General features: G+C 47.5%; 1 long non-coding RNA gene across 1 annotated transcript; it reads right to left on the bottom strand.

The window, feature by feature from the left end:
• Positions 1-95,134: 95,134 nt before the first annotated feature.
• Positions 95,135-251,963, bottom strand: LOC121291895. Its single transcript, XR_005946111.1, has 3 exons — positions 251,924-251,963; positions 238,794-238,901; positions 95,135-95,288 (listed from the first exon to the last, which is right to left on the bottom strand). It is a non-coding gene; the product is annotated as an uncharacterized LOC121291895 (long non-coding RNA).
• Between the last annotated feature and the right edge of the window lie 36,395 nt (positions 251,964-288,358).

The following is a 288,358-nucleotide window of genomic DNA, read 5'->3' as shown; positions in this document are numbered from 1 at the left end:
AATTGGTGTATAAATATATAAACTCTATATATAGAAGTCACTTGGCCTGACTGCCTGTCTCTTTTCCACGATTGAGAGGGTGCTGGAGGCAGTGTCCAGATAGGCACACTGGATCCAGCAGCTAATTGGAAAAGCGCTTCCCTGAGCTCTTGGACCTGACAATCCGCTTCTGGGTTTATTGCTGGGTTTCTGGGGGCCATTCACAGTTAAAATCAAAATGCTGAATAACAATGAGGTTGACAGCTGCCTTATAATATTCTCTTTGTGCAGGTTAGCTGCCCGTCCAGCGTTCTGAGTGCATATGCTGGATGCAGGTTGTTGCCTGGATTCAGATTTTTAACAATTTAACCTCCCACCCCACCTAAACTCACCCATTTTTTGGAGTTAACATATCCTCTCTCCCCCCACCCCACCACTCCATGCCTTTGCATTGTGTCACCAAGCGACGGCATGTGTTTGAACGAGAAAGAGGAGAGGTGGGGGTGATGGTCCCAGAGGTGATGGTGAAGAGATGGAAAACGTTGTCACTTCTAGAGGCGCTGGGCAGGGGGTTTGGGGGTTGGTGGGGTCATTAGGCTAGACATTGGAGGACACTGGTGTGGTTGTCCATACGTGAAAGGTGAGAGGTTGAGAAGGGAGAGCGCATCATGGTCACAATCAAAGAGGATGTTGTTTGTGACTTTGATTCGAGATGTTCCAATGCAGATGTGGAAAACTGATTAACAAAATTTAAACGCAGAGCAAAGGGAAAGGCGAGCATCCTCTTGGGAAGCAACATGAAGTTCAAGGACTTTGGAGAGAGGTTGGAGATGGTGCGGTTTAATGGACAGTGAGGTTTAGGGTAGTTTTATGAGGATAAGATTATGACAGCAATTTTAAAAGGGAGGGGTCAGTATCTCAGAATATTCAATGTCAACTAGAATAAGGGCCAGAAAGGGAATGATTTACCTCCTACTGGAATTACAGATTAGTTTTGATTGGTGAAGTTTCCAACACTGATTTGCTACCAATGCTGAATTCCTAATTTTAAACCAGGTTAACATGGGCTGGATCCATGGCTCTTGTTCACATATAGAGAGAGAAAGAGAGAAAAAAATCACATAGGGATTTCAATCCTAGCAATCCTGTTTATGAGTCCCTTTTATGACCTATGTACATAGGTTGACTTAAATCCAGGCATGCTACTGCAACCCTCAAAGAGTTAACACAATCTGTCACTGACAGGATTTGTTCTTAGATTCAGATTAGTCTGCAAAATATGTTCCAATCGGAATTAAAAAGCTTTGCAAAGTGGGATAAACAGGATTAGTTTTCTGGGTGTTTATGGCACTGAATTGAAAACATCAGTTTAGAGTCTTGTCAACTGTTCTGGGTTCTGGGTTCCATTTGCAAAAGCACACAATTGTGAGTTAGACAACATATTCAGATTAAGATTACATTGTGAACTGTGCTGTAATTTGAATTAAATGTATTTTGGCTACTTGATTAGAACAGTTTCCTGGGACAAAGCTGTATAAATAAAGGCAGATTGTGAAGATGCTAATTTATTAACAGGAGTGTCTGTTTCCCCCTTTGTGCGCAAGCACTTCAATTCAATTCCATCCCTAGACTGATCACACTCTGCCAAATCCACAAAAACCTTAGAATCTATTCTGTTCAGCAGCACAGATAGCCCTGCAGAATTTAATTCCTGGCATGGCATTGTCATTGAGATTTTTCTCCTGAAAATTGTAAATTATGTTAAGGTAGAGTTCCACGCGGACAGTTCTCCCTTCCTACATCTTCCAAGTAGCCATCCTTTGTGAGCCTGGGTGAGTAATTCAGTCTAGCTGAGCATGATACTGACATTTTTAAACGTGTGTTTTCACACACACGCTTTTAACTGGGGGTCACTCAATAACCACTGGGAGAAGGGATACCCTATTTTTCTCTTCGCTGGTCTCAGCATATTAATACCCAGATTGTAGGCCCAAATCTACCCCAGCTGTGATTATGAAAATCAGTGTGGGCCAGGAATTTCAACAGTAACAGCAAGTTGTATTTATATAGCGCCTTTAAGGTAACAAAACATCTCAAGCTGCTTCAGAGGAGCATTATAAAACAAAATTTGACATCAAAACACGCAATGAGATATTAGAGCAAAGAGAAAGGAAGAAAATAAATTCAGTTTTTTCATGGGACGTGGGCATTACTGACAAGGTCAGCGTTTGTTGCCTATCTTGCTGGGCCAGTGGCTTGCTGGGCCATTTCAGAGGCCAGTTATGTGTCAACCACATTGCTGTGGGTCTAGAGTCACATGTAGGCCAGAGCAGGGCATTAGTGAACCAGGTGGGTTTTTAAGACAATCGATGTAGTTTCATAATCACTATTAGTAGCTTTCAATTCTAGATTTATGAATTAGGCTTAAGTTCCACCGGCTGCTGAGGTAGAATTTTAACCCGTTTCTCCACAGAGCCTGGATACTGACCATTACACCACTGCCTTCCCAACGTATGTTACAGCCCATGATGTGCTTTTGACATGTAATTACTGCTGTCAATAGACAGATGACCCAAATGTTCAGTCAAAAAAATTAGGCTTTAAGAAACAGAATGAAGAGGAAAGAGAGTGGAGAGGGTTAGGGAGAGAATTCCAGAGTTTAGGAATTGTGGCAGCTGAAAGCGTGATCACCAATGGTTGGATGTTTCTCAAAAGGCCAGAGTGAGAGGAGTGCAGATAACTCAGTGGGCTTTTTTTTATTCATTCATGGGATGTGGGCATCACTGGCTGGGCCAGCATTTATTGCCCATCCCTAATTGCCCTTGAGAAGGTGGTGGTGAGCTGCCTTCTTGAACCGCTGCAGTCCATGTGGTGTAAGTACACCCACAGTGCTGTTAGGGAAGGAGTTCCAGGATTTTAACCCAGCAATAGTGAAGGAACGGTGATATATTTCCAAGTCAGGATGGTGAGTTACTTGGAGGGGAACTTCCAGGTGGTGGTGTTCCCATCTATCTGCTGCCCTTGTCCTCCTAGATGATAGTGGTCGTGGGTTTTGAAAGTACTGACAAAGTAGTTTCTGTCAAAGTGAGTTTCTGCAATGCACCTTGTAGATGCTACAGACTGTTGATACTCTGCGTTGGTGGTGGAGGGAGTGAATGTTTGTGGATGGGGTGTCAATTAAGCGGGGCTGCTTTGTCCTGGATGGTGTCAAGTTTGTTGAGTGTTGTTGGAGCTGCACTCATCCAGGCAAGTGGAGAGTATTCCATTACAATCCTCACTTGTGCCTTGTAGATGGCGGACAGGCTTTGGGGAGTCAGGAGGTGAGTTACTAGCCACAGGATTCCTAGCCTCTGACATTCTCTTGTAGCCACAGTATTTATAGGGCTAGTCCAGTTCAGTTTCTAGTCAATCGTAACCACCAGGATGTTGATAGGTGGGTATTCAGTAATGGTAATGCCATTGAATGTCAAGGAGAGATAGTTAGATTCTCTCTTGTTGGAGATGGTCATTGACTGGCACTTGTGGGGAGTGAGTGTTACTTGCCACTTGTCAGCCCAAGCCTGGATATTGTCCAGGTCTTGCTGCATTTGGACATGGACTGCTTCAGTACCTGAGTCAACGCGAATGGTGCTAAACATTGTGCAATCATCAGTGAAATCCCCACTTCTGACCTTATGAGTGAAGGAAGGTTATTGATGAAGCAGCTGAAGGTGGTTGTGCTGACATCACTACAGGGTTGTAGGGCCGGAGAAGATTGCAGAGATTATGGAGGGAGCGAGGCCATGCAGTGATTGAAAACAAGGAGGGAAGTTTTAAAACTGAGGCAATGCTTAACCAAGAGCCAGTGTGGATCAGTGGGTAAAGGGTAGGTGAATGGTTGGATTTTGTGCTAGTTAGGACATGGACAGCAGAGTTTTAAATGATGTCAAGTTTATGGAGTGGAAGACAGTGGGAGGCTGGCTAGGGATGTGTAGAAATTGTCAAGTTGAGGTAATAGTTCAGGTAACAAAGGCATGGATGAGGGTTTTTGGAAAAGGTGAGCTGAGGCATGAGCAGATTCTGATGATGTTACTGAGGTGAAAGTAGGCAGTGTTGAGATGGTGCTGATATTTGGTTGAAAGCTCATCCTATGATCAAATATGACACCAACTTTGTGAACAGTCTTGTTCAGGCTCAGACAGTTGCCAGGGAGAGGGATGGAGTTTCAAATCTCTCCATGTCCTCATCCTCCTATCTCCGTAATCTCCTGCAGCCCAACAACCCTCCGAGATCACTGCACTCCTCTAACTTTAACCTCTTGAGCATCCTCGATTTTAACTGTTCCTCCATCGTTGCCCATACCTTCATCTGCCTGGGTGTAAGCTCTAGAATTCCCTCCCTAAACATCTCCAACTCTTTCCCTCGTTTTCTTCATTTGAAAAGCTTCTTATAAACTATCTTTTTGATCAAACTTTTGGCTATTTGCCCTAATGTCACCTTAGCTGGCTTGGTGCCAAATTTTGCTTTATAATGCTGCTCCTGTGAATCCCCTCGGGATGTTCTATTACATTAAAGATTCTATATAAATACAGGTTGTTTATATTGTCGTTGGAGTTGGCAATTAGAGAACAGAGTTTGTGACAGGGATCAAAGACAATGATTTCACTCTTCCCAATGTTTAATTGGGGGAAATTTCTACCAATCCGGTACTGGATGTCGGATAAGCGGTCTGATAATTTAACAACAGTAGAACACTCGAGAGAGCTGGAGCTGGAGCTGGAGCTGTACATGTGAATACTAATGTGTTTTTGAATGATGTTGCTGAGGGGCTGAATGTAGATGAGAAATAGGAGGTGGCCAAGAATTGATTCTTCTGGGACACTAGAGGTAACAGTGTGGGAACAGGACAGGAAGTCATTGCAAGTGATTCTCTGGTTATGAGTAGATAAATAAGAATGAAACCAGGGGAGAGCTGTCCCACCCAGCCGGAGGACAGCGGAGAGGCATTGGAAGGGATAGTGTGCATTAGCAACAACATCAAAGGCTGCAAACAGCTCGCGAAAGACGAGGAGGGAAGGTTTACATTTGTCACAGTCACGTAGAAACCATTTGTGACTTTGGTAAGAGCTGTTTCACTAATATGACGATTGGAAACATGATTGGAAGGCTGAAACATGGGCTTGCAGCAAGATGGGCTTGAATTTGGGAGGTGACAGGATCTTTGGAGTCGAAAGGGAAGTTGAAGGTGGGTTACTAGGTTGCAAACACTGGGGGATCAAGGGTTGTTTTTTCTGAGGAGGGGGTGATGATGGCAGATTTGAAGGAGAGAGAGAGAGAGAAGTCCCTGAAGAGAGGGAAGTGTTCATGATATTAGCTAACACGGTAATTGGGAAATGAAGTTTGGTGGTCAGCGATATAATGAGAATATTTCAGTGGGACTTTCCTGGTCCAAGTCCCACATCAAATGACACATTTACCTACTGAGGCATCAGGGAATTGTTGGGCCAGTTTCATTTATTATGTTAGCAGCATAAAGCCCTTGTAGAAGTCAGGACATTGGTTGTCAGCCATAATTATATTGAATGGATGAGCAGGGTTGAGCTATGACCCAATCCTGCTTTTATTTCTTATATTCCCACATTCTTATAATATTTGGGGCAGTCCCTGGATGCCCCTACGTTGTCCTGGGAACTCCCCAATTATCATCCCCCTCATTCCCATGGAATTCCCATTGGAAAACCCCAGTAGCCAGGGTTTCAGTAGAGCTGCTTTCTATCTTTGTGCTTCACATCCTCCTAGGATCTGCGAATCTGCCAATGAAATGAACCAGGGTCCTGACCACTAACTGAGATTCAAACTACAGAAAAAAGAAGTTTATTTTGCTGCTGCCTTTCTGCAAAAAACTCCATGAAAAGCACCGGGGTTAATCTGGTGTTAAATCTATGAGGATTTTTTGTCAGATAGCTAACAGATATATTTAGATTTAATTGTTTGGATTTTAAAAATAATCCAGTAATGCAAGCCATTGGCAAAGTATTTGGTAAGGTCAATTTGGATTTGGAAAACTTAGGACATCCAAAAAATATTTTTTATCTTTACTGAACCGTTTGCCTATCTCAAAACATTTGATTTGGGAACTTGAAAAACACATTCAACTCAAAGAAAGCATCACATAGCCTTTTACTGTGAAGATTTCCTGGGTGCTGCTTTAGGAGCTTAATATTTACCATTCCACATGCCCTTGGTGTAAATAAAAGAAAATCACTAGAAGGTCAGAAAATCTACTCAGTCAGAACTGGCAGAAAATGCTTTCAGCTTTGTCACGTGATCTAAATATTGATATGCAGTGACACTCGAGAGAAATGACCTGTAATGGGTGGGATAAAATGTGCAGAATTTCCTGTGTAGCTTTTAACATGATACACAACCTCTCTGTGGTATTGCAGCTGTAGATGTGGTTTGTTTGCAGGTTTAATGCTAACCATCTAATCATTCACACAGAGTTAGTGTAACAGAAAAGTGTGGAACCAAACAACCTTTCCTCATTAATGGTCTTTGTAAAATGAAAAAAAATCAGCCTCATGTTGGAGGTGGGGTGGGTGCAGAGACAGGGCAGAAATTCAGCCATTTTGTCACTGATTGATCATCTCTGCCCCAGTGGGTAGGGGAGGGCCAGGCTGTGTGTAAATGTTACACTGCTGTGCTGTTGCTTTCTATTCTCGTGCCACTTTCCTCCAACATTGAAATCGTGCACTCCTTGCTGCAGTACTGTCGCCCGGCTGCCCTCTGTTATCACTTCCAGATGGCCATTAGTCTTTTGTACGGGCTTTGATACAACCCTGATCAAACACAAGCACCATCCCACTGCTGTCCTCACACACTAAACACCTGGCATGGAGAGAGCTCCATAACAGTAAGCTGTCTGAGCTCCTGTTGATAGTTTGCTTCTTTATTGCAGAAGCTCTGAGGCTAAGTTAAGTGTTCCTATTACCTTGGCTAGCCCTGAGATCAAACATAGGGCTTTCCAACCCTGTATAGCTCAGCAATTGATTGGCTAAATTGGGCGGAATTTTCTTGGGGAGAGAGCCCACAAGGGTGGGCAACAGGACTGCATCAGCAACTTCCTTTGGGACAGCCCAGCTAACTGGCTGCCACCAGACCTCTCATCTAAGTAAGGATGGTTGGTGGGTTCTCCACACTTCCTGCCCAGTTAGAGGGCTGGCAACTTTGGACTCTCACTGGGAGAACCTGAAGGCACCTTAACATGGAGGTGCCTTCGAGAAATTAGGTTCCCCGGAGTATTAGGACTCACCAATCAGAGGAGCAGTGGCAGGTTTGGAATCATGGGGATGGTATTTGCTGGCAGCTGTACTTCCTTGGGCCATGGGGCACTAACAGGATGCTGCCATCAAGCCAAAAAGATATTCTGCCTATCACACAAATGAGGAATGTAGTACATGTACTTCAGTGCCAATGTGATGCTGGGTATGTAGGTCATAGTCCCAATGACTGGTGGGTTGTATCAAATAGCACGTCCCTTCGACTGTTTGCAACAGGCAAATTACTGACTGTAGCCAACCAGCCTGTGCTTGCAGAACTCAAAACATAGTGTCCAACATTAGATGTGATTCTGTGACTGGACAGCACTTGCTAAACAATCCTGATCGTGCTAAGAATTACACTGAAAACTAATTTAAGACTATAAGTCAGGCTGGCAGTGTACCTCACTTACACATGCTAGAAATTCACAGGTATTCACACACAGGGCCCTGTTCTTTGCAGACAAAATGAACATGTCCTCGCATTATGTCTTTTCCAACTAAACAAAAACTTGGGAGACAGCCATTTTTTGGTCCATTCCCCATGCCAATGCCTTGACCAATCAGAGTCAACCAGCCTGGTTTGAATTTGAAACAAAAGTTGGCAGTTAACAGTTAACTGTTCCCTGCTGCATTCTCCATGGCAACACCACTACCAAACAGAGTCCAGTTCTTTTGGACATTTTTAACAGTTCCAATAAGCTTGACAGTTAATGAGTTTATACACTTTTTAACATGTATTCATGCCTAATTTTAACAATCCCCCGCAAAGGGCTCCTGACCTCCTCCTAGAAAGATGTCCTGGGATACCCTACCTCTCCAGAAGGGTACCCCACTTCTCCAAGAGACTCCACAAAGTTCAGACCTGCTCCTTCGTGGTCTAACCCGTGCATGTCAAGGGACACCAAAATTAGACACGAGTGGAGGCAGTGGCTGATTTATATGGGCAGCTGCCTCCAGGAAATGCTCATGTGTAAAACCCAACCCACCGTCATTCCCGTCCCTGTGAAAATGGTAGGTGCCATGTTTCAGTGTGGGGGGGACTTCTAATTTTTAGCCATTTTCACAATGCTAGAGAAGCTCTCCATCTTTGCAAAAATCCAGGCCATGCTGTCAAAGCTTTTTGTTTTGCACTCGTCAGGACAGATCAAAGAATGCTAAATTTCAAAGGGAACAACAATTTATACTGCATGAGGAAAGGTTGCTGATTGGTTATGGTCGGGAATAATTTCCTGGTGCATTTTTTATGGCAATGTCTCGACCAGTCAGAGTTAACTTGCCAACCAACCCTTTTCTCATGTTGTATAAATTGTTGTTCCATTGAAATTTGGCATTCTTGGGTCTATCATGATGAGTACAATGTGAAAAGCTTCGACATGTCTCTTTTTCAGCAACACTCAAGTTCTCTACATACCAAGTGACTATTAGAATGGATTCTGTACCAACATAGCTTTAAATCAAGCTGCTAAAATAAAGCTTTTGTGAATTCTGCACATGATACATTATGCCAGAAAAGGCTGATTGGGAATTTACTCATGTTGCGAAACCAGTTGGCTTCCCACAGACACAGTTCCTGTTTATTTGTTGGCTTTTATCCATTTCAGCTTGCACCAACCAAAGATTCCATCCCACAATTACAAAGCCTTAGTTATTCCAGAGAGGGTACGTGAGAGAGACAGACTGATGTCGTACAGGACAGTAGCTGAGTTGGGATGACATTATGGGGCTGGTAACACAAGTTAGCTTAAACCAAGTGCAGACAATGGCTTTGCAGTTTCCTCCACATTACACATAGAGATATTGAATTACAATTCACCTAGCTACAAATAAGTCAAACCTGTTTATACGTCATTATACATCTTGGAAAGCAAAAGGCAGTTACACACAAACTGGTAAGTCAGGCATCTTTGTTGGGCCACTGTGACATGCAATGGTTACTGGGGTGCTCTGTGTCTCTAGCTGTTGCAATACAGACGCAATGCAGTCTAGCAAGCTCATCAAAAGCATTATCAGTCTATTGATGGTGAATAATATCAGGTAACAATTACACCATATTCTGTCGGTTCCACTCCTCAGCTTCAGCATCCTGCTCCAGATTAAAGCTTGTTCCAATCACATTAATTACCATCCTCTTTTGTTGGACTATTCATCATTTAAATGAGTTAAAACTCTAATCTAATCCTCCAACTATTAAAGCTGCTGTTTCATTTTCCAATAATACACAAGTCGATTATTTTCAGTCACTTTATGGGAACAAGCAAATTTCAGAAGCTATTGGCTGGATGTGATTATCACTGACTCCAGCAGCAACATTAAATACCTGATCCTTTCATATAACACCATCAAGGTACTGCTTAGAAACTGACGAGACTAGTTAGAAAGTGGGAGGTTTAAGGGAGATGACCATTTTGATAATGGGAGCCATTTTAACCTGGCCTTGTGACAAATCCACAGGGTCAGGTTGGAACACTAGCTTTTCGCCCTATTCAATATTACTCCCCATTGATTTCAATGGCAGGAACACTGAGTGGAGGGTAAACCAGTGTTGCATCTGATCCCACCGGAGTTAAAATCGCTCTTTGATGGTCTCTGGTGTGGAGAAAGATGTTAATATAAAAGAGCTTAGGAAAGGAATTTGAGACAGCTCTGACAATGGAGCAAGTGGGTGGAGTAAAGGGTTGAGAAGTAAGATAGAGCAGGGAGGGCTGAGTCAATGTGCTGCTGGGACATGGGACTGGAAAATATCACAGAGATCAGTTGGGGCAGGGATGTAGAGAGATTAAAAGATGAGAATGATTATTTTGAAATCAATGCATTAGGACAGGAACTAATGAAGGTCAGAAAAGGCATTGATAATGGACATGTAAATCAGAATTGGGATGTGTTGGAGTTCATGTAAGATGGAGATGTGTTAATTACAGAGGTGGCATTGGAGGCGATGAACCTTAAACTAATGAAGGTATAGATTAGTTATCAGCAGTGGTAAGGATGATGTAGATCATATTCTGGAGGTGGAAACAGGCAATCTTGGCAATGGAGTTGGAAGCCCAGCTCAGGATTAAAGGCAAACTGAGCATCTGAACATATAAACAAGGAGCAGGAGTAGGCAATTCAGCCCCGCAAATCTGCTCCTCCATTTAATAAGATTATGGCTGATCTAAGGGTAACCTCAAATCTGCATCCCGCCCACTCCTGATAACCTATCACTTCCTTGCTTACCAGGAATCTATCTAGCTGCGTTAAAAATATTCAAAGACTCTGCTTCCACCACCTTTTCAGGAAGAGAGTTCCAGAGTCTTGCGACCCTCTGAGTGAAAAAAATTTCACCTCTTCTCTGTTTTAAATGGGCAACCCCTTATTTTTAAATAGTGACCCCTAATTCAAGATTCTTTCACAAGAGGAAGCATTCTCTCCACATCCACCCTGTCAAGACCCCTCAGGATCTTAAAGGTTTCAATCAAATCACCTCTTATTCTTCTAAATTCCAGCGGCTACAAGCCTAGTCTGTCCAACCTTTCCTCATAAGTCAACCCACCCATTCCAGGTATCAGTCTGGTAAACCTTCTCTGAACTGCTTCCAATACATTTACATCCATCTTTAAGTAAGGAGGCCAATACTGTACACAGTACTCCAGATGTGGTCTCACTAGTGCCCTGTACAACTGAAGCATAACCTCCCTACTTTTGTATTCAATTCCCCTCGCAATAAATGATAACGTTCTATTAACTTCCCTAAACACTTGCTGCACTTGCATAGTAGCCTTTTGTGATTCATGCACTAGGACACTCAGATCCCTCTGCACTTCAGAGCTCTGCAATCCCTCACCATTTAAGAATATGTTTTTCTTTTATTCTTCCTGCCAAAATGGACAATTTCACATTTTCCCACATTATACGTCATCTGCCAGATCTTTGTCCACTCGCTTAACCTGTCTAAATCCCTTTGTAGCCTCCTTATGTCCTCTTAGGAACATAGGCACATAGGAACAGGAGAAGGCCATTCAGCCCATCGAGCCTGCTCTGCCATTCGATATGATCATGGCAGATCGAACACTTCAATGCCTTTTACCCACTCTATCCCCATAACCCTTTACGTTATTGTAAATCAGAAATCTATCAATCTCTACCTTAAACATACTCAATGACTGAGCTTCCACCGCCCTCTGAGGTAGAGAATTCCAAAGATTCACAACCCTCCGAGCAAAGAAATTTCTCCTCATCTCGGTCCTAAGTGGCTTCTCCCTTATTTTGAAATTGTGTCCCTGGTTCTAGACTCCCCAAACAGGGGAAACATCTTACCTGCATCTACCCTGTCTATCCCTTTAAGTATTTTGTAGGTTTCAATGAGATCACCTCTCATTCTTCAGAACTCTAGAGAATACAGGCCCAATTCCCCCAATCTCTCATCATAAGACAGTCTCGCCATCCCTGAACAAGTCTGGTGAACCTTTGTTGCATTCCCTCCATGGCAATAATATCCTTTATGAGGTAAGGAGACCAAAATTGCACACACGACTCCAGATGTTGTCTAACCAAGCTTCTATACAATTGAAGCAAGACTTCACTACTCCTGTACTCAAATCCTCTTGCGATAAAGCTAACATTCCATTAGCTTCCTAATTGCCTGCTGCACCTGCATGTTAGCCTTCAGTGACTTATGGACAAGGACATCCAGGTCCCTTTGTACATCTACACTTTCTAATCTCTTACCATTTAGGAAATACTCTGCATTCCTGTTCCTTCTACCAAAGTGGATAACCTCACATTTTTCCACATTATATTCCATCTGCCATGCTCTTGCCCACTCACTAAATCTGTCCAAATCCTTCTGTAGCCGCTTTACATTTCACTCACGGCACACATTCCTGCCTAGCTTTGTATCATTCACAAACTTGGAAATATTACTTTTGCTCCCCACCTCCAAATCATTGATATACATTGTGAACAGCTGGAGCCCAAATGCTGATCCTTGTAGTACCCCACTAGTCACAGCCTGTCAATGCGAGAATGACCCATTTATTCCTACTCTCTGTTTTCTGCCTGTTAGCCAATTCTTAATCCATGCCAGTACATTGTCTCCTATCCCATGTGCTATTATTTTGCTAATCAACCTCCTGTGGGGGACTTTATCAAAAGCCTTCTGAAAATCCAAGTATACTACGTCCATCGACCCTCCTTTATCAATTTTGTTAGTAACATCCTCAAAAGACTCCAACAAGTTTGTCAAACATGATTTCCCATTTGCAGATCCATGCTGACTATGTCCAATCAGATCATGATTATCCAAGTATCCATTTATCATAGATTCTAGCATTTTCCCTACTACTGATGCAAGGCCAACAGGTCTGTAGTTCCCTGTTTTCTCTCTCCCTCCCTTCTTAAATAGTGGGGTGACTTTTGCTAATTTCCAATTTTCAGGAACCATTCCAGAATCTATAGAATTTTGGAAAATGATCACCAATGCATCCATTATCTCTATAGCAACCTCTATCAACACTCTGGGATGCAGAATATCAGGTCCTGGGGACTTATCAACTTTCAGTCCTATTAATTTCTCCAGTACAATCTTCTTACTTAAACTAATTTCCTTCAATTCCTCATTCTCCCTGGCCCCTTGACCTCTAAATCTGGGAGATTTCCTGTATCTCCCTCAATGAAAACGGACACAAAGTAATCATTTAGCTTCATTGCCATTTCTCTATTCCCCATTATGAATTCTCCTGACTGCCTATAATGGACCCACATTTGTCTTAGCCAAATGCTACCTTTTTATTGACCTATAGAAGCTTTTACAGTCTGTTTTTATATTTTTTTGCTAGATTGTATTCATATTCTAATCTCCCTTTCTTTCCCAGTTTCCTGATCTTCCTTTGCTGTTTCTAAAAACCTCCCAATCCTGAGGTTTACAACTACTTCTGGCAACTTTATAAGTCTTTTCTTTTAATTTTATACAATCCTTACCTCCCTTTGTCGGCCATGGTTCACTGACTTTTTTGGGGTTTTTGCACCTTGAAGGAATTTATAGGTGCTGTAAGCTATGTAATAGTTCTTTGAAGACTATCCATTGCCAATGTACAGTCATACCTTTGAATGTATTTTCCCAATCCACCTCAGCCAATTTGTCCCTCATGCCTTCCTAATTTACTTTATTCAACTTTAACACCCTTGCTTCAGAGTGAACTACCTCACTTTCAAACATAATGTAAAATTCTTTATTTTGTTTTTATTCATTCACAGGTTGTGGGCTTTACTGGCTGGGCCAGCATTTACTGCCCATCCCTAGTTGCCCTTGAGAAGCCAGTGATGAGCTGCCTTCTTGAACCGCTGCAGTCCATGTGGTGTAGGTACACCCACAATGCTATTAGAGAGGGTGTTCCAGGATTTTGGCCCATTGACAGTGAAGAAACGGTGATATATTTCCAAGACAGGATGGTGAGTTACTTGGAGGGGAACCTCCAGGTGGTGGTGTTCCCATCTTCCTGCTGCCCTTGCCCTTCTAGATGGTAGTGATTGTGGAATTGGAAGGTGCTGTCTAAGGAGCCTTGGTGAGTTCCTGCAGTGTACCTTGTAGATGGTACACACTGCTGCTACTGTGCATCGGTGGTGGAGGGAGTGAATGTTTGTTGATGTGGTCCCAATCAAGCGGACTGCTTTGTCCTGGATCGTGTCCAGCTTCTTGAATGTTGTGGGACCAGCAGTCATCTAGGCAAGTGGGGAGTATTCCATCACATCCCTGGCTTGTGCCTTGTAGATGGTGGACAGGCTTTAGGGAGTCAGGAGGTGAGTTACTCGTCACACGATACCTAACCTCTGACCTGCTCTTGTAGCCACAGTGTTTATATGGCAAGTTCTGTTCAGTTTCTGGTCAATGGTAATCCCAAGGATGTTGATAGTGAGGGATACAGTGATGGTAATGCCATTGAACATCAAGGGGTGATGGTTGGACTCTCTCTTGTTGGAGATGGTCATTGCCTGATGCTTGTGTGGCGCGAATGTTACTTGTCACATGTCAGCTCAAGCCTGGATATTGTCCAGGTCTTGCTGCATTTGGACATGGACTGCCATCACCCTCTATACTTCAACCCCCTCCCATGGCACCTTCCCATGCAACCGCAGAAGGTGCAACACTTGCCCCTTTACTTCCCCTCTCCTCACTGTCCAAGGGCCCAAACACTCCTTTCAAGGGAAGCAGCATTTCACTTGCTCTTCCCTCAACTTAGTCTACTGCATTCACTGCTCCCAATGTGGTTTCCTCTACGTTGGAGAGACCAAACGCAGACTGGGTGACCGCTTTGCGGAACACCTTCGGCCTGTCTGCAAGCATGACCCAGACCTCCCTGTCACTTGCCATTTCAACACTCCACCCTGCTCTCAGGCCCACATGTCTGTCCTTGGGCTGCTGCAATGTTCCAGTGAAGCTCAACGCAAACTGGAGGAACAGCACCTCATCTTCTGACTAGGCACTTTACAGCCTTCCGGACTTAACATTGAGTTCAACAACTTCAGATCATAAACTCTCTCCTCCATCCTCACCCCCTTTTTATCCCCTTTTTAGAATATTTATTTTTAAATTTTTATATATATATTCTTTCCCACCTATTTCTATTATTATTTTTTAAAATTTATTTCCATTCATTGTTTTATCTCCACCTTTGAGCCTATTTTGATCTTTTCTCCCCACCCCCACTAGGGACATCTGCCACTGGCTCATCCTGCTTTCTACTCTTAACGTCACCATTAGCACCTCCTTTAGTCAGTATCACCACCATCAACATCCCTTTGACCTTTTGTTTATGACATTTTTTTGCAATCTCTCCTTTGCCTCCACCTATCACTGGTCTTCTATCCAGCTTCACTTGTCCCACCCCCTTAAACAGTGTATATTTCACCACATTTCTACTTCTCTTTAGTCCTGAAGAGAAGTCATATGGACTTGAATCGTTAACTCTGACTTTCTCTCCACAGATGCTGTCAGGCCTGCTGAGTTTTTCCAGCAATTTTTGTGCTTGTTACAGATTTCCAACATCCACAGTATTTTGCTTTCATTTTAGTTTAGTCTTAGGTCCTGGCTGTTCACTCATCCTGGTGATGGAAGCCCTGTGCCTCTTGGTGGGATGCTATAGTAGGATGTCAGCATTTAGTATTGAGAGTGCCTTGGCTCAAGCTAAATCAGAAGCTCAGAAGCATTTAATTTAGGCTATCACTTCATTGTTATTTTCAGATGAGACCTGCTGTAAGGCTGGCTTCTCCTTCATGTGGATGTAAATATCTAATGACACTATTCAAAAGAAGGTGAAGGGTCCTATCCCTAAGCCAACGTCATTAAAATAGATTATCTGGTCATTTAATTCATTCCTGGTGGGAGCTTGCTGTGCACAATTGGCTGTTCAATTTCTCTCTGTTACAATAGTGGACTACGCTTCAAAAGTACTTCATTTGCTGCAAAGCAGTTTGGGGTGTCCTGAGGTCCTGAAAGGTGTTTTATAAATGTAAGCACTTTTCTTATTTAATTACACAATTTATACATAATAAACTACCTGGCAACAAGAAACAGTGACAAAATGGGATGGCTGAGTCACTCACAATATTTGTGGGTGCAATGCAGCAGAGTTTCGGTGTTAGGGCTTTGAATTGCAAAGATAAGGTGTGTGATACTGAAACTAAAATTGCCTATCATAATTGCATTTTTCCCTTTCAGAGATGAAAAGCTTGGAGTTTCACAGAAGCACATGTTAATGTTATATTAGTAATAGAATTATATTCTGAGACATTTTGATATTACAACCAGAGTGAGAATAGAAATGCATTTCACATCTCTGTGCATTGAGTAAAATGTGCAGTGTTACAGGAACTTGTGGCTGGCTTGGTGGTTGGTGCCCACTGTATACGTTTCAGAGTTCGGTTCAAACACTCGTGGAGCTAGTAGTTGCATGTTGGGTTTTGCAGTTTTGTCAAGCAATGTGTAGAGCCTGGGTGCCCCGCAGCTGAGTGATAAGAACACGTAGCGGAAGTTGTTATCTCTGTTTGGGCTACCCTTCAGCATTATCCGCCAACTTGCTGCAGAGACTCCAACAGAGTTCAGACAGAAGTTTATTCGTTCTCAGTCCTCTGTGTTAGAATCCTTTTGTGGTCTGAGAAATAACAAAGTGGCTGTAAGATGTGACGCACGTAAATATATTTGATGAATTCTAGCTAGAGTTGTTCCAAAATTGTGATATATAAATATAGCTGATGTGTGAATCTCATTGTAATAATAATGAGACAACCAAGTCATGAGGAAAAATACATTTTAATAATGTTAAAGGGGTAGTCACTGCTGTTGTTTGTATTGTTGTTATATGTCATCATCAACTTAAGACAAAAATTTGTTATACTTTATCACTCAACAGTGTAAAAATCAACAGTACACTTTCCCTCCCCAAAATCGCTCTCTTGAAGGCACCAACTGTAAATGGTCCTGTTTCATTGGAGCCACAAATGCTCTCATCGTAGTGATGCAGGGATAGAAAATCCTCACCCTTCCAGCTTGCAGGAATCCACTGGAAGGAATGCAAATTAGGCTGACACCCTGAAACAATGAATCTTGACTTTGTTATAGGGCTCTGTGTAAGATTTCCTGGGGTTCGGGGGGGCCACAGATACCTAGATAGGCAGTTGACTAATCATAAGTAATTTTAAAATGGTTTATTAAGTTTAATAAGAAACAACAGTTTGGATAGGATACATTGGGCAGAATTTTGCCCTTGGCGGGCAGGCTCAGCGGGGGAGGTTGGGAAGCCGACTACCGCCCGCAATCGGCACCACACCACGATTTCACACTGCCAATTAAGGCCCGCCTAGTGTGAAACACAAGCGGCAGTGCTGAGCACTGCCTGTGCGGTTTGGGGGGAGTGGTGGAGGAGAGCGAGCAGGTCGAACACGAAGTTTGCAGCTGCACGCGAGTGAGCACTGCATAATCTCCCTGAGCTGCTTCAGAGAGATGAAGCATTTTTAAAAAAGAAAATGAAGAAAATAAAAATGTAATAAAACATGTGACTCTGTCACATGAGCAGGGACATGTTATTAATGAAAAACTAAAGTTTTATTTTATTTTTATTTGCTTTTGGAAACCCACATCCCAACTGTTAGGTTGGACGGGCAGCGAAAAACTTAGCTTAATTGAAAATTAACTTTAGACTAATTGGTTGTTTAATGGCTTTAACAGGCCTTTTAATTGTCGACGGGTGTGTTGCTGACTCCAATGTCAATGTGTGTCATTTCACACTTGAGCAGGTTGGGCAGGCACCTGCCCTCCCCCCACCCCCCCACCAATCAAAAATTCCTGTCCAATAACTAATTAGATAGAAAAGGTATACAGCTCGTGACAGTTGAAAGTGGAGTATTGGTCCCAGACGGCAGACAAATGGTTGGCACAGAGTGTGTTGATCTCATCTTTCTCCTCCTCCTTGTCCGTTGTGATGAAGGCAGCTGGTGACGGGCACTGAAACCTGACCATGGCACCTCACCAGGGTCTCACCGGTATGTGACCCCACCAGGCCCTGGCCCCTGTGTGTGAATATACCCTTTTCCTGGGGGCTGGTAGCTTTCCCAGTGTCAGTCACCTGTCCAAACCCTTCTGCCCAATGGATACGGGACAGGTACCTAAATTGTCAGGGTCAGTACCAACCCCTCTGTTTGTCACCCTGAATGAGGTCAGCTTTTTAGTTTACATTGCCATGACCACGGATCCGAACCCTGAATTATCTATGGACATATTTAAATTTTAAGTAAGACATGCTTTTTAAAAAAGAACATACAAACAAAAGCTGGCTGAGACTGTAAAGTCACCAATTGCTGGAAAATTCCTACATGGTTTATGTGACCAACTAGTTCAAGGTTTGACATGGCCTACTTCAGACAGAGGCACTTCAAAGGAAAATATACAATGTAAACTGAACCGTAATCTCCTGCAGTTGCAGAGATAATGAAAAATGATTACCATCTCAGCCAAAACCACCTCCTGTTGAGTTATATCCCAGATTATGAACTTGAACTGTGTTGAAAAGCAAACAGATCTGGACAAAATATATGTTTTTTTCCCTTCCAGGAATACACAAGGAAAGGGGTTCCAAAAAAGACAACTGCAACCCTAGTTCTGTGTGTTAGTTGGGTGTTCTGTTTTGGTGTGTGTGCTGTGAAGGTCATAGCTGAAGAACTGGGCATCCCTGTACTTGCAGGTAAAAAAACTCTCTCTCTCTGATTGCTGGAAGCAAGTCACAAGTCAGCAAAGGCACTGTTAAAAAAGGAACAGGACAACTCCTTTCAGCCAACCTACAGAACCAAGAATCTCCAACCCAACTGCTCAACTGCCAAAGTCAACACTACCAGATTCACCCCAACTTAACGGCTGCAACGTTTCACCATCTACTCCTCATGGACAAGCCTAAGGACTGATTTATATATCTTTTAAACTAGTTTTTTACTCAATTTCTCATTTCTAATTTGTGCATATGTGTGTTGCATTATTATCTTTCTCTTGTGTTTAGTAACTAATAACCCCAATCCCTTTCTATGACTCAAGGAAGCCTGGTTAAATTGGCACCTTTTAAAACATAAATACATTTGGATTGGGAAAAGGTGTCCACGAGGGAAGGGATCTTTTTTAAATTAACCATATTGTGACCAATGATGTGGTTTGAATAAAGAAAAGCAGCCAGTTCATCCCTCGTCTGGGAGCATAACAAATTGGGGGGAACCTCACCCGGGGTCCGGTCGTAACAACATCGTGCTGAGGGCCATGTCTTGGTCCTTTCTAAACAATTGAATAGATAAGGGAGCACAAGACGCCATCCTATCAACTCAGGAATGCAACCTGGCAGCCTGAACTAAGACTACTTAGTGGTCCAAGAATTTAGAAACCCTTTTTCCAGAGAGAGAATCAATACTGTTTAGCAAATCCTATAAAATGCAGAAAATACTCACTTATTAAAGAACCCAATTTCTTACACTCTGTAAGGAACAGAGCCTCTGGGCCAGGAGTATAGGAGGGGGGGTCCTAGACAAAGAGTTTCCACATCAACATCAACAGGCTCATAGTCAAACAAAAGCAAGCTTGGTGATCAGCTAGAGGCAAGGCCCACCTGAGCGTCTAGGTCTGGGACTGCACTGGGACTCCTTGAAATTTGGTATCCTTATTCGGTACTTTTACAACGGGGAAAATGGGTCACTGAGAGATGCTTCTGAAAGACAGGCGACTTCTCTCTCCCGCTCCTTTTCGGGAACCACTGCAATCCCACAGTTTGTGATGTTTCTGACTAGACAGGCCCTGAAATTAAATCTCCAAAAAAAAAATCAGATGGAGGTATTGACCTGAAAAGTTAATCTCTCTTTTATCTTTACAGAGAGGGACTGATTTACTGTGTAATTCCAACATTTTCTGTTTTTATTTCAGATTAAATCTCCATGTGCTGTCCGCCAGCATTGACTCCACTAGTGAACATGCTGCCTTTGTTATGATAATAAAACACTTCCATCAAGATTCATGCTTTATACGAAATCAGGAACGATTTTTCCCCCCCAAACTACTGTATATTCCTGTGCTCCTACACAATCTGATTTGAATTTTCCATCTTCCATCAATCAATTTTAGCAGAATTTACAGATAAAGAGTTTTTTTGAAAAATCAGAGAACTAAATGTGGCAGGAACAACCGTTTTTCAATTTATATTAATTAGGTGTTTGATTGGGTGAGAATAGAAAGCAGCAAGGATCATTAAGAAGATTGTAAAAGGACGACATTGTAACTAAGGAGGCAGCAATTGCAGCTAGATTACATGTTTAGCCAGATGTTTCACTGGCTGATTGTCCATGTTCCTCAGGTTGTAAAGGTGAGTTATGGTAAGTACGATAACCATTCACGCTGAGTACAGCTTTGCTCTTGTTTCATGCAGGTGACTAAGGGGCTGTAAAATGCTGTAAATTGCTCATGAATCAAATGTGCAGATACATTGAGGAAATAAAATCGAGGTGAGTAATCCACTTATTACAGGGCTTTGAGCTGCCAATTGCCAATTCATTACACATTAAAGTGATAGTCGGTTTTCATCATAATAAAATAGATTTAATTGAGTTAAACTTGTCTCCCAGGTAGTGCCTTGTTGTCTGGGATTCTTTTTAACCTAATTTAGAAATGTGATTCAGCTCAATCTGTCTGCCATTTTGCATACATGCTCATTTCAATGTTGTTTACCTGAGAATCGTACATTTTCATGGAAGCATTTATTGTTCAATAGGAATCATTTATGCAGATAATTGTCAGCTCTTTTCACCCACTCGCTGCCCTCTTCATACCTCCTTGGAGGTGCTAATTATTTACTGGTGTGCGGCTCCATGGCTGTTGGTCATCCTCCAATACTTTGCACAATATTATTGGCGCTGAGTACCAGTAGACTATTTGACTGTAGGGGCATCGCTTCATTTTGGCATCACCCTGACATCCACACACGTGCACCGCCAGTAAGTGTTGCCAGCTGGCAACTGAGCAGGAGGATGACTGGTGTGTGTTTCTCAGTCCTGGGGTGCTTTTCACCATCAGCTGACTCAACAGAGAATCAGGATGTAACTGGGCTGTTAACAGTTGCCACCAAGCAGTGCTACCAGTGATATTCGGTTCCTCTAAAATCATATGTCACCCTTCCTGTGTGCTTTGCCTGAAGGCTGCTCCTTGGCTCATTGCCTGTTAATGCTACACCCTGAGCTGTTTCCTTGGCAGTTTTTGTCAGCAGTGGTTTGCCATTGGCTTCCACTCTCAGGGTCAAGGGGAGGAGGCAGACACCAAGTCTACTTCAGTTGGAATGGGATTTCGACCTGTGCTTTTGGTCTTACTCTGAACCCACATGTTAGTCTTACTCTGTTGGAGTAAACTCTGAACCACATGTTAGCCATCTAGGCGACTGAGTTCATCAGCCCAATGAAAACATATCCCAACGAGAAATTTACACTCTCCAGAATGGGACAAAACCAAGAACAAAAGGATTCTGGATCTCGCTTTCTCGCATGAATTGGTCTGGAAAATGATACCTGGCTGAATGTTTTCATTAAATTGACTCATATTGTGTAACTATAAACTGTTCTTTATCAAGGAAATCCATTAGATCTTGGCTCTTCCCAGCCTGTGTCTATTCTAATAGGAAGACACTTTAACAGGCAGGTTTCATTAGCAGTGTATCAGCAGTGAGTCCAGTGTCATTGTGCCTGTATATCTATACCATTTGCCCTCTGACTGATGACAGTTCCACAGACCACAGAAGCAGCATTGGCTGAATGGTTCCTTGTGGGGCTAACTATGAATGGATCAGAACCTGTGTCATTTACTGAAGTAGACTTGTTGTAGCAGTGAGTTATATCTGCTGCAAGGCTTATTTCAAGTACACCTGTGGTTATTACTGGATCACGTTTTCCCTACTTTTATTGTTGTGTTTATTGAATGGCAGTTTTATTTGGTGTATTTTCCAGTAAAAGAAATTCATTGAGATTCAAACCTTTTATTGAAGAAAAAATACATTGCAACTCTTTAAAGTTCTCGGGGCTAGATTCTGAAACCCAACTGCAGACATTATAATTAACCTGTCAGGTAAGGAAAACAAAATGAAACAGGTCTTCCAAATCATATCTCACTGAAAGCAGCTGCTGAAACACTGACCAACCCCTGCCACTGTGAAAAGGAGAAAGTAGTTATGGTGCAAACAGAACCCAAAAGCAGAAATGGACACAAATAGCAAAGCAAAATACTGCAAAAATATACACTTCTGTTCCGAAAAGAAGAGTAATCATTTTGCAGATTTAATTCCTAACAAGTGACAATTTTATTCCCACAATATTTTATTCACCTATCAGAAGTATTCATTCGTTTATGGGGAAATGATCGTGGAACATGAATAAAAGATTACAGTTGCACATTGAAAATGTGCCCTTATTTTGCCTGTAACTCATACTGTGTTTTGTTCTCGAAGCCCCAAGCAGTTCACAATTCTCACGTAAATGGGTTTTCTACCCATGTGAGACACGATAGTCCATGTTGCTGTCTGTGTGATGATGGGGCAAGAAGGGCTGTCACTCTGCAGTTTGAGGTTCTCAGCATGTTTAAACTTCCAGCAGGAGAGCGAGAACTCTGCCTAAAGTTTCGACAGCTTTAACTGTTGTGGTCAGTTGCATTTTCCCCATTGTCACACCGTCTAAGCTAGAGTTAAGACAAAAAAGCAAAATACCTGCAGTGGCTGGAAATCTGAACTAAAAACAGTAAATGCTGGAAATACCCGGCAGGTCCTGGCAGCAGAGAAGCAGAGTTAACAGGCAGGACCCCAACATGGGATCATTTCCGGATCCCGACACCACTCGGTCCAGATGTATCACGCCCAATGCGATTTCTGTTGGATTGACCAAGTGGCCAGAGGGCGTGGCACACTGGCTGTCCAATTAAGGATGTCGGGCCAGCTCCAGACACTGGAGAGCCAATAGGGCACTGTCCGGCAGTGAGAAAGCAGCCAACAGAGAGAGAGAGGGCTCCTTGAGATGGGGGCCCCGCTCAAGACTTTCAAAACCTTGAAGATTACAAATGGCCATAGCTTCTGGGCCCTCCAGGAACTTCACAGGATGACCTGTGGCCTGTGGCCATTGTTAGTCAGCTGTGGGGGAGGGGGTGCTTACGCTGCACTGCCCCAACCACCACCCCCCCCGCCCCCACCTCCCCCTCTGCCAGGGTCTGCTGCTGGGAAGGCCACCTAACCCCATTGGCTGTGTTTAGGAAAATTCAGCAGGAGAGGAGTTTTAATAGGCCCTGTAGTGTCCTCAGTTGGTTACTCATTGCTTATGGCCAGGTGGCCATATTGACCCCAACCTGACTGCCTTAAAAAGGGCCTGGAGACGGGATTATGACAGTGCATGAGCCAGAGGCACGAAATTCCAGTCCCGGCCGCCTCTGGTGGTCTTCCAAAATTTTAGGTTGATGACAGTTCAGAGACAAATTAATACCCCACATTGGTGATGCAATCAGGCAATTAACTAAAATAAAACCAGAAAGTGCTGGAAAAACGCAGCAAGTCTGGCAGCATCTACAGAGGGAGAAACTGAGTTAACGTTTTGAGTCCTGTACGACTCTTCTTCAGAGCTGGGCAGTTAACCGCCTGGTTTTGTGGCTCCCAGCGCCTTGAGGACAGAAAGCCCATCGCCAAGATCTGTCAGCCCATCAGAGGGCTGGTAACTCTTCTGTCTCAGCAGCACAACCGGGACTGGTGGCCACTGCTGGGACCACACCCGGCCTGAAGCAGCATCCTGGGACCAGGAGTGTGGGGTTAGGCTCACTGGCACCAGTCAGACAGCACTCAGTGAGGGGCAGGGTCAATGCTGAGGGCCAAGGGGAGGAGGTGGGGGTCGCTTCCACAGGGCCCTCCTTGGGTCACAGGGTGCCCAGCTGGGAGGCGGCCTCACCCCAAGCTCACAGGGAAAATGCCAATCTTTACTGGGTGGTCTCCCCATGTAGTGGAGAACACTCCCCACCACCCCCCCCCCACAACTCCACACCCCGCCAGCAGCAGCAGGAAGTGGCCTCATGGTAGGAAAGCCCTCCTCGGCCTCCTCAACCTTCCCCACTGATAAAATAATTGCACAGAGTCGGGAAGGTGATGGACACTTCACTTCCTCCCCAGCCCCTGGCCCACCCTCCCACTTCTGCTCCCACCCCCGCCTCCGAATCCACTCCCCTGGCCGTGATTAAATTCCATCCATTCACTCTGTTTCTGTCTCAACAGGTTTGTTTAGTCCTGCTGAGCATGTACCACTTTTTTTCTGATATTTTTGTCCGATCGGTTCAAGTAGTGACCAGGGATCAACTTGAATGCTTAGAATGGAAAAGATTCCATAAGTGAATGCTTTATAATTATTGCTTTCATTTGCTGCAACAGGTCAAAATGTATAATTAAGAACAGTTGTGCAATGTATTAGAGTGGATGTGTTAGTAACCATGGTAAAAAGCAAGACCTGGTTAGAAAGAAATTTTCACTTAGTATTAATTAATTACAATGAATATAATGAGGGTTGACTGAAAATGATGTTTAAACTCAAGTTCTGTTCATCGAACCAAAACCTCAGATTGAACAGTCATTTACTTGAATGAGGTGACCAGTGTGTCACAGAATGTCCAATGAATTTAGTTGAAGGAGGTATTTACATTATTTGATCTCTTATTTGAAGCGATTTCAGCTTTTACACCAAGAGTGTAAATGAAAAGGTGGGGCCTGACCTGAGTTTGGAGCAAAGTGGAATGGGATTTGTTAAAGGGGGTGTAGGATTAGGGAGAGTGAGATTATCATCATCTCTTCCCACCTGGACCATCAATCCAACGTGATGTTATACCTGATTTACGAAGCGTTCAGGGGTTCCAATGGACTCTTGGCCACTAGTCAACCCACTAAACCTTGATTTAATTGCTTATAGAAAAGGAATTCTTCTCTCCCACTTTTTAAATATTTAAATGTTTAGGAGCTGGGAGAAACCTCTGCCCATGGTCATCCAGGGAGCAAACAGTTCCCACCCAGGTAACATTCCTCTGGTACTCACTGTCTGAAGGAGGTTCCAAGGAACAGTCAGACTGGACTCAAAATGTTAACTCTCTCTCTCTCCACTGATGCTGTCAGACCTGCTGAGCTTTTCCAGCATTTTCTGTTTTTAGTTCAGGTCTGCAGTGTTTCACGGTTGTTATTATTATTATTGTGAAGGAGGTTCTGCCTGGTTGGAGTTGGAGCTGTAAACTGTATGTCTCAGGCTGGTGTCTGCAGTGTGAACATACCATTACTGAAAACATCATGTACTTGGCTACATGTTATGATTTCTCCATGTCTATTATCCTTCTATCCATTTGATTTGAGATCATTTTGGAAGAGATAATTGTCTGCCTTTTATTGTTATTATTTCTTACACTATCCCCATTGAGAAAACAGCAGCACAGGTACAGCAATTACTACAGTTTCCAATTGATTGATGATTAACAGAAATATTATTCATGTTTTCCATGCCATTAGAGAATTATTGACTATATATAAAAGCTGCATTAAAGCAATCAATATTAATTAGATTTAATTATTTTCACTTTTTACAAATTTGCCTCATCAGGTAGATTGGGAAGCATAAAGAGCGATCATATTGGCTGTTTTGACTGTGATTAAAAATATAATTCGATGGTTTAAGTTATGAAGTGTCTCATTTGGCTTCTTCATTTCTCGCCTCCTGCTCTGAGATGCTGATGGATTAGTTGAGGGAATGTTCCAGAAAAGCCTGCCTGTGTCTGTGTCTGACTCTGGGAAGCAAGGATCAGAGTTCTGTTTGATTGAGGACATCACCATCGAGCTTAGTGCTGCCCTTAATTGCACAATATCCATGTGTATGCATTTGTCAGCGAAAGTTAAAAGTAAAATACTGCGGATGCTGGAAATCTAAAATGAAAACAGCAAATGCTGAAAATACTCAACAGGTCAGGAAGCAACAATGGAGGGAGAAGCAGAGTTAAAGGGTGGAATTGTCCCAGGTTTGCACTAAGTGCGTTAGCAGGTTTGAAAAAAGACATTTTACCCGCAGGCCGCAATGGTGGGTTTTCATGTCGCATTGTTCCCTTTCCACCTCATTAATTATGTAGCCACACCAAACATGCTGTCTTGCTGCTGGGCAGCCATCGATTTGCCCACCATGCCATTACCTTGCCGCCTCCTCACTCTGAGCGCCATGTTTAAACTGTAGCCACACGAGCAGTTTTCAATGCTGCAGCTCAGGCCTAGGGCTGCTCCAGTGAAGACATGGCCCCAAAAGGCAAGAAGAGTTCAGCCCCCTGCCCTCCTCCCCCCCAACTCCCCACGGCGGGCATCCCTTCTGGATGCCATGGAAGCCCACCACGATGTTCTCCACACCCACCCTGGCCCAGGAGGCACATCGGTCTCACCTCTCCGGCTTGGGAGACAGTGGCAGAGGTGGTCAGTGCCAACGCTGCACAGAAGAGGTCGGCCATACATTTCAGGAAATGGATTAATGATCGTACCCACACCACCAGGGTAAGGCAACCATCTCATCACTCTAATCTCACACACTCAATCCCACATCATGTTCACTGGCATCTCACTCACTGCCAGCTCAAGGGACATCACCACTCACTCTCTCACACACACACCCTCATATCTCCATCTGGCCTCATCTCCTCTGGAGGCTGCCTCCTCAGCCCTCACCATCTTGAGGCCACTTGCACAGATCAACATGTGCCCCCCACACACACCCTAGGTTACCCCCTCCATCCCCAGTACAGCTCTCGCCCTGCAGCTTCTTCCCTTGCCTGAGGCCACTTCTCCCCCTTCCCCAAGCAAGCCCCAGCCCTGCAGCTGTTGAAAAGCCGCCCCTGCCTCACGGCCGGTCTGATAGGTAGAGACCTGCCCGTGAGTCCCCCTAAAACTGATGTGGTGCTGTCTGTGAATCCTGGTGCTGAGACCATGAGTGCTGCCTGAAGCAAGGTGGGCAAACAAACCTCGAAGTCCTCAGCGAAGTGCAGCTCACAAGGTGCACATCACTTAATTACAGTTGTGGAACACGCTGGCGTGCAGTATGGTTCCAGCAGGCAGGGCTAAAGTGTTGAAATTAGGTTCCCAACACGCGGTGGTGGGAAATGCAGTCCGCCATTGATGGGTGGAGACGATGTTCGCAAACTGGTTTCACGATGGTGTAAATCTGAATTTTTGCTCTTCTTGCCATATTGTTGACTCATGCCCTGCATAACACCCACCGCCAATGGGGCTGGACGATACCACCCACCGTTGCAGGTCACCTTTCATCAGAACAAAGCTACAGACATTGGATTGCATCATGACTGAGTCATCTCCCCAGCCGGGGAACATTGAAACCAATCATAGATAGTCCTCCCTACACCCGGCTGCTAATTCATTTCTTTGTGTTTGATTTTTGTGTGTATTTTTTTAATAAAAGCGATTCCTAAAGCAGCATTTGATAAGTAACTAGAATCCTCTTTGAAGAATGAAATACCAGTTCTGAGCAGTCTTGCTGTAGAATAAGATCCCATTTTCCCTGCAGTCTAACATTCTGATGGTTTCACAGCTTTCCATCAATTCAGCTTTGGTTTGAGCATCCCAGCTTCCCAGTGGTGCAGTTGTGGGTTGGTTCCCCAGCAATATAGCCACGTGAGGGTGTCCATTTTCCCAACAATTCTGCCATGGGATGGTGCCCCAGGTCCTGACTAGTCCAGCTGTGGGGTTAAATTTCAGTTCCCCGGCTATCCGGCTGTAGGAGTGGGATTCCAGATGTCAATTCAATCCTAACCTAAGGGCTCCACTCAAAGTTTGCAACATGGTGGGAATCTGTAGATGACATCTACTGTCATGTGGAGCAGGATTCTTCGTTTGACGTGCGGGGTGTGGGCGAGTGTCCCAATGTCACCGTGCGCCATCGCGATGTTTCGCTGGGCGGACGTGCGGTGAAGTCCGATGCGCGTCCGCCATTAATTAACTGGCCACTTGAGGCCCTTTAGTCTTCAATTGACGTTGATTTTTCGGCACCCGTGTGATCTTTTGGTTGGCGCAAGGGCGCAATGGGCAGGTGGGTAGGAGACATTTCTATTAACCTCATCCACGGGCGGGATGAGAGGCCTCAATAGGGTCGTGAATCTGGCCTGTGAAGGATTTATTGGTGAAAGTTTTTGAAACTTGCCTATGTGATCGCAAATACTTCAGGAACATTCCGGCAGCTTTTTCTGGGCTCTTAACCTCCAGGTCAGCTCTCTGCAGTGAGGAATCTTTCCTGGGCCTGCAGGTTTCAGGGAGCCTTCCCTTAGCCTGGGAATGGGATCTGATCTGTCCACTGGAGGCAGCTCCTCTGAGGAGGAAGGGAGGGCTAGAATGAGGAGGAAGCCAGGAGTGTACATTCAGCCTCCAGGGGAGCCACCTTTGGGAGGCCAGACGCAGGCACAAGGGGCGCAGGGCCAAGAGGTTGTCCAAGGTGGGAGGGGCTGCAGAAGACGCCACTATCCTGCTGCCAGGGTTTACAGGTGGCGAAGCAGCTACCTCAATATGTCTGAGGTGCAGTGTCGAAGGAGGCTCCGACTGTCAAAGGAAACAGTCAACAGCATCTGTCAGATGATTGACCCTGAGATCTCCCCTAACTGTGTGGGTGGGCACCCCATGCCAGTGGCTCTGAAGGTCACAGCTGCCCTCAACTTCTATGCCTCTGGCTCCTTCCAGGGCTCGGTGGGTGATCTTTGCGGTGTCTCCCAATCAGCTGTCCACACTTGTGTCAAGCAGGTTACAGACGCTCTGTTCAGACGGGCATTGACCTTCATTCACTTTCGCTGTGACCAGGTCAGTCAGACACAGCGAGCCAGAGGCTTCGTGGCCATTGCTGGCTTCCCCCGTGTCCAGGGTGCTATAGACTGTGCACATGTGGCCATCAAGGCACCAGTGGGTGAGCCCGGTGCCTTCATCAACAGGAAGGGCTTCCACTCCATGAACGTGCAGATAGTGTGTGACCACAGGATGCAGATTCTACAAGTCTGTGCAAGGTACCCAGGCAGCTCCCACGACACCTACACCCTCAGACACTCCCAGGTGCCGGGGCTCTTCAGTGCTCCAGCCCGGCTGGATGGATGGCTGCTGGGTGACAAGGGCTATCCCCTCAGAAGGTGGCTCATGATGCCTCTCTGCCATCCGAGAACAGAAGCTGAGCAGCGGTACAATAGGAGCCACGGCACCACAAGGGCTGTGGTGGAGAGAGCCATTGGTCTTCTCAAGATGTGCTTCTGATGCCTGGACCACTCAGGGGGCGCACTGCAGTGTCTGCAGCTACACATGATGAGTCCAGCAGTGAGTCCGAGGATGAGCACACACAGGGAAATGCTGAGGGGGTAGACGCTGACCCGGGCATACTCCAGGGTGGCAGGGATACCTGGGAGGCTTTAATCCAATGAATCTTCAGTGAGTACAACACAGATGGATCACCAGGACAAGCCTGGGCTGTAGGGTCGATACTCGATACCTAAGTGCAAAATCTGCCAGGTCATCAGCAATAACTAAGGGCCTTGTAAATAAACCTGAAACTCTAACAAATCACTCATTACACTTTTGTCAACCAGACACATGCAGAAGAAACGAGCCCCCCCTCAGCCATGGTCACACATCTGCATTTAATGTGTGAATCAGAAGTTCTCAAAATTATAAAATAATAGTGTCAACAATTGAAAGTAAATCATAAGGACCTAATCTCGGGCCAGCACAAAAGCCCCAGTGAGAAACCCGTGGTGTGCCTAAGGTACCTTATGTTTATGTTTGCGGGCGCTCCGTCTTGGTGCTGCCCCCTCGCTGGGAGGGGTATCTGAGACAGCTGCTGACTCTGCTGTCCTGTTGGTCTCGATGACCTTGGCGACCGTCCTCTGCCCCGTGGAGCCTGTGCTGGCCCCGCCTGGGAGGGAGCTGCCAGTTACACAGCTGGTACCTCCCAGTCATCGCAGCCTCACCAGATGCTACAGTCACTGGGAGAGGGGTGGAGGAGCTGGTGCCCTCATCTGGAGCACCCTGAGAGGTGCCCGCAGAGACGCCAGGCAGCTGCTGCACAGATGTGAGGTCGCTTTGGACCTCCCTGCTCACCGTGGATGGATGGGCAATGAGCTGGGAAACTTGGTGCCCAGACCATCTCCCACACTGGCACTGACCAGCTGTGACCAATGCCGATGTGAGGTACTTGCTGGTCAAAGCACATCCCCAGGAAGCCCTGATGGGTCTCCTGGAGGAGCCTCTCCACGAGAGTTGCCACTCTCTCCATGGAGGACGCATGATGCTCAGACATGAGGCTCATTGCTTTGGTGATTGTCCGGGTAGACTCCTCTACCACGGAGACCAAGCCAAGCATAGCCTCGTGTATCTCCCCCAGATTCTCCCACACACCCGGCTGCATTTCCTGCAGCTGCTGCATCGCGGACGACTCCAGAGGAACATCATCAGGCACCGACTGAGCATGTGCCTGATCCCCTGCAGTCCTCCGACTGCTGGCGCCATGGGTACTCTGTCTCTGCCAACTCCTCCAGTGAGTGTGAAGTGCCCTCACCTCTGTGCCCCGGGAGACTAGCCGATGTTCCAATGCCCACCGAGATGCTAGTATCTGCGCTGGTGCCTGCCTGGCAGAGATGGTGTGATGCCGGTGAGACTTCAAGGCCCTCAGGTGTGAGGGGGGTCATCTGCTGCCCCTCATGCTGTCCCAGCTCTGCTGATGCTGAAAAGAAGAACAAGGACAGTGGAACAGTTAGCGTGCTGACACTGACAAACTTCATCCCTCTCCCCCTGGCTCATTATGTGCTCAACCTTCCAGAACCAATGGTTCAGCAATAATAACTAATTTAACAATTTTCAGTACTCTGGCTGTTGGGAGGACAATGTGGACCTCACTGTTGGCCTTAAATACCTGGCCGGGGCAGCCCAGCCTCACTGACACCAGGAGGCCTGGACACATGGCACCTCTCCAGCTGAAGGGCCTCCTGCTTGAAGCAGCTTATTATGGAGAGCTGTGTCTGGCCACCTCCAGTCCTCACACGCTCGGCTGCGTTATGAGTATTCTTCTCCTGGAAAAGACAGAAGACCATTCATTAGGGCAAATTGTACCTGGACTCTGTTCACGCACAGCCCACCCCAACCAGACTGGGACATATCAGGCCTCCAGAGCCTCCTCACCCCAGTGCTGCTGATCACTCAGACCAAGATGCTTGGCCTGCTCCCCACCCCCCACCACCCCCTTGGACACATGCTGCCTACATCACATTAGGAACCACACGGTATCTCCTCCCATAGCAAGGAGGCACAACTACCGGCAGCGTTCAGGGCAGCAGATAGTTTGTTGCCACCAAACCTTGAGGCTCCCCTTCCACCATCTCATCACCCTGACTTGGACATGTCCTGGAGTTCTGAGTAAGCACCTAGCTGCAGCTCCTCCAGGTTGTCCCCAGACTAGTCATGTGAGACTAAGGACAACACAATGTGTGGGGGAGAACTCATCTCCTCATGACCCTCTCAGGCTGACCTTAGCATGGGCAATATCTGCTTGGACACCCAGCAAAGGAAAAATGCCCTAAATGATTCAATGCAGTCACGACAGTAAGACTTGGGGGTGGGGGGAGGCCTCAGAGGGCAAGGCTACCAGCTGGGTTAAATGCCCAATGCCAACATGGTCCCCACCCTGCCAGAGCGCAACAGGTCATTGAAGTGCTTATGGCACTGGACCCAGGTGCACCGCACCACATCGCGGGAGCTCACCAGCTCCGCCACCTCCTCCCAGACACGTTTCTTCAATGGGGGGGGTGGAGGGGGGGGGGCCTCCTCCTCCTCCTCCTCCTCCTCCCATCCTGGGGGACCAACATCTCCCATCATGCTGCCTCCTCCTCGAGGAGGGCAGCAAGGCATACACCAGAGAAATGAGGGGTGCTTTGGTCCCCCTGCTGGCCTACCCTGCAGCCTGGCCTGTTGCTCTGGCCTACCCTGCAGCCTATCCTCCAGCTTGGCCTGTTCCTCTGGCCTACCCTGCAGCCTGGCCTGTTCCTCTGGCCTACCCTGCAGCCTGGCCTGTTGCTCTGGCCTACCCTGCAGCCTGGCCTCCAGCCTGGCCTGCTCACCTGAACCCCTCTGGTGCGGCCTAGAACTGGTCATTGTGGGCAGCCTACAGGAGGCTGCCAGGCCTCTTTTTAAACAGGCTGCCGGGTCACCATTGGACCCCACGGTCTGTGCACACCTGCCAAAGCCCGTACACTCCCTCTATCCTCGGGAGTCGGGAAATATGCTGGGCAGGCCTTAGTTGGCCCACCCACGCCCGCTCCTGGTCCCACCCCCCACAATCGGAAAACCCTGGCCTTGATCTTTATTTTCCTGTTCCAGTTTTCAAGTTGATGAATTTGTAAGGACAAATTAAATTTTCAAAGTGATAACCTCATTGTGTTGCATATTGATCAAATCTCTTTCTACCAGAGAAAAGCACCCTACAGCTTTGAGTTAACAGTGCGACAGTAACTCGAGGCTCAGGATCATTTTGTTTAATCCCCTTTAACTGGTGTTGTACCTGAGAAACAGAATATTTTGGTGATTGTGTCAGTGAGTTAAAATGTCAGATCTTCATATGATGAACCTAAGAATGTGAAGAATTAACACCTAGCTTCAAACACCCACACAAATATTAAACACTGCCAAGTTCCAGAAATTAATTCTAGTGATCGTATCAACCTGGATGAAAGCACAGAGCTTCCTGCTCATTCTCAAAGATAACAAGGAAAGGATAAAAAATAAGGCACCAGAAGTGAGAAGATGAAAGGAATGGGTAATGTAACCAGTGGGGTAGGTGCTTTCCCCTTTTCTCTCCTCCAATCCTGAAGTTCCTGCCTTCTCCTGGGATGTGCTTCCATGGAAGGGTTTAGATTGAGGGCATTAAGAGTTAACATGGGAATAGAGTCACGCCAGGCAGGGTTCCCTTTGCTTCAGGACATTAGCGAAGTAGTTGGGTGTTTATGACAGCCAAGCAGCTGGTGATCATTATCCCCCATCCTAAGTAACATTTCTTAATAAATTCAATTTCACAACTTGCCAATTGGTAGTTAGGAAACAGGAACTTGAACCAAGGCTGATACCCCCACCCCCAAAATCCAGACAGTGAGGCCAATGAAAGTTGATACAATAATTATACAAGTTGAAATGAGTGAGTTCAGCACAGAACAAGGATTGAACTATGTGATTGGCTCATTTGACTGCCTCAGTTACTTACTGTACAAATTGGAACCAACTCTGATGATTTGACGAAATTTGTCATGCTAATTTATAGAGAGCAACATCAAAAAGACAAAATAACTATGGCTGGAACTTTACACCCTCCCAGAAACAAGCTGGTGGGGGTGGGGGGGGTGGTGGGGTGGGGAGGGTGATGATGTGGGATGGGTGGGGAGGGGGCCAGCCTATCACCTCACTGCCTCCGCTGGGATCTTATCAGCAGTGATGTCGATGCTGGGCAGCCTGCCAACACTTGGGCCAATTGAGGGCCTTAAGTGGCCAATTAAGGCCAATTGATGAGGATTGGAGGCTTTGAGATGCAGTCCCTCCTGTGGCCAATGGAGGACGAAAGCAGAGAAACAGAATAACACATCTTAAAACCCATGCCCCCGATGTCCAAATCACCACCCCCCGCCCAGCCCCCTTCACTGGTGGTTGCCTGGCTGGCTTTGAAGATGCCTCCCCCATGGTTCCTCAGCGTGGACTAGCCACTCATAGCGGCACTGCTGGGACTGGAGAGCTGGCGGCCATTTGATTGGAGGTCATCTTGCCTCAGGGTGTTCGGAAGCCATGACCTCAGGGAATTAACCCCATGATGGCTGTGAAACCTGGATGTGACCCAGGAGGAAGGAAATAGGCTCACACCCGACCTTTCAGCCGGGCGGTGGGTCCACTGCCTCTGTGTGAAACTCCGCCCACGTTTAGATTTTCTACATCACCTGGAGGGGAAACCAGATGTGAACTGAGGGAATTTACACCAATGATAAACCTGTAGCTTGTCTCTCTCTGTAGTAAAATCTGTCAATTATGTTTTTATGTTACCAGGATGTGCATTTTGCAATGGATACAAGAAAACAACATTAGTTGCCTAATCTCAGGAATGTGATGTGACTGGAGTGATGGACTGCGGCAGGTAACAGGGCCCATGCCTAACATTTGAAATTCTCTTGCAGTCACTATGACCTAATCTAAACTCGATAAACATTCACCACACGAAGAGGAAGAGCTAGCAGGTGCAGCAAGTCACTGAGAATATCAAAGAAATGTTTTGTCCTCATACCAGGCTCGCTGAGTAAAAATGTTACCATTTTACTGAAGTAAGTTTTAGATTTGCCTACTTCAAGATACAGTAAACATCCTGAGATGACTGTGTGGTAATCTATTTCATTACTATAGAGAAAATGGACCAGCCTGTGTGACCATTAGAGTCAATAACATGGCTAGGTGATACTTTCTGAAATATTTTGATTTTGGTGATACTTGTAAAAATTCTGTAGGATTGTGTCCCTCCAGGATGTAACCTATTCCTGTGTCCCTTTGTAGAATATGGAAGATTGCAGCATAGAAACTCCTTGGGGAGAGTGAGCCCGCTTTACCACATCATCTACAGCTGTTCAAGGAGCTGGCTCACCATCACCTTCCCTACGGCAATTAGGATGGACAACAGACACTGGCCTCACCAGCAAAGATCACACCCCATGGAAGAAATTTTAAAAAATACGGGATGTGGGGGTGTGGGTGTGGGTGTGGGTGTGGGAATGTGTGGGTGTGGGTGTGGGTGTGGGGATGTGTGGGTGTGGGTGTGGGTGTGGGTGTGGGGTGTGGGTGGGGGTGTGGGTGTGGGTGTGGGTGTGGGTGTGGGTGTGGGATGTGTGGGTGTGGGGGGTGTGGGGGTGTGGGTGTGAGGGTGTGTGGGTGTGGGAGTGTGGGTGTGGGTGTGGGGGGTCGGGGGTGGGGTGTGGGTGTGGGTGTGGGTGTGGGTGTGGGTGTGGGGATGTGTGGGTGTGGGTGTGGGTGTGGGTGTGGGGGTGGGGGTGTGGGTGGGGGTGTGGGTGTGGGTGTGGGTGTGGGTGTGGGTGTGGGGATGTGTGGGTGTGGGTGTGGGTGTGGGGATGTGTGGGTGTGGGTGTGGGTGTGGGTGTGGGGGTGTGGGTGGGGGTGTGGGTGTGGGTGTGGGTGTGGGTGTGGGTGTGGGGATGTGTGGGTGTGGGTGTGGGTGTGGGGATGTGTGGGTGTGGGTATGGGTGTGGGTGTGGGGATGTGTGGGTGTGGGTGTGGGTGTGGGTGTGGGGATGTGTGGGGATGTGTGGGTGTGGGTGTGGGTGTGGGGATGTGTGGGTGTGGGTGTGGGTGTGGGGATGTGTGGGTGTGGGTGTGGGTGTGGGGATGTGTGGGTGTGGGTGTGGGGATGTGTGGGTGTGGGGATATGTGGGTGTGGGTGTGGGTGTGGGGATGTGTGGGGATATGTGGGTGTGGGTGTGGGTGTGGGGATGTGTGGGTGTGGGTGTGGGTGTGGGTGTGGGGATGTGTGGGTGTGGGTGTGGGTGTGGGTGTGGGTGTGGGGGTGTGGGTGGGGGTGTGGGTGTGGGTGTGGGTGTGGGTGTGGGTGTGGGGATGTGTGGGTGTGGGTGTGGGTGTGGGTGTGGGTGTGGGGGTGTGGGTGGGGGTGTGGGTGTGGGTGTGGGTGTGGGTGTGGGTGTGGGGATGTGTGGGTGTGGGTGTGGGTGTGGGTGTGGGGATGTGTGGGTGTGGGTGTGGGTGTGGGTGTGGGTGTGGGGGTGTGGGTGGGGGTGTGGGTGTGGGTGTGGGTGTGGGTGTGGGTGTGGGTGTGGGTGTGGGTGTGGGTGTGGGTGTGGGTGTGGGGGTGTGGGTGGGGGTGTGGGTGTGGGTGTGGGTGTGGGTGTGGGTGTGGGTGTGGGGATGTGTGGGTGTGGGTGTGGGTGTGGGGATGTGTGGGTGTGGGTGTGGGTGTGGGTGTGGGGGTGTGGGTGGGGGTGTGGGTGTGGGTGTGGGTGTGGGTGTGGGTGTGGGGATGTGTGGGTGTGGGTGTGGGTGTGGGGATGTGTGGGTGTGGGTATGGGTGTGGGTGTGGGGATGTGTGGGTGTGGGTGTGGGTGTGGGTGTGGGTGGGGGATGTGTGGGGATGTGTGGGTGTGGGTGTGGGTGTGGGGATGTGTGGGTGTGGGTGTGGGTGTGGGGATGTGTGGGTGTGGGTGTGGGTGTGGGGATGTGTGGGTGTGGGTGTGGGGATGTGTGGGTGTGGGGATATGTGGGTGTGGGTGTGGGTGTGGGGATGTGTGGGGATATGTGGGTGTGGGTGTGGGTGTGGGGATGTGTGGGTGTGGGTGTGGGTGTGGGTGTGGGGATGTGTGGGTGTGGGTGTGGGTGTGGGTGTGGGGATGTGTGGTGTGGTGTGGTGTGGGTGTGGGATGTGTGGTGTGGGTGTGGGTGTGTGGGATGTGTGGGTGTGGGGTGTGGTGTGGGTGTGGGTGTGGGTGTGGGGATGTGTGGGTGATGTGGTGTGGGGATGTGTGGGTGTGGGTGTGTGTGGGGATGTGTGGGTGTGGGTGTGTGGGGATGTGTGGTGTGGGTGTGGGGATGTGTGGTGTGGGTGTGGGTGTGGGTGTGGGGTGTGGGTGTGGGTGTGGGTGTGTGGGGATGTGTGTGTGTGGGTGTGGGGATGTGGGTGTGGGGTGGGTGTGGGTGGGGTGTGGGGATGTGTGGGGTGGGTGTGGGTGTGGGTGTGGGGATGTGTGGGTGTGGGTGGGGATGTGTGGGGATGTGTGGGTGTGGGGATGTGTGGGTGTGGGTGTGGGTGTGGGTGTGGGGATGTGTGGGTGTGGGTGTGGGTGTGGGGATGTGTGGGTGTGGGTGTGGGGATGTGTGGGGATGTGTGGGTGTGGGGATGTGTGGGGATGTGTGGGTGTGGGTGTGGGGATGTGTGAGTGTGGGTGTGGGTGTGGGTGTGGGGATGTGTGGGTGTGGGTGTGGGGATGTGTGGGGATGTGTGGGTGTGGGTGTGGGGATGTGTGGGTGTGGGGATGTGTGGGTGTGGGTGTGGGTGTGGGGATGTGTGGGTGTGGGTGTGAGTGAGGGGTGTGGGGATGTGTGGGTGTGGGGATGTGTGGGTGTGGGTGTGGGGATGTGTGGGTGTGGGTGTGGGGATGTGTAGGGATGGTTGATGATGTGTAGGGATGTGTGGGGATGTGTGGGGATGTGTAGGGATGGGTGATGATGTGTAGGGATGTGTGGGGATGTGTGGGGATGTGTAGGGATATGTAGGGATGGGTGGGGATGTGTGGGGATATGTAGGGATGGGTGGGTATGTGTAGGGATGTGTAGGGATGGGTGGGGATGGGTGGGTGTGGGTGTGGGGATGTGTGAGGATGTGTGGGGATGGGTGGCGTTGTTTGGGTGTGGGTGTGGGGATGTGTGGGTGTGGGTGTGGGTGTGGGGATGTGTAGGGATGTGTGGGGATGTGTAGGGATATGTAGGGATGGGTGGGGATGTGTGGGGATATGTAGGGATGGGTGGGGATGGGTGGGTGTGGGTGTGGGGATGTGTGAGGATGTGTGGGGATGGGTGGCGTTGTTTGGGTGTGGGTGTGGGGATGTGTGGGTGTGGGTGTGGGGATGTGTAGGGATGTGTGGGGATGTGTAGGGATGTGTAGGGATGGGTGGGGATGTGTGGGGTTGTTTGGGTGTGGGTGTGGGGATGTGTGGGTGTGGGTGTGGGTGTGGGGATGTGTAGGGATGTGTGGGGATGGGTGGGGTTGTTTGGGTGTGGGTGTGGGGATGTGTGGGTGTGGGTGTGGGTGTGGGGATGTGTAGGGATGTGTGGGGATGTGTAGGGATATGTAGGGATGGGTGGGGATGTGTGGGGATATGTAGGGATGGGTGGGGATGGGTGGGTGTGGGTGTGGGGATGTGTGAGGATGTGTGGGGATGGGTGGCGTTGTTTGGGTGTGGGTGTGGGGATGTGTGGGTGTGGGTGTGGGGATGTGTAGGGATGTGTGGGGATGTGTAGGGATGTGTAGGGATGGGTGGGGATGTGTGGGGTTGTTTGGGTGTGGGTGTGGGGATGTGTGGGTGTGGGTGTGGGGATGTGTAGGGATGTGTGGGGATGGGTGGGGTTGTTTGGGTGTGGGTGTGGGGATGTGTGGGTGTGGGTGTGGGTGTGGGGATGTGTAGGGATGTGTGGGGATGTGTAGGGATGTGTAGGGATGGGTGGGGATGTGTGGTTGTGGGTGTGGGTGTGGGTGTGGGTGTGGGTGTGGGGATGTGTGGGTGTGGGTGTGAGTGAGGGGTGTGGGGATGTGTGGGTGTGGGGATGTGGGTGTGGGTGTGGGGATGTGTGGGTGTGGGTGTGGGGATGTGTAGGGATGGTTGATGATGTGTAGGGATGTGTGGGGATGTGTGGGGATGTGTAGGGATATGTAGGGATGTGTAGGGATGTGTAGGGATGGGTGATGATGTGTAGGGATGTGTGGGGATGTGTGGGGATGTGTAGGGATACGTAGGGATGGGTGGGGATGTGTGGGGATATGTAGGGATGGGTGGGGATGTGTGGGGATATGTAGGGATGGGTGGGGATGGGTGGGTGTGGGTGTGGGGATGTGTGAGGATGTGTGGGGATGGGTGGCGTTGTTTGGGTGTGGGTGTGGGGATGTGTAGGGATGTGTGGGGATGTGTAGGGATGTGTAGGGATGGGTGGGGATGTGTGGGATTGTTTGGGTGTGGGTGTGTGGATGTGTGGGTGTGGGTGTGGGGATGTGTAAGGATGTGTGGGGATGGGTGGCGTTGTTTGGGTGTGGGTGTGGGGATGTGTGGGTGTGGGTGTGGGGATGTGTAGGGATGTGTGGGGATGTGTAGGGATGTGTAGGGATGGGTGGGGATGTGTGGGGTTGTTTGGGTGTGGGTGTGGGGCTGTGTGGGTGTGGGTGTGGGTGTGGGGATGTGTAGGGATGTGTGGGGATGGGTGGCGTTGTTTGGGTGTGGGTGTGGGGATGTGTGGGTGTGGGTGTGGGGATGTGTAGGGATGTGTGGGGATGTGTAGGGATGTGTAGGGATGGGTGGGGATGTGTGGGGTTGTTTGGGTGTGGGTGTGGGGATGTGTGGGTGTGGGTGTGGGTGTGGGGATGTGTAGGGATGTGTGGGGATGGGTGGCGTTGTTTGGGTGTGAGTGTGGGTCGGCAGGAAAATCCTTAGAAATCTGAAACCCAGTCACAACCCACTGGGACATTTCTCCTCCTGTGTCAACCAGGATAGGTTGGAAGTTGGCTGGGTACCTGCCCTGTATGATATGGGTGGGCCCCCTGCCCTGTATGATATGGGTGGGCTCCCCTGCCCTGTATGATATGGGTGGGCTCCCCTGCCCTGTATGATATGGGTGGGCTCCCCTGCTCTGTATGCTATGGGTGGGTACCCGGCCATGTATGGGTGGGCTCCCATATTCTAACTTCCATAAACTTGTGATCATCCCAAACTCTGCTGCCCATGTCTTAACATGAAGCAAGTTCTATTCACCCATCATCCCTATGTTCTCTGACCTATGTTAACTCCTGTTCAAGCAATGTCTTGACTTTAAAATTCTCATCCTCGTTTTTAAAATCCCTCATGTCTTCACCCCCTCCCACTATTTATAATCTCCTCCAACTCTACAACCCTCAGAGATTTCTGGCTCATCTGCTTCTAGCTGTTTGAGCTTTCCGGATTTTATTTGCTTCACCATTGGTGGCCTTGTCTTCAGCTGCCTGGGCCCGAAGCTCAGGAATAGCCTCCCTAAACCTCTCTGCCCCTCTATCTTGCTTTACTCCTTTAAGGCCCTAAAACCTGCCTCTTTGACAAAGTCTTTGGTCATCAGGTCTAGTACCTCCTTACGTGGGTCAGCATCATACTTTGTTATATATAATGCTCCTGTGAAGTAAATAGCAGGCCCATTCTGTCTCAGCATGCTCTTTCACAAAGTCATTTGAAGTTACTGCCACAGCTCCATTCTTTCTGTAAAGTCCTATATCTCTCTTTACCTCAAGGTTTATCTTTTAGTAACAACTTTAAGTTGCTGACTCTTCATTATTAACTCCCCAGCCAGAGTTTACAGCATTTGCCTTTTCAATCCATCCGTATCCACCATTTTAAAAACCACAATTAAATCTCCTCTTGGCTTTTCTGTTCTGAACAATGTCTGGAGAAGTCTCTCCTCATAACTGATACCAGCTAAGGAAGCCGCCAAAACTGCAGACAATGGAGCAAATCTATCACTAAAAGAGTAATTATAATTCTTTACTATTGTACCCTACGCCCCTAGTAAAACACAAAATGCAGCTGGCTTTTATGCTTTATCATTATATTGCGTTTCAGGTTAATAAGACCATAAAAAAGCAATCCAAACACTGAGGTTATAGAGGGATAGAATTGAAAAGTACAGAGGTTAGGCAAAACTTGTACTGAACCTTGGTTAGACATTGGCTGCATCTTATGTGCCGTGCTGGATATGTTTTTGGTGGGCACACAGAGACTAGGGTGGGTGCCCAGCTTCTCACCCACCCCTGAGCTCACCCCCATATAATGAAGGGGGCGGTAGGCGGGCGCCAAAATTATCAGCCCGCCCGTCATATTTAAATGATTAACCAAGAATCAATTAGGCTTGTTACCAAGCCAATTGAACCTGATAATACGCCATCAAATATTTGGCATGGGCAGTCAGGTGGGGAGTGGCAGCCCGAGTTTTAAAAATAATCTTTTCAAAGAAGGAAGGGGCGGGGTTTCGATCTTGGGGGATGGGCCCCTGTCGATCAGAGGGCAGGTCCCCCAAGATAGAATGCCCCTTTCTACCTACCTGCCCACAGTCTTAAACCCAAACCCTCTCACTCAACCTCCTTCCCTGACCTGCTCAAATCCCTCCCTGCCCAAGACCCTGGACTTGCCTGGGTCTCCAGGGATCCGTGGACCACCTTCCTCCTCCTCGTGCACTTCCAGCAGAGCCCACTAACACGCTCTTGCCCAGACTGATGGAGCTGCCAGCCAATCAGACTGGCCAGACGCTCTCAAGGGCAGGACTTACTCCCCAGTGAGAGGCGGAACTCCCACTAGGTCCTTGTTTAACCCGTCCACAGTGCATTATGGCTCTGGGGTGGGCTCCACACCAACTTTGCTCCCGGAGTAAAAAGCCATCCCCCCCAACATGCCCCCCCCCCCCACCCACCCCCCACATGCCCCCACCCCCACCCCCACCACCGTAATATTCAGCCCCATGTTTGGAGCACTGTGTGCACTTCTGGTCACCAAATTATAAAATGGATTAACAGGTATTAGTGAAGTTGCAATAAGAATCTACTAGGATGTAGATTCTATCTAGGACAGGATCCGCAGGCTGGGGTTCTCTTCTCTTGAAAAGAGAAGGATGCGGGCAACCTGATTGAAGTCTTTAAAATTAAGGAGGGTTTTGAGAGAGCACAGAGAAAATGTGGGCAAATGCAAAACTAGAGGCCATTAGTATAAGATAGTCACCAAGAAATCCAATAGGGAATTCAGCAGAAACTTCTTTACCCAGAGAGTGGTGAGAATATGGAACTCAATGCCACAGGGAGTTGGGGAAGTGAATAGTATCAAGGCATTTAAGGGGAAGCTAGATAAACACACGAAGGAGAAAGGAATAGAAGGTTATGCTCATCGAGTAAGGTGAGGAAGGATATGGGAGGAGACACGAGTAGAACATAAAGACAGCAGTTGGACCAAAGGGCCTGCTTCTGTTCTGTATGTGTAACCATGGCTGGAATTTTATTGCCCCATCTTGGTGAGGACAGGGCTGTAAAATTCAGCAAGCTTTTCTAAACTCCTTTGACTTCAACGGGACCATAAAAATCCCGCTGTCATAAAATTCCACTTCATATGTATTTGAAGAAATTCTGTAACACCTTTGGAAATGCGTCTGCTGTTTAACCCAATGCCCTTCCATGTCAGGCCAGGATCTACCAAACAAATGTTACCAGAGCTGCACTTAGGCTATGTTGATTTATTTCTGCTCTGAACTATTCCCTCCTGCTGACTGAAGTCTGTGAAGGCTTGGCCTACCTCGGCTGAGACTGAGAACTGAGCAGAGTGAGGGGAATGATGGGATTAGCACATTTGAGAGGGATGGCCTAAGTTCAGGAAACTGGGATGTAGAAGCGGCTTGGGTTGAGATGAGAAATGGTAAAGGCAAGAAGTCACTTGTGGCAGTGGTGTACAGGCCCCCAATTGTAACTATGCGGTAAGACAGAATATAAACGAAGGGATAATGGGAGCTTGTCAGAAAGGTATGTCGATAATCATGGGGATTTTAATCTAGATATAGGCTGGAAAAATCAGAAGGGCAAAAAGTTGGCCTAGATGAGGATTTCATAGAATGTTGTCGGAATAGGTTCTTGAAGCAGCATGTTCTGGAACCAACCAGAGAGCAGGCTACACTAGACCTGGCATTGTGCAGCGAGATAGGATTAATTGATAACCCCATAGTGAAGGCACCCCTCGGTAACAGCGATTATAATATGATTGAATTTTACATTCATTTTGAGGGAGAGAAGAGTGGGTCCAAAACTAGTATTTTAAACTTAAATAAGGGCAATTATGAGGGCATGAAAGTAGAACTAGCTAAAGTGAATTGGTAAATGAGGTTAAGCGATAGGTAAATAAAGATGCAGTGGCAGAAATTCAAAGGGATATTTCACAATATACAGAATGGATACATTCCGATGGGAAAGAAAAATTCCAAGGGGAGGACCCACCATCCATGGTTAACTAAAAAAGTTAAAGACAGAATCAAACTTAAAGAAAAAGTATATAATTTAGCTAAGGGGGCAGAAAGTCAGAAGATTGGACAAAATATAAGAACAACAAAGAACGACAAGAAGATTAATAAGGAGGGAAAAATTAGAGTATGAGGGAAAGCCAGCTAGAAATATAAAGATGGATAGTAAGAGTTTCCATAGATACTTAAATAAGAAAAGAGTTAACAAAGTGAGCATTGGTCCTGTGTAAAGTTAGTCTGGGGATTTAATAAAGGAAAGTAAGGAGATTGTGGATGAATTGAGCAGGTATTTTGCACCAGTCTTCACTATAGTGGACACTAGTAACATCCCAGAAATAGCTGTAAATCAGGAAGTGGAAGGGAGGGAGGAACGAAAATTGTTGGAGCTGTGGGCTGACAAGTTCCCCGAGTCCTGATGGACATCATCCAAGGGTCTTAAAAGAAGTGGCTATTGAGATAGTTGGCACTTTGGTTTTAATTTTCTAAAATTCCCTGGATTTGGGGAAGGTGCCAAGGGATTAAAAAATAGCAAATATAACTTCTTTATTCAAAAAGAGACAGAGACAGAAAGTAGGAAACTACAGGCCAGTTAGCTTAATATTGGTTACAGGGAAAATGTTAGAAGTTATTATTAAAGATGTTATAACAGGGCACTTGGGAAAATTGAAGGCAATCAGGCAGCGTCAACAAGGTTTTGTGAAAGAGAAATCTTAGTTAACCAATTTATTGGAGTTCTTTGAAGGAGTCACATGTACTGTGGATAAAGGCGAGCTGATGGATGTACTGTACTTAGATTTCCAGAAGGCATTTGATAAGGTGCCACATCAAAGGTTATTGCGGAAAATAAAAGCTCAGGGCGTAGTGGGTAACATATTGGCATTGATAGAAGATTGGCTAGCTAACAGGAAACAGCGGGTAGCTATAAATGGGTCTTTTTCTGGTTGGCAGGATGTGATGAGTGGTGTGTCACAGGGATCAAGCTGGGACCTCAACTTTTTACAATTTATATAAGTGAGTTGGATGAAGGGATTGAAGGGATGATTGCTGAATTTGCTGATGATACAAAGATAGGTAGGAAAGTAAGTTGTGAAGGGGACATAAGGAAGCTACAAGGGGACATAGATGCGTTAAATGAGTGTGCAAAGATCCAGCAAATGGAGTATAATGTGGGCAAATGTGAAATTGTCCATTTCGGCAGGAAGAATAAAAAAAAAAGCTTATTATCTAAATGGTGAGAGATTGCAGAGTTCTGAGATACAGAGGGATCTGGGTGTCCCAATGCACAAAAGGCTAGTATGCAGGTGCAGCAAGCCATTAGGAAAGTCAATAGAATGTTATCATTTATTGCGAGGGGAATTGAAACCAAGATGACACAAAGATTGGCCGGGTGGTTAACAGTGAGGTTGAGTGTTTTGGGCTACAGGAAGATATAGACAGGATGGTCAAATGGGCAGTTAAGTGGCAGATGGAATTTAACCCTGAAAAGTGTGAGATGAAACACTTTGGAAGGAGTAATTTGACAAGGAAGTTTTAAATGAACGGCATGACACTAGGAAGTTCTGAGGAACAAAGGGACCTTGGCGTGTGTGTCCATAGATCTTTGAAGGCGGAGGGGCATGTTAGTGGGGTGGTGACAAAGGCATATGGGACACTTGCCTTTATCAATCGAGGTATAGATTACAAAAGTAGGGAAGTCACATTGGAGTTATATAGAACCTTAGTGAGGCCACAGCTGGAGTACTGTGTGCAGTTCTGGTTGCCACATTATAGGAAGGATGTGATTGCACTGGAGGGGGTGCAGAGGAGATTCACCAGGATGTTGCCTGGGATGAAACATTTAAGTTATGAAGAGAGGTTGGATAGACTTGGGTTGTTTTCGTGGAGCAGAGAAGACTGAGGTGTACAAGATTATGAGGGGCATGGACAGGGTGGATAGGGAGCAGCTGTTCCCCTTAGTTGAAGGGTCAGTCACAAGGGGACATAAGTTCAAGGTGAGGGGCAGGAGGTTTAGAGGGGATGTGAGGAAAAACTTTTTTACCCAGAGGGTGGTGACGGTCTGGAATGTGCTGCCTGGGAGGGTGGTGGAGGCGGGTTGCCTCACATCCTTTAAAAAGTACCTGGATGAGCATTTGGCACGTCATAACATTCAAGGCTCTGGGCAAAGTGCTGGTGAATGTTGGTAGGTCAGGTGTTTCTCTTGTGTTGGTGCAGACTCGATGGGCCGAAAGGCCTCTTCTGCAATGTGATTCTGTGATTCTGTGAATATAAAAGTAGGGGGGGGTTATGTTTCAGTTGTACAGGACATTGGTGAGACCACGGGAAGAATTTTCTGCCTGTCGGTTGGGTGGGCCTGACCCAATCTCCGCCGGAGAAGCGGACACCGCCACCATTTTACGTGGACAGGCCAATTAAGGCCTGCCCAGTGTGACGCGCAGCGGGAAGTGCTATGTGCTCCTGTGCGGGGGAGGGGGGGGTTGGATTCCCTAAGCAGGGAGTGCGCTCGTTCACACATGCGCACGGCAGAGCACACACCTACCTGAGGCTAAGTGCAGCCTCAGGGAGATCACTTACACTTTGAAAAATATTAAAAATAAAAAAAAACATTCTTTAACATGTCCCCCTTATGTGACAATGTCACACGAGTTGGGACATGTTCATAATTTACACAATAACTTTATTAAAATTTTTCAAATCCTGCATGAAACCTCTTCCCGCTGCTGGATGAGGTTTCATGGTTTCTCTATTCCCCGCCAGGGTTCCTGGTCTGTCCGCCAGCCTTAAGGTCGGATGTGCAGGTCCTTTAATGGTTTTAATGATCCTGTCATTGGCCTTAATTGGCCATTGACCGGTTGGTGGGCCCACAGCTGATTTTGCTCCGCCCCCGCCTTCCTGAAAATTTAAATGAGGCGGGATGACATCGGGTGTTCCGTCCGACATCACCGTGCATCATTTTACACGTTGGTGAGTGGGCCCCGCCCCCCTGCTCACCGACCTCAATATCCTGGCCCATAGGTTTGTATGAATAGATATTGAGACTGGGTCACTCTGTGTGTGTTCAACCCTGAAAACAGAGACTCAAAACTTTCATCAAATTTCTTTAAGAAAGAAAACTGTCAATATTAGCGTAGCTTTGTTTTATTCATGCAATATCTTGGTAGTCAATACCGGGAACGATTACCTAACACTTCATTTCATGTAGATTATAAACATGTTATTAAAGAGTGGCACAGTAAGATGTTCTTTGAGGAATGTTTGCACTATTCATTTACAGTGAGGTTATCTATCACATCCCAGAAATTTAAAACAATTGACAGATTTCTCTCCTATCCTATTGGCTGAAGGAGTTGAAAGAGCAGATGACTTTCTCCTCTCTTATCATGGAGGACTGTGACCTCTATTAAGTGGTTGAACCTTGCTAACTGGCTCAAATTGAATGTCTCCCATGCTGGGATCAGGTTGGCCTGGTTGGAGTAAGGGAGATCTGGGGTCCGGCTGGGAGTGACAGTAATGGGAGTGAGGACCATACGGTGGAGGGAGGGTGATGTGGAGGGTAGTGGTGATGGTGGGGAATGGCAGTGATCAGTTGCTTTTAATGCCGGTTCAGGACCCACGCTCCTGCTCCTTCTCCTGGCTCCACATTCAGGTAAGTTACTTTGCACTTGGCTCAGCCTAGGAGGCAATGTTTTCCCTGAGTGCAGCCTGGGGGAGGCGATGGTATAGTGGATAGTGGTATTGTTGGTGGACTAGCAATCCAGAGATCCAGGGTAATGCTCAGGAGACCTGGATTTGAATCCTCCCATGGCAGTTGGTGGAATTTGAATTCAATAAAAATCTGGAATTAAAAGTTGAAAGATGATGATGAAACCATTATTGGTTGTTGTAAAAGCCCATCTGGTTCACTAATGTCCTTTAGAGGAGGGAATCTGGTCTGGCCTGCACAGACCGACAGCAATGTGGTTGACTCTTAAATGCCCTCTGAAATGGCCTAGCAAGCCACTCAGTTGTAACAAACTGTTAGAAAGCCTCAAAACAGAAATGAAACTGGATGGGCCACTGGTATTGACCGAGGCACCAGAAACGACAGCAGCAATCTCAGCCCTGTCGACCCTGCAAAGTCCTTCTTACTAACATCTGAGGGCTGGTGCTGAAATTTGGAGAGCTGTCTCACAGACTAGACAAGCAACAGCCGGACATAGTCATCCTCACGGAATCATGCCTTAAAGATAATGTCCCAGACACCACCATCACCATCCCTGGGTATGTCCTGTCCCACGGGCAGGACAGACCCAGCAGAGGTGGGGGCACAGTGGTATACAGTCAGGAGGGAGTTGACCTGGGACTCGTTAACATCGAATCCAGACCCCATGAAGTCTCATAGCATCAGGTCAAACTTGGGCAAAGAAATCTCCTGCTGATTACCATGTACCACCCTCCCTCAGCTGATGAATCAATGCTCCTCCGTGTTGACCATCACTTGGAGGAAGCACTGAGGGTGACAAGGGCGCAGAATGTACTCAGGGTGTGGGACTTCAATGTCCATCACCAAGAGTGCTCAATAGCACCACTACTGACCGAGCTGGCCGAGCCCTAAATGGCATAGCTGTTACACTGGGTCTGCGGCAGGTGGTGAGGGAACCAACAAGAGGGAAAAATATACTTGACCTCATCGCAGATGCATCTGTCCATGACAGTATTGGTAGGAGTGACCACCACACATTCATAGTGGAGACAAATCTCTGACTTCACACTGAGGATACCCTCCATTGTTTTGTGTGTCACTACCACCGTGCTAAATGGGATAGATTTCAAACAGATCCAGCAACTCAAGACTAGGTATCCATGAGGTGCTGTGGGCCATCAGCAGCAGAATTGTACTCAACCACAATCTGTAACCTCATGGCCCAGCATATCCCCCACTCTACCATTACCATCAAGTCAGGGGATCAACCCTGGTTCAATGAAGAGTGCAGGAGGACATGCCAGGAGCAGCACCAGGCACACCTAAAAATGAGGTGTCACCCTGGTGAAGCTACAACACTGGACTACTTGCGTGCCAAACAGCAAAAGCAGCAAGTGATAGACAGAGCTAAGCCATCCCACAACCAACAGATCAGATCTAAAACAAAAACAGAATTACCTGGAAAAACTCAGCAGGTCTGGCAGCATCGGCGGAGAAGAAAAGAGTTGACGTTTCGAGTCCTCATGACCCTTCGACAGAACTTGAGTGAGAGTTCTGTCACTCAAGTTCTGTCGAAGGGTCATGAGGACTCGAAACGTCAACTCTTTTCTTCTCCGCCAATGCTGCCAGACCTGCTGAGTTTTTCCAGGTAATTCTGTTTTTGTTTTGGATTGCCAGCATCCGCAGTTTTTTTGTTTTTATCTCTTTGTTTAGATCAGATCTAAGCTCTGCAGTCCTGCCACATCCAATCGTGAGTGGTGGTGAACAATTAAACAACTCACTGGAGTAGGAGGATCCACAAATATCCCCATCCTCAATGATGGGGGAGCCCAGCACATCAGTGCAAAAGATAAGGCTGAAGCATTTGCAACAATATTCAGCCAGAAGTGCCGAGTGGATCATCCATCTTGGCCTCCTCCAGAGGTCCCCAGCATCGCAGATGCCATTCTTCAGCCAATTCAATTCACTCCAGGTGGAATCAAGAAATGACTGAAAGCACTGGATACTGCAAAGGCTATGGTCCCTGACACTATTCTGGCAATAGTACTGAAGACTTGTGCTCCAGAACCTGCCACACCCCTAGACAAGCTATCCAGTACAGCTACAACACTGGCATCTACCCAACTATGTGGAAAATTGCCCAGATATGTCCTGTACACAAAGAGCAGGACAACTCCAACCCGGCCAATTACTGCCCCATCAGTCTACTCTCCATCATCAGTAAAGTAATGGAAGGGGTCATCAACAGTGCTATCAAGTGACACTTGCTTAGCAACAACCTGCTCACTGATGCCCAGTTTGGGTTCCAGCAGGGCCACTCAGCTCCTGACCTCATTGCAGCCTTGGTTCAAACATGGACAAAAGAGCTGAACTCACGTTGTGAAGTGAGAGTGACTGTCCTTGACATCAAGGCCACATTTGACCGAGTGTGGCATCAAGGAGCCCTAGCAAAACTGGAGTCAATGGGAATCAGGGGGAAAACTCCCCAATGGCTGGAGTCAAACCAAGCACAAAGGAAGATGGTTGTGGGTGTTGGAGGTCAATCATCTCAGGTCCAGGACATCACTGCAGGAGTTCCTCAGGGTAGTGTCCTTGGCCCAACCATCTTCAGCTGCTTCATCAATGACCTTCCTCCCATCATAAATTCAGAAGTGGGGATGTTCACTGATGATTGCACAATGTTCAGCACCATTCGTGACTCCTCAGATACTGAAGCAGTCCATGTCCAAATGCAGCAAGACCTGGACAATATCCAGGCTTGGGCTGACAAGTGGCAAGTAATATTCACACCATACAAGTGCCTGGCAATTACCATCTCCAACAAGAGAGAATCCAAACATTGTCCCTTGACATTCAATGACATTATCATCACTGAGTTCCCCCACTATCAACATCCTGGGGGCTACCATTGACCAGAAACTGAACTGGAACAGCCATATAAATACTGTGGCTGCAAGAGCAGGTCAGAGGCTAGGAATTTTGCGACGAGTAACTCACCTCATGACTCCCCAAAGCCTGTCAATCATCTACAAGGCACAAGTCAGGATTGTGATGGAATACTCCCCACTTGCCTGGATGAGTGCAGCTCCCACAACACTCAAGAAGCTTGACACCATTCAGGACAAAGCAGCCCACTTGATTGGCATCCCATCCACAAACATTCACTTTCTCCACCGCCGATACACAGTAGCAGCAGTGTGTACCATCTACAAGATGCATTGCAGGAATTCACCAAGGCTCTTTAGACAGCACCTTCCAAACCCATGACCACTAGAAGGACAAGGGCAGCAGATAGATGGGAACAACACCATCTGGAAGTTCCCCTCCAAGTCACTCACCATCCTGATTTGGAAATATATCACCGTTCCTTCACTGTCACTGGGTCAAAATCCTGGAACTTCCTCCCTAACAGCACTGTGGATGTACCTACACCACATGGACTGCAGCGGTTCAAGAAGGCAGCTCACCACCACCTTCTCAAGGGCAATTAGGGATGGGCAATAAATGCTGGCCCAGCCAGCGAGTGAAAAAAAAATCACTTATTTGCAGATTCAAAGACCCAAATGGTCACAGCAATGGTGTAGCAAGTTTATTATTTTTGTATGATAGCATCCAGCCATGTTTTATTGATTGAATTAACTGAATCAAATCATAACTATCTGTTCACTTTACTGTGGAGATTAATAGTTCAGGTCTAACCTCTCCTTACTTGCTGACAAATTGATCCAACTTCAGAGAGATTGAGCTGATACTGATGCTAAAGAAATGGAATACCTGTTTGTTAAAGCTCTGCATTTCCTATCAGACAGGTAGATGAAGAGTGAGTCAGTTCCTATAATAATAATGTGATGCTCAGAATTTGTACCTGACCGGACCCGAGGAAATGTTCGTGTTGGCCCCAAATTGGTAACAGTGGCTTCGTTAGCTCATACTTATGCTGCATTTTGCAAACCGTGCAACACGAACACAAGCAGAATGCATTTTCAAATCAACGTGGGTGGTGCTTCCTGAGCATTGATGCAACTTTGCTTCTGATGCCATTTTTTAAAAAAAAAGATGTTTGTGTAGAGAGAGTTGTGGTTTTTCAGGGTTCGAAAGCTGTCAGTGTTTAAATGGTACAAGTAATTCCATGGATTTGGTGTATCCCATGAGTGGTGCAGAGTAGTTTGTTGATGTTATTGCAATGCAGTTTACACTAACCTGCAATTCTGAGATTCTACTTGTTTCATGCTCTGTCTGCTGTGGCAAGATTTGTGCTTCACCACGTTTCAATTCATTTGCCCAACGATAATCATTATGCCAGAATTACTATCATACAGAGCCTCAACAGGAAGGAGACTTGTATTATTATGTGGTGCGGTATCACATCTCCAGGCTATCATGGACAGTTTTTCATTCAACTAATTATTTTATGAAATGTAATCAGAGATATAAGCATACATTACAGACAATTTTAAACAGTTAAATTTCTTAAAACAGCAAATGAGACGAACGAGCAGTTTAGTTTTTTTTTGACAGTGTTGCTTGAGAGAAATGTTGGATTATTCAGTGTCGCCTCCCACTCACTCAGCAGTTCAATCCAATGGTTTATTTCATCCGCTCATCTATCAATAGCAACTCTGAGCTCAGAGTTCACGTCATATAGAGTGGAATGGAGGGTGGCACATAGGATATGTGTCAGTTTGGTTCAATTAATAGAACACCAACACTCAGTTATCAAATTGTGGATTCAAATTCTGAGACTTAACCATCGATCAATGAGTGCCAGTCATCCTTGTAATGAGTAGGTGAGTGCGATGTCTTCAACCCATCCTGGCTCCAAGAAGACACGACCAAGAATGAAGATTTAGAACTATCTTTGCTTCTTTGTAAAAAGAGTTGGTTATTTAATCATTGAACCAGACAGCTCATTACTCCAGGACACTTACTGTTCATTATAGAAGTCTGTGCACTGTATACTGGAGAATTATGAAAAATCTGCTTCATAGTTTAAAAAAATTTACATGCTGTATGTGGAGCACTGCAAAGATTTTATCTGGTTAAACACTGGCATTGCACTCAGGACCCTCTGGTTAAACACTGGCACTGCACTCAAGACCCTCTGGTTAAACACTGGAACTACACTCAGGAGCCTCTGGTTAAACACTGGCACTGCACTCAGGAGCCTCTGGTTAAACACTGGCACTGCACTCAGGAGCCTCTGGTTAAACACTGGCACTGTACTCAAGACTCTCTGGTTAAACACCGGCACTGCACTCAGGAGCCTCTGGTTGAACACCGGCACTGCACTCAGGAGCCTCTGGTTAAACACTGCACTGTACCTCAGGACCCTCTTGTTAAACAGTGGCACTGCACTTAGGAGCCTCTGGTTAAACACTGGCACTGCACCCAAGACCCTCTGGTTAAACACTGGCACTGCACTCAGGAGCCTCTGGTTAAACACTGGCACTGCACTCAGGACCCTCTGGTTAAACACTGGCACTGCATTCAGGAGCCTCTGGTTAAACACCAGCACTGCACTCAGGACTCTCTGGTTAAACACTGGCACTGCACTCAAGACCCTCTGGTTAAACACTGGTACTGCACTCAGGACCCTCGTTAAACACTGGCATTGCACTCAGGACCCTCTGGTTAAACACTGGCACTGCACTCAGGAGCCTCTGGTTAAACACTGGCACTGCACTCAAGAGCCTCTAGTTAAACACCGGCATTGCACTCAGGACCCTCTGGTTAAACACTGGCACTGTACCTGAGGACCCTCTTGTTAAACAGTGGCACTGCACTCAGGAGCATCTGGTTAAACAGTGGCACTGCACTCAAGACCCTCTGGTTAAACACTGGGACTGTACCTCAGGACCCTCTTGTTAAACACTGGCACTGCACTCAAGACCCTCTGGTTAAACACTGGCACTGCACTCAGGAGCCTCTGGTTAAACACTGGCACTGCACCCAATACCCTCTGGTTAAACACTGGTACTGCACTCAGGACCCTCGTTAAACACTGGCATTGCACTCAGGACCCTCTAGTTAAACACTGGCACTGCATTCAGGAGCCTCTGGTTAAACACCGGCACTGCACTCAGGAACCTCTGGTTAAACACTGGCACTGCACTCAGGAGCCTCTAGTTAAACACCGGCACTGCAAACAGGAGCCTCTGGTTAAACACTGGCACTGCACTCAGGACCCTCTGGTTAAACACTGGCACTGTACCTCAGGACCCTCTTGTTAAACAGTGGCACTGCACTCAGGAGCCTCTGGTTAAACAGTGGCACTGCACTCAGGACCCTCTGGTTAAACACTGGCACTGCACTCAGGAGCCTCTGGTTAAACACTGGCACTGCACTCAAGACCCTCTGGTTAAACACTGGCACTGCACTCAGGACCCTCGTTAAACACTGGCATTGCACTCAGGACCCTCTGGTTAAACACTGGCACTGCACCTCAGGAGCCCCTGGTTAAACACTGGCACTGCACTCAGGACCCTCTGGTTAAACACTGGCACTGCACTCAGGAGCCTCTGGTTAAACACTGGCACTGCACTCAAGACCCTCTGGTTAAACACTGGCACTGCACTCAGGACCCTCTGGTTAAACACTGGCACTGTACCTCAGGACCCTCTTGTTAAACACTGGCACTGCACTCAGGACCCTCTGGTTAAACACTGGCACTGCACTCAGGAGCCTCTGGTTAAACACTGGCACTGCACTCAAGACCCTCTGGTTAAACACTGGCACTGCACTCAGGAGCCTCTGGTTAAACACTGGCACTGCACTCAGGACCCTCGTTAAACACTGGCATTGCACTCAGGACCCTCTGGTTAAACACTGGCACTGCACTCAAGACCCTCTGGTTAAACACTGGCACTGCACTCAGGAGCCTCTAGTTAAACACTGGCATTGCACTCAGGAGCCCCTGGTTAAACACTGGCACTGCACTCAGGACCCTCTGGTTAAACACTGGCATTGCACTCAGGACCCTCTGGTTAAACACTGGCACTGCACCTCAGGAGCCTCTGGTTAAACACTGGCACTGCATTCAGGAGTCTGTCAATCTGAGAATCCTTAGATATTTGTTCTGCCATTTTGCATCTAAATTCTCTGGGCCAAAATTAATTCCTGGGGGATGGCACTGCCCATATACCCAATCCCCGAAGGAAAATCAGGATGGTAACTAATGTGTGTAGCCAGATTGCTTTATTAGGCTAAAGAGCACATGTGTTTTGATTCTTATACGTTTCTATGAAGGACACAAGGTCTTGCAATCAGATTTAATTGATCCCCTCTCACATCAATTACCTCAGCTCAGCTATGAGGCATTCAGATGGCTCAATGTAGCACCCACCTTCCCTCTGCAATGTGGAATTCCTGAGGTACCTCATCGACACCCCTGGAACCACCACCCTCCCCCACAACATTGTTAGTTGCACATTGAAGGAGGCGTATGGAAAACTCATCTGTAAGAATTTCTAATCGAGAGGAAATCATGCTGAAATCCAACATTATGCAGTCTTTCCATACCATTTGCAATGTCCTTCACCTGTATATATCAAAAATAGTTGCACTGTTGGATGTTCATTTACAGAATTTCATAGGTAGTTTTATAATTTGTTAATCTTGGAAAGCATGATCGTGAGGTACAACAATTCTTGCAGCCTGTATAGTGGATGAAGGAGACCAGTTAACACAATGGGGCTTTTAGGCCATCCTTTGTATATGCTCTTGTATAGTTGCTGCATTCAAAGCAAACCCACCTTGTGACCATGAAATGCAAGCTTTTAGATCCACTTTACATCAAATAATACTGATCGTGCAGAAGAACTTGTATTATCATTAACTGAATTAAAATAGGATGTGTTTTATTATTAATCCAGCGACCTTGTTAACTCCATCATTTATTTTCTGATAAAGCTGCCTAAAGTGACAATCCATGAGTATACTGTGTATTGAGGATTAGCAAATGAACTCCTGTCAAATCCAGGCCAAATTTGAAAAGCTAATAGACCTGCTCCTCGCTAACAGTACTTGGCAGAATTCCCAGTTTCCATTTTCCCAAAAAAGATATAAAAAAGCAAATCTAAAATTGCCCGAAGTCCAGACTTGCGAAATTGCCTCAACTTGTCTGATCTTATGTTGGCGTGTCTATGTATATATATATATATATATGTATATATATACACCAGCAATATTTATATATATATCTATATATATATATATATATATATATATGATACTGCACATATTATTTATAAGGGGTAAAGGAGGGGGCACAGAGAGGATTTTTAGGTCCTTGCTACTATCAGGGAGATATACTAATTTTCATTATCTTATTGGAATTTATTGTAAATTAGAGTAACAGTGGGGTCTGTGTCTATAGGTCTCTGTGTATGTGTGTGTGTGTGTGTGTGTGTAAGAGACTTAATTGAATTAAAGGCAGTTGGGCTGAAAGCTTTGATGTATCAGAAGATAAGTGAGGTTTGAAATTTTAATTAGGTAAACATGGGGAAAGTTTTACAATGTGAGCTGTAAAGGGAACATTTGCATTTTTAAATACTCCAGACTGGCTTGAATTCAAAAGGTGTGTGTGGAGGTGGGGAGGGGTGGGGGGGGGGGGGGGGGGGGGGGGGTGGGGGGTGGCGGGGGGGTGGGGGGGGATGGTGGGGGCGCAGTTAATATTTCACCTAGACAGGAGAAGTTAAGAAACAATGTGTTTATTTTTTCCAAAGATTACTGGTAAAATTGGTATTATAATAGATTTTTTATTATTAGAGAGATAGAGCCCAAAGACACAGTGAAACAGGAGGAATTTGCATTCAAAGTAGAAAATAAGTATAAAGGAGAGAAGGCTGTGTGTAAGGGCAAGCATCCTATGATCTAAGACAAGTGTAAAAAGCCTCCAGCTTCTAAGCCTCAAGCTGCTGTCTACAAGGAACTGAAGCTGAGAAAAAGTCACTTTGAATTCGACTGTTCAGGGTATTGTGTGTTACTTTGCCTGGGTCTTTTGAACTTTATGGCCAGGATTTTCCCCTCGACGATTTGGGGGCGGGGCCCACTCGCCAAGGGGAAAACGACATTAGATGACATCGGGAGGAACCCCCGATGTCATCCCGGTCCATTTCAATCTTCAGGAAGGCGGGCGGACAGCGAAATCAGCTGTCCACCCACCAACCTGTCAATGGCCAATTGAGGCCATTGACAGGCTCATTAACCTTGCTAAAGACCCTACCCATCCAAGCTTAAGGCTGGCGGGCAGGCCAGGAGCCCCAGCGGGCTCCAGATTATTCATGAAACTTCATCCACTGGCGGGATGAGGTTTCGTGTCAGTTTTTAAAAAATTTAATAAACTTTATGTGTTTCTTATTAACATATCCCATCTCATGCGACATTGTCACATGAGGGGGACATGTTAATAATTTTAATATTTCTCTATTTTTTGACTTTTCTTACCTGTCAGTAATCTCCCTGAGACAGCACTTTGCCTCAGGGAGCTGTGCGCTCTTTTGTGCGCATGTGTGAAAGAGCGCACTTTGACAGGTGGGGAATCCCTCCACCCCCTGCACAGGAAGCGCAGAGCACTTCCTGTCGGGAAGGCCGCTGGGTGGGCCTTAATTAGCCTACCCACTCAAAATAGCAGCGGGCCCTGTTCCAGCGGCGGAGTTCAGCTGCCCACCCACCGCCGAGCCAGTGGGGCCCACACGCCATCCGAGGGCAAAATTCTACCCCATGTGCCTTACTGTTGCCTTAATGAAAGTGTAACTGGGAGTTAGATTAATTAGGAGGACTTAGAGAAGTTATCATGGTAGTAATTTGTAGATCTATGTATGTACTTAAAATCATTTCTTCTATTAGAAAAGGTTTAATTTAGTTTTGTAAGTGGTCTTATTAGCACTGAATTCAAACCTGCATTTTGAAATTGATACAAATTGCGAAACAGTTGTGGTGGTTGTTTCAAGTTTCCCTTTGTGATTTGAGCAGATCAGCATTTACCATCGGCTGGGCCGGAACAGTTACGTTGCAGGAGATGAGCATTTATTTTGGTCTATCATTTGTTTTTATTAATATTGCATTTTTACTGTTTTAGGAAAAAAATGGAACATCTTTGTTTCATCTATAGCCTACAGTCAAGAATTATTTCAATACTGCAGCAACATTTCTTCATTCATATTTTAAGAAGCCATTAACTTCACTAAACAAGCTTTTCCTCATTGTGTTTATAAGTTTTTAAACACTTTCAGAAAATCTGGCCCATCCTGTTTACCCAATGATCAGAGCTGACGTTTGATTCTCAGGCTGGGAGTTTCCCTGCCCCCTGGTGTCAGGCGTGTTTGGTGGCATGAACGGACAATATGGCGCGATTGGTTTCACAATGGCGTGAAACCAGTTCGCGATTGTCCACTCCACCCATCGATGGGGGGCTGTGTTCCAACCATCGGACGTTGGGAACCTCATTGTAATACATCAGCATATCATTAAAAGGCCTACCCAGCGGACTCATCCCCCCACAGGATCATCCACCCATGTTGACAGGAAAACATGCCAATGTGTTTCACAACAGCATGTATTGGGCATGCACCTGGTAAGCTGCACTTTGCTCAGGACATTGAGGTGTGTTTGCCTACATTGCTTCAGTCAGCACTCGCAGTCACCAGCGCCAGGCTTCACAGGCAGCACCACATCACTGTTAGGGGGGCTCACGGGCAGGTCTCTACCTCCCAGATCCGTCATATGAGGGGGGGCTTTTCAACAGCTGCAGGGCTGGGGCTTGCTTGGGGAAGGGAGAGAAGTGGCCTCAGGCAAGGGAAGAGGTTGCAGGGCGAGGGCTGTACTGGGGGAGGAGGGTATCCCAGGGTGTGTGTGGGGGGCACATGTTGATCTGTGCAAGTGGCCTCAAGATGGTGAGGGCTGAGGAGGCAGTTTCCAGAGGAGATGAGGCCAGATGGAGATGTGAGGGTGTGTGTGAAAAAGTGAGTGGTGATGTCCCTTGAGCTGGCAGTGAGTGAGATGCCGGTGAATGTGTGATGGGCTTGAGTGTGTGAGTTTAGAGTGATGAGCTGGTTGCCTTACGCTGGCGGCATGGATGAGATCATTCATCCTCTATCTGCACTGGATGGTCAACCTCTTGTGTGCAGCATTGGCACTGACCACCACTGCCATCGCCTATGATGGCAGAGTGGTAATGCAGCTGCCCCTCCTGCGGCCAGAGCGGGGGTAGAGGACATCACAGCGGGGTTCCACGGCATCCAGAGGACACTTGAGGGCTGTGGGCATCTTGCCCTTCGGGGCCATGTCTTTGCTGCAGTCCTGAGCTGGAAGCACTGAGCTTGGCTGGACTTTAAATGTGGTGCCTGGCGTGATGAAGCGGTGAGGTGATGAAGTGGCAGGTGAATCGGAGTCCGCCCACCATGGAAATGGCGTGTATCCCGGGAATGCATAAATAATGCAGCGGGTTTGGGATGATACGGCGTGAAAAGCTGCTATTGCGGCAGGCGGGTACCCCTACTTAGCGCAAATCTGGGCCAATTCTGCCCTCAGTCTTGAGTTAGCTGTTCTAAGTTGGGATATGAATATACGAACTAGGAGCAGGAGTAGGCCACTCAGCCCCTCGAGCCTGCCCCGCCATTCAATTAGATCATGGCTGATCTGACTGTAACCCCCTCCCACCCCCGATAACCTTTCACCCCCTTGCTTATCAAGAATCTTATGCAATAAGAGAATTACTCTGTGTTTCCCTGAATTGGGATGAAAAAATCATTCTGACTTCTTGCTTCAATGGGGGATCCTTGGATCCATCGTTGGATATTGACTGAGAATTGGATCAGGCTTGGCTTTAATAGCCTAGCAACTGCTACAAAGACTGCTGATACTGTCAAGATTCAACATGAATAATGGCCTTTTTCAGAGTGTAAGAGGTGCCAAATCTCCAGGATTGTACAGGAGTCTCCAGGAATTAAACATTAATCTGCAGGATACTGCTGTAGGCAACCTGGGGGAAAAAAAATATTCAGGGGCATGAAAGGAAAAGTGTGTTTTTAAAAATTCTCTTTGAACTTTTTATTAGTCATATATTGAAGATGGGCTGTTTGTTTGACTGTGTGAGTGGTTAGATGTTGAACTACATCCAAATAGAACCAACAAATCGAGACAAGATGCTCCAAATGGATTCCTAGCCCAGCAGGTATTCAAATCTTCAGGAAATGGGAAAACTAAACAAGAAGTTTTAAGAAAATTAATTTGTATGAATGAGAAGTAACATGAAAGCTGAAGAGGACATTTATTCAGGTAGTGTGCCTGTATATATACTGTCTAATTCTTTCGCCCAGTTTGACACTATTAAAAGCTTTCAGAAAATCTACTGCTCCACATGCAGAGTTTATTGTGATTAGTGGAGCTAAAGTTTGATTCTCAGTCTCTCTTGAGATGGGAGAACCACTACAATTGCTCTCTGTGCCATTAGGCAGTGAGACTAGAAAGCACCAATGCAATTAAATTTTCCCCTGTTATTTGCAATCTGATTAAAAAGCTAGTTTTTGAGATTCAAAGACAAATCCACATTTCCATGCATTGCAGATACGCTTTGCTGTCACACATTCACATTCAACTTCACCCTCAACCATTTCCAAACAATACTGGGGATTGACAGCTCACATGGACAGCAAGCTGCCCAAAGCACACAGTGATCCAACTGTTTCAGTCTCACTGCTACTGCCCCAGGCAGTAGAACCTGTCTTTGTTCATTAAATCCAATGGATTTATCTCCAAAAATATTCCAACAACATTACTCTACATGAGTGTTTTGTTTGAAGTCAGATGATTTGGATCTTCTTACATCCGAGCTTTATATAATGGAAGATTAATACAATAAAAATCCAAATATGCATTGACAATAGTATTACTAGAAAACAATAGCAGCACATTTTGTCCCTCTGTGCAATATAAATTTTTCATTGTGTTAGATTGGCAAGGGGCTGACTGAACTATCCAGGACCATATTGATTTTGAAGTGGGAACAATCTTTAATTCAGCTAACCTTGGTAAACTGACCAAACATGTTAATTTTGTTGACACAGTCTTGAGGTTCCATGTGCACCAGTGTTCTTGTTTAATTAACAGGTCTAAGCTCTACAGTTTTCATATGGTCACCTTTCTTGGAAGTTGTGAACACTTGTGAATAGAAGTGAAATGATTTTTTATGAGTTTTGTCCCGCTCCCTCCTGAAGGTGTTAATTCATACGGGAGTAAACGCACTGGCAACACTCTGGCACCTTCCCCCAGCGGACCTTGAAAGGGAATGGTGGTCCATTCGACACCAGGAGACATCACAAGCTCAGTAGCAGATGGGGGGCACGGGGGAGGTAAATTAGAAGTTAATATAAATGGCTTTTCAGATTTGAAATTTGCTCACCTCACAGTTTTACCGATAACAAGAATGTGCATTTATATAGCACCCTTATAGTAAAACATCCCAAGCTTCATAGGAGTGTTATAAAATAAAATTTGACACAGAGTCACATAAGGATATATTAGTTCAGATGACTAGAAGCTTGTTTATAGAGGTAAGTTTTAAGGAGCATCTTCAATGAGCTGAGATAGAGAGGTTTAGGGTGGGAATTCCAGAACTTAGGGCCCAGGCAGCTGAAGGCACAGTGATGGAACAATTCAAATCAGGGATGCGCAAGAGGCTGGGATTAGAGGAATGTATAGATCTTAGAGGGTTTTAGGGCTTGAGGAGATGGCGAGGGAGAAGATCATGTGGAGAGGAGTGAATACCAGGATGAGAATTTCAAAAAAAAATTAAAAAATCGGAAAGTCAGCAGATCCAGCAACATTTGTGGAGAGAAAAGCAGAGTTAGCATTTCAGGTTAATAACCTTTCATCAGAATGCCCTAATCCTCTTCTCTCTCTCTATCTCTCATACTTCAAGATAGTTAACAACAAAAACTTAGGTTTATATAGTGCCTTTTACATAAGAAATGTCCCAAGGTGTTTCACAGGAGTGGTATATCAAAGTATGACACCGAGCCTTACAAAGAGATACATCAGCCCTTGAACAACACTTGACCAAACATTTGACCATCAGGTCTAATATCTCCTTATTTGGCTCCGTGTGAAATTGTAATTGATAATCGGTCCTGCGAAGGATCTTGAGACATTTACTGTGTTAAAGATTCTGTGTAAATACAAGTTACTGTTGTAGGGGGCGAGCCATTGATTTCAGTAGGTTTAGGATTCGGTGCACCAATTGCCCTGGATTTCCAGTGCTTATCAATATCCAGATCAATTCTTTTTGTGTTCTGAATGTTTTCTGGAATTTGCATGTTTAGTAAATGCCCCCAAATTATTTTTCTTTATTTCTGTTATGTAGAGATAACAAATGAATGTAAAATAACAATCCAGTACAACAGCACAAAGTAACAACCTACTCCTTTGACAAAATTAACAGCAAGGTAAGTTCAGGATGTATTAATTTTTCTCAGAAAATATGCCTTTGTAATCGACTTGGAGAGTGCAGGACAGGCTTCTTGTAAGAAACAGTGAACTTTACTAACAGACCTCATGTGAGGCTACATGCTTGTTCCAAAACCAAGGCTAAAAGGCTCCGCCCCTAAGGTTCCCCATACTTAGGGCTGATTGGTCTATACAGTCACATGACCCCATAACAGTAAGAAATGGTTTAACTCACAATCATTACGATCTTGTATTTTTCTTAGCTGTGAAGCTATTGCACTATTAATTAGAATGTTGAATGTTGTAGTAATATATTTCTCATAAATGTAGGACTGTAGCTTTAAGAATAACCCTGGCCAGAATTTAAAGGCTGGTAGAGGGGCCTGGGAGGGGCTGTCACCTGTGATCGGCCCCCGGCCGTGATTTCACACTGGCAGACCAATTAAGGCCGCTGAGCGTGAACGGCATCTCCCCAGTGGTTAGGAAGGGGCAGCGGTGGCCTGTCAGCCACCAGGCCCAATGGTGACCCGGAATCAGCATCCTGTGGTCACACACTATCCGCACGTTCATGGAGTGGAAGCCCTTCCTGTTGACGAAGGCACCGGGCTCACCTGCTGGCGCCTTGATGGCCACATGTGTACAGTCTATAGCACCCTGGACACGAGGGAAGCCAGGTCTGGCTGGCCTTGTCCGTATGGAAATGAATAAACATCATTACCCATCGGAACAGAGCTTCTGTCGCCAGCTTGACATAACTGTGGACAGCTGATCGGGACACTCCACAAAGATCCCCCACTGAACCCTGGAAAGAGTCAGAGGCAGAGAACTTCAGGGCTGCTGTGACCTTCAGAGCCACTGGCATGAGGTGTCCACCCACACAGTTGGAGCTGATCTCAGGCCCAATCACCTGGCAGATGGAGGTCACTGTCTCCCTGGAGAGGCAGAACCTCCTTCAGCATTGCACCTCAGTCATATTGAGGTAGCTGCATCGCTGCCTGTAAACCCTGGCAGCAGGATAGTGGCATCTTCTGCGGCCCCTTCTGCCTTGGACTACCTGCTGACCCTGTGCCCCTTGTGCTTGTGCCTCTCCTCCCACAGGTCCCTCCCCTGGAGGCTGCACTGGGACACCTGGCCTCCTCTCCCTTCTGCCCCTCTCTTCCTCCTCAGAGGAGGTGCCTCCAGCGGAGACCACAATCCCCATTACCAGGGTATGGGAAGGCTGTCTGATACCTGGAAGGGTTCACATGATCTGAATCCTCCAGGGGCCTTGGACACCAATGAGTCCTGAAATGAAGCCTGGAAATGCTAAGAATGGAGCCTCAGAACAGAGATGAAGCTGCCAAGTACCAATAAGTCACCAGCAGCAAACTGTCTACCCAACTCCTAACTGCTCGCATGGCTGACCCTTTTTATCCCACCCGTGGGTGAAGTTTTTGAAATTGTCAGTGCCGCCTGCCCGTTTTGCTCATGTGACAAGTGCAAAATTGCAATGGTCAATGAAAAATTGGCATCACTGACTTTTTAATGGCCTGAACTGGCCTCTTAATTAATAGCAGGCGGGGATCTGGCACCCGCACATACCCACCAAGAGAAATATCGCTCGAATACGCAATGATGTCAGGATGCTCACCCGACATCATCGAGCGTTATCTTACACTTGAGCATGTCGGGTGTGTGCCCGCATGTGTGCCAAGCGAAAAATCCGGCCCCCTGTGTTGTAAGATCACATGATCTGTGTAAACCAATGAGTTAGCTGCACAGGGAACCTCTCAAAGAGAGTTTTTCTTTAGTCATAGAGTTAGATGCACACATGTAGCTGCTGGTACTGTCTTGCAAATAAAGTTCAATGTTTCCACCAAGAAAACCTGCCTGGAAAATTAACTCTATAACAAACTGGTGACAAGGATAAATCAGATTCAACGTTGTCCTTCACCCAGTGATTGTGAGTATCTAAGACAATTGAAAAGAAAGGAAAATATATTCATCTGAGATGCCACAGTTTGGCAGAATCAATGTCTTTGAACCAGCCGCACATGACTGGTCTCAACATATAGAACATCTTGTGTTCTACCTTCAAGCCAAAGAAACCACAGGGGACAGAAAGAGGAGAGCGATCACTGAGTATTTGTGGAAAGACGACCTACAGTTTAATTCTAAGCTTGACAACCCCCAATGCCCCAGATTTGAAGACCTTCAGTGAATTAGTAGACCTCGTTAAGAGACATTTTCAATCCAAACCCTCAGTCACAACGCAGAGGCTCAGGTTCAACTCACAGAATAGAGTCCCGGGGGTAGACCATTGGTAACCACGTGGTGAAATTAAAACAACTGAAGGAATATTGTGATTTTGACATGCTGAGGGACCAGTTGGATTGTGATTTTGGTGAAACCCTGAATGACATGCTGAGGGACCGGTTGCTCTGTGGTGTGCAAGATGATGCCGTTCAGTGAAGATTGCTGGCTGAAGTGGATCTTAATTTTAAGAAAGCGTTAGAAATAGCGCTTGCGATGGAAAGAGTTGTAAGGGATTCACAAGCATTTCAAGGAGCACAAAATGGCGCCATTTTCCTAGTCGGGCGGGAACGTTCAGCTGAAAGTAGCGAGAAAAGCCGGGACTCCGCCACAAAGGGGGAATTGTCCCCCGCCACCCGAAAATTTAGAAGAATCAGCTTAGCAGCAAATTCGAAAACTAATTTTTATCAACGTGGAAACAATCATACTCCTAACGGTTAGCAATTTAAAAAGGTGGAGCGTTATTTTGTCACAAAAGTGGGCACATATTGAAACATTGCAAAACGAGATTAATTCAGGCTCCCAGGCAACAATCAAAGTCCATTAAAGTCTGTAGTGTGGAAGAGCCAGAAACAACCAATTCTGACATTCATTCCTTATTCAACATGAAAGTTGGGAAGACAGAGCCAATTCCTGTCATACAGCAAGTGAATGGTAAACCCTTAAAAATGGAAGTAGAGACTGGTGCTTCTACCACTGTAGGAGAACACACTTTCAGATATTTGAATAAAGGTGCTCAACAATTAAATTTGGAACTAAACTCCGCCAAGTTGAAAACGTACACAGGCGAAGAAATCCAGGTAAAAGGTATCATCGGACTAACTTTATTATAGACACCAAACAGCAGAACTACCAGGGATGGTGGTCAAAGGTGAAGGAACAAGCCTACTAGGCTGTGATTGGTTGAAAGAGATTAAATTAAACTGGCCCAAACTCTTCCAGTTGCGAGCAGGTGGACCGCCAGAGCTGCTAAAAAAAAATGACACCATCTTCAAGGATGAACTGGGAAAAATCCAAGGCCTACAGGCCAAGATTTACGTGGACTCAGAAGCGACACCTCGGTTCTTGAAAGCAAGACCAGTGCCATATGCCCTGAGAGAGAAGGATGACGTTGAGTTTAACCGGCTAAGAAGGTTGGGTGTCATAAAAGCGGTTCGGTTCTCAGAGTGCGCAGCGCCCATAGTCCCTGTTCTTAACCTAAATCAGACTGTCCAGATCTGTGGGGTCTATAAACTAATGGTCAACAAAGCAGCCAAACTGGGCAGGTAACTTATTCCCAAGATTGAAGATCTCTGTGCCAAACTAGCAGGAACAACAACATGTATAAAGCTTGACATGAATCTCGTATATCAGCAACTGGAACTGGATGATGCGTCCTGAGAATTTGTGACAATAAACACCCACAAAGGGTTATATCATACACATGCCTGCCCTTCAGTGTTTCTTTGGCCTGTGCCATTTTCCAGAGGACGATGGAGGGCTGCTACAAGGACTATCTCAAGTTGTGGTCTACCTGAATGATGTACTAATAACTGGATTCATAGAAACGGAACGCTTGGCTAATCTAGAGGAAGTCCTGAAATGATTTTTAGAAGCAGGAATGCTCATAAAGAAGGAGAAATGCACTTTTCAGGCAAATTAAGTCGTTTATTTGAGCCACCGGGCAGATTCCCCCGGGTTACATCGGATTGAAGAGAATGTTAAAGTAAGCAGAGGGGCACCTACACCTCTAAACGTCTCTGAACTTATATCATTTTTAGGGACAGTAAATTATTATGGCCAATTTCTACCAAATTTATCAACGATTCTAACCTCTCTATGTTCATTGCTAAAGAAAAACCAGCGTTGGGTTTGGAAGTCCCCCCAAGAAGAAACCTTCATGAAACTAAAACAGCTCTTGTACTCTTCAAGTTTGTTAGTGCATTATGACCCAGCGGAGGAATTGGTGCTAACCTGCGATGCATCCCCCCCATGGATTGGGAGCTGTATCATCTCACAAGATGGACGACAGTACAGGGAGGCCACTAGGCTTTGTCCCCAGGACATTACCACAGCCGAGAAAAGATATTATCAGATCGAAAAGGAAGGTCTGTCAATTATTTTTGGTGTAAAGAAATTCCACCGATACGTGCGTGGAAGACACTTCATGATAGTATCAGACCACAAATTACTTTTGGGCCTGTTTAGTGAGGAAAAAGCAATCCCTCCCATAGTCTCTGCATGGATTCAAAGATGGACTCTAATTTTAGCAGCATATGAATACACCTTTGTGCATAGGCCTGGGATTCATATAGCCAATGCTGATGCCCCCAGTCTTCACCCACATGAAGATTGCACTATACATCCATCATCTAATGGACTGGTGGAAATCAGTACAAACTTTTAAGGCAAGAATGAAAAAGTTAACAGGTGAATCATTGGAAACTAAATTTGCTCATTTCCCATTTCACTACAGAACAGCCCCCTGACACTACGACAGGAGCAACACCTACAGAATTACTGGTGAGGTGCTGTCTTCGAACTAGTCTAAGCCTGATACTTCCCAATTTGGAGGGGAAGGTGGAGAAAAGTCAAGGGAACCAAAAAGCGACTCATGATTTGCATAATCGTGAGCGACAATTTACTGTGGGAGAAGCAGTATATGTAAGGAATTTCAGTGGAGGACCGAAGTGGTTATGTAGTAAAGTAAACTCTTTGACTGGACCATTGTTGTACCACATGGAAGTGGAGGGCCGGATCACCTGTAAGTATGTGAATCATTTCAGAAGGAGGGAGATACCCCAACAAAATGATGTTCCACCTGTAACCATTGCTGAACCTGTGGTTCCTGTTGAAGTTGCTCAGCCAAGGATAGACATGCTCGATGTCTCTGTCGGAGTGGAAGACACTGAACTGCCTGTGCCTAATGAGGTACCTGATGTTAATGCGGTTCCAGAGAACGTGGTTCCTGTTAAAGAATCGGAAGTCATGGAGCTCCGACATTCCACATGGACCAGGAAACCACCTGAAAAACTGAACTTGTAATTTCATGAACTGTGTAAATATTGTAACGTCATGAAATAAATATCCTTGTAAATACAAAATGTACAGATAGGTTAAAGGGGGGAATGTAGTCATTATAATTTTGAATAATGTAGGACTGTAGCTTTAAGAATAATCCTGTGTTGTAAGATCACATGACCTGTGTAAATCAATGAGTTAACTGCAGGGAGAACCTATCTCTAGGAGAGAGTTCTTCTTTAGTTATAGAGTTTGATGCACACATGTAGCTGCTGCTGCTGTCTTGTAAATAAAGTTCAATGTTTCCACCAAGAAAAGTTACCTGGAAAATCAGCTCAATAACAGATATATTACCAGTGGAGATTGACACAGAGTTTGAAGGTCCTCGGTTATCACAATAGTTTTAGAGAGCTGGGCTGTTAATTCTAAGTGATGGTGTGTATGTGCTGTGGTAGTATAGAGTAAACTCAATCGGCCTTTCCAACATTTTCATAAGAGTTATGTGGCTTTATGCAATGGTCATGTGAGGAGAGGATCAGGTTAGGCTGTGCTGCTTTCCATGGAGTTTAATATCCTGCCAAAATCTCTACTCACACTCAGGAAATAAGAACAACCACTTGGGAGACACAGTGGTGCCTTTGGGATTTGTGGAACTACAGCAAGATGTAGGAATTTCTGGAGACAAGGGGAGAAATATGGACGCTGCTGTGGGTGCACAAGTGTTTATTCTTGTTTAAAAACTCATTGGATATGCCCAGTAAATTTGAAGGGCAGCTCATTAAAATCAATCTGAAGAAGAGTCATATGGACTCGAAACGTTAACTCTGTTTCTCTCTCCACTGATGCTGCCAAACCTGCTGAGTTTTTCCAGCATTTTCTGCTTTTATTTCAGATTTTCAGCAGCTGCAATATTTTGCTTTCATCTCGTTAAAAACAAACCTTCTCCTGGTCTTTCCATCCATTCTTATGGAAGCTGGCCTGCACTTCAAATCAATATGCCTTTGGACTTAAAGAAGGAATTTTAGGATGATGACCCTTTTAACAAAAATCAAACAGCTACAAAGGATTCTGACCAACACCCATTGTGCTTTCATCGTCAAGTAGCATTGGTATTGGGGGAGGGAGAGTTACTGAAGCCAGGAATCAGAATTAGCATAACTAGATAGAATACATCACATGGTTGCACACGTATGCATGGGTAATGACTGTATCCAAACTGATGTTAATTTATCCAATTCACATAGTCTGGCTGTGGAACTTCCCTCCAATTTAGATGAGATTGTGAACATTCATCACTAAAATTATTCGAGAAAATTAACAAATAACATCCAGATAATGACATAAACAGGGTTTGTATTTTTGAAATGGGCTGTGATAATGCAGTTCCTATTTGAAGCTGAATAGAAATCAGCTGGAATTCTGGAATGGAACAAAAAAACGTTGAAAATACAGACCAGCAGGTTAAGTTTCTGGGTGGTGACTCCCTGTAAATTTGCTGCTGTTCATACTTTTTAATGATAAACACTAAAGGACATGCAGGCTGAGCATACATACCAATGAACACCAATTCTCTCCATATCAAATATTAAATTGGGTCAGTTAAATAGCTGGGTATTGTTAATTGTTAAATTGTTAAAGTTCAGGCAATGTGAATGCAAATAGGTAATATTTAAAATTCCCCCGATCTCTCTTGTTTTGGTGGAATCATCTTGTGCTTTAGAATTCTGTATTGTTCCATAGAGAAAACTGCAGATCAATGCGAAGCAGTGGAAAAGAGGGGATTATACTGCCCCTTTGGAAACTGCCTGTCGATCTGTCGTTCAGAAAGGTCAGCTTTACCCCTTTCAGAGAACTCCCCACCCCAACCTTCACACTGGGGATTGGATCCAATTTAGATTAAGTTGAGTTACAGCTGAATTCGATCACCTTAGCATTAACATTGACCCCCGACCCAAACCAGAACATGTGTTGGATAGTATTGTATTACAGACAACAGAAAAGTTGGGTGGGGTTTGAGGAGGCGCACAAGACTGTGAGGGATGGAACAGTGCGTGGAGCTGAATGTTGAATGATCTGACTTTTCATCAGATTTGCCTAGTTTCATTTATACTTATCTTGCTCAATCTTAAAGCCTGGCCTCCCATTGTCAGTGTAAACTCCTCAGGTTTCATGCTCTGACTTGCCCCTGATATTACAAACACCTCCCTTGGGTGGGCATGAAGCTGTAGCTTAGTCTAAGGAAATACAATACAAATGGTTGTCAGGTTGATGGCTGCACCTCTCTGCTTTGTTTGATCTGTCTAATCCACTCTGTGCTGAGGAGGGAAACAACACCTAATAAAACTACAGCTCACTATCTAAACAGGCAAATCAAAAACAAAAATACCTGGAAAAACTCAGCAGGTCTGGCAACATCTGCGGAGAGGGATACAGTTAACGTTTCGAGTCCGTCTGACTCTTCAACAGAACTAAGGAAAAATAGAAGAGAGGTGAAATATAAGATGGTTTAAAGGGGGGTGGGGTGGGACAAGCAGAGCTGGATAGAGGGCCAGTGATAGGTGGAGATAACCAAAAGATATCACAGACAAAAGGACAAAGAGGTGTTGAAGGTGGTGATATTATCAAGCTTATATTTCACCCCTCTTCTATTCTTACTTAGTTCTGTTGAAGGGTCATGCGGACTCGAAACGTTAACTGTGTCCCTCTCCGCAGATGCTGCCAGACCTGCTGAGTTTTTCCAGGTATTTTTGTTTTTGTTTTGGATTTCCAGCATCCGCACTTTTTTGCTTTTATCTAAACATGCACCTCTGTTCAATGCATATTCAGGGTTGCATGTACAGGTCTGGAACTCAGCCTGAATGAGGCAATAACTTCGGGACAAGGGCTCATTTGCTCCTATCTTTCTAATAGTTACATAGTAATATCGTCTCTCTGATGAGAGGCTGGAAGTGGCTAGAACATTGATTAAGTTTTGTGCCACCTAAATTACATACACATTGCACACAGGCTAGTTACAGTCAAGCAGAACTTGCCATAGCTCAGACAGCACTCTCACCTCCGAGTCAGATGTTTGTGGTTCAAAGTTCCACTTTAAAGGAAAACCCAGGGTGACTGTCTCCGTGCAGTACTGAGGGAGTGCTGCGTGTCAGAGGTGCTGGCTTTTGGATGACATATTGAAATGAGGCCTGAATCTGAGCTTTCACGTGGACACAGAAGATTCAACGGCACTGTTTGAAGAAAAGCAGGTGAGCTCTCCCTGGCATCACAAGACAGATTATCTGGTCATTATCACATGGCTGCTGTGGGAGCTTGCTGTGCATGATATCAGCTGCTGTGTTTCCTACATTACAACAGTGCACTTCAAAACAAAAGTACTTCTTTGCCTGTCACGCACTTTGGGATATTCTGAGATCAGGAAAGGTGCAAGTCTTTGTTTTATATAATATATCAGTGAGTGAGAGCTCATTGATTCAGGCCTCTTCCACATCCTTGATTTTAATCGCTCCACCATTGGTGGCCATGCCTTCAGCAGCCTGGGTCCTAAGCTCTAAACTATAAACCTCTTCACTCCTCTACCTCTCGCTCCTCCTTTAAGATGCTACTTAAAACCTATCTCTTTTCCAAGGGCAGGATTTTCTGGCCCAGCCTGCCGTCGGAATCAACCGGTCCCGCTGAAAGTCAATGGATTTTGGCTGGGCTGCCGGATTTCCCACGGTGGGTCCCATCACGATAGGGCCGGAATGTCCTGCCCCAAGCTCTCCCTCCTCCGCCCTATAGTGTCTCCTTCTGTGGCTCAGTGTTAATTGTTTCATAACACTCCTCTGAAATGCCTCAGGACAGTTTATTGCATTAACAATGCAAGATAAATGTAAGTTGTTGCTGCTTTGGGGCAACATTGCTGGAGGAATTTGAAAAGGTGCAACAACAGATCTGGTGTTGGTTCAGAGCCAAGTTAGACTCTGTCAGAGATAAAGGGCTGTAGCATTATATTCCCTGACCCAAAACTCACACCAGCAATGCAACCGTACAAGTTTGAGCCTGTGATATAAAGTTGCTGAACTGTTAAATGTCCCACAATAAAGGCAAAATACTGCAGATGCTGGAAATCTGAAGCGAAAACAAAAAATGCTGGAAAAGCTCAGCAGGTCTGACAGCGTCTGCGGAGAGAGAAAGAGCGAGAGAGACAGAGATAACGTTTCGAGTCCATGGCCAGGATTTCCTGGTCGGCGAGCGGGGGAAGGGTTGGGGGTGGGGCCCGCTCGCCGACGTGTAAAATGAGGCAGGATGATGTCGGGTGGAACTCCCGACCCATTTCCCTTTTCAGGTCGGTGGGGTCTCAGCAGAATCAGCTGTGCGCCCGCCGACCTGTCAAAGTCATTAAAGTAAATTAGTGGACCTGCCCGTCCAACCTTAAGTTGAGTAGTCAGGCTGGGACCCTGACGGGAATTAGACAAAACATGAAACCCTCATCCACGGGCAGGATGAGCTTTCATGTAGGTTTTAAGAAATGTAATAAAAGTGTCTTTGAAAGTGATGGACATGTCCCAACGCATGTGACAGTGTCACATGAGGGGACATGTCAGAGAAATATTTTTTTTCTATTTTTAAGATTTTCCAATGTGGAGCCGATCTCCCTGAAGCAGCACTTAGCCTCAGGGAGATGAGTGTGCTCCTTTGTGAGCGTGTGTGAAAGAGCGCAGTCCCTGCTTAGGGAATTGACCCCCCTCTCGCCCGCACAGGGAGCGCACAGCGCCTCCTTGCAGACGTCATGCCGGGCGGGCCTTAATTGGCCCACCCACGTAAAATGGCGATGCACCCCTGATTGGAGGCGCCAATCAGAGGCATGCCTGCACACGCCCACTCTTAAAATTGCCCCCCAACAGGGGGAAATTTCTGCCCCATATGACTCTCCTAGAGATCAGAGTCATACAGACTCGAAACATTGTCTCTCCCTCTCTCTCTCCACAGATGCTGTCAGACCTGCTGAGTTTTTCTAGCATTTTTTGTTTTCTCATTTAATGTACCATTTTGTATTTCCACCTTTAAAATCCCAAAGTTCCCTCACTGTCTCGGTGAGTGGGAAGCTTAATGCTATAAACAGGAATACTAATGGTTAATTCCCCATCCTTGCTGAGCCAATTTTGATTAAGGAGTTGGTATGGGAACTATGGTGATCCTCAATGCCCCCTGTGTGTTCAGGAGGAGAAGATCATCAATGATTCCCACTGCCAATTGCTATCGGTGGATCCCTCCTGGAGAGGGTGAAAATGTCCTGGTGTGGACAAGAGATGGGATTTGGATTGAACACTGTCCTGTGGGATAGCCTTCAGAATCTCAATGCCTCAGCTCACACTTGTAAAATGTTGTTGGTGGAGATGCCAACAACTATGGAACTTAACATGAGCAAGGAATCTGTGCCATCAGAAAAGGGCAAAGCATTAGGTTAAAATATCTGATGGAATCTTTGAAAAATGAATTTGTATTTTTACCTAGAGTTTCAGCTGGAATTTTGTTACAACACCATTTTGAACTTGAAGCAGAGGTTAGAGCTCTAATGAGCTTTTTTGGGGAGCTGTTGAAAAGGTTAAAAGAAATGTATTTAAATGGAATGGACTGACTGCATCACCCAGGTTGGGACAAAGCTCCACTCTTTCAATGCTTCGTTTAGTGGGATTGCTTGTGGAGGTAATTTTTCAACCTTTGGCCCTTCATGGCTGACATCACTATAAGCTGATAGCTGCTTTCTTTCACTCAAACCCAACGCAATGCATAACAAGAGAAATTAGATCAGTTGAATCCAAATGAACAGAGCGACTTTGAAAAGCAAATAGTGGACAGGTGGGCCAGCGACCAACACTGAAATCATCTTTACAGCAAAGCAAAGTGATTTGACTCAAGCTTAACCAACTCATTTGATATTGGTACCAAGGTAAAATGTCCAATCATTCCCCCCATGAAGCAAATCACAGCTTTACTTAAATATAGTAAGTTTCATATAAAGTCCAATCATGCATCATTTTTTTAATGTTTGCTGTTTATTTCCCTATTCTCTCCTACTGATTACGTCACCTCATTCATTCCTTCAGGATAGCACTGTCCATAAGCAGGTCCTAGGCTCATTGTTTGATGCTTCATCCTAAGCTATTTTCTTGCTAGTTTTTTTTGGTGATGGTTTGCTATTGCTTTCCAATCTCAGGGCAGGGGGAGGAGGCAAGTTCCAAGTCCACCTCAGTTAGAACAGGAATCAAACCCAAGCTGTTGGTGTTTTCTGTATCACTAGGCACCTAGACAACTGAACTATTTAGGCCCGCAGATGCAGGCCAGCTGTGTATCAGTGTCGTTTCCCCACCCAGATAAATGGGGAGGGTTAGCAGCAGGCAGGGCATCCAACTGTAAAGCCACCCATCAAATCTAAAAGTGAAGGTTGATATGAAGGATGGTGAATCAGCCTTACAGTGACCAAGTGTAACATGGGAAAACACCAAAAGAAGAACTGAAGAGGAACCAATGACAATGAACGTACAGGACTACATCTGAAGTATTAGATGTATTAGACTACATCTGGAGTATTGTGGACAGTTTTGGTCTCTTTACTTAAGAAAGAATATAATTGCTTTAGAAGCAGCTCAGAAAAGGTTAACTCAACTGATTCCTGGGATGAAGGGCCTGTTCAGGAGGAAAGGTTGAAGAAGTTGGGCTAGGGTTGCTAACTGTGATTAATAGGACTAAATATAGTCCTGGAGATTTCATCACTTGACCCCACACTCCAGTCATTCGCCGGCCAACACATCCATACAGCTTTTGCCAATTGGAAAGCAAAAAGTCTCATGACCCAATTGGATGATGCTTAACTATCAACCAAACAGCCTTTTTCTCCCAATTTTCAATATTTTTATATCTGGTAAAGTGAAATATTCAAAGAAAATTAAAAATAAACAACCTTTTTTTAATGTCAGAAGAACATAAGTGCATAAGAACTAGAAGCAGGAGTAGATCACACAACCCATCGAGACAGCTCTACCATTCAATATGATCATGGCTGATCTTGGGCTTCAATCTATTTTCCCACTTGCTCCCCATATCTCATAATTTCCTGAGAGACTAAAAATCTGTCCATCCCCCAGCCTTAAATGTGCTCAAAGATGGAGCATCCACAACCCACTGGGGTAGAGAATCCCAAAGATTCACAACCCTTCAAGTGAAGAAATTCCTTCATCTCAGTCCTAAATGGTCGGCTCCTTACCCTAAGACTGTGTCCCATGTTTTAGATTCCCCTGACTAGCAGAAACAATCTCTTTGCATCTACCCTACAAAGCCCTTTTAGAATTTTTTAATGTGATCGCCTTTCATTCTTCTAAACTCCAGAGAATATAAGCCCAATTTACTCAGCCTCTCATCATAGGACAGCCCACCAATCTAGTGAAACTTTGCTGTACCGTCTCCAATGCAAGTATATCCTTTCTTAAATGTGGAGACCATAACTACACACAGTATTCCTAAGGTGGTCTCACCAAAATGCTGTACAACTGGAGCAAGACTCCTTTATTCCTCTACCCCAATCCCCTTGCAGTAAAGGCCAACATGCCATTTGCCTTCCTTATTGCTTGCTGCACCTGCATGTTAACGTTCTGTGTTCCCTGTACAAGCACACCCAAGTTTTTTTGAACATCAACACTTGAAAGTTTCTCACCTTTTAAAAAATATTCTGCATTTTCATTCTTACGACCAGAGTGAATAACTTCACACTTCCCCACATTATACTCCATCTGTCATCTTGTTGCCCACCCACCTAACCTGTCGATATCTCTTTGCAGCCTCTCTGTGTTCTCTTCACCTTCCCACCTAGATTGGTATCATTAGCTAATGTAGTTACATTACTCTCTGTCTCTTCATCTAAGTCAGTAATATAGATTGTAAGTAGCTGAGGCCCCAGTACTCATCCTTGCGGCACTCCACTATTCACTGCCTGACAGCTTGAAAAAGATCCCTTTATGCCAATCTCTGCTTTCTATACATTAACCAATCCTCTACCCATGCTAATATATTACCTCCATTGAGGTAAAATGAGCCCATATTTTGCCTCTTAACTTTTTGTGTGGCACCTTATCGGATGCCTTTTGGAAATCCAGGTATACTATATCCACCGGTTGCTCTTTATGTCCCAATGATTTTTCTCCAGGATTGCAAACAGCAGTGTCCTGGAGATTGATCTTCAATTCCTGGAGGCTCCAGGTCAATCCTGGAGGGTTGACAACCTTAAGTTGTGTCTATTTCTGTTGGAGTTTAGAAGAATGAGAGGTGATCTTATTGAAACATATAAGATCCTGAGGGGATTTTACAGGGTGGATGCTGAGAGGATGTTTCCCCTTGTGGGAGAGACTAGAACTAGGGGGCACAGTTTTAAAAATTAGCGGTCTCCCGTTTAAGACTGAGATGAGTAGAACCTTTTTCTCAAAGAGGGTCGTTAGTCTTTGGAATTCCCCAGAAAGCAGTGGAGGCTGGGTCATTGAATATATTCAAGGTTGAGTTAGACAGATTTTTAATCGACAAGAGAGTCAAGGCATTTATGATGTGGGGGGTAGGGTGGGGGTTGTGGGGCAGACAGGAAAGTAGAGTTAAGACCACAATCAGATCTACTATGATCTTATTGAATGGCGGGGCAGGTTCGAGGGGCCAAATGGCCTCCTCCTGTTCCTGATTCTCTTGAATATATTTATAACCTGAAAGACTAGCTAGCACACCAGAAGTAATTACTTCTGAAGAAATGAGTTCATGCTTTGGATTGTTAGTTGCAACGATTTCTCTCCTCTGTCACTCAAGCAATGAAGGCATTTTATATTTAAAGCAAACAACCAAGTGCTATGCAGATGCAAAGGAACCTTGTCTTGTTTGGCAAAGCAATCCTTGTTTGGAGGGGGAGAAATGTCAAAAGAGCCATGTTAGTAACATCATTACATTGTGTTCTGCCTTTTTAATTTAAATAATACTGATCAAAACTTTTTGAGTAGTTCTTTATTATTGATACCCAAGATGAAAATGAATATTAGGGAGTGAAGTGTCCTCAGAGGAAAAGAATTTGAGGCTGTTTTCATTTTTTCTCTAAAAATGCATGAAATATGCAGCAGGTCAGGCAGCATCTGTGGAAAGGAAGGTAGTTTCAGGTCAATGACCTTTCATCAGACTGAATTTTTTCTCTGATCTAAGTGCCAGTTGATTAGCAGGCTGAAAAACCTGAGGACAAATGAAATCTACTATATAAACCATAGAAGAACCATAGAAAAGTAACGTCACAGAAAGAGGCCATTCAGTCCATTGTGCCTGCGCCAGCCAAAAATGAAAAAATAAAAAAACTAGCTGCCCATTCTAATCCCACCTTCCAGCACCCGGTCTGTAGTCTTGCAGGTTACAGCACTTCAGGTGCAGATCCAGATACCTTTTAAATGAGTTGAGGGTTTCTGCCTCCAGCACCAAACCAGGCAGCGAATCCAAACACCCAGCACCCTCTGGGTGAGGAGGTTTTTCCTTTTGTCCTCTCTATCCCTTCTACCAATCACCTTAAACTGTGCCCCCTGGTAATTGACCTCCCTGCTAGGGGAAACATGTATTTACTGCATACTCACGTAGATGCCTCATAATCGTGTACACCTCAATCAGACCACCCCCTCAGCCTCCCCTGTTCCAAGGAAAACAACCTTAGCCTATCCAATTTTTCCTCGTAGCTTTCCTCATTGACTTGCCCAGCTTGCTTTTTCTAAGACTAAACCATTCTGTTTGGGCTTGTTCTGTGCTGGCTAAAAGATTCCCTTGAATGCTGTTCAAGAATTTTGTGCGCTTCACACTGCTCATTTCACAGCTCAGAATGTTCCCTTTGGTGTGCAGGGGGTGGGTCCCACACGCTGACGCATAAATTGACACGCGGTGACATCGGGCATGTGTCCTGAAGTCACCGTGTGTCATTCCAATTTTTCCGTTTGGCAGAACGTGCACCGGAGTCGGCTGTGCCAAACTGTCAGAGCCTGTTAAGGCCATTGATAAACCAATTAACCAAACGGACAGGGGCTGCTCGTCCAACCTTAGGCTTGGAGGGTAAGTGAAGAGCCCAGGCGGCCTTCGCATTTATCATGAAACCTCATCCCCGGGTCGGGTGAGGTTTCATGAAGGGTTTATTAAGTTAATAAATATTTTTTAAACATTTCGTAAACATGCCTCAGCTCATGTGGTGCTGTCACATGAGGGGGACATGTGTAAATGATTTTTAACTTTCTTTATTTTGAAGTTTCAAATTGAACTTAATCTCCCTGAGGCAGCTCTGTGCCCCAGGGAGGTTTCTGCGCTCTTGTGTGTGCACATGCACAAAACAGTGCAGGCCCTGACTCTCCCTCCTCCCCCCCGCCCGCACAGGCAGCTCTGAGCGACACACTAGGTGGGCTTTAATTGGCCCTCCCATGTAAAATGGCGGCACGCAGCCGATTAGGGGCGACGATTGGCTCCGTGCCCCCCCCCACGCCAGCTCCGGTCTGGCCTGCCCAACAGACAGGAGATTCTGCCCCCAGTTTCCTTATTGTTTTTGCATTCAGAAATTTGCCTGTACATTTGTTCCCCTATCTCCCTCTCACTACTTGGCACTAGTACACTCCTAGCAATGTAGCTGCACCTTATTTATTTCTGAGCTCAACCCCTATGGCCTCATTTGATGATTCATTTAGTGACTCCTCCCCCTTACAGCTGTAATTGATTCTTTAACCAATAATGCTTCACCCCCATCATTTTTAGCCCCACTCTGTCCGGCCTGAAACTCCTATACCCAGGGGTGTTGAGCTGCCATTTTTGTCCCTCTTTAAGCCAAGTTTCCATTACAGCAATGACATCATGCCGCCATGTATCTGTGCCCCCACCTCATTGACTTTGTTTGCTATACTCCTTGCATTTAAATAAAAACCTTTTAACATTACCAGATCCTGTGCTGTAAACCTTTTAACCTTTGCTTCTTCTGTCTTTCAGAGTCACTCGCTGATTTTCTGTCTCCCGCTCCCTGCACTGAATTTGTCCTATCTGAATCTGCCCTCAGATTCCCATCCCACTGCCAATCTAGTTTAAACCCTCCCCAACAACACTAGCAAACCTCCCTGCAAGGACCTTCACCCCGATCCTATTCAGGTGTGGATCATCTGGCTTGTATAGATTCCACCTTTCCAGAACCTGTCCCAATGCCCCAGAAATCTGAAGCCCTCCCACCTGCACCATCTCTCCAGCCATGCATTCATCTGGTGTATTCTCCTATTTCCTTGATCATTAGCACGGGGCCCTGGAAGTAATCTGGAGATTACAACCTTTTGGGGTACTGTTCGCTAATCTCTTTCCTGACTCCCTGAACTTGGCCTGCAAGACCTCATCCCTTTTTTTACCTATATCATTGGTACCAATGTGAACCATGACCTCCAGAATGCTCTGAAGCCGCTCGGTGATATCCATGACCCTTGCACCAGGAAGGCAACATACAATCCTGGAATCACATATGTGACCACAGAAGCACCTGCGTATTTCCCTAACTATATAATCCTCAACTGCTATTGCTCTCCTCCCTTTTCTCTTCCCTCCCTGCACAGCGGAGCAACCCACGGTGCTCTGGACATGACTCTCACTGCTCTCCCCAAAGGAAACCTCTTCCCCATTGCTACTCAGAACTGAGTACCTGTTAGAAAGTGGGATATTCTCAGGGGTCTGCTGCACTCACAGAATCACAGAATCACAGTGCAGAAGAGGCCCTTCGGCCCATCGAGTCTGCACCAACACGTGAGAAACACCTGACTTACCTACCTAATCCCATTTACCAGCACTTGGCCCACCTGCCTTGCCTTCCTTATCTGTCTAAAGCCCACCTAGTCCCTCTCTGCCTGCTCTTTCATAAGCTGCGGCATGACTACCTTCTGAAAGGTGCTACCCATGTAGCTCTCATTCTCGAGAATGCTTCTCTGTGACACTGGCTGCTCCTCAAATTCCAGGATATGGCATTTGAGTTTATCCATTTGGTGGCACTTTCTGCACATGTAGTTGTCCAGGACATGGGTAGCGTCCTGGAGTCCCCACATATTACAGGATGTGCACTTGATGGCCAAGAAGGCTAATGGAATACTATCCTTTATTATGAAAGGAATTGAACATAAAAGTAAGAATGTTATGCTTTAGTTATACCGGGCATTGATGAGACCACACCTCGAATACTGTGTGCAGTTTTGGTCTCCTTATTTAAGGAAGGGTGTAAATACATTGGAGGCGATTCAAAGGAGGTTCACTAGATTGATACCTGGAATGAGTGGCCTGTCTCATGAGGAAAGGTTGGACAGACTGGGCTTGTTTCCACAGGAGTTTAGAAGGGTGAGGGGCGATTTGACAAGGTGGATGTGGAAAGCATGTTTCCTCTTGCAGTTGAGTCCAGAACTAAGAGGCACTGCTTTAAAATTAAGGGTGGCCCTTTTCAGGCAGAGATGAGGAGAGTTTTTTTCTCTCAGATGGTTGTGCGACTTTGGAATTCTCTGCCTCAGAAGGCGGTGGAGGTGGGTCATTAAATATTTTTAAGGCAGAGGTAGATAGATTCTTGTTAGGCAAGGGAATCAAAGGATATCAGGGTCAGATGGGAATGTGGAAATCCAAACACAAGAAGATCAGCCATGGTCTTATTGAATGGTGGAGCAGGCTCGAGGGGCCGAATGGCTTACTCCTGTTCCTATTTCTTATGCTCTTATGACAGGTATGAGCAGTGCTGCATTGCCTTGAATTATTTATTTACTGCATCAATATTGGAAGTTAAGTAAACATAATAAAATGTTAATTAACTCTCGCTCTGTCCTCATGCCAGGTTTTTTTTAAAGCTCTGATTCTCCCTGAAACTCTTGTTCTTTTTAAAGTTTTAATGTAAAGTGCACTTGGCATTCAGGATTGACAGGAACATGCTTACAGAAAGATAAACTCCTTAAACTCACCATTATAAATGGGACTTACAGCCACTTCTCTTCAAAGTTCAATGTGTATATTAGCTTTTTTTTAAAAAATTGTTTTCTAGTGTGTTAACGTTCACAAAGTTAATGCTTCCCTCTACCCCAAGGCAGGAGCACAAGATTTTTTCCCCTCACAATAATGGATTAATGGCAAATCAACATTGTTTCTAGGTATTTGAAGAGGCAAGTAGTAAAAGTGCAATGCAAGAGGCTGAGCTGTTTGGCAAATGGAACCTTTGTGCATGCAGACACGATACATGTGCGTGTGATGATACATGGGCTGGCGTCAGATGTGTGACTAATGCACTGCAAAATTGCACAAAGTGGTGAAAGACAGCATTTCTTACATCCTTTCATGCAAACTCTTTGAAGACGCTCAAAATGACACCATTTCCTGTATAACCTGTCATAGGACTGCTTAACTTTTATCAAAATTACTTTTTTGGGCTTTCTTTTGAATTCCTGAAATTGCTCCAATTTGCTTCATGTTGGCCTCTGTCCCAATAGGCCTTGTACTACCTGTAGTCAGCTCTCAGCTGTCTCATGCTGCTACCGTAATACTCCATTTATCTGTTCTGTTGAAGGGTCATTCGGACTCGAAACGTTAACTGTGTTCCTCTCTGTAGATGCTGTCAGACCTGCTGAGTTTTTCCGGTAATTTTTGTTTTTGTTTTGGATTTCCAGCATCCGCAGTTTTTTGCTTTTATCTCCATTCATGTTGTTTTGTTCCATAGAATCTCAGAATAATACTACAGAGAAGAAGTCCATTTAGCCTATTGGCCTTGTGCTGGTTCTTTCTTAGAGCTATCCAATTAGTTCCACATGCCTGCTCTTTTCCCACAGCCCTTTAAACATTTCCCCTTTTCTCTTCAAAGTCATTATTGAATCTGTTTCCACTGCCCTTTCAGGCAGCACATTCCAGATCACAACAACTCGCTGTGTATCAAATTGTTTCTTCATGTCACCTCTGCTTCTTTTGACAATCACCTTAAATCTGTGTCACCCTAGCTACCCACACTTGTACCCACTGGAAACAATTTCTCTCCATCAAAACCATTCATGATTTTGAAAACCATTGTGAAATCTCTCCCCAACAATCTTCTCTGCTCTAGAGTCCCTGAGCTCTGGTACCATTCTTGTAAATCTCTTCTGCACACTCCCTTAGGCCTTGACATCCTTCCTGAAGTGTTGTGCCCAGAATTGAACACAATACTCCTGCTGAGGCCTAAGCAGAGTTTTATAAAGGTCTGGCATAATTTCATTGCTTTTATATTCTGTGCCTCCATTAAGGAAACACAAGATCCCATATTAAAGACCTACCAATGACAGTGCAGCACCCTTTAAGTACTGCACTGAAGCAATATCCTAGAGTATGAGCTCACATTCCCAATGCTGGAAACTGTGTCCATGATCTTTTAGGCTGAAAGGTTGTGAACCAAAGTTAATGCCTTGTGACTGGTATTTGTGAGGCAGCTTCCAGCATTTTTGGTAATAAGATTCATATCAAAGCTTTTTGTCTTGCTTCAACTTGTCTCCTTTCTCAGCGATATTTAAGTTCTACACTAGCAAATGACTATTTCAGTGAAGTCGTTTCCCTTCCCCCGATGTCAGAATTGAGGACCAATGAAAAACTGGGCCTACTCTGTTCCCGGAAAGGGGAACCAAACTGAGTCATACAAATATCCAGAGGGGACTCCTAAATACTGGTTTTGTGGAACTACAGCAGTATGGAGCGATGAAAAACAAGTCAAAAAACTCCAAATGCTCAATATTGGAAAGCGATAAAAATGCAAAATGAAAATAAAATGAAAAAAGCAATGAAAATATAAAATGCAGAAACAGGCAGCGGCTTAGACATCATCTGTGAAATCCTTCTTCAGAGCAGTTTGGTACAGTTTGGAATGGGCTCGGACATATGTGTCGACCTGTCTTTTCATTGCTTGGCTATTGAGTCACTGCCATGTCTTTCCAGCATTTTATGTTTCTGTAACATTATGAAGTGATTTAGCAGAAGCCGCTGGATAACAATAAGGAGTGAAGTCTGGCTAACTTTTCCCATCCCTAGCTTAGGGCTACTGAGCATATAAATGTGCTGTTACATGACAACATACCCAGTCTTGGGAACTGTCAAAATTTCACACTGCACTTCAGTATTTTACATAATATCCTGAGGGTGAGGTGTCAGTTCCTTGGAGATACACAAATATGTAGAGATCATTATAGGAACAAAGAATTCAGACACTGCCTTTACTCATCTGGACCCTCAAAACCCCACTCCCTCGAAACCCTGCTCCACCCCCCTCCCCCCCCACCACAAAATTCTTCTCGATATTGTGCTCTGCCATGGTGTGTCGGGAGAGACACTGCCTAATGCAGTCTTGTGCCATTTGGCAGTAGGAGAAGCCTCTCCACTGGTTGAAGTCATACCTAGCACAAAGGAAGATGGTTGTGGTTGTTGGAGGTCAGTCATCTCAGTCCCAGGACATCACTGCAGGAGTTCCTCAGGGTAGTGTCCTTGGCCCAACCATCTTCAGCTGCTTCATCAATGACTTTCCTTCCATCATAAGGTTAGAAATAGGCGATGTTCGCTGATGATTGCACAATGTTCAGTTCAATTCATGTATCCTTAGATAATGAAACAGCCCCTGCTTGCATGCAGCAAGACCTGGACAATATTCAGGTTTGGGTAGATAAGCGGCAAGTAATATTGGCGCTACATGAGTATCAGGCAATGACCATTTCCAATAAGGGGGAAGTTAACAATCGTCACTCGACATTCAATGGTATTATCATTACTGAAACCCCCACAATCAACATCCTGGGGGTTACCATTGACCAGAAACTGAACTGGACTAGCCATATAAATACTGTGGCTACAAAAGCAGGTCAGAGGCTGGGAATTCTGTGGAGAGTAACTCACCTTCTGACTCCCCAAAGCCTGCCCACCATCTATAAGGTGCAAGTCAGGAGTGTGATAGAAAACTCTCCACTTGCCTGGGATGAGTGCAACTCCAACAACACTCAAGAAGCCCAACACTATCCAGGGTAAAGCAGCTCACTTGATCAGCACCTCATCCACCACCTTAACCATTCACTCCCTCCACCACTGATGCACAGTGACAGGAGTGTGTACCACCTACAAGATACACTGCAGGAACTCACCAAGGCTCCTCATGCAAACTCACAACGTCTACCACCTAGAAGGACAAGGGCAGCAGGCTCATCGGAACACCACCACCTGCAAGTTCCCTCCAAGGCACTCAACAGCCTGACTTGGAAAATATAACACTGTTTGTTCAGTGTCGCTGGGAGAGCTAAGTGTGTTAATACTGCTGCCTATTCAGCATTTATTCAGAACTATATTGCCAACTGTTGCTTGCTTTCAAGCACAGCGTTGAGTGTCATGATTTTGTTCCATGGCCAACTGGACATTGGCTGTCACTGAGAGTTTGTTTCTTGACCACATTTGTGCCTTACTTTGGCTTCTCACCCATTAACAAGAAACGAGTAAGAAAAATCCATGCACAATGCAGCAGAACAGACCTGATTTGGGCTTGTATTACTCTACAGCGCAGCCCAACACAACAACACAGCCCAACACAACAACACAGCCCAACACAACAACACAGCCCCATAGAACACAGCCCCTCACAACAACACAGCCCAACACAACAACACAGCCCCACACGACAACACAGCCCTATACAACAACACAGCCCAACACAACAACACAGCCCAAAACTACAACACAGCCCCACACATCAACACAGCCCAACACAACAACACAGCCCAACACAACAACACAGCCCCATACAACAACACAGCCCAACACAACAACACAGCCCCATAGAACACAGCCCCTCACAACAACACAGCCCAACACAACAACACAGCCCCACACGACAACACAGCCCTATACAACAACACAGCCCAACACAACAACACAGCCCAAAACTACAACACAGCCCCACACATCAACACAGCCCAACACAACAACACAGCCCAACACAACAACACAGCCCCATACAACAACACAGCCCAGCACAACAACACAGCCCCACACAACAACACAGCCCAACACAACAACACAGCCCCATGCAACAACACAGCCCAACACAACAACACAGCCCAACACAACAACACAGCCCCACTCAAAAACACAGCCATACACAGCAACACAGCCCAACACAACAACACAGCCCCACACAACAACACAACCCCATGCAACAACACAGCCCCACGCAACAACACAGCCCAACACAATAACACAGCCCAATAGAGCAACACAGCCCAACAAAACAACACAGCCCCACTCAACAACACTGCCCCAAACAGCAACACAGCCCAACACAACAACACAGCCCCATGCAACAACACAGCCCAAAACTACAACACAGCCCCACAAAACAACACAGCCCAACACAACAACACAGCCCCAAACAGCAACACAGCCCTACACAACAACACAGCCCAACACAACAACATAGCCCCAAACAGCAACACAGCCCCACACAACAACACAGCCCAATACAGCAACACAGCCCAACACAACAACACAGCCCAACACAACAACACAGCCCCACTCAACAACACAGCCCCATGCAACAAAACAGCCACACACAACAACACAGCCCAACACAACAACACAGCCCAACTCAACAACACAGCCCCACTCAACAACACAGCCCCATGCAACAACACAGCCCAACACAACAACACAGCCCAACACAACAACACAGCCCCACTCAACAACACAGCCCCACTCAACAACAAAGCCCCACGCAACAACACAGCCCAACACAACAACACAGCCCCACACAGCAACACAGCCCAACACAACAACACAGCCCAACACAACAACACAGCCACACACAACAACACAGCCCCACACAACAACACAGCCCAACACAACAACACAGCCCCACTCAACAACACAGCCCAACACAACAACACAGCCACACACAGCAACACAGCCCAACACAACAACACAGCCCAACACAACAACACAGCCCCACACAACAACACAGCCCAACACAACAACACAGCCCAACACAACAACACAGCCCCAAACAGCAACACAGCCATACACAACAACACAGTCCCAAACAGCAACACAGCCCAACACAACAAAACAGCCCAACACAACAACACAGCCCAATTCCACGACAAAGCTTCAATTCCAGCCAAACTCATCAGGGGCCATAACAACACAGCCCAACAGCCTAGAGGGAGATGGTAGCATGGTGGTATTGTCACTGGACTAGTAATTCAAAGACCCGGGATAATACTTAAGGTAATGTACGGATCTCACCATGACAGATAGTGGAACTTGACTTCAGTAAAAAGTCTGGAATTAAAATGACCTTGAAACTGTTACCATAAAAACCCATCTTGTTTCACTAATGTGGGAAGAGAATCTGCTGTCCTTACCTGGTCTGGCCTAGCTAATATTCCAAATCCAAAGCAACACGGTTGACCCTTAACTGCCCTCTGACATGGCCCAGGAAGCCATTCAGTTGTGTCAAACCACTACAAAGTCTAAAAGGAATGAAACCAGAAGGACCACCCGGCATTGACCTAGACACCAGAAATGACAACAGCAAACTCAGACCTGTCAACCAGCAAAGTCCTCCTTACTAACTTCTGGGGACTAGTGCCGAAATTGGGAGAGCTATCACATAGACTAGTCAAGAAACAGCCTGACATAGTCATCCTCACGGAATTCTACCTTACAGATAATGTCCCAGACACCACCATCACCATTTCTGCATATGTCCTGTCTCGTCGGTAGGACAGATCCAGCAGAGGTGGCAGCACAGTGGTATACAGTCAGGAGGGAGTGGCCCTGGGAGTCCTCAACAGCAACTCTGGACCCCATGAAGTTCCATGGCATCAGGTTAAACATGGGCAAGGAAACCTCCTGCTGATTAATGTATCATTACCATCAAGCCAGGGGATCAACCCTGGTTCAATGAAGAGTGCAGGAAGGCATGCCAGGAGCAGCACCAGGCATACCTAAAAATGAGGTGTCAACCTGGTGAAGCTACAACATAGGACCACTTGCATGCCACACAGCAAAAGCAGCAAGTGATAGACAGAGCTAAGCAATCCCACAATCAACAGATCAGTTCTAAGCTCTGCAGTCCTGCCACCTCCAGTCATGAATGGTGGTGGACAATTAAACAACTCATTGGAGGGGGAAGCCCAACGAATATCCCCATCCTCAATGATGGGGGAGCCCAGCACATCAGTGCAAAAGATAAGGCTGAAGCATTTGCTACAATCTGCATCCAGAAGTGCCGAGAGGATGATCCATCTCAGCCTCCTCAGGAGGTCCCCAGCATCACAGATGCCAGTCTTCAGCCAATTCGATTCACTCCACATGTTATCAAGAAACTTCTGAAGGCACTGAATACTGGAAAGGCTCTGGGCCCTGACAATATTCCAGCAATAGTACTGAAGACTTGTGCTCCAGAACTTGCCGCGCCCCTAGCCAAACTGTTCCAGTACAGGTACAACACTGGCATCTACCCGGCTATGTGGAAAACTGCCCAGTTATGTCCTGTACACAAAAAGTATGACAAATCCAACCCGGCCAATTACCGCCACATCAGTCTACTCTCGATCATCAGTAAAGGGGTGGAAGGAGTCATCAACAGTGCTATCAAGTGGCACTGCCTTAGTAATAACCTGCTCGCTGATGCTCAATTTGGGTTCTGCCAGGATCACTCAGCTCCTTATCTCATTACAGCTTTGGTTCAAACATGGACAAAAGAGCTAACTCCCAAGGTGAGGTGAGAGTGACTGTCCTTGACATCAAGGCAGCATTTGACCAAGTGTGGCATCAAGGGGCCCTAGCAAAACTGGAGTCAATGGGAATCAGGGGGAAAACTCTCTGCTGGTTGGAGTCATACCTAGCACAAAAGAAGATGGTTGTCGTTATTGGAGGTCAGTCATCTCAGCTCCAGGACATCACTGCAGGGGTTCCTCAGGGTAGTGTCCTGGACCCAACAATCTTCAGCTGCTTCATCAATGACCTTCCTTCCATCATAAGGTCAGAAGTAGGGATATTCGCTGATGATTGCACAATGTTCAGCACCATTCGCAACTCCTCAGATACTGAAGCAGTCCATGCCCAAATGCAGCAAGAACTGGACAATATCCAGGCTTGGGCTGACAAGTAACATTCATGCCACACAAGTGCCAGACAATGATCATCTCCAACAATAGAGAATCTAACCATCACTCCTTGATGTTCAATGGCATTACCATCACTGAATACCCCACTATCAACATCCTGGGGTTACCATTGACCAGAAATTGAACTGGACCAGCCATATAAATTCTGTGGGAAGGGCTGGGAATCCTGCATTGAGTAACTCATCTCCTGACTTCCCAAAGCCTGTCCACCATCTACAAGGCACAAGTCAGGAGTGTGATGGAATACTCCCCACTTGCCTGGATGAGTGCAGCTCCCACAACACTCAAGAAGCTTGACACCATCCAGGATAAAGCAGCCCTGCTTGATTGGCACCACATCCACAAACATTTGCTTCCTTCACCACCGATGCACAGTAGCAGCAGTGTGTACCATCTACAAGATGCACTGCAGGAACTCACCAAGGCTCCTTCAGTTGCACTTTCCAAACCCACAACCACTACCATCTAGAGGAACAAGACAGCAGATAGATGAGAACACCACCACCCGGAAGTTCCCCTCTAAGCCACTCACCATCCAGACTTGGAAATATATCACCGTTCCTTGACGGTCACTGGGTCAAAACCCTGGAACTCCCTCCCTAACAGCACTGTGGGTGTACCTACACCACATGGACTGCAGCGGTTCAAGAAGGCAGCTCACCACCACCTTCTCAAGGGCAGTTAGGAATGGACAATAAATGCTGGCCCAGCCAGCGATGCCCACATCCCATGAATCACAGTATCACAGTGTCTTTACAGTGCAGAAAGAAGACATTCGGTGCACTTAGTCTGGCTCTTTGAAAGAGTATTCCACCTAGTCCCACTCCCCTACCTTATCCCCGTAGCCTTGCATGTTCCTTCTTTTCAGGTAGCAATCCAATTCACTTTTGATTGCTTCAATCAAACCTGCCTCTACCACCCTCTTAGGAAGTTAACTCCAAACACCCTCTGGGTGAAAAAAATTTTCCTCACATCACATTTACTCCTTTTTCCAATTATTTTGACTCTGTGCTTTCTAGCTCTTGATGTTCTCTTGAGTGAGAACAGTTTCTCACTATTTACCCTGTCCATACCCTTCAGGATCTTGAATACCTCTATCAAGCTTCCTCTCAGCCTTCTCTACTCCAAGGAAAACAGACCCAACTTCTCTATCTATCCTCATAGATACAGCTCTTTAACCCAGGAATCATTCTTGTGAACCTCCTCTGTACTCTCTCTAATGCCTTCACATCCTTCCTCAAGTATGGTACCCAGAACTGGATGCAGTGCTCCAGATGAGGCCTAACTAGTGTCTTATACAAGTTTGACATGACCTCCTTACTTTTGTACTCAATGCCCCAATTAATAAAACCTAAGATACTATATGCTTTATTAACTGCTCTCTCAACATGCCCTGCCATCTTCAATGACTTATCTACATATGCACCGAGGTCCCTCTGTTCCTGTGCCTCCTTTAGAGGCTCTCCCTTTATTCTATACTGTCTCACCATGTCTTTCCTGCCAAAATGAATCACCTCACACTTCTCTGATTTGAACTTCATCTGCCACTTGTCTGCCTAATCCACCAACATGCCTATGTCCTTCTGAAGTTCAAGACTATCTCCTTCACAGTTGACAATGTTTCCAATCTTTGTATCATCTGCAAATTTTGAAATCATGTCCTGAACACCACAGTCTCAGTCATTAATATAAATCAGGAAGAGCAAGGGTCCCAACACTGACCCCTAGGGAACTCCACTACAAACCTTCCTCCAATCTGAAAAACAATTGTTTATCACTACTCTCTGTTTCCTGTCACTCAGCCAATTTTTTAATCCAAATGCTTATTTTCCCTTTTATTCCATGAGCTGGAATTTTGCTCAGTCTGTTGTGTGGCATTGTAACAAATGCCTTTTGAAAACCCATATACACCACATCAATGTTTCCCTTATCAACCTTCTCCATTACCTCCTCAAAAAACTCCAGAAAGTTAGTTCATGATTTTTCCTTCATGAATCCACACTGGCTTTCCTTAATTATCCTGCACTTGTCTAAGTGACTATTGATTTTATCCCATACTATAGTTTCCAGAAGTTTCCCTACCACGGAGGTCAAACTGACTGGTCTGTAGTTGCTGGCTTTATCCTTGCACCCCTTTTTGAACACGGGTGTAACACCTTCCCTGTGTCTAAGGAAGACTGGAAGATTATCACTAGTGCCTCTGCAATTTCCACTCTCACTTCCCTCAGTGCATCTCATCTGGTCATGGTACCTTATCTATTTTAAGTAAAGATAGCCTTTCCAACACCTCTTTCCTCTTGATTGTAAGTTCTTCTAGTGTACCAGTAACCTCCTCTCTCATCTTGGCCTGGGTAGCATCTTCTTCCTTTGTAAAGACAGATGCAAAGTTGTCGAATAACCCTGCTGTTTCTCCAACTTCCACATAGTCAAGAAGCTTGTCACCGTCCAGGACAAAGCAGCCCACTTGATTGGCACAACATCCACAAACATTCACTCCCTCCACCACTGACGCACAGTAGCAGCAACGTGCACTATCTACAAGATGCATTGCAGGGGGTAGGCAGGAATGTGGGGTTGAGTTTATACTCAGATCAGCCATGATCTTATTGAATGGTGGAGCAGGTTCAAGAGGCCAAATGGCCTACTCCTGCTCTTAAATTGTATGTTTGTATGTTAGCCAATAATACACAGCTCAACATAACACAGCCCAATGATACACAGCTCAACACAACACAGCCCAACACTATAACACAGTCCAACACAACACAGCCCAACATTACAATGCAGTCCAACACTAAAACATAGCCCAATAATACACAGCCCAACAATACAACACAGCCCAATAATACACAGCTCAACATAACACAGCCCAATGATACACAGCCCAGCACAACACAGCCCAACATTACAATGCAGTCCAACACTAAAACACAGCCCAATAATACACAGCCCAACACAACACAGCCCAACACTAAAACACAGCCCAATAATACACAGCCCAATAATACACAGCCCAACACTAAAACACAGCCCAATAATACACAGCCCAATAATACACAGCCCAACACCACACAGTCCAACACTAAAACACAGCCCAATAATACACAGCCCAACACAACACAGCCCAACACTACAACACAGCCCAATAATACACAGCCCAACACTATGACACAGTTATGTAAAGTTTGTGCCTGATTGTGTACCTTCACTGTCAGGTCAAAATCTTCAAACTCTCCCCCTAACAGCACTGTGGGTGTAGCTGCACCACATGGACTGCAGCAGTTCGAGAAGGCAGCTCACCCCCACCTTCTCAAGGGCAGTTAGGGATGGGCAATAGATGGCGGCCCAGCCAGCGACGCCCACATTCCATAAGTTAATAAAAAAATAAAAATCAGTATCACACCAATTTCTTGAATTCTGTTGCTAATTTGAATCTTTCCAATTATTTTAAATGAATCAATAGAAAAAATATGATATTTTCTCTTTAAAAAATAAAACAATTGTCACTGCCCAGGGCTTAAAGTTTGTTGGAAGATATTACCTCACAGCTCATTGCAATGAGAGAGTTACCATGTGCAGAATACAGATCAGTAGCTTCACATTGCATTCCATAATGCATGTCTTACAACTCAGCAGTCAAACTGTTCCTGATCTTTGCAAAGTGTGACCAAGCTCTTTCCCAGTTAGTTCAATGTTATCAAGGCCATGTTTCTGAGAATTTTAAGAATTTTTGAGACATTGAATTGCATTAAGTTTGAAAGTGAAACCCACAGGAGTAATTGCACTTTCTTTACAACCAATAATAACTTGAGATAAATAAAGCTTGATAAGTCTGATTGAGCTTCTCACAACTTTCTATATCATCAATGTCCCAGGCTGGGACAAGTGTTTGGTCTTCAAATCTTCTCTCAAATTGGCTCTACCGTTTACTCTCAGACAAGTTCCTTGTGTCAAATTCAGGAATGTTCCTGTGCTGCCTAATATCTTATTAGGTTAAAGTATAATCTATGAGCTAATAACAGTAGCCATTACAATCAGAACTGGATATTCTACTTTCCAGCTGATACAATAGCACCCTCATTGCTGATTCCCCAGCACCCTTTTGTCACTTTTTTATCCAGAATCTTAACTGGATCAAGCATCACGTATCAACACTGAGACACCAAAAGTAGAATCTGGATATTCTGCAAAGAGTGGCTTATCTGCTGACCCCCTCAGAACCCCTCTGGCATCTACAATGCTCAAGTCAGGAGTGTGATGGACTATTCAACACTCACCTGGTTGGGTGCAGCTATAACAGCCTTCAAGAAGCTTGACAGCATCCAAGATAGAAGGGTCTGCTTAATCAGAACCCCTGCCACTTAACTCATTATCAACCTCCAAAATCACTAACCTACAGTGGTTGCTGAACACATTATCTACAGGATAGACTGCAGCAACTCTCAGCCTGAGAAAGGCAAGACCATGAGAACATTATTACCTGCAGGTTCATCTTCAATGATGCAGCATCCTCATTCGATCATATTCAGCTATTCCTCCATCACTCAATCAATGTAATAGAATCTTTTGCTGAACACCATTCTGGGAGTGTCATCACCATATAAACTTCAAAAATTCAATGAAGGGCTTGCCATCATCTTCTTAGGATGCTTAAAGATATTTTATATCCCAAGAGTATTTTTTTTAAAGAAGACAAATTAACAGTTGAACGGGGTTCTGGAATAATATCAGGCCTTCTGAAACCTATCGCCAAGAGAAGGGCACATCTACTGGAGTTGGGAGGAGAGCATGAGATCAAAGCGGAGTATATTCAGCAATCTGATCTTCTGTAACTAGCATTAGGACCAAAGAGAAGGCAGTTCAAGATGAATAAGCAATACAAATTGATGAAGGCTCATCATTGACCTGAAACATTGGGCAGAATTATCAGGTCAGTGTGTGGACGTGGTCCCTACCCACTCGAGTGTAAAATGGCACCTGATGGTGACGGGTGAGTGTACCGATGCATCCCGCGCTCACATTTCACTCGGCGGGTGTGCGCAAAAGTCCGAAGCGCGCCCACCGACAATTAAGAGGGTAATTAAGCCCATTAACATTCTAATTTTCCCCGATTTTTCAGGGTCCGTCCAGCCTCACAGTTGGCCGATGGCCGAATCGGCCAGACAGCTTTGCATTTTTCATGATACCTCATCCAAGGGCGGGATGAGTTTTCCATTATTAAATAAGATAAAATAAGAATCTATGGGAAAATCTTTTATAATGTATACGTTCAGGTGACTGTCTGTGATGCTTAAACATTTTTGTTCTGATTTTAAAATCTTTATTTAATACTTTCGAAGTCTTCAGCTCCCTGAGGAAGCTCCCTGTCTTCAGGGAGCTTTCATTCAGCGCTTGCCCTCGCTTGCGCTTATGTCGGCTCCTGCCCTCCTCCTGCCCCTACCACAGCAGCGCTGAGCATTTCAGTGTGCACTTCATGCTGGCTTCCTGGCTACTCCCGGACCTGCTGATTGTGACCACCCGCTGACCTGAAAATTCTGCCCATTAACTCTGCACCTCCCTCCAAAGATGCTGCGTGATCTGCTAAGTATTTCCAGCATTTTCTGCTTTAATTTAACAATTAAAACTTGACTTGTAGCTTGCTGGGATAGTTCTTCTTGCTAGGGTGACCAGGCTTTGAAAACTCCACCTTGGAACACATTGAAATGACTAGGGGAAATATTTTTAAAATTCATTCACGGGATGTGGGCTTCGCTGGCTGGGCCAGCATTTATTAAAAACAAAAAAACTGCGGATGCTGGAAATCCAAAACAAAAACAGAATTAATTACCTGGAAAAACTCAGCAGGTCCGGCAGCATCGGCGGAGAAGAAAAGAGTCGATGTTTTGAGTCCTCATGACCCTTCGACAGATGAGGACTCGAAACGTTGACTCTTTTCTTCTCCGCCGATGCTGCCGGATCTGCTGAGTTTTTCCAGGTAATTCTGTTTTTGTTTTGGGCCAGCATTTATTGCCCATCACTAATTGCCCTTGAGAAGGTGGTGGTGAGCCAATTCTTGAACCACTGCAGTCCATGTGGTGCAGGTACACCCACAGTGCTGTTAGGGAGGGTGTTCCAGGATTTTGACCCAGCGACAGTGAAGGAACGGCGATATATTTCCAAGTCAGGATGGTGAATGACTTGGAGGGAACTTCCAGGTGGTGGTGTTCCCATCTATCTGCTGCTCTTGTCCTTCTAGATGGTAGTGGTCATGGGTTGGGAGGTGGTGTCGAAGGAGCCTTGGTGAATTCCTGCAGTGCATTTTGTAGATGGTACACACTGCTGCTACTGTGCGTTGCTGATGGAGGGAGTGAATGTATGTGGATGTGGTGCCAATCAAATGGGCTGCTTTGTCCTGGATGGGGTACAGCTTCTTTAGTGTTGTGGGACCTGCACTCATCGAGGCAAGTGGAGGGTATTCTATCACACTCCTGACTTGTGCGTTGTAGATGGTGGACAGGAAATGAGTTAATCATCACAGGATTCCTAGCCTCTGACCTGCTTTTGTAGCCACAGTATTTATATAGCTAGTCCTGTTCAGTTTCTGGTCAATGGTAACCTTCCAGATGTTGATAGTGGGGGATTCAGTGATGGTAATGCCATTGAATGTCATGGGGCGATGGTTAGATTTTCCCTTGTTGGAGATGATCATTGTCTGGCACTTGTGTGGTGTGAATGTTACTTGCCACTTGTCAGCCCAAGCCTGGATATTGTCCAGATCTTGCTGTATTTCGACATGGACTGTTTTGGTATCTGAGGCATCGTGAATGATGCTGAACATTGTGCAATCATCAGCGAACATCCCCACTTCTGACCTTATGATGGAAGGAAGGTCATTGATGAAGCAGCTGAAGATGGTTGGGCCGAGGACACTACCTTGAGGAACTCCTGCAGTGATGTCCTGGAGCTGAGATGACTGACCTCCGACAACCATAACCACCTTCCTTTGTGCTGGGTATGACTCCAACTGGCAGAGAGTTTTCCCCCTGATTCCCATTGACTCCAATTTTAGTAGGGCCATGCTCGGTCAAATGATGCCTTGATGTCAAGGGCAGTCACTCTTGCCTCACCTCGAGAATTCAGCTCTTTTGCCCATGTTTGAACCAAGGTTGTAATGAGACCAGGAGCTGAGTGACCCTGACAGAACCCAAACTAAGCGTAAATGAGCAGGTTATTGCTAAGCAAGTGCCGCTTGGTAGCACTGTTGATGACCCCTTCCATCACTTTACTCATGATCAAGATAGACTGATGGGGTGATAATTGGCCAGGCAATGACCATCTCCAACAAAAGAGAATCCAACCATCGCTCCTTGATGTTCAATGGCATTACAATCACTGCATTCCCCAGTATCAATGTCCTGGGGGGTTACCATTGACCAGAAACTGAACTGGGCTAGCCATATAAATACTGTGGCTACAAGAGCAGGTCAGAGGCTAGGAATCCTGCGGTGAATAACTCACTTCCTGACTCCCCAAAGCCTGTCTACCATCTACAAGGCACAAGTCAGGAGTGTGATGGGATACTCCCCACTTGTTTGGATGAGTGCAGCTCCCACAAAACTCAAGAAGCTTGACACTGTCCAGGCCAAAGCAGCCCACTTGATTGGCACCACATTCACAAACATTCACTCCCTCCAACACTGATGCACAGTAAGCAGCAGCGTGTACCATCTACAATGCAATGCAGGAATTCACCAAGGCTCCTTTGACATCACCTTCCAAACCCACCACCACCACCATCCAGAAGGCCAACGGCAGCAGATAGATGGGAACACCACCACCTGGAAGTTCCCCTCCAAGTCACTCACCATCCTGACTTGGAAATATATCACCATTCCTTCACTGTCACTAGGTCAGAATCCTGGAACTCCCTCCCTAACTGCACTGTGGGTGTACCTGCACCACATGGACTGCAGCGGTTCAAGAAGGCAGCTCACCACCACCCTCCCAAGGGCAATTAGGGATGGGCAATAAATGCTGGCCCAGCCAGCGAAGCCCATATCATGCGAGTAAATAAAAAAAAATTATTACTTACGGACATATTGAACTTTTAAGTAAGACTTTTTTTTAAAGAGAAAAAGGACATACAAGTAAAATTTAATTTTAACTGACTGAGACCGTAAAGAAACCATTTTCTGGAAAATTCCTTTGTGGATTATTTCTAATCTGTGTGCATGTGTGTCGCATTTTTATTATTTTTTCTCACATTGTAGTAACTAATAAACTCACTGTTCCTTTGACTCAGGAAAGTCCGGTTAAATTGATCCAAAAACATAAATACATTTGGACTGGGAAAAGGTATCCACAAGGGAAGGGACCCTTTTTAAATTAACCTTATTGTGACTAACCAAGGGGGGGGTTGAATAAAGAAGGGGAGCCAGTTCATCCTTCCTCACCTGGGGTATCTTGTCCGGGATCATAACAATTTAGGGGAACCTTGTCCAGGGACTGGTCGTAACATATCCGAGAAGGGTAAGTGCTGACGGAACTCTCTGATGTGGATCATGTGAAGAGGGAAATTCTGCAAGCCGGGACATTTGAGTTACTTTGAGAAAATTGTCAGGACACCAGAACATTTATTGAAAAACTGAGACTGTTCCAGCTAAACCGGCTCATCTGGGTCCCCCATACGTTGAGCTTCAGATCCTGGTGCTTTTTACAATTCACTATGTTTACTGTACAGTGAAAAAAGGGACATGATGCAGCAAAATTTACCTTCTTCACTCTTGAGGTTGAACGTGCAGTTTGTTGGATTGGATTTGGTGTATTTGGAGCAATGTAACTGTGGTTTGTAATGCAGTATAACAGAACAGAATCACACCCAGCTCCAGTTCTGCAGTAAATATTGGATTTTATTCAGGATAAGCAGCTTGTTGTCCAATTGGGAGCTAAATAATAGGAAAAGCCTTGTTCTGGGAAACTTAGCTTCACCGTCAGTTGTAGGTCATCAGCATGTTTGCCTGTTACCAGTCTGTCAACAGCAGCTCTCAACCTGGAAAAGGGTAGGAAAAAAAAACAAAGTTATCTCAGATATATTTTGCTCTTTCAAGGAACATTGTCTTTGATGATAAGGCCAGCATGTGCTGCCAATCCCAAATTGGCCTTGAACTGAATGGCTTGCTAGGCCATTTCAACCCCATTGCTGTGGGTCTGGAGTCACATGTAGGCCAGACCAGGGTAAGGATGGCAGATTTCCTTCCCTAAAGGACATTAGTGAACCAGATGGGTCTTTATGATAATCAATGATGGTTGCTACGGTCACCACTACTAGCTTTTATAATTTCCGATTTTATTAATTGAATTTAAATCTCACCAGCTCCTGTGGTGGGATTTGAACCCTCATTCTCAGAGCAATAGCCTGGGCCTTTGGAGCTAATCCAGTGACATCAGCATTACACCACCATCTTCACTTTCTAACCCGAGGTCCAATATTTCCACAAGCTGTGAACCATCAGCTGCATAAATATCTTTATAATATCCTTTCGCTGGTCCTATTATTAATGAGTATTCACATGATTGCTTGGTGGTGTTTGAGATCTTTACTCACTGATGTCACCCTTTTCACAGCCCCGTGATCGGGTCCGGATAGCGAGTATGATACTGAAGTAGGAAAGCAGAGGCCTGCGCTGCACTGCAATAATCTGGAGTCATCAGTTCCAATCTGACCATGGCAGCTGGGGCATTGAAATTCAATTAATTAGCTAAATCTGGAATAAAATGCTCCTCTCAGTAACGGTGACTAGGAAACGATTGCATTTTCATCCCATCTGCTTTTCAGCGAAGGAAATCCTTACACAGTTTGGCCTATGTGACTCCAGATCCACAACAACCTGCTTGACTCTTAACTGTCCTCTGAAATGAGCTAGTAAGCTATTCGGTTGCATCAAAACTGCTCTAGAAAATTTTAATAAGAATACAACAGGATGGGCCACTGACATTGACCTAGGGCATCGGAAACGACAAGAGCACAGCCTAACCAGCAAGTGCACTTCACAGCACTGTCGACAACCTCTTTTGTCTCTTTGCTGATGATCAAGAGTAGTTTGGTGGGGTGGTAATTGGTCGGGTTGTATTTGTCCAGGAACCTTCTCCAAAGAATCCCTGATTGGCCAATTGGAGTTTTCTGCAAAGTCCGCCTCAATAACATCTGAGGGTTTGCGTTAAAATTGGGAGAGGCAGGCTGAGATAGTCATACTTACAAAATCATACCTAACAGCCAATGCCCCAGACACTCCATCAGCATCCATCCCTGCATATGTCCTGTACCATCATAGCTGCAAAAGACAATTAAGGCTTAAGCATTTGCAAATATCCTCAACAAGAAGTGCCAAGTGGATGATCCATCTTGCCCTCCTCCTGAGTTCCCCAACATCACAGTTGCCAGTCTTCAGTCAATTTGAATCATTCCACATGATATAAGGAAATGGGTGAAGACACTGGATACAGTGAAAGCTGTGGAGACTGACCTAACCCTAACTGAGAGATCTCTGTGCTTCAGAATGAGCTGCACCCCTGGATAGGCAAATCAAACCCAACCACTGACTGCTCCATCAGTCTCCTCTCCATCATCAGCAAAGAGATGGAAGGTGTTGACAGTGCCATCAAACAACACTTACACAGCAACAGTCTGGATGCTTAGCTTGGGTTCCACCAGGGTGACTCAGCTCCAGGCCTTGGTCCAAACCCTCCACCACACCTTCCCAACACCTCCCTCTCCCCCTCTATTACACCCACACTTTCCCTTGCCCCTGCCCTACACCCTTCGTAAACCCTCTCTCGTATTCTGCCTCCTCCCTCCATCACACCCTCCCTGCCTCCCCGCACATTTTGGGGCCTATGACTCTGCTGTTGTGATAAGAGAGCTACTTTTAACAATGTAAATTGATGGTGTGGACATTAAAGCTTATAAGATCCAAATGTAAAATTACCCAAACAATTATACAGCTAGTCAGCAGGGACTTCCTGAGCTGAACAAATGGGAAAATGAAACGTGCATTAGAAATAATTAGCTGAGAAGTGGTTTTGGTAATTTAAGCTGCTGAAACTTCAGTCTCATTTTTTTGTCACCTGAATGATTTCATTGTGTAAATCCCCTGTGCCTTTCCATTACTGTTCAGATATAGTTGAATTATAATGAATGTATAACTAGTCTGCCAAGATATTTAATGCTTGGATCAGGATCTCTATAGATTACTTATTAAAAACAAATGCTTAATTTGTACCTCAGACCATTTAATCATATGTTCTTCCACTGAGTGTATCTCGTACTCCTTTATTATCCAAAGTGCCAATCTTTTACATGAAAGCATTGTTCAGTTAATGAGTGACTACTGACAGGTACTGGATTGACAAATTTTGATTTGCTGAGTAACCTGAAAGCATTATTATGTATTATGGAGCATTTTGTATGTAAATAAAATACTACAGAATAAGACAGACTGCAGCATCCCTCTGTGAATGACTGGACTGTAGATTTGCTCTGCACAGCAAGGATGAATTTAGAAATAGAGCCATAAGAATGATATATTGGAATACCTAAGTTGGCACATTGTACATGTTATGTGAGGGTTAGTAAAAGCCGAGGATGTTCATGTCCTGAGCTCAAGATCAATAAAAAAATCTATATTTGCAAGAAGAATTCTTGCACTGTTCAGTTTCTATAGAAAACTAAAAGCCTCATGTCCTCTTCAGGAGCCCTTTTTGATATTCATGTTACTATTTATTGCCTCTTTTTGCTCTGTAATAAATGGTCCTTTGTTATATATATATGTAGGGGTTAAAAAGGTCAAAGTGTTAAAACATTCCCGGCATCAGCCATTATGAAAATAGCTTCGATTTCCCATAGGAAGATAATATTTTGTGATTTATTAACACTCTCCACTGATCTTATGCCCCAAGTTGGTATCAGAGGAAAGGCACAACAAGCTCGGGCTTGCTGCTTGAGTACACATCCTGTGCCTTCTCAATCTTGCCTGACTGGGTAAAACCTGGCTCTTTTTAGAAAGGGCAAGTCAATGAGATAAAAGCAAAAAACTGTGGATGCTGGAAATCCAATGAGATAATTTGCTTTGCATTTACATTCATCACATAAGTAGGATGCAATTGCAGAAAGACTAAAGTCGCTGCAACTTTAGTTGATGTTTAACTTGATTACAATTCCCATAAGCTACCTTTTATATTTTTATTATGTTTACAATTTGAATCTTTTGCTTTATCGTTAGACAGCATTCAATTCCCATCAAATCCATTCTTCTTTCAATTTCTATTCTGAAATGTATATAATTTTCATCAAATAACTCATTATACAGTGTGTACTTGAATACATAAGGGCTGATGATGTCTACATCATTTGATCCATGCTTGCTGGACAGATCATGCCATACTTGTTATCTCTATCCCAGTAGCTTGGAGGTGTGGAGCTCATCCTGTTGATACTGTGGTGTGCTATTAACAGCACTATTGTGATCCCACAGTTGATAGCAAACCTAACGTAGAAGTACCTGTGTAGAGTGGGAGGAGTCTTTTTAAAAGTCAATGGTTTAAGTCCTTATAACTTTGACCTAATTACCTTTTACTTATTTGTTGTGGGATAATGTTGCTGATTATTTTTCTTGCTCTGAGAAAATGTCTATGCATGACTAGATGTCAACGCATTAGATCAACCTAGAAAACTAACAGAAGCTGACAACTATAAAACTTCCCTATAACGACCTATGATATGTAAAATCAAGTAATGACATTGAGAGTGCAGTTGCAGGCTAATAAATCGACACGTGGGATTACCCGACGTTGCTTTACTTGGTTTGTAGGACTAAACCTCAATTACACAAAAGACCAAAAAAAATTAATGTGTTGAAGAAACAAGATTTATTTTTTTAAGATAGCTGAAGCTACATCACTTCCCAAGAAAATTTTACAAAGCGCTTAATGTATTTTTCAACATTTTGAAATTTACAATGAACCATATATGTTACATTTTTTATCACATGTGCACCTGGCGGGCTGCACTTCGTTTGGGACTTCGAGGTTTGTTTGCCTACCTTGCTTGAGTCAATTCTCACAATCATCAGCACCAGGCTTCCCAGACAGCACAATATCACTTTTAGGGGGTTCAGGGATAGGACCCTACCTACCAGAGCAGCCATAAGTGGGGGGCTTTTCAATGGCTGTGGGGCTAGGGCTTGCTTGGGGAAGGAGGAGAAGTGGCCTCAGACAAGGGAAGAGGTTGCAGGGCGAGGGCTGTACTGGGGAAGGGGGGTATCCCAGGGTGTGCGTGGGGTCACATGTTGATCTGTGCAAGTGGCCTCAAGATGGTGAGGGCTGAGGAGGCAGTCTCCAGAGGAGATGAGTCCAGATGGAGATGTGAGGGTGTGTGCGAGGGAGTGAGTGGTGATGTCCGTTGAGCTGGCAGTGAGTGAGATGCCAGTGAATGTGTGATGGGTTTGAGTGTGTGAGTTTAGAGTGATGAGCTGGTTGCCTTACCCTGGCTGCATGGATGAGATCATTCATCCTTCGTTGGATGATCAACCTCTTCTGTGCACAGTTGGCACTGATCACCACTGCCATCGTTTATCAAGCCGGAGTGGTAATGATGCTGCCCCTCCTGCAGCCAGACCAGGGGTAGAGGACATCACAGAGTCCAAAAGGCACTCGAGGGCTGTGGGCATCTTGCCCTTCGGGGCCATGTCTTTACTGCAGTCCTGGGCTGGAAGCGCTGAGCGTGGCTGGACTTTAAATGTGGTGCCTGGCGTGATGAAGCGGTGAGGTGATGGTGTGGCAGGCGAATGAGAGCTCGCCATCCATGGAAACGGTGCGTATTCTGGGAATGTATAATTAATGTGGGAGTTTGGGGTGATACAGCTATCGTGGCCGGTGGGTAAAGTGTTGTTTAATCGCCCGCGACCCACATGGTGCAAATCTGGGACAATTCTGCCCATTAACTCATTTTCATGAAAAATGATACTCCAATTGCCATTGGGGAATTAATTATTTTTCTTTATGTTTTTAAACTTTCTTGTACTACTAGTAGATGATTTCTAACTGGGAGAATAAAAAATTCAATTAATTTTCATTTTTTACAATTGTTTCCAAACACCTGGGAAATTTGAAACATATCTTATTCGCCATTGGGATTATCCAAGTTCAGACTTCAGGTAGTAAATTTAGAATTCATAGAATCACAGAATTGTTACAATGCAGAAGGAGGCCATTCAGTCCATTGTGTCTGCACTGGCTCTTCGAAAGAGCATTTCACCTAGTGCCATCCTCTTGCCTTTTCCCCGTAACCCTGCACATTCTTTCTTTTCAGATACAGTCTAATTTCCTTCTGAATGTCTCGATTGAACCTGTCTCAGAGTATGCATTCCAAACCTTGATCACTCACTGCGTGAATTTTCTCATATCGCTTTTGCTTCTTTTGCCAATTACCTTAAATCTGTGTCTTCTTATTCTCGATCCTTCCCCCAGTGGGAAGAGTTTTTCCTTAAATGTTCAGACCAGATCTCCTCCCAACCTCTGCTTCGAAGGAAAACAGTCCTAACTTCGCCAATCTATCTGAAGTTCCTCATCTCTGGAACCAGCCCTGTGAATCTTTTCTGCACTCTCTCCCATAGTTTCACATCCTTCCTAAAGTGCAGCACCTGGAACTGGGCGCCGTATCCCAGCTGAGGCCAAACTAGTATCTTACATATGGTCAAAATAACCTCCCTGCTCTTGTACTCTATTCACCTATTAATAAAGCCTAGGATATTGTATTGAATAATTAACTGCTCTCTCCACTTGTCCTGCTACCTTTAATGACTTATGCACATGTACACCCAGGTCCCTCTGCTCCACCACCCACTTTAAAGTTGTATCCTTTATGTTTTATTGTCTCTTCATGCTCCTCCTACAAAATGAACCACCACTTTTCTCTACGTTGACCTTCATGCCACCTGTCCACCCATTCCATCAACTTGCCTATGTCCTTTTGAAGTTCCACACTGTCGTCCTCACCATTCACAATGCTTCCAAATTTCATATCATGTGCAAATTTTGAAATTGTTCCCTGCACACCAAGGCCTAGGTCATTTATTTATATCAGGAAAAGCTTGGGTCTCAATACCAACCTCTGGGGAGCTCCACTACAAACCTTCCTCCAGCCCATTGACCAGAAACTGAACTGCACTAGCCATATAAATACTGTGGCTACAAGAGCAGGTCAGAGGCTAGGAATCCTGCGGCGAGTAACTCACCTCCTGACTCCCCAAAACCTGTCCACCATCTATAAGGCACAAGTCAGGAGTGTGATGGAATACTCCCCACTTGCCTGGATGAGTGCACCTCCCACAACACTCAAAAAGCTTGACACTGTCCAGGGCAAAGCAGCCCACTTGATTGGCAAAACATTCACTCCTTCCACCACTGACGCACAGTATCAGCAGTGTGTACCATCTACAAGATGCACTGCAGGAATTCACCAAGGCTCCTTAGACAGCACCTTCCAAACCCACGACCACCACCATCTAGAAGGACAAGAGCAGCAGATAGATGGGAACACCACCACCTGGAAGTTCCCTTCCAAGTCACTCACCAACTTGACTTGGGAATCTGTCACCATTCCTTCACTGTCGCTGGGTCAAAATCCTAGAACTCCCTCCCTAACAGCACTGTGGATGTACCTACACCACATGGGCTGCAGCAGTTCAAGAAGGCAGCTCACCACCACCTTCTCAAGGGCAACTAGGGATTGGCAATAAATGCTGGCCTAGCCAGCGATACCCACATCCTGTGAATGAATAAAAAAACATTCTCTATTTTAGTGCAGTCTGTCTTTCCCAGTAGTCTGTGCACCCTGGTTATTCCTCTCTGATATTCTCTCCTGGTTCCCACACCCCTGCTGAGTTAGTTTAAACCCTCCCCAACAGCACTAGCAAAACGCCCAGCAAGGAACTCAGTCCCAGCTCTGTTCAGATGCAAACCGTCCGTGTAGAGGTGCCATCTCACCCATAACCAGTCCCACTGTCCCAGGAGTCTAAATCTCTCCCTCCTGCACCATCTTTCCTGCCACACATTCATCTGTTTTATCCTCCTATTCCTGTATTAATTTGCATGTGGCACTAGGAGTATTTCAGAGATTACTACAATTGAAGTCCTGCGTGTTATTTTCCAACTAGCTCCCTAAATTCTAACTGCAGGACCACATCCTTCTTTCTACTTATGTTATTGGTACTGATGTGGACCACGACTGCTGGCTGTTCACCTGCCCCTTCCCACCTCCCCCTCAGGATGCTCTGCAGTTGCTCAGTGACAATCTTGACCCTGACACCAGTGAGGCAACACACTATCCTGGAATCACGTCTGCAGCTGCAGAAATGCCTATTTATTCCCCCAACTATCGAATCATCTGTCACTATTGCTCTTCCAGACTTCCTTGTGCCCCCCTGTACAGCTGAGCCACCCGTGTTCCCATGGGTTTGGCATTGGCTGCATTCCCCAGATGAACCATCACTTGCATCAGCATTCAGAGCTGAATACAGGTTGGAGAGTGAGATGTACTCAGGGGGTCCTGCACTACCTGCCTTTTCCTTTTTGACTGACTGGTGGCCATACATTCCCTCTCTCCCTGCAGACTCTCAAGCTGTGGGGTGGCCACATCTTTAAACATGCTACCCATGAAGATCTCAACCTCACAAATGCATCAGGGTGATGCCAGCTGCTGCTCAAGTTCTGAAACTCTGGAGCTAAAGCTGCTGCAACTGACGACACTTCCTGTGCCAATGGTTATCCAGGACATGGGAAACATCCTGGTGTTTCCACATAGCACAGGATGGCATTTTCGAGATTGGAGCAACCCTGTTCATCCCTCTATTTCTTAATTAGTAACCTTGTCATTGCTAATAAATCTTACTAATCCCAATCAATAGAATTATGCAAATATTGGCACCAATAAATCCCAAACCACCCACACCAAACCATCAGTCCTGCTTCTTCCTTCTTACCCTCCCCCCAAAGTTCCCATCTTCTCTCCACTCCCTCCCCTCCTCCCAGGCTTCTTGTTCTCCTGTCTCAGCTTCTGTCCTTGCTGTGCCTCAATGGATAGCTGAGTCAGAAAGTTGAGGATTTGAGTCCCACTTGAATGGGAGCATAAAAATCTAGGCTGATACTTCAGTTCAGCACTGAACTGCTGAGATGAAATGTTAAAATCAAACCTCTGCTCGCTAGGGTAAATGGAAGAGATCCTATTGCACTATTCACAAGGAAATTATCCCCAGTGTCCAGTACTTATGTCTCAATCAACTTTGCATTTTCATTATCACATTGCTCTTTAGGGGAACTTGTTGAGTGCAAATTGGCTGCTGCATTTCCTAAATTACAACAGCAACTGTACTTTGAAAGTACTTAATTGGCTGCAAAGTGCTTTGGACTGTCCTGAGATCATGAAGGGTGTCATCTTCCTTTTTTTACAAACTGGTGTTTCCAACCTCATCAGGAGAAATGTCCCCGGGCAAGTTTCTGTCCGTTTTCTCGTGGTTCTCTGAGCTGCTTTACAATACCGTGCCAACCTGCTGCCAGATGAGTGAAGAGAGAGTGGAGAGATTCCTCGCCTGATTTACATTGCTCCTCTGCTTTGTACTCGGGCCTGAATTTCATCCTTGGAGGGCAGGCGCGATCGGAGGGCTCATGAGCGTGAAACACGTCTTCCCAATGGTGGGAAAGGGCCAGGCGGGGACGAGGCCCTGTCAGCCGCCGGGGCCAGTGGTTTAAAAATGACACAGGCAGCTCCTCGAAGGCTGCCAGGGAAGAACATAATTACAGTGTTCTAGACACCAAAGCTATAGCCTCAAGTGTGGCTGGAGACACCAGGCAGGAGGGCAGGTCGGGTGGGCACTTGGCTCCCCAGCTCTCGGACAAGAGCCTCGTGCTCCTCCTGGAGGAGGGGACTGCCAGGAGGGACACCTTTGTCCCCAAAGATGGCAGGAGGAGGCAACCACACCTTACACAAGAAGCTTGGGAGGAGGTGACAGCCGAGGTCAGCAGCCACGACGTGGTGCAGCGCTGCAAAAGGTTTAACGGCAAGAGTGAGTAACATGTTGGCATGGATCAGTGTGGAGAAGTGTTAAAGTCTGGCCGTGCCCCTGTAGAGCTCAGGGGTGTTAGAGTCTGAGTGCCGACTGTCAATGACGCCAGAGCTGGCCAAGGGGGTGAGCCCTGGCTGCTTGGACTGAGTGTCTTGCGGCTCGAGGGCCACGACTCGGATGTGCCCTGCAAGGTGTTCCTCAGCTGGGGTTGGCCAGGCTGCAATGGTGCTGCAGGCAGCGAGGGGACTCATCAATGCTCCTCTGTGCTTTCAGGAGAAGACAAGTCATAACCATTTTGAGAGGTCAAGGACAGGTGGAGGCCCCCCCTAACCTCCTAATCCTGACCAGATTCGAGCAGGATGCCTTAGAGCTGGAGAGGCACCACCCACCTCGATCAACTGGCCGCAAAGAGACTGGGGTGTCAGAGTTGTCAGGGCACAGAGGTGAGAGTTTCAGTGCAAATATTTTTGTGCAGTCTCATTATTGATGGGAGCCTCAAAATTGGATTCCCCATTGATCATTGAAAGATGAAGGCACCATGATGCAGATCTCCATTGTCTCACCAGGGTGCCTGGCACTCACAGTGACAGTGTGATAACTTTAACTAATGACATGTCCTTGTTCTCCCTTCAGTTCACAAGCAGGCACTCGAACACAGGAGCCCGAAGACCCACCCCTGATGCCAGAGGACCACCGGTGGCTTCAGCTGCACCTGAGTCACACCTGTTCTCTGAACCAGGCACCAGCTCAGATACCAGCACCTCAGTGGGTGTTAGATCTTCAGCTAGGATGTCGGTGCACAGCGGTGAGGGCACTTCACACTCGCTTGAGGTGTAGGTGGAGGCAGACAGTGCCCAGGGCGTCGGCAGTCGGAGGACTGCTGGAGACCAGGACGATGCTGAGTCGAAGGCAGATGATGAGCCTCCGGAGTCGTCTATTAGGCAGGGATGCTGGATGTCCAGTGGGATGTGTGGGACGGCCTAGTGGAGATCCATAAGGGAATGTGTGCCAGGGTCTCTGTTATGAAGGAGACCATATGGAGCATCAGCACTGCATTTGCTCTCATGTCCGAGCGCACTGCCTCCTCTATTGAGAGAATGGCGGCTCTCATGGAGAGGCAGCTCCAGGGACAGAATCAGGGCTTCCTTGGGTTGCATTCGGACTGCAAGCCCTCACACAGGCACTAACCTCAGGTGATCAATGGCGGTGTGGGCAATGGATGAGGCACCCAGCATCCCACCAATGGCAAGGAGGGAGGTCCTGAGTGACCTCACATTGGCGCAGGAGCTGCTTGTCTCTCGGGGCTCCTCTCAGAGCGCTCTGGATGACAGCAGCAGCTCCTCCACCCTCTGCCAGTGACTGTGGCATCTGATGAGCTGCAGCGACTGGGGAGATGCCAGCTGTGGCACTGGCCGCTCCCTCCCAGGCGGGACCAGCACAGGCTCCACTGGCCAGAGGACGCCCGGCAAGGTCACCAAGGCCAACAGGACAGCAGAGTGAGCAGCTGTCTCCAGTGCCGGTGCCAATGAGTGGGGGGGCACCAAGACTTGGCACTCGCAAGTGTAATTTTAAGTCACCGTGAGCACAAGAGGGACGGGTCACAGGTGATCTTCTGTTGTGTAATATTTTGTTTATGTTGACTGGTCTGGGAATGAAGATCAAAGAAGATTATGTTAATTTGTTTGGATTGTCAAAATAAGGTAAATTTTGTTTTTTTCGTAATGGTCTAAGCATCACCTTTGTATTTTATTGGTGTAGGGAATGTCAGTATGTGATGCTGGACACGAGTGGCTCTAAGCTTTATTGCACAGGAATTGAATGGACTTCGGGTTCAAAGGAAAGGGTCATTTCAGACACCCAGGATGGAGGCAGCAGCTCTGGGGTGAGGTGGAAGCAGATCTTTGGCAGCCGAGCTGAAGGAGAGTTGGATCAAGGTGTCCCTGGTGTCCCTGCCTCCCTGAAGGATACAGAGGTCTGCCTCCTTGCTCTCAGCATTCTCCTCACCATGCTCCTCTTCTGACTCACTACTGCACTCATCCTCTGTGACCCGTGGAGCTGCATCAAGATCCACTTCCCCCCTTTGCCAGTGCCAGATTGTGGAGAGCACAGCATGCAACCACTATCAGTGACACCCACTCTGGAGGGTATTGTAATGCTCCTCTGAACGGTCCAGGCATTGGAAGTGCATCTTAAGAAGACCTATGGCCCTCTCTATCACCATAAGACCATAAGACCATAAGACATAGGAGCAGAAATTAGGCCATTCGGCCCATCGAGTCTGCTCCGCCATTCAATCACGGCTGATAAGCTTCTCAACCCCATTCTCCCGCCTTCTCCCCGTAACCTTTGATCCCCTTACCAATCAAGAACCTATCTATCTCAGTCTTAAATACACTCAATGACCTGGCCTCCACAGCCTTCTGTGGCAATGAATTCCATAGATTCACCACTCTCTGGCTAAAGAAGTTTCTCCTCATCTCTGTTCTAAAAAGTCTTCCCTTTACTCTGAGGCTGTGCCCTCAGGTCCTAGTCTCTCCTACTAATGGAAACATCTTCCCCACTTGCACTCTATCCAGGCCTTTCAGTATTCTGTAAGTTTCAATCAGATCCCCCCTCATCCTTCTAAACTCCATCGAGTATAGACGCAGAGTCCTCAAACGTTCCTCATATGTTAAGCCTTTCATTCCTGGGATCATTCTCATGAACCTCCTCTGGACCCTCTCCAGGGCCAGAATATCCTTCCTGAGATACGGGGCCCAAAATTTCTCACAATATTCTAAATGTGGTCTGACCAGAGCCTTATAAAGCCTCAGCAGCACATCCCTGCTTTTATATTCTAGTCCTCTAGAAATAAATGCCAACATTGCATTTGCCTTCCTAACTACTGACTCAACCTGCAAGTTAACCTTCAGAGAATCCTGGACTAGGACTCCCAAGTCCCTTTGCACTCCAGATTTCTGAATTCTCTGCCCATTTAGAAAATAGTTTATGCCTCTATTCTTCCTACCAAAGTGCATGACCTCATTCTTGTCCATGTTGTACTCCATCTGCCACTTCTTTGCCCATTCTCCTAACCTGTCCAAATCCTTCTGCAGCCTCCCCGTCTCCTCAATACTACCTGTCCCTCCATCTATCTTTTTATCATCTGCAAACTTAGCCAGAATGCCCTCAGTTCCTTCATCTAGATCATTAATGTATAAAGTGAAAAGGTGTGGTTCCAGCACTGACCCCTGCAGAACTCCACTAGTCCCCAGCTGCCATCCTGAGAAGGACTCCCTTATCCTCACTCTCTGCCTCTTTCCAGACAGCCAATCTTCTATCCATGCTAGTACCTTGCCTCTAACACCATGGGCTCTTATCTTACTGAGCAGCCTCCTGTGCGGCACCTTGTCAAAGGCCTTCTGGAAGTCCAAGTAGATAACATCCATTGGCTCTCTTTTGTCTAACCTACTCGTTAGCTCCTCAAAGAATTCTAACAGATTTGTCAGGCATGACCTCCCCTTGATGAAACCATGCTGATTTTGCTCTATTTTACCATGCACTTTCAAGTATTCTGAAATCTCATCCTTAATAATCGATTCTAAAATCTTACCAACGACCGAGATCAGTCTAATCGGCCTGTAATTTCCCGTCTTTTGCCTCACTCCCTTCTTAAACAGGGGAGTTACCTTAGCAATTTTCCAGCCCTCTGGGACTCTCCCTGATGCCAATGATTCCTGAAGGATCACCACTAACACCTCCACTATCTCTTCAGCTATCTCCTTCAGAACTCACCGCTCTTGTGAAGGCATGGCTCCTATTGTCTCGCTGCTCAGCCTTTGTTCTTGGGTGGTGGAGAGGCGTCATGAATCATCTTTTCAAGGGATAGCCCTTGTCACCCAGCAGCCGTCCATCCAGTCGGGCTGGAACATGAATAGCCTGGGAGTGTCTCAAGATGTAAGCGTCATGGGAGCTGCCTGGGTACCTTGCACAGACTTGCAGAATCTGCATCCTGTGATCACACACTATCTGCACGTTCATTGAGTAGAATCCCTTCCCATTGACAAAGACATCTGGCTGACCCACTGTTGCCTTAATGGCCACATGTGTGCAGTTGATTGCACCCTGGGTGTGGCAAACCCAGCAATCGTGGCAAAGCCTCTGGCTCACTCAGCCTGCCTGGCCTTGTTTGTATGGTAAAGAATAAAGGTCAGTGCCCGCCTGAACAGAGCTTCTGTCACTAGCTTGACACAACTGTGGACAGCTGATTGGGAGACTCCACACAGATTCCCCACTGAGCCCTGGAAAGAGCCGGAGGTCTCGAAGTTGAGGGTCACTGTGACCTTCAGAGCCACTGGCATGGGCTGTCCACCCACAGTCGGAGGTGATCTCAGGCCCAATCATCTGACAAATGGAGGTCACGGTCTCCCTGGAGAGGCAGAGCCTCCTTCGGCATTGCACCTCGGACATATTGAACATAAGAACATGAGAAATAGGAGCAGGAGTAGGTCATTCGGCCCCTCTTGCCTGCCCCGTCATTCAATAAGATCATGGCTGATCTGCCCCAGGCCTCAACTCCTCTTTTGTGCCAGCTCCTCATAGCCGTCAACTCCCTGATATTTCAAAAATCTATCTACCTCCTCTTTAAATACTTTCAATGATCTAGTCTCCACGACTCTCTGAGGTGGAGAATTCCAAACGTTCACTGCCCTCTGAGAGTTTTAAATGAGTGTCCCCTTATTCTGTAACTATGTCCCATAGTTTGAGATTCCCCCACTAGTGGAAATATCTTCTCAACATCTACCCTGTCAAAACCCCTCAGAATCTTGTAGGTTTCAATAAGAACTCCCCTCATTCTTCTAAACTCTAATAAATAAAGGCCTAACCTGTTTAGCTGTTCTTGATAAGTCAACCCCTTCATCCCAGGAATCAGCCTAGTGAATCTCTTTTGAGCTGCCTCCAATGCTAGTCTGTCCTTTCTTAAATACAGGGACCAAAACTGTACACAGTACTCCAGGTGTGGCCTCACCAACACCCTGTACAGTTGTAACAAGACTTCCCTATTTTTAAACTCCAGCCCCCTAGCAATACAGGTTAAAATTCCATTTGCCTTCTTAATTACTTGCTGCACCTGCATGCTAACTTGTGTTTCATGCACAAGAACACCCAGATCCCTCTGTGCTGCATTTTTTGGAATCTCTCTCCATTTAAATAACAGTCTCCTTTTGATCCTTCCTACCAAAGTGCATGACCTCACACTTTCCTACATTAATTTCCATCCGCCAAGTTTTTGCCCACTCACTCAACCTATCTGTATCCCCTTGTAGATTCCTTATGTCCTCATCACAACATGCCTTCTCATCTATTTTTGTATCATCAGCAAATTTGGATACCCTACACTCTGCCCCCTCCATCAAGTCATTAATATAGATAGTAAATAATTGAGACCCTAGGACTGATCCTTGTGGCCCTCCACTAGTTACATCTTTCCAACCTGAAAAAGACTCATTAATCCCGACTCTCTGCCTTCCGTGTGTTAACCAATCCTCAGTCCATGCTAATAGATTACCCCCGATACCATGAGCTCCTATCTTGTGCAATAACCTTTTATTGGCACCTTATCGAATACGTTCTAGAAATCCAAACACACTACATCGACCGGTTCCCCTTTATCAAAGAACTCTAGCAAATTTGTCAAATGTGATTTCCCTTTCACAAAACCATGTTACTTGGTTTGATTGTGTTAAGCTTTTCTAAATGTCCAGCTATCTCTACTTTAATAATGAACCCTAGCATTTTTCCAACGACAGATGTTAGGCTGACTGGCCTATAGTTTCCTGCTTTTTGTCTCCCTCCCTTCTTGAACAGGGGGTCACATTAGCGGTTTTCCCATCCGCTGGGACCCTCACGAAATCCAGTGAGTTCTGGAATATTTTGACCAATGCCTTCACTATTTCTGCAGCCACATCCTTTGAGGTAGCTGTATCGCCACATATAAACCCTGGCAGCAGGATAGTGGCATCTTCTGCAGCCCCTTCTGCCTTAGTCTACCCTGTTGGCCATGCGCCCCTTGTGCCTGCGCCTCTCCTCCCACAGGTCCCTCCCCTGGAATCTGCACTGGGACACCTGGCCTCCTCTCCCTTCTGCCCCTCTCTTCCTCCTCAGAGGAGGTGCCTCCAGGGGAGACCACAATCCCTGTTACCAGGGTACGGGAAGGCTGTCTGATACCTGGAAGGGTCCACACGACCTGAATCCTCCAGGGGCCTTGGACACCAATGATTCTTGCAATGAAGCCTAAAAATGCTAAGGCTAAGCTCAGAACAGAGATGAACCTGTCAAGTTCAAATAATCAACCAGCAGCAAACTACCTCCTAAATTCCTCACTACTCACACTGGCAATGCTGCTGACACTTTTTATCCCACCTTTGGGTGTGGTTTCGCAAAATGTGGGCTGCCCACCTGCCCGTTTTGCCCGTGCGATGAGCGGGAAATCGCCAGGTCAACATAAAATCAGGATCAATTGGGTTTTTAATGGCCTTAAGTGGCCTCTTAATTGATGGCGGGCTCCCGCGCTCCTGCCGACCTGAAGATTGCGCGCGTGTGGGATGACATTAGGATGCTCGCCCCGGCGTCTTTCCTGCTATTTCACGCTCGATCGGGTCGGGCACCTTGAAATTCCGCCCTTGGTGTCTTTGCACTGATTAGAACTGGAACTGAGTGGCATGGTAAGCAGTGGATGAATCGAAGCTTTCTTTCCACTAGCACACTCATGCTGCTGTGTTCTAAACTTTCACTAACACAACAGAAAAAAGGAATGTTCAGATAAAATTAAAAATGATCCTAAATGTTCGAGTGCTTGAGCACTTGTAGTGTTAACATCAATTTAGTTAATCACGGTGAAACAGCCCAACTCTTTTCTATCCAACTCTTCCTATAAAGAACTTTCTGTTGGTTCTGATGTTGTGCAATTAACAATGGATCCACTGTATTTCTGAGAATAATACATGAATCATATTAACATTTGCTTAGGAAAATATTCAAAAGTAACATTTGTAAAAAATGAAATAAGGCCAACAGCAATAAGTTCTGAATTGTTATGTCGCCATCTGTGCATTTAAGGCAGCGAGTGGAGAAAAACAGAATAAATTCTGCCTTTGGCCTTTTAAAAGGGCCGAGCCGGCAGCAAAAACCATGACCTGCTGCCTTCTCTGCCCAGAATCAGCCCAGGCTCCTGGGCTACAAATGGAGGCAGCCTCTATTGTGGGCAGAACATATAACTGAATACAGCATTGCAGTAAAAGCCCTGATCAGTTAGTTTCTTCATTAAGATATCCATTTTATAAACAGGTGAATTTCAGTGAAATTTGCCAATTCAGTAAACTTTGCAGAATTCAATTTGTTTTTAAACTACGGAAAACTGTCAGCTCAATAAACAAAGTCCCAGTTGGGCTGCAGTGAGCAGCAGGATCTTTTCACATAGTGGACCCACCCCAGCCTATACCTATTGTTGAGACTTGTGAGTCCCAATTGCATGCTTGTTGCAGGGTGACTGAGTTGGTTAGATAGAATAGTTCAGCAGACACTTCTTAGGTGGAACACAGTCTGTTTATTTACAAGGTACTCAACAGCTACACATGTTTCTACACCAAACTCTATTTACATACTTCTGCTGCTCACTTGCAGACTACTGACTTCCAACTAACTACAGAGCTAGCCCACTCTACTCCACTATTGGTTACACAAGATCATGTGATCTCCCTTTCTGACATCCTTCTTAAAGGTATACTACACATTACATAAAACCATAGTCACCACACCTACATGCCCCCTCCCACACACCCTGCACTACACCTTCCCCCAACAGACACACCCTACACACACAAACACACCTCCACACACACACCTCACACACCTCCTGCACACACACACACACACACACACACACACACACCCATACCAACACCCCACATACATAGACAAACTGACACACAAACACCCATACACTTCCAAGCACAATCATCTCTGCACACATAGCAACTTTTTTTTTGGAAAAATATACCTGGGAACAGCCCGTAGAGCACAGAGTCCTGTGTCAGTGCACTGCTCGGGATGAACCTCATCAAGAACCACTGCATCTCTCTCCAGACCTTCTTTGCATAGGCACAATCCACAAGGAGGTGAACAACCGTCTCTTCCCCACCACAGCCACCTCGAGGGCAATGTGCAGATGGGGTGAGGCTCCTGGCGTGTAGGAAGGATCTGACAGGGAGGGCCTTTCTCACCACCAGCCAAGCTACGATTTGGTGCTTGTTGGAAAGTTCTGGCGATGAGGCATTCTGCCAAATGACTGACAGTCTGCTCAAGGAGCCATCCCACAGGATCCACCCTCTCCTATTCCCACAGGGCCTCTAGGGTGTTACGTGCTGACCACTGCCTGATGGACTTGTGGCCAAAGGTGTTTCTCTGCATAAATTTTTCTACGAGGGACAGGTGGTACGGCACGGTCCAACTACTTGGAGCGTTCCACGACAGCGTGGCCAGACCCATCCTTCGCAACACCGGGGACAGGTAGTACCTCAGCATGTAGTGACACTTGGTGTTTGCATACCGAGGGTCTATGCACAGCTTGATGCAGCTGCACACATCAGGATGAGGGCGATGTTGGGCACGTTTTCTCCCCCTTTATCTAGAGGTTTGTACATCGCGTCCCTGCGAACACGATCCATTTTCGACCTCCAGATAAAGCAAAAGATGGCTCGGGTGATCGCCACCACACAGGAGTCTGTAATGGGCCAGACCAGCAACAGCGAGAGTGCCTCACACCTGATGACCAGGTTCTTACCCGCAATGGAGAGGGAGCGTCGCTCCCACATGCCCAGTTTTCTTTCCACCATAGACACATGCCCCAATCCCACATAAACACATTCTCCTCACACACACCCACACATCCACAAACATGTACACTCCCAATTTAAATAGGTGTCAATGGATGGTGACCAGTTTATATTTCTCCCTCGCTAACTTTTAGGTTCTGAGCAGAATTGTGGTATCTTTACAATCATAGCGGCTGCAGAGAGCAGCTACTTATTCAGAGAGAGAGAGAGAGAGAGGATCGAATCTGAGTGCTTCCTGTGCTGACCTGTATGATGCACTGACTCACCACCATAATTGGCCATCAGGGAGCAGATAGTTTTAAAAGGCTTGCAATTCTAGAGAAATACAGCCTCTTTTTTTATACTGGGCTAGATGTTTGGATTTTGAAAGATCTAAAATGATCAGCCAAATAGGGGATTGACTGGAAAGTTATTTTTTCTGTGCTGTCAAATGCAATTTGTAATGATGATGGATCCATTTCTGAACTAACCCAGATCCCTGCAGCTGTGCTGGGATCACTCCTTTTGTCACTCATTAGCATAGGCTCATTTTGATGCTGGCAGAAACACTCTGTATCTCAATGCCTCAGTCACTTCATAATGATAACTAAATCTATCCTTTCCCTTATCTCTGGATCACAAGTGTACAGCCCACAATTCACACTGGAAAGACATTATTATTGGCAGCAAATTGTTAGAATAAATTAGTGGAAGTAGACTTCAGGAAATGATCTTTATATTTGCATTTAGCAGCCACTGCTGGGTGCTTTCTGTAAGGTTTTTCAGGTGAGAATAAATTACTTTGCTTAAAAACAAACAAAGCAAGTTTTGGAATGTCACAGTAGTTTTGAACTTATTAACCTTCCTTGACAATGGCAGGGGAGAACCGAGCAGCCATGGACCCACATCTGGCCACTTCACAACAACACACATCAGCAAAACATCACAGGTGTTGATTTTGAGGTGCCATATTTTGATCTGTGACCCCCCTCCTATCCAGAGGAGGTAAGTCTTGCTTCAACATGGTGCCTCACCTGAGGATTCCATATTTGCGTGTGAGTCTATTACACCATGAGGACAGGGTCTGGCATAGTGATGATCCCATTGGACGAGAAACCCATAGGACAAGGCTAATGTGCTGCAGACATGGGTTCAAATCCCATCGCGGCAACAGGTGAATTTAAATTCAATCAATAAACTCTGGAATTCAAAGTCTCAATAGTGGTGTCCATGATAACTGTCATTGCTTGTTGTAAAAATCCACCTGGTTCATTACTGTACTTTAGGGAAGAAAATCTACTGACCTTACCTGGTCTGGCCTACATGTGACTCTAGACTCCAGGTCCCAGGTAATGTGGTTGACTCTTAACTGCCCTCTGAAATGACCTAGTAAGCCACCCAGTTCGAGGGCAATTAGGGATGGACAACAAATGCTGGCCTTGCCAGTGATGCCCACATCCCATGAAAGAATAAAGTCAGCCTGGGTAATGTTCAGACTGGACCAACGTCCAAACCTCATTGTAGGTAACCTGAACATAACTGGGAGCCGCAATTAATGGTGACCAATACCCCAGAAACAAAGAAAAACTTGCATTCTGTATCATCCTACACAACTTCATGGCAAAGCACTTTACAACCAAAGGAGTACTCGTTTGAAACAAAAACAAAAATTGCTGGAAAAACTCAGCAGGTCTGACAGCATCTGTGGAGAGGAAGACAGAGTTAACATTTCGAGTCCATATGACTCTTCATCAGAACTACAGAGAAATAGAACTGTGGTGAAATATAAGCTGTTTAAGGGGGGTTGGACAGGTGAAGGTGGATGGAGCACCAGTGATAGGTGGAGGCAAGGGGAAGATTGCCAGAGATGTCATAAACAACAGGTCAAAGGGGTGTTGATGGTGGTGATATTAGTACTCATTTGAAGTGTGATCACTGTTGTAATGTAGGAAACGCAGCAGAAATTTACACACGGCAAACTCTCACAAACAGCAATGTGATAATGACTAAATAATTCATTTTTATGGTGTTGATAGAGGAATGAATTTTGACCAGGACACTGGGCATAACTCCCCTGCTCTTCTTCAAAATAGTGCCATGGGATGTTTACATCTACCTGGGAGGACAGACAGCACTTCTCATCTGAAAGATGGTGTGGACTAAATGGTCAACATCAGAAGTACTTGATGCTGATGTAACTGCAATGTAATAATACATGACTAAATAACAGAGATCTGGAGGGAGGAGATGTCCAATCTCATGCAGTGTCCCAAAGTTGTACATAAAGCTGTAAATAAATAATAATGGTTGTAACAAACTACAGTCTTGAGTAGCTTAGGAAAATTAACAAATCCTGACGAACCCCATCTAGACCCCGAACACACATCATAACATGGTGGCAGCGGACAGTGAATAAAAGACCCAGAAAAACTTCAAGAGAAGATTACAGGCCTGACAAGCCTACTGATCCTTAAAAGAAAGACAAAAGGAGAAGATTGAAGACTCACCAAAAAAGCCTGAGTATTACAGGTGCAAGTTGAGACACAGGCCTCGAGTCCAACAGCAATGAACACAAACCCAAATCAATAAGCAACACCAGTGAAACAGGAACAAGTCCAGAGCTTGGTACAAGCATGGAATCTACACCGCCAATCGCAGAACATTTCGAAGCGCTGAAGGCTCACTACAGGCTCAGCACTGGGACAACTGGAGAAAGAGGTTTTCCATTTATAGAACAACTTCTGGTTTTCACAAAAAGGAACAAAAGGATCAGATCAGTAATTTAATCCAGGCAATAGGAGCTATTGCTGACAATGTAATAGTGAGACAAGGAGTTGATGAGATTTCAAGCTCTTATGATGAGACCCTCCAGGCATTTGATTTGTATTTCAGCATTTGCAAAACTTTAATTAAAGATCAGGCAAAATTTAACAAGTGAAAACAAAGACCAGGAGCAGAATTTTGCCCTTAGTGGGGGTGCACAGCAGGGGTGGGCGGGAGCAGTTGGGAAGCCGATCACGCCCTGATTTCATGCTGGGCAGGCCAATTAAGACCCGCCTAGCGTGAAATGTGCGAGGCAGCGCTGAGTGCCGGCGTGTAGGGGGGGGCGGGGTGTGGGGGAGTGCAAGCCGGCTGAGTGTGAACTTCACCCGTGCGTGCCAGTGAGCGCTGCATAACCTCCCTGAGGCAGCAGAGAAATATTTTTAAAATAATAAAAATGTAATGAAACATGTCCCCTCATGTCACTCTGTCACGTGAGCAGGGACATGTAAATAATGAAAAATTAAAGTTTTTATTTTATTTTTATTTGCTTTAGGAAACCTCATACCGCCTGTGGATGAGGTTTCCAAAAAAAACCTGCCTGCCAACCATTAGGTTAGATGGGCAGTGAAAGATTTGACTTAGTTGGTTATTTAATGGCCTTCACAGGCCTTTTAATTGTCGGTGGGAGCACTGCTGACTCCACCATGCGCCCGAGCTATTGTGTAACTGTGCGTTGACATCGGCATGTCAACGCGTGTCATTTCACGCTAAACCAGGTCAGGCGTGTGCCTCCCCGCCGAGCGGAAATTTCTGCCCCAGCTGAAAGTATGGATTTGTTTATCACTGAACTATACAGACTGGCAGAAAATTGCAACTATGGAATATTCAGGGATGAACTGACTTGTGATCGCATAGCAGTTGGGTTCCTGGATGAAGCTCTATCAGACCTCTTGCAAACGAGAGAAGATTTAACAAGCACAGAACATGCTGGAAAAGCTCAGCAGGTCTGACAGTATCTGTGGAGAGAGAAACAGAGTTAACGTTTCGAGTCCGTATGACTCTTTTTCAGAGCTCAGAGAGAATATTTAATTAAGGCAGTACAAATTGCAAGGCAAATTGAGCTCAGAAAGCAAAATAGAACGTTTGTTCATGAGGAAGGTGAGGTCCCTCGGAAACAAATGAGTGAGGTCATTCAATATGTAGGCCAGGAGAGGGGAAGTGCACCAAAACAGAAGCCAACAAAGGTGGAAAAACAGTGCCAGCCACCATCTTGAAATGCTCTCGCTGTGGTGGGAAGGACCTGCACAAGGGGGAAGAATGCCCAGCGGGGGAGCAGAGCGCAACAACACTGGGAAGTTGGGACATTTTAAAATTGCACAATAGCTCAGGCGCTTGGCTGAGCCAGCAGTGCACCCACTGACAATTAAAAGGTTTTGGAAACCTCATCCACGAGTGATATGAGGTTTCCTAAAGCAAATAAAAATAAAATAATAATAAATCGCCAACCTAAAACACAGGTAACCTGTAAAAAGAAAGAAAAATATTGATGCCGAACCACATACAAGAAATAGATGGACCACAGAAAAAGGAAAATAGGAGAAGTGAATGGAACAGAAAATGAATAGTGGAGTGTTAAACTTGAAGTGGATGGGCACCCCAGAAAGTTTAATTTAGACAGAGGGGCAGGTGTTTCAGTCTTACCCGATGAAGTAAAGTGGCTTAAGCACATTACACTACAGCCACCATCCATCCATCCAGTTACATGGTCCAGGTGGGACTACACTGAAAGTCATAGGACAACACATGGCAAAATTATAGCGGAAGTACAGTAGCGCATCCAGGAACGAATTTCCAAGATTATTTACAGGTTGGGAAAACCGAAGACCAAATACCATGTTACCCTTAAAGCTGATGCTAAACCAATTTGCCTCCTCACACCAAGGTAGGTCTGTCACCCACTCCTGGACAAATTCAAGGGTGAGACTGAGAACACTCTGCAGCAAGGGATATCTCTCCAGTAACCATACCGACAAAGTGGTACAATGGTCATGGTTCCAAAGCTAAATGACGCAATTAGAATCTGTATTAGCTTGACTCAACCAAACAAACCAATGGAACATGAGATCTACCCAATGGCATCAGTGGATGAAATTCTTGCTAAACTAACTAAAGGTACCCTATTCACCAAATTAGACACAAACAGCAGATCTTGGCAGTTGCCTCTGGACAAAGAATCCAGATTGCTGACCACTTTTAAGCCATTCAGTCATTATTGCTTTAATAGATTACCATTTGAAATTCCATCTGCTCCAGAAATATTCCAGAGAACAATGTCTCAGACCCTAGAAGGGTTGGAAGAGTCATATGTCATATGAACAACATGCTCATGCATGGTTCCACAGGAGAAGAGCATGTCAGTAGGGTGAGAGCAGTGCTGAATGTTCGACACAATGCAGGTATGACATTGAATAGAAATGTGAATTTGCAAAACCTATGATAACATTTTTAGGGCAGGTTGTGCAAGCCTCAGGAATAACAGCTGACCCACAGGAAACAAAGGTGATCAGAGAGTTTTCACAATGCAAGAATATCATGGGGAGCTACAGAGATTCCCAGGAATGGTCAAGCAAGTAAGCAAGTTCCTACCAAATTTGGCAGAAACCAATGAGTTGTTGATACAGCTGTTGAGACAGGGGCAACAGTGGTGTTAGAATGTGGACCAGCAAAATACTTTTGAGAAGATCAAAAGTCTTCTAGTTTCTCCAGAAATTTAGTGCACTACGATCCAGAACAGCTGACTATAGTAGCAAGAGATGCATTGAATACAGGTCTGGGTGCAGTTTCATTCCAAGTACAAAGAGCCGGTAAAGCAGATCAGTTTATTATGCCTCAAGGTCATTCACACAGACACAGAAAAAAGATCTGCTGCAATTGAGAAGGAAGCATTGGCAGCAACATAGGCTTATGAGAAGTTCTCAGACTAGGTGGCGGAATTGTGGTTTAAAGTTGAAATTGACCATAAGCCATTAATCACTCATCAGAACATGAAGGAGATTACGAAGATGCCTTGTAGAATTCAATGCTTCAGACTGTGACTAACAAAGTATGGTTCAATAACTGAGTACGTTCAAGGGAAGTGCCAGATGACAGCAGGTGCTCTATCAGGAATACCAGTTGAAGGAACCAAAATAGAGGATTTGAATTTCATTGAGGTGGTGGAAGTGTATACATCACTCATTACCAACCATCTACTGGCTACCGCAGAGAAACTGCGGGAGATAAAAAAAGCACAAAAGCAAGATTCAAATGTGTCCAAGTAAAGGAATACTGTGAAAGCATGGCCAGATTATACTCCTACTAACCCAGTACTACAGCGGTACTTCGAACAGAGAAAGCACCACAAAATCATTGATGACCTCTTAGTTTTTAATGGCACAATAGTCATTCCAAGCTTGGTATTCTCCAAAAAGTTCATCAAGGTCATTTAGGGATAGCAAAATGTTGAGCAAGAGCCCAGCAATCCGTCTGGTGGCCAGGCATTGCTCGTTCTATTGAATAACTAATTTTGAATTGTCTTACATGTGCGGTGAACAGCCAAGGACATAGGGAACCACTGTCAGCCTCCACTTTTCCATCAAGGCCAGGAGAGAGTCTGGGAATTGATTTATTTGATTTTAAAGGCAAAGTTACTTCTTATTGTCATTGATTATTACTCTAGATGGATTGAAGTGAATAGATTGCACAGTGCAAACAGTCATTCACTTACTAAAGAGAATCTATGCAACACATGGCATTCGGACATTGTAGTGTCAGACAACAGTCCACAATCTAATGTTGAATTCTTCCACCACTTCGCGAAGGAATATGGATTCATTCATGTGACTATCTCACCTCCGCATCCTCAAAGGAATGGAGAAACTGAAAGAGGTGTTCAAACCATCAAAGACTTGATTACCAAACCTCACTGCTACAGAATAGTTTCTCAGCATCAGAGCTGTGAATGGGAAGACGGCTGAGAACACGACTTCTGGCTCTGCAACAAGACTAGAACCAAATATCACCTGGAATGACCATGAGAGAGTTAAAAAGTGTGAGGAGGAACAGAGACACAAACTGGCTCTTAATTTCAACTTCAGGCACAGAGCATGAGACTTATCAGTGCTGCAGCCCGGGGAGAGAGTGTGGGTATGGGATCAACAGAAAGAAGGCATAATAATAGAAAGTGCTCCACAACTGAGATCATACAGGATTGAGACAGGTCAGGGAAATATAAGGAGAAGCCGCAGCACCTTAATATCCTTGAAAAGGAAGCCAGTTGAAACTTGGGCTTACTATTCAGATCCTGGATGGAGGTAGGGAACAAGAAAGAAGACAGAGCTCTACAGCCACCAGGAGAATGAAACTCATATCAAGTGAAGAAGAGAGAATGCAGAATGTCCTTGACCTCAGAAAGAAATCACAACAAGATCAAGGAGATTGGTCAAGGCACCTCAGAGTCTAACCCTGTGAAGTCTGTGACTTTGGGGGGAGAAGTAGGAGGATGTATGAATCATGATAAGCCCTTGGAGGGGGGGCGCGGGGCGGTGTGGGTGGGGGTGATGTAGAGCAAAGGGTTGACATCAGAAGCACTTGATGCTGATGTAACTTTGACTGAGTACCACAGATCTGGAGAGGGGAGAAGTCCAACCTCGTGCTCCTAAGATGTACCTAGAATTGTAAATAAATTATAATGCTTTTAACAAACTACAGTCTTGAATAGTTTACTTTGGGTAAATAGACAAACTCCAAAGAGACCCATTTACACTCTGAACACAGGAGGAAGCAAATGGTGCAGCATTCCTGACAGTGAAACATTCCCTCAGATCTGCATTGGAGTGTCAGGCTAGATTGTTGTGCTCAAGCCTGAGTAGGTCTTGATCCCTAAACCTTCCTCTCAGAGGTGAAACTGAAGCACAGCTGATTCAGAAGGCATTTAATCTTTGCTGCTTGCATGAAGATAGATTTGCACATCTCTGGAGAGGACCAGTTCACCTACTTTACTGAGCAGCTGCTAACATTAGGATTGCTGTCAGTGGTATAGCTGGATAGTAAATGAGACGGGAAATTGTCTCGCAGTTTCCTTGTAGAATCATTTGTTGTAAAATGAAAGTTTGGTGCTGCAGGTAAAATAGGAGATCCGAGATATCACTTGTTTCTGTCACTATCATTCTATTTTGTTCCATCTAGTGGATATCCATTTCCACACAGCAAATCAGGCCCTTAACCCAGCGGATCTTTATCTCATTCATTTGATTTTAAGCCTTGGCTATAATATAAATCTGTACTTTTTGTTTATTTCGGTTTGACTTGCCTTTCTTTCTGGGTTAATACGCAGCATGCTATTGATTTTCCACACTTTTCAAATCATTTAGTTTACTCACCAGATTACAAGACCGATTGCTACTTCTGAAGTGATTGTGGTGTGATTAAGTTGTGGTGGCTTCACACGTCCACTCATGCTTCCTGTTGCCTGCAATGTATTGTAATTTTCTAAGGAGTAAATTTGCAGTTTGTGAATTTTGCAAAATGGTTTAGGTAGAATTGGAATGTGGGCAGGATTGTCCAGTGATGACTAAAGTCAGTATAATTATATTTTAAACCTACACCTTTAACACTGGATTTAAGCCCCAGAGACTTGAGCACAAAATCTAGGCTGACATCCCAGTGCAATTTTGAAGGGGTGCTGCACTGTCAGAGGGTCAGTACTGAGCGACTGCTACACTGTTGGAGGGTCAGTACTGAGGGAGTGCTGCACTGTCAGAGGGTCAGTACTGAGCGAGTGCTACACTGTTGGAAGTCAGTACTGATGGAGTGCTGCACTGTCAGAGGGTCAGTACTGAGCGAGTGCTTCACTGTTGGAGGGTCAGTACTGAGTGAGTGCTACACTGTTGGACGGTCAGTACTGAGGGAACACTGCACTATCAGACGTTCAGTATCGAGGGAACACTGCACTGTCGGACGGTCAGTACTGAGCGAGCACTGCACTGTCAGACGGTCAGTACTGAGCGAGCACTGCACTGTCGGACGGTCAGTACTGAGCGAGCACTGCACTGTCGGACGGTCAGTACTGAGCGAGCACTGCACTGTCGGACGGTCAGTACTGAGCGAGCACTGCACTGTTGGACAGTCAGTACTGAGGGAACACTGCACTGTTGGACGGTCAGTACTGAGGGAACACTGCACTGTCGGACAGTCAGTACTGAGGGAACTCTGCACTGTCAGACAGACAGTACTGAGGGAACTCTGCACTGTCGGACGGTCAATACTGAGGGAACTCTGCACTGTCAGACAGTCAGTACTGAGGGAACTCTGCACTGTCGGACAGTCAGTACTGAGGGAACTCTGCACTGTCGGACAGTCAGTACTGAGGGAACGCTGCACTGTCGGACGGTCAGTACTGAGGGAACACTGCACTGTTGGACGGTCAGTACTGAGGGAACACTGCACTGTCGGACGGTCAGTACTGAGGGAACACTGCACTGTCGGACGGTCAGTACTGAGGGAACACTGCACTGTCGGACGGTCAGTACTGAGGGAACTTTGCACTGTCGGACGGTCAGTACTGAGGGAACTCTGCACTGTCGGACAGTCAGTACTGAGGGAACACTGCACTGTCGGACGGTCAGTACTGAGGGAACACTGCACTGTCAGACAGTCAGTTCTGAGGGAACTCTGCACTGTCAGACAGTCAGTACTGAGCGAGCACTGCACTGTCGGACGGTCAGTACTGAGGGAACACTGCACTGTCAGACAGTACTGAGCGAGCACTGCACTGTCAGACGGTCAGTACTGAGGGAACACTGCACTGTCGGACGGTCAGTACTGAGGGAACACTGCACTGTCGGACGGTCAATACTGAGAGAACTCTGCACTGTCAGACAGTCAGTACTGAGGGAACTCTGCACTGTCAGACGGTCAGTACTGAGGGAACACTGCACTGTCAGACAGTCAGTACTGAGCGAGCACTGCACTGTCGGACGGTCAGTACTGAGGGAACACTGCACTGTCGGACGGTCAGTACTGAGGGAACTCTGCACTGTCGGACGGTCAGTACTGAGGGAACTCTGCACTGACAGTCAGTACTGAGGGAACTCTGCACTGTCGGACTGTCGGTACTGAGGGAACACTGCACTGTCAGACAGTCAGTACTGAGCGAGCACTGCACTGTCGGACGGTCAGTACTGAGGGAACACTGCACTGTCGGACGGTCAGTACTGAGGGAACACTGCACTGTCGGACGGTCAGTTCTGAGGGAACACTGCACTGTCAGACAGTCAGTACTGAGGGAACACTGCACTGTCAGACAGTCAGTACTGAGGGAACTCTGCACTGTCGGACGGTCAGTACTGAGGGAACTCTGCACTGTCGGACGGTCAGTACTGAGGGAACTCTGCACTGTCGGACGGTCAGTACTGAGGGAACACTGCACTGTCAGACAGTCAGTACTGAGGGAGTGCTGCACTGTCGGACGGTCAGTACTGAGGGAACTCTGCACTGTCAGACAGTCAGTATTGAGGGAACACTGCACTCTCGGACGGTCAGTACTGAGGGAATACTGCACTGTCGGACGGTCAGTACTGAGGGAACACTGCACTGTCGGACGGTCAGTACTGAGGGAACACTGGACTGTCAGACAGTCAGTACTGAGGGAGTGCTGCACTGTCAGACAGTCAGTACTGAGGGAGTGCTGCACTGTCAGACATTCAGTACTGAGGGAACCCTGCACTGTTGGACGGTCAGTACTGAGGGAACACTGCACTGTCGGACGGTCAGTACTGAGGGAACACTGCACTGTCAGACAGCCAGTACTGAGGGAGTGCTGCACTGTCAGACAGTCAGTACTGAGGGAACTCTGCACTGTTGGACGGTCAGTACTGAGGGAACACTGCACTGTCAGACAGTCAGTACTGAGGGAACTCTGCACTGTCAGACGGTCAGTACTGAGGGAACACTGCACTGTCAGACAGTCAGTACTGAGCGAGCACTGCACTGTCGGACGGTCAGTACTGAGGGAACACTGCACTGTCGGACGGTCAGTACTGAGGGAACTCTGCACTGACAGTCAGTACTGAGGGAACTCTGCACTGACAGTCAGTACTGAGGGAACTCTGCACTGTCGGACGGTCAGTACTGAGGGGACTCTGCACTGACAATCAGTACTGAGGGAACTCTGCACTGTCAGACAGTCAGTACTGAGGGAACGCTGCACTGTCGGACGGTCAGTACTGAGGGAACTCTGCACTGTCGGACGGTCAGTGCTGAGGGAACACTGCACAGTCAGACGGTCAGTACTGAGGGAACACTGCACTGTCGGACGGTCAGTACTGAGGGAACTCTGCACTGTCGGACAGTCAGTCCTGAGGGAACACTGCACTGTTGGACGGTCAGTACTGAGGGAACACTGCACTGTTGGACGGTCAGTACTGAGGGAGTGCTGCACTGTCGGACGGTCAGTACTGAGGGAACTCTGCACTGTCGGACGGTCAGTACTGAGGGAACTCTGCACTGTCAGACAGTCAGTACTGAGGGAACTCTGCACTGTCGGATGGTCAGTACTGAGGGAAATCTGCACTGTCGGAGGAATATTAAAACTTAAAGAAAGATTAAGTCGATTAACTTTGTTCTCGTGATGAATGGACAAAGAATTAGAAATCTTGTGCTTTGATTGTTAGACTGAGGAAATCCCAGTGTCTGGAAGTGTCTTAATGAATGAATGTTATCTAATATTGAACTGAGTACACCGAGAAGGACCAGGTTCAGTCGTTGGCCTGTTCTGAGTTTGCTTAACTCAGTTAAGGCAATTCTTGGGATGGAGAAGCCAGCTGAAACCAGCAAGCTAGGTTGCTGCAAAGTGGGCATGCTTTGAGTGAGGCTGGGGTTGGCACTTGTCTGCCGCTTTTAGCTGAACAGCGTGCCAAAGCTTACTGCATCGAGCCACAGATGAAAAATGTGTACTTGAGCAAATGGCAGCTGCTGATGCCTGTGGGAATGTTCCCCACTAACAGTCAGGAGGGGAAAGAACAAAACGGGGAGTTGAGTGAACTGTAGGCTGGACACCTATTGCAGAATTGGAGAAATGTGGGGAAATTAACCTGCTAAGTGTCAACCTGGCTCAGCTGGTAACATTCTTCCTTTAAGTCAGGTGGTTCTGGGTTCAAATTGTGATGCAGGATTTCAATAGACAGTCTAAGCCAGTGGCTCTCAAACTGTTTAGATTGAAGGCCCCTTTTCAAACAGATTAGTGATCATAGAACTCGGCTCCATTCTAAAGGATAATATTATATAATGTTCATAATATGAAAGTGTTGCCTGTAAAGAGTGTTTAAATCATACTTTAAGAAAACAGATATCAGTGAGATGGGTGCTCTTGCAGAGTTTGTCTGTTGTTAGGACTGTTCCCCAGGCAAGGTCCTCCAATTTGTTAACCTCCCGAATGGGATCCCAATTTTGTTCTGTTCCCAGGTGAGGAGAAATGAGCTGGCTCCCCTTCTTTATTCAACTTCCTCAACTGGTCCCAACAAAGTTAATTTAAAGGGGATCCCTTCTCCTGTGGATATCTTTTCCCAGTCCAAATGCATTTATTTTCTAGAAGGAACCAATTGAACCAAGCTTTCTTGTGTCAAACAAAGAGTAAGTTTATTAGCTACTAAAGCCCGAGAAAAATAATAAAAATGCAACACACATACACACAGATCAGAAATGAGAAGTTAAGAGTCCAACTAAAAGTTTTTTAAAATATAGGAATCAGTCTTTGGCTTGTCTGTGAGACGTAGATGGGCCATTAAGTTGGGTGATTCTGGTAGAGATGATTCTGGCAGTGATGCAGTGGATTTGGAGACACTGGGTTCTGCAGGGTGACTGAAAGGCTGTCCTACATCCTTTAGATTGTGGCTTCTGCTGAGCTTTGCAACAGAGAGAGAAAGAGAAAGAAAGATCCTTCTCCTGTAAGCTGCAAGGGGGTGGTTGACTTGTTCTTTGGCTTGCTGTCACACACACAGTCACACACCAGTACACCGGCATTTTAACTGATTTTTTCCTGTGTATCCTGAAAGGGAAAGAACTATGAGCTACACCCAGAATCCATGTCCTTTTCATCTCATACCATTTACGTACTCTAAGATATAAATCAATTGGAGATGGATTTTGGGTGACTGCTGGGATTTGTAAATCAGTCTTCTGACTCCGCAACCACAGGAGATTAAAGTTCAGTCTTTTACATCTTTCTGAGCTCCCTTTCAAGTTTCTCTATTTGAAGAGGGCCATGACACCAACACAGGTCTTCCTTAAAAAGTTCAAATTTCCCAGAGGTAATTGCTACCGTTAGTCTGCTGTCGGAACACTATCCTGGGTGCGATGTTTGACAATGGCACTTGTAAATTATTTTATATTAAGCCATCTTGTTTTTCAGGGCGAAGTAGATGGAATGTAAGAATGTGGTCCCCAAAACACCCATTAAAAAAAACCCTTATAATTAAAAATAGATTTTGTTTTACTCAGCCTGGTGAAGCAGTGGCCCCTGAGGAGACTGGGAGATTGGCTGAAGGATGGTCCGAGACTGTTTTCACAGCTTCCAGAGTCTCCTCAAGTGACTGTGCACCAGTGCAAGAGGCTGCAATCTCCACACTCCATACACACCACCCAGGATGTTTAACCAAAAGAACTTTGTGTTTGAAGCAGGTTGTCCTGAGGGGCTACACGGTGGTACGATGAAATCCAAGTCCTGATTATGGTGCCCTGGACAGGTGACCACATCACCCACCAGCATAAGGTACCCTGTCCAATAAGTACTCATATCATTTCGTGGACCCCCAGAAAGTCCCTGCGGACCCCCAGTGGTCCATGGACCCCAGTTGGAAAACCGCTGATCCAGGGCTACTCCAGTGCATTCTGAGTGCACTGTCAGGGCATCGCTAGAGACTATCAATATGAGATTGTCCACCAAATCCAACAGGTAATTCAGATGAAACTTCCTCACCCAAAGAGCAGTGAGAATGTGGAACTCGGTACCACAGGGAGTGGTTTAAGTGAATAGTATAGATACATTTAAAGAGAAACTAGACAAACCATGAGCGAGGAGGGAATGGATAGTTATGGTGGTGGATTTAGATGAGAAAAGATGGGAGGAGGCACGAGTGGAGCATAATTATCAGCATGGACTGGTCAGGCTGAATGGCCAGTTTCCGTGCCACATATCCTATGTTTGCAATCCTCAGATTGATGTTAAACCAAGGTCCTGTCTGCCTGATGTGGTGACTCTGAAGGATGTTTAAGAGGCACCATTCAAAGAGCAAGGTATTCATTCAGTGTCCTCGCCAATATTCATTGCACAACCAAAAAGATTAACTCACCAATAATTTCATTGCTGTTTGTGGGATCTTACTGCACAAAGATTCGTTGCTGCATTTGCCAAGAGTCATCATTATTCATCGTAGGCAAGAGGTCTGGGTTGTTTCAGGGGCTATAAAGTGTGAAAGTGCAAGTCTGGCTGTGTGTGAATTCAGTGCAGTGACTGGAGCACAGCAGATTTGACATGTCGGAAAATACATTGCTGCCTAGAGTGAGTGGGATCAGCTGCTTTTCACTTCCTTCTAGCATTTTATACAATCAATAAACGTTCACATCTCTGAGGAACTGCAGGAATGGAGTAATGTGAGATAGAGTTCAAAATACACTAAACAGAAATCATTCAGTCTCAGTGAAGTATTACCCAACGCTGTATTCACATGAAGCTCTTAAAGCAACCGGGGACCATGTTATACTGATGTTTACACTCGTTAAAATGAACTGTGTAGGGTTAGACTGGCTTCAATTTATTCAGTGCTCTTAGATCTGCCTTCTGGCTGCAGAATGGACACTGAGTGAAAGAATTACATCAATGTTGTTCTCAGTTAAAACCTTAGCAGAATGTACTGCAACTGTTTGAGAATTGACTTCAATGCGGTAGGCTCCATCATCTATAAATGACCTGTTCTCTATCTGGTATCAAAACATGACAGCTTTTCTTTTTCTCAGCTTCTCCAGTTCTATCTTGGGGCTGACTCTTACTGAGCTGTGGTTCCTTAGGCACCACAAGCACTCTGGCAGCTCATTGAAGTCAGCCATTCCTCATATGTTGACCCTAGGAGAGAAGTCAGCGGGATAGTTCATGGAGACTGCGACAATAGCAAAGCGCAAGGTTTTTCCCATATGCTACACATAAGGCCCACACTTCCCAGTGGGATCAGAAGGCAAAATCACATGAGGAAACAGGCCAGGAATAAAGGCTATTACCCTTTGATGCTCGTTCCTCTATTTATCTGAGAGATTATTCTTGACCTGGTTTACCTACTGGCCTCCTAAAGCCTCAAATTTTCATGCTGGGTTTAAATACCTCTACGGCCCCTGACTCAGTTCCTGGCCTTGGTTCAAACATGGACAAGAGAGCTGAACTCCCGAGGTGAGGTGAGAGTGGCTGCTTTTGACATCAAGGCAGCATTTGACCGAGTGTGGCATCAAGGAGCCTTGGAAAACTGGAGTCAATGGGAATTAGGGGGAAAACTCTCCACTGGTTGGAGTCATTCCTAGCACAAAGGAAGATGGTTGTGGTTGTTGGGGGTCAGTCATTTCAGCTCCAGGACATCACTGCAGGAGTCCCACAGGGTAGTGTCCTCGGCCCAACCATCTTCAGCTGCTTCATCAATGACCTTCCTCCCATCATAGGGTCAGAAGTGGGGATGTTCGCTGATGATTGCACAATGTTCAGCAGCATTCGCGATGCCTCAGATACTGAAGCAGTCCATGTCCAAATACAGCAAGATCTGGACAATATCCAGGCTTGGGCTGACAAGTGGCAAGTAACATTCGCACCACACAAGTGCCAGGCAATGACCATCTCCAACAAGGGAGAATCCAACCATCACCCCTTGATGTTCAATGGCATTACCATCACTGAATCCCCCACTATCAACATCCTGGGGACTAGCCATATAAATAATGTGGCTACAATAGCAGGTCAGAGGCTAGGAATCCTACTGTGAGTAACTCACCTCCTGACTCCCCAAAGCCTCTCTATTACCTACAAGGCACAAGTCAGGAGTGTGATGGATGCACTTGCCTGGATGAGTGCAGCTCCCACAACACTTAAGAAGCTTGACGCTGTCCAGGACAGAGCAGCCCACTTGATTGGCACCACATCCACAAACATTCATTCCTTCCACCACCGACACACAGTAGCAGCAGTGTGTACCATCTACAAGATGCACTGCAGGAGTTCACCAAGGCTCCTTAGACAGCACCTTCCAAACCCATGACCACTACCATCTAGAAGGACAAGAACAGCAGATAGATGGGAACACCACCATCTGGAAGTTCCCCTCCAAGTAACTCACCATCCTGACTCGGAAATATATCGCTGTTCCTTCACTGTCGCTGGGTCAAAATTCTGGAACTCCCTCCTTAACAGCACTGTGGATGTACCTACACCACATGGATTGCAGCGGCTCAAGAAAGCAGCTCACCACCACCTTCTCAAGGGCAATTAGGGATGGGCAATAAATGCTGGCCTAGCCTGTGAAGCCCACATCCTGTGAATGAATTTTTTAAAAAGGCCTCACCCCATCCTATCTCTATGATCTCCTTTAGCCCTACAGTACACCTCTAAAAAAGCCTTTCTCTAGCATCTTGTATGATGCCCCACTCCTCACCCACAGGTGCCTATAGGCCCCTGGAATTCCCTCTCTAAACCCGACTGCCACTCCCACTTCCCTCTCCTGGTTCAAGATCATTCTTAAACCTGACCACCTTGACCTGGCACACATTGAGTAAAAAGGTCATTGTATTGTGGTCAGGAGTGGGAACCTTGGCAGATTTTACCCTGCCTGATTCCAGTCAGGACTTTGCACTCTGACTGCAATTAGCTCAATCAGCACAAAGCAGGCTTGGAAAAACTCACTGAGCCCTTGGAGTATCATAATAAACAAGAATTAGGAAAAATATATTAATTGATTGATAGAAAGTTTAGCAATTGGCCCAAAGTACACAAAGGTATTAAACGTCAGATTAGATTTTCCTCTATTGTTCTGTTGGTTTAGCAGCAATGCTAAGACAGCTAGATGCAGGCAGTGAGGCAGGAGCTCCTAGAGACATCTGCTCTTTCCTGTGCTGAAGGTATATGCACTGATCTAAATATGGGCAGAAGTATTTAGATGTGGCGATAAAGAAGTGGTATCATACATCACATCTTTCATCATTATTACCCCTACACTATACTCATACCAGCAATCCAAACTCCCTTTCTGATTTGTTGGCAAAAGCCTCATCAGACAGTAAAGGGCCAGTCATTGGCTGAAGGTAGTACTGGGGCTGAAGACTAAGATGAAATGTTTATCAACGTCAAATTCTATAGTAATGTGACCATAAATGGCCTTAAACGGCAGGTAGAGGGGAAGAGTTGGTGCGTAACCTGGAACTATAGGTCAGTTGAAGTCAAAGTTTTCAGATATATAGACAATAGAAAAAGTAAAGAGTGTTTCAGTGCAATAAAAATGTTTTCTTCCAAATCATTACTGTACTCTGTGGCAAGTAGGACCCACTGGAGTCAAGAAGGCACCTCTTCAACATTGCAGTCGCTCTGGAGTCAATCGTGTGTCTGCTAGGTTGTGAAGGGTTTTCCTTTGGGTTGTCTATGCTTTTATTGCAAAGACTGCAGTTATGATGTCTGTGGGGAGCATTGTCGAAGAGATCAGCACAAGCTAGCACAGCTGAATGCCCCCACTGAGGCGAAGAAACTTGCCCCTGGAGGAAATGGAAATTTGAACTAGAGCCAAGAGTGACTCCATATCTCCAGTCTGCCTACATGGGAGAACTCCTGTTACAAACAAAACACATATCTGATAGTTGCTATGGTTTTCACCCGATGTGAGGTGAGCTGAGCTTGTCTGTAAACAGCACAGAGGTCCATAGGCTTTCAAAAGCAGCAATGTATAGGCAAAGCATGAAAAGAAAGATTGCTTCTTGTAATCCAAACAGAAGCTGAATAATTCATCAAGTCAAAGTGCTAAGCCTATACTCTTGAGGACTGTAATAGGAATTCTGTACAATAATCAAAAGTGCAGCACAAGATGATGTATTATTAGATCATTTTGATGGGTTAAAGGTATGTCTCTAAGGCATTGAGATCAGGATGTTTCCAGGATGGTGTGCCAGTCTATACAGCTGGGACAGCTGCAGAAACACCACAATTAACCAATATTTCCAAATTGGAAAGTGAATTGAAGTCATTGCTCAGTGAGGACGAGGCCATGTTTGGCTGTGATGTCATTAAGGAATAACCTTTGACCACTTGTTGTCAATGTCCCAATGTGAATATCTGCCATGTACTGGGTCTTAGGGGGAGGGAGAATCAATACCTTTAGTAGGGGAAGAGGGAACATTGGGAAGCAAATGGTTTGTTTTTACACGAACCTTTTCATTTGTAGAATGTTTTGCTCTACAAACCTTGTAAACAAATATTTGCGTGCTATGGTGATGTCATTGTGTCAGTGTTGGCTTTCTGAGACACCTGCAACAGCAGAAATGATGCAACTTCTGACTGCTGTCAACAAACATCTGATGACCCAGATTAAAACGTAAAATACTTAGCAAGTAATCGCTAGTTGCTCCTTATCACATTTGGCAAGCACTGAGTCTAACTTGCTTTGGGTGTGAGTGTGTTTGAGGCTCTAGCAAGTGAAATGTTTGAGGAAATATGGCAAGGGAGCATAGTGTTGGCACTCTGACCCCATCACCCCCTCCTTCTCCCAAACACCCCCAATACATGGATGTATTGTAGTGATCTGTCCAAGGACGGTCCCTCTGTTCATTTCTCCATATGTCACAGTCTGGTGCTTTCCTCTTCAGTCTCTGAGGGGAGCTATCATTTTCAATTCAAGTTATCCAGCTTCACCATTCTCTTCCTCCCTTTTGATCGACATCACTCTAATCTTCTTTCAATCAACTCCTTCGACATGCCTTAGAATATGGCCAATCGAACCTTGGTCTGGATTTAATGCAGTAGTCGGAGTGTGGGCCATGGAAGCTGGGGCCACTTAATTACAGGAGTGGCCCCTCTCAGTTTGGAGGCTGTTGGACGGAAGATCCAAAGGCCGCTGGTTCAATTCGGAGTCTCAGCAGTTGGTGTTCATTTGAAGGGGGAGATGGTGGTGCTGTGGTAATGACATTGAGCTAATGCTCTGCGAACAGGGGCTCAAAGTGCCGAGTGGATGATCCATCTCAGCCTCCTCCGGAGGTTCCCAGCTTCACACATGCCAGTCTTCAGCAATTTGATTCACTCCACGTGATATCAAGAAACAGCAGAAGGCACTGGATACTGCAAAGGCTATGGGTCCTGACAATATTCCAGCAATAATATTGAAGACTTGTGCTCCAGAGCTTGCTGCACCCCTAGCCAAGCTGTTCCAGTTCAGATTCAAGTCTGGCATCTGTCCGGCTATGTGGAAAATTGCCCGGGTATGTCCTATACACAAAATGCTGGACAAATCCAACCTGGCCAATTATTGCCCCATCAGCCTACTCTCAATCATCAGTAAAGTAATGGAAGGGGTCACCAACAGTGCTATCAAGCGGCACTTGCTTAGCAATAACCTGCTCACTGATGCTCAGTTTGGGTTCCACCAGGGTCACTCAGCTCCTGGCCTCATTACAGCCTTGGCTCAAACATGGACAAAAGAGCTGAACTCTCAAGGTGAGGTGAGAGTGACTGCCCTTGACATCAAGGCTGCATTTTACCAAGTGTAGCATCAAGGGGCCCCAGCAAAACTGGAGTCAATGGGAATCAGGGGGAAAACTCTCCGCTGGTTGGAGTCATACCTAGCACAAAAGAAGATGGTTGTGGTTGTTGGAGGTCAGTCATCTCAGCTCCAGGAATCACTGCAGGAGTTCCTCAGGGTAGTGTCCTCGGCCCAACCATCTTCAGCTGCTTCATCAATGACCTTCCTTCCATCATAAGGTCAGAGGTGGGGATGTTCGCTGATGATTGCACAATGTTCAGCACCATTCGCAACTCCTCAGATACTGAAGCAGTCCATGTCCAAATGCAGCAAGACCTGGACAAGACCTAAGTCTAACCCTAACCCAGGCTTGGGCTGACAAGTGGCAAGTAACATTCACGTCACACAAGTTCCAGACAATGACCATCTCCAACAAGAGAGAATCTAACCTTCACCCTTTGACATTTTATGGCATTACCATCACTGAATCGCCCATTATCATCATCCTGGGGGTTACCATTGATGAGGAATTGAACTGGACTAGCTATATAAACCCTGTGGCTACAAGAGCAGGTCAGATGCTAGGAATCCTGCAACAAATAACTCACCCCCTGACTCCCCAAAACCCTTCCACCAAATTCAAGGCACAAGTCAGGAGTGTGATGGAATACTCCCCATTTGTCTGGATGAATGCATCTCGCACAATAGTCAAGAAGTTTGACACCATCCAGGACAAAGCAGCCCGCTTGATTGCATCCTGTCCCTCATTTACTCCCTCCACCACAGTAGCAGCAGTGTATACCATCTACAAGATACACTGCAGAAATTCACCAAGGCTCCTTAGACATCACCGTCCAAACCCACGATCACTGCCATCTAGAAGGACAAGGGCAGCAGATAGATGGGAACACCATCACCTGGAGGTTTCCCTCCAAGACACTCACCATGTGACTTGGAAATATATCATCATTCTTTCACTGTCGCTAGGAAATCCTGGAAATCCTTTCCTAACAGCCCTGTGGGTGTACCTACACCACATGGACTGCATCGGTTCAAGAAGACAGCTCATCACCACCTTCTCAAGGGCAATTACGGATGGGCAATAAATGCTGGCCTAACCAGTGATGCCTACACCCCATGAATGATTTTTTAAAAATCCCACCCTGGCAGCTGGTGGAATTTAAATTCAATTAATAAGCCTGGAATATAAAGCTAGTCTGAGTAATGGTAACCATGACAACTATCAGTGATTGTCGTAAAAACCCATCTGATTCACTAATGTCCTTTAGGGAAAGAAATCTGCTGTCCTTACCTGGTCTGGCCTACATGTGACTCCAGACCCACAGCAATGTGGTTGACTCTTAACTGCCCTTCTGAAATGTCTCAATAAGCGACTCATTTCAAGTGAAATTAGGGATGGGGAACAGAGATGCTGGACTTGCCAGCCACACCAACATTCCCTGAAAGAATAAAGAAGAAAAAGTCTCCCGACAGCCTCAAACCCTCACCCGTTTAGGGTTGAGGTTGGAAGGGTCTGATCTGGGCTTCCTGGCTGCTGATGGCAGGATGTCAATTAAGCTCATTAATGAGCCAATTAACACCCATTATCTCTGAGCCGACTGCAATTCGGTAGCAGCTCACAGGGATTAAATGGATACTGCAAACCGCCGGGATTCTGAATCCCAGGGAAGCCCCAACAGTGGCCATATAAGTGGCTAAAGGTCCCTTTGCCCCCCCCTCCCCCCCAGTGGAACTGATGGGGTTTCCCGGCTGGTTCTTTGACCAGTGGATGAGACCACAATCAGGGCGACTAAATCCAGCCTCTTGTTGCCTTTTTTTGATGATGTTCACTCAAGATATTTCCTCCTCCACCATCCTGAGAACTTCTCCATTGCTCCTGTGTTGTCTCCAACTGACCCGCTCCTCCCTTCTCCAGAAACTCACTTCACAACTTTCTACTCTCTGGGTACCCGCTTCTCCCAGGCCCAAACTTCAGCTCCGTCCGACTCAGGGCTGCACAAAACACAGTCTTGAAAATTCTTTTCTTAAGACCTCGACTCATTCCTACTCTGAGAAATTCCTAATGTTTGGAAGAAATAAAAGAAAGAAAGAAATTACCTTTCAGGACACCTCCCAAAGGGTTTAATTGGCAATTTTGTACTTTAGAATAAAGTTCTTGTTGTAATGTGGGGAAACTTTGCAGCCAAGTTTTGTACAACATAGCTTCCATAAACATGCAATGAGATAAATGACTTGATCATTTGCATTTGGTGATATTGGTTGATGGGTTTTTACTGGTTAGAGCACCAGGAGAACTACCAGCTCTTTGAATATACAATTCGATATACAAATGTCAAAACACAAATGAGCTCTGCAGCAGCTGCCGGAGATGCAACATTTCCCACTGCACAAGTTTTCTTTGTCAATCAACATAGCAACATTTAAACTCAGCTTTAGTACAAACTGTTTCAAGATCTCTGAGTGCCCAAGAGTCAAGCAAGAATTGTCCCCTTAATTTACTTAAAGGACTGGTTACGCAGACTGTGAGTGGGATAAATTTACTGTTTGTGAGTTCTGAACACCAGGACCAGCTGAGGTTCAATTCCTGGTCTGTGCTCAGTTAACCAATGATTGTCAAGGTGTGAATAATGTTCATGTGTATCCAGTGAGGGAAATTTTTTTATATTCATTTGTGGGATGTGGGCTTCGCTGGCTGGGCCAGCACTTATTGCCCATCCCTAATTGCCCTTGAGGAAGTGGTGGTGAGCTGCCTTCTTGAACCGCTGCAGTCCATGTGGTGTAAGTGCATCCATACTGCTGTTAATTAATGACTTCACAAGAAGATGGAACAGGAGCGAACTGCTATATTTTACATTTCTGCAGCTTGGATGGGGGCAAGAGAGTCACATCCACACAGTGTCTCCTAATGTTGACACTGGAAATGTCTAAGGCTGTTACTCTGCCCCCAGATTAGATGGTAGGACCCTTTCCCCCGAGTCAGATAATTCGGAGTTGCAGCCTCATTTCTGGACATAAGCATTTAATCTACGTTGACAACATGCTGCAGTACTGCTGCTATGTTGGAGGTGCCAGTTTTCAGTTAAGATGCTAAACCCAGGTTCTGACCATATGTACAGCCAAATGTAAACAATTCTATGGGCGGAATCAACCCAGATTTTCACTGAGTGTGGTAGCAGGTAGGAAAAAGAATGTTTTACCTGTCGGCCACAATGGGGGGCTTTTCATGTTGTATTGTTCCAATCCCACCTCATCAATTATGCATTCCCATGAAACACACCATTTTGAAGGCAGGTGGGCCCTCATTCGCCCGCCACGCCATCACCTCACCGCTTCCTCACACCGGGTGCTATATTTAAAGTGCAGCCGCGCGCACCCCTCTCAGTGCTTCCAGCCCAGGACTGCTGCAAATAAGGCATGGCCATGAAAGGCAAGAACACTGCAGCCCCCTCGATTCAGTGACACATCCCTCGAGTGCCTTTTGGACGCCATGGAGGCCCACTGAGATGTCCTCTACTCCCGCTCTAGATGCAGGTGGGGCAGAAATCTCACTTCTCCGGCTTGGGAGGCAGTGGCAGCGGTGATCGGTGCCAATGTTACACAGAAGAGGTTGGCCGTACAATGCAGATAGAGGATGAATGATTTCATCTGTGCAGCCAGGGTAAGGCAACCATCTCATCACTCTAAACTCACACACTCAAGCCCATCCTGACTTGTGCCTTGTAGATGGTGGACAGGCTTTGGGGAATCAGGAGGTGAGTTACTCACTGCATGATTCCTAGCCTCTGACCTGCTCTTGTAGCCACAGTATTTATATGGCTGGTCCAGTTCAGTTTCTGGCCAATGGTAACCCCCTGGATGTTGATAGTGGGGGATTCAGTGATGGTAATGCCATTGAACATCAAGGGGCAATGGTTGGATTCTCTCTTGTTGGAGATGGTCATTGCCTGGCATTTGTGTGGTGTGAATGTTACTTGCCACTTGTCAGCCCAAGCCTGGATATTGTCCAGGTCTTGCTGCATTTGGACATGGACTGCTTCACTATCTGAGGAGTCACGAATGGTGCTGAACATTGTGCAATCATCAGCGAACATCCCCACTTCTGACCTTATGATGGAAGGAGGGTCATTGGTGAAGCAGCTGAAGATGGTTGGGCCTAGGACACTACCCTGAGGATCTCCTGCAGTGATGTCCTGAAGCTGAGATGATTGACCTTCAACAACCACAACCATCTTCATTTGTGTTAGGCATGGCTCCAACCAGCGGAGAGTTTTCCCCCTGATTCCCACTGACTCCAGTTTTGCTAGGGCTCCTTGATGCCACACTCGGTCAAATGCTGCCTTGATGTGAAGGGCAGTCACTCTCACCTCACCTCGGGAGTTCAGCACTTTTGTCCATGTTTGACCCAAGGCTGTAATGAGATAAGGAGCTGAGTGGCCCTGGTGGAACCCAAACTGGGTGGCAGGTTATTGCTAAGCAAGTGCCGCTTGATAGCACTGTTAGTGACCCCTTCCATTACTTTACTGATGATCAAGAGTAGACTGATGTGGCGGTAATTGGCCGAGTTGGATTTATCCTGCTTTTTGTGCACAGGACATACCTGGGCAATTTTCCTTATAGCCGGGTAGATGCCAGTGTTGTAGCTGTACTGGAACAACTTGATTAGGGGCACAGCAAGCTCTGGAGCACAAGTTTTCAGTACTATTGCTGGAATTTTGTCCTGGCCCATAACATTTGCAGTATCCAGTGCCTTCAGCTGCTTCTTGATATCACGTGGAGTGAATCAAATTGGCTGAAGACTGACATCTGTGATGCTGGGGACCTCCTGAGGAGTCCGAGATGGATCATCCACTCGGCACTTCTGGCTGAAGATTGTTGCGAATGCTTCAGCCTTATCTTTTGCACTAATGTGCTGGATTCCTCCATCATTGAGGATGGGGATATTTGTGGAGCCTCCTCCTCCAGTGAATTGTTTCATTGTTCATCATCATTCACGACTGGATGTGGCAGGACTGCAGAGCTTAGATCTGATCCGTTAGTTGTGGGATCACTTAGCTCCATCTATCACTTGTTGCTTATGCTGTTTGGCACGTAAGTAGTCCTGTTTTTTTATGGCTTCACCAGGTTGACACCTCATTTTTAGGTATGCCTGGTGCTGCTCCTGGCATGCCCTCCTGCACTCTTCATTGAACCAGGGTTGATCCCCTGGCTTGATGGTAATGGTAGAGTGGGGGAGATGCTGGGCCATGAGGTTACAGATTGTGTTCGAGTACAATTCTGCTGCTGCTGATGGCCCACAGCGCCTCATGGATACCCAGTCTCAAGTTGCTAGATCTATTTGAAATCTATCCCATTTAGCATGGTGGTAGTGCCACACAACACGATGAAGGGTATCCTCAATGTGAAGATGGGACTTCGTCTCCACAATGACTGTGCTGTGGTCACTCCTACCACTGTCATGGACAGATGCATCTGCAGCAGGCAGGTTGGTGAGGATGAGGTCAAGTATGTTTTTCCCTCTTGTGGTTCCCTCACCACCTGCCGTAGACCCAGTCTAGCAGCTATGTCCTTTAGGGCTCGGCCAGCTCAGTTAGTAGAGGTGCTACCGAGCCACTCATGGAAGTCCCCTACCCTTGCTGCCCTCAGTGCTTCCTCCAAGTGGTGTTCAACATGGAGGAGCACTGATTCATCAGCTGAGGGAGGGCAGTACGTGGTAATCAGCAGGAGGTTTCTTTGCCCATGTTTGACCTGATGCCATGAGGCTTCATGGGATCCGGATTCGATGTTGGGGACTCCCAGGGCAACTCCCTCCTGACTGTATACCACTGTGCCACCACCTCTGCTGGGTGTGTCCTGCCCGTGGGACAGGGCATACCCAGGGATGGTGATGGTGGTGTCTGGGACATTATCTGTAAGGTACGATTCTGTGAGGATGACTATGTCAGGCTGTTGCTTGACTAGTCTGTGAGACAGCTCTCCCAATTTTGGCACTAGCCCCCAGATGTTAGTAAGGATCGACAGGTTTGAGTTTTCCATTGTCGTTTCCGGTGTCTAGGTCGATGCCGGGTGGTCCGTCCAATTTCTTTCCTTTTTGGTGTCTTTGTAGTGGTTGGGTAGCTTGCTGGGCCATTTCAGAGGGCATTTAAGAGTCAACCACATTGCTGTGGGTCTGGAGTCACATGTAGGCCAGACCAGGTAAGGACAGCAGATTTCCTTCCCTAAAGGGCATTAGTGAACCTGATGGGTTTTTACAACAATCGACAATGGTTTCATGGTGATTATAACATGGTATCTTTTCTGACTCAACATTGGACAACAAAGCTTCCTTAAAAGCGTCCATGAAAGTGTCCTGTGGGGTTGGGATGGATTTGTGTAGCAATGTATTAGTGATGGTCTCTGATCCACAATGACTAAAAAACTGATTCAGTTCAAAAAGTACTTGTAAAGCAGGTCAGGGAGAAGGTCAGGAGGTTTGTTAATAATGGATACTTATTAGAAAGGCATGTTCATGCATTATCACCCCCAGCATTAAAGGAGCAAAGTTAGTGATTTCTGATATTGTTTCATTGAAGTCAGGCTGTGAATTGTTTGGGAGTCTAGGATGCCAGTTATATATGTCAGGGAATCACATTTTCTTCATACATGCAGCCGGTATGCAAAGCTATACATGCAGCCGGTATACATGCAGCCGGTATACATGCAGCTGGTATACAAAGCTATCCAATGGCAGCACAGACTTGGCAAAGGACCCCACATACACCAACCAACATTCCGACATCATGAGGTACAGTCAACCCATTCAGGTGTAATCTCACTGAAGCACTTGCATTTTGTTGAAGTTGGTTTAAGTGCAGACTCTCTGCTCCCACTATACTGAGCATCATTTATATACCAGGCTTGTGCAGCTTTGAACAATTATCTATCTACATATTTTCACAGAACACACAGTGGTTCCATTTAGCTGCAGGCTCATTTACTAATGTTGCCACTTTGTGCCTGGCTCTGCAGTAAAGGTCTTCAAAACAGAAGGTATTCTGCCTTTCCTTGTTTAGAGGCGGCATTTTCTGGCTCTGTCGTGATGGGACCCTCAGAAAAGGGATGCAGCTAGTCAAACAAAGCCCATTGACTTTCGGTGGGACTTTTTGGAGGATCCGGGCAGCAGATGGGGCTGGAAAATCCCACCCTAAGTACTTATTGTTTCAGAGAAATAATAACTGTTGATGCAGTTTTCCTCTCACAGCTCATCATTCACACTCACTTCACAAATTAATGCTGGATTTCCATTCCAAAGTTGCTCAAAACCCTGTTGCACTATCAGCACTTGGTCAACCCTCACCTGACGTGACCCAGAACGTGAGGGGGTCTAACTTGCTCATTTTACATCCGGCTCTTACAAAACATAAGAAATAGGGGCAGGAGAAGACCACTCGGCCCATCGAGCCTTCTCCTCCATCCAATACAACCTTGGCTAACCTTCTGTCTCACTCCTCTTCCTGCCCGCTCCCATATCCCTTGATTCTCTGAGAGACCAAAAATCTGCCTATCGCAACCTGAGTTGTATCCAACGTGGAACATCCACAACTCTCTGGGGTAGAGAATTACAAAGATTCATAGCCCTTTGAGTGAAGAAATTTCTCCTCATCTCAGACCTAAATGATTGACCCCTTATCATGGGAGTGTGCCAGGTGCTCTATCCCCCAGCCAGCGGAAACAATGGGTGGAACTTCCCGTGCCCGCTGGTGTAGAGCATGTTCGATGGTGTGAGTGGGAAATATGGTGAGAAGGCCAAAAATCGGTTTCACAATGTGGTGAAACCAGTTTGTGATCGTTCACACAGACAGGGATCACAGGGATCACACGTTCACTATCCAACAGGGATCCGATAGGGATCACACATTCACTATTCGACAGGGATCACACACACACTATCCGACAGGGATCCGATAGGGATCACATGTTCACTATCCGACAGGGAGCACACATACACTACCCAACAGGGATCCAATAGGGATCACGTGTTCACTATCCGACAGGTATCCGATAGGGATCACCTGTTCACTATCCGACAGGGATCCGATAGGGATCACACGTTCACTATTCGACAGGGATCATACGTTCACTACCCAACAGGGATCCAATAGGGATCATATCTTCACTATCCAACAGTGATCACACATACACTATCCAATATGAACCAATGTTTTATGCCCAGAAGCATTATTTTGAACGATTGCATAAAACCTCCCATATCCAAAGATACTGAGAGAGTGCAGCCCTCTCATTGAAACCAGTGACCTCAGCATGGGACAGGAATTGAAGATGGAATCTTTCTGGTTGAGGTTGGTTTAGTTTCAGGCTGGACAATGTGGGGAATTAAGAAGGTTTGCATTTCTCTCGCACTGTTCACAATCTCAGGACATCCCCGAAGCAGTTTTCAGCCAATGAAATGCTTCTGAAAGGCTGCCGGTGTTACAATGCCGGAGATCCAGTAGCCAATTTCCACTAAGCAAACTCCCAGTGAGACAGCAGCAAGGCTGAAGCTGAATTTTGCCTCCCAGTATAAGTCATGGTTTAATAGAAATCGTTGGTATTTTAAAAATAGTGTGATAAATATTTGTAACAAGTTTTTATCTTACTACATTCATGAAGCAAAAAAACACTGCAAGGAAATAAATACACTCCTCACGGCTGCTGCTGAAAGATGTTGCAAATATATTCATTTCACACACGAAGGGAGTGCTGCGGTGTCATTGCTGCACAAAGAGAAGGCACCACCTGTTCTGGGATCTGCATGTGGTTTAACTGTTCATGGGTTTTTGGCTTAATTATTGTTTGATTTCAGTTTCACTATGAAATTGTCGGCTGATTATTTACAAAATGCAACAACCCAAACCAATGAATGTCAGAGAGGGAGATTGAGGCTGTTATAATGGAAGGGCTTCCACTCCAAGAACGTGCAGATAGTGTGTGACCACAGGATGCTGATTCTACAAGTCTGTGCAAGGTACCCAGGCAGCTCCCACGATGCCTACATCCTCGGACACTCCCAGGTGCCGGGGCTCTTCAGTGCTCCAGCCCAGGTGGATGGAGGGTTGCTGGGTGACCAGGGGTAGCCATTGAAAAGGTGGCTCATGGTGCCTCCCTGCCACCCAAGAACAGAGGCAGAGCAGCATTACAATACGAGTCATGCCCCCACAAGGGCAGTGATAGACAGGACCATAGGTCTTCAAGAATGAGAGGCCATAGTTTTAGGCTAAGGGGCGGTAGATTTAAATCAGAGATGAGTAGGAATTACTTTTCTCAAAGGGTGGTGAATCTGTGGAATTCACTACCTCAGAGTGCAGTGGATGTTGGGACGCTGAATAAGTTTAAGGAGGAGATAGACAGATTTTTAATTAGTAACGGGTTGAAAGGTTATGGGGAGAGGGCGGGAAATTGGATTTGAGGCCGAAATGAGATCCACCATGATCGTATTGAATGGTGGGGCAGGCTCGAGGGGCTGAATTGCCTACTCCTGCTCCTAGTTCTTATGTTCTCATGCTCTAAATGCGTTTCCGATGCCTGGACCATTCAGGGAGAGCACTACAATACCCCCCAGAGTGGGCGTCACTGATTGTGGTTGTATGCTGCACTCTCCACACTCTGGCACTGGCAGAGGGCACTGGAGGAAGGGGATCTTGACACAGCTGCAGAGGTCACAGCTGATGAGTCCAGTAATGAGTCAGGAGAGGAGGATGCTGAGGGCGAGGAGGCAGACCTCGGTAACCTCCAGGGAGTCAGGGACACCAGGGACGCCTTGATCCAACGCTCCTTCAACTCGGCTGCCAAAAATCAGCTTCCACCTCACCCCAGGGCTGCCACCTCCACCCCAGGTGTCTGAAATGACCCTTTCAGTTGCAAGCAAAGTCCACTCAGTGCCTGTGAAATAAAGGATCCAGCCACTCCCGTCCAGCATTACATACTGGTGTACCCTGTACCAGGAAGGAAAAATGTGAAGCGTACTCAGGCCATGAGAATCAAAGCAAATTTAATGTTGTCACATTGAAATCATGACATTACCATTCCTGGTGTTCACGTTCACAATAGCAGACATATAAACCAAACATAAATGAACAGAAAATGACCTGGTGTCTTAAACTTATGTTTGCGAGTGCTATGTCTAGGTGCTCCCCCCTAGAGACAGCTGCTGACTCTGCTGTCCAGTTGGCCTTGGTGACCTTGGCGGGCGTCCTCTGGCCAGTGGAGCCTGTGCTGGCCCCGCCTGGGAGGGAGCGGCCAGTGCCACAGCTGGCATCTCCCCAGTCGCTGCAGCCTCATCAGATGCCACTGTCACTGGCAGAGGGTGGAGGAGCTGCTGCCGTCATCCAGAGTGCCCTGAGAGGAGCCCGCAGAGACGACAAGCAGCTCATGCGCCAACGTGATGTTGCTCTGGACCTCCCTGCTCACCATTGATGGACAGTCACCGAGCTGGGATACTGGGTGCCTCATCCATCTCCCACACCAACATTGATCACCTGAGGTTAGTGCCTGTGTGAGGGCTTGCAGGTCCAAACGCAACCCCAGGAACCCCTGATTCTGTCCCTGGAGCAGCCTCTCTATGAGGGTCACCTCTCTCTCAATGGAGGGGGCGTTGCGCTTGGTCATGAGGGTTAACACTGTGCTCATGCTCCACATGGTCTCCTCCACAATGGACAACATGGCATGCAGACCCCCCTGGATCTCCACCAGATCCTCCTGCACATCTGACTGGACATCCAGTATCTGCTGCCTCAAGGACGACTCCAAAGGCTCATCACCCGCCTTTGACTGAGCATCATCCTGGTCTCCAGCAGTTCTCCGACTGCCTGCACCCTGGGCACTCTCTGCCTCCGCCTGCACCTCAAGTGAGTGTGAAGTGCCCTCACCGCTGTGCTCCGACATTCTACCCGCCAATCTAATGCCCACTGAGGTGCTGATATCTGCGCTGGTGCCTGGTTCAGGCGGCGGGTGTGACGCTGGGTCAAAGTCCTGGAACTCCCTCCCTAACAGCACTGTGGGTGTACCTACACCACATGGACTGTTCAGAAAGGCAGCTCACCACCACCTTCTCAAGGGCAATTACGATGGGTAATCACCACATCCCATGAAAAAATACAGTCACATGCACATTCACAAACACTTCTTGCTCACAAGGAGAGCTGCAAAAGGCTTCTTGAAGTGGCAGAATCCACAAACATTTTGCTGCTGGTTTTCCCAATCCCTGGAAATCTGCACAGCGACTGTTAAAGTTTTAATCAGGTTTTTAATCGCATTGTGGGTGTCTGATTTAAATATGTTAATGAGGTGTTCCACCTCTCCAAGATGAAACACTCATAAGACATGAAATCCGTTTTCATAGAAATAGCGACAGGTGAGATATATTTTCCCCTTCTTAAAATGTTAACCCAATCTCGGGGAATATTGAGGCCAAACTGTCGTTCAGACTGATTGCATTTGAAATAGGATAGACAAAATGCTTTCAACAATTTGTAAGAGTTGAATATACCATGTGTTCATGTGGATTTAAGGAGCCAAAAACTAGACCAAGGCTCTTCCACAAATTTACCATTGATGGTAGCTTGAAGTTGGTGACAAATTACACCAGATGGTTCTTGCCTCAAGAGGGGTGACAATGTACTTGCAGAGAGCGATTGGCTGAAGCACCAACACACAGAGAGCAGCGTTGTGAGCTCAGTTTTACCCCCTTGCACCTTTACCAACTAAAGTAGAGGCTGTGACAAAATGTCATGAGCAACATCCTTAAGTGAACTGTGAAACAGATGTGTGATTCAATGCTGTAGGAACAGCCCAGAAACAAAGATAGTTTACAGAACAGGAGAGTTCCTGAATATGCTGTGGAGCTGCGTGTAACTAGGAAAGCTAATAGAACGTTATTAAGATAAAAGCAAAAAACTGCGGATGCTGGAAATCCAAAACAAAAACAAAAATAGCTGGGAAAACTCAGCAGGTCTGGCAGCATCTGCAGAGAGGAACACAGTTAACGTTTCGAGTCCATATAAACCAGCTTATATTTCAACTCTTTTCTATTTTTCCTTAGTTCTGTTGAAGAGTCATACGGACTGGAAACGTTAACTGTGTCCCTCTCCGCAGATGCTGTCAGACCTGCTGAGTTTTCCCAGCTATTTTTGTTTTTGTTGTGAATAGAATGTTTTGTTTATTGTGAGGGGAATTGAATATAAAAGCAGGGAGGTTATGCTTCAATTGTACAGGGCACTAGTGAGACTACATGTGAGGCAGAATTTTGCTCTTGGTGGGCGAGTTCAGCAGAGGTGGTCAGGAAACTGACCGCTACCCGCAATTGGGGCCAGGCTGCAATTTCACACAATTAAGGCCCACCCAGTGTGAAATGCGAGCGGCAGCGCTCAGCACTGCCTGTGCGAAAGGGTGAGGGGGAGGACGGGGAGTGGGCTGAGCAGGTGAGTGAGCACTTGAAAATCTCCCTGAAGCACGGAGCTGCCTCAGGGAGATGAAGCATTTTTTAAAAAGAAACGAAAGAAAATAAAAACGTAATCAAACATGTGACTCTTTCACATGAGCAGGGACATGTTATTAATGAAAGATCAAAGTTTTCATTTTATTTGTGTTTGCTTTTGGAAACCTCATCCCTCCCGTGGGCGAGGTTTCCAAAAAAATGCAAAGGCCACTTGGCCTTTTTGCCTGGGCAGCAAAGTCTTTAGGGCTATTTAATTATTTAATGACCTTACCGGGTCTTTTCATTGTCGGTGGATGCTCTGCCGACTCTGGCACATGCCCACTGGCCGAACTATACCGTGACTGTGTGTTGATGTTGGCATGCTCAGCCAATGTCAACGCACGTCATTTCCCGCTTGAGTGGATCGGGCGCGAGGCCAGCCCACTGAGCAGAAGTGTTACCTCTCGAGCGCTGTGTACAGTGCTGGGCTCCTTGTATAAGGAAGGACGTAAATGCATTAGAAGCAGTTCAGAGAAGGTTTACTACACCAATACCAGGTTGTCTTATGAGGAAAGGCTGGACAGGTTAGGCTTGTGTCCACTGGAGTTTAGAAGAGTAACAGGCGACTTGATTGAACCCTTTAAATCCTGAGGAGTCTTGACAGGGTTGGTATGGGGAGACGATGTTTCCTATTGTGGGAGAATCTAGAACTAGGGGTCACTGTTTAAAAATAAGAGATCACCTATTTAAGGCAGAGATGAGGAGAAATGTTTTCCTCTCAGAGGGACGTGAATCTTTGGAACTCTCTTCCTGAAAAGGTGGTGGAAGCAGAGTCTTTGAATGTTTTTAAGGCAGAGGTGGATAGATTCTTGATAAACAAGGGGGGTGAAAGGTTAACAGGGGTAGGTGGGAGGTTATAATCAGATCAGCCATGATCTTATTGAATGGTGGAAAAGGCTTGAAGGGGCAAGTGGCCTAGTCCTACTCCAAATTCGTATGTTCATATGTAAAGTAAAATATTGGGAAATTCTGCAACAGGGAATTACTAGAGACGCACAGCAGCTAGGCTGCATTTCTGAAAAGAGCAGACTTGTTTATGTTGTTGGTGTACAGTCTACTTTAGAACATTGTAGAGTCATTTCTGTAACCCACTGCTAACATTGAAATTGCGAATTTGTGATTCTTTAATTTGTGGCGCCAGTGGCAAAGGGAGGCAGCAGCGATGTTGGCGACTGCCGCAGCTTTGCCAATTTGAGCAGGCAGTTCCTTGGAAATGAAAGGGGACAGGGCAACCTTGCACGATAAGGCAGGACCAGTGCTTGAGCCAGTGCTAGTTCATTCAACAGATTTGTTGAAAAGACCACCACAAATAAAGTAATGTGGGACCCAGGGCCAACCTACCATCTCTGCATTTACATGCACAAGACTAGTCTAAATTGCCTGAAAATTCCATTCTGCTCTGCTTCAACCCCTTAATAAGCCCCCTAAGGAGCTTAAAGGGCCCATGTTGGGCACCTTTCCCACTCCCTCCCTCCCGTCATCCCTTTGAAAATCCAAAACTATTCCAAAGGTTGCCGCGATCCCGAGAGAATCTCCAGGAGCGCAATTTTCAAAATCCACCTACACCCAAGAGACACCCAATCCTCTGCCCCCCCCCCCCACCCCCACCTGCTATTGAAAATCTGGCCCAATGACTCTCTCACCACTGATAAAGCACTGCTGCAAGTTTACAGTGATAATCTGCAGCTATTTATGTTGTGAAGTATATTTCAGTAATAGAGCTTGTTAATGTGTGGCTGATTATTTTGTGCAAACATTGGGAAGCTAAGTACAGTCCATACGGGACAAATAGAAAATACACTGCCTCAGGCACCTGACTGTCCACTCGCTGCAGCGTGTCTCACATGGGAAGCAAAGAGACACAGTCTCGTTTGAAACTGGTGAGTATAGTGGCCACTGAATTGGAACCTACTGAACATTGACGTACACAGCTGTGAATCATCACTGATTCAGTCAGATCATAATCATCAGACATTCATTGTGGGAATTATCACACATTAACACAGGGCTCACTGCTAGCAAACAGGGAAAGCCAGATAACTGAATCAAACTGCTCAAACACACCCGGCATGTTGTCCATATATACTTTTAGATGTTTGGGAGGGTTATAAAGGCGCAATCTCATTGAAACCATCAACTGATGTTTTAGACTAGTGAAGTTCTGCTCATATCATGAAGATTATTTTCATCCTCAATGAGATTATTCCCAGAAATTTTAACTTTCCAGCTTGAACTGTTTCCTTTTGAGCGAGTGTGGTGAATGGAAATTTGACCAAAGAAGTGCATCATTGCTAAGATTAAAACAAAGGCAACAAAATAACGCTCCTCTCCATAAGTCAGAAAGAAACACTTGCATTTATATCGTGCCTTTCATAACTATACCACATCCTAAAGTGTTTAAGCTAATGAAGTACTTTTAAAGTGCAGTCAGTGTTGTAATGCAAGAAATGTGGCAGCCAACTCAAGCAAAGCACAAACCCACAGACAGACAATGACCAGATAATCTCTGCTCGTGATGTTGATTAGGGATAAAAATTGATCATCTCACCAGCGATAGCTTCCCTACTCTTCTTTGTCATAGTGCCATGGGTCTTTTACATACACTTGAGAAAGGAGACAGGGTCTCGGTTTAACATCTCATTCAAATGACAACATCTCCGACAGTACAGCACTCCCTCAGTACTGACCCTGCGACAGTGTAGCACTCCCACAGCTCTGACCCACTGACAGTGTGGCGTACCCTCAGTGCTGACCTTCTGACAGTGCAGCACTCCCTCAGTACTTACTCTCTGACAATGCAGCAGTCCCTCTGTACCGACCCTCCGTCAGCGCAGGGCACCCTCAATACTGACCATCCGATAGTGCAGTGCTCCCTCAGTCCTGAACTTCCGACAGTGCAGCAGTCCCCAACTACTGGCCCTACGACAATGCAGTGCTCCCTCGGTGCTGACCCTCCAATAGTGTAGAACTCTCAGAGCAACTGACCCACTGACAGTGCAGTGTTCTCCCAGTACTGACCCTACAACAGTGCTATGCTCCCTCAGTACTGACCCTCCAACTGTGCAGCACATCCAGAGTATTGACCCTACAACAACTCGCAGGGAACTGACCCACTTACTGTGCGGTGTTCCCTGAGTACAGACCCTCCGACAGCGCAGCACCCCTCTGTACTGACGCTCTGACAGTGCGGCACTGTCTCAGTGCTGACCCTCTGACAATGCTGCACTGCCTGAGTGCTGCACTGCATTGTTAGCCTAGATGTTTGTGCTCAAGTCCTAGAGTGAAATTTGAGGTTACACCCTTTGACTTTGAGGTGAGAGTGATATATCTACAGAGCCATGACAAAAATACATCAATCATTCTGTGCCTGAATACTCCTGCTGGCACCAACTCAGTGCAGACTGGATTGCTCACATGGGACCTTAGGTTTTGGTACAACTGTTCAGCTGTTAGGTTCCGCCTGGCTCCTCACCCAAGTGCCCAGCGTGTGAGCGCTAGCTGGGACTACTGTGTGGGTGTTCAGGAGGGGATCTCTGCCTGCTTTTCCTCCCATTGGCCAAGGCCACTGCAACTAAAATGAGCTAACTCTGCTGGGACTCGAGTCTGAGATATATCAGCGTCTGTATATTTCACTTCTACACTGGGCACTAATGTTGTTGACTGAGTGATCAGTGAGTCTATCTAAATGTCGTAAACCATTATCATTTTGAAAATTGGAATGCATTCTATTAAGAACAGCATAATGGATACTCCATCAGTTAGACCTGTGTTTGTAACAGTCAATTTTCTGTCTTACAAGAAGAAATTGATAGCAAAAATTCCAATTAAATGTGTCACTCTGCTTTTCAAAAACATCATATTATTGCTGAAAAAAAGAGATATGTCTAAGCTTCTCATCTTGCATTCATCAGAACAGTTGTAAGAATACCAAAATAAGGGGGAAAACAACAATTTATACTGTATGAGAAGAGAGTGCTGATTGGTTGGCAAATGACGTTGCCAACTGGGAAACAGTCCCAGTTTCTTGCAAACTCATTTGCATATCAGTAAATGCATCATCTGCTGTATATCAACACAATTGGGCAGTGTTTTCGAATGCAATCTTTCAAAAAAATCGCCACTACTGATGGTGACTGACAGTTAACTGCCAAGCATTGTTTGAAATTCTAACCAGGCTGCCTGACCCTGATTTGTCAAGGCATTTCCCTGAGGAATGTGCCATCGAATGGCTGTCCCTTATTTTGTTTGACTGAAACAGGCGCAATGTATGTACATGTTCTTTCTGGCTGCAAAGAACAGGGCCCCGTATTAATATATGTAGCTTCCAGTACATGTAAATGTACCACATTGTGAGCCCGACTGACAATCTTAAATTGGTTGTCAGCGTAATTCTTAGCACATTGAGGATTATTTAGTAAACGTTGTCTAATTGCGAATCCAACGCAAATTGTGCCCAAAATTGTCCTTGTTTTGAAAAGTGCTTTTTACCCCCTGTTTCTCTCAAACTCATTTGTATAACAGTAAATACATCATCTGCTGTATATCACCACAATTGGGCAGTGTTTTCGAATGCAATCTTTTTTAAAAAATTGCTTTAAAAATATTCCTTCATATATTGAAAAGCAATAACTTCTTGAAGTTCAGTTAAAACAGCAGAAAACAGGTTGAGAACAAAAAGGAAACATTTTTAATCAGAATGTCGTCTTTCATTAACCTGGTTAAAAATGACTGAAAATTCTCTTTAAAGAGCCATTTTCCAGTAGTCATTTCTTTAAAACAACAATCACAGTGAAAAGTCTTGAAAACATTTCTATTCGTGTCCTTGCACCCGCAAGCTCCAGTTTAATTTTTGGACCCTCCTCGACGAACTGGGATCAATTAGGGCAAAACTCCCCCCGTGGTGATTAATTCACACGAGGGCTGAACCAGTTTTGCGATGCCGGCTTCCAGCACAAAGTTTATAAAACAAATGCAAAAGATGACAGAAATTCGATGCAAATGCAAATTGTGTTTAAAATAACGTGATCTTTTGTGCCAGTTACCTTGATTTTGACTGAATGGAACAGTAGGATCAAGGAGGACAAACTCCAGGCCAATGGGTAAATTGATCCACAAAGACCAGGAAAATGCCAAGTTTGGTTCCTTGGCTGATCTAAGCTGAGGCAGCAAGAAGGGCATTGGTCAAGGGAGAGCTGAACGGCCAGGATCTCTGCACCTGAATCATGTCCGACAATCCCATTTGGAGGTTGCTTGTCTGAGAACAGGATTGAGGCTTTGTGAAGCCTTTACAGCTGCATTGCTTGAAAATCTTCACTGACAGGAACCACACAAGTAGGCACACAAATTTGGCCAAGTATAAGGAGGTGACTAATTTTCAGTGACCATAGTCCCGCAAGAAGCTTTGGGGATAAATAAATAAAAGTGAATTCAGCTCATATATAGCACTTCCTGTGATGGCTGAAAGATTTAAATAGGCAAAACAAAAACAAATATTGGGACACACAACAACATGAGGAGCAAAATTGAGACCAGATAACAAATTCCAGCTACCGTAAGATGGCTAATAGATCTCTGTAGTATTTAATGAATAAGGTGGTTTCTCCTTTAATAATACCTGTGTGATGTTTATTCACACTGCTGACTGGAAGTGAAGGTGCTTTTACTGGAGCACAGTTCAATAGGCAATGAAAACCCAAACCCAGTTCTGACATAATTATCTTCTAGACTTGAGTGCTGCTGGCTATTGAACCATGAAGGGCGTTAAAGGACAGTCCACTCCTTTGTTGCCCTCACCTGAAGCTCATTTCCAACAAGGACCATGATCATGAGCAGGAACCCTGGCTGGTTTTCATGTTGCCAGCCTCCTGACTGTACTCTTCAAACTACAATCTCAGTTGAGATGAGGTGAGTACAGACGGCTTCTTAGTCTGCTAGTCAAACCTGGCGTCTTGTAACCTTGCCCACAAGTGCATCAAAAAACCTTGCAGTTTATGCTCTTCTGCGAGGCAAAGTGAAAACCTGAAGATCAGTATTTGTGTTTCTAAAAGCTTTGTGTGTGTGTCAAAAATCACCTTGTAGTCAGAATAATCAGGTAGTGGAAGATATTAAACCTTGATGATGGGGAATCCAATAGTCTGTGATTTTCCAATGTGACTCTTGGTGGGTAAGGCACCCAGCCAGTGAGTTCTCAGGCAATTGGCCCTCCAAAGTCAGGGGTCATGTCTGGTGAACAGAGCTTCATTTCCTGAATAGTTCAAAGGGCAGGATTGTCTGAGCTTTCATGTACACTGTTAATTGTTATGAAAGCTAGAAATAAGTCTTGATTTCAAATTTTGAATGTAGTTAATTTCTACTCTCCTCTGAAGGTGATTGGATGCAGTTCCACAGCACTGTCTTCATTCTCATACCAGAGCTATGGTAAGTCTTCACGCGGGAGATGAAATTGTGTGTAACAGGATATTCAATTGCAATGAGCCTCATAGCTAAACCTAATCTTGTTCATGCTCAATGTTCATGTGGTGAACTCACATGCAGCTTCCAGCAGTGATCACTTGGGTAAAGATTAGGAAAAGGAACCTTTACCAAGTTTATTTCCAACCCCAAACCCATTGGTATTAAATCCAATGTAGCAACTTTGCTCCACTCCAAACACAAATCATTGAACCCAGTTGAGAATGAATATTCGATTTTGGACATTCTTGGTTTTGGGCTTAACCCAGACCCTAACTCATACCAAATCCTCTTCACTCATCATCCCTGTGATCGCTGACTTGAATTGGTTGGCACTCCAGCAACACCTCGTTTTTAAGGTTCACATCCTTAATTTCAAATCCTTCCATGTCCTCACCCCTCCTGTTACAACCAGGCCCTAGGTGAGGCCCCCAATTTGTTAAATTCCCAGATGTATCCGCAATTTGTTATGATAGGATGGGACCCCAATTTTGTTATGATCCCGGATAAGGAGGAATGAACTGGTTCCCCTTCTTTATTCAACCCGCCTTGGTTGGTCTCAACAAGGTTGGTCCCACTCCAAACTTATTTACTTTTATTAAGGAGACAATTGATCCAGGTTTTCTTGAGCCAAAGAGAGAGTAAGTTCATTAGTTACTAAAACCCAAGAAAAATAATAAAGACTTAATACACGCACACACAGTCAGAAATAAGAAGTTAAGAGTCCAAATAAAAGTTTTTAAAAATATACAAATTAGTAATTTGCTTGTCCATGAGGTGTAAACTCACACACTCACAAAGTCATCACATATTCACTGGCATCTCACTCACTCCCAGCTCAAGAGACATCACCACTCACTCTCTCTCACACACCCTCACATCTCCATCTGGCCTCATCTCCTCTGGAGACTGACTCTTCAGCCCTCAGCATTTTAGACCATAAGACCATAAGATGTAGGAGCAGAAGTAGGCCATTCGGCCCATCGATTCTGCTCCGCCATTCAATGCGAACATGGCTGATCTGATAATCCTCAACTCCACTTTCCTGCCTTTTCCCCATAACCCTTGATTCCCTTAAATATTAAAAATCTGTCTACCTCAGCTTTGAATATATTTAACGATTCAGCCTCTACAGCTTTCTGTGGTAAAGAATTCCACAGACTCACTACCCTCTGAGAGTAAGGGATCGCCCATTTAAGACAGAGATGAGGAGGAATTCTCCCTTTCAAGTGTCTCTGCTTGACACTTTTCCATGTGTGACATTCCAGGTTCTCTCAGGGCACGTCTGTCAGTATAATCCACATAGGAATTTTCCAGAAAGTGCTCACATTGTATTATCAACCAGCTCAGTGCCCTTGCTTGTATTTCTTTTTAAAAACACATACGTCTTCCTTAAAAAGTTCAATATGCCTGTAAGTAATTTTCTGGTTGTAATCGGCTTTTCATGACACTCCCTATCCCAGCAACCTCCTCGAGCTCCACAACCCTCTGAAGTCTCTGCGCTCCTCCTGTTTTGACCCTTTGCATATCTCTGACTTTCTCCACTCCCTTTCTGCCTGTCATGCTGCTCGGCCCTAAGCTCTGAAATTCCCTCCCTAAACCTCTGTGTCTCTGCCCTCCTTTTGTCTTTGAAGACATTTCTTTACAGCCACCCCTTTGACCAAGTTTTGGGTCACTTGACCTAATATCTCCTGATGTGGTTTGGTTTCAGATTTGCTTTGATATCATTCCTGTGAAGTGTCTTGAGACACTTCAAGATTTTTTATATTTGTTAAGTAATTTAGAGAAGTTCAATTTTAATAGATTGAGGGAATGATCATAAACATGTATGGAAATAAGTTTTGAGGATGTGAACCAAAAATGCAAATGTTTATAAGTACAAAAGTTAGCGCCTTTAAAAGGAAAAGGAATAACAGTGTTGTGACAATGCTTTTGTGGTCATCATTAGACTTTTCATTCCTGGATAGAGTGGACGTGGGGAAGATGTTTCCATTAGTAGGAGAGACTAGGACCCGAGGGCACAGCCTCAGAGTAAAGGGAAGACCTTTTAGAACAGAGACGAGGAGAAACTTCTTTAGCCAGAGAGTGGTGAATCTATGGAATTCATTGCCACAGAAGGCTGTGGAGGCCAGGTCATTGAGTGTATTTAAGACCGAGATAGATAAGTTCTTGATTGGTAAGGGGATCAAAGGTTATGGGGAGAAGGCGGGAGAATGGGGTTGAGAAACTTATCAGCCATGATTGAATGGTGGAGCAGACTCGATGGGCTGAATGGCCTAATTTCTGCTCCTATGTCTTATGGTCTTATGGTCTTATGGTTTTTATTGAGTTCAGATTTCACCATCTGCCGTGGTGGGATTCAAACCCCAGTCCCCAGAGCATTATTCTGGTTCATATAAAAGCGAAATACTGTGGGTGCTGGAAATCTGAAACAAAATCAGAAAATGCTGGAAAATCTCAGCAGGTCTAATAGCATCTGTGGAGAGAGAAACAGAGTTAATGTTTCGAGTCCGTATGACTCTTGTTCAGAGCTTCTTCCAGCTGTCAGACCTTCGGTGAGTTTTTCCAGCACTTTCTGTTTTTGTTTCAGACCCTGGGTCTCTGGGTTACCAGCCCAGTGACAACAACACTGCATCACCACATCCCCTGTAAATGTAATTATGTAAGGGGTGCCATATAAATCCAAGTTGTTGTTGCTCTATTCCACATAAGGCAGTTCTTACATTGAGTGTAACATTGGCGGAGCCTTGAATCAGTGAAGAATTTGGATTTCCAATAGCATTCGCAAAACTTGTTAAATAGTAAATGTTAAGGGAAGGTAAAATGCAGCAAATTCATGCCTACCTTTCAATGAATACACCAATTTTCCTGCCGTATATTTGTTCATTATGATTATTTGTAAATAGGAATTTTCTGTTTCCGAGCACAAAGGTCCTGACAAGAGATTCCCAAAGCTATATCCCGGGTATGTTGAGATGGTTGTTATGGATTTAAAAGCTCTGATATCAAATCTCTATGGACTGTACATCCTTTTACTGATTGCAAAATGCAAGTTATTTTTCTTTATTTAAAGATGTTTGAAAAGGAAATCCTGCAAAACTCTGTTGAAAGGAGGGACAGACTAGCTTCCTCAGTTGATGAAGTCAATGGGTTACTATAGGCATACAGTCCAAAAAGTCCTCAGTTCAATTCTCAGTCTGTATTGAGTTTGCTGGTTTGAACAGCACAGCTGTAGAGTACAATTTATTTCTGTGCCCCTGAGCTAGGGAGGAGATAATCAGCCAGTGTCCCTGTGCTTGATCATTATAGCTCCAGGCAAGTCTACATGCCTGGCATCCATTGCACGATATCCCCAAAAGAAATGTCTTCATAGAGAGGATACAGGGAGAATATTTGCAGAAAAAAACATGTGGGAACTTGGCACTTTAATGGTTTTGGTGCACAATGGAACTAACTCTCCAGGCACGTTCAGGCAGTGGGTAGGGTTCCCCAACATCTGTAGAAACAATTATTCCTTATGTTTTCAATTGTGATGATGGATTTGAATAAAAGCCAGGACGTTGAATCAAAGTCTCGTCTTTCTTGTCTTTAGATTGAAGTATGGGCAATCACTATTGTGCTTGCACTCAGCTGTGACCTATGCCAGTGATTTAATATTGGGATTGTCGTGATAAGCATAACATGTCTTCATTGAATGAATGAGTGCAGCTTTAAGAGGCTTCTTTACCAAGCTCACTGTGCAGACCCTCTCTTTCACAAACATCACTGAAATCCTCAAAGGGTTAATTAAACCCAGCACAGAGAGTGAGCCTGTATCTCATAAGACGTATGAGTTAATGACTTCACTACTGCCTCTGTTACATAACTCACCATGGGCACACCTCTCATTACAGACAATGGGCTGGATTTGTACCTATGAGAAATGTAAGGTGCAAAAGACTACCCATGCTGTTGGTGCCATCCAATTAGTATCTCTGTTTTGAAGCAATGACAAGACAGGCTGGGATAGGAATTCCAAAATGACTTTGGCAGTTTTTACATTGTCCAGAGTTTGGAACAAAGCTAACAGCAGAAGAGGGTGAGCTCAGAGACTGTAATGATTTGATTTTGGGGTATACATGTTGGGAAGGTGTAGCCAAAATGTTCTGTTTCCGTGTTGGATTTAATGCAAAATAAACCCTACAGAATGGACATCAAGACAAATTATCTCATGAAAGGCCAAATATCTACTCCATCTGTATGACACTGTGGCCAAGTTAAGTACAGCTGCAATTATAAGCAAATTCTACCCATAAGATCAATCCATACCAATGACCTGACTTTATTAGCAAAGGAGGGTAAACTCGAAACATTTCCAGCTTGTCATTGTGGACTGTAACAAATTCAGGCACACAGCTCCATTCAATGTTCCAGTGCACGATGGACAAGATAACAAAGAGAACAGATAACTTAGTTTGAGTATATTGTGATGTAAATCTATATGAAGATTCTTATCAAGTGTGGTTTGCTATAGGATCCACAAAGAACAAAAGGTTTTCATTTCTATAGCACCTTTCACCACCATAGGACCTCCCAAAGCACTTCACAGCCAATGATATACTTTTGAAGTGTACTCACTGCCGTAATGTAGGAAACATGGCAGCAAACTTGCACACAGCAAGTTCCCACAAACAGAAATGTAATAAAAAAGGCAAAAAATGCTGGAAAAACTCAGCAGGTCTGACAGCATCTGTGGAGAAAGAAACAGTTGACATTTCAAGTCCGTGTAACTCTCCTTCAGAACATATGGACTCAAAACATTAACTCTGTCTTTCTCTCTCCACAGATGCTGTCAGACCTGCCGAGTTTTTCCAGCATTTTTTGCTTTTGTTTCAGATTTCCAGCATCCGCAGTATTTTGCCTTTAGCAATGTGATAATGATGAGATAACGTGAGTTGCAATGTTGATTGAGGGAGAAATATTGGCCAGGGCACTGGGGAGAATTCCTCTCCTTCGAAATAGTATCTAATATCTCCTCATGTGGTTCGTTGTCAGGTTTTGTTTTAAATGCCCTTGTGAAGCGCTTTGGGATATTTTAATACATTAAAGGTGCTATATAAATGCAAGTTATTGTTAATTAGGTGATGCAGTAGGCTGATTGTAAAGGGTCCAACATGAAATTACTTTGAGCCACCTCAACCACTTGCAAATAGTTGTTAGTGTGAAAATGCCCCCAAAACCTTACTCAGCTCAGTAATGAATACACGGAATAGAGAGCAGGAAGATTGTAGCTGTGATTCCTGGTCAATTCTGAACAATCTTAACCAGTGAAGATGAAGATTCTATAGTTGATCTCGGTGCCCATTCATTAGGGTTATGAGAAGTTTCCCCAAGGTTCCCATTCATCGCCCACTAATCACTGATGGAAGGCATGTGTATTCAGGCATTAGGCAAGGGAGGCCCAGTTGTGATGCCACCCTTAGTGGAACAGCCAGAGTTCATCAAAATATCAGGTGCCTGCAGACTCCGGTCCCAGCAACATTTTCCAGTTTCGGAGCTGGGAGAAAATGTGAAAATTAATGAAAGCCTAAAATTCATCGTATATAATCTGTCCCTTTCGGAAAGGTGATGTGAGCAATGGAATGCTGCACTGGTCTCACTGAGGTTAGAGGTTAGGGGCGAACAGCTTGTTGAGGCAGAAGCATTTAGTTAGACATTGGGTGCCACTTGCAGATGGGTTTCATCTCCAACAATAATATCTGTTAATGAACAAAACACAAACAGAATTACCTGGAAAAACTCAGCAGGTCTGGCAGCATCAGCGGAGAAGAAAAGAGTTGACGTTTCGAGTCCTCATGACCCTTCAACAGAACTGAGTGAATATTAGGAGAGGGGTGAAATATAAGCTGGTTTAAGGTGGGGGGGCGGTGGGTGGGGGGCGGTGGTGGTGGGGAGACAAGTTTGGGGGGGGGTGGTGTGGTTGTAGGGACTCAGTTCTGTTGAAGGGTAATGAGGACTCGAAACGTCAACTCTTTTCTTCTCCGCCGATGCTGCCAGGCCTGCTGAGTTTTTCCAGGTAATTCTGTTTTTGTTTTGGATTTCCAGCATCCGCAGTTTTTTGTTTTTATCTCCTATATCTGTCAAAGGTTGAACGAAAATCATCAAAACCTATAAATTCATAATATAAAGGAAGGTTTACATTAACAAAATGCCTTATTGTGTCTTTCTGAAATTCTCCCTGAGCATTTTGCATACAGCAAATTGCTTTGACGAGCAGTCATTGGAATGTATACAAACACAGGTCCCAAAGCCAGGAGTGAAATGAACAGTCATTTGGTTTTTTGGGGGGAGGTTGAAGCAGTGTGGGACCAGACACCAAGGCTCTCATGTTACTTTGGTGGGGAGTAGAATTTTTGCCTTATTGAATCAGCTGCCATTTATAATCCTGCCCTACAGTATTGGGGGGATATCAATACGACAGGAGAAAGCCAATCTATAACACCCCCATTCCAATCTTGAACATCTCAGTGAGACTCTCATTTACTCATACAAATTGTTTCTAAATGAGTTAACAATTACAACAAATCCACATCTGAAAGATCAAGAGCTAACAGCACCCAAATCTCTGTTGTGCGCTTATTTGCAAAATTATTCACAACACCAGCTACAGGATCAAATGGGTCCAGGGAGCACATCACTGGCGATAAAAGGAAGACTACACATGAAGCAAATCAACATCATTGCTCTAATTAAAGCAGGGTGCCACAATATCAGGGAGAATGTTGGTGTTGGTATGAATCTGACGACAGGAGTAAGACAGCCCTTGTTACTGGCTGCTGAAGTTGAGATGGGGACGCTTTCGAGAAGGTTTTCCTATCGTCCAACCCCGCTGCACCATTTGCAGAGGTCGGCTCTGGATATGCCTACAGAAAGTGAAGCCAAGAAACCAGTCCTGACTAACCATTACTGTCCCAGCCGAACTCTCTTCTCCTTTACAATACATGGTGCAGGTTGGCCTTTCTGTATTTCTGTGACTCAGAGAAGGTGATTTCCCTCCCTCATTGTCAGACCAGACCTACAGAGATGGTTTGTGGATGTACACTATCAGACAGCACCAGTTCCTCATCACTCTGGCCTGCTGCTTTTCACACAGTGCTCGATGAAACATGGTGTGCTGTGATCGGCACACTTCTGAAGAACAGTTCAGCATAATGGTTAGTCAGGCATTCACACAGGCTGATGTGATAGCAGTAGGGATCTGTTAGCTCAGCTTCCTGTTAGGTAAATGAAATCCCCTATCAGCACCACATCACTGCCATGATCTGCAGATCCAGGTGTGTGGCCACTGGTGGAAGGACACAAATCATCTCAGGAACCCTTTCCGGCAGCTCCCCATAGTCCTCTTCTTCCGGGGGTGGGTGGGGAAGAACGGCGGTGGGGCGGGGTGGGGGGGTAGCCTGTCAGCAACTGATAAACCTTAAAATGTCAGGAATCTGGAGGATCTGCCCCATTTAACAACAAGAGCTCGTTGGGATTTTTAAAATTCTGCTTTCTGCCCGGCAGCTGGTTAGGTTAAGAAGGAGAACAAGATGCAGCCGAAGGTCATTGGGGATGGTGCCTGCTAATCGAGAGGATTGGGGGGGAGATGGTGGCTTTAGAGTGAGGCAATGAGGGGGTGATAAAGGCTGAGATGGGCCCAAGAGACTACAGGGGCAGACAGGAAGTCATTTGTCCCATCGGGTGGAACTTTCCGGGACTACGTGCCGTGGTGGGGTCAGGAACAGGGAATGTTTCCCACTGGGAATTCGTGCAGTGCCACGTGACCCCAGCCTCATTAATTATGCAATGGGGGGGGGGGGGTTTCCCGACATATCCCGCGGCAGGGTGAGCTGGGTGATGCGTAACCTGCCATCATTTCTCGGCGACATTTCTAAAAGGCACCCAGGCATCGACCTACACAATGTCGAGGGGGGAGATGACCTGAAGAGGACCTGGAGATCCGGCGCCGAAATTCAGCGATGCCTCCCAGGGCACCCTGCTGGGTGAAGTGGAGGCGAGGAGGGATGTCCGCTATCCACGGTATGGGAGGAGGAGGCCGAGCAGGGAGATGAATCCACGTGGGAGGATGCCCAAGGTGTGCACCAGAGGGCTGTCTCCACCCGGCTGCGGATGTTGGGGAAGCACCTAGAAGAAGTGTTAGGGAATGCAAAACGAAGAAGTTTTGATTTCACATGTGGTTGCCCGGGTGCGCTGTGATTGTTAAACTTATCACACTTTGGTAAATATAGTTCACTTGCACTTTAACCATGTTTGATGTGGTTTATTTGCGATAGTCCTTAAGCCTGCATGTGCCCCCCACCCACCCCAATCTTCCAAGGGACAGCCCCCAGGCTGGGTCTATGCCCCCTGGAATCAGATCCATGCAGAGTGGTAAATTTCTTTGCCACGACCCTTGTGAGCCGTGTGTAAGAAGTCTCCTGCACACACTGAGCCTTTGCAGTCCACACTCTCGTCTGTCCCAAGGCCCTAGCATTGTCAGTACTACATACTGGGGTTCCCCTTCAGTTGTCCAGTCAAAATGACCTGCATCTCGGCCCACCCCCTATGACCCAACTCCGATGCAGCATCTCGAGACCTCCACCATGAGGCTCTGCATAGTTGCGGGCAGCCATGGTGTGAATAACATTCCAAGTTGAGTCAGTACACTTACCACTTGCCCCCATCAACCATACCCTCCCCCTGAAAACCAAGTGACCCCCAGGTGTTACATTTAACCTCCCCACAATCACCCTCCAACACTCCCCCATCACCTTCTGTCCGCTGCAGGCAAATGCCAAAGTCCCCTACCTTTCTGAAGAGCCTACCCCCATTACAATAGACTTCATCCAACCCCCACAATCTGCATCAACTCCTACATCCCCTCCAACAACCCTCAGCTCCCCTTCACCCACCAACACCAAACCCTCACCCTCCCACCCTATTGGCTCCCATTGTCCTCTTTAACCGTCACCGTCCGGTCCTATCACCAGTACCCCAAATATACCCCTCAGAACTCATCTACTGACTCTATAGGTACCTGCCTCTGTATCCCTTTCCCCACTTCCCCCTCTCCCATGCCCATCCAAAACTCAACACCTCCCCTGTCCATTATCACCTCCACACTCCCCACTGCCCCTTCACACCTGCATAACCCCCCCACCCCCAAACGTACTCCACCACCCTCCCGCTTCATACTAGCTCACCCAATCCACGGCCCCTGCAGAATCTCTCCCTTTCTGCTCCCACCCCCAACAACCCTCCCACACAAGGGCCTCCACATCTACCCTGTATCTTCATTTCTCTCCTCCTTTCCTAATACACCCACCCCCCACAGCTCAGACCCTCACCACCCATCAATACCTCCTACAGCTGGAAGATCTGAGCACTGGGCAAAGTCACCACGCTGAGAACGACCCCCTCCACCCCTCTGCTCTTGATTTCTGTTAGACCATAGGACATAGGAACAGAAGTAGGCCATTCAAGTCTGCTCTGCTATTCAATGAGATCATGGTTGATCTGTTAACCCTTGACTCCACTTTCAGTGATCTCTGCTGTAGGCTCTTGTTTTTTTTTATTCATTCACAGAATGTGGGCATTGCTGGCTGGGCCAGCATTTATTGCCCATCCCTAATTGCCCTTCTTCAAACAGCATTTAAGATCAACCATGGACTCACATGCAGGCCAGACCAGGTAAGGTCAGCAGATTTCCTTCCCTAGGCGACATTAGCAAACCAGATGAGTCTTTTACAACAATAGTAACATGGTCATGATCAGACTTTTAATTCTGGATTTTTATTGAATTCAAATTTCACCATCTACTGTGGTGGGATTTGAACCCAGGTCCCCTGAGTGTTAGCCTGGGTCTCTGGATTACTAGTCCAGCAACAGTACCACTACACCATCACTTCCCCCATTGTGTGAGCACACAATGAGGCTTTGTGAGCTGCCCTTCATATTGACATTTTTTTGGGGTCCATGAGATTTATTTATAATGGCAAGCATAGATAAACAATTTCTGGCTCCAAAATAATCACAAACACAGTAAACCTTTGGCAAGGGCAATGTCTGAAACATCGTGCAGTGGACCACAAAGATTCATTTCTCACAAACAGTTAGAAATCAGGGAATAACTGAATTCCCCTCAACTGATAGGAATCCTGGTAAAGTTGAGTTGCTCAGGTACTGGACTTCACTTTAACTACTCATCACTTTTAGGGTTAAGACGATAAGAATAGCCATTGGAGTCAGATACTTGGGGAACAGGCAACCATGCTTTAGTCTCACTGGCTTCAGGGAGGTGGAGAAGAGAAAACAAAATTTGAGAAAAATAGTTTAAGTTTTCAGAGTATGCTCATTGCTACAGAATCAGAGCAGGATTTATCAACCAGTAAGAATGAATGTCATTATTGATATTTGTGCAGGTCAAGGGTATATACGCAGTGAGTTCCCAGGACACTGTCACTTGAAAAATAAAGTTGAAGATATCTTCAGCTGGTGCAAGTATTCCATTTTAACACTTCTTAACCAGGATTGTTATTTATTAATAAAATGGAGAAACACAAGGGAAACAGAGAACTCTTTCTGTTGCTTCTTGTGCAGTGTGTCTCCCTGCAGAAATAGGGCATGAATAGTGAATTGTCATCACAGCCAATTCACCTCTTTGGTTGTTCACTGTTAAAATTATCTCTTTGTTTCATGTATCCCAAGCATGTGGCCTCACGCCAGAGAATAGTCAGCGCTAAGAGGCAACCCGGATACATTCGACGTTAATTACATTCTCTTCACTTCCCACAGGAATTTATTTGACGTTGCATGAGAAATCTCTTAAATATTTGGAGGACTGTAGGATTGCCACATCATGCATTCCTTGTCTTGTTTTTATTCATTCATGGGAACATCACTAGCAAGACCAGCATTTATTGCCCATCCCAAACTGCCATTGAGAAGTAACGAGGTTTTGCTGAGAGTTTGGCTTAAATGTGTAAACAAACCACTTGTAAATTCCAACTTCAAACAGTGACACTGCATTCATTCTTCTGGTCTTTTCATCATCTCTTTGCTGTGGCAATTTGTTTTCCATATGATGGGCTGAATGGCTTCATTCTGTGCATTTTGCGAATCTATGGTTCTATAAATCCTCCCTTCTGATGCTGAAGTGATTGTGGGCTGCTGTCAGAGATCAGCTGATTGTATATGTTGGCTACAGAGTAAGGGGTGTTATACAGCAGAGCTCACTTCACTGCTCAGCTCATGTCCGCACACATAACAGTAACACAGCTGTGAGGTGATAAGGAGCTTGGGCCAATCTTCCTTCAGCCAACCAAAAGATTCATTTTACCAGCCTCTCGGCATCCTGGACTAACTCTTGTTTCTCTCAGCCCTCAGTTTTTAATTGTTAGCGGGCTTCTGTTATGTTCCTTCCATTGGGTCACTTTGTTCAGTGAACATGGTTGCACGCCTATCTATTGGTGAGTGAGTTGGTGAATAATGTACTGCAGACCAATGTAGGATGAAGCTGTTTACTAACACTAGTAACAGAGCACCAACACAATGTGTGCTTCTACAAGCAGACCCTATTCTAACCTACTGATTAACATTGTAGCCTGCGCTACACAGCAATTGGGTAATACAGTCATATGGTCAATCTGCTCACATTGTCTTAAAATTGTACCGCACTTTAGATTACTACATCCCTGCCCCTTTACTCGAAAGTACAATTTACAATCTTTACAATGTATCAACTATTTATAGAAATAAACTATTTACAAATTTTCAGTCTCTCTGGAGGCTTTGCACTGATTTCATCCTAAACTAACAAGTCCACCCCACCACCTATTCTAAAAAGCTAACAAGTCCACCCCACCACCTTTTCCTTTTTGCCTGTCCTCCCTAAATATCAAATACCCTTGGATATTAAGTTCCCAACCTTGGTCCCCCTTCAGCTATGCCTCCATAATCACAATCATATCATATCTGTTAACATCTATTAGCGCTGTTAATTCATCTACCTTATTGCAAATGCTCTATGTATTCAGCTACAGTGCCTTCAAACTTGTCCTTTTAACATTTTTACACATTTTTTTAATACTATGGCCCTACTTGCTGCTAGCCCTCGGTCAGAATTTTGGTGTCAGCGTGCGGCGGTGGCGGGCCACCCACATAAAATGGCGGCGTGCAGCCGATCGCGGGCGGCGACTTCTGACCAGCCCCGGCCAACATACAGAAAATTCTTCCCCACGTTTCCTCTGCCTTCCACTTTTGCTTTCTACTTTTCTGTCTTTCATTTCTATCTTTGTTTACTTCTCTTGTGTCTCCCTGCTCAGGTTCCCAACCCCTGCCATTCTAGTTTAAACTCTCTCCCATAGTGTTAGCAAATACCCCTGCAAGGATATTGGTCCCGGTCCTACTGGGGTGCAAGCTGTCCAGCTTGTACAGGTCCCATCTTACCGAGAATCGGTCCCAATGCCTCGGGAATCTAGATCCCGCCCTCCTATGCCATCTCTCCAGCCACATATATGTCTGGCCTATTCTCCTGATCCTGATCTCGCTAGCAGTGGCACTGGGAGTCATCCAAAGATTGCAAACTTTAAGGTCCTGCTTTTTAATTTATTTTCTAGCTCCCTAAATTCTGCTTTCAGGACCTCATCCCTCTTTTTACCTATGTCATTGGTACTGATGTAGGCTGTGACCTCTGGTTGTTCACCCTCCCCTTCAGGATGCCCTGCAGCTGCTCAGTGACATCCTTGACCCTGGCACCATAGAGGCAGCGTACCATCCTGGTGTCAGTCTGCAGCTGCAGAAATGTCTGTCTGTGTTCCCCATACAATAGAATCCACTATCGCTATTGCTCCCCTGCACTTTTTTTTTCAACCCCACCACCGCTCCCGGGTAGCTGAGCCACTCGTGGTGCCACGGACTTGACTCTTGCTGCATTCCCCTGAGAAGCCATCCACCCCAGCAGTATCCAAAATGGCAAATCTGTTAGAGATGGAGATGGACCCAGGGGAGTCCTGCACTACCTAGTGCTTTTACTCTGTGTGGCAGTCACATATTCCCTTTCTGCCTGTATACTCTTTACCTGCAGTATGACCACCTCACTGTACATGCTATCCACGAAGATCTCAGCTTTGCAAATACTCCACAATAATTCCAGCCGCAGCCCCTGCTCGAAACATGGATTTCGAGTAGCTGCAGCTGGAAACACCCCCTACACTCATCATTGCCCTGGACACTGGAAGTGCCCCTGACTTCCGACATCGCACAGGAGGAGCATTCCACTTGGCCAAGCTTCCCTGCCATGACTTACCCTTAAATTACCCCCTTTACTTTTACCTCCTCTAGTTTGAGGAATGTTAAATATGTACTAGGGACCTTACTATTTATATTTTAAACACTAGTTAATCTAAACTAAAGAGCAATTTTTAGCTTAAAGACTGGACAGTAGAAATACTCAGCCCTACTTACCAAGGCCACCTGGTCTTGGGCCTGGTTCCCCTCGCTCTTTAAGGCCACCCCTCCTCTTGCATTATCAAATTCTTTTTTAATATTTGTTCATGGGCATCGCTGGCTAGGCCAGCATTTATTGCCCATCCCAATTGCCCTTGTTCAGAGGGTATTTTAAGAGTCAACCACTTTATTGAGGATCTGGAATCACATGTCGGCCAGACCAAGTCAGGACAGCAGATTTTCTTCCCTAAAAGACGTTAGTGAACCAGATGGGTTTTTACAACAATCGACAATGGTTTCATGGTCATCATCAAGACTTTTAATTCCAGATATTAAATTCAAATTCAAATTCCACCAGCTGCAATGGTGAGATTCAAACCCTAGTCCTCAGAGCATTTTACTGGGTCTCTAGATTAACAGTCCAGTGACAATACCACTATGCCACCGCCTCCCCAGTGACCAAAAGCAAAGGACCACCTCTTACCCTTCCTCCCCTAACTCCCTTATTCGCCTAACTCCCAGCACTAATCTAAGTTGCACTCAAGTGCTGAATTGCACTAAGTCTCAGTAATGGCGACCATGTCATACTCAATTTGCACCTGCGGTTCATTCAATTTGTTCTTTATACAGATGCCCAGAGTATAAAGACTGCTTAATTGGGCAACACACCCTGACCTACTCCTTCTGCTCTAATGTTTTGCTCTTGCATTTCTTACTTCTCTTTCCTGATTTAATTACTTATTTTAGGTTTCCCTTTACCTGTAATAGCATGTTTGATGTAGTCTGTGTGGGGTTTACTAAGGCTTTTAACAAAGTCCTACAATGACAAACAGCGCAGAAAATTAAAAGCTCTTGTGATCCCTGGGAAAGTGGCAAGTTGGGTCCGTCCTGGGTCCATTAAATGGTGACATATTGGGAAACCAAAAGAGATCTGAGTGCCCTTGTACCCCAGTCAATGAAAGTAAACAGGTAGGTGCAGCGAGCAATTAGGAAGACAAATGGGATGTTGGCCTTCATTGCAAGAGGATTTGAGTTCACAAGTAGGGATGTCTTACTGCAGCTTTACAAGGCCTTGGTGAGACCACATCTGGAGTATTGCGTGCAGTTTTGGTCTCCCTGTCTAAGAAAAGATATACTTATCATAGAGGAAATGCAGTGAAGGTTCTCTGGGCTGATACTGGGGATGACAGGATTGTCGTATGAGGAGAGATTGGTTCAACTGGGCCTGTATTCACTGGAGTTTAGAAGAATGAGAGGGGATCTGATTGAAACGTAAAAAATTCTAACAGGGCTAGACAGACTGGATGCAGGGAGGATGTTTCCCCTGGCTGGGGAGTCTAGAGTCAGGGGCCACCGTCTCAGGATATGGGGCAGGCCATTTAGGACTGAGATGAGAAAAAAATTCTTCACTGAGGGTGGTCAACCTGTGGAATTCGCTCCCACAGAAGGCTGTGGAGGCCGGTTACTGCGTATATTCAAGGAAGAAATTGATAAATTTTTGGATATCGGGGCATCAAGGGGTATGGAGAAAAAGTGGGAATATGGCGTTGAGATAGAGAATCAGCAATGATCATATTGAATGGTGAAGCGGGCTCGCAAAGCCGAATAGCCTATTCCTGCTCCTAGTTTCTGTGTTTCTTCAAATGTGTCGAACGTTGTAGTTCTATGAGTTTGGATGGTTTATCTGAGGCCTCCCTCTCAGGAGTTATCTGTCCACTAGGCTTTCCAGCAGAATCTGTAAGCTTGTCTCTTCGACTCTCTCAGGCTCAATGGATCCTACAGGTACTTCCAAACGAAGTGGAGTTCCTCCCACTTGGTGTAGATTCCAATGGGAATGCTTGGCACATCCTTCCTTGTAGTTCTGTTTCCCGTTTCCTGGGGTGATCTACGGTGTCTCCTAATTATCTGACCTTAAGTGATAGGACAGGGGTCCTGTTACTGCACTAACTTCACCTGATAGTCATTTGGGCCCATCTCCAAAGTTCTTTGCAAAAACTGCATCTTCCACTGTGATGTTTCTTTCATGACTGTGGTAATCGTGTTCATTTTTCTGAGCCTCCTGATTTCTCTCTACCCTCCCCCCTAAATTCGGCCTTATGAGACTCAAACACGTGCTGAGAAGTCTCTTCATCAGTAACTCTACGGGGGCAATACCGGTAGCCATGTGTGGCCTAGTCCTTTAGCTGAGTAGGAAACGTGATAATCTAGTTACAATAGAGTCCATATCCAGTTTTTTCATTCTGGGCTTGAAGGTCTGGACTGCCCTCTTGGCCAACCCATTGGATGCAGGATGGTACGGTGAGGTCTTAACATGTCATATGTCATTGAGACTTGTAAATCTTTGGAAGTCCCCGCTGGTGAATGCCATTCCATTATCTGCCACTATTATCTCTGGTAAACAGTGTTTCGCAAAACTCTAACACAATCTGTCTATGGTAGCGGCAGATGTGGGTCTCACCTCATATACATCCATCCACTTCGAGTGAGCGTCTATAATCAGGAGGAACATTGTGCCCAAAAAAGGCCCCATGTAGTCAACATGGAGGCAGACCCTTGGCCTTCTGGGCCATTCCTAGGGATGCAGTGGAGCAAAAGGGGGCAATTTCTGTACCTGTTGGCACTGCTTGCAGCTCCTGACCAAGTTTTTGATTTCAGCATCCATCCCTGGCCACCATAAGTAGCTGTACACCAACATTTTCATTCTAGAGATGCTGGGATGAGCACTATGCAATTCGGTCAATAATGGTTATCTTCCTCTCAGAGGCACAATGACTCTCACTCCCCACAGCAAGATGCCATCCTGGCAGGTGAGCTCATATCTCCTATTAAAATTGGGCTCCATTTTGTCCAACTTTGGTTTGTTGGACCATCCCTGCAAGACTTGCGTCCTGATGTGAGACAAAACTGTATTGCAGTCTGGCCACTCTCTTATTTGTTTGGCTTGTACTGGTGACGAATCCAGGAAGTTTAATAACAAGACAAGTTCTTGGGGAATTGGGACATTCACGTTGTTGTCTTTTAGAGGTAATCGACTCAGTGCGTCGGCATTCGCAACCTGGCTTCCCGGCCGGTGGATAACAGTACATGCGTAAGTAGCTAAAATCAATGCCCACCTTTGGATGCATGCTGAGGTAATTGGGGGTATTGCCTTATCTTCACCAAACAAGCCAAGTATTGGCTTGTGGTCGGATACAATGGTGAAGTGGTGACCATGGATGTATTGGTGGAACTTCTTAACGTCAAATACAATGGATAAGCCTCCTTTCTCTATTTGTGAGTATCTTCATTCTGTGACACTGAGTGTTCTTGAGACGTAACCAATGGTTCATTCGGAGCCATCCGCTATCCGGTGGGGGAGTACTACCCCTACTCTGTAAGGGGATGCATTGCAGGTTAAAATGAATTCTTTCTTTGGATTGAAATGTACCGACAGGGTCTATGAATGTAGCAACTGCTTTACTGTGGTAAAAGCCTGTTGTTGTGGAGCTTGCCAAGTCCACCTGTGATTTTTTTTGAGTAACCCGTATAATGGAGCCAGTAATGATGACAAATTTGGGAGAAAATGGCCACAATGGTTAATCATTCTCAAAAAGGACTTGAGTTCTGTGGCATTTCTCGGTGCTGGTGCCTCACGAATAGCTCTCACCTGCTCTTCTACTGGGTGAAGGCCCTGCGAGTCGACCCTATGACCCAGGTAAACCTCTTCTTTTGCTTGGAAGATACATTTTTCTCTTTTCAAACGTAATCTGGCTTGTGAGAAACACTTCAATACCTTTTCCAGGTCAGTCAGGTGTTCTCCATCAGTTAGCCCTGTTACTAGAACGTCATCAAGATAAACTGCCACGTGGGGCAGATCTTGAAGTAAATTTTCCATTGTCTGTTGGAAAGTGGCCGAAGCCAATGAGACTCCGAAGGGTAACCTGGTATATTGGTATAACCCCCTATGTGAGTTGATAGTCACAAAATCCCGTGGGGCCTTTTCTAGCTCACCACTAGCAGTGTGGGGAAATTAGCTCAAATGGTAGAGCTCTCACTTAGCATGCGGGAAGTAATGGGATTGATGCCCACATTGTCCACTTTGGCATTTGCAATAGTCATCATGGATTCAGTTATAAGGGGAATAGATAGGCATTTCTGTGGCCGCAAACGAGACTCCAGGATGGTATGTTGCCTCCCTGGTGCTAGGGTCAAGGATGTCTCAGAGAGACTACAGGACATTCTGAAGGGGGAGGGGAGGGTGAACAGCCAGTGGTTGTGGTACACATTGGTACAAACGATATAGGTAACAAAAGGGATGAGGTCCTAAAAGCAGAAGATAGGGAGTTAGGGAGTAAGTTGAAAAGTAGGACCTCAAAGTTAGTGATCTCAGGATTACTACCAGTGCCATGTGCTTGTCAGAGTAGAAATAGCAGGATATATTGGATCAATACATGGCTGAAGAGATGGTGTGAGGGGGAGGGTTTCAGATTCCTGGGACATTGGGACTGGTTCTGGGGCAGGTGGGATCAGTACAAACTGGACGGGTTACACCTGGGCAGGACTGGGACTGATGTCCTAGGGGGAATATTTGCTAGAGTGTTTGGGGAGGGTTTAAATTAAAATGGCAGGGGGATGGGAACCTATGCAAGGAGTCAGAGGAGGGGGAATCAAGGACAAGAACAAAAGACGGAAAGCGGAATAAGAAAAGTGATTGACAGAGAAATCAAGGGCAAGAATCAAACAGGGCCTCCGTGAAAAATAGTGGGAACAGAACAAGTAAAGTTAAAAAGACAAACCTTAATTAAGGCTTTGTGCCTTAATACAAGGAGCATTCACAATAAAGTGGTTGAATTAACCGTGCAGATAGATATAAACAGGTATGAGATAGTCAGGATTACAGAGACATGGCTGCAGGGTGACCAGGAATGGGAACTGAACATCCAGGAGTATTCAGTATTTAGGAAGGACAGACAAAAAGGAAAAGGTGGTGGTGTTGCATTGCTAGTTAAAGAGGAAATTAACGCAATAGTGAGGGAAGATATTAGCTCCGACGATGTGGAATCTGTATGGGTAGAGCTGAGAAACAATAAGGGGCAAAAAGCGTTAATGGGGGTTGTATATAGACACCCAAACTGTAGTGGTGATGTTGGGAATGGCATTAAACAGGAAATTAGAGATGCATGCAATAAAGGAACATCTGTAATTATGGGTGACTTTAATCTGCATATAGATTGGGCAAATCAAATTAGTAACAACACCGTAGAGGAGGAATTCCTGGAGTGTATACGGGATGGTTTTCTGGACCAATACATTGAGGAACCAATGAGAGGACAGGCCATCCTGGACTGGGTATTGTGTAATGAGAAAGGAATAATTGGCAATCTAGTTATGCGAGGCCCCTTGGGATGAGCGACCATAATATGATAGAATTCTTCATCAAGATGGAGAGTGACGTAGTTGATTCTGAGACTAGGGTCCTGAATCCTAATAAAGGAAACTGCGATGGTATGAGATGCGAGTTGGCTATGATAGATTGGGAAATGTTACTTAAAGGGGTGATGGTGGATAGGCAATGGCAAACATTCAAAGAGCCCATTGGCAAAAGTAAAACAGGAAAGGTGGCCAAATCATGGCTTACAAGGGAAATTAGAGATAGTATTAGATCCAACAAAGAGGCATACAAATTGGCCAGAAAAAACAACAGACCTGTTGATTGGGAGCAGTTTAGGATTCAGCAAAGGAGGACCAAGGGGTTGATAAATTAGGGGAAAATAGAGTACGAGAGTAAGTTTGCAGGGAACAGAAAAACTGACTGTAAAAATGAAGAGAAAAAGATTGGTGAAGACAAATGTAGGTCTCTTACAGTCAGAAACAGGGGAATTTATAATGGGGAACAAAGAAATGGCTGACCAACTAAATACATACTTTGGTTCTGTCTTCACAAAGGAGGACACAAATAACATACCAGAAATGTTGGGGAACACAGGGTTTGGTGAGAGGGAGGAACTGAAAAAAATCAGTATTAGTAGGGAAATGGTGTTGGGGAAATTGATGGGATTGAAGGCTGATAAGTCCCCAGGGCCTGATCATCTACATCCCAGAGTACTTAAGGAAGTGGGCCCAGAAATAATGGATGCATTGGTGGTCATCTTCCGAGATTCTGTAGACTCTGGAACAGTTCCTATGGATTGGAGGGTAGCTAATGTAACCCCACTATTTAAAAAGAGAGGTAGAGAGAAAACAGGGAATTATAGACCAGTCAGCCTGACGTCAGTAGTGGGGAAAATTCTTGAGTCCATTATAAAAGATTGAATAGCTGAGCACATGGAAAACAGTACCAGAATTGGACAGAGTCAGCATGGATTTATGAAAGGGAAATCATGCTTGACAAATCTACTGGAATTTTTTGAGAATGTAATAAGTAGAGTTCATGAGAGGGAGCCAGTGGATGTGGTTTATTTGGATTTTCAGAAGGCTTTCGACAAAGTCCCACATAAGAGATTAGCGTGTCAAATTAAAGCGCATGGGATTGGGGGTAGAGTATTGAGATGAATAGAAAACTGGTTGGCAGACAGGAAACAAAGAGTAGGAATAAACGGGTCTTTTTCCGAATGTCAGGCAGTGACTAGTGGGGTACTGCAGGGATCGGTGCTGGGACCCCAGTTATTCACAATATATATTAATGATTTTGATGAGGGAACTCATCTCCAATATCTCCAAATTTGCAAATGACACAAAGCTGGGTGGGAGGGTGAGCTGTGAGGAGGATGCAGAGATACTTCAGTGTGATTTGGACAAGCTGAGTGAGTGGGCAAATGCATGGCAGATGCAGTATAATGTGGATAAATGTGAGTTAGCAAAAACAGGAAGGCAGATTATTATCTGAATGGCTATAAATTGAGAGAAGGAAATGCACAACGAGACCTGGGTGTCCTTGTACACCAGTCGCTGAAGGTAAGCTTGCAGGTGCAGCAGGCGGTAAAGAAGGCAAATGGTATGTTGGCCTTCAGATTCAGAGGATTCGATTACAGGAACAGGATGTCTTGCTGCAATTATACAGGGCCTTGGTGAGACCACACCTGGAATATTGTGTGTAGTTTTGGTCTCATTATCTGAGGAAGGATGTTCTTGCTATAGAGGGAGTGCAGCGAAGGTTTACCAGACTGATTCCTGGGATGGTGGGACTGACATATGAGGAGATATTGAGTCGATTAGGATTATATTCGCTGGAGTTCAGAAGAATGAGGGGGAATCTCATAGAAACCTATAAAATTCTAACAGGACTAGACAGGGTAGATGCAGGAAGGATGTTCCCGATGGTGGGGGAGTCCAGAACCAGGGGTCACAGTCTGAGGATACGGGGTAGACCATTTAGGACTGAGATGAGGAGAAATTTCTTCACCCAGAGAGTGGTGAGCCTGTGGAATTTACTACCACAGAAAGTAGTTGAGGCCAAAACATTGTATGTTTTCAAGAAGGAGTTAGATATAGCTCTTGGGGCAAAAGGGATCAAAGGATATGGGGAGAAAGCGGGAGCAGGTTATTGAGTTGGATGATCAGCCATGATCATAATGAATGGCGGAGTAGGCTCGAAGGGCCGAATGGCCTACTCCTGCTCCTAGTTTCTGTGTTTCTATGTTTTGATGACTTGCTGGTAAGTGTGGCGCATGTCGAGTTTCATATACATGGTTCCCCCTTGCAGCTAGGAGTACAACTCATCAGTTTTTGGTTTAGGGTGCCTGTCAAATCTGGCCACTTAGTTAACAGTCACTTTATAATCCCCGTATATTCACACACTCTAGTCAGGCTTTAGCACTGGAACTATGGGCGCTGCCCATTCGGAAATTTGTACAGGTTGTTGGACTCCCAACCTTCCCAGCCTGTCCTATGTGACATCACCTTTTTCTCGAAATGCATAGAGGACTGATCTCGCCTTCAGGAATCTGGGGGTTACCCTGGGATACACATGGATTTTAGCTTGCAGCCCCTGAATCTTCCCGAGCTCTTCCCTGAACACAGAGGCAGATTTCTGTAATAATTCTGAATAGAGCGGATGTGGGGAAGATGTTTCCATTAGTAGGAGAGACTAGGACCCGAGGGCACAGCCTCAGAGTAAAGGGAAGACCTTTTAGAACAGAGATGAGGAGAAACCTCTTTAGCCAGAGAGTGGTGAATCTATGGAATTCATTGCCACAGAAGGCTGTGGAGGCCGGGTCATTGAGTGTATTTAAGACTGAGATAGATAGGTTCTTGATTGGTAAGGGGATCAAAGGTTATGGGGAGAAGGCGGGAGAATGGGGTTGAGAAACTTATCAGCCATGATTGAATGGCGGAACAAACTCGATGGGCCGAATGGCCTAATTTCTGCTCCTATGTCTTATGGTCTTATTGTCTAATTCTTGCAGATCTTTCATTCTGAGTTGAAAACTCTCAGTCCAGTCTAACTTTATTTCCTCAAGCCAGTTCTTGGGTCCTCCCCTGCTCTGAGACCTGGGTCCCATCCTCGGTCATAACAAATGATGTTGCTCCCTGACAGGATGTCCCTTGGGGATCTCGCTATTGTGGTATTGAGCAGGGTTGAGTCTATGGCGGGGTGGGGGGGGGGGTGGACCAAACTTTCCTTGTGGAGGCTGGGGGAGCCATCCTCTTCCCCCTCACCCACAAGGGAGGGGAAATGAAACCTGTTTGGGCCTTTTCTGGCTCGGATCCTGTCTCCGCTTGCTGGAAACATCACTGCAGCTTACAGTGCATTCCAGTTAAAATGCCGACAGGTCCCATTGGGAGCTGAATGTATATAAAACAGGATCAAGGGCAGGTAATTCTAAGTAATTAACTGCCTACCCGTTTAATTCCCACCACAGGGTTCAAATCTGTCCCAAATTTTATTCAATCTTTACTATGTCATTAAATACCGCTTAGATCCTTTAGTGTGCACTATAGTGAGGGGGTGTTAAAGCTTTTGCTTTGAATTGTTGCAACTCCAGGCACATGTTAATGTTTTGGAAACCTCAAATTGCTGAAACAATCAAGATCTTAGTGCTCTGATTTAGACATATTCATCAATGAGGCAGGAACACCAAAAGCAGCCCTTTCCAAATTTCCTAGTCCACATAATTCAAACAGAATAACTGAGCAAATATGTACAAATAAGACTGAGTTGCCATGGCTGCAAGAGCTGCATGAGTTTTGTAGGCCCCAGCTCGGATACCACTGCTGCAATGTATGAAGGGCAATTACAGAATGTGTTGAAAACATCTGACATCAATTTGCTGGTACTTCAGCAATTTAATTTAAGGAAATTAATGTTTAAATTAGATATTGGCTGGATTTTTAATGCGTTTGCAAACACATTTGTTCCACAAGAGCTCCACAGAGAATTCCTGCCATCAGAGAATTTTTCAAATCATGAACATGTTTCCTGAAGGGCAGATGCAACTATAGTAAATATTTTAGAACAAAGTGAGAGCTGCAGCTGTGCACTTGGTAACGTTGTGGTATTTTGACTTGATATCTATTTGCGAGGTTCTTTTCATTCCCCAAGAAAACCCTTCCTGAAGGCACAATAGTGGACAAGCCCATTTTAGTACTATCAGAATGGCCATTCTAAATGTGTAAGTCAGTAAAATGTGTGTCAAAAGACCATTTGACCATGGACATATTAAGTTATATTGCATGTATACTCAGTATCTGCATTGCCAACTCTCCAGTGGAGTCACTGGTTGGTGGTCAACTTTCTGCTTGTGCTATAAGGTACCTCCTATCGCTTTATTTTAACAAAGTCACTATTTATTTTAAACGGGCTAATGACTGATAAAACAACACACCGACATACATAAGCACCTTAACCATTGCACTAAAAAATAGTGGCCAGCAGCTTTCAACCATTAAACAGAGAACCCTGGTTGATTTTAGCATCCTCCCCCCTACCCTTCCTGCCACCCCCCCCCCCACCACCCTCCCCTCCACCTCCCCATTACCCTCCCCGCCACCCCCCCCCCCCACCACCCTGGATCATTATCCTGGGTGTTCAGCAGCCAATTGTAGAACTTGTTTTTCGAACCTGCCCCCTATCAGTGAACTCAGCCCTCCTGCCCGATGTGGCCCTAAGTGGCCCTTCTGGACGCCTGGGAAATCCACGGGACTCACGCCTAATCCCTGAGCCACCATTAAATTCCAGGGGTCTCAGAGGTAATTGGTGTCATTTAGCAAAATAAAGAGCCTAAATGAGAACCCGCAGTGAGCTGGTGAGTTTCCCCCGTGGGCCTGCTCCTGCCTCCAGCTTAATCTCAGGATCTCTTGCCACTGCCCAGAGACAGGCATGCAGCCTCTCCTGCAGTTCAGTAGGTCCGGCCATCATGTTTCCTGTTGTGACACTGCATTAAATCCAGCCCACTGCATATTTGTGGAATACCAAATTTCTTAATTATGTCTAAACTTTCATAGATTTTTAAGACAATAAAAAAATTAAAGCTTGTTTATATTATTCCATTTTCTACCTTTATCCAATGTGTACATTCGAATTGTTGCTTTGGTCCCTGTAACATGATTAAAAACTGAAGGATAAAACAGGCATTTACTTCCTGGTTTGTTGTCTGTGAGAATTACTTGACACTGGCGATCCCCTGTAGTTGGCACCAGATTCAAAGTAACATCGGGAAAGGGGAAATCCATACCACAGAGATCACTGAATTGTTGTGGGTAGCTTCATTTGAGATGGGCAGTGACACTGTCACTTCACCACCTTCTACAAAATCCCAGTCAATAGTATGAAGATGCTTGATTAGACAAGGACATGAGTTATATCCTTGTAACATTTCTAAGTCAGATTAGTTTAATTCTATCTAAAAGTGAATTTGAAGAGCGTTTTAAGTCTTGGATGCAGGTTTATTGCCAACTGAACTGGGACTTAAGATCTTTAACAGCTGCTAGTGAAAAATACTCCTATATCCAATTTGTCTTGGCTCAAGTTGAAATCAAGTCTCAGAGGTTAAAGGACAATGTTCCAGCGTACTATACTATCCTATTACAACTACACATTTCATTCCTCGGCTAGCTATTTTTCCAATGTCAGCTGGCTCAAGAGCTTGTGAATTTTAGTTGTGGAGCATCACAATTGAAGTCCCACTCTGTCTCAATGTACACAGAAGAAATCTTCCCAATTTATAGACATTTTCCACTGATCTAACTCAATTCTAGTCCCTTCAGAGCAGCTACTAAAGCAGCTAAAGTTTTGATTCATGTAGCAACAGCTCCAGTGGAATACATACCTGCTTCAAACAAACTGCCTTTGTTGAAAATTCAATGCCATTTTGAGCATATCTGTACTTTGATTGTACAAATTGCCTCAGGTACATAAACATGCAGGGAGGTGTTGTGGCGCAGTGTAGTGTCCTCCCCCTGAGCCAAAAGCTCCTTGTTCCAGTCCCACCCCAGGACTTGACAGCCAAAGAAGGTGTGTTCATAACGCGGCCAAATAAGTTGATTATCAGTCTGCAAATCCTTCCAACTGCAATGGCAAATGGTAAGAGCTGGAGAGATTCCTGAACAGCTGTGTGATGGATGAAAGTTAGAGCCTCTACCATCCCAGGAGTCACTATCCCTAGGTCCAGACTACAGAATGCATGTAAAAGTGTATGTTGTCACAGTAACTTAGACTCCCTGAGTGAACTGTAACACATGAGCATGCAGGTCAATCGAGAATCGTGTAGCACCTCCCTTGGAAATCTGACAGGCACAAACCCAAAAGGATTTGTGTTGAATTATTTGATTTGTTCCAAAGGATGAGCTAAAATGCAACCTGGGCTAAATTTGTTTACCAATTCAAATGGTGGACTATTAAAGCACTATAGAGAAAACATGATTTTCAATGCAGACATCATTTTGGTGCCTTTGTAATCACTGAATAATTTAACTCACATTCCATGCTTTTCAAAATTGCCGCCATTCTACATAATAGACTTGTAACTCTTCACTGAGTTTGCAGTTAGAAAAATGTTACTTTTTCCGTTCCTATGCATTGCAGTGATTGGTGTGGTGTAATATTTACATTGTGTTGTTTTTTGCTGCAAGGTTTTGCAGTGATTGAAGACCCAGAGGCAGTGGAACTGTTGTTTTATGACTGGATTTGAACAATTGGTGGAGCTTAACTATAACTAGTTAAGAATTAAGATCATTGCAAATCATTACAGAACACAAACGCAGTATCCCCTCTATCGACAGCTTTCTCTGTGTTTCAGATGTACAACATCTGTAATATTTTGTTTATGTTTTAGTGCTTTAAATATGTTTTTGCTGGTTTTGAAGTTGATAATCAATCTGCAATAACAACATTTGCATTTAGGGAAGTGAAGAGTATTTGGGCCTTTACAGTTAAGGCTAATGTCTAAACCCGGAATCCATAGTTCACAGAGGTAAATCTGCTGCACTGTCAGCAATCTTCAATACTGATGGCATTGTCGGTATACACTTATACCCAGTATTTGCTGATACACTGATGTAATATTTCCAAATATGCCATAGTAATGCTTTGTTAGTGTTTATTACAGGAGACACATGGACCCGGTTGGAAACTATGCAAAGGGGCAATTAAAATGAGGGTGATCCCTAATTGCCCGTTACCTTTCTGCACTGCCCCAATGTTAACTTGCCCTTTTAAACAGGCGAGCAGGAGGATATCTGCAGGAAGCAAGAGGGGTCTTTCTTTAAATGTCCCAATCAGGATTGGGCTGTAATATTAGACAGCAGGAGGTGACACCTATGACATGCACCAGACCACACCCACTGCCGCCTCCAACCCCCAGCACCCTTCAACTCCCAACTCCCAGCTTTATAACCAGGGGCATAGATTGTTTTTCTTGTGAATTTTCACTCTTCCCTTACTCTTGAAGGTGTTGACTAATTGCTGGGATACAGTTCTAGACAACAGTACCTCACCTGACTGGTCAATATTCACGTTTGAAGCTTGAACGTTCTTGCTGTAAGCCATGAACAAAGCCAGCCCATTCCACCCCTCAGTTGGCATCTGCACACAAGGACCCTCCATCAGGAATTCCTGGGTGGTGATCAGCCGTGGGAGCACACAGTGGGTTTTCACTTTGCTAACTTGGGACTATTTCACCATTCCTCGTGTCAGAACCTCCTCCCAGCTTGTGCACTCTACACCTTCAGCAACTCCTTCTAATACTGACATAACTTGACCTGGCACAAGTCATTACCTTCAGGAGGAATTTGGGAAAATATACACAACTGTGCACAAGGACTGTAGTATATTGAGGGGTAGGTTGTCTTTCATAATCAAGACATCCCAAAGAATTTCACAGTTGAATTATTTTTGAAGTATAATCACTGTTTTGTGAGCAAAATAAATTCATCTTGACACTCCTATATCTGACCGAATTATTAAATTAGTGCTTATTGTAAAGGATTGGACTGGACCAGATTGGACTGGCCTGGACTGGAAAGGCTGTCAAGAGATAAATTAATAGGTTGAAAACTGGGTTTAAAATTTGTTTTGTTCTTTGAAGAGAGACTGAATCATTCCAAAGACTAATGTCCAGGGTGCAGTAAGCATCTGGCAGAAAAGCAAACTGCTCTGAACCAATACATCTGGGGCTCAAGTTTCTGCCTGCCTTTTGCCTTCCCAAGATGAGTTCTGGTATTTTTACTCAGATACACTCTGTTCCAAGATTCCCTAAATTGATTTTAAATCCAAGTATGTTTTTTTCAAGAGGCGAGAATCCCATAGGAGGATTGTCCTTGAGGTATAACCTGTGTCTGTGGGTATAACCTGTGTTTGAGGTATAACCTGTCTTTGAGGAATAACTGTGTTTGTGGGTATAACCTGTGTTTGTGGGTATAACCGTGTTTGTGGGTAAAACCGTGTTTGTGGGTATAACCTGTGTTTGTGGGTATAAACTGTGTATGTGGGTATAACCTGTGTTTGAGGTATAACCTGTGTTTGTGGTATAACCTGTGTTTGTGGTACAACCTGTGTTTGAGGTATAACGTGTTTTTGTGGGTATAACCTGTGTTTGAGGGTATAACCTGTGGGTATAACCTGCATTTGTGGGTATAACCTGTGGGTATAACCTGTGTTTGTGGGTATAACCTGTGTTTGTGGTACAACCTGTGTTTGAGGTATAAAGTATTTTTTTGGGTATAACCTGTGTTTGTGGGTATAACCTGTGGGTATAACCTGTGTTTTTGGGTATAACCTGTGCTTGTGGGTATAACGTGTGGGTATAACCTGTTTTTGTGGGTATAACCTGTGTTTGTGGGTATAACCTGTGGGTATAACCTGTGTTTGTGGTATAACCTGTGTTTGTAGGTATAACCTGTGTTTGTGGGTATAACCTGTGTTTGTGGATATAACCTGTGTTTGTGGGTATAACCTGTGTTTGTGGGTATAACCTGTGTTTGTGGATATAACTTGTGTTTGTGGGTATAACCTGTGGGTATAACCTGTGTTTTTGGGTATAACCTGTGTTTGTGGATATAACCTGTGTTTGTGGGTATAACCTGTGGGTATAACCTGTGTTTGTGGGTATAACCTGTGGGTATAACCTGTGTTTGTGGGTATAACCTGTGTTTGTGGGTATAACCTGTGGGTATAGTCTGTGTTTGTGGGTATAACCTGTGGGTATAACCTGTGTTTGTGGGTATAACCTGTGTTTGTGGGTATAAACTGTGAGGATAACCTGTGTTTGTGTGTATAACCTGTGTTTGTGAGTATAACCTGTGGGTATAACCTGTGTTTTTGGGTATAACCTGTGTTTGTGGGTATAACCTGTGAGGATAACCTGTGTTTGTGGGTATAACCTGTGTTTGTGGGTATAACCTGTGAGGATAACCTGTGTTTGTGGGTATAACCTGTGTTTGTGGGTATAACCTGTGGGTATAACCTGTGTTTGTGGGTATAACCTGTGTTTGTGGATATAACCTGTGTTGTGGGTATAACCTGTGTTTGTGGGTATAACCTGTGGGTATAACCTGTGTTTGTGGGTATAACCTGTGTTTGTGGGTATAACCTGTGGGTATAACCTGTGTTTGTGGGTATAACCTGTGTTTGTGGGTATAACCTGTGGGTATAGTCTGTGTTTGTGGGTATAACCTGTGGGTATAAGCTGTGTTTGTGGGTATAACCTGTGTTTGTGGGTATAAACTGTGAGGATAACCTGTGTTTGTGGGTATAACCTGTGTTTGTGAGTATAACCTGTGGGTATAACCTGTGTTTGTGGGTATAACCTGTGTTTGTGGGTATAACCTGTGAAGATAACCTGTGTTTGTGGGTATAACCTGTGTTTGTGGGTATAACCTGTGAGGATAACCTGTGTTTGTGGGTATAACCTGTGTTTGTGGGTACAACCTGTGGGTATAACCTGTGTTTGTGGGTATAACCTGTGTTTGTGGATATAACCTGTGTTTGTAGGTATAACCTGTGTTTGTGGGTATAACCTGTGTTTGTGGATATAACCTGTGTTTGTAGGTATAACCTGTGGGTATAACCTGTGTTTTTGGGTATAACCTGTGTTTGTGGATATAACCTGTGTTTGTGGGTATAACCTGTGTTTGTGGGTATAACCTGTGGGTATAACCTGTGTTTGTGGGTATAACCTGTGGGTATAACCTGTGTTTGTGGGTATAACCTGTGTTTGTGGGTATAACCTGTGGGTATAACCTGTGTTTGTGGGTATAACCTGTGTTTGTGGGTATAACCTGTGGGTATAGTCTGTGTTTGTGGGTATAACCTGTGGGTATAACCTGTGTTTGTGGGTATAACCTGTGTTTGTGGGTATAAACTGTGAGGATAACCTGTGTTTGTGTGTATAACCTGTGTTTGTGAGTATAACCTGTGGGTATAACCTGTGTTTTTGGGTATAACCTGTGTTTGTGGGTATAACCTGTGAGGATAACCTGTGTTTGTGGGTATAATCTGTGTTTGTGGGTATAACCTGTGAGGATAACCTGTGTTTGTGGGTATAACCTGTGTTTGTGGGTATAACCTGTGGGTAAAACCTGTGTTTTTGGGTATAACCTGTGTTTGTGGATATAACCTGTGTTTGTGGGTATAACCTGTGTTTGTGGGTATAACCTGTGGGTATAAACTGTGTTTGTGGGTATAACCTGTGTTTGTGGCTATAACCTGTGGGTATAACCTGTGTTTGTGGGTATAACCTGTGTTTGTGGGTATAATCTGTGGGTATAGTCTGTGTTTGTGGGTATAACCTGTGGGTATAACCTGTGTTTGTGGGTATAACCTGTGTTTGTGGGTATAACCTGTGTTTGTGGATATAACCTGTGTTTGTGGGTATAACCTGTGTTTGTGGGTATAACCTGTGGGTATAACCTGTGTTTGTGGGTACAACCTGTGTTTGTGGGTATAACCTGTGGGTATAACCTGTGTTTGTGGGTATAACCTGTGTTTGTGGGTATAACCTGTGGGTATAGTCTGTGTTTGTGGGTATAACCTGTGGGTATAACCTGTGTTTGTGGGTATAACCTGTGTTTGTGGGTATAAACTGTGAGGATAACCTGTGTTTGTGGGTATAACCTGTGTTTGTGAGTATAACCTGTGGGTATAACCTGTGTTTGTGGGTATAACCTGTGTTTGTGGGTATAACCTGTGAGGATAACCTGTGTTTGTGGGTACAACCTGTGTTTGTGGGTATAACCTGTGTTTGTAGGTATAACCTGTGGGTATAACCTGTGTTTTTGGGTATAACCTGTGTTTGTGGATATAACCTGTGTTTGTGGGTATAACCTGTGTTTGTGGGTATAGCCTGTGGGTATAACCTGTGTTTGTGGGTATAACCTGTGGGTATAACCTGTGTTTGTGGGTATAACCTGTGTTTGTGGGTATAACCTGTGAGGATAACCTGTGTTTGTGGGTATAACCTGTGTTTGTGGGTATAACCTGTGAGGATAACCTGTGTTTGTGGGTATAACCTGTGGGTATAACCTGTGTTTGTGGGTATAACCTGTGGGTATAACCTGTGTTTGTGGGTATAACCTGTGTTTGTGGGTATAACCTGTGGGTATAACCTGTGTTTGTGAGTATAACCTGTGTTTGTGGGTATAACCTGTGTTTGTGGGTATAACCTGTGGGTATAACCTGTGTTTGTGGGTATAACCTGTGGGTGTAACCTGTGTTTGTAGGTACAACCTGTGGGTATAACCTGTGTTTGTGGGTATAACCTGTGTTTGTGGGTATAACCTGTGGGTATAAGCTGTGTTTTTGGGTAGAACCTGTGTTTGTGGGTATAACCTGTGGGTTTAACCTGTGTTTGTAGGTACAACCTGTGGGTATGACCTGTGTTTGTGGGTATAACCTGTGGGTATAACCTGTGGGTATAATCTGTGTTTGTGGGTATAACCTGTGTTTGTGGTTATAACCTGTGGGTATAACCTGTATTTGTCAGCCGCTAGAAGAAAGTCTAGTCCAAGCCTTTCTCCATGTTCTTCACCATAATGTAATCAATTCATTCTGATCTCCTATTCAAAGCACAGATGCAGGACTATTTACATTAAAATATTCTAGATATAAATTCAATGCATTGCTTAAACAAAATAAGTAGAAAATAAAGCTGTGTTTACTACAGAAATAAACCTACATGACAATCTCAGAATGTCATGTGACAGATTTTCCACAAAGGAGGTATCAGTAACTTTAGTTAATGCAGTGAAATGCTCTCAGGAGAAATATTAGTGAAATATTAAAACTCCACAGTCATAACTATTGAATTCTCTTAGCTTGTCAACCCAGAAGAAGTGGAGTGATTGGTCTGCATCTTTTGTTTTAATAATAATTGATTACTGGCCTCTGGTATTCAAATCCTGTGGCATACTATTCAAACATCCATCTCACAGATTGTCACAAACAAGCAAGGTCCATGTTTGATAAAAGCAAAAAACTGCAGATGCTGGAAATCCAAAACAAAAATAAAAATACAAATACCGGGAAAAACTCAGCAGGTCTGGCAGCATCTGCGGAGAGGAACACAGTTAATGTTTCGAGTCCGAATGACTCCTCAATAGAACTAAGTAAAAATAGAAGAGAGGGGAAATATAAGCTGGTTTAAGGGGGCGGGGGGTGGGGGGGGGGTGTTGGGGGGGGACAGGTAGAGCTGGATAGAGGGCCAGTGATAGGTGGAGATTGTCAAAAGATGTCACAGACAAAAGGACAAAGAGGTGTTGAAGGTGGTGATATTATCTAATTAAGGGTAGAAAGCAGGACAAGCAAGGTACAGATAGCCCTAGTGGGGGTGGGGTGGGGTGAAGGGAAGGGATTGAAATAGGCTAAAAGGCAGAGATAAAACAATGGATGGAAATACATTTAAAAATAATGGAAATAGGTGGGAAAAGAAAAATCTATATAAATTATTGGGAAAAAAATAGGGGGATCGGAAAGGGGGTGGGGATGGAGGAGAGAGTTCAGGGCCATGTTTGTACTGGGAAGCTGGGAGAAAACATACTACCGTATAAAATGTATTATATGCTCCCACTTCATCTTCCTTCTCTATTTTGGGGTCCATTTGTTGTCATGAAGTTATGACTTATGCCTCGTCCAACTCCAGGTGCAGCCCTTCTCCCAGGTTTTTCAAATTAAACAAACCCAAGTATGTAAAGAAGGTGTTTCTTTTCTGCTCGAGAATGTTGGTTTAACCACTCCTAGATCGTATTGGGAATGAGTCATTAAGGACCATCGTGTTTGACACAGCATAGCTCAGCTGCAACCTCAGACAAGTGCCCCATTAAACTGTGTTCACTTCCCATACAAAATAGGATTGATTATATAGATTGTGCTCCCAGCAATGGGCATCTTCCAATAAGAGCCCCTATTATAAATCTGGGCAAATCCACCTTCTGATGGAAGGTCATTGACCTGAAACGTTGGGTGGTATTTAATGGAGTTGATGGAGGTCTCACCCGCTGGCTGCAGAGCCCAAAAGACCCCATGTCCCCTCCTTTGGGAAAGACCTGCTATATTAACTGGTCACATTACTGCAGGTGGGCCCTCACTAAGGCCCCAATCGATTGGAGTAAGACTTCTTCACTCTCTACTCCAATCCCTTTGTAAGAAAAGCTAATATAGCATTAGTTTTCCTCTTTCCTTGCTGTAACTCCATTATACTTTCTATGATTCAAATGCAGGAATCCCAATTCCCTTCGAATACCGATACTTTCCAGTATCTCACCATTGAAAAAAATATTTTGCTTTTTTATTTTTCCTTTCAAAGTGGATAACTTCATACTTCCCCACATTATACTCCATCTGTCGTGGCCTTTCCCGCTCACTGAACCAATCTACAGCTGGAATTTTCCAGACCCGCCTGAAGTCAACTGACCTTTGGCTGGTCCATCAAAGTTTTTGTCCAACCCACCACATTCCTGCTGTGGGCGGGACTGGAAAATCCTGGCCTATATCTCCTCAGAGCCTCTTTGTGTTCTCCGCAGTTTATTTCCCACCCCCCACCCCAGCCCACCCCCCCCACACCCCCCCCCCCCCCCCCCCCCCCCACCCCCCATCCTCGCTTTGTATCATCAGCAAACTTGGATATGTTACACTCAGTCCTCTCATCTAAGCCGTCAAATAGATTCCAAATAACTGTGGCCGAAGTCCTGATCTTTGTGGTAACCCGCTGGTTAGAGTGTGCCTATGTTGCATGTGTACTGGTGGATTTGTCTACATCCAACTTCAGAGCCATTGACCACTGGGGAACAGATAAGCATTTCTGCAGCTGCAGATGTGATTCCAGGATAGTGTGTTGCCTCCCTAGTGCCAGGATCAAGATTGTCACTGAGCAGCTGAGGGGGAGATGGGAGGGGGCAGGTGAACAGCCAGCAGTCGTGGTCCACCAACAGCATAAGGAGAAAGAAGGATGTGGTCCTGCAGTCAGCATTTAGGGAGCTAGTTGGAAAGTAACAAGCAGGACCTCAATTATAGTAATCTCCAGATTACTCCCAGTGCCATGCACAAGTGAGTACAGAAAAAGGAGGATAAGACAGATGAACATGTGGCTGGAAAGATGGTGCAGGAGGGAGGGATTTAGATTCATGGAACATTGAGACTGGCTCTGGGGGAGATGGTATCTGTACAGGTTGGATGGGTTGCACCTGAACAGAGCCAGGACAGAGTTCCATGCTGGGTGTTTTGCTAGTGCTGTTTGGGGGGCTTTAAACTAACTCGGCTGGGGTGTGGGAACCAGGAGAGAATATTAGAGAGGAACATCAGGGTGCACAGACTACTGGGATATAGAGACTAGTAAGTTAATAGGTGGGATCAGATTTGTAATAGAGAAAGTAATAGAGTCTAAATCAGGGTTACTATGCATGTATGTGAATGTACGGAGTATAGTAAATAAGGTTGGGGAGTTACAGGTGCAGATTGCCATGTGGAAATATGATGTATTGGTGATAACTTGAGACCTGGCTCAAGGAAGGGCAGGACTGGATATTAAATGTTCCTGGGTACAAGATGTTCAGGCGGGATAGGGCAGGAAGTAAGGTGGGCAGGGTGGCAGAATTACCTAAGGAGAGAATTGTAGTGCTGGAGAAAGAGGATGACCCAGAGGGTTCAAGGACAGAATCAATTTGGCCAGAGCTCAGGAACAAAAAGGGCGCAATTACATTGCTACAGACCACTGATTAGTGGGAAGGATGTAGAGGAACAAACTTGCAAGGAAATTACAGAGGTACAAACATTATAGAGTAGTTAAAATGGGGGACTTTAATTACCTGAATATAGACTGAGATAGTGATAGTGTAAAGGGTGGAGAGGGGCAAGAATTTCTAGCATGTGTTCAGGAGAATATTTTACAGCAATATGTGTCCAGTCCTACAAGAAAGGAGGCACTGCTAGACCTGATCCTTGGGAATGAGGTGGGCCAAGTAGATCATGTGTCAGTAGGAGAACATTTAGGGAACAGTGAACATTGTATCATAATGTTTAGACTGACTATGGAAAAAGACAAAGAATAGTCCAAAGTAAGAATAATTAACTGGGGGAAAGTCAACTTCAATGGGGTAAGGATGGGTCTGGGCCAAATAAATTGGAGCCAAAGGTTGGCAGGTAAAATGGTCACTGAGAATGGGCTGCCTTCAAAGAAGAGATGGTTTGGTCTCATTCAAGGTATATGCCCTTAAAAGGGAAGGTAGGACAAACATATCCAAAGCTCCCTGGATGACAAGAAGGTAGAAACTAAGGTAAAGAAGGAAATGTGTGATTATGACAGGAGTCAGGTGGAAAATACAACTGAGAACCAGGTTGGGTATAGAAGGTTCAGAGGGAAGGTGAAGAAGCAAATAAGAGAAATGAAGAGGGAGTATGAAAAGAGACTGGCAGAAAGCATAAAAGGGAATCCCAAAGTCTTCTATAGGCATATAAGTGGTAAAAAGGTGCTAAAAGGAGGAGAAGGGCAGATTAGTGACCAAAAAGGGTATTTACACATGGAGGCTGGGGGGCATGGCTGAGGTATTAAATGAATACTTTGCATCTGTCTTTACCAAGGTGGTGGAGGTGTGGGAGGGAACTCTCTGCTGGTTGGAGTAATGCCTAGCACAAAGGAAGATGGTTGTGGTTGTTGGAGGTCAATCTTCTATGTCCCAGGACATCACTGCAGGAGTTCCTCAGGGTAGTGTCCTCAGCCCAACCATCTTCAGCTGCTTCATCAATGACCTTCCTTCCATCATAAGGTCAGAAGTGGGGATGTTCGCTGATGATTGCACAATGTGCCCGATTCACAATTTCTCAAATAAAGAAGCAGTTTGTGCTCACAAACAGCAAGGCCTGGACAACACTCAGGCTTGGGTTGATAAGTGACAAGCAATATTCATGCCACACAAGTGCCAGGCAATAACCATTTCCAACAAGAGAGAATTGAATCACCCCCCCACCCCCCCTCCCACCACCCCCCTTGATATTCAACGATATTACAATCATTGAACTCCCCACGGTCAAAATACTGAAGCTACCATTGACCAGAAATTGAACTGGACTACCCATATAAATACTGTGACTACAAGGTCAGAGGCTAGGAATTCTGTGGAGAGTAACCCACCTCCTGATTCCCCAAAGCCTATCCAATATCTACAAGGTACAAGTCAGGAGTGCGATAGAATACTCCCCACTTGCCTCGGTGAGTACAACTCCAACAACACTCAAGGAGCACGAAACCATCCAGGACAGATCAGCCACTTGATTGGCATCCCATCCACCACCTTCAACATTCACTCCCTTCATCACCAATACACAGTGGCAGCATTGTGCATCATCTACAAGATGCACTGCAGCAACTCACCAAGGCTCCTTCAACAGCACCTTCCAATACCCATGACCACTACCATCTAGAAGGACAAAGGCAGCAGATACATGGGAACCTGGAAGTTCCCCTCCAAGTCACTCACCATCCTGACTTGGAAATATATCGCCGTTCCTTCACTGTCACTGAGTCAAAATCCTGGAATTCCCTTCCTAACAGCACTGCGGGTGTACCTACACCACATGGACTGCAACGGTTCAAGAAGGCAGCTCACCACCACCTTTTCAAGGGCAATTAAAGATGGGTAATAAATGTTGGCCCAGCCAGCGATGCTCACATCCCATGAATGAATACATGAATAAGAAGTATTCACACAACAAAATGCTCTGTGGTTGTTTTTTTGGTGAGTTTCATCATTGTTAAAGGATGCTACTAGTGGGGAATTGTAAATTCTTCTAGTTCAGCTATAAAGAATTGATAGTTCAGGTTCACGCTAACTGTTTCTCTCCCTACAGATGATGCCTCTCCTTTCAACATTATCTGTTTTATTTGTAGACTTCCAGAGTCCACAGTATTTTACTTTTATGTCAGTAAGAAACACTCCTAGTTCACATATGGACACAGTTAGATGAAGAGTAAATCTCCCTCTATCTGATCCAACAACGTGGGTTAGATTTTGGTCTTGGCTCATCTACTGGTTTGAAATCCTGGGTTAGGTGTGCCTCCCCAGGCAGCTTTCCCAAGTGAAGATAAAAACAAAAAACTGCGGATGCTGGAAATCCAAAACATAAACAGAATTACCTGGAAAAACTCAGCAGGTCTGGCAGCATCGGCGGAGAAGAAAAGAGTTGACGTTTCGAGTCCTCATGACCCTTCCACAGAACTGAGTGAATATAAGGAGAGGGGTGAAATATAAGCTGGTTTAAGTAGGGGGGTGGGGGGTGGGGGGGTTGGTAGGGGGTGGGGAGAGAAGTTGGGGGGGATTGGTGTGGTTGTAGGGACAAGTAAGCAGTGATAGGAGCAGAAAATCAAAAGACGTCACGAACAAAAGTACACAGAGGTGTTGAAGTTGGTGACATTATCTAAACGAATGTGCTAATTAAGAATGGATGGCAGGGCACTCAAGGTACAGCTTTAGTCGGGGTGGGGTGGAAAGACTAGCAGGGCATACAAGATTTAAAAATGATGGAAATAGGTGGGAAAAGAAAAATCTATATAAATTATTGGAAAAAACAAAAGGAAGGGGGAAGAAACAGAAAGGGGGTGGGGATGGAGGAGGGAGTTCAAGATCTAAAGTTGTTGAACTCAATATTCAGTCTGGAAGGCTGTAAAGTGCCTAGTCGGAAGATGAGGTGCTGTTCCTCCAGTTTGCGTTGGGCTTCACTGGAACAATGCAGCAAGCCAAGGACAGACATGTGGGCAAGAGAGCAGGGTGGAGTGTTAAAATGGCAAGCGACAGGGAGATTTGGGTCATTCTTGCGGACAGACCGCAGGTGTTCTGCAAAGTGGTCGCCCAGTTTACGTTTGGTCTCTCCAATGTAGAGGAGACCGCATTGGGAGCAACGAATGCAGTAGACTAAGTTGGGGGAAATGCAAGTGAAATGCTGCTTCACTTGAAAGGAGTGTTTGGGCCCTTGGACGGTGAGGAGAGAGGAAGTAAAGGGGCAGGTGTTGCATCTTTTGCGTGGGCATGGGGTGGTGCCATAGGAGGGGGTTGAGGAGTAGGAGGTGATGGAGGAGTGGACCAGGGTGTCCCGGAGGGAGCGATCCCTATGGAATGCCGACGGGGGGGTGAAGGGAAGATGTGTTTGGTGGTGGCATCATGCTGGAGTTGGCGGAAATGGCGGAGGATGAGCCTTTGAATGCGGAGGCTGGTGGGGTGATAAGTGAGGACAAGGGGGACCCTATCATGTTTCTGGGAGGGAGGAGAAGGCGTGAGGGCGGATGCACAGGAGATAGGCCGGACACAGTTGAGGGCCCTGTCAACGACCGTGGATGGAAAACCTCGGTTAAGGAAGAAGGAGGACATGTTAGAGGAACTGTTTTTGAAAGTCGGATCATCAGAACAGATGCGACGGAGGTGAAGGAACTGAGAGAATGGGATGGAGTCCTTACAGAAAGCGGGGTGTGAGGAGCTGTAGTCGAGGTAGCTGTGGGAGTCAGTAGGCTTATAATGGATATTGGTGGACAGTCTATCACCAGAAATTGAGACCGAGAGGTCAAGGGAGGGAAGGGAAGTGTCAGAGATGGACCACGTGAAAATGATGGAGGGGTGGAGATTGGAAGCAAAATTAATAAATTTTTCCAAGTCCCGACGAGAGCATGAAGCAGCACCGAAGTAATCATCGATGTACCGGAAAAAGAGTTGTGGGAGGGGGCCGGAGTAGGACTGGAACAAGGAATGTTCCACATACCCCATAAAGAGACAGGCATAGCTGGGGCCCATGCGGGTACCCATAGCCACACCTTTTATTTGGAGGAAGTGAGAGGAGTTGAAGGAGAAATTGTTCAGTGTGAGAACAAGTTCAGCCAGACGGAGGAGAGTAGTGGTGGATGGGGATTGTTCGGGCCTCTGTTGGAGGAAGTGAAGACATCACTGGCAGGCAGCCTAGGGCACTTCCTGGGAAGGGGGATTGGGACTGAGAGGCCGGAGATCCCCTGCTGCTTCTGTCTCCGCACAATGGGGATTTAAAAAAAACAAATTTTTCGAGGCAATTGAGGCGGCTGAAGAATCCTGAGGGAAACAGGCTCTTGAAATCTGCCCAGCCTGACACCTACAAATTCTGAAAAAGATCGGGGCCTTTACCTGACATTTGGTCCCCAGTTGATATATTTAAGTGAAACATTTGATTTAGGCATACAGCCAAGATAGTTAAGTAGCTTCACAAATTTAACAGTGGGACCGTTGCTTGTGGAAGTTGTGCATAGGCTCTCCAGCTAGAAACGTTTGTCTGTTTTGTGCTCATTTTATGCCAGGAGAGCAGACACAATGCAAACCAGTTTCTACTCCCCTGACTCAAAACTAAACCACAGTGCCTCAAGATTCCTGCCGCCTCTTCTGTAAATGTACATTGTCATCATTGAGTAAGGAAAATGCTGGGTGCTTTGAATTGTTTCTAAGATTTGATAAGATGTTTATCTGAGTCCAATTTGATCTTTTTCATTTTACGAAGACTCAGAACAAGACAATGGCAATTGCATAAAACACACAATCAATCCATCTGTGTAATAACCAGGTAAGAGCTTGTGCGAACTTTGGAAACAGACTTTCTTTCCCTCTCTCTCTCTCTCTGTCTGGACACACCAACCTTATTATCTCTGCAACCAAGAATAAAACTGATGGTAAGAAGCTTTAATATCTGATGTAACCTTGTCATGTTTATGAGGCACAGGGTTTGACATGTTTCGATTTGAAAGTGCTGCCTGCTGTGTCACAGAACATCTCCAATCAGAGAAGCTGCTGATCACTGTGCTTTGATGACATTTAATAAAACCTGGGTTTTGTCAGATTGAAAACTAGGACAGATAGTTTGCAGTATTGTTTTGAACTGTAACATCTGCAAGAAATTACTTAGTACTAATGATACATGCTACCAAAAATGAGAGAAATGTTTGAAACCACAAAATGTTTATTGATTTGGCACATATTCTTTTTAGGAAACTTCCACCTTGTCATCCCAATGAACTGTGTATTCAGCTCTTTATTGTGGCAAAAGGTCACATTAAAATCTGACCTGCATTTTCCATGATTTAATCTCATGCTGGAAGCAGTTTAATACTGTAACACTCTCAAAACCATACTGTGCGCTGTTGTCACCCTTACTAACTGCTGCTATTTAACAACGATTGCCTTAGACAAAGAAAATATCCCAAAGTCTGCCTCACAGAGACGGAATCAGACAAAAAATTGGCACCAAGACAAAGAAGGAGATATGAGGAGAGCTGAAGAAAAACCTGATGCAAAAGTTGGGATGAGAAACCTGTGAATATATGTTAAGGCCACATTGCACATGCATAGAGGTAGACAGTAAGTGTGTGTTAAATGAGTAGAATTTAAAACAAGTCCAGGTATGAGTGGAGCTGTCCAGTAATTTAAACTGGGCGGGTCCGCTGATAGCAGCATCAGATTATCAGAATGCCGAGCTGAGCTATTCTTTAATACATGAAAGTTACAGAAGTCCCAAGTCATTGAAGACATGTGCACCTAACCCTGTTTACTCTGCAAACTTTGCACAGTGCCTTCAAAGCTGAGATTGATGCTGAGACTTAGGTATATGAAGATAAACCTGGTGTAATTTGTCACAAAACAAACCCTTGATTTATTCCACATGTTTCTGGAAAACTAAAAGTTAAAAATGTAAATTTAACTGCATTTCAAAAGTCCAAGAAATCTAGCATTATAAATATTATGGATCATTGAGTGGAGACTGACACTACTGGTCTAAGTGCCAATTTAAGTATGGCAGAGCTGATATTACATACAAACTTCAGATTTCAATGTCTTCTTCTCTCCTCATCCCTCCCTCTCATTTCTCCTCTCCCCTTCCCTTCCCTTCTCCTCCTCTGTCTTTCCTGAGTGGGATGAACATCTTGCTGTGATGTGGCTCCATCGGCAGCAAGTACTCTCCAGCACCTCACCTGGGTGGCCTTTCTTCAGGTGTGTGCCATGAGCTGATGGTGGGCAAGGCTGCTGAGCCTGACCGTGTTCTCGCCCATCCCCACTTACATCCACTTTCAGTTTCTGGACAGCATTCAGGGGGAATGTGGGTAATACTCCCCTCCCTAAACCAGAGATGCTGAGATTTTAACACTTCTTCCATCACTAATTTAATCAAAGATCTGACCTGGTCTATATGGGTCTCGCCACCTTAACTGTACAGGCTTCAGGAAGCCTTTCTAGATCCTGTTTACTGAGTCCAAGCCTGGAAACAATGCAGTGGAGGGGCTGTGGGCTGGAACATCAAGTACATTATGATCCTATATCATACTTTTATATCCGCATTCAAAACTCATGATCCTCAGATGCTGTGACTTTTCCCACAGTAATAGCTGCATGGTCATTATAATAAGTTAAAGAAAGCCCAAGCACAGCAGCCTGTCTTTTTAACCTATTGCTTGGGAACCAGCCACAGTATACAAGTCATGACAAGATTGTGAAAGCTTGACTTCCCTACTGAACCTTACTGCATTCGCTTACCACTACCTAATAGTCATGTGTTGTAAAACCAGACATTGGAAAAGTTTGAATAGATACTGATCTTAATGAAAACAGAATTACCTGGAAAAACTCAGCAGGTCTGGCAGCGCCTGCAAGGAGCCACCGAGGCCCCTCTGCTCTATAAACAGGAGCTGCACGTCATCATTCAGGCCGTGCACCTGACGGAAGAAATACATTGCCAGGGCTCACTATCTAGGAGGAGGCTCAACGTAAAGGTATCGCTGCAGGGTCTGAAGGCGGAAAGTCACCACCTGAGTGCGTAGGCACACCAGCGCCTGACCGCCCTCCCTAAGCGGGAGACTCAGAACCTCAGCAGTGACCCAGCGCAGCCTTTTGTCCCAGAAGATGTCGACGAGCATTCTCTGGACTTTTGTGACAAAGTCCGGGGGAGGGGACAAAGTGACCAGCTGATACCACAACATGGCGGCGATCAGCTGGTTTATAACCAGAACTCAACCCCGGTAAGACAGCACTCGGAGCATTCCTGTCCAGCTTCTGCCAGTTCGCTGGCCAGGATTCCTCAGCGGAGCAGAGATGGACCCCCAGGTAGAGGAGGCTGGTCCTGCTCCATGTGAAAGGCCTGAGCTCCTCGGGTAGGGAATCCATCTGCCACCGACCGACCCGGAGTCCAGAACACTTGCCCAAGTTGATCCTGGCAGAGGACGTGGCAGAGTAGACCTCCTGGCACTCGCGCATCCTCTGCAGGTCAGCCGGGTCGGTGAACATGAGGAGCACATCATCGGCGTAAGCCAAGAGGACCACCCTGATGCCCGGCCTGTGCAGTGTTCCTCCTCTCTCTCAGCAATGTTCCTCCTCTCTCTCAGCAGTGTTATTCCTCTCTCTCAGCAATGTTCCTCCCCTCTCTCAGCAGTGTTCCTCCTTTCTCTCAGCAGTGTTCCTCCTCTCTCTCAGCAGTGTTCCTCCTCTCTCTCAGCAATGTTCTTCCTCTCTCTCAGCAATGTTCCTCCTCTCTCTCAGCAATGTTCCTCCTCTCTCTCAGCAATGTTCCTCCTCTCTCTCAGCAATGTTCCTCCTCTCTCTCAGCAATGTTCCTCCTCTCTCCCAGCAATGTTCCTCCTCTCTCTCAGCAATGTTACTCCTCTATCAGCAGTGTTATTCCACTCTCCCAGCAGTGTTATTCCTCTCTCTCAGCAATGTTACTCCTCTGTCAGCAGTGTTATTCCTCTCTCCCAGCAGTGTTATTCCTCTCTCTCAGCAATGTTACTCCTCTGTCAGCAGTGTTATTCCTCTCTCCCAGCAGTGTTATTCCTCTCTCTCAGCAATGTTCCTCCTCTCTCCCAGCAATGTTCTTCCTCTCTCCCAGCAATGTTCCTCCTCTCTCTCAGCAATGTTACTCCTCTGTCAGCAGTGTTATTCCTCTCTCCCAGCAGTGTTATTCCTCTATCTCAGCAATGTTCCTCCTCTCTCTCAGCAATGTTCCTCCTCTCTCTCAGCAATGTTCCTCCTCTCTCCCAGCTGTGTTCCTCCTTTTTCTCAGCAGATAGGAAACTTCCCTGGGAGAAATGTCTCCATGTCCTTGCCTTGTAGTTCACTGTAATAACCCAAAACAGCAGCCAATACCCAGCTCTCCCTCTGCAGCAGCCGCAGCAAGCCACAGCTGATAGGAATTGGGAGAATTAAATGTTTTAATTATACATCAGGTATAGAATGCAGAAAGTAAATCCTTTCCTTTCCATGTCCCAGTGTGTATTGGAGGAGAAATCCCTGTCACTCATTCCAAGTTTCCTTTGCAAGAATTTACTTCTTTGGTTTCAAACACACCAGAACCCTCATGGCTTCAAATGTCTTCATGGCATCATATTTCTTCAAGAGGTCAGCATATGCTGTCTTCCTGGAATCACCTACTATGGACTTGGAAGGTACCAGCTACAGAAAAAGCTAAAGTAAAAGCCACAGCCCGGTGAAACCGTAGACATTTGGCCAACAGACCTCTCATCACAGGCTTGACAATCACAGCAGAAGACAAGGTTTACTCTCTATTCACACAGCCTCCGCCTGCCAGAGAAACCAGTCCTGGGCACGGGTATTAATCACTCGTACATACTCTTCACTATTGTCAATAAACTCTCAGCAATGTCTCCCTGTCTATGGCTTCTGTGTCTCCACGACATGAGCCTGAGCACTGAGGGTAGGTGCGCTACCATCAGCCACACAGGAGTCAAACATTCACAGATGCAAAGTGAGGATATCAGGACTGTTCTCACTGCATCTCGCCATCATCCTCCATGAATCTTGCAGCTATGAGGGTCCCCAGAGCGCCTGCCTCATCTGGCCAATGCAACAGCCTCATTGTCGACTCTACTCCTTCGAGGCCCTCGTCATCTTCATCCCCTTCGACATCCTCCTCAATGGAGGATACGTGCAGCCCCTCCATCTCCTCGTCAGCCAGGTCCTCCCCCTGTTGCAGCGTGAGGTTGTGTAGTGTGCAGCAAGTGACGAAGATGCGCGACACCCTCCGAGGACTGTATTGCAGTCTCCACCAGGCCTGTCAAGGCACCGGAACCTCATTTTCAAAATGCCTATCGTTTACTCCACTCAAGCCTGGGTTGCTGCATGAGCCTCATTATTGCGTCGCTCTGCTGCAGTCTGAGGCCGCCCCACAGCCATCATCGGCCGCAGCCTCGGTGGGCAGCCCTTGTCCCTGAGGAGCCAACCTCTGGACCCTGGAAGATATCAGGGATCTGAGACCTGCTAAGGATGTGGGAGTCGTGGACGCTCCCTGGGAATTGTGCGCAGGTCTGTAGGATGCGTTTGTGGTGGTCGCACACCAGCTGCACTTGCAGCGAGTAGAAGCCCTTGCGGTTGATGTAGTTGACCACTTGTTGCCACGGAGATCTAAGCGCCACGAATGCCATTGATGGCACCCTGCACCTGTGGGAAACCTGAGATCTGCGCAAATCCCAACGCTTTTGCATCCTGGCGTTCCTAATCCCGGGCGAAATGTACAAAGTTCTGTGCTTTCAAGGGTATGGCCTCCGTGACCTGCTGGATACACTTGTGCATGGAGGTTTGTGAGATTCTGCACAGGTCACCTGTGGAGCCCTGGAAGGAGCCATTGGCATAAAAATTGAGCACCGCAGTCACTTTCACAGCCACTGGCAGTGGATGCCCTCCATGTCCCTGTGATGCCAAATCCCACAGCAGGTGGCAAACGTGACCGACCAGTTCCCTAGACTTTCACAGTCTTCGGCAACATTGGTTCTCAGTCACGTGCAGGAATGACAGGCACCATCTATAGACATTGGGTCTGGTGAGGTGCTGACCAGAGACAGCTCTCTGTGGATCTTCAGCTGCATGCACAGCAAGCTCTGCCACCCCTACATCTTGAGGGAGATGCTCCTCCTTTTTCTGAGCCAGGTGCCTCCACTGCTCTCTTCTTCTTCTATGCTCCCTGTAATCCATGAGGCAGACCCACTAAATCACCAGGATCCATGACCCGGATGTTCTCCTGCAGGATCAAAGAGAGGGACACAAGGGTTAGCATGGGAGTACTCAGAACCTCCCTCGGTTAAGTCTGAAGGCTCATTCACACATACAGGAAAGTGCTGGCCTTTGGGTGTGTGCAAGTGAGTGTATGAGTACAGGGGCTAGTATGCATGTGTGTGTGTTTGTCAGTGTGATTGTGTGTCTGTGTAAGCGTGAGTGTGTGTGTCTGAATGGGTATGGATGTGTGTGTGTGCATGTGTGCATTGTGCGAGTGTGTATGTGAGTGTGTGTGTGTTATAATTATGTGCAAGGTCAGGATTTAATGGGCTCAGCTCTCTTGACCCAAAGTCAAAGCATTTCACATTGACTGTCTGGCTGACATAGGAAGAACAACATTTCATTATGAGGAGGCATTAGGCAGTTGTGAAATCCACAGAATACATCAGAGGCAGTGAAACCGATTAAACTTGTTTTTAAAAAGTATAAACGCTTGTTGTGTAACCATGCAATGTGCACACACTCAAACACACACACACACACACACATGCTCTCACTTCCTCCTCACCTCCATCTTAAATCAGGAGACCCCTTATTTTTAAAATCTGCCCCCTCGTTCTGGATTCCTCCACATGAGGAAATTATTGTAATGTGCCTTTAAGGGATATCAACATGACATCACTCAAAGGGAAATGTGTCATGTGATCCAGTCTTAGTTTCACTTTTGCTGTGAGCAGAGCACACACATACACACCTCTGATGTCTGCAAGCTTAACTCAGCCCTGTCAACCCTCCAAAGTCCTCCTTACTAATATTGGGGCTTGTGCTAAAATTGGGAGAGCTATCTCACAGACTAGTCAAGCAACAGCCTGATAGTCATATTCACAGAATCATATCTTGCAGATAATGTCCCAGACACCCCCATCACCATCCCTATGTCCTGTCCCACTGGCAGGACACACCCAGCAGAGGTGGGGGCACAGTGGTATACAGTAGGGAGGGAGTTGCCCTGGGAGTCCTCAACATCGACTCTAGATCCCATGAAGTCTCATGGCATCAGGTCAAACATGGACAAGGATACCTGCTGCTGATTACCATGTACCACCCTACCTCAGCTGATGAATCGTGCTCCTCCATTTTGAACACCACTTGGAGGAAACACTGAAGGTGGCAAGGGCGCAGAATGAATTCTGGGTGGGGGACTTAAATGTGCAAGAGTGGCTCAGTAGTACCACTACTGGCCGAGCTGGCCGAGTCCTAAAGGACATAGCTGCTAGGCTGGGTCCCTGGCTGGTGGTGAGGGAACCAACAAGAGGGAAAAATATACTTGACCTCACCCTCACCAATCTGCCTGCCGCAGATACATCTATCCATGACAGTATCGGTAGGGATGACCACCGCACAGTCCAGGTGGAGATGAAGTCTCGCCTTCACATTGAGGATACCTTTCATTGTGTTGTGTGGCACTACCTTCGTGCTAAATGGGATAGATTTTGAAAAGACCTAGCAAGTGAAGCATTTGCAACAATTTTCAGCCAGAAGTGCTGCGTGGATCATCCATCTCGGCTTCCTCCAGAGGTCCCCAGCATCACAGAAGCCAGTCTTTCACCAATTCAATTCAATTCACTGCACATGATACCAAGTAACAGCTGAAAGCACTGGATAGTGCAAAGGCTATGGGCCCTGACAATATTACAGCAATAGTGCTAAGACTTGTGCTCCAGAAGTGAAGCAGTTCATGTCAAAATGCAGCAAGACCTAGACAATATCCAGGCTTGGGCTGACAAGTGGCAAGTAACATTCACACCACACAAGTGCCAGGCAATGACCATCTCCAACAAGAGAGAATCTAACCATCGCCCCTTGACATTCAATGACATTACCATCACTGAATCCCTCACTCTCAACATCCTGGGGGTTATCATTGACCAGGAACTGAATTGGTCCAGCCGTGTAAACCCTGTGGTTATAAGAGCAGGTCAGAGGCTAGGATTAGTGCTGCAAGTAACTCACCTCCTGACTCCCCAAATCCTGTCCACTGTCTACAAGACACAAGTCAGGAGTGTGATGGAATACTCCTCACTTGCCTGGGTGAGTGCATCTCCAACAACACTCAAGAAACTTGATACCGGCCAGGACAAAGTAGCCCACTTGATTGGCACCACATCCACAAACATGGCACTCCCTCCAACGATTCAAACTGGCCGCAGTGTGTACCATCTACAAGATGCACTGCAGGAACTCACCAAGGCTCCTTAGGCAGCACATTCCAAACCCCTGACCACTACCATCCAGAAAGACAAGGGCAGCAGATAGATGGGAACACCACCACCTGGAAGTTCCCCTCCAAGTCACTCACCATCCTGACTTGGAAATATATCACCGTTCCTTCGGTCAAAATCCTGGAATTCCCTCCCTAACAGCACTGTGGGTATATCTACACCACACGGACTGCAGCGGTTCAAGAAGGCAGCTCACCACCACCTTCTCAAGGGCAATTAGGGATGGGCAATAAATAGTGGCCTAGCCCTCAATGCCCACATCCCATGAATGAATAAAGAGAACACCCAGATCCCTGTGTACTGCAGCATTCAGCAGACTCTTCATTTATACAATATTCCATTTTCTATTCTTCCTGCCAATTTTCTGCCCACTCACTCAACACATCTATATCCCTTTGCAGACCCTTTGTAAGCTCCTCACAACTTGTTTTCCCATCTATCCTAGTATCATCAGCAAAATTGGCTACAATACAGTCTGTCCTTTTATCCAAGCCCTCTGCTCCTTACAGTTTGCCAACCTGAAAATGACTCATTTATCCTGACTCCCTGTTTCCTGTTAGTTAGCCAATCCTCTCTCCGTGCTAATATATCACCTCCATTCATTCTTACCTTGTGCAATAATTTCTGCTTGATAAATTTTCAACGCTTCTGTGGTTAAGGTGAATTTTCTTCATGTGTTTGCCTTGACTGTGAGTGTGGGTGGGTTAGCATCATAACGGAGTTCACCTAGTTCCTCACCAATTTCTACAGAACGTGCTGAACGGGCATTTCCAGAGGACGCTCCTGGATAGCATCTGGCCTGCAGCCTCTGCCTATTTTCCTTTCTTGAACTGTGATGTTCAGGCCACCCATACACTTTGAACAACTGATAATCAAGGTCAGCTAACCCGACACTGTCTGGAGATCCAGTCTAGAATTTTCTTAGTCTGTATGGTATAGCCACATATCGACTTAATTTGTTAAGCCTTCCTTACAAACTATTTTTCTGTTCGCTTTAAAATAGTTTTTGTTAATAACTTAAATATGGCATTGCTGGTAAGAACAATGAGAGAGGAGGCGCTGACGATAGAAGGAAAATGGAGCAGTTGCAGAAGTCATTCAGCAATTAAAATGAGTCGCTGCTGTACATCAGGAAACACCTGTTTAAGATTTTGTCTAGATTAGGACTGAGAGGCTAAACACTTTTGTACCGTCAGTACAGTCAATGGGATCTCTAAATTTATCCAGTAAAATCATTTCACAAATACTGCACATTGACATTTCAACCCAGGCTCAAATTGCAATATAGTTTATGACATTTTATAAATATACCTACAATGATTTGCATACAGGGGACTAGAGTTCCTGCTTTCAGACATAAATCCAGGAAGCTAACAGCCTGCATATTGAGTATGATGTGGGCTTACTGTTTGAGAAAGGTTATAATTATATTTTTGAGGTTTGTAAGATTCTATGAGATATTGGCAGACTTTTAGATCTCACTTTTCAGCCTCCTCCTGTTTATGAGTCATCAAGAAAAGACAGCTCTGCAAATAGTTACAGGCTTGAATCCAATTAGAGTTGTGCAGTACGTAGAGAATCCATTTATCCTGTTTGTAAAAATCATAGACCTGAGGTCTTTATGAAGAGAGTTGTCACCTCAGCACACATACATCTGCCCAGCAAATCGAAGCTGGTAGATGCAATTAAGTAGCAGACAGAATGAGCTAGGTTCAACATCGAAAATTGGTTTCTTAGGAAAATCTGAAGACTGCTTGGGCTGCATTTTGCCATTCAAATGGTAATGAGCTGGAAGGTGGGAGGACGATGATGGTGCATGACATTTTGCCATGCTGGTGGGGACCTCAGTGGTGTGGTCAGCCCTTGAGTGGCCAGTTGAGCATCCCCCCATCCCTGGCATTTTGCCTCTGTCAGGTTCCTCAGGGGTCCAAGGGGTGGGGGTAGAGATGGTGGCCCACTTTAAGGGTTGCTCCATGGCCCACAGCAATGACAACCACAGCAGCTAAGACTCTGCACTGCAATATGAACCCCCACCTTCCTCCTCACAGATTTCCAGGACCCGTCTGCCTGGCCCAGCTTGATCAAAAACACTTACCATCGCTCTGAAGGTGCCTTGGCACCAAGGTGTCCGCTCCTTCATCTTGTCACCTAAGCACTAACCACCTGAAATGGTGACCGATGACCACCAGCTTTGTTAATTGGCTGCCACCAGCAAAATGCTGCCCCTAGAAGAGTGCGGTCAGATTCTGCTTTTGGTCGAGGCGATGAGATTTTCTCAGTACTGACAAATTTCAACCCTTAGACTTTTCACAGTTGAAGGGAAAGGTGAATGCCTCGGAGGTATATAGGATTTTAAATTGTACAGAAAACCTTGCATTAGCTTGCCTCAGTGGGTCAAAGGAAAGCATGTTCAATAGTTTAGATGTCATAAATATTTCCATCACATAAAAAGCCAACAATATATGGAACAAATTTGTGAGCTAAGCTTGTGAACTGAAAAATGCTCATCTAAAGGAAGCAGCTATATTTTCTTTAGGAAGTATCGCTAAATTACACAAAGATTACTTTTGCATTCATGTTCATTATTGGATTTTTAACATTACAAAATTTTAACCAATTTGAATTGTATATAAATCCCCTCCTCTCTCTGGTAGTCCCTTAAAGCGAGAAGAATGCTCCACAGTATGCATGCCAGGCTCTCCAACTCATACTTCCTGCCATGGGCACATTGGAAGGATTTGCAGGTTGATAACCAACCTGTTTGACCGCATTACAAATGCACCTTCCATGGCCATCAAGTGGGACTGGAGTGAGACTTGAACCTCAAGCTTCTGGTTGAGAAGAGGCGACACTACCGACTGTGCCACAAAACCCCCATAAACACAGCATGAGAGGTGATATTTTTAAACTATCAGAGCCGCATTAGTGGTGCACTCTGGTCTTACTTACAATGTCTCTCAAATATTTTGATTTATTCAAATAGACATTATAGTTCTGACTGCTCCTCCCACCTGACCTCTTAGTATCAAGATTTTTCTAAATGCAATTTGCCCCAGCAACAGGAGGTTAATTGTGAGCCTTCCTCACTGAAAACTGATCCAGCCAATACAACAATAAGCTGCAAACTCTGAACTGAACCTCATCTGGAAACACACAGTAAGTTTTCTGATGTTGTAAAATCTGCAAATGCTGACTGACCTTCTGCCGCCCAAACCCTAATTCACACCAAGTTCCATTAACACATCGTCACTGTGCTCACTGACTTACATTGGCTCCGGTTTGGCAGTCTATTAATTTAAAAATTCTCATGCCCATTTTCAATCCCCTCATTGGCCTCGCTCCTCCCTATCTCCGTAAACTCCTCCAGGGTCTCTATTCTTCTCTAATTCTGGCCTGTTGGCAGCCGTGCCTCCAGCTGCCTGATCTCTAAGCTCTGGAATTCCATCTCTTAATCTCTCTGCCTCTTGACCACTCTCTCCTCCTTTAAGACACTTAAAGCCCACCTCACTGACCAAGCTGTTGGCCATCCGACCTAATATCTGTTTATGTGGTGCAGTGTCAAATCTTATTTTATAACCCTCCTGTGAAATGCCTTGGGACGTTACACCACTTTAAGGGTGCTATATAAATGCAAGTTGTTGTTGCTGTGTGTCATCAGCAATTTCTGGGTTTTTTTGTTCCAGTTCTGGGGGTCAATCAATTTCTCTGGATGAATGAATATTATTCCAAGTGAAGGCGGCTTGATCAAGCTGCCAACGTAGATCCATTTTAAAGAGAGAATGAGCAGTAGACCACTCTCTTTTACAAGCTTCATTATGAGGATTTGGCAGACTATTGCCCAATTCCACACCCTGAGATGGACACTTAAAAAATACAAGGAATATCAAGAGAGCTGAGGTACGATTGTGTCCAGGAAATACTAACATACCCATTAGATCACTGACTTTACAGTTGTGAGACAGTCCATACTGCTCCTTCAGCATCTCCTCAAAGGTTTGCTATATCTGTTTGAATGTATCAGTTGAGCACATAATCCAGACTGGAAACTTGCGGCAGAGGATAGGGCGTTAGACCTGGTCGGCTCTCTCAGGTGGACAGATGAGATAGCATGGTCCCGTTCAAAGAACAGAAACTGAGTTCACCCAGTGTTCTGCTTAACACAGATGCTCAACCCCATCTCTATATTTAAAGAGCTCACTCCTGGTTGGTCAAAGCAACTGCCTGTTTCAGCTTGTAGGCTCCTTTAATACGATGGACGTGGGAGTTGGATTGGCATTTTAGTGCAGGTGTGGTTGGAATTGCACTGTGCTCTGTCCCACTGGTTTCACTGTCAGTGCAACAGTGAACACATGAGAAACTTCAGATTTAAATTGTTTCTGTGGAGCCAAGAGGAACAGCTGTGCCTCTTCCAAGCTGTAACAAAAATGATCAAGGCTTCTAATGCCCTGGTCCCCTTTCCCCACCTACCCCCACCCTACTACCCGTCACTGTCCCACCACCCAACCTCTCCCTCCTGCTCGGTGCTCACAAACCCCCCCGTGGGAATGAACTTGTTGCTAGGCAGGTCGGCGTTTTACATCCTGATCTCCAAACAGCTCCAGATTAGCAAGTTGCATGTTCAGCATCATAGACGGCCGGTTCTATTTAAATGAGGCCAGGTCTTGAAGTGGTTCTGACTGCTTACGCCATCACAACCAGGCTGCTGACTCACAGCCCGATAGCCCACACCCCACTGACCCACACCCCACTGACCCACACCCTGTTTACACACACCCCACTGACCCACACCCCACTGACCCACACCCTGTTTACACACACCCCACTGACCCACACCCCACTGACCCACACCCCACTGACCCACGCCCTGTTTACACACACCCCACTGACCCACACCCCACTGACCCACACCCCACTGACCCACACCCTGTTTACACACACCCCACTGACCCACACCCCACTGACCCACACCCCACTGACCCACACCCTGTTTACACACACCCCACTGACCCACACCTCACTGACCCACACCCTGTTTACACACACCCCACTGACCCACACCCCACTGACCCACACCCCACTGACCCACATCCTGTTTACACACACCCCACTGACCCACACCCCACTGACCCACACCCCACTGACCCACACCCCACTGACCCACACCCTGTTTACACACACCCCACTGACCCACACCCCACTGACCCACACCCCACTGACCCACACCCTGTTTACACACACCCCACTGACCCACACCCCACTGACCCACACCCCACTGACTCACACCCCACTGACCCACACCCTGTTTACACACACCCCACTGACCCACACCCCACTGACCCACACCCCACTGACCCACATCCTGTTTACACACACCCCACTGACCCACACCCCACTGACCCACACCCCACTGACCCACACCCTGTTTACACACACCCCACTGACCCACACCTCACTGACCCACACCCCACTGACCCACACCCCACTGACCCACACCCTGTTTACACACACCCCACTGACCCACACCCCACTGACCCACACCCCACTGACCCACACCCCACTGACCCACACCCTGTTTACACACACCCCACTGACCCACACTCCACTGACCCACACCCCACTGACCCACACCCTGTTTACACACACCCCACTGACCCACACCCCACTGACCCACACCCCACTGACCCACACCCTGTTTACACACACGCCACTGACCCGCACCCCACTGACCCACACCCTGTTTACACACACCCCACTGACCCACACCCTGTTTACACACACCGCACTGACCCACACCCCACTGGGTTTCCCTAAAGTTATAATTACCCCCATACCTTTTTGTGGGATCTTGCTGTGTGAATGTTGGCTGCTGTGTTTTTCTGCATTACAACAGTGACTGAACTTCATTGGCTGTGAAGCAGTGGGAATGGCATCAGACTAATGAAACTTCTTCCTTTATTAAACAGACTGACCTTGATTTAATGAAAGGTTGCTTAACCCTGAGGCAGGGAGAGTGAGAGCGGTGGTGGTTATAAACTGTTCCATGTCCTGGGTGTGAACCATAACTGTGCATTTACTTATTTTTAAAACAAGCAGTCTGGTTTTGATAACTCTCTGGTGTTATCGTGCTTGACTTATCCACTTTGTCACTTTCTTTGTGAGTAAACACATGGTTACATCAGTGACCATGACCTCCATGGTGGAGTGTTTGCAATCGTCTGGACAAACTCTACCAACTTCACTGACCTACTTTAGTTGTTTGATCCTGAGTCAAGCTGAACAAAGTCCACTCGATCTGAACGCAACTTCAAAGCCTCACTTTATTTGTCTTTCCTCATTGTCTCACTGATGTCGCTGGAATCTTGCTGTGTGCAAATTGGCTGTGACACTCCCTACATTACAACAGTAACCCAGCTGCAAATAAGAAGCACATCATTGGCTGTAAAGTATTTTGGGGCATTTTGAGGTTGTGAATGGTGCTATATAAATGTCAGTCATTCTGCATGTCTGCTTCTTTTGTTAATTGGGTGTTTTATTGAATGTCCTTGTCTGCGTCGATGTTTTGACATTGTTTCGGACAGTGTGTAGAACAAGGAATACAGTGAAAATTCAGGAATGAGAGGAGATGGGTTTACAGCACTCCCACCCTCAGATTATCCCCAAGTTCTTCCTGGTGAATAAGCTCACTACTTCTACAATGTAGGCAAATCCGGCAGCTAATTCATGCACAGTAAGTTCCCACCAACTGTAAATGAAATAAATAAATTAATTTACCTTTGCTTAAGGAGAAATTTAGCGAGAGCTCCTTCTAATAGGGCAATGGGACCTTTCATATCTCCCTCTATTTAAAATTAAATTTCCAAATAGAGCAAAGGAGAACAGCACTGACAGTGCAGCACTCCCTCAGCGCTGACCCTTCGACAGTGCAACACTCCCTCAGTACTGACCCTCTGACAGTGCGGTGCTCCCTCAGTGCTGACCCTTCGACAGTGCAATACTCCCTTAGTACTGACCCTCCGACAGTGCAATACTCCCTCAGTACTGACCCTCCGACAGTGCGGTGCTCCCTCAGTGCTGACCCTCCGACAGTGCAACACTCTCTCAGTACTGACCCTCTGACAGTGCGGTGCTCCCTCAGTACTGACCCTCTGACAGTGCAATACTCCCTCAGTACTGACCCTCCAATAGTGTGGCACTCCCTCAGTACTGACCCTCCAAAAGTGCGGCACTCCCTCGGTACTGACCCTCCAATAGTGTGGTGCTCCCACAGTACTGACCCTCCAACAATGTGGCGCTCCCTCGGTACTGACCCTCCAATAGTGTGGTGATCCCACGGTACTGATCCTTCAACAGTGTGGCACTCCCTCAGTACTGACCCTCTAACAGTGCGGTGCTCCCTCGGTACTGGCCCTCCGACAGTGCGGCAATCCCTCAGTACTGACCCTCTAACAGTGCAACACTTCCTCAGTACTGACCCTCCGACAGTGCGGCGCTCCCTCTGTACTGACCCTCTAACAGTGCGGCGCTCCCTCGGCACTGACCCTCCAACAGTGCGGCACTCCCTCAGTACTGACCCTCCGACAGTGCAGCACTCCCTCAGTACTGACCCTCCAACAGTGCGGCACTCTCTCAGTACTGACCCTCCAACAGTGCGGCACTCTCTCAGTGCTGACCCTCCAATAGTGTGGTGATCCCACGGTACTGACCCTCCAACAGTGTGGCACTCCCTCAGTACTGACCCTCCAACAGCGCGGTGCTCCCTTGGTACTGACCCTCCAACAGTGTGGTGCTCCCTCAGTACTGACCCTCCAACAGTGCGGCACTCCCTCAGTACTGACCCTCCAACAATGCAGTGCTCCCTCAATACTGACTGGTCTTTCTGTTACTTTTAGGAACGCTAAGGGGCTTATCCTACACTTCACACCGACTCCTGGAGGATCAGAGATCCAGTATTGTAAGTCTATTTCTGATCCATGCTTTCTCCCTCAGTACTGACCCTCCAATAGTGTGGTGATCCCACGGTACTGATCCTTCAACAGTGTGGCACTCCCTCAGTACTGACCCTCCAACAGTGCGGCGCTCCCTCGGAACTGACCCTCCAACAGTGCGGTACTCCCTCTGTACTGACCCTCCAACAGTGCAACACTCCCTCAGTACTGACCCTCCAACAGTGTGACACTCCCTCAGTACTGACCCTCCAACAGTGCTGCGTTCCTTCAGCAATGACCCTCCGACAGTGCGGTGCTCCCTCAGTACTGACTGGTCTCTCTGTTACTTTTAGGAACACTAAGGGGCTTATCCTACACTTCACACCGAGACCTGGAGGATCAGAGATCCAGTATGGTAAGTCTATTTCTGATCCATGCTTTCTTTAAATGAGGATTTTGTGCAGGAAGCAGTTCCATAGGGAATCAACCTTTAAACCCAGTTCCATATGGAATCAACCTTTAAACCCAGTTCCATAGGGAATCAACCTTTAAACCCAGTTCCATAGGGAATCAACCTTTAAACCCAGTTCCATAGGGAATCAACCTTTAAACCCAGTTCCATAGGGAATCCAGGCCTCTTCAGGAAAAAAATCAATTCTCACTTTCTTCTTAGTTCTTTCCTCAATCCTTAATCCCTCTTTTCAACACCTATCAAATCAACAGCTCTTGTATGGTTCCTCATTAACCCCCTTCCTGAACTGCAGCAGCAAAGAATGGAGAATACAACACAGATTTGTAACATGTAAGTTCATGCAAGGCTCTCTGATGGACATGAATGTGAAGGAATAAGAAACGTTTCATGCAGGATCTCCACGTTAAAATGCTTTCCTCTCTGTAAAAGCTCTGCTGACCTTGTGTGGAGCTATTGTTGGATGCTGTTTCTGCACCATTGTACATATCAAACTAATCAGAGCTGTTATGCTGTTGGGGTTTGATGCAATCGAATTGGGAAGTGGTTCATGTGCAGCATTAGCACCTGCAGTGACCAGTTAGTTTTAGTGGCCTTTTTAAAAATTCATTTATAGCATGTGGGCATCGCTGGCTGGGCCAGCATTTATTGCCCATCCCTAATTGCCCTTGAGAAGGTGGTGGTGAGCTGCCTTCTTGAACTGCTGCAGTCCATGTGGTGTAGGTACACCCACAGTGCTGTTAGGGAGGGAGTTTCAGGATTTTGACCCAGTGACAGTGAAGGAACGGCGATATATTTCCAAGTCAGGATGCTGAGTGACTTGGAGGAGAACTTCCAGGTGGTGGTGTTTCCATCTATCTGCTGCCCTTGTCCTTCTAGATGGTAGTGGTCATGGGTTTGGAAGGTGCTGTCTAAGGAGCCTTAGTGAATTCCTGCAGCGCATCTTGTAGATGGTACACACTGCTGCTACTGTACGTCAGTGGTGGAGGGAGTGAATGTTTGTGGATGGGGTGCCAATCAAGTGGGCTGCTTTGTCCTGGATGGTGTCCAGCTTTTTGAGTGTGGTTGGAGCTGCACTGATCCAGGCAAGTGGGGAGTATTCCATCACACTCCTGACTTGTGCCTTGTAGATGGTGGACAGGCTTTGGGGAGTCAGGAGGTGAGTTACTCGCTGCACGATTCCTGGCCTCTGACCAGTTCCGTTTCTGGTCAATGGTAACCCCCAGGATGTTGATAGTGGGGGATTCAGCGATGGTAATGTCATTGAATGTCAAGGGGTGATGGTTGGATTCTCTCTTGTTCGTGATGGTCATTGCCTGGCACTTGTGTGGTGTGAATGTTACTTGCCACTTGTCAGCCCAAGCCTGGATATTGTCCAGGTCTTGCTGCATTTGAACATAGACCGCTTCAGTATCTGAGGAGCCATAAATGATGCTGAACATTGTGCAATCTTCAGTGAACATCCCTACTTCTGACCTTATGATGGAAGGAAGGTCATTGATGAAGCGGCTGAAGATGGTTGGGCCGAGGACACTTCACTGAGGAACTCCTGCAGTGATGTCCTGGGACTGAGATGATTGACTTCCAACAACCACAATCATCTTCCTTTGTGCTAGGTATGACACCAACCAGCTCCTTGATATCACACTTGGTCAAATGCTGCCTTGATGTCAAGGGCAGTCACTCGCCTCACCTCTGGAGTTCAGTTCTTTTGTTCATATTTGAACCAAGGCTATAATGAAGTCAAGAGCTGAGTGGCCCTGGCAGAACCCAAATTGAGCATCAATGATCAGTTTATTGCTAACCAAGTGCCACTTGATAACGTTGTTGATAACCCCTTCCTAGCCAGGTTGGATTTGTCCTGTTTTTTGTATGCAGGTCATACCTGGGCAATTTTCCACATAGCCAAATAGATGCCAGTATTGTTGCTGTACTGGAACAGCTTGGCTAGGGGTACGGCAAGTTCTGGAGCACAAGTCTTCAGTACTATTGTTGGAATATTGTCAGGGCCCATAGCCTTTGCAGTATCCAGTGCCTTCAGCCATTTCTCGATATCACGTGGAGTGAATCGAATTGGCTGAAGACTGGCATCTGTGATGCTGGGGACCTCTGGAGGAGGCTGAGATGGGTCATCATCGGCAATTCTGGCTGAAGGTTGTTGCAAGTGCTTCAACCTTATCTTTTATGCTGATGTGCTGGGCCTCATAGGGCCTCATCCTCATTGAGGATGAGGATATTTGTGGAGCCTCCTCATCCAATGAGTTGTTTAATTGTCCACCACCATTCACGACTGGATGTGGCAGGACTGCAGAGCTTAGATCTGATCTGTTGGTTGTGGGATCTCTTAGCCCTTTCTATCACTTGCTGCTTATGCTGTTTGCTATGCAAGTAGTCCTGTGTTATAGTTTCACCAGATTGACACCTCATTTTTAGGTATACCTGGTGCTGCTCCTGACATGCCCTCCTGCACTCTTCATTGAACCACGTTGATCCCCTGGCTTGATGGTAATGATAGAGTGGGGGATATGCCGGGTTACAGATTTGAGTACAATCCTGCTGCTACTGATGGCCCACAGCGCCTCATGGATGGTCAGTCTTATTTTGATAGATCTGTTCAAAATCTATCCCAGTTAGCAGAGCGGTAGTGCCACACAACAGGCTGGAGGGTATCCTCAATGTGAAGTCAGGACTGAGTCTCCACAAGGACCATGTGGCGGTCACTTGTACCCATACAGTTGTGGACAGATGTATCTGCGGCAGGCAGGTTGGTGAGGCTGAGGTCAAGTATGTTTTTCCCTCTTGTTGATTCTTTCACCACCTGCTGCAGACCCAGTCTAGCAGCTACGTCATGTAGGACCTGGCCAGCTCGGTCAGTGGTGGTGCTACTGAGCCACTCTTGGTGATGGACATTGAAGTCCTCCACCCAGAGTACATTCTGCACCATTGCCATTCTCTGAGCTGCCCTGTATGGCACAATGTATACCACCGTGTGCCACCTCTGCTGGGTCTGTGCTACTGGTGGAACAGGACATACCCAATGATGGGGATGGTGGTGTCAGGGACACTTTCTGTAAGATATGGTTCCGTGAGGATGACTATATCAGGCTGTTGCTTGACTGGTCCGTGAGACAGCTCTCCCAATTTTGCCACCAGATGTTAGTAAGGAGAACTTTGCAGGGTCAATAGGGCTTGAGTTTGCTGTTGTCCTTTCCGGTGCCTAGGTCAATGCCAGGTTGTCCATCCGGTTTCATTCCTTTTTACTGGCTTTTTGCTTCACCCTAATGTGACCTCATAAATCTGAAATCTACCTCCAGTACAGTCAAGATGGTTCTGTTTTTGTTATTTCCATCTTCACATCACTGATTACACAAATTCCTCGCTTAATGTTGTACTTGAGCTCCTGAAAAGTGTAACTTTAAATGAAAGAAGGCTAAGCAAATCACATTTCCCCATGATAACCAAAGTAAAAGTGTTATTAGTTTCTTCAGACATTTCTTGTCAGAAAAAATGCCACTAAAATTTGCCGCCTCTCCTACTCCCCAGCTTTCACGCTCCCCAACCCTGTCGCTTGCTGCCTCTCCTGCTCACTGATCCTTCAGCACCCACCTCTCTGACTCGCTGCCTCTCCTGCTCATCAACCCTCTTGCTCCCCACCTCTCCCACTTGCTCCCATTCCCACTCCCACTCACTTGCCACTTCCCTTTCCCAGACCCCTACTGTGAGTGAAGGCTTGGGAGATGGGCAGTGAGAGAGTGGAAGCGAGTGCGGGAGTGAGAGGTGCTGTGAACTGGAGGGTAGCGGTGAGTGGGAGATGTGGCAAATGGTTGGGTTGGGGAGCATGATGGCCATTGAGTGGGAGATGCTGCCCCAAAGTAGCATAGATTAGATCATGTGATGCTACATTAGCCCCACGCAAAACAATGCTAAAACAGAAATCCCGAAGCTGAGTGCATGTGCCAGCTCCATCATATCCGTGTCATTAGAATGCAATGATTTACTGGGGTTAATATAAAATTATTTAATCAATACATGGAGCAGGTGGGCCACTGAGGTAGGTTTCCCATACCATCCCAGATCTGAAACTGCTGAGTAAATTTATCTTAACAAGAACAACAGTTGTCTTGGGGCAGTTTGATGAATCACCGTACGGTACAGAGGAGACATGTTTGCCAGGGCTTCCTCGCTTCATGACTATCCAGGTCAGGATCGGATTGCTCACAGATTAGGAATGAGCAGATGGACGGAGTAGACAAAGTGGCTGCTGCTCTTTGAACTGTTCCTGCCATGAATCAGCTGATAAGAATCCAATAACCTCATGAAGAAAGTCAACAGGAAGGCAAAGCAGCCGCTGAGTCAGCAGTGAACTCTCTTAACAAAAACATTAAATCCTAATAACAATGAACTATATCGTATGAGTTAGTGGATACAAGGCTCACCTGTGTATTGTTCAGTTTCCCAGGTACTAGGGTTTGAGTCATGTATGAGTAATGCTGCTGCTGTCAGATTAAAATCTTACAGAGAGGATATCAGGCATGATTTTACAAGCTGGATGGTTTACTAACTTTACTGGAACCTATTGCCAATGCCAATGCCAATGCCAATGCTCATTCATAAACCTGACTGGCAGTTACTTAGAATTAACAACAACAATGGCACAACTGAGCTCGTAGCCTGGATCAACCGAGCAATCACCTCTGCTGGGATTTTTATTTATTCTTTAATGGGGTGTGGGTGTCTCTGGCAAGGTCAGCATTTATTGCCCATCCCTAGTTGCCCTGGAACTAAGTGGCTTGCTCGGCTATTTCAAAAGGCAGTTAAGAGTCAACCACATTGTTGCAGGTTTGGAGTCACATGTAGGCCAGACCAGGTAAGGGCATCAGATTTCCCTCCTGAGAGAGTATTGGTTTTAAAACAATCGACGATGGTTTCATGGTCACCATTACCAAGGCTAGCTTTTAATTCCAGGTTTTTTGTTAATTGAATTTAAATTCCATCGGCTGCTGTGGTGGGATTTAAACCTGGGTTTCCTGGAGCAGTAAGATAAAAGCCCCACCATACCCCCACTAGGGCTATCTGCACCTTGCTTGTCCTGCTTTCTACCCTTAATTATCATATTCCTTTAGATAATACACCACCTTCAACACCTCTTTGTCCTTTTGTCTGTGACATCTTTTGGTTGTCTCCACCTATCACTGGCCCACTATCCAGCTCTACCTGTCCCAACCCCCGCCCTCCCCCCCCCCCTTAAACCAGCTTATATTTCACCTCTCTTCTATTTTTACTTAGTTCTATTGAAGGGTCATTCGGACTCGAAACGTTAACTGTATCCCTCTCTGCAGATGCTGCCAGACCTGCTGAGTTTTTCCAGGTATTTTTATCCTGGGCCTCTGGAATACTAACTCAGTTACCTTACAGCCTTATCATCATCACCCCCATTAATAATTAAATAATTATAGACTGTTGAAGGATTTTTAATCTATGATATTTCTGGTCTAATGATTATCAATGCAGTACATTTTCCTTTGTTTGCACTCTGTAAAGGTTTGTTCTCAAGGTGACTTCTTTATCCTTTCATTCGTCTCTTTTGCTTCTTCAGGATTTCAGTAGAGTTTCCATTTCCACTTAACGAACAGAAGAAATGAATAGCAGAAAATACTCCTTTAGAACATTGCAACCAACAGTTTTAGATCAAAGTTTTGTAGATAATTCTGGTGCCACAGAGCAGTGATTTGAAAAGGTCCTTCGATTAGGAAATAGGTTTAATATATCAGACATACTAAATGTCTGCTTGTGTTACTTAGTAGCACTCTTGACTCTGAAGCAGAAAGTCAGGGTTTAAACTCCACTTCAGGACCTAAACTTTTCACTTAGCCTGACTTTTCTGTGCTAGACCAAGAGAGCTTCATATAAAAGGCAGTTAAGAGTCAACCACGTTGTTGTGGGTTTGGAGTCACATGTAAGGCCAGGCCAGGTAAGGGCATCAGATTTCTCTCCTGAGAGGGCATTGGTTTTAAAACAATCGACAATAGTTTCATGGTCACCATTACTTTCATTCACGGGATGTGGGCTTTGCTGGCTGGGCCAGCATTTATTGCCCATCCCTAATTGCCCTTGAGAAGGTGGTGGTGAGCTGCCTTCTTGAACCGCTGCAGTCCATGTGGTGTAGGTACACCCACAGTGCTGTTAGGAAGGGAGTCCCAGGATTTTGACCTAGTGACAATGAAGGAACGGTGATATATTTCCAACTCAGGATGGTGAGTGACTTAGAGGGAAACTTCCATGTGGTGATGTTCCCATGTCTCTGCTGCCCTTGTCCATCTAGATGGTAGCAGTCGTGAGTGAAAGGGCTGTCTAAGGACCCTTGGTGAGTTATTGCAGTGCATCTTGTAGATGATACGTACTGCTGCTATCGTTCGTTAGTGCTGGCAGGGGTGAATATTTGTGGATTGGGTGCCAACCAAGCAGGCTGCTTTGTCCTGGATGGTGTTGAGCTTCTTAAGTGCTGTTAGAGCTGAAGGTCCTGTTTGCCTTTAAAAAGGATGCAAAGGATCCCATATTTGATAATATTTGAAGAAGAGAAATTCTATCAGTGTCCTGGTCAGCATTTATTTCCCAACCAACGTACCCAAACAAAAAGTTTAACTGGTCATTATCTCATTGCTGTTTGTGGAATCTTGCTGTGTGCACATTGGCCGCTGCATCTACTGAGTAGCATTAACTACACTTCAAAAGGAATTCATTGGCTGTGAAGCATTTAAGGACACCTCAAGTTTGTGAAAAGGGGCGAATAAATGCAAATAAATTCTTTCTCCTTCTCCCCCTCTTTGAAGGCATTACATTCTCTTTGGTGTGAGGTTCCATGAAGACCTCTGTAATGACAGCTGAGTCAGTGTTCAAATATAACACAGTTAGATGGCCAGCAGACTTTAAACTTGGTTACAGTTTGTCCAGACTTTTGTCCACCCATGAGAGTACAATAAGTATCATGTCTTAGAACGTGGGGAGTAAAACAGAGCCCAGGGGGACTGAATACACTGTTTTTTGTAATGTTTATTGAGGGATAAATATTGGATAACTCCCCTAATCTTCTTCAAAATAACATCTTTTCCATCCACCTGAGTTTAAAGGTGCCAACTTGAAGAGTACCGCACTCCCTCAACGTGTAGTGCAGAGTCACAGCCTAGATCCTTACACGCAAGTCCTTGGGTGGGGTTTGAACCCACAACCTTCTGGCTCAGAGGCAAAAGTCCTACTGACTGACACATATGCAGAGGCTCAGCCTTATTAAGCACAACAAGACCAACAAACAACAAGATGAACAGGTCATATTTTTAAAGGATGCTATTTGTAGGTGGTTTTTTGACTAACTCTTTCAAATCCAGATCATGGGATTCACATCAAACTGAGCAGATACAACCATCACCTCCAAGTTCCCCTCTAAATCACACACAAGTCTTGAACTACATCACTGTCCATCTCTGTCACTGGGTCAAAATCCTGGAACTCCTTCCCAAACAACAATGTGCTTGCACCCACACCACATGGACTGTACTGGTTCAAGAAGGCAGCACCACCTCAAGGGCAATTAGGGATGGGTAATAAATGCTGCCCTTGCCAGCAACACCAACATCATATGGATGAAAAAAAAAGAAATACATGGTCAAGTAGATCTCTTACTAGCACACCAAGCAACACTTATATGAAAATACCTTTGAAACCCATGTGTAGACCACAAATGGCTGAAGATATAAACTGGGATATTTTATAAGGTTGCAATGCATTGAGGTGTTCAGATGATCTGATAAACTGCTTTGCATAAAGTCCTTTGTTTTTTACAACTATATGGAATTCAAAACAACTAACTAAATTAAGATGTAAAATGACAAGGTTTAAGAATAGCCCAATGCCATATCTCATCCGCACAATGAACAAACTCTTTGACTGTTAAGCTGCATCTTGACACTAACCTGATGATTGGTGCATGATTCCACTTCGTTCTTTCTACCTATTTTTGTAAATGTATTTTGTTTGGAATGGTTGATTGTGAAGCTTGTCTCAATTTGACCCTTGGCATGCCAGAAGCTGATATTTAAATTAGTAAACCTTTAAATCAATGCTGGGTAATCTAACAAGGGCCTTAGCAATGACAAGAAAGAATCATGAGTGAGAGGCAATTTAGATATTGTAGAAGTAGATTGAAATAATGAACCACGTGGCTGTGGATAGAATGTTGAGCAGTTGCCTGCTGTTTTTACAATGTATAACTAAAAAACCATCAAGATTGTTCTAAACCCTTTCCTTCAGATCTTTTGAGATGCAATGGGTGAATTTATTTGTTGTAATGTGACATTGCATGAAAAGTTCCTTGAATCTCTAATTCACTGGTGTAGTGCATCTTGATGACCAAGAATTATTCATTTGTGTCCCAGGAGCAAAACCAAAGAACTTGGTGCACTAATGAGCCCAGCTGACATATAAACATAATGGGAAGGTAACCAATTGAATAGGACTTGGGGGCCAGCAACTTCTTTGGCACTTCTCTGGTTCCACTGCCATAGTGGAAAGCTGTAAATTGGGTTTCCACCAATCTTCCACTAAAGTTACTGTGACAGAGTGAGAGAAGGCCAGGGGAAATGCCCAACATACTTGTTACTGCCGGTGCTGGAATAGCAACATTTGGAAAATCGAGGTTAGTGAGCCAAATCTCCATCAGAAATCCACAAAAACAACATGGGATGAGTCCTAAAAGTAACCCTTATGGAGAGGGCTTCATGGCTAAAATAAGGCAGTTCCAATTTATTTCATAAAGTGTGTGCTGAAACTACACATAGCCCTAATCCTCTGTATAGGGGTTTTCATGCAAATCATTCAAAAGATGATAGAAGACAAATAATCAGTAAATTGGAACAGTAGTGTCTGTGACATTATAACATAGTAAAGGAAGCCTTTTCTCTCTGGATTTGCAAAAAAGTTAATAAGCTGTCAGAATTAATGAGGAATATGTTCAGTTCCAATTAAGTGAAGTCCTGACACACCACTGTTCAAATCTGATTTACAACTATTCCTTCATAACTTTTATTGGCTCCTCTTTTAAAGTTTCTGCTACGTTTTGTAATGGTATCAATGCTTTTTAAATTTTCTCTTACAAATGCCAAGGTCACTTTTATCCCTATTGCTCTAAATTGTGTTTTGTAGAAATCAGACAACTGAATGGCCTGTCAGTCCATGTAAGGGACTAAAGAAAGTCAGCGTCAGTGTGGATTGGCTGCACATAGACCAAGCCCAATAGCAATGGGCAGGTTCCCTTCTCTAAAGGACTTTAGTGAACCATTTGATAACAGCACCCCACCAGTTTTGGGTTTTGACCAGTTCCTTTGCCTGCATTTGGGAACTATACCAGGGAACCTGATCAAGATCAGCAATTCATTTTGCAGGGGAAATTTGGGGTTCAAACTTGGCCTCAATTAGTGACTTTGAGTAATGACCATAGCAAGGGTAGTGCTAACGAAGTGGAAAAATTCAAACTATTTTACATTTGGATCCACCATATTATTTGCCATCGACAAAGGGAGGCTTTCTTGCAATAATAATTATTGGCAGACTATTTGATATGCTTGGAGAAAGGGAAGCAATCGCAACCATCCCCATTCCTACCCACATCTGATGTCCATACGTGTATTGGCTTGAGTTTTTCACTAGGCTTGCGGGCGTGCACCCAACACGCTCGAGCGTAAAACAACGTGGAATATCTTGGTCAGTGAGCATGTGGGGAAGTCAGGAGCACGGCTGCTGAAATCTAAGCAGCCTATTATGACTCTTAATCAACTAATTGTTTGGAATTTTTCGTTGCCCATCCAACTGTTCAGTTGGCAGACGGGTGAAAAGGCCAAGCGGCCTTTGCATTTTTGGCAAAACCACATCCACGGGCGGGGATGAGGCTTTGACCAGTGATTTAAAAAAAATAAAACCTTTTCTTTAACATGTCCCTGCTCATGTGACAGAGTCACGTGAGGGGACATGTTTTCATTACTTTAAAAAGCTTATTTTTATGGATAAAAGTTTTCAGCTCCCTGAGGCAGCTCTGTGCCTCAGGGAGCTTTTACTGCGCCAACTTCAGTGCTCTCCCCACCACCCCCCCCCGGCAGTGTTGAGGCTCTGAGCGTTTTGTGCTGGCTGGAGGTTAATTGGTCAGCCAGCGTGATATTGTGATTGGGGCTCGATCACGGGTAGTGGTTGGTTTCTCAGCCACTCCTGGGCCCACCCACCGCGCTGCCCGATGAGGGCAAAATTCTGCCCATTGTTTCGGACAGGGGAGAGAGGAAAAACGGAACTCCTTTACTTTTCACACCATTTGTTCGTAAGCATTACAGCCCAGGTTCAAACATGGACAAAAGAGCTGAACTCCTGAGGTGAGGTGAGAGTGACTGTCCTTGACATCAAGGCAGCATTTGACCCAGTGTGGCATCAAGGAGCCCTAGCAAAACTGGAGCCAATGGGAATCGGGGGAAACTCCCCATTGGTTGGAGTCATACCTAGCACAAAGGAAGACGGTTGTGGTTGTTGGCGATCAGTCATCTCAGCTCCAGGACATCACTGCAGGAGTTCCTCAGGGTAGTGTCCTCGGCCCAACCATCTTCAGCTGCTTCATCAATGACCTTCCTTCCATCATAAGGTCAGAAGTGGGGATGTTCACTGATGATTGTGCAATTGAGCTTTTGTCCTGTAACTGTTTGTGAATCGTGGGGAGAATTTTTGGTTCAACAAGGGGGGCGTGGCCTGCTCACCAAGGTGTAAAATAACAGGGGGTGACTGCGCATCATTTAGATTTTCAGTTCGATGGGACTGCAGCCGAGTTGACTGTGCAGCTGACAAACTGTCAAAGGCCTGCTCAGGCCATTCGTTAACCAATGAAGGTTATTGAGAAAGTTGCCGGGCAGACGAAGAGCCACAGCGGCCTTTGTACTTTTCATGGAAACTCATCCACCGGCGCGATGAGGTTTCATGAAGGGTTTATAAATTAAATACATTTTTTCATTAAAGTTCATTGACCTGTCCCAGCTCAGGTGACACTGTCCCATGAGGGGACATGTCTTAAATTTTTTTTAATTTATTAACATTTTTCAAACTTAAAACTTATCTCCCTGAGGCAGCTCTGTGCATGCATGTGAAACAGTGCACTCCCGACTCAGGGACACCCCTCCCGCACCCCCCCCCCGCCTACACAGGGAGCACACAGCGTTTCGGGGCGTGCGTCACGCTGGGCGAGCCTGAATTGGCCCAGCCACATAAAATGGCAATGTGGACCCCAATCGGGGGTGCTGATTGGGTCCACACCCACCCCTGCACAACCCCCTCCAATGGGGGGGGAGGATTCTCTTTCATGTGACTGGTAGCAGCCATCTTTTGGTTAAACAAAGTCCATCTTCTAAATAAGCAAAAAGGTCAGGTTTGATTTAACAGTTTATGATCTTTCATGTCTTGGGGACATGGCAATATTCTTTCTATCATGTGTCTGAGGAGATGCAGTGAGCACCCTGTTTAAATCTACTTGCTGTGAGTCCATAACAATATTTGAGGACATTGCTTGTTTGAATGTGTGATCTGCAGGGTCTCTGCCAAAAATTTACCCTTCAAATCAACTGCGCCTTTGGAACTGTGCACCATAAACCACAAATTGGAAATCAAAGTTTAGTTTTTCAAGAGACTTTCTGCAACAATGTATTCTGTTAACATTCTCCCTCTTCTCCTAAAGGAATTGAATCTTGTTGGGCTACAGTTCCCCAGGCAGTGAGATTACTCTCGGATGCCTTAGCCAAGTTGCTTTTCCTCATAAGAAATCAAGTAGTCAACGGGCCGGACTTTCCCCCTTTTGGGGGGGTTGGGGGGAAGGGGGGAGTTGAAGAGCGGGCGCCATTTTACGTGGGCGGGCCAATTAAGGCCCACCCAGCTTGATGTCAGCACGGAAGTGCTATGCGCCCCCTGTGCAAGTGGGGGGGAGGGCGCCATCCCCTCAGCCGACAGTGCGCTCTTTTGCATATGTGCATGAAGGAGCGGATTCATCTCGCTGAGGCTAAGTGCTGCCTCAGGGAGATCGGCTGTACTGTCAAAAATATTAAAAATAGAGAAAATAAAATATCCTGACAGTGTCACATGAGTTGGGACATGTCCATTATTTTTTTAAAAACTTTAGTAAAATTTTTTAAAACCTACATGAATCCTCATCCCACCCGTGGATGAAGTTTCATGTTTTCTCTAATCCATGCCAGGGCTCCCAGCCTGTCTGCCAACCTTAAGGTTGGACGGGCAGGTCCATTAATTAGCTAAACGGCTCTGACAATGGCCTCAAGTGGCCTTTGACAGGTCGGCGGACCCGCAGCTGATTTTGCTGCATCCCCGCCTACCGGAAAATTTAAATGGGGCAGGATGATGTCAGGAGTTCTGCCCGACATCATCCCGCATCATTTCACACATCGGCGAGCGGGCCCCACCCCCCCCCGCTCACCAATGGTAAAATCCTGCCCAATGAGTCTTTGGGGATTTTTCAACTTTGATGATGGGAAGTAATCAGAACTGAACCCACACCTCAGCTACCTCAATGCATAGATTCTCTAACAGCAACGACCGAGAACATGGGCAGCAGTGAAAACCAGGGCTGTTTTTACCCTCCATAGTCCACTGAGCCCAATTGTCACACACCACCCGCTGCTTCAGCTAAGCCACAAACCAAGCAATCAAACATTAACCTGGCCTTTGTCCTACTAAGAAATGGGATTTCACCTGTGAATTTTTACATAAAAGAGTGATACTGACTATCGACTGATGCTGCTGATATTAATAAGACAGGTTCAGTGGAGAAGAAATTATACAATGGCACCACTTGACATGTTTAATCAAACTTAAACAGCGGCAGGAATCCAAAGCAGGATAGTTGCTATTTGCCTGCCTGCCTGTACTGTAAGGTGGGGGGTGCACAGGGATGCTGGGGTGGGGGACAGATCCTTACCTCTGACAATGGAGCTATTTCCCCTTGGTGTTTATGGGTAAAATGGTATTGACATTGTCTGTTTTGAAGGTTAAAGGCAGTGCATCATTGTGACCATCATCACTAATGAGAGAAACATAGAAACTAGGAGCAGGAATAGGCCATTCGGCCCTTCGAGCCTGCTCTGCTATTCAATATAATCGTGGCTGATCCTCTATTTCAACGCCGTACTACCATTCTCTCCCCATACCCCTTGAAAGATTGTGAGGATATTGGTACTTCCAGGAGAAACAGTCCAGACCCTGACAAAGGACCGAATCACAATAAATGTGGCCATGAAGATAAAGAACAATAAGTGGGTTTCACAGCTTCAGATTCCTGTAAGTTTGTTCTCAATGTCACAGTGAAATGCGTCATTCCTAGTGTGTTTAGAGTCTAGAAATCTATCTATTTCCTTCTTAGATATACTCAGTGACTTGCCCTCCACAGCCTCTGGGGTAGAGAATTCCACAGGTTCACCACCTCTGAGTGAAGAAGTTTCTCTTCATCTCAGTCCTAAATGGTCTACCTCATTTCCTGAGACTGTGGCCCCTTGTTCATAGAATCACACCCTCCCCCCTTCCCCACTCCCCACCCCCTCCCCCAGCCAGAGGGAACATCATCCCTGCATCCAGTCTGTCCATCCCTGTCAGAATTTTATATGTTTCAATGAGATCTCCTATGAGATGAGAGAACTAATTGTAAAATGAAGAGAATAGCTTGCATTTATGTAGCATCTTTAGGATGGCTGAGAACATTTCACAGTTAATCAAGTGGGCTACTTTGTCCTGGGTGATGTCAAGCTTCTTGAGTGTTGTGGGAGCTGCACTTATCCAGGTAAGTGGAGAGTATTCCATCACACTCCTGACTTGTGCCCTGTAGATGCTTTGGATCTGGGCAGGCTTTGGGGAGTCAGGAGGTGAGTTACTCGCCGCAGGATTCCCAGCCTCTGACCCGCTCTTGTAGCCTCAGTATTTATATGGCTAGTCCAAATCAGTTTCTGGTCAATGGTAACCCCCAGGATGTTGATGGTGGAGGGTTCAATGATGATAATGCTGTTGAATATCAAGCAGAAATGGTTAAATTCTCTCTTGTTGGGGGTAGTTAATACCTGGCTCTTGCATGGCGTGATTGTGAGTTGTCACTTAATAGGCCAGTTTAACTTTGTTTCTGAAATGCAACATCCCTGACCACGTATCACTCCAGTACAACACTTGATTTCACCACAAGTAATTGAATTCTACCTCTATTTTCCTCTCACGCAATTGCAGCTCAAGAGAAAATAAATGTTATAACAGGATACACGTTCTGGTGTTGGTATGTTAATTCCTGTTAAATATAGTTTGACAGAAGTAAATTTTCATGTCAACTGGCTATTCACTTAAAAGGAGCAGACTGGACAGATTAGATAAACAATCAATAGTAAACAATGTGTTCAGAACACAGTACACACGCAGTGTGTTCAGAATGATCTTGAATCAATGGAGAGGGGAACCTGGGCTGTGATTTGACCAGCACAGCAGGATTTCCCAAAGGGACATTGAGAGTGGAAATAGAAGGACATGGAATTGTTGAGGGAGGAAGTAAGCAGACAAACTCGAGAGCTGACAGGAAGTTTGTGAAACGTGTCTATTGATTGTTCCTGCACTAAATAGGAATGACGCATTTCACTGTGACATTGAGAACAAACTTACAGGAAGTTGAAGCTGTGAAATCCACTTATTGTTCTTTATCTTCATGGCCACATTTAACGTGATTCGGTCCTTTGTCAGGGTCTGGACCGTTTCCCCTGGAAGTACCGATATCCTCATAATCTTTCATTCTTAAAGGCACTTCCTTTCATTAAGAAAGACACTCCCCAATCCTGGAGTCATGGGTTCAAATCTCATTGATAACTGACGCCCAACAGACTTCTTATGGGTTCCTCAGTCTTCAGAGGATTTGTTATGTGGGACAACGTATTTTGCAGAAAACAGATTGTCTTTAACCAAAAAAACACTGTTGTTGGTGAGGAATAAAGACCATTTCCCATTGTCCTTCTGCACAGAATCACAGAATCACAAAGTGCAGAAGAGGCCCTTCGGCCCATCGAGTCTGCACCGACACGTGAGAACCACCTGACCTACCTACCTAATCCCATTTACCAGCACTTGACCCATAGCCTTGAATGTTATGACGTGCCAAGTGCTCATCCAGGTACTTTTTAAAGGATGTGAGGCAACCCGCCTCCACCACCCTCCCAGGCAGCGCATTCCAAGCTGTCATCGCTCTTTGAGTAAAAAAGTGTTTCTTCACATCCCCCCTAAACCTCCTGCCCCTCACCTTGAACTTATGTCCCCTTGTGACTGGTTGCTCCCTATTCACCCTGCCCATGCCCCTCATAATCCAGTTTTCTCTCCTCCACGTCTGAACTTGTCTGTTTATGGGTGTCACGAATTTTTGTGTTTCATTACTGCTAGTGATCAGTATGTTTGCATGTAAAGTGTGTTTGTTTTCTTATCCACACAGTGATTATCCCAATGTAAATAATCCCAGCAGCAAGTTTTTTTCTGAGTTTTAAAATAAGGGTTATTTATTATCACACACTTGCCCCAGAGGTTTAAAATGCAATGCCTCACACACTTGTCTCACAAACACACACACACAAAGATTAGATACAGATGGAGGTAAGAAAATATAATTGCAATTTGAGATTGTCTCAGTCTCTTTCATGGCAAGCTTATAGTTTCTCAGGTGAAGAGGACTTTAGAGGATTCTCAGTAAGCTGTGAAGTGTCTTGTAGTCAAATTTTCAGGAGGCTGGTTTACAGTTGAACTTAAAGTTGGAACTGGTCAGGGGGAGTCCTTCTCCCACTTTCAAGGTATTGCTGGTTATTACCTTGGCTGCTTAGATAACTCACAGCTGGTTTGAATCTTTCTGATGGAGCTCTACCTGCAGAACAGCTTCTTGTTGTTATTTTAAAAGCAAACAGAAAATATGGTTGTCTCATCATGTGACCTATATCAAGTCCAAAGTCCTTTTCCAAATAAACAAGGTGGTTTTCTCACCTTGAGAGTTTGAGAAAGCCAGTGTTTTTGTATCTGAATGACCCATTCAATTTGAAATGACCCTTTTGCATTAGTTTCAGGAAAAGACATGAAGTCAATGTCAATCTGGAAGGTACCTTTTGTTCCCTCTTGAGAGAGGGCAGTGTTTCAATCCCTAAGAGAAATCAAGTGATTCTCAGGTGGCCATCATTTTGCAGCTGTTTGCAGCCAGTTTAAAATATAAAAGTTAGTTTGAAGTTCAGAATATAGTGGGACACGACACGGGACAAGCAGTAGTTGACCTCTGGTTTCCACTGATGCTGCCTGATCTGTTCAGTATTTCCAGCATTTTCTCTTTTTATTTGCTGACCTCTGATACTTTGGCCAAGTGGTTAGAATTTGAATATAAAGGTTAAAAGGAAGTGAAAGCAGCCTATCTGATTATGGAGAACATTATAGCTAAGCCTGGTCCTCTCCTCAGCAGGGGTCTATAGACACTTGCACATGTAGCAGAGGGACTGGAAAATGGGAGCCCATTTTCCTCCCTCTAACCTAGAGGCGCAAAGATCAGTTATAGTGCCCCTACAGATTCAAAAAACAGCACTCATCATCAAAAGATTCTGCTTTTGTATGTATTCAAAAGAATGCTTATTATAAAATCATCTATTTAATTCACTGACATAGATTGCGACAGAGTAGAAAGGTTAAAAGCAAAATACTGCGGATGCTGGAAATCTGAAACAAGTCGTACGGATTCGAAACGTTAACTCTCTCTCTCTCTCCCCACAGATGCTGCCAGACCCGCTGGGTTTTTCCAGCATTCTTTGTTTTTGAGTAGAAAGGCTTATGGATGCAGCAGTGATCCATTTTCTTCCTTGTAACACAAAAATAAATTACATAGGGTGTGGTTTCTACCTGTGTGCAAGGCTAATGAGAGGGTCCAGCGGTATAGAAGTTACTGGCCTGATAATCCAGAGGCCTGGATTAATGAGATGTCAGTTCAAATCCCACCACAATAGCTCAGGAACTGAAGCTCAATTAATTAAATTAATCTGGAATAAAAAGCTAGTATCAGTAATAGTGACCATGAAATTTACTGGATTGTCACAAAAACCTATTTAGTTCACTAATGTTCTTTATGGAAGGAAGTCAGTTGCCATTAACCAGTCTGGTCTATAAGTGACTCCAGACCCACATCAATGTTGTTGACTCTTAACTATGCTTTGAAATGGCCTAGCAAGCTGTCATGAAAAGGGTTAACAGATGGGATATGCTAAGGTATCTTGTAGATGATGATGTACCACTAACAGTAATATGTTAAACTCTTGAGAGGGAGAGGTTGGAATCATGCCTAGGAGCTACTAGGAGCTACATGCCTGCTCTGTAACCTGTTTAGATGCAGTACTAATAAATAAGAGTTAAGCAGATACCAGAGTATATCTACAGTCTGTCTGAGAACCAAGTCCCATGCCCTGAGTGTAAGATAGAAATACCCAATCTTAGAACATGGTGGCAGCGATGGAGACATCCATGTAAAAGGCACATCGGTGTTATCAAAGGAACCACAGAGTGAAGAGCCTTTGGAAAGGATCTCAGAAAATTTTGGTGGAAGAAGGAAGCACACTGTAGAGAGCTAACAATGACTGTACATAGTGGACGGTCCCTGCCCTAGTGCTATCCCTTTGACTGCCACAAGGGCAGTTCCTTTTTTTATGCAGTTGGTCCAGTAGCAGACGACTTTCTCCTAAGGCAGAGTGTACAGGATTCCACCAGGGACTTTGAGTCCATTCTTAAAGACTTTGATAACTTTTTTAATCCACCACAAAAGCCCCTTATCGAGCGGGCGGTTCAGTGCGCGATGCAGCCCCAACTCAGAGTGCCAAATCAGGCTATAATCTGGGGAAACTCAGGCCCACGGGGAGCAACTCCACACATAAGAAAGCCCGCCAAGCCAAGCAAAAGAGCGGGAAACTCCACACCGGCAGCCATTTGGAGACACATGTGTTGTGGCGTGGAAACGCAACATGTACACTATGACTGTCTGGAGGCAGGTGGCACATAATGCTTCCAGTGTGGTGATAGTGGACATTTCAAGCATTCCTTCAAATCCAGCCATTTTACTCAAAGTCGCAGCCCAGAAAGTATTCGTGAAACATGTCCCTTCCAAGAAATGGAAAGTCACGAGAAAGATGAGGGCCAGGATTTTACCTCTGCTGTGTGGGCGGGCGCCCAGCAGGCCTGAATGTAATAAGATGCGCGATGACATTGGGCGTGCGTCCTGACATCATCACGCACTCACGCGATATTTCATTCGGCGGACACGCACCAGAGCCAGCTGTGCACCTGCAGATAATTGAAAGGCCTATTAAGGCCATGAATGAGCTAAATTAACTTGAAATCTACCTAACGGTTGGCGGGCAGGCAAAAAGGCCAAGCGGCCTTTACATTTTTTGGGGAACCTCATCCATGAGCGGGATGAGGTTTCCTAAAGCTAATACAAATTAAATTAAAACTTGATTTTCTCAGTGACACAGTCACATGAGGACATGTGTTTTATTAAATTTTTTATTGTATTTATTATTTTTTTTAAAAAGCACTTCAATGTCCCTGAGGCAGCTCCACGTCTCAGGGAGATTGAAGCACTCTTTGTTGCACATGCGTGAACTGAGCACTAGGCCCGGCTCTCCCTCCTCCCCCCCCGCCCACACAGGTAGTGCTCAGCGCTGTCACTTGCAATCCATGCAGGGCGGGCCTTCATTGGCCCGCCAGTGTGAAATCGCGGTGCGGAGCCAATCGTGGGCGGCGACCGGCTCCCTGTCCACCCCCACCCCCACCCGCTCCCGCCGAGCCTGCCCGATGTGGGAAAAGTTCAGGCCAAAATGACAGAGTTCCTATGGGAAATTGATAGTCTCAGTCCAGGCTATCGGTCAGTTACTGTCCAAGTTCAAGGCTTTGATACTACTTTTAAAATTGATACTGGAGCAGCTGTTAACATTTTAGTAGATGACCTCAACTGGCTTCAGCCAATGAGCCTTTATCTATCAAATATCAAGCTCCAAGGTCCAGGAGGCATTGACCTTCCAATCAAAGGGAGGATTATCGCTCCTCATCGCTACAAGGGGTGACAGATTGTTGATTCTCTCTATTTTCTTCAAAATCAACGTATATCCTTATTGAGAGGTGATGTTGGCATATTTCTAGGAATCTTTGAAAAACTAGATGATTCTCATCATCTGAATGACTCATTGTCTTTCATGCAACAATCTTCAACCTTTTATTTAGAAGCAGTGGAAATGCAGCCTTCAGAAGCTGAGGAAGTTTATACACTCAGCAATAAGTTCCTTTATTTCACGGAGACACCATCACTAGTCCCCTGTTGGAGATTGAAGTTAAGAATCTCCAGTTCTTCATGAAGTAAAGCCAGAGGTGGAGGATACAGAAGACACTGCAGCAAATGGTGACCATCCCCATGAAGACCTGCTGGATCTGAACTGGCTCTTCCTAGAGAGTGATGATGAAGTATCCCTTACAGCTCCGAGTGACCTCTTGGAGATTGAGGCTTAGAGAATGATTCATCTTTCCACTTGATAGGCATACTTTATGCTGTTTCTGTTATCTTTTTAGAAGAAACAGCTGTTCTTTTCGTGGCTGAGCAACGTTCAGATCCTAGTTCTCCTGAATGTATTACCTACTTTATCTCCTGTTGTTTGTGAGGAACCTTCTACAGAGAATGCCTAACCGGATTCCAGGTCAGAGTCCATAGAGATTCACATTGCTAAAGAGCTGGTACCTTCCCAGGATGAAAGTCAGTTGACACCCTTACTTCAGTCTCAGCTGAAAGTCTCCTTCTCTTCAGAGCTGGAGGCTAACACAGAATCTTTAGCACCTCTGAAGCTGCAGAATCCTGTCCATCAGTTTTGCCCCGAGTTAATTGTCTACAGGAAATTTGTCTCATTACAGTAGGTAAGGCTGTCTTGTCTTCATATTCTCAGCACTTCTCCCATTGCTCAGAGTGGAGCAACCTCACATAGAGAGAAGTGTGGCTCTCTTACCACTGCCTACAAAGAGTAGACAGTCCTCCCAAAAATATCATTGGCAAATCATCTCTTCTTCTTTTCCTGACCGTCCTACAGGAAATTGGTCATCTCTTCCTTCGTTGTCTAAGTTCATTTAAATCTCAGATCTTCAATGCCTTTTCAGTCCTTGATATGGCAGTCAATGATACAGCTGTGACAGTGGATGCATTGGTGGTCATCTTCCAAGATTCTGTAGACTCTGGAACAGTTCCTACAGGTTGGAGGGTAGCTAATGTAACCCTACTATTTAAAAAGGGAGGCAGAGAGAAAACAGGGAATTATAGACTAGTCAGCCTGACGTCGGTAGTGGGGGAAATTCTAGTGTCCATTATAAAAGATTTAATAGCTGAGCACGTGGAAAACAGTACCAGAATCGGACAGAGTCAGCATGGATTTACGAAAGGGAAATCGTGCTTGACAAATCTACTGGAATTTTTCAAGTTTGTAACTAGTAGAGTTGATGAGGGGGAGCCAGTAGATGTGGTTTATTTGGACTTTCAGAAGGCTTTCGACAAAGTCCCACATAAGAGATTAGCGTGTTAAATTAAAGTGCATGAGATTGGGGGTAGTGTATTGAGATGGATAGAAAACTGGTTGGCAGACAGGAAACAGAGTAGGAATAAACGGGTCTTTTTCCAAATGACAGGCAGTGACTAGTGGGGTACCGCAGGGATCGGTGCTGGGACCCCAGCTATTCACAATATATATTAATGATTTAGATGAGGGAATTAAATGTAAATATCTCCAAATTTGCAGATGACACAAAGCTGGGTGGGAGGGTGAGCTGTGAGGAGGATGCAGAGATGCTTCAGTGTGATTTGGACAAGCTGAGTGAGTGGGCAAATGCATGGCAGATGCAGTATAATGTGGATAAATGTGAGGTTATCCATTTTGGTAGCAAAAACAGGAAGGCAGATTATTATCTGAATGGCTATAAGTTGAGAGAGGGGAATGTGCAACGAGACCTGGGTGTCCTTGTACACCAGTCGCTGAAGGTAAGCATGCAGGTGCAGCAGGCGGTAAAGAAGGCAAATGGTATGTTGGCCTTCATAGCCAGGGGATTGGAGTACAGGAACAGGGATGTCTTGCTGCAATTATACAGGGCCTTGGTGAGACCACACCTGGAATATTGTGTGCAGTTTTGGTCTCCTTATCTGAGGAAGGATGTTCTTGCTATAGAGGGAGTGCAGCGAAGGTTTATCAGACTGATTCCTGGGATGGCAGGACTGACATATGAGGAGAGATTGAGTCGGTTAGGATTATATTTGCTGGAGTTCAGAAGAATGAGGGAGGATCTCAGAGAAACCTCTAAGATTCTAACAGGACTAGACAGGGTAGATGCAGGAAGGATGTTCCTGATGGTGGGGGAGTCCAGAACCAGGGGTCACAGTCTGAGGATACGGGGTAGACCATTTAGGACTGAGATGAGGAGAAATTTCTTCACCCAGAGAGTGCTGAGTCTGTGGAATTCACTACCACAGAAAGTAGTTGAGACCAAAACATTGTATGTTTTCAAGAAGGAGTTAGATATAGCTCTTGGGGCAAAAGGGATCAAAGGATATGGGGAGAAAGCGGGAGCAGGCTATTGAGTTGGATGATCAGCCATGATCATAATGAATGGAGGAGCAGACTTGAAGGGCCAAATGGCCTACTCCTGCTCCTAGTTTCTATGTTTCTAAGGAGCTGAAGATTATTCAGCTTCTGAGGTTTTTTCACCGAGTTCTTCTAGGGAGAAACAAGTTGCTCAGAGTGTCCTGAGTACTTCTCTCCTAGTCTCAGAGAGTCCAAAGGTTGATTCTCTTCAGTCTTCTCTTTTGGATCATTCTTTTGTTGAAACGTCTTTGTTGTCTGTGCAGTTCAGTCATCCTGAAACCTACACTCTGCTTCCCAGGAACGCTGACAGCAATGCCGCTAAAGTGTTGTTCTTTTCTGCAGGTGATAATGTTCTACAAGATGCAGTAGAAAACCCTCATATCTCCAAGACATTTTCACTAAGGGCCAACAATACTGTGGGAGATTAAATCCCCCAGGACTGTGACCTGGGGAGATGAAGAGTAAGATTTGGAGTTGGCTAGAATCTGTATTTGTAAAAAAGGGAACTACAGATATGTAGGCCAGGATTTAATTCCTGCCTGAAGTCAACGGACCTTTGGCTGGTCAATCAACTTTTCCATCCCATCTGTAACAATTCCTGCCAGGGGTGGAACTGGAAAATCCCAGCCCTAATGTAAATACTTGAAAACATAGTTTCATGTTGTTGTTAAAAAGTAGAATAGTATACTTGGGGGAGATGTTGTTTGAGGGGTTAACAGGTGGGATATGCTAATGTATGACATAGATGATGATGTACCACTGACATCAGTCACTCACACATTAGACTCTTGAGGGAGAGGTTGGAATGATGCCTAAGAGCTACGTGCCTACTTGTAACCTGTTTAGATGTAGTACTAATAAATGAGTGTTAAGCAGATATCAGAGTATATCTACAGTCTGTCTAAGAACCAAGTCCCAGCCTAGAGTCCAAGATAGAAGGGCCAATCTCAGAACACAAGCCATTTAGTTCTATTCCAGGCAGCAGCTTACCAGCACCTTCTCCAGGGCCATTAGGGACGGACAACAAATGCTAGTACTTCCAGAGACACCAATGTCCCATGAATGAATAAAAAAATAAATAAAGTTTCGGTCCTGTGTTTCAGTTTCCAATTGTCTTTGATATATGACAGAATTGTGTTTATAATATAACATTGGTCAGAGCTTATTTAAAAGTAAGAGTTGCTACATAAACAGTAATTACATTTTACTTAAACAGTTAAGAGTAGATTAAGGCAAAACCATTACGTTTGCCCTGTATGAACAGGTATGTTGTAACAATGCCAGAGTTTGCAGGATGGGAAATGCTTCATTTAAATTAGCTCATGGTACAAGTGCTCTGCTTGAGTCTCTGCTTTGAGATCATCATTGACCTGTTAAGTTTCAAGCGCTGAATGACTGAGTCACCCACTTAACCTTATCTCACACTCTCACATTAATCTTTCATCAGTTTTCCAGAAACTACCCTTGCCCTGCCATTTTCAATCAGGGATGGTTTTTAAAATGAGTCTAGGGAAAGATTTGCTCTCTTCAGTACTTCTAGTGAAATGTCTACAATTTTGCCACAATTAAAGAATGGGCAAAATCTTCTTGATGCTGGTCAATTCTCAGTAAAATATGATATGGAAGACATTTTATAATAGTCAGCCATTTTGGGCATGTTATTGAATGGTTGACTATTCTGGCATATTGGACAGTAGCATCAGGGAGAAATTTGTAACAAAATACATGCAAATGTTCCTCCTGTAATCATCCTAGAGATCACAACGGCTGTTAGGAAATATCTACCCCCTGATCTCCTGCAACACAAATAGCAGCTTTCATAGAATTAAATAATACAACATAGAAGCAGGCTGCTCTGGCCAAACATCGCTCTGAAGAAGGGTCATATGGAATTGAAACATTAACCCTGTTTCTCTCTCCACAGATGCTGTTGAATTTTTCCAGCATTTTCTATTTTATTACCGAAGCAGACCATTCAGCCCACTGACTCTGTGTTGGTTCTTTTGAGGAGCATTCTAGTTTGTCCCACTCCCCTGCTCTTTCCCCATGTCGCTGCCATTTTCTCTTTGTACTTGTCCAATTCCCTTTTGAAAGCCACCTTTGATTCTTTATCCAGGCAGTGAACTCCAAATCCTAACCACACACTGTGTAAAAGTTACAAAAGCAAAATACTGTGGAGGCTGGAAATCTGAAATAAAAAGGAAAAATGCTGGAAATACTCAACAGGTCAGGCAGCATCTTTGGAGAGAAACAGAGTTAATGTTTTGGGTCTGTGACCTTTCACCAGGTTCTTTTCAGTTAAAGATTTTTTAACCAATCACGTTAAATCTGAGCTGGCCATTGGATAGCCAGTATATCAGCTACTATGATATCCGGTTGTAGCCGGTCTGTTGGTTTGGTGAATTCAGTCCCTTTGTCTAACAGAATGAAGGTATTTATTGATATGTTGTTTTACCCTGTACCCTGTGTGTATGGTACTGTACTGACAAACCTGGGTAAATGAGTTTTATTTCTACATGCTCAATTTATTTTTGGCTGTTTATTATTCTAGGTAACTTTATTATGTTCCCTTTTGGAATGAAAAGATTGCTTTCTAAAAAGTGGTTATGTACTGATGGAGAACATCAAAAACCAACCCTTCTTCACCCAGTTAAACACCGTGGAACGTTTCATTATGTTAAAGGCACTGTATAAATATAAGTCGTTGCTGATGAATCTCTCAAACCTTTAATTTTATTTGCATTTTATATTTGATATGATGTCAAGTCCACGTTCCTGAAAAGTGAAAAGGAAACAAAGCAGCATGCTGGAGGAAACAGAGCTACAGCTATCTTGACTGTTCTGCCAGAATAACATTTTAATGACAAAATGTACTGGAAGGGAATTGATGAGGGAGGTGCACACAAGGGTGTGTAGATGTTCTCACACAGCACAGGGAGATTAAAAAGGAGCCAGGGAGAAGGAGAGTGAGAAAGCTCAGAAAGGTCAGAGCACTGTGATTTTTGAAGAGAGCAATGAAAGATAAAGAATTGGTGCTGTTGACAGGGACTTGGACAGAATGAGAAGCAGAGCAGCTGGCAAGCTTGGACTGTGTCCAGTAAACATGGGGAGCATGGAGTGACAGATGCTGGTGCTTGTGGCTGTTGATATGGCAGCAGAAAAATGCTTTTGGAGAGAATGGTGTCATTCACAATTGTACTCTGCCCACCATCAAACAGTGAACTGGAAAGTTTACCCAGTTAATTCAAAATGTCTGAAGGAATGAAATGTTGCTTATACATTTATAAAGGACACATTTTAACTCAAATAATTATCTATCCGAATCGTTTAGTCTTTCTCTTTATCCTGAGGCATCCCCCTCTGTCCAGCTAGACAAATTCGACTTTGAAACAATAACAATTGTCAATAGAATTAGCAAAAGAACCAAAATACTCTGTGATCTGTCTGATTGTCTACCTGGATGAGATTGATGCCTCGTTAACTTACAGTTTGGAAAACCAAAATCATGAAGCTGGTATTAAATAGTTGGAAAAATTCGAATGGTTCACGAATCACCTTGAGGGAAGGAAACCTATTGTCCTTACCTGGTCTGGTCTGTTTGTTATTCTAGTCTCAACAAACTGCTAGATTCATAATTATCATTGAAAGTGGCCTAGCCGGATGCTCAGTTGTATCAAACTGTTCCAGTTTACCAAGAAGACCTACTATCACTTGCTCAAGTATGTTAGCGACAGTCGAAAGGTGCTGATCTTGCCACACCCCAATAAAAAAGAATGAGAAAAGAAGCCAAGCCCACAGTAGCTCTATCACACCCATCTTTACAGCTGATAATTTAAATCCAGCAATGAACACATGTTTCCTTCATTCCCGTTTCTCCAGATCAGGAACAAAACAGGGTAAGACAAAATGCTGGAAAAACTCAGCAGGTCTGGCACCAATAGTAGAGAGACTTAATGTTTCAGGTCAATGACCCTTCATTAGAAAGATGAAAGAATTCAGTTTGGATGGAAGGTCCCAGACCTGGAACACTCTCTCCACAGGAGCTGCCTGACCTGCTGAGTTTTTCCAGCATTTTGTATTTTTATTTCAGACTTCAAGCATCCACAGTATTTTGCTTGTGATTATTATGGACATCACTGCAGGAGTCCCTCAGGATAGTGTCCACAGCCCAACCATCTTCAGCTGCTTCATCAATGACCTTCCTTCCATCATAAGGTCAGAAGTTCGCTGGTGATTTGCACAATGTTCAGCACCGTTCTCGACTCCTCAGATACTGAAGCAGCCCATGTCCAAATGCAGCAAGACCTGAACGACATTCAGGCTTGGGCTGATTAGTGGCAAGAAACATTCATGTCACACGAGTGCCAGGCAATGACCATCTCCAAGAAAGAATCTAACCATTGCCCCTTGGCATTACCATCACTGAATCCCCCACTATCAACATTCTGGGTGTTACCATTGACCAGAAACTGAGCTGGACTAGCCATATAAATCCTGTGGCTACAAGAGCAGGTCAAAGATTGGGAATTTCAGCATGAATAACTCACCTCCTGACTCCCCAAAGCCTGTCCACCACTTACAAGGCTCAAGTCAGGAGTGTGATGGAATACTCCCTACTTATCCTGGGAGAGTGCAGCTCCAACAACACTCAAGAAGCTCAAAACCACCCAGGGCAGGTCAGTCCACTTCATCACACTCTACCACCTTTAACAATCATTCCCTCAACCACTGATGCACAGTAGCAGCAGTGTTTACCATCTACAAGATGCACTGCAGGAATTCACCAAGGCTCCTTCAATTAGCACCTTCTAATCCTGTGACCTGTAACACCTAGAAGGACAAGGGCAGCAGATAGATGGGAACACCACCACCTGCAAGTTCCCCTCCAATTCCTTCACCATCCTGACTTGGAAATATATCGCCGTTCCTTCATTGTCGCTGGGTCAAACTCCTGGAACTCCCTCCCTAACAGCACTGTGGGTGTACCTACACCACATGGACTCCAGCGATTCAAGAAGGCAGCTCACCACCACCCTCCCAAGGGCAATTAGGGATGGGCAATAAATGATGGCCCAGCCAGCGAAGATCACATCCCGTGGAAGAATAAAAAAAATATACATTTGGGGATTGGGATATTAGTTCTCTTTGGGATATCTCTAATTCACAATGAACATTATAACTTGTCCTTATTCGTTTAATACTTTATATTTTCTAAGTTCTAAGGGTGTGCAATAGCTACACGGTTTGGATCTGAGGTCTGATTGAGTTTAAGGATGGCAGCCTAACATACTTTGAGATTTACAATAAAACTTCTCTGCCTGATTTGCAAAGCACACAACTGAGGACTTAATTGAAGTCGGACATGATCACCAACAGTGTTGAATAGGCCTCACAGACTGTGCTTTGTGGCAGCCAGTAATAAATCTGGGCTTTACGATAAAATAAAACTGTAAGTGTGACATTATTGGTTATAAATTAGAGATTAAATCACTCAACCTGCTGAAGGCCCATCTGTGGCCTTGTTCGAAGAACTGTCTGATGGCTTTTTCAGATATTTTGAGCAGTGAAAAGTTTAATTTGCAACAATATTAAATTTTAAAGAATGATTATAAAGGCTCATCATCCATCCAGCGGATTGGAAAACCGCTAATATGAAGCCCCTGTTTGAAAAGGGAGGGAGTGGCCATTATCCATGTGTGAACTTGATAGTGAATGTCCACAAGCTATTCAGCCTCAGGGGAGAGGGACATCACACCTTGATTCTGCCCTCATTCAGTGTCCACCAACCAATTCCTTCCAGCCAAGATGGCTGGAAGCTGGTAGGGAGCCAGAACTCTGGATAACATTTTGCTTTCTAATTCAGAGCACTGGCCAAAATTGTAACCCTGCTACCATCATCCTGCTGATAGTTTTAAAATGTCATCAGGAACTTTGGAATTACAAGAAACAAATGTGCAGGGATAGCAGCGAGTTACCGAAATGGTAGTGAAGCTGCAGGCCTGTCATAACTTTCATCCCATTCTATTGTTTCTGTCCTCTCTGGAAAGCACCTTGTGAAGTTTCTTATGCTTAGGGCAGTGTGTGTGTGTCCAACAGTTGGTGAAGAATGTTACAGACAGAGGAGAATGAGAGGATGGCCCCCCCACCCTTTTTTCCACCTCTAGACTGACCGAAGACAGCATGTTTTTCAAAAGTGTTTAACCCTTAAGTGCTGTAACTGGTAGGACCAAAGAAATAACAGGTTTTCTTGTAAGTTTTGAAAAGAAAAATAAAGGTTTATTATTCAACACTGGTATATATGCACAATCAAAGCCCCTCGCACACCGATAGGGACACACACTCAAGAAAAGGTTGTCATTTCAAAGGCAGCATGCATTTAGGTTTTAAGAGTTTGAGAGATTTTCATCACACTAGCTTCTCTCCAGGGTGAAGTCTTGGAATGTTGCTGGCCTGTAATCCTTTTGATTCACTGAAGAAAAGAATCTGGATGTTTGTAGGAAGATGGATTCACTTGTTTATTGTTTGCCATGGCCTCTTGTCCCAACTGCAGTGAAGGTGTGATATTAAAAGCCTTATAGTGAAACTCTGGTCCACTTCCTCAGCTAGAGTGGTCAAGGCCAACCTGAATCTCTATCTACTGGTGATTCTTAGGCAGGGTCTTTCATAGGAACATAGGAGCAGGAGTCAGCTCAAACAAATCATCGCTGATCATCTCCCTCAAAGCCATTTTTCTTCACTATCCCCATTTCCTTGATGTCATTAGTATCTGTCAATTTCTGTCTTGAACATGCTCAATGACTGAGCCTCCACAGCCTCTGGGGTAGAGAATTCCAAAGATTCACCACCCTCTGAATGAAGAAATTCCTCCTCATCTCAGTACTAAATGGCCTACCCCTTGTTTCCCTGGTCTAGACTCACCAGCCAGGGGAAACATCCTATCTACATCAGTGAGATCACCTCTCATTCTTTGAAACTCTAGAGGATACAGGCCCAGCTTCCTCAGTTTCTCTTCATAAGACAATCCCCCCATCCCAGGGATTAGTTTGGTGAACCTCCACTGTACTGCATCAGTGGCAAGTATATCCTTCCTTAGATTAGGAGAACAAAACTGTGCACACTACTCCAGGTGTAGTCTCACCAAGGCTCTATACAATTGCAGCAAGACATCTTTATACCTGTCCACAAATCCCCTTGCGATGAAGGGAAACAAACCATTTGCCTTCCTAATTACCTGCTACACCTGCCTGCTAACTTTTATTGACTCATGAACAAGGACACCCAGGTCCCTTTGGACGCCCGCACTTCCCAACCTCTCACCATTTAAGAAATATTCTGCCTTTTTGTTTTTTCTACCAAAGTGGATAACTTCATATTTATTCACATTATATTCCATCTGCCATGTTCTTGCCCACTCACTAACCCTGCCCAAGCCCCCTTGAAGCCTCCTTGTATCCTTCTCGCAACTTACATTCTCACGTTTCTGATCAGGTGACGAGAGCATCATTTTTCCATTTTTTCTGATCAGGTGACGAGAGCATCTTTTTTCCATTGTTCTCAAAAATGGTTTTTAATAGCTAGGCCATTGTCAAACAGTGGGCTCCAATATCACCCATTCATGTGATAAATACAAGGGTTTTTCACAATCACTCTCTGGATTTCAATAAGTCTTCAAACAGAATTGTGAAACCAGTTTCCTTAATTATTTGGAGAAGGGTAGCCATTGACCACAGGAAAGGTATAATGCATTTTAATGACTTTTCAAATATATCTCCAAAAAGAAATTTTCATTTTAATGAATTTTTTCCAAGACTTGTCCAGACATGAAGATTAGCTCAGGGGGTCTTGTAGTTTCATATGCATTGCCAGGAAGTAAAAGTTCACCTGACCTCTCAACTCCATTTTGTTTTAAAATAAAGTGTTCATTTCAAGTTATAAGTCCACATTGGCTGAACGTGACAAGAGTGTGCTTTCTGCTTCTGTGTGTTAGTTTGCTTCTCATTTATAGCCCACTGCACTGGCTATCAGAAATGCAAAAAAGAGTCAAATGTGCAAGTCTCTCCTGTCAATACAAAGCCTCTCCAGCAACAAGTTATCAGCTGTGCCTCCTCACAAGGAAATTAGGTCTTTCATGGCACCAAGAGGAACTTAAAGGAGGTTTGACCCCCCAGACTGGCAAGTGGACATGCCCTGACACTTGTGAGCCAAACCCCAGCTGTGGGTGAATGGCTTCACTGCCTTGTCAATATCTTGGGAGGGTTCAAGGCTAAGGGAGTAAACATTTCTGGAGTGAAGCCCAAAGGCGGACAGATATCTAAATATATAACCTTTCCAGCAACTCCTGCAACCAAGCTGCTGCCAAACATCATTCTTTGTATTCCTTTGGACTCAACTAGAGAGGTAGAGAAGGGGACACGGATATTTGGACAGCCTAGGTCTCCATATATTATGCCCAGTTTTACGCCCTGAAGTGTTTACTCTATTTTCACTGCAGAGAGTTAACACAAGCAGTTATGAGTGATAGGCCCAAATCAATCGGCATAGAGAATGGGTGCTATAGGCTGTCTCCAATGAGGGGATGGGCCATCATGTCCAACTAGTCAGCCACTGCACACCTCAAGTCTGGCAGCCCCAAGTGAGTAAGGTGCTGATCAGCCATGGTCCATCTGCTTCAATGGGTGCTTGGAGCCCCTGCTCAACAAGTGGATGAATCCATTGCATGAACCAAACCAACAAAAGAAAGAAAAGGAAAGAAGATGCCAACTCTTCGATTGGCAAGCTGGAATGCCTGGGCCATGTGCATGGGGCTGACAGGTGCATTGCAGCTGGTCACCCAGTATCCACTTTATTAGCAGAACTCACAAGCCCCCTGATAACATTTTAAAGTCATTAAAAATTTCACAAATCTGTCAAAGTAAACAAACATACTTGAAAGGCCATTATTCTCTTCAGAAGCTCATAAATCTGTTAAAATAAACAAACTCACAATTCCAGCGCAGTGGTGTAAACAAACCCTGCAGTACAGAACCCATTTAGTGCCTTTGAATGCAGGCAAAACCTCATGCATCTATCAAAGCTTTCAAACAGCCAAACAGATGGCTGAGCTGTTCCTCAAAGAATGAATGAGAGCATTGGAGATGGTTTAAACAATTAGCTCTGGATGTCACACTGGGCTAGTCTTTCAATATTGTGCAATGCGGTATGGCATTTTATCTAGTGGATAATCTATTTTAATGCATCTGAAGACTTTTCGACTTTTAAAATGCTGTTATTTCACCTGGTATCTTGCCAGTTGTCAGAAGTTACAATGGTCACTTAGCTTTTTTCTAATTACAGCACTATCATCACTTACTAGTAAACATTGATAGAACACAAGCTACAGGATTTCATGATGAACTGCAAAGGGGACAACACCATTTTACTCTTCTCATCTGCAACCCATGGCTCATGCCCCCTTTCTGCAGATATGATTTAGGAAAACATCCAGCTGCTTTGCTGAAACTGCACAAGTACTGAAACACCCCCTTCCAGAACGGTGCTGGCAATTTCTAAGCAGCAGCCTGTAGGGTTCCCGACCCACCTCTTTTCCAACTCCATTGAAAATAACCAGAGACAGAAATGGAGGCGGAGCTTCTGCCTTCACCACTCAGTGGCCGACTCTGTGCAATCCCAAAATGGAACCACAAAATCTGGCCACTTGCGAGTTACTGAACCATGCAGACAGTGGAGGTCCCATATCTGCTCTGAGCTGAATTAGCTAATTTCAGCCAGAGGAGCGGTGAATATGTGCATAGGGTGAGCCTGGGAGGTGAAAGGTCAGCCCTCTCCTGATCACAGTCTATTGACCTTTGCTATAAAACATGTATATGTGTATCTCCTGTTAGATAACATTGTATTGGGCTGCAGTGATCTGCCTCCCTGTCAACACTCACATCAGAATTAACATTACTGAAAACAATGCAACAGATTTGTTTACTGTCAGTGGATAGATACTTTTCACATCAAATTTCTTTTTCTGCAGACAAATATTGCTCGAAAAAATGCTCCTTTAAGCAACTAATGACCTTTAATTACATCCAATAAAAAATGCACTCAGGTTATTTCAGCTTATTACCGGTAAATTGTTCTGCTCCTTGTAGTTCACCACCTGATACCCAGTAAATCAATGCTCTGTATAATTATCTTATTGAATATTACAAAGAATAAGATATAAATGTTTTCCCTGAATATAAATCTTGATATTTAGTGCAAGCCCTGAGTCACAACACCCACACATGCAAACTTCTTTGATCCTAATAATAATCACTTACTGTCTGAGATTTCTCAGTTTGTTTCCTCAGGAGAGGCAGTTGCATTAAGCACGAAGGACTTTCTTCGACAGGTAATCTTCTTTCAACTTCTGCCATTGATGCTTCCAGCTGCAAAATGGATAATACACATGGAGGTTTACACAGCTGCTCTGGGAAACCACTCTGCACAGTTCAGTCCTGGAATTTTGTTCTTACACAAACAAGTATTTAAAGGAACATTGAGGTCATATCTCTGAATAAGAAAGACAAAATACTGCTACCTGGATCTTTGAGGAGTTGTGAAATTAGCTTACCTGACCTTCTGGACATAAAAGCACCTTCAGCCTACCCACTACTGAAACCCTGATACATTTATTTGTCATCTCAATACATGATTCCAAAACTACTTCAACTTCAGCTCCAGCAGACCAAGTCCCACTTACCCCACCGCTGCTCTCTTGCTGGGCTGCCATATCTGCCAATCTTTAACACCTCCAGTTTAATATTTTCATCCTCATGTTAACATTCCCCGCAGCCTCCCTGTGGCCTTGTTTGTTCCTCTCTCTGAAACTTCCTCCAGCTCTACAAACTCCCAGAACTCTCCATTGCTTCACCTCCCAGCTCTGTCACATCAGCAGGTGGCTGAGAGTTATACAGGTTCCACACTCTGGAATTCATTCCCTCTTCTCCTTTCCACTTCAGAAATGTGGAGAACCAGTGGATGCTGATTTAATGGCAAAAATACCAAAGGCAAAGTGAGGAAAAGCTTTTTGAAGCAGAGAGTGGTTAGAATCTGGAATGCATGGCCTGAGAGTGTGGTGGAGGCAGAGTCAATTGTGACTTTCAAAAGGGAATTGGATAAGGACCTGAAGGGTAAAATTTACAGGGATGGGGAATGGAGAGAGGAGAGGGATTAGCTGAATTGCTCTTCCAGAGAACTGGCATGGGCTAATTAGGACAAAGGCCTTTTGTCATGTGTCACCATTCTACAATCCTATGATTTTAGGACTCTCCTCAAAACCAGGCTTTTGACCATCTCTCCAGTATCTCTTTCTTTGGCTCAGCATCTGTTTTTGTCTGACCAGACTCTTTGTGAAAAACCATGAGATGTTTTTCCACATTCAATAAGTGTTCAGTAAATTAAAGTTGTTGTTGATGAGGCAGATTTCTCCTTAAAACCTTTACTAAAAGGAGTTACTCTAAACCTTTGTATCTGCACTGAGAAGCAGCACTGATCATAAATACTTTTCCCATGATTAATGGCCAGGTATTTCTATTTGGATTTAGTATAATTCATCCAGTTAAATAAGCACATGGCAGGATATCTTGTACATTGTCTTTTTTTTAAATCTCTGGCTGAAGAAATATGTTTTCTTAGAAAATCAAACACCAGCCTCATAATCATCATGCAATCTTCATATATTTCACCCGGTTCAGATAAGCTCTTGGCTCTCTTTTACAGATGGATATTAAAGATCGCCGTACTCACAGAAGGAAGAAGCTGGCCCAACATACTGGCCAAAATGATCCATCGGCAAAGAACATTAAAAAGAGATTAACTGCTCATCTCTGTCACTGCCGCTTGTGGGATCACAGAATTATGTTTGCTTTGCAATCGACTGCTGTTGAGTAACTGGCATTTCACACACTCCTGGGGTTTATTTCCAAATGAAGCTAATTCTGGTGTGCCATGTTCATTCACCAGAGTCATGCAAACTTGTGAATATAGAAATGGGATGAGGCCATTTAGCTCTTTCAGATCCATTCTGCCATTCAGAGAGATCAAGGCTGACCTGCAGTCTAGCTCCATATAAGCCCCTGCCCCTTTGCCCCATATCCCTTCATATCTTTGCTTAATAGAAATCTATCAGTCTCTAGTTTGTCTAATCTAGACTTGTCAGTTAATTCTTGGAATCCTGATATTATTCTGGTAAATCAATGCTGCACTCCTCCTAGGCCTTTATATTCTTCCTAAGGTGTGGTGCTCCGAACTCCTCGTAGTACTTCAGATGTAGAATAACCAGGACTTTGTACAGTTGATGTCTAATCCTTGTATTCTAGTCTTCTGGATATAAAAGCTGGCATTCCATTAGTTTTTTTGATTATTTTATGTAGCTCTTCATGACACTTTAACAATCTATGTACCTGCACTCCCAAGGGCAGAATGGCCTTGGTAGGTGGGCTGGGTAGGAGCGGGCGGGTGGGGGTGGTCAGGAAGCTGACCACTGCCCGCAATCGGGACCGGACTGCGATTTCACGCCGGTGGGCCAATTAAGACTCGCCTAACGTGAAATGCGAGAGGCAGCGCTGAGGCGTTGCCTGTGTGTAGGGTGGTGGTGGGGGTGGGGGGGGGCGGTGGTGGGGGGAGGAGGGCGAGTGAGCTGAGCACAAACCTCACATGCGCATGAGTGAGCACTTCATAATCTCCCTGAGGCACGGAGCTACCCCAGGGAGAGGAAACGTTTTCTACAAAAGACAAAGAAGGAAATAAAAATGTAATAAAACATTTCCCTCATGTGACTCATGAGCAGGGACATGCTATAGTTAAATTTTAAAACTTTTATTATTATTTGCTTTTGGAAACCTCATCCCACCCATGGATGAGGTTTCCAAAAAAATACGAAGGCCGCTTGGCCTTTATACTCGCCCGCCAACCGCTAGGTTGGTCTGGCAGTGAAACGTTTAACTTAAATGATTAATTTGTCTTCAGATCTGTGAGCTTGAACTTCAACTAATAGTCTCTTCGGGGGAACTTTATCAAATGCCTTCTGGAAGTCCATATAAATAACATGCATAGACATTCCCCTGTCCACAACATTAGTCACCTCTTTAAAAAATACCATCAGGTTCCTTAGATATGATCTACCCTTTACAAATCAATGCTGACTCCCCTTGATCAGCTGAAGGTTTTCAAGTGTTCAGTCATTCTGTCTTTAATTTTTAAACTCTAGTAATCTCTGACAACTGGTCATCTGATCTATAACTGATCCCTGGATCCATCCCTCAGATTTCTTAAATAATGGAGTGACATGTGAAATTTGCAATCTAAAGGAACAGTTTCTAAACTGAGAGAACTTTGGAAGATTCCAGTTAGAGTATTTGTAATGTTCTCACCTGCCTTCTTTAAAGCCCTGGGATAAAAACCCAATGGCCACTCTTTAATACCATTATTTTCTTCTTTACTGTTGTTTTTTTTATGTTACTTTTGGTGAATCCTTGTCCCTGGTTCAATAACAATTTCATTGAGATGTTTGACATGTCCTCCTCCTCCTCTACTATCAATATTGATGCAAAGTAATTAATTAATGTGTCCACCATTTCCAGACTTCCATTTAGAATATCACCATTATCAGCTTGAAGAGGCTCACACTGCTTACAACCACACCCTTTTTCTTAATATAACGGTGAAGGTTTTTAGCTTGTAATTTGATATCCTTCACAAGTTTCTTTTCATACTCCCTCTTGGAGCTGTATTGATTTTGTCACCTTTGCTGTTACGAACATACATATGGACATACAAACAAGGAGCAGGAGTAGGCCACTCAGCCACTCGAGTCTGCTCCACCATTCAATAAGATCATGGCTGATCTGATTGTAACCTCAACCCCACATTCCTGCCTGACCTCAAAAATCTTTCACCCCCTTGTTAATCAAGAATCTATCTAGCTCTGCCTTAAAAATATTCAAAGGCTCTGCTTCCACTATTTTTTGAGGAAGAGAGTTCCAAAGACTCACGCCCCTCTGAGAGAATTTTTTATTCTCCATCTCTGTCTTAAATGAGCGACCCCTTATTTTTAAACAGTGAGCCCTAGTTCTAGATTCTCCCACAAGAGGAAACATCCTCTCTACATCTACCCTGTCAAGACCCCTCAGGAACTTATATGTTTCAATCGAGTCACCTCTTACTCTTCTAAACTCCAGTGGATACAAGCCTAACATGTCCAACCTTTCCCTCATAAGGCAACCCGCTCATTCCAGGTATTAGTCTGGGAAACCTTCTGTTTCTGATGCATTTACATCTTTCTTTAAATAAGGAGACTAATACTGTACTCAGCACTCCAGATGTGTTCTCACCAATGCTCTGTATAACTAAAACATAACCTCCCTAATTTTGTAATCAATTCCCCTCACATTAAATGATAGCATTCTAATAACTTTCATAATTACCTGCTGCATCTGCATATTAACCTTTTGTGATTCATGTACTAGGATACCCAGATCCCTCTGAAACCCAGAGCTCTACAATCTCTTACTGCTTAGATAATAAGCTTATTTTTTTATTCTTCCTGCCAAGATGGACAATTTCACATTTGTCCACATTAGACTCCATTTGCCAGATCTTTGCCCACTCAATTAACCTATCCCTTGTCCCTTTGTAACCTCCTTATGTCCTCTTCACAATTTACTTTCCTAACTATCTTTTAGTCATCAGCAAATTTAGCCATCATACCTTTGGTCCCTTCACCCAAGTCATTTATATAAAGTGTAAAAGGTTGAGGCCCCAGCACTGATCCCTGTGACACACCACTCATCATATCCTGCCAACCAGAAAAAGACCCATTTGTGCCAACTCTCTGCTTCCTGTTAGCTAGCCAATCCTCTGTCCATGCAAATATGTTACCCCTTACACCCTGAGCTTTTAATTTCCACAATAATCTTTGACGTGGCACCTTATCAAATGCTTTCTGGAAATCTAAGTACAGCACATCCGCCGGTTCCCCTTTATCCACAGCACGTGTGATTCCTTCGAAGAACTCCAATACATTGGTTTCCCTTTCACAAAAGCATGTTGACTGTGCCTGATTTCCTTGAATTTTTCTAAGTGCCCTGCCATAATATCTTTAATAAAAGCTTCCAACATTTTCCCCATGACAGATGTTAGGTTAACTGGCCTTACTTGCTCTTATTTAAAGTCGAGGCCTAAGAGTGGAACAGGTGGGAACTATGATTGGGGCATTGTCACAGCAGTCCCAGCTCCTCTGATGATGTCTATATGGATGGGGAAGGGAATGTAAATATCACAAATGCATGTGTGCAAAGTGAGAGCGAGACCTAATTGCTGATTGGCACACTTGCCTGGATGAATGCAGCTCTAACAACACCTAAGAGGCTTGACACCATCTAGGACAAAGCAGCCCACTTGATTGGTGCCCCATCTACCACCTTCAACATTCACTTTCTCCATGACCAACAGACAATGACAGCAGTGTGCACCTTATGCAAGGTGCACTGCAGCAATTCACTATGGCCCCTTTGACAGCACCTTCCAGACCTGCAACTTCTACCACCTAGAAGGACAAAGGCATCAGGTGCATGGGAACACTACCACCTGCAAAGTTCCCCTCCTAACCATTCCTAACCTTCACTGCCTCTGGGTCAAAATCCTGGAATTCTCTTCCTGACAGCACAATGGATATACCTATGCTACATGGACTGCAATGGTTCACCACCACCTTCTCAAGCGCAATTAGGGATGGTCAATAGAAGTGAGAGTTGTGAAAGTGACATTCACATTCCTTGAATTAATATGAATAAAAACCATCACTGTACTGTGATTGAGTCTCCCTCCCTCCAGGCCAGCCTCTTTTATACATGCAAATACACCTTTCTTTAAATTGATCGATCTCGCCCCACCACCCCCCCTCCCCCCACCATTTGTCCCCATCCACCAAGGACACTGTGGCCAAATGTAACAACCTGACAGATTCTGCTAACTCAGGATTCCACCCACTGATCCATTATTGAAGCTCATATTTATTTAAGCTAAAGTTTATGCCTTCAGTATTTTCCAAATGAACAGTCAAAGCTCTGATGTGTTTGACAGTGCCAGGGATAAGTCAGACATGCACAGTACTGCACATCCTGACTCTCTTAATTCTGGTGGTGAAATGGATTTGCAGAATGGACTGCTAGCTGGTTTGAAGACAGTAAACAGAGTGGGAGTAAAGGGCAGTTATTCAGTGTGGCAGAATGTAGGGACTAGGATCAGTGCCTGGGCCACTTACATTAACCATCTGGACTTGGAAACGTGAATACAGGCCAAGGTTTTAAGGCCCCGCCGCAGTGTCTCTCCCCCTGGGCTGGTGTGAAGAGCCATTTAAATCTCCATTCATGGTGCGGAGACCATTACTGCAGCCAGTATCCTGACTGAAGTCTTGGTAGGGGTTTTATGAGGGCTCATCATTACCTTTTGGTTTTTATATTTGCCTATCTCTTTACATGAGTATATTATTTGTTTACATATAAACAGGATTAGCACTATGGAAATGTTGTTTTTGTCGTTGTTGATGACATCCAGACACATGGAGTGGAATTTTACTCCGGAGGGAGTTTACAGGCTCGCTGAAGACAATGGATGTTTGAACAGCTCACCGCATTTTACAGCCCCGCCCCCACTGTGACCGGCCCATAGAATTCCACCTGGGCTCTCTCGGCAACTTGAATGACTTCTTTTTGCTCCCTAACCAAGAAGTGGCAGAATCCAATCATAACCACACCCCCCCTCGCCCCATCACTGACCCCTGAAAATAGTAAACTCAGCCTAGATGGGGGATGAAATTGAGAATTTACAGGTTTTGATGGATTATACTAGGATATTCATTGAGGGTAAGCAGTACATTCAGGCCAATAGAATGGAGCCAAAGGCTACATTCTCACATCAGCATCCTGTGTGCTTTGCCGCCCAAGGCAGGTCCTTGGCTATAGAGGTCTTTCAATGTCTTCCTATCCTGTGCCAGTTTTTTCAGTACCAACAACCTCCTTCAATTTTCAAGCCTCCCATTCTCACATGTTAGATTTGGTGCAGAGACTTTCACAGGTGGAAACAGAGATTTCCCATTTTGTATTCATTTCAACATAGATTCCACCGGAACTTTTCAGGTAGGTTCCTGGCTATGGCACATAGAGGAGACTCATTAGCAAACAGCCCATTGCCAGGGAAACAGCTGGTTTTGGTTAGGCTGTACTGTACACCTTACCTGGCCCATAGCTCAACAGCTGCTCACCAAACCCTGTGTGGATCAGCCTGTCTTTGATTCCTGCCTCCAAACTCAATCCTACCTCTCTGCATCTATGTGGTTGAATAGCCTACAATAGGTACTCTGTTATGTTCATACAGGAAGAACGATCACTGTGGTGGGTGGAAAGAGGGTGCTGTATTTATGGTTCTGAATCCAACAGAATTTAATGCACCGAGAAGAGGCAGGTTGAAATTTTAGAGAAGAAAATTCCTTTTTACATTGCTCCCATTTGTGTCATGAATCTGGAACTATCAGTTATGTGATGCCCTTTGAGCTGTTCTGACATCATAATCCAGCGACCATTAGAGTTGCCAACCCTCCAGGATTGTCTTGGAGTTTACAGAAACTGAAGATCAAACTCCAAGGGCAATATTTTCCCCCTGTCGGGGTGGGTGTGCGAGAGAGGGTGCGGATGGTGGGGGTATGGGGTGGGAGGGGGGGTGGATTCCCTGAGCTGGGAGTGTGCTCTTTCACGCATGCATGCGAAAGGGTGCACAGATCACCCTGAGGCAAAGTACTGCCTCAGGGAGACCGGCTCAAAGATGAAAATCAGATTAAAGAATAGAAATCATTTTACTGACATGTCCCCGCATTTGACACTGTCACATGAGTTGGGACATGTCCGTAAATTATATTATAAAATATTCTGAAATTTTTAAATCCCTCAGGAAACCACATCCCACCCATGGGCAAGATTTCATGTTTATTTCAGAAACCGGCTCGGCTCCCAGCCTGCCCGGTAACATTAAGGTTGGACGGGCAGGTCCTTTAATTGCCTTAATTAGTTTTTCAAAGGCCTTATCTGGCCGTTGATAGTTGCGCGCCTGCCAGACTGAAAATCTAAATGACGCACGCCCACCATCACCCTGCATCATTTTACACAGCGGGGAGTGCGCCCCACCCCCACTCGCCAACCGGAAGATGCAGCCCCCAAGATGTTGCAAGTAAGCCAAGAGTAAAATCATAAGGTCACTAAACCAATCTGTGCTTTTGTCATTTTCTTTGAGTGTTTTAGTTTAATAGTTATAAAAATATTGGATCTGAAAGCTGTTTCATTATCAGTTAAGATTAATCCAAGAGCCTGTTCTGCCTTCTACATTGGCTTAGGAAGGGGGTGTGTCTGGATGGACCAATGACTGGAATAGGGGAGCAGGGTCGTTCAAGGTCACTCTTGAGTGAGGGGGTTCAAGGTCATTTAGGATGGTTCAAGGCTGTCCAGGGTGCTTCTGGCCAGTTCAGGATAGTTCAGGGTAGTATAGTTCAAGGCGGAAGGTCATACAATGAAACCTCCAGGAATATGCCCAAGCGGATTCTGTCCCTTTCCCTCCTCCAACCCCATCAGACCATCACCACCTCCGCCATCCACCTCCCCCACCAAACAACTGGCCCCCCCCACCTCAACGTTATACATAAGAGGTTGTTCTTGGATTTCTACAACTCTCCTGTGTAAATGAAAATTATAATAAATCATTGAAAAAATTATTCCAGAAATTTGAGCTCAATGCAAAAATTTTCAGAACCCAAAAGGTTAATCAGCAAGTTAGAGTATAACCTTGTGCTGGCTTTAACTTCTTAGCATGAAATGCTCTGCTGACGTTTCATTTTTCTTTTTCATTCATTGCTCATTAATGAACCCCAGCTGGTCCATACAAGAGTTTCAGTTTTTAATTTAATTATGGAAGCCCCATCTGCCTTGGGAAGCTAAACTAACTTTGTCAAATGTTCTTGGGCTGTGTTTAGGGCAGAGTTTCTTGCTCATGATACCTTTCAAGCTTCAGTATTGTTGCTACGCTGATAGTGTATGCAATTATGTACCCCTCCCCTCAGCCAGCCCTGCATTGCTTACGGCATTTTACAATGCATGACATTTCACAGATAAGAATGTGACAGATGGAGCTGCTGTATGGAGAGTCCCAGCTGGGATCAAAAACATTAGCACAGGAAAATGTCTCTGGTTACAAAACGAGGGAGTATGGTAAAGCTATCAAATCAAACATGACTGGGAGCTGTTGAAAGCATTGAGAGGGTTTTATTTCATTTTCGGCAAGAATGAGCTGTGTTTTCTTACTGACTGCAAATGAGAAAATGATTTATACAAAGGAAAATTTGCTCAGTTATATTATCCATAAGGCTAATTGTTCAAAATGTATATTCATCTTTAGCTCTTTCCTGGGCTGGATAATCAACTATTTGACTATTTATTACAATAAAAGCTTCTGGATCACTGGTCATGGGCAGTTTTTCCTGCATCATTAGGTGAAAAGCAAGTCCAACATATTCGTGCTCTTGCACATGAACACAATAATGAGCTCTGGAAATTCAGAAAGCCATCACTGCCACTGATACCCTTTGTTAGTTGAGATATTCCACAAGGGCTCCGATAATAAATGTACAAGTGTACTTCGCACAGCTACAAAAAAAAAAGCTGGAGTACCTTCCGAGATACAAGATGCAGCTGTTTATATTTCAAGTGTCTGTAAAGTACAGTCCATAATTCTCACCCTCCCTGGGAGGAAAGAGAACACCTTTCTTTGTTCTTTTGGTTCTGTTCCTCTCGAGCATCCCCAATTTTCAGCACTTCCATCATTGGTGGCTGTGCCTTGAGGTACCAAGATTCTAAGCGCTGGAATTCCCTCACTAAAGCTCTTTACCTCTCTACCTTTGTATTCTTCTTTAAGATGCTTAAACCTTTTAATAACATGAAAGTGACGGGGACTGTGCACAGCACTCCAAAGTTCCATTTAACATGACATTGATGCTTTTCAGTTCAATCCATGGAGAAATGAACTCCAGTACTTTGCTTTAAATTGCCTTATTACCCAATGTGGCTAGTTTTAGTGATCTGAGTGTGTGTCCTAGATCTCTTTGCTCATTAACACCATTTAGATCCTTATTTTCTAGGGAGAATTGACCTCTGAATCATCGCCCCCGTACACTGCTTCGCACTTATATATGTTGGAGCTCACCTGCCAATCACATGGCCAATCCTGCAAATCTAGGAATTTCTTTAATAAACTTGCAGAATGGATATGCAGCTGGCAAAATGGATTTCAACATAAACAAGCGTAATTTGCTGCAGTCTTCCCAATTTTTGACTATACCTCCTAATTTTGCTTAGTTCACAAATTTCTACTTTCTGATGGCATTTCTGATACAAATTGTTAATGTAAATGGTAAACAATGAATGATCCCAGCGCCAATCTTTGTGGGATATCATTTCCCACCATTTCTCAGCCTTAGTAATTGAAAAGAATTGGGGTGTATTATCAGAACGCAGCCTTATAAACAGGGCTGAAGAAAGACCATTCAATTCTTTGGTACCAAACCTCTACATGGGCAGTATCTTAGTGCCCTGTGGTCCAATAGAAATCCCTGACAATCCCATCTCAGCCACATTGACTGCTGCTTTTACCCATATTATACAGCATTTATCAAATAACCAACAAAGAGTGACCAAAACATCCACACACCGCTTTGTCATTTCACCAACAAATGGGCATAATGTTAGAATACACTTATATATACCATGTAAATGAGTTTTAAGGTCACATGGCCAATAACAGTGCCTATTATTCATTTTTACTAATTAATCAGAAATATGATTTTCCACATCTGAGTTCCTGGTCACCATATGTGATTAATGTATTGGACACCACTGTCTCAGTTACCCACTGCGCATTCCCCTTAAACTGAGGATAACAATCATTTGTAAATGATAGGTTAGTAGTACCTACCTAGAGCTCACCTCATTAAACTATACCTGATTCATTTGTTTCATAATTCACATACTCTCCCAAACAGCACTTCATAGGCTTCATTCTGGATCTTTTCAGACATCAACAACAGGAGAACGATTTTTCCTCTGTGAGCAGGAAACTGTCGGGACTGTTTCCCTGCACCCAGGAGGAACAGTCACTCGTCGTGATTTTCACTGGGGCGTCCCCTTGGAGACAGACTCGCCAATGCCACTAAGGACAGCCTCAAAGTTGAAGGGTCAATCTGAGGCCTTCCAGCTTGACAGGACCAGCAACCTGTGATGGAAGGTGAGTGAGAGAGAGGGTGCTTCAAAATGGAACAACCCTCGCTCTCTCACTTCTTAGAATTTTTATTCTTTAATTTAAAAATGGTGTTTGCAGCAAAAGCACCACTATGGTAAGGTGGGGTCTGGGGGGTAAGGGGGGACATACTTTGACTGTGCCCAAACCATCTTCTATTTGAAGGTAGCCCATTGTTAAGCTACTGTTTTTCCCGCTAACCTTTGGTTCTAGTCTATCTGGCCAACTCCGTTCTTGCCCCATTGAAGTCCGCTCTCCGCCAGTTGATTATTCTTACTCTGGATTGACCAATGTCATTTTCCACCGCCCCAGGTCTGTGATTGGGATAGGCCCTTAACAAAAATATATCGCAAAGGATCTGAATATCTCAAACGATGGTTTTTTTCAGTTTTACAAGATGTTCTAAACCCATAACATTAAAAATTCTGCACCCTTATTCGCTTTTTTTACATTTTGAAGCTGAATTCCCAAATGTGAACATTCTCAAGTCAGATCAGAAACAGTAATCTCCTAAATAGATCAGATTTGTTTTCCCTCCAGGCTCCTGTTCATTTATGAATGCCTGTTTTAGGACAAGTATTTTAATCCAGACTCTGAATCGTAATATTAATGGAGAAAAACCTTTGTACAAATGGAATTCTTTCCAGTACAGTTTACTGATAATAAATGATGTTGTTTTCTTTTGTATGAAGATATTTAATTGTATTTCACCTTACGCACCTTCAGACTGAGCTGGCCCAGTTTCAAAACAATCAGCAAGTTCTGATAGCTAGCTAGAGATTTTCATAAATACATCACTGACCAGATTACTTAACATCAATCAGATTTTGTCATTCTTTCATATTGTACCTCAAGAACTTAAAATAGCAGGGGACCCACACAGTGAAACCAACTGCTCCTTACTGAAGAAGTGAGATTAAAAGAGGTTTACAATGTTGTCAGTGAGCCTGAGGGTTGGGAGAGTTTGAGAAATCCACAAAGGATGACCAAGAGATTGATGAAGATGGAGAAAATTGAATGAGAGTTAGGCTAGCAGGAAATAGAAAAACAGATTGTACGATCTTCACAAATTTGTAAAAAGAAAGTAATTTGTGAAAGTAAATGTGGGTCCCTTAGAGACAGGAGAAATTCTAATGGGGAATAAAGAAATGGTAGAGATCTTAAACAAATATTTTGCTTCTGCCTTCACCGTAGAATTAAAACACAAAACAACCTGGAAATAATGGAGACCCAAGGGTCAAATGAGAGCGAGGAACTTAATTATTAGCAAAGAGGAGATATTGGGGAAATTCATGGGACAGAAAAATGTCAAAGCCCCTGGATGTGAAGGTCTCTGGGTTTGAAAGAGGTAGCTGCAGTGACAGTAGATGCTGCAGAATTCTGGAGGTTCCTGGACACCTTTCCTGATATCTCCTCATGCTGCTCAATGTCAACTTTTGTTTTGATAATGTTCCTGCGAAGCACCTTGTGATGTTTTGTTATGCTAAAGGTGCTATATAAATGTAATTTGTTGTTTATTGGTTGGAAGGGGATAACAAACGGATATAGCTAGAATTTATTTGAACATTTGTAGGTTTTGTGAGCATTGGATTTGATACCAGTGAATACTTACACACTGTATAGTTTTGTCATTCTTGGTTCAACCTTATCACACATACTTTCTTGACAACACCAATGGCATAATCATACCTCAGGTACTAACCGTCTATATGGCCAGACTGGGAGGTGAGGGAGCCAATGGAATGGTGGGGGAAGGCTGATGTGTGGGTGCAGAGCTTGTCATCTTCCTGCCACTTACCACAGTGGCTAATGTACAGGACAGCCTTCCTGCCCAGAGGCTAATTGAGCCTGCTCAGTGGGGAATTAAGGGCCAACGCCATTGCATTTTATAGTGGCAGATGGGTTCTCTGTTGCATGAGAAAACCATCAGGTAAACTCCAGTGCCCACCCATGATGGCCATCCACCCCCAGTGGCAATAGTCACCCCAATGGCAACCACACAACCCCCCTACCCCCTACTCTCAACAACTGCACCCCCCCCACCCCCCATCCATTTGGGCCTCCAGACCACACTTACCTGGCTGGGAAGATGGCCCACTTCCAAGGTTTCCTCGCTGTCTCAGCATTGGCCTCCACTCCCAGCGGTGTTGCTGGGAATGCCGAGTTACTGCCCCTCAGATTGGCTGCCAGCTCCTGGGGGTTGGGGCACTTCTCCTTCGCAGGGTTTGGAGCACTGATTGCAACTGATTAGTTGCTTGTCAGCTGATCAATGTGGCTGGGAATCTCACAAACAGGCAAGACAGATTCGCCTCTGGCTTCGGAGCTCATAGTTGTGGCTCCCATCGCTGCGAACAAGTTTCAGTGCAGGCGGTGTGAGGCTGGCGTTCAGTACCCAGGGTGTGAGGAGACTTTTCGCTGCCTGTGCAATCTTAAAGCTGACAGGCGGGCGAATCATCCAGGCGGCCTTTACATTTTTGAGGAAACCTCATCCAAGGGCGGGATGAGGTCTCTGTTACTAATTTAAAAAACGATCAAAACGCTTTGAAAAAGTTTTCATCACCCGAGCGTTGAGGTGTCTCATTCTGAGGCGTGGACAGTTTTTCCCGATTTGAAGTTCCGTTTTTATTGATTTAAGTTTGTCAGTTTCCTGAGGCAGTTCTCTGCCTTCAGGGATCTTTCCTTCTGTGTTCCCGCACCCCCCACCCCGTGCTAACGTCAGCGCTCACCCTCCACCCGCGCCCAACCCAGCAGCGCTGAGCCTTTCACACAGGCTGGCCGTTAATTGGTCAGCCAGCATGAAATCCCGTCAAGGGGGCCGAGCGTGGTCAGCAACCCCTTAACCGGGCGCTGCCAGGTCCACCAATCACAGCCCACCAATCACAGGCCCACCAATCACAGCCCACCAATCACAGGCCCACCAATCACAGCCCACCAATCACAGGCCCACCAATCACAGGCCCACCAATCACAGCCCACCAATCACAGGCCCACCAATCACAGGCCCACCAATCACAGCCCACCAATCACAGGCCCACCAATCACAGCCCACCAAACGCAGCCCACCAATCACAGGCCCACGAATGTCAGCCCACCAATCGCAGCCACTCACCGACTCGAAAATCCTGCCCAGTGGTATTTGAGCTTTTATCTTAATCCCGTGTCTATGACCCAATCTTTACCTTGCTTTCTGCACAATGATTAAAAAGTGAATTATTATCCGTGCTTTGTACCTCCTGGTTCTCCTGCTTATGAGAATTTCCCGATTGGATAATAACTTCACTGCTGCTAAATTCCAAAGACCCGATATCGATGGTACCAGATTCAAAATCGTGGGCCTGAATTTTTCCCATGTCGGGCGGGCTTGGCAGGAGCTGGTAGAGCAGGACACGGAGCTGGGTGAGGGAGGGAGCAGAGCTGGACACGGAGCTGGGTGAGGGAGGGAGCAGAGCTGGACACGGAGCTGGGTGAGGGAGGGAGGGAGCAGAGCTGGACACGGAGCAGGATGAGGGACGGAGGGAGGGGGCAGAGCTGGACACGGAGCTGGATGAGGGAGGGAGGGAGGGAGCAGAGCTGGACACGGAGCTGGGTGAGGGAGGGAGCAGAGCTGGACACGGAGCTGGATGAGGGAGGGAGGGAGCAGAGCTGGACACGGAGCTGGATGAGGGAGGGAGGGAGCAGAGCTGGACACGGAGCTGGATGAGGGAGGGAGGGAGGGAGCAGAGCTGGACACGGAGCTGGATGAGGGAGGGAGGGAGCAGAGCTGGACACGGAGCTGGGTGAGGGAGGGAGCAGAGCTGGACACGGAGCTGGATGAGGGAGGGAGGGAGGGAGCAGAGCTGGACACGGAGCTGGATGAGGGAGGGAGGGAGCAGAGCTGGACACGGAGCTGGATGAGGGAGCGAGGGAGCAGAGCTGGACACGGAGCTGGGTGAGGGAGGGAGCAGAGCTGGACACGGAGCTGGATGAGGGAGGGAGGGAGGGAGCAGAGCTGGACACGGAGCTGGATGAGGGAGGGAGGGAGCAGAGCTGGACACGGAGCTGGATGAGGGAGCGAGGGGGCAGAGCTGGACATGGAGCTGGATGAGGGATGGAGGGAGCAGAGCTGGACACGGAGCTGGATGAGGGAGCGAGGGGGCAGAGCTGGACATGGAGCTGGATGAGGGATGGAGGGAGCAGAGCTGGACACGGAGCTGGATGAGGGAGGGAGGGAGGGAGCAGAGCTGGATACGGAGCTGGATGAGGGAGGGAGGGAGCAGAGCTGGACACGGAGCTGGATGAGGGAGGGAGGGAGGGGGCAGAGCTGGACACGGAGCTGGATGAGGGAGGGAGGGAGCAGAGCTGGACACGGAGCTGGGTGAGGGAGGGAGCAGAGCTGGACACGGAGCTGGATGAGGGAGGGAGGGAGGGAGCAGAGCTGGACACGGAGCTGGATGAGGGAGGGAGGGAGCAGAGCTGGACACGGAGCTGGATGAGGGAGCGAGGGGGCAGAGCTGGACATGGAGCTGGATGAGGGAGGGAGGGAGGGAGCAGAGCTGGACACGGAGCTGGATGAGGGATGGAGGGAGCAGAGCTGGACACGGAGCTGGATGAGGGAGGGAGGGAGGGAGCAGAGCTGGACACGGAGCTGGATGAGGGATGGAGGGAGCAGAGCTGGACACGGAGCTGGATGAGGGAGGGAGGGAGCAGAGCTGGACACGGAGCTGGATGAGGGAGGGAGGGAGGGAGCAGAGCTGGACACGGAGCTGGATGAGGGATGGAGGGAGCAGAGCTGGACACGGAGCTGGATGAGGGAGGGAGGGAGGGAGCAGAGCTGGACACGGAGCTGGAGGAGGGAGGGAGGGAGCAGAGCTGGACACGGAGCGGGATGAGGGATGGAGGGAGCAGAGCTGGACACGGAGCTGGATGAGGGAGGGAGGGAGCAGAGCTGGACACGGAGCTGGATGAGGGAGGGAGGGAGCAGAGCTGGATGAGGGAGGGAGGGAGCAGAGCTGGACACGGAGCTGGATGAGGGAGGGAGGGAGCAGAGCTGGACACGGAGCTGGATGAGGGAGGGAGGGAGCAGAGCTGGACACGGAGCTGGATGAGGGAGGGAGGGGGCAGAGCTGGACACGGAGCTGGGTGAGGGAGGGAGCAGAGCTGGACACGGAGCTGGATGAGGGAGGGAGGGAGGGGGCAGAGCTGGACACGGAGCTGGACGAGGGAGGGAGGGGGCAGAGCTGGACATGGAGCAGGATGAGGGAGGGAGGGAGGGAGCAGAGCTGGACACGGAGCTGGATGAGGGAGGGAGGGAGCAGAGCTGGACACGGAGCTGGATGAGGGAGGGAGGGAGCAGAGCTGGACACGGAGCTGGATGAGGGAGGGAGGGAGCAGAGCTGGACACGGAGCTGGATGAGGGAGGGAGGGAGGGAGCAGAGCTGGACACGGAGCTGGATGAGGGAGGGAGGGAGCAGAGATGGACACGGAGCTGGACGAGGGAGGGAGGGAGGGAGCAGAGCTGGATGAGGGAGGGAGGGAGCAGAGCTGGACACGGAGCTGGATGAGGGAGGGAGGGAGCAGAGCTGGACACGGAGCTGGATGAGGGAGGGAGGGAGCAGAGCTGGACACGGAGCTGGATGAGGGAGGGAGGGAGCAGAGCTGGACACGGAGCTGGATGAGGGAGGGAGGGAGCAGAGCTGGACACGGAGCTGGATGAGGGAGGGAGGGGGCAGAGCTGGACACGGAGCTGGATGAGGGATGGAGGGAGGGGGTAGAGCTGGACACGGAGCTGGATGAGGGAGGGAGGGAGCAGAGCTGGACACGGAGCTGGATGAGGGAGGGAGGGAGCAGAGCTGGACACGGAGCTGGATGAGGGAGGGAGGGAGCAGAGCTGGACACGGAGCTGGATGAGGGAGGGAGGGAGCAGAGCTGGACACGGAGCTGGATGAGGGAGGGAGGGAGCAGAGCTGGACACGGAGCTGGATGAGGGATGGAGGGAGGGGGCAGAGCTGGACAAGGAGCTGGATGAGGGAGGGAGGGGCAGAGCTGGACACGGAGCCGGATGAGGGAGGGAGGGAGGGAGCAGAGCTGGACACGGAGCTGGATGAGGGAGGGAGGGAGCAGAGCTGGACACGGAGCTGGATGAGGGAGGGAGGGAGCAGAGCTGGATGAGGGAGGGAGGGAGCAGAGCTGGACACGGAGCTGGATGAGGGAGGGAGGGAGGGAGCAGATCTGGACACGGAGCTGGATGAGGGAGGGAGGGAGCAGAGCTGGACACGGAGCTGGATGAGGGAGGGAGGGGGCAGAGCTGGACACGGAGCTGGATGAGGGAGGGAGGGGGCAGAGCTGGACACGGAGCTGGATGAGGGAGGGAGGGAGGGGGCAGAGCTGGACACGGAGCTGGATGAGGGAGGGAGGGTCAGAGCTGGACACGGAGCTGGACGAGGGAGGGAGGGAGCAGAGCTGGACACGGAGCTGGATGAGGGATGGAGGGAGCAGAGCTGGACACGGAGCTGGATGAGGGAGGGAGGGAGGGAGCAGAGCTGGACACGGAGCTGGATGAGGGAGGGAGGGAGCAGAGCTGGACACGGAGCGGGATGAGGGATGGAGGGAGCAGAGCTGGACACGGAGCTGGATGAGGGAGGGAGGGAGCAGAGCTGGACACGGAGCTGGATGAGGGAGTGAGCGAGGGGGCAGAGCTGGACACGGAGCTGGATGAGGGAGGGAGGGAGCAGAGCTGGACACGGAGCTGGATCAGGGAGGGAGGGAGGGAGCAGAGCTGGACACGTAGCTGGATGAGGGAGGGAGGGAGCAGATCTGGACATGGAGCTGGATGAGGGAGGGAGGGGGCAGAGCTGGACACGGAGCTGGATGAGGGAGGGAGGGAGCAGAGCTGGATACGGAGCTGGATGAGGGAGGGAGGGAGGGAGCAGAGCTGGACACGGAGCTGGATGAGGGAGGGAGGGAGCAGAGCTGGATGAGGGAGGGAGGGAGCAGAGCTGGACACGGAGCTGGATGAGGGAGGGAGGGAGCAGAGCTGGACACGGAGCTGGATGAGGGAGGGAGGGAGCAGAGCTGGACACGGAGCTGGATGAGGGAGGGAGGGAGCAGAGCTGGACATGGAGCTGGATGAGGGACGGAGGGAGCAGAGCTGGACACGGAGCAGGATGAGGGAGGGAGGGTCAGAGCTGGACACGGAGCTGGATGAGGGACGGAGGGAGCAGAGCTGGACACGGAGCAGGATGAGGGAGGGAGGGGCAGAGCTGAACACGGAGCTGGATGAGGGAGGCGGGGAGGGAGCAGAGCTGGACACGGAGCTGGATGAGGGAGGGAGGGAGGGAGCAGAGCTGGACACGGAGCTGGATGAGGGACCGAGGGAGCAGAGCTGGACACGGAGCTGGATGATGGAGGGAGGGAGCAGAGCTGGACACGGAGCTGGATGAGGGAGGGAGGGAGGGAGCAGAGCTGGACACGGAGCTGGATGAGGGAGGGAGGGAGCAGAGCTGGACACGGAGCTGGATGAGGGACCGAGGGAGCAGAGCTGGACACGGAGCTGGATGAGGGAGGGAGGGAGCAGAGCTGGACACGGAGCTGGATGAGGGAGGGAGGGGGCAGAGCTGGACATGGAGCTGGATGAGGGATGGAGGAAGGGGGCAGAGCTGGACACGGAGCTGGACGAGGGAGGGAGGGAGGGAGCAGAGATGGACACGGAGCTGGATGAGGGAGGGAGGGAGCAGAGCTGGACACGGAGCTGGGTGAGGGAGGGAGGGAGGGAGCAGAGCTGGACACGGAGCTGGATGAGGGAGGGAGTGAGGGAGCAGAGCTGGACACGGAGCTGGATGAGGGAGGGAGGGAGCAGAGCTGGACACGGAGCTGGATGAGGGAGGGAGGGAGGGGGCAGAGCTGGACACGGAGCTGGATGAGGGAGGGAGGGAGCAGAGATGGACACGGAGCTGGATGAGGGAGGGAGGGAGGGAGCAGAGCTGGACACGGAGCTGGATGAGGGAGGGAGGGGGCAGAGCTGGACACGGAGCTGGATGAGGGAGGGAGGGAGCAGAGCTGGACACGGAGCTGGATGAGGGAGGGAGGGAGGGAGCAGAGCTGGACACGGAGCTCGATGAGGGATGGAGGGAGGGAGCAGAGCTGGACACGGAGCTGGATGAGGGAGGGAGGGAGCAGAGCTGGACACGGAGCTGGATGAGGGAGGGAGGGAGCAGAGCTGGACACGGAGCTGGATGAGGGAGGGAGGGAGGGAGCAGAGCTGGATGAGGGAGGGAGGGAGCAGAGCTGGATGAGGGAGGGAGGGAGCAGAGCTGGACACGGAGCTGGATGAGGGAGGGAGGGACAGAGCTGGATGAGGGAGGGAGGGAGCAGAGCTGGACACGGAGCTGGATGAGGGAGGGAGGGAGCAGAGCTGGACACGGAGCTGGATGAGGGAGGGAGGGAGCAGAGCTGGACACGGAGCTGGATGAGGGATGGAGGGAGCAGAGCTGGACACGGAGCTGGATGAGGGAGGGAGGGAGGGAGCAGAGCTGGACACGGAGCTGGATGAGGGATGGAGGGAGCAGAGCTGGACACGGAGCTGGATGAGGGAGGGAGGGAGCAGAGCTGGACACGGAGCTGGATGAGGGAGGGAAGGAGGGAGCAGAGCTGGACACGGAGCTGGATGAGGGAGGGAGGGGCAGAGCTGGACATGGAGCAGGATGAGGGAGGGAGGGAGGGAGCAGAGCTGGACACGGAGCTGGATGAGGGAGGGAGGGAGCAGAGCTGGACACGGAGCTGGATGAGGGATGGAGGGAGCAGAGCTGGACACGGAGCTGGATGAGGGAGGGAGGGGGCAGAGCTGGACACGGAGCTGGATGAGGGAGGGAGGGAGCAGAGCTGGACACGGAGCTGGATGAGGGAGGGAGGGGGCAGAGCTGGACACGGAGCTGGATGAGGGAGGGAGGGAGGGTCAGAGCTGGACACGGAGCTGGATGAGGGAGGGAGGGAGCAGAGCTGGACACGGAGCTGGATGAGGGAGGGAGGGAGCAGAGCTGGACACGGAGCCGGATGAGGGAGGGAGGGAGCAGAGCTGGACACGGAGCCGGATGAGGGAGGGAGGGAGCAGAGCTGGACACGGAGCTGGATGAGGGAGGGAGGGAGCAGAGCTGGACACGGAGCTGGATCAGGGAGGGAGGGAGGGAGCAGATCTGGACATGGAGCTGGATGAGGGAGGGAGGGGGCAGAGCTGGACACGGAGCTGGATGAGGGAGGGAGGGAGCAGAGCTGGATACGGAGCTGGATGAGGGAGGGAGGGAGGGAGCAGAGCTGGACACGGAGCTGGATGAGGGAGGGAGGGAGCAGAGCTGGACACGGAGCTGGATGAGGGAGGGAGGGAGGGAGCAGAGCTGGACACGGAGCTGGATGAGGGAGGGAGGGAGCAGAGCTGGACATGGCGCTGGATGAGGGAGGGAGGGAGCAGAGCTGGACACGGAGCTGGATGAGGGAGGGAGGGAGCAGAGCTGGACACGGAGCTGGATGAGGGAGGGAGGGAGCAGAGCTGGACACGGAGCTGGATGAGGGAGGGAGGGAGCAGAGCTGGACACGGAGCTGGATGAGGGAGGGAGGGAGGGAGCAGAGCTGGACACGGAGCTGGATGAGGGAGGGAGGGAGGGAGCAGAGATAGACAGGGAGCTTTTTGAGGGAGGGAGGGAGCAGAGATGGACATGGAGCTGGATGAGGGAGGGAGGGGGCAGAGCTGGACACGGAGCTGGATGAGGGAGGGAGGGAGGGAGCAGAGCTGGACACGGAGCTGGATGAGGGAGGGAGGGAGCAGAGCTGGACACGGAGCTGGATGAGGGAGGGAGGGAGCAGAGCTGGATGAGGGAGGGAGGGAGCAGAGATGGACACGGAGCTGGATGAGGGAGGGAGGGGGCAGAGCTGGACACGGAGCTGGATGAGGGAGGGAGGGAGGGAGCAGAGCTGGACACGGAGCTGGATGAGGGAGGGAGGGAGCAGAGCTGGACACGGAGCTGGATGAGGGAGGGAGGGAGGGAGCAGAGCTGGACACGGATCTGGATGAGGGAGGGAGGGAGCAGAGCTGGACACGGAGCTGGATGAGGGAGGGAGGGAGGGGGCAGAGCTGGACACGGAGCTGGATGAGGGAGGGAGGGGGCAGAGCTGGACACGGAGCTGGATGAGGGAGGGAGGGAGCAGAGCTGGACACGGAGCTGGATGAGGGAGGGAGGGAGCAGAGCTGGACATGGAGCTGGATGAGGGAGGGAGGGAGGGAGCAGAGCTGGACATGGAGCTGGATGAGGGAGGGAGGGAGGGAGCAGAGATGGACACGGAGCTGGATGAGGGAGGGAGGGAGCAGAGCTGGACACGGATCTGGATGAGGGAGGGAGGGAGCAGAGCTGGACACGGAGCTGGATGAGGGAGGGAGGGAGGGGGCAGAGCTGGACACGGAGCTGGATGAGGGAGGGAGGGAGCAGAGCTGGACACGGAGCTGGATGAGGGAGGGAGGGAGCAGAGCTGGACACAGAGCTGGATGAGGGATGGAGGGAGCAGAGCTGGACACGGAGCTGGATGAGGGAGGGAGGGAGCAGAGCTGGACACGGAGCTGGATGAGGGAGGGAGGGAGGGAGCAGAGCTGGACACGGAGCTGGATGAGGGAGGGAGGGAGCAGAGCTGGACACGGAGCTGGATGAGGGAGGGAGGGAGCAGAGCTGGACACGGAGCTGGATGAGGGAGGGAGGGAGCAGAGCTGGACACGGAGCTGGATGAGGGAGGGAGGGAGGGAGCAGAGCTGGATGAGGGAGGGAGGGAGCAGAGCTGGATGAGGGAGGGAGGGAGCAGAGCTGGACACGGAGCTGGATGAGGGAGGGAGGGAGCAGAGCTGGATGAGGGAGGGAGGGAGCAGAGTGGACACGGAGCTGGATGAGGGAGGGAGGGAGGGGGCAGAGCTGGACACGGAGCTGGACGAGGGAGGGAGGGAGCAGAGCTGGACACGGAGCTGGATGAGGGAGGGAGGGAGGGGGCAGAGCGGGACATGGAGCTGGATGAGGGAGGGAGGGGCAGAGCTGGACACGGAGCTGGATGAGGGAGGGAGGGAGCAGAGCTGGACACAGAGCTGGATGAGGGAGGGAGGGAGGGAGCAGAGCTGGACACGGAGCTGGATGAGGGAGGGAGGGAGCAGAGCTGGACATGGCGCTGGATGAGGGAGGGAGGGAGGGAGCAGAGCTGGACACGGAGCTGGATGAGGGAGGGAGGGAGCAGAGCTGGACACGGAGCTGGATGAGGGAGGGAGGGAGCAGAGCTGGACACGGAGCTGGATGAGGGAGGGAGGGAGGGAGCAGAGCTGGACACGGAGCTGGATGAGGGAGGGAGGGAGGGAGCAGAGATGGACACGGAGCTGGATGAGGGAGGGAGGGAGCAGAGCTGGACACGGAGCTGGATGAGGGAGGGAGGGAGCAGAGCTGGACACGGAGCTGGATGAGGGAGGGAGGGAGCAGAGCTGGACATGGCGCTGGATGAGGGAGGGAGGGAGGGAGCAGAGCTGGACACGGAGCTGGATGAGGGAGGGAGGGAGCAGAGCTGGACACGGAGCTGGATGAGGGAGGGAGGGAGGGGGCAGAGCTGGACACGGGGCTGGATGAGGGAGGGAGGGAGGGAGCTGAGCTGGACACGGAGCTGGATGAGGGACGGAGGGAGCAGAGCTGGACACGGAGCTGGATGAGGGACGGAGGGAGCAGAGCTGGACACGGAGCTGGATGAGGGACGGAGGGAGCAGAGCTGGACACGGAGCTGGATGAGGGACGGAGGGAGCAGAGCTGGACACGGAGCTGGATGAGGGAGGGAGGGAGCAGATCTGGACACGGAGCTGGATGAGGGACGGAGGGAGCAGAGCTGGACACGGAGCTGGATGAGGGACGGAGGGAGCAGAGCTGGACACGGAGCTGGATGAGGGAGGGAGGGAGCAGAGCTGGACACGGAGCTGGATGAGGGAGGGAGGGAGCAGAGCTGGACACAGAGCTGGATGAGGGAGGGAGGGAGGGGGCAGAGCTGGACACGGAGCTGGATGAGGGACGGAGGGAGCAGAGCTGGACACGGAGCGGGATGAGGGAGGGTGGGAGCAGAGCTGGATGAGGGAGGGAGGGGGCAGAGCTGGACACGGAGCAGGATGAGGGAGGGAGGGAGCAGAGCTGGACACGGAGCTGGATGAGGGAGGGAGGGAGGGGGCAGAGCTGGACACGGAGCTGGATGAGGGAGGGAGGGAGCAGAGCTGGACACGGAGCTGGATGAGGGAGGGAGGGAGGGGGCAGAGCTGGACACGGAGCTGGATGAGGGAGGGAGGGGGCAGAGCTGGACACGGAGCTGGATGAGGGAGGGAGGGAGGGGGCAGAGCTGGACACGGAGCTGGATGAGGGAGGGAGGGGGCAGAGCTGGACACGGAGCTGGATGAGGGAGGGAGGGAGCAGAGCTGGATGAGGGAGGGAGGGAGCAGAGCTGGACACGGAGCTGGATGAGGGAGGGAGGGAGCAGAGCGGACACGGAGCTGGACGAGGGACCGAGGGAGCAGAGCTGGACATTGAGCTGGATGAGGGAGGGAGGGGGCAGAGCTGGACACGGAGCTGGATGAGGGAGGGAGGGTCAGAGCTGGACACGGAGCTGGATGAGGGAGGGAGGGAGCAGAGCTGGACACGGAGCTGGATGAGGGAGGGAGGGAGGGAGCAGAGCTGGACACGGAGCTGGATGAGGGATGGAGGGAGGGGGTAGAGCTGGACACGGAGCTGGATGAGGGAGGGAGGGGGCAGAGCTGGACACGGAGCTGGATGAGGGAGGGAGGGAGGGAGCCGAGATGGACACAGAGCTGGATGAGGGAGGGAGGGAGCAGAGCTGGACACGGAGCTGGATGAGGGACGGAGGGAGCAGAGCTGGACACGGAGCTGGATGAGGGAGGGAGGGAGCAGAGCTGGACACGGAGCTGGATGAGGGAGGGAGGGGGCAGAGCTGGATGAGGGAGGGAGGGGTCAGAGATGGACACGGAGCTGGATGAGGGAGGGAGGGAGGGGGCAGAGCTGGACACGGAGCTGGATGAGGGAGGGAGGGAGCAGAGCTGGACACGGAGCTGGATGAGGGAGGGAGGGAGCAGAGCTGGACACGGAGCTGGATGAGGGAGGGAGGGAGGGCGCAGAGATGGACACGGAGCTGGATGAGGGAGGGAGGGAGGGAGCAGAGCTGGACAGGGAGCTGGATGAGGGACGGAGGGAGCAGAGCTGGACACGGAGCTGGATGAGGGAGGGAGGGAGCAGAGCTGGACACGGAGCTGGATGAGGGAGGGAGGGAGCAGAGCTGGATGAGGGAGGGAGGGAGCAGAGATGGACACGGAGCTGGATGAGGGAGGGAGGGAGCAGAGATGGACACGGAGCTGGATGAGGGAGGGAGGGAGCAGAGCTGGACACGGAGCTGGATGAGGGAGGGAGGGAGGGAGCAGATCTGGACACGGATCTGGATGAGGGAGGGAGGGAGCAGAGATGGACACGGAGCTGGATGAGGGAGGGAGGGAGCAGAGATGGACACGGAGCTGGATGAGGGAGGGAGGGAGGGAGCAGATCTGGACACGGAGCTGGATGAGGGAGGGAGGGAGGGAGCAGAGCTGGACACGGAGCTGGATGAGGGATGGAGGGAGGGGTCAGAGATGGACACGGAGCTGGATGAGGGAGGGAGGGAGCAGAGCTGGACACGGAGCTGGATGAGGGAGGGAGGGAGCAGAGCTGGACACGGAGCTGGATGAGGGACGGAGGGAGGGAGCAGAGCTGGACACGGAGCTGGGTGAGGGAGGGAGGAGAGCTGGACACGGAGCTGGATGAGGGAGGGAGGGAGGGAGCAGAGATGGACACGGAGCTGGATGAGGGACGGAGGGAGGGAGCAGAGCTGGACAGGGAGCTGGATGAGGGAGGGAGGGAGGGAGCAGAGCTGGACACGGAGCTGGATGAGGGAGGGAGGGAGCAGAGCTGGACACGGAGCTGGATGAGGGACGGAGGGAGCAGAGCTGGACACGGAGCTGGACGAGGGAGGGAGGGAGCAGAGCTGGACATGGAGCTTTTTGAGGGAGGGAGGGAGCAGAGATGGACACGGAGCTGGATGAGGGAGGGAGGGAGGGAGCAGAGATGGACATGGAGCTTTTTGAGGGAGGGAGGGAGCAGAGATGGACATGGAGCTGGATGAGGGAGGGAGGGAGCAGAGCTGGACACGGAGCTGGATGAGGGAGGGAGGGAGCAGAGCTGGACACGGAGCTGGATGAGGGAGGGAGGGAGCAGAGATGGACACGGAGCTGGATGAGGGAGGGAGGGAGCAGAGCTGGACACGGAGCTGGATGAGGGAGGGAGGGAGCAGAGCTGGACACGGAGCTGGATGAGGGAGGGAGGGAGGGAGCAGAGCTGGACACGGAGCTGGATGAGGGAGGGAGGGAGCAGAGCTGGACACGGAGCTGGATGAGGGAGGGAGGGAGGGAGCAGAGATGGACACGGAGCTGGATGAGGGAGGGAGGGGGTAGAGCTGGACACAGCTGGATGAGGGAGGGAGGGAGCAGAGCTGGACATGGAGCTGGATGAGGGAGGGAGGGAGCAGAGCTGGACACGGAGCTGGATGAGGGAGGGAGGGAGGGAGCAGAGCTGGACACGGAGCTGGATGAGGGAGGGAGGGAGCAGAGCTGGACACGGAGCTGGATGAGGGATGGAGGGAGGGGGTAGAGCTGGACACGGAGCTGGATGAGGGAGGGAGGGGGCAGAGCTGGACACGGAGCTGGATGAGGGAGGGAGGGAGCAGAGCTGGACACGGAGCTGGATGAGGGAGGGAGGGAGGGAGCAGAGCTGGACACGGAGCTGGACGAGGGAGGGAGGGAGCAGAGCTGGACATGGAGCAGGATGAGGGAGGGAGGGAGGGAGCAGAGCTGGACACGGAGCTGGATGAGGGAGGGAGCAGAGCTGGACACGGAGCTGGATGAGGGAGGGAGGGAGGGAGCAGAGCTGGACACGGAGCTGGATGAGGGAGGGAGGGAGGGAGCAGAGCTGGACACGGAGGTGGATGAGGGAGGGAGGGAGCAGAGCTGGACACGGAGCTGGATGAGGGAGGGAGGGAGCAGAGCTGGACACGGAGCTGGATGAGGGACGGATGGAGGGGGCAGAGCTGGACATGGAGCTGGATGAGGGAGGGAGGGGGCAGAGCTGGACACGGAGCTGTTTGAGGAAAGGAGGGAGGGAGCAGAGCTGGACATGGAGCTGGATGAGGGAGGGAGGGAGGGAGCAGAGCTGGACACGGAGCTGGATGAGGGAGGGAGGGAGGGAGCAGAGCTGGACACGGAGCTGGATGAGGGAGGGAGGGAGGGAGCAGAGCTGGACACGGAGCTGGATGAGGGAGGGAGGGGGCAGAGCTGGACACGGATCTGGATGAGGGAGGGAGGGAGCAGAGCTGGACACGGAGCTGGATGAGGGAGGGAGGGAGCAGAGCTGGACACGGAGCTGGATGAGGGAGGGAGGGAGCAGAGCTGGACACGGAGCTGGATGAGGGAGGGAGGGAGGGAGCAGAGCTGGACATCGAGTTGGATGAGGGAGGGAGGGAGCAGAGCTGGACATCGAGTTGGATGAGGGAGGGAGGGAGCAGAGCTGGACATGGAGCTGGATGAGGGAGGGAGGGAGCAGAGCTGGACATGGAGCTGGATGAGGGACGGAGGGAGCAGAGCTGGACACGGAGCAGGATGAGGGAGGGAGGGTCAGAGCTGGACACGGAGCTGGATGAGGGACGGAGGGAGCAGAGCTGGACACGGAGCAGGATGAGGGAGGGAGGGGCAGAGCTGAACACGGAGCTGGATGAGGGAGGCGGGGAGGGAGCAGAGCTGGACACGGAGCTGGATGAGGGAGGGAGGGGGCAGAGCTGGACACGGAGCTGGATGAGGGAGGGAGGGGGCAGAGCTGGACACGGAGCTGGATGAGGGAGGGAGGGAGCAGAGCTGGACACGGAGCTGGATGAGGGATGGAGGGAGCAGAGCTGGACACGGAGCTGGATGAGGGAGGGAGGGAGCAGAGCTGGACACGGAGCTGGATGAGGGACCGAGGGAGCAGAGCTGGACACGGAGCTGGATGAGGGACCGAGGGAGCAGAGCTGGACACGGAGCTGGATGATGGAGGGAGGGAGCAGAGCTGGACACGGAGCTGGATGAGGGAGGGAGGGAGGGAGCAGAGCTGGACACGGAGCTGTATGAGGGAGGGAGGGAGCAGAGCTGGACACGGAGCTGGATGAGGGAGGGAGGGAGCAGAGCTGGACACGGAGCTGGATGAGGGACCGAGGGAGCAGAGCTGGACACGGAGCTGGATGAGGGACCGAGGGAGCAGAGCTAGACACGGAGCTGGATGAGGGACCGAGGGAGCAGAGCTGGACACGGAGCTGGATGAGGGAGGGAGGGAGCAGAGCTGGACACGGAGCTGGATGAGGGAGGGAGGGAGGGAGCAGAGCTGGATACGGAGCTGGATGAGGGAGGGAGGGAGGGAGCAGAGATGGACATGGAGCTTTTTGAGGGAGGGAGGGAGCAGAGCTGGACACGGAGCTGGATGAGGGAGGCAGGGAGCAGAGCTGGACACGGAGCTGGATGAGGGAGGGAGGGAGGGAGCAGAGCTGGACACGGAGCTGGATGAGGCACGGAGGGAGGGAGCAGAGCTGGAAACGGAGCTGGATGAGGGAGGGAGGGAGGGAGCAGAGCTGGACACGGAGCTGGATGAGGGAGGGAGGGGGTAGAGCTGGACACGGAGCTGGATGAGGGAGGGAGGGAGCAGAGCTGGACACGGAGCTGGATGAGGGAGGGAGGGAGGGAGCAGAGCTGGACACGGAGCTGGATGAGGGAGGGAGGGAGCAGAGCTGGACACGGAGCTTTTTGAGGGAGGGAGGGAGCAGAGATGGACATGGAGCTGGATGAGGGAGGGAGGGAGCAGAGCTGGACACGGAGCTGGATGAGGGAGGGAGGGAGCAGAGCTGGACACGGAGCTGGATGAGGGAGGGAGGGAGGGAGCAGAGCTGGACACGGAGCTGGATGAGGGAGGGAGGGAGCAGAGCTGGACACGGAGCTGGATGAGGGAGGGAGGGAGGGAGCAGAGCTGGACACGGAGCTGGATGAGGGAGGGAGGGAGGGAGCAGAGCTGGACATGGAGCTGGATGAGGGAGGGAGGGAGCAGAGCTGGACACGGAGCTTTTTGAGGGAGGGAGGGAGCAGAGCTGGACACGGAGCTGGATGAGGGAGGGAGGGAGGGAGCAGAGCTGGACACGGAGCTGGATGAGGGAGGGAGGGAGGGAGCAGAGATGGACATGGAGCTTTTTGAGGGAGGGAGGGAGCAGAGATGGACATGGAGCTGGATGAGGGAGGGAGGGGGCAGAGCTGGACACGGAGCTGGATGAGGGAGGGAGGGAGGGAGCAGAGCTGGACACGGAGCTGGATGAGGGAGGGAGGGAGCAGAGCTGGACACGGAGCTGGATGAGGGAGGGAGGGAGCAGAGCTGGATGAGGGAGGGAGGGAGCAGAGATGGACACGGAGCTGGATGAGGGAGGGAGGGGGCAGAGCTGGACACGGAGCTGGATGAGGGAGGGAGGGAGGGAGCAGAGCTGGACACGGAGCTGGATGAGGGAGGGAGGGAGCAGAGCTGGACACGGAGCTGGATGAGGGAGGGAGGGAGGGAGCAGAGCTGGACACGGAGCTTTTTGAGGGAGGGAGGGAGCAGAGATGGACATGGAGCTGGATGAGGGAGGGAGGGAGCAGAGCTGGACACGGAGCTGGATGAGGGAGGGAGGGAGCAGAGCTGGACACGGAGCTGGATGAGGGAGGGAGGGAGGGAGCAGAGCTGGACACGGACCTGGATGAGGGAGGGAGGGAGGGAGCAGAGATGGACATGGAGCTTTTTGAGGGAGGGAGGGAGCAGAGATGGACATGGAGCTGGATGAGGGAGGGAGGGGGCAGAGCTGGACACGGAGCTGGATGAGGGAGGGAGGGAGGGAGCAGAGCTGGACACGGAGCTGGATGAGGGAGGGAGGGAGGGAGCAGAGCTGGACACGGAGCTGGATGAGGGAGGGAGGGAGCAGAGCTGGACACGGAGCTGGATGAGGGAGGGAGGGAGGGAGCAGAGCTGGATGAGGGAGGGAGGGAGCAGAGCTGGATGAGGGAGGGAGGGAGCAGAGCTGGACACGGAGCTGGATGAGGGAGGGAGGGACAGAGCTGGATGAGGGAGGGAGGGAGCAGAGCTGGACACGGAGCTGGATGAGGGAGGGAGGGAGCAGAGCTGGACACGGAGCTGGATGAGGGAGGGAGGGAGCAGAGCTGGACACGGAGCTGGATGAGGGATGGAGGGAGCAGAGCTGGACACGGAGCTGGATGAGGGAGGGAGGGAGGGAGCAGAGCTGGACACGGAGCTGGATGAGGGATGGAGGGAGCAGAGCTGGACACGGAGCTGGATGAGGGAGGGAGGGAGCAGAGCTGGACACGGAGCTGGATGAGGGATGGAGGGAGCAGAGCTGGACACGGAGCTGGATGAGGGAGGGAGGGAGGGAGCAGAGCTGGACACGGAGCTGGATGAGGGATGGAGGGAGCAGAGCTGGACACGGAGCTGGATGAGGGAGGGAAGGAGGGAGCAGAGCTGGACACGGAGCTGGATGAGGGAGGGAGGGGCAGAGATGGACATGGAGCAGGATGAGGGAGGGAGGGAGGGAGCAGAGCTGGACACGGAGCTGGATGAGGGAGGGAGGGAGCAGAGCTGGACACGGAGCTGGATGAGGGAGGGAGGGAGCAGAGCTGGACACGGAGCTGGATGAGGGATGGAGGGAGCAGAGCTGGACACGGAGCTGGATGAGGGAGGGAGGGGGCAGAGCTGGACACGGAGCTGGATGAGGGAGGGAGGGAGCAGAGCTGGACACGGAGCTGGATGAGGGAGGGAGGGGGCAGAGCTGGACACGGAGCTGGATGAGGGAGGGAGGGAGGGAGCAGAGCTGGACACGGAGCTGGATGAGGGAGGGAGGGGGCAGAGCTGGACATGGAGCTGGATGAGGGAGGGAGGGAGCAGAGCTGGACACGGAGCTGGATGAGGGAGGGAGGGAGCAGAGCTGGACACGGAGCCGGATGAGGGAGGGAGGGAGCAGAGCTGGACACGGAGCTGGATGAGGGAGGGAGGGAGGGGGCAGAGCTGGACACGGAGCTGGATGAGGGAGGGAGGGAGCAGAGCTGGATACGGAGCTGGATGAGGGAGGGAGGGAGGGAGCAGAGCTGGACACGGAGCTGGATGAGGGAGGGAGGGAGCAGAGCTGGACACGGAGCTGGATGAGGGAGGGAGGGAGGGAGCAGAGCTGGACACGGAGCTGGATGAGGGAGGGAGGGAGCAGAGCTGGACACGGAGCTGGATGAGGGAGGGAGGGAGGGAGCAGAGCTGGACACGGATCTGGATGAGGGAGGGAGGGAGCAGAGCTGGACACGGAGCTGGATGAGGGAGGGAGGGAGGGGGCAGAGCTGGACACGGAGCTGGATGAGGGAGGGAGGGGGCAGAGCTGGACACGGAGCTGGATGAGGGAGGGAGGGAGCAGAGCTGGACACGGAGCTGGATGAGGGAGGGAGGGAGCAGAGCTGGACACGGAGCTGGATGAGGGAGGGAGGGAGCAGAGCTGGACACGGAGCTGGATGAGGGAGGGAGGGAGCAGAGCTGGACACGGAGCTGGATGAGGGAGGGAGGGGGCAGAGCTGGACATGGAGCTGGATGAGGGAGGGAGGGAGGGAGCAGAGATGGACACGGAGCTGGATGAGGGAGGGAGGGAGCAGAGCTGGACACGGATCTGGATGAGGGAGGGAGGGAGCAGAGCTGGACACGGAGCTGGATGAGGGAGGGAGGGAGGGGGCAGAGCTGGACACGGAGCTGGATGAGGGAGGGAGGGAGCAGAGCTGGACACGGAGCTGGATGAGGGAGAGAGGGGGCAGAGCTGGACACGGAGCTGGATGAGGGAGGGAGGGAGCAGAGCTGGACACGGAGCTGGATGAGGGAGGGAGGGAGGGAGCAGAGCTGGACACGGAGCTGGATGAGGGAGGGAGGGAGCAGAGCTGGACACGGAGCTGGATGAGGGAGGGAGGGAGCAGAGCTGGACACGGAGCTGGATGAGGGAGGGAGGGAGGGAGCAGAGCTGGATGAGGGAGGGAGGGAGCAGAGCTGGATGAGGGAGGGAGGGAGCAGAGCTGGACACGGAGCTGGATGAGGGAGGGAGGGAGCAGAGCTGGATGAGGGAGGGAGGGAGCAGAGCTGGACACGGAGCTGGATGAGGGAGGGAGGGAGGGGGCAGAGCTGGACACGGAGCTGGACGAGGGAGGGAGGGAGCAGAGCTGGACACGGAGCTGGATGAGGGAGGGAGGGAGGGGGCAGAGCTGGACACGGAGCTGGATGAGGGAGGGAGGGGCAGCAGAGCTGGACACGGAGCTGGATGAGGGAGGGAGGGAGCAGAGCTGGACACGGAGCTGGATGAGGGATGGAGGGAGCAGAGCTGGACACGGAGCTGGATGAGGGAGGGAGGGAGGGAGCAGAGCTGGACACGGAGCTGGATGAGGGAGGGAGGGAGCAGAGCTGGACATGGCGCTGGATGAGGGAGGGAGGGAGGGAGCAGAGCTGGACACGGAGCTGGATGAGGGAGGGAGGGAGCAGAGCTGGACACGGAGCTGGATGAGGGAGGGAGGGAGCAGAGCTGGACACGGAGCTGGATGAGGGAGGGAGGGAGGGAGCAGAGCTGGACAGGGAGCTGGATGAGGGAGGGAGGGAGGGAGCAGAGATGGACACGGAGCTGGATGAGGGACGGAGGGAGCAGAGCTGGACACGGAGCTGGATGAGGGAGGGAGGGAGCAGAGCTGGACACGGAGCTGGATGAGGGAGGGAGGGAGCAGAGCTGGACATGGCGCTGGATGAGGGAGGGAGGGAGGGAGCAGAGCTGGACACGGAGCTGGATGAGGGAGGGAGGGAGCAGAGCTGGACACGGAGCTGGATGAGGGAGGGAGGGAGGGGGCAGAGCTGGACACGGGGCTGGATGAGGGAGGGAGGGAGGGAGCTGAGCTGGACACGGAGCTGGATGAGGGACGGAGGGAGCAGAGCTGGACACGGAGCTGGATGAGGGACGGAGGGAGCAGAGCTGGACACGGAGCTGGATGAGGGACGGAGGGAGCAGAGCTGGACACGGAGCTGGATGAGGGACGGAGGGAGCAGAGCTGGACACGGAGCTGGATGAGGGAGGGAGGGAGCAGATCTGGACACGGAGCTGGATGAGGGACGGAGGGAGCAGAGCTGGACACGGAGCTGGATGAGGGACGGAGGGAGCAGAGCTGGACACGGAGCTGGATGAGGGACGGAGGGAGCAGAGCCTGGACACGGAGCTGGATGAGGGAGGGAGGGAGCAGAGCTGGACACGGAGCTGGATGAGGGAGGGAGGGAGCAGAGCTGGACACAGAGCTGGATGAGGGAGGGAGGGAGGGGGCAGAGCTGGACACGGAGCTGGATGAGGGACGGAGGGAGCAGAGCTGGACACGGAGCTGGATGAGGGAGGGAGGGAGCAGAGCTGGATGAGGGAGGGAGGGGGCAGAGCTGGACACGGAGCAGGATGAGGGAGGGAGGGAGCAGAGCTGGACACGGAGCTGGATGAGGGAGGGAGGGAGGGGGCAGAGCTGGACACGGAGCTGGATGAGGGAGGGAGGGAGCAGAGCTGGACACGGAGCTGGATGAGGGAGGGAGGGAGGGGGCAGAGCTGGACACGGAGCTGGATGAGGGAGGGAGGGGGCAGAGCTGGACACGGAGCTGGATGAGGGAGGGAGGGAGGGGGCAGAGCTGGACACGGAGCTGGATGAGGGAGGGAGGGGGCAGAGCTGGACACGGAGCTGGATGAGGGAGGGAGGGAGGGGGGCAGAGCTGGACACGGAGCTGGATGAGGGAGGGAGGGGGCAGAGCTGGACACGGAGCTGGATGAGGGAGGGAGGGAGCAGAGCTGGATGAGGGAGGGAGGGAGCAGAGCTGGACACGGAGCTGGATGAGGGAGGGAGGGAGCAGAGCGGACACGGAGCTGGACGAGGGGACCGAGGGAGCAGAGCTGGACATTGAGCTGGATGAGGGAGGGAGGGGGCAGAGCTGGACACGGAGCTGGATGAGGGAGGGAGGGAGGGAGCCGAGATGGACACAGAGCTGGATGAGGGAGGGAGGGAGCAGAGCTGGACACGGAGCTGGATGAGGGACGGAGGGAGCAGAGCTGGACACGGAGCTGGATGAGGGAGGGAGGGAGCAGAGCTGGACACGGAGCTGGATGAGGGAGGGAGGGGGCAGAGCTGGATGAGGGAGGGAGGGGTCAGAGATGGACACGGAGCTGGATGAGGGAGGGAGGGAGGGGGCAGAGCTGGACACGGAGCTGGATGAGGGAGGGAGGGAGCAGAGCTGGAAACGGAGCTGGATGAGGGAGGGAGGGAGGGAGCAGAGCTGGACACGGAGCTGGATGAGGGAGGGAGGGAGCAGAGCTGGACACGGAGCTGGATGAGGGAGGGAGGGAGCAGAGCTGGACACGGAGCTGGATGAGGGAGGGAGGGGGCAGAGCTGGATGAGGGAGGGAGGGGTCAGAGATGGACACGGAGCTGGATGAGGGAGGGAGGGAGGGGGCAGAGCTGGACACGGAGCTGGATGAGGGAGGGAGGGAGCAGAGCTGGACACGGAGCTGGATGAGGGAGTGAGCGAGGGGGCAGAGCTGGACACGGAGCTGGATGAGGGAGGGAGGGAGCAGAGCTGGACACGGAGCTGGATGAGGGAGGGAGGGAGCAGAGCTGGACACGGAGCTGGATGAGGGAGGGAGGGAGCAGAGCTGGACACGGAGCTGGATGAGGGAGGGAGGGAGGGCGCAGAGATGGACACGGAGCTGGATGAGGGAGGGAGGGAGGGAGCAGAGCTGGACAGGGAGCTGGATGAGGGACGGAGGGAGCAGAGCTGGACACGGAGCTGGATGAGGGAGGGAGGGAGCAGAGCTGGACACGGAGCTGGATGAGGGAGGGAGGGAGCAGAGCTGGATGAGGGAGGGAGGGAGCAGAGATGGACACGGAGCTGGATGAGGGAGGGAGGGAGCAGAGATGGACACGGAGCTGGATGAGGGAGGGAGGGAGCAGAGCTGGACACGGAGCTGGATGAGGGAGGGAGGGAGGGAGCAGATCTGGACACGGATCTGGATGAGGGAGGGAGGGAGCAGAGATGGACACGGAGCTGGATGAGGGAGGGAGGGAGCAGAGCTGGACACGGAGCTGGATGAGGGAGGGAGGGAGGGAGCAGAGCTGGACACGGAGCTGGATGAGGGAGGGAGGGAGCAGAGCTGGACACGGAGCTGGATGAGGGATGGAGGGAGGGGGTAGAGCTGGACACGGAGCTGGATGAGGGAGGGAGGGGGCAGAGCTGGACACGGAGCTGGATGAGGGAGGGAGGGAGCAGAGCTGGACACGGAGCTGGATGAGGGAGGGAGGGAGGGAGCAGAGCTGGACACGGAGCTGGACGAGGGAGGGAGGGAGCAGAGCTGGACATGGAGCAGGATGAGGGAGGGAGGGAGGGAGCAGAGCTGGACACGGAGCTGGATGAGGGAGGGAGGTAGGGAGCAGAGCGGGACACGGAGCTGGATGAGGGAGGGAGTGAGCAGAGCTGGACACGGAGCTGGATGAGGGAGGGAGGTAGGGAGCAGAGCGGGACACGGAGCTGGATGAGGGAGGGAGTGAGCAGAGCTGGACACGGAGCTGGATGAGGGACGGATGGAGGGGGCAGAGCTGGACATGGAGCTGGATGAGGGAGGGAGGGAGCAGAGCTGGACACGGAGCTGGATGAGGGAGGGAGGGAGCAGAGCTGGACACGGAGCTGGATGAGGGACGGATGGAGGGGGCAGAGCTGGACATGGAGCTGGATGAGGGAGGGAGGGGCAGAGCTGGACACGGAGCTGTTTGAGGAAAGGAGGGAGGGAGCAGAGCTGGACATGGAGCTGGATGAGGGAGGGAGGGAGGGAGCAGAGCTGTACACGGAGCTGGATGAGGGAGGGAGGGAGGGAGCAGAGCTGGACACGGAGCTGGATGAGGGAGGGAGGGAGGGAGCAGAGCTGGACACGGAGCTGGATGAGGGAGGGAGGGGGCAGAGCTGGACACGGATCTGGATGAGGGAGGGAGGGAGCAGAGCTGGACACGGAGCTGGATGAGGGAGGGAGGGAGCAGAGCTGGACACGGAGCTGGATGAGGGAGGGAGGGAGCAGAGCTGGACACAGAGCTGGATGAGGGAGGGAGGGAGCAGAGCTGGACACGGAGCTGGATGAGGGAGGGAGGGAGGGAGCAGAGCTGGACATCGAGTTGGATGAGGGAGGGAGGGAGCAGAGCTGGACATCGAGTTGGATGAGGGAGGGAGGGAGCAGAGCTGGACATGGAGCTGGATGAGGGAGGGAGGGAGCAGAGCTGGACATGGAGCTGGATGAGGGACGGAGGGAGCAGAGCTGGACACGGAGCAGGATGAGGGAGGGAGGGTCAGAGCTGGACACGGAGCTGGATGAGGGACGGAGGGAGCAGAGCTGGACACGGAGCAGGATGAGGGTGGGAGGGGCAGAGCTGAACACGGAGCTGGATGAGGGAGGCGGGGAGGGAGCAGAGCTGGACACGGAGCTGGATGAGGGAGGGAGGGAGGGAGCAGAGCTGGACACGGAGCTGGATGAGGGACCGAGGGAGCAGAGCTGGACACGGAGCTGGATGATGGAGGGAGGGAGCAGAGCTGGACACGGAGCTGGATGAGGGAGGGAGGGAGGGAGCAGAGCTGGACACGGAGCTGGATGAGGGACCGAGGGAGCAGAGCTGGACACGGAGCTGGATGAGGGACCGAGGGAGCAGAGCTGGACACGGAGCTGGATGAGGGACCGAGGGAGCAGAGCTGGACACGGAGCTGGATGAGGGACCGAGGGAGCAGAGCTGGACACGGAGCTGGATGAGGGAGGGAGGGAGCAGAGCTGGACACGGAGCTGGATGAGGGAGGGAGGGAGCAGAGCTGGACACGGAGCTGGATGAGGGAGGGAGGGAGGGAGCAGAGCTGGACACGGAGCTGGATGAGGGAGGGAGGGAGCAGAGCTGGACACGGAGCTGGATGAGGGAGGGAGGGGGTAGAGCTGGACACGGAGCTGGATGAGGGAGGGAGGGAGCAGAGCTGGACACGGAGCTGGATGAGGGAGGGAGGGAGGGAGCAGAGCTGGACACGGAGCTGGATGAGGGAGGGAGGGAGCAGAGCTGGACACGGAGCTTTTTGAGGGAGGGAGGGAGCAGAGATGGACATGGAGCTGGATGAGGGAGGGAGGGAGCAGAGCTGGACACGGAGCTGGATGAGGGAGGGAGGGAGCAGAGCTGGACACGGAGCTGGATGAGGGAGGGAGGGAGCAGAGCTGGACACGGAGCTTTTTGAGGGAGGGAGGGAGCAGAGATGGACATGGAGCTGGATGAGGGAGGGAGGGAGCAGAGCTGGACACGGAGCTGGATGAGGGAGGGAGGGAGGGAGCAGAGATGGACATGGAGCTTTTTGAGGGAGGGAGGGAGCAGAGATGGACATGGAGCTGGATGAGGGAGGGAGGGGGCAGAGCTGGACACGGAGCTGGATGAGGGAGGGAGGGAGGGAGCAGAGCTGGACACGGAGCTGGATGAGGGAGGGAGGGAGCAGAGCTGGACACGGAGCTGGATGAGGGAGGGAGGGAGGGAGCAGAGCTGGACACGGATCTGGATGAGGGAGGGAGGGAGCAGAGCTGGACACGGAGCTGGATGAGGGAGGGAGGGAGGGGGCAGAGCTGGACACGGAGCTGGATGAGGGAGGGAGGGAGCAGAGCTGGACACGGAGCTGGATGAGGGAGGGAGGGAGCAGAGCTGGACACGGAGCTTTTTGAGGGAGGGAGGGAGCAGAGATGGACATGGAGCTGGATGAGGGAGGGAGGGAGCAGAGCTGGACACGGAGCTGGATGAGGGAGGGAGGGAGGGAGCAGAGATGGACATGGAGCTTTTTGAGGGAGGGAGGGAGCAGAGATGGACATGGAGCTGGATGAGGGAGGGAGGGAGCAGAGCTGGACACGGAGCTGGATGAGGGAGGGAGGGAGCAGAGCTGGACACGGAGCTGGATGAGGGACGGATGGAGGGGGCAGAGCTGGACATGGAGCTGGATGAGGGAGGGAGGGAGGGAGCAGAGCTGGACACGGAGCTGGATGAGGGAGGGAGGGAGCAGAGCTGGACACGGAGCTGGATGAGGGATGGAGGGAGGGGGTAGAGCTGGACACGGAGCTGGATGAGGGAGGGAGGGGGCAGAGCTGGACACGGAGCTGGATGAGGGAGGGAGGGAGCAGAGCTGGACACGGAGCTGGATGAGGGAGGGAGGGAGGGAGCAGAGCTGGACACGGAGCTGGACGAGGGAGGGAGGGAGCAGAGCTGGACATGGAGCAGGATGAGGGAGGGAGGGAGGGAGCAGAGCTGGACACGGAGCTGGATGAGGGAGGGAGGGAGCAGAGCTGGACATGGAGCAGGATGAGGGAGGGAGGGAGGGAGCAGAGCTGGACACGGAGCTGGATGAGGGAGGGAGCAGAGCTGGACACGGAGCTGGATGAGGGAGGGAGGTAGGGAGCAGAGCGGGACACGGAGCTGGATGAGGGAGGGAGTGAGCAGAGCTGGACACGGAGCTGGATGAGGGACGGATGGAGGGGGCAGAGCTGGACATGGAGCTGGATGAGGGAGGGAGGGAGCAGAGCTGGACACGGAGCTGGATGAGGGAGGGAGGGAGCAGAGCTGGACACGGAGCTGGATGAGGGACGGATGGAGGGGGCAGAGCTGGACATGGAGCTGGATGAGGGAGGGAGGGAGCAGAGCTGGACATGGAGCTGGATGAGGGAGGGAGGGAGCAGAGCTGGACACGGAGCTGTTTGAGGAAAGGAGGGAGGGAGCAGAGCTGGACATGGAGCTGGATGAGGGAGGGAGGGAGGGAGCAGAGCTGTACACGGAGCTGGATGAGGGAGGGAGGGAGGGAGCAGAGCTGGACACGGAGCTGGATGAGGGAGGGAGGGAGGGAGCAGAGCTGTACACGGAGCTGGATGAGGGAGGGAGGGAGGGAGCAGAGCTGGACACGGAGCTGGATGAGGGAGGGAGGGAGGGAGCAGAGCTGGACACGGAGCTGGATGAGGGAGGGAGGGGGCAGAGCTGGACACGGATCTGGATGAGGGAGGGAGGGAGCAGAGCTGGACACGGAGCTGGATGAGGGAGGGAGGGAGCAGAGCTGGACACGGAGCTGGATGAGGGAGGGAGGGGAGCAGAGCTGGACACAGAGCTGGATGAGGGAGGGAGGGAGCAGAGCTGGACACGGAGCTGGATGAGGGAGGGAGGGAGGGAGCAGAGCTGGACATCGAGTTGGATGAGGGAGGGAGGGAGCAGAGCTGGACATCGAGTTGGATGAGGGAGGGAGGGAGCAGAGCTGGACATGGAGCTGGATGAGGGAGGGAGGGAGCAGAGCTGGACATGGAGCTGGATGAGGGACGGAGGGAGCAGAGCTGGACACGGAGCAGGATGAGGGAGGGAGGGTCAGAGCTGGACACGGAGCTGGATGAGGGACGGAGGGAGCAGAGCTGGACACGGAGCAGGATGAGGGAGGGAGGGGCAGAGCTGAACACGGAGCTGGATGAGGGAGGCGGGGAGGGAGCAGAGCTGGACACGGAGCTGGATGAGGGAGGGAGGGAGGGAGCAGAGCTGGACACGGAGCTGGATGAGGGACCGAGGGAGCAGAGCTGGACACGGAGCTGGATGATGGAGGGAGGGAGCAGAGCTGGACACGGAGCTGGATGAGGGAGGGAGGGAGGGAGCAGAGCTGGACACGGAGCTGGATGAGGGACGAGGGAGCAGAGCTGGACACGGAGCTGGATGAGGGAGGGAGGGAGCAGAGCTGGACACGGAGCTGGATGAGGGACCGAGGGAGCAGAGCTGGACACGGAGCTGGATGAGGGACCGAGGGAGCAGAGCTGGACACGGAGCTGGATGAGGGACGAGGGAGCAGAGCTGGACACGGAGCTGGATGAGGGAGGGAGGGAGCAGAGCTGGACACGGAGCTGGATGAGGGAGGGAGGGAGGGAGCAGAGCTGGATACGGAGCTGGATGAGGGAGGGAGGGAGGGAGCAGAGCTGGAAACGGAGCTGGATGAGGGAGGGAGGGAGCAGAGCTGGACACGGAGCTGGATGAGGGAGGGAGGGAGCAGAGCTGGACACGGAGCTGGATGAGGGAGGGAGGGAGGGAGCAGAGCTGGACACGGAGCTGGATGAGGGAGGGAGGGAGCAGAGCTGGACACGGAGCTGGATGAGGGAGGGAGGGGGTAGAGCTGGACACGGAGCTGGATGAGGGAGGGAGGGAGCAGAGCTGGACACGGAGCTGGATGAGGGAGGGAGGGAGGGAGCAGAGCTGGACACGGAGCTGGATGAGGGAGGGAGGGAGCAGAGCTGGACACGGAGCTTTTTGAGGGAGGGAGGGAGCAGAGATGGACATGGAGCTGGATGAGGGAGGGAGGGAGCAGAGCTGGACACGGAGCTGGATGAGGGAGGGAGGGAGCAGAGCTGGACACGGAGCTGGATGAGGGAGGGAGGGAGCAGAGCTGGACACGGAGCTTTTTGAGGGAGGGAGGGAGCAGAGATGGACATGGAGCTGGATGAGGGAGGGAGGGAGCAGAGCTGGACACGGAGCTGGATGAGGGAGGGAGGGAGGGAGCAGAGATGGACATGGAGCTTTTTGAGGGAGGGAGGGAGCAGAGATGGACATGGAGCTGGATGAGGGAGGGAGGGGCAGAGCTGGACACGGAGCTGGATGAGGGAGGGAGGGAGGGAGCAGAGCTGGACACGGAGCTGGATGAGGGAGGGAGGGAGCAGAGCTGGACACGGAGCTGGATGAGGGAGGGAGGGAGCAGAGCTGGACACGGAGCTTTTTGAGGGAGGGAGGGAGCAGAGATGGACATGGAGCTGGATGAGGGAGGGAGGGAGCAGAGCTGGACACGGAGCTGGATGAGGGAGGGAGGGAGGGAGCAGAGATGGACATGGAGCTTTTTGAGGGAGGGAGGGAGCAGCGATGGACATGGAGCTGGATGAGGGAGGGAGGGAGCAGAGCTGGACACGGAGCTGGATGAGGGAGGGAGGGAGCAGAGCTGGACACGGAGCTGGATGAGGGACGGATGGAGGGGGCAGAGCTGGACATGGAGCTGGATGAGGGAGGGAGGGAGCAGAGCTGGACACGGAGCTGGATGAGGGAGGGAGGGAGCAGAGCTGGACACGGAGCTGGATGAGGGAGGGAGGGAGGGAGCAGAGCTGGACACGGAGCTGGATGAGGGAGGGAGGGAGCAGAGCTGGACACGGAGCTGGATGAGGGAGGGAGGGAGGGGAGCAGAGCTGGACACGGAGCTGGATGAGGGAGGGAGGGAGCAGAGCTGGACACGGAGCTGGATGAGGGAGGGAGGGAGGGAGCAGAGCTGGACACGGAGCTGGATGAGGGAGGGAGGGAGCAGAGCTGGACACGGAGCTGGATGAGGGAGGGAGGGAGCAGAGCTGGACACGGAGCTGGATGAGGGAGGGAGGGAGCAGAGCTGGACACGGAGCTGGATGAGGGGGAGGGAGGGAGCAGAGCTGGACACGGAGCTGGATGAGGGAGGGAGGGAGCAGAGCTGGACACGGAGCTGGATGAGGGAGGGAGGGAGCAGAGCTGGACACGGAGCTGGATGAGGGAGGGAGGGAGGGAGCAGAGCTGGACACGGAGCTGGATGAGGGATGGAGGGAGCAGAGCTGGACATGGAGCTGGATGAGGGATGGAGGGAGCAGAGCTGGACATGGAGCTGGATGAGGGATGGAGGGAGGGAGCAGAGCTGGACATGGAGCTGGATGAGTGAGGGAGGGAGGGAGCAGAGCTGGACACGGAGTGGATGAGGGAGGGAGGGAGCAGAGTGGACACGGAGCTGGATGAGGGAGGGAGGGGAGGAGCAGAGCTGGACACGGAGCTGGATGAGGGAGGGAGGGAGCAGAGCTGGACACGGAGCTGGATGAGGGAGGGAGGGAGGGAGCAGAGCTGGACACGGAGCTGGATGAGGGAGGGAGGGAGCAGAGCTGGACACGGAGCTGGATGAGGGAGTGAGCGAGGGGGCAGAGCTGGACACGGAGCGGGATGAGGGAGGGAGGGAGCAGAGCTGGACACGGAGCTGGATGAGGGACCGAGGGAGCAGAGCTGGACACGGAGCTGGATGAGGGAGGGAGGGGGTAGAGCTGGACACGGAGCTTGATGAGGGAGGGAGGGGGTAGAGCTGGACACGGAGCTGGATGAGGGAGGGAGGGGGCAGAGCTGGACACAGAGCTGGATGAGGGAGGGAGGGAGCAGAGCTGGACACGGAGCTGGATGAGGGAGGGAGGGAGCAGAGCTGGACACGGAGTGGATGAGGGAGGGAGGAGCAGAGCTGGACAGGAGCTGGATGAGGGAGGGAGGGAGCAGAGCTGGACACAGAGCTGGATGAGGGAGGGAGGGAGCAGAGCTGGACACGGAGCTGGATGAGGGAGGGAGGGAGCAGAGCTGGACACGGAGCTGGATGAGGGAGGGAGGGAGCAGAGCTGGACACGGAGCTGGATGAGGGAGGAGGAGGGAGCAGAGCTGGACACAGAGCTGGATGAGGGATGGAGGGAGCAGAGCTGGACACGGAGCTGGATGAGGGAGGGAGGGAGGGAGCAGAGCTGGACACGGAGCTGGATGAGGGAGGGAGGGAGGGGGCCGAGCTGGACACGGAGCTGGATGAGGGAGGGAGGGAGCAGAGATGGACACGGAGCTGGATGAGGGAGGGAGGGGAGCAGAGCTGGACACTGGAGCTGGATGAGGGAGGGAGGGCAGAGCTGACCGAGCTGGATGAGGGAGGGAGGGAGCAGAGCTGGACACGGAGCTGGATGAGGGAGGAGGGAGGGAGCAGAGCTGGACACGGAGCTGGATGAGGGAGGGAGGGAGGGAGCAGAGCTGGACACGGAGCTGGATGAGGGAGGGAGGGAGGGAGCAGAGCTGGACACGGAGCTGGATGAGGGAGGGAGGGAGGGAGCAGAGCTGGACACGGAGCTGGATGAGGGAGGGAGGGAGCAGAGCTGGACACGGAGCTGGATGAGGGAGGGAGGGAGCAGAGCTGGACACGGAGCTGGATGAGGGAGGGAGGGAGCAGAGCTGGACACGGAGCTGGATGAGGGAGGGAGGGAGGGAGCAGAGCTGGACATGGAGCTGGATGAGGGAGGGAGGGAGGGAGCAGATCTGGACACGGAGCTGGATGAGGGAGGGAGGGAGCAGAGCTGGACACGGAGCTGGATGAGGGAGGGAGGGAGGGAGCAGATCTGGACACGGAGCTGGATGAGGGAGGGAGGGAGGGAGCAGAGCTGGACACGGAGCTGGATGAGGGATGGAGGGAGGGAGCAGAGCTGGACACGGAGTTGGATGAGGGATGGAGGGAGGGAGCAGAGCTGGACACGGAGCTGGATGAGGGAGGGAGGGAGCAGAGCTGGACACGGAGCTGGATGAGGGAGGGAGGGAGCAGAGCTGGACACGGAGCTGGATGCGGGATGGAGGGAGGGAGCAGAGCTGGACACGGAGTTGGATGAGGGATGGAGGGAGGGAGCAGAGCTGGACAGGGAGCTGGATGAGGGAGGGAGGGAGGGAGCAGAGCTGGACACGGAGCTGGATGAGGGAGGGAGGGAGCAGAGCTGGACATGGAGCTGGATGAGGGACGGAGGGAGGGAGCAGAGCTGGACACGGAGCTGGATGAGGGAGGGAGGGAGCAGAGCTGGACACGGAGCTGGATGAGGGAGGGAGGGAGGGGGCAGAGCTGGACACGGAGCTGGATGAGGGAGGGAGCAGAGCTGGACACGGAGCTGGATGAGGGAGGGAGCAGAGCTGGACACGGAGCTGGATGAGGGAGGGAGGGAGTAGAGCTGGACACGGAGCTGGATGAGGGAGGGAGGGAGCAGAGCTGGACACAGAGCTGGATGAGGGAGGGAGCAGAGCTGGACACGGAGCTGGATGAGGGAGGGAGGGAGTAGAGCTGGACACGGAGCTGGATGAGGGAGGGAGGGAGGGAGCAGAGCTGGACACGGAGCTGGATGAGGGAGGGAGGGAGCAGAGCTGGACACGGAGCTGGATGAGGCACGGAGGGAGGGAGCAGAGCTGGACACGGAGCTGGATGAGGGAGGGAGGGAGGGAGCAGAGCTGGACACGGAGCTGGATGAGGGAGGGAGGGAGGGAGCAGAGCTGGACACGGAGCTGGATGAGGCACGGAGGGAGGGAGCAGAGCTGGACACGGAGCTGGATGAGGGAGGGAGGGAGGGAGCAGAGCTGGACACGGAGCTGGATGAGGGAGGGAGGGAGCAGAGCTGGACACGGAGCTGGATGAGGGAGGGAGGGTCAGAGATGGACACGGAGCTGGATGAGGGAGGGAGGGAGGGAGCAGAGCTGGACACGGAGCTGGATGAGGGAGGGAGGGAGCAGAGCTGGACACGGAGCTGGATGAGGGAGGGAGGGAGCAGAGCTGGACACGGAGCTGGATGAGGGATGGAGGGAGGGAGCAGAGCTGGACACGGAGCTGGATGAGGGAGGGAGGGAGGGAGCAGAGCTGGACACGGAGCTGGATGAGGGAGGGAGGGAGCAGAGCTGGACACGGAGCTGGATGAGGGAGGGAGGGAGCAGAGCTGGACACGGAGCTGGATGAGGGAGGGAGGGAGCAGAGCTGGACACGGAGCTGGATGAGGGAGGGAGGGAGGGAGCAGAGCTGGACACGGAGCTGGATGAGGGAGGGAGGGAGCAGAGCTGGACACGGAGCTGGATGAGGGAGGGAGGGAGCAGAGCTGGACACGGAGCTGGATGAGGGAGGGAGGGAGCAGAGCTGGACACGGAGCTGGATGAGGGAGGGAGGGAGCAGAGCTGGACACGGAGCTGGATGAGGGAGGGAGGGAGCAGAGCTGGACACGGAGCTGGATGAGGGAGGGAGGGAGGGAGCAGAGCTGGACACGGAGCTGGATGAGGGAGGGAGGGAGCAGAGATGGACACGGAGCTGGATGAGGGAGGGAGGGAGCAGAGATGGACACGGAGCTGGATGAGGGAGGGAGGGAGCAGAGCTGGACACGGAGCTGGATGAGGGAGGGAGGGAGCAGAGCTGGACACGGAGCTGGATGAGGGAGGGAGGGAGCAGAGCTGGACACGGAGCTGGATGAGGGATGGAGGGAGGGGGTAGAGCTGGACACGGAGCTGGATGAGGGAGGGAGGGGGCAGAGCTGGACACGGAGCTGGATGAGGGAGGGAGGGAGCAGAGCTGGACACGGAGCTGGATGAGGGAGGGAGGGAGCAGAGCTGGACACGGAGCTGGATGAGGGAGGGAGGGAGGGAGCAGAGCTGGACACGGAGCTGGATGAGGGACGGAGGGAGGGAGCAGAGCTGGACACGGAGCTGGATGAGGGAGGGAGGGAGCAGAGATGGACACGGAGCTGGATGAGGGAGGGAGGGAGGGAGCAGAGCTGGACACGGAGCTGGATGAGGGACGGAGGGAGCAGAGCTGGACACGGAGCTGGATGAGGGAGGGAGGGAGCAGAGCTGGATGAGGGAGGGAGGGAGCAGAGCTGGACACGGAGCTGGATGAGGGAGGGAGGGAGGGAGCAGAGCTGGATGAGGGAGGGAGGGAGCAGAGCTGGACACGGAGCTGGATGAGGGAGGGAGGGTCAGAGATGGACACGGAGCTGGATGAGGGAGGGAGGGTCAGAGCTGGACACGGAGCTGGATGAGGGAGGGAGGGAGCAGAGCTGGACATGGAGCTGGATGAGGGAGGGAGGGAGGGAGCAGAGCTGGACACGGAGCTGGATGAGGGAGGGAGGGAGGGAGCAGAGATGGACACGGAACTGGATGAGGGAGGGAGGGAGCAGAGCTGGACACGGAACTGGATGAGGGAGTGTGGGAGGGGGCAGAGCTGGACACGGAGCTGGATGAGGGAGGGAGGGAGGGAGCAGAGCTGGACACGGAGCTGGATGAGGGAGGGAGGGAGCAGAGCTGGACACGGAGCTGGATGAGGGAGGGAGGGAGCAGAGCTGGACACGGAGCTGGATGAGGGACGGAGGGAGGGAGCAGAGCTGGACATGGAGCTGGATGAGGGAGGGAAGGAGGGAGCAGAGCTGGACACGGAGCTGGATGAGGGAGGGAGGGAGGGAGCAGAGCTGGACATTGAGCTGGATGAGGGAGGGAGGGAGCAGTGCTGGACACGGAGCTGGATGAGGGAGGGAAGGAGGGAGCAGAGCTGGACATGGAGCTGGATGAGGGAGGGAGGGAGCAGAGCTGGACATGGGGCTGTCTGCCCCCTGCGATCAGCTCAATGCCGCCATTTTACGCGGACTTGCCAATGAAGGCCCGCCCAGCGTATGACGCGAGCGGGTGTGCTCAGCCCTACCTGTGCGGATGGTGGGGGGGGTGGGGGGGTCGGGGTGGGGTGGGTAGCGAGAATCGGGGTCAATGCTCTTTCACACTCGCAGACAAAAGAGAGCCTCAGTCTGTCTCCGGCACAGAGTTGCCTGAGGCAGATTGAAGCCGTTTGTAACAACATTTTTACGGACATTAGAAATTTAAAGTAACATGTCCCCTCATGTGACTGTGTCATATGAGATGGGGCATGTTTTTATTTTTCATATAAAATTTTTATTTAAGTAGTAAAAGCTTTAGGAAACTTCATCCCGTTCATGGATGTGATTTCCTAAAAAAAGTGAAGGCTGCTTGGCCTTTTTGCCTGTCCTGCCAACATTAAGGCTGCACGGGCAGTGTAAACAATGACAGTAATTCATTAGATAATGGCCTTAATAGGCCTATTAGTTATCGGCGGGCGCACAGCCCATGTACCCGCCGAACAAAACATCATGAGACAGCGCAGGGACATCAGGACGCACACCCAACATCATCGTGCATCATTATATTCCCCAGAGTGTCAGGTCTGCCCCCTGCACACCAACTGAACAACCCTGGCCATGTTTAAATGGGAAAAGTAAACAATCTAGATCCCGCTAAATTTTTGTGGGCTTTAATCAAGGTGAGTGCTGTTCCTTTGCCCCAAGGCAACCTCTGGAAAGTGAATGAGAGAAACAAACCAAATCTCCTTGTAAGTATGAGATCTGACGATACCCAAGGGAAAAAATTCACTGACCTTACCCAGCCTAACCCAGTCTCATCAGGATTCCCATCCCAATCCGACAATCAAACCCACTGAAATGACCCAACAACAGCAACAAGCCATTCAGCAACATCAAAACGCTGCAAATTCAAGGAGAAAGTCCAATGTCACTTTCCTAAGGCAAGCAGGGTAAGTAAATGTCAGACTTACCAGCAACTCTCACCCAGGAATGATTTGAGAACCAGCATTAGCAGCATTAAAGTAGAACTTTAGTTCCAGATGTGAATGTAATGTGGATTTAAGACAACTACATGTGGGCCAGGTAACTAATACACAAATGATAGAACTGAGACATTATAAATGCTGCTTTACCTTAAGAGAAAGCAATGGCTAACAATGGCTACTGTGTGTGCATGGCAGAAGAAAGGGTGAAATGAGTTTGAACATTCAGAGAAGTGACATTGTTCTAGCAATGTGAGTGACGTTATCGCTTGTCAAGGGAGGAGCAGGAGAATGAGTGTTAATAGGCTGGAGATTGCTCTAGTGTTGACCACCAGTGTCTTTGTTTTCACCAGAGTGAAGACTGAGGGGCGACCTGATCGAGGTGTACAAGATTATGAGGGGCATGGACAGGGTGGATAGGGAGCAGCTGTTCCCCTTAGTTGAAGGGTCAGTCACAAGGGGACATAAGTTCAAGGTGAGGGGCAGAAGGTTTAGGGGGGACGTGCAGAAAAACTTTTTTACCCAGAGGGTGGTGACAGTCTGGAATGTGCTGCCTGGGAGGGTGGTGGAGACGGGTTGCCTCACATCCTTTAAAAAGTACCTGGATGAGCACTTGGCACATCATAACATTCAAGGCTATGGATCAAGTGCTGGTAAATGGGGTTAGGTAGATAGGTCAGGTGTTTCTCACGTGTCGGTGCAGACTCGATGGGCCGAAGGGCTTCTTCTGCACTGTGTGATTCTTTGATTCTGTGATTCTGGTGTTGCCTTGGTTGCAAACGGAAGTCTGAAGCTACATCACTCCTCCAACTTTCAATAGCCCACTAAAAGAGATTGATCAGCAGGAGTAGGAATTTGGTTCCCCTCAGCTATTATACATGAGACATTGTGTTTTCTTCCAGTTTAATCTTTGTGTGCTTTTGTGGGTTGGTGGAGGCAGGGAAATAGGAAGATATGTTAGCAAAGGAAAAAGTAGTCCTGTTGCAATTATAGATAATTAGATCGTGTGAAGAAACATCCATTTTCATTTCAGTCTTTAGTATTCTACTTTAGAAATTTGTTTTCAGACAGCAGACAAATGCTGTCTGACATCTGTCATCTAGTTTTTGTACCAAGGACTAAACACTTCAAGCGTAAACACAAAATATATTTGTTGTTGCTGCTGCATCCATATCTAGTTCTCATCAGGGCCCCATATTCTTTGAAAGGTTTTGTAGAACATGGAATTAAGAGCCTGAGGCTAGTTTTTAGACCTTTTAAGGAACTGGAGAAATTGAGTTTGTTTGACTCGAATAATCATCAATAACTGTACACTGAAAGTCTGAGACAATAATCATTTCAGACTGATGTGGTCAATTAAAGTGTTGGTATATTGTAAATTATATAATATTCTGTCATGTCAAATGCTCCTTCATTGTAAGAGTGTATAAGGAGTTTAAAGTATTCTTTATCAGAAATACCTGATTACTTGAGTTCTCTATGCTAAATATTGGTGCTGTTTCGAAGCAAAGCATGGGTGTTCACTCTGGTGCCCTGGCCAATGTCCTTTCACAACCAGCAGCACTAAAAAAGTGATTATCCAATCATTATCATATTGCTGTTTGTGGATCTTGCTGTGCAGATATTGGCTGTCAGTTCAGTTAGGGAGGGAGTTCCAGGATTAGATCCAGTGACGGTGAAGGAACGGCAATATATTTCCAAGTCAGGATGGTGAGTGGCTTGGAGGGGATCTTGCAGTTGGTGGTGTTCCCATCTATCTGCTGCCCTTATCCTTCTAGATGGAAGAGGTCCTGGGTTTGGAAGATGCTGTCAACTTGGTGGGTTGCTGCAGTTGCGCATCTTGTAGATGGTGCACACTGCTACTACTGTGCATTGGTGGTGGAGGGAGTGAATATTCAAGGTGGTGGATGGGATGCCAATCAAGTGGGCTACTGTTTCCTGGATGGTGTTGGACTTCTTGAGTGTTGTGGGAGCTGCACTCATCCAGACAAGTGGGGAGTATTCCATCACACTCCTGACTTGTGCCTTGTAGATGGTGGACAGGCTTTGGGGAGTCAGGAGGTGAGTTACTCACCGCAGGATTCCCAACCTCTGACCTGCTCTTGTAGCCACAGTATTTATATGGCTAGGCCAGTTCAGCTTCTGGTCAATGGTAACCCCCAGGATGTTGATAAAGGGAGATTCAGCGATGGTAATGCCATTGAAAGTCAAGGGGCGATGGTTAGATTCTCTCTTGTTGGAGATGGTCTTTGCCTGGCAATTGTGTGGCATGAATGTTACTTGCCACTTGTCAGCCCAAGCTTGGACATTGTCCAGGTCTTGCTGCATTTGGGCATGGACTGCTTCAGTATCTGAGGAGTTGCGAATGGTGCTGAACATTGTGCAATCATCGGCGAACATCCCCACTTCTGACCTTATGATGGCGGGACGATCATTGATGAAGCAGCTGAATATAGTTGGGCCTAGGACATTATCCCGTGGAACTACTGCAGTGGTGTCCTGGGACTGAGATGATTGACCTCCAACTATGACAACCATTGTCCTTCGTGCTAGGTATGACTCCAATCAGTGTAGAGTTTCCCCCCCTTATTCCCATGACTTCAGTTTTGCTAGGGCTTCTTATTGCCACTCTTGGTCAAATGCGGCCTTGATGTCAAGGGCAGTCACCCTGACCTCACCTCGGGAGGTTCAGCTCTTTTGTCCATGTTTGGACCAAGGCTGTAATGAGGTCAGGAGCTGAGTGACCCTGGCAGAACCCAAACTGGGCATCAGTGAGCAGGTTATTGCTGAACAAGTGCTGCTTGATAGCACTGTTGCTGACCCCTTCCATTGCTTAACTGATGATCCAGCGTAAACTGATGGAGCGGTAATTGGCCGGGTTGGATTTGTCCTGCTTTTTGCATACAGGACATACCTGGGCAATACTTCACATTACCGGGTATGTGCCAGTGTTGTAGCTGTACTGGAACAGCTTGGCTAGGGGCACGGCTAGTTCAGGAACACAAGTCTTCAGTACTATTGTTAGAATGTTGTTAGGGCCCAGAGCCTTTGGAGTATTCTTCAGCTGTTTCTTGGTATCATGTGGAATGAATTGATTT

Source organism: Carcharodon carcharias, chromosome 19, assembly GCF_017639515.1.
Source record: "Carcharodon carcharias isolate sCarCar2 chromosome 19, sCarCar2.pri, whole genome shotgun sequence".
Lineage (NCBI taxonomy): Eukaryota > Metazoa > Chordata > Chondrichthyes > Lamniformes > Lamnidae > Carcharodon > Carcharodon carcharias.
The sequence above is the reverse complement of the archived record's forward strand: the minus strand, read 5'-3'. Positions and strand labels throughout refer to the sequence as shown.